This window comes from Nomascus leucogenys, chromosome 2 (genome assembly GCF_006542625.1).
Source record: "Nomascus leucogenys isolate Asia chromosome 2, Asia_NLE_v1, whole genome shotgun sequence".
Taxonomy (NCBI): domain Eukaryota; kingdom Metazoa; phylum Chordata; class Mammalia; order Primates; family Hylobatidae; genus Nomascus; species Nomascus leucogenys.
The window spans coordinates 135,131,300-135,379,674 of NC_044382.1; the positions used below are offsets into that span (position 1 = coordinate 135,131,300).

The 248,375-nt window shown below is 38.6% G+C and overlaps 1 protein-coding gene across 1 annotated transcript; it reads left to right on the forward strand.

Annotated features, from left to right (window-relative positions):
* Nucleotides 1–49,155: 49,155 nt before the first annotated feature.
* Nucleotides 49,156–221,177, forward strand: MEGF10 (multiple EGF like domains 10). The gene is made up of 25 exons (XM_030818398.1): nucleotides 49,156–49,575; nucleotides 90,431–90,564; nucleotides 98,437–98,538; nucleotides 99,846–99,946; nucleotides 129,634–129,726; nucleotides 156,193–156,439; nucleotides 158,350–158,470; nucleotides 162,216–162,352; nucleotides 170,376–170,588; nucleotides 177,643–177,817; nucleotides 179,125–179,245; nucleotides 180,005–180,168; nucleotides 182,629–182,731; nucleotides 193,257–193,403; nucleotides 194,602–194,736; nucleotides 195,275–195,403; nucleotides 198,353–198,481; nucleotides 200,659–200,787; nucleotides 202,917–203,045; nucleotides 205,376–205,612; nucleotides 207,483–207,610; nucleotides 209,021–209,144; nucleotides 214,480–214,524; nucleotides 215,308–215,514; nucleotides 217,030–221,177. Exons 2-25 carry the CDS (start codon nucleotides 90,449–90,451, stop codon nucleotides 217,218–217,220), a joined length of 3,423 nt encoding a protein of 1,140 aa, XP_030674258.1. The 5' UTR covers nucleotides 49,156–49,575; nucleotides 90,431–90,448; the 3' UTR covers nucleotides 217,221–221,177.
* Nucleotides 221,178–248,375: the final 27,198 nt, after the last annotated feature.

The window sequence follows — 248,375 nt, forward strand, 5'->3', positions numbered from 1 at the left end:
CCCAAACTTGCTAATATCTTCTAATTGCTGTAGGATATTCATCCCCCGTCTGTGTCTATTTATGATCTATATCCACCTTTTGTGAATACAACCAATAAAGTTTTGTCTGTATAAATGATCTGTGTAAATGTCTCTTGGTATTAAGATGGCTCATGAGGAAATAGAAATTATATTTTGCAGTCTTTGTCTGGTTTCCACAGTAATGGATTATGTCTATAGGATATGAACTCAATAGGTTAGAAAAGTGAAAGAATCATCATCAGTAATGGTACAACTGACATCATGTGGCTCCTGAGGTGATATATTGAGAAGGACAAACATCACCTATGCGATAGTACTGCCAAAATGTTTCACCTCAATCTAATCATGAGTAAACAATCAGACAAACACACATTAAAGGACATCCTGCAAAGCCGCTGGCCAGGACCCTTCACAGGCATCAATGTTAGGAAAGACACAAATGCTGAGGAACGCTTGAGATTGTTGGAGACTAAAGAGACAAGATAATAAAATAAATGCGTGAGCATTTATTTATTTGGATCCTGGATCAGAGGAAAAAAACAGCTATACAGGATGTTATTGGAACACCTGGGAAATTTTGAATTTGTATATTAGATAATGTTAAAGTTCCTGAGCAATAATTATATGCTGGTTGTATAAGAGAATGCCTTTGCTCTTAGGGGATAGATGATGGAAGACACACACACACACACACACACACACACACACACGAGAGAATATATACAGTATATATATACACACACACAGTATTACATATATATACTTTATATATATATAAAGTTAACAAAATGTTAACAGTGGATCTAAATGAATGTTAAATGGATCATTATTGTAGTACTCTCATGACTTTTCTGAAGGTTTGAAATGTTCATAATTTAAAAATATATCTGGGAGTAGAGAAAGATTGGGAATATAGATCAGGCAAGATTAGTCCAGCATTGATTGTTGTTGGCGCTTAGGGTTGAGCATATAGGGGTTCATTAGATTATTCTGTCTGCTCTTTTAGATGTTTGAGATTTTTGCCCAATAGTTTTTAAAAAGAGAATGATTTAGTCATATTTCCTGCTGCTGACTCTCAATAAATGTTTGATGAGGATAAACTGCCATGACAGATGGCTTCTCTACCTGTGTCTTACCCTCACCCCTACTTCTACCCAGCCCCAGCTACTATTTTCCCTTGCCTGGACCCTGACCCCATCCCCCATTTATTATCCAGCCTGAAGCCAAGGTGATGTTTTTTAAAATGCTAAACTGATCACACAAGCCCTGCCTGAAACTATTCAAAGTCTATCGAGTATTTTAGGAGAAAACTTTCTACCTCTGTTCAGCCTGGGCCCTCCTCACTCACCGTCTCCTTTCCCTGGGTTCTGGCCTCAGGGCAGTTTTAGGTCTCTTATTCTTGCCCCAGTCTTCCCTACACCTATGTAGAGGCTTGTCCCTCAGACCACAATGCTGTTTTCCCTCTTTATCAAGTCAGGGCTTATTCAGGCTTTAAATATCAGTTCAATATCGCTTCTTTATGAAATCCTTCCCTGGTCTATTTGCTTAGCATGAAGCCCCAGCATGGGCCTGGTAGCAGGTCCATTTCTCTAGTAACATCCTAGTTGGAATTATAATTCTCTGTGATTGGCTAATGACTTCCTCTAGGTTGAAAGCTCTCTGATGTCTCTGTTTTGCTCATCGTTGTATCCATAGAAGATGCTTGATATCGACACATAATTTCATACATTTTTAGCTATTTTTTTCACTAACATTATTTAGAATTTTTATCTTTATAGAGTTCCTTTGTACTTATCTTCAAAAGGACAGGTGATTGTCTCCTGAAGCTTAATTTTAGTTCTTAAATTGATGTGATCCCCTCTGACAATATGGAAACATTATTGTCATAATGCTCCTTGAAAAATTGGTTAAGTCACTTGGCTTCTGTTTCCTTTCACAGTCAATATGACTTCATGCAAAAGGATGCAGCAGTTCACATCATTCTGTCAGCCCCTATCAAGGAAATATTGTTTCCTAAAATTAAAATTGTGAATCAACTCACAGAAGGATGTTGTCAAATAAACAAAGAATCATCGCTTATATTACACTGCCAAATTTTTGATAAGCTTAATTCCTCCAAATGCATTTAACTTTAATGAAGAGTAATACAATTTAATAACAACATAAAATGGAATAATTTATCTTTCCAGACCTAGACATTGGGCAGATGTCTTCTGCTTAATAAATTGTGTCAAAATGCAAAAGATTTTTCCTTCTCCTTCAGATTTATCTCTCCTTATTTTTATATATGTGGCTTGGGGAATGATCTGTATGTACGTATTTAATTAAATCACTCATCAGGCTATAGTGTTTATGGCTGCACCTCTCTGGGATTTGTTGTTTCAAGTTCCCGAGGCACTGATATTTATATAACCCAATAAAATGTGATAATTATTAGTGTATTTGTCAATATTTTTTAAGTTGCAAGTGACATATAAGCAAACTCAAATTAACTTAAGCAACAAAGGGAATTTACTGCCACATATAACTGTGGAAAGCAAAGGTGGAGGTTGGTTTCAGGGGCTCAGATGAGGTTGATAGGGGTGTCTCTTCATCTTCTGGCTTGCTTTGCCCTGTGCTACTATCATTCTCAGGTAAGGTCTCTTCTTATAGGTAACAAAGGAATGTTCATGAAGCAATGCAGTAAATTATTCATTGATATAGGGTGAATTTTGGATATTTACAGATGGGGTAAAAGGCTCCAGCTGAGCCTAAACTGGGGTTTGGATTGTGCCTGGGTGTCAATTTATGTGATATGATTTTTTAGTGGGGGGCTTAAGGAGAGGATTTGTTACAAGACTGCTGCGAGAGGGGCAAAATGGGGAGGCATTACTTGGTGCTATGTGTTCCACCATGGTTCAAGGACTATTAGTTTGGTGCAAAAGTAATTGTGGTTTTAGCCATTAAAAATTACTTTTTTGAGCTTCTGTGGAAAGTAGAGCTATAACAGTGAAATAATCACTTTTTATGAAGAATTTCATAAATTATGAGGGGATTGTACAGTTTTGGTACATTAGGGTGTGATAGCTATAAAATGCTTCCAGGAAGCAACAGTGCAAGACAGCACAGCATCTCACAGGGAGGCACTGAGGAGTCCAAAGGCTATAACTTCCCTCTTGAGCACCCTCTGGAGACTCCAGAGCTGCTTGGGTCCCTATGGTATGGTGCCAGAGAGTGGATTTTAGAAACAGTAGGTATATCTCCTTGTTTATGGAGGATGCTTCCACTTAGTTTTATAGGGATAGATTACATGACCCCAAAAGGTTACTTATAGGGAGGGGAACAATGCAGAACACATTGTCAGCATTAAATCAGTGAATGAATGTGAAGATACAAAGAAACAAGGTTTGTGTGTTGACAAATGCTTCAATTTGATAAGACATAAAACAGCCAGCTTATGTAGAAAGCCAGTGGCATTATCATAGGATGTTTCTCATTTACTGCCTATAAGGAAGTCATGTCATTGCTCTGTAAAAGCTTCCTAAGATAGAACCAGTACTAGAAGAACCATGTCAGTCATGTTGCAAATATCTGAGCAACATTAAGACTTCTTACATTGGGAATAGTCTTCCTATATAACCCCTTCTCTGGTTAAAAGCATTAAAAAATTTTAAGAGGCATATATAATGAAATTGCAGGGATTTATACATTCAAATCAGTGATGTGGTCTGCAAAAGGTAAGTATAAATTGTTATCTAGGTAAAATCCTCTATTACTTTTGTTTGTATAAGTTTGGATCTTAAATTAAACTGCTGCTAGCAGAATGCTCATTAAAGTGGGTTTAAAATTCCAAATGAAAAGTTATTCATTTCAAAAAGGGCAAACACAACTAAGCCTTTAGAATCATCTGAAGTTATTAAATTATCAACTTAGTTACTGTTTTTTATATTTTTTAGTAACTTGATCGTTTATTAGGTAAACTGCATAAGGTATAATGTTTGAAATGGAACTGAAAGATATCAGCCAATAGTTATTTTCCGCAGACATTTAAAAATTAATGGTTTGCTGAAAAATGGTGATGGGCTTTGATCTCCGTTGCCCCCAGATTCCTGGACCTCATAAAAAATACAGCCTACTTTATGTCTATTTGAAGGAAAGATTAGGATGAGGGTCCGATGATAAATTTTTAGCCACAAGTATCTAGCCAAAAGAGCCTGACTTTGCCCTATCACATTTCCCATGTATATTTATGGACTGTACCATTTGGGTATTATAATAAAAATTTTTATCTGTCCCTGGAGGCAAAACTGAGTTATATATTAAATGGCTAGTTTCTTTGTTTTCTGCTTAGGTATGCATGTAATGTGGTAGCATAATATATATTCCACACTTGTTTCATTCCTGCAGAGAGATAATATTTTTGCAGCTGACAGAGTAAAGACATCCTGTGCTTCCAGAATAAGAGAGAACATATTGTCAGGATAAAATACAGATGTTCCCATTGTTTTTTCTACCTCATGGTTGTTTTCAGCAGAGGTTAACTTTCATGGGCATGTTTCCCTGTGCTTGTTTGGGCAGTTGGACACAGAATTTCATAGTAAATTCAGGACTATAAAAGATGGTTTCAAGGAATGTATTTCAAAATGTTTTTAGTGGGGGAAAGTAAGTAAAAAATTTATCCCTCCCAAAAAAGCTCTTTTCATAAAAATGTTGAAATTTAAATAACTTTCATGTTTCTCTGTAAGGAAGGGAGTTGAGTATGTCCAATTTTTCTTTCTTAAAAAATTTATTTTTCTTAAGTGAGAAACAAATACAAAGTTTCTTTCATCACAGTCTAGAAAAAAATAAACGGAATCTTTTGTGACAAAGATGGTATCCTCATTACATCTGATGACTTCCTCTTTTCTATTCTAGAAAGAAATAATCCAAAAAATGTAAAAGAGTTATAAAAAGGTCATTTGTGTATCATCATCAGACACTTTTTACCTACATCAATGAAGCTCAGGCGTTTTAGTTGGAAATGGTAGAGGTGGTAGTAAATGAGGGGGTCGCTAATAAGCCACTGTTCACATTTTGGCTGTTCATGCTGGAAAAACAAATTCTTCCACTGTAAAGATAAGAGAAAAATCACCAGTCAAAACCTAGAGACCAAAAATATGTCTTGAAAATAAAGAGAAGAGTAACTATAAAACATTCTTCTGCTGGGCATGGTGGCTTCATGCCTGTAATCCCAGCAGTTTGGGAGGTGGAGGCAGGCGGATCACCTGAGGTTGGAAGTTCAAGACCAGGCTGACTAACGTGGAGAAACCCTGTCTCTACGAAAAATACAAAATTAGCTGGGCATGGTGGTGCATGCCTGTAATCCCAGCTACTCAGGAGGCTGAGGCAGGAGAATAGCTTGAACCCAGGAGGCGGAGGTTGCAGTGAGCCAAGACTGCGCCATTGCACTCCAGGCTGGGCAACAAGAGAGAAATTCTGTCAAAAAAAAAAATTATTCCAGAATGTAGGCTATAAATTTCAAGAACTGGCAATTTAGAAGACAGTCAAGAGGCAGGAAAGATGAAAGCAAAAGAAATAGTATTATTGGGCTATCGTGCCACTGCACTCCAGCCTCCAGCCCAGGTGACAGTGCAAGACTCCAAAAAAAAAAAAAAAAAAAAAAAGAAAAGAAATAGTATCGTTTTCACAGGAGTTCCAGAAGGAGAAAACTGTATGGATGAATGAAAGCAATAGCCAAAGAAATAGAAGAAGGCATTTTTTCCAAGTTGAAGAATTCAGTCTTCACATAGAGAAAGCTTACCGGAGACTGGGCAGGCATAATGAAAAAAAGCCATATTCAGGTGGTTCACCATATTCTGGATAAAGAACAAATGCTAGAAGCAGCCAACTAGGAAAAAATGTCACCCCCCACCCCACAAGTTTAAATGACATTGGACTTCTTATTTGCAACACTAACACTAGAAAACCTGAGAGAAAATGTGTGACTTCTGAAGAAAAGAAATTATGTTCCAATAATTGTATACTAAACCAAGCTATTATCAAAACGCAAGGCAAATCAAAGCCTGGTTCAGATTTGCAAGAATTCAGAAATTGTATGACTCATGTATGCTTTTTCTTAAAAAAAAAAGTATACCTTTAAGAAAAAGCTAATCAAAACAAAGAATTTTAGAAATGTAAAGACATGTTTAAAAAATAGCAGTGAGGTGCTCAAGGAAATAGGAGAGGACACAAACAAATGGAAAAACATTCCATGCTCATGGATAGGAAGAATCAATATTGTGAAAATGGCCATGCTGCCCAAAGTAATGTATAGATTCAATGCTGTCCCCATCAAGCTACCATTGACTTTCTTCGCAGAATTAGAAAAAACTATTTTAAATTTCATATGGAAGCAAAAAAGAGCATGTATAGCCAAGACAATCCTAAGCAAAAAGAACAAAGCTGGAGGCATCACACTACCTGTCTTCAAACTATACTACAAAGCTGTAGTAACCAAAACAGCATCCTACTGGTACCAAAACAGATATATAGACCAATGGAACAGAACAGAGGCCTCAGAAATAATGCCACACATCTACAACCAACTGATCTTTGACAAACCTGACAAAAACAAGGAATGGGGAAAGGACTGCCTATTTAATAAATGGTGTTGGGAAAACTAGCTAGCCATATGCAGAAAACTGAAACTAGACCCCTTCCCTACACCTTATACAAAAATGAACTCAAGATGGATTAAAGACTTAAACATAAGAACCCAAACCATAAAAACCATAGAAGAAAACTTAGGCAATACCATTCAGGACATAGGCGTGGGCAAAGACTTCATGACTAAAACACAAAAAGCAATGGCAACAAAAGGCAAAATTAACAAATGGGATCTAATTAAACTAAAGAGCTTCTGCACAGCAAAAGAAACTATCATCAGAGTGAATAGGCAACCTAGAGAATGGGAGAAAATTTTTGCAATCTGTCCATCTGACAAAGGGCTAATATCCAGAATCTATAGGGAACTTAAATTTACAAGAAAAAAAACAAACAACCCCATCAAAAAGTGGGTGAAGGATATGAACAGACACTTCTCAAAAGAAGACATTTATGCAGCCAACAAACATATGAAAAAAGCTCATCATCACTGGTCATTAGAGAAATGCAAATCAAAACCACAATGAGATATCATCTCACGCCAGTTAGAATGGTGATCATTAAAAAGTCAGGAAACAACAGATGCTGGAGAGGACGTGGAGTAATAGGAATGCTTTTACACTGTTGGTGGGAGTCTAAATTAGTTCAACCATTGTGGAAGACAATGTGGCGATTCCTCAAGGATCTAGAACCAGAAATACCATTTGACCCAGGAATCCCATTACTGGGTATATACTCAAAGGATTATAAATCATTCTGCTATAGAGACATATGCACATGTATGTTTATTGTAGCACTGTTCACAATAGCAAAGACTTGGAACCAACCCAAATGCCCATCAATGATAGACTGGATAAAGAAAATGTGGCACATATACAACATGGAAAACTATGAAGCTGTAAGAAGAATGAGTTCATGTTCTTTGCCAGAACATGGATGAAGCTGGAAACCACCATTCTCAGCAAACTAACACAGAAACAGAAAACCAAACACCACATGTTCTCACTCATAAGTGGGAGTTGAACAATGAGAATATATGGGTACAGGGAGGGGAACATCACACACCAGGGCCTGTTGGGGGGTGGGGAGCAAGGGGAGGGATAGCATTAGGAGAAATACCTAATGTAGATGACGGGTTGATGGGTGGAGCAAACTACCATGGCACATGTATACCTATGTAACAAACCTGCACATTCTGCACGTGTGTCCTAGAACTTAAAGTATAATTAAAAAAAAAAAGCAGTGAGCAATAAAAACTTAAATTTAAGTCTAAAGAAAGTGTAATGTGGTTGTGAAACTAAGTGAAATTTACAACAATAAATTTTGAAAAGATATACATATATAAAATTTAGATTTAAAACATATTTTATATTTATATATATTTATAAATTATATTTATATATTTATATATAATTCATAATATTTATAAATATTTAAAATAATAGATAATATATACTATTGCATATAATTTATAAATGTTTAAAATAATATATACTATATAATAGTATATATTATATAATAATGTATGATTATATTATATATAATATGCAATAATATATGTATAAAAATATTATATATATATATATATATATATATATACACCATACATACATAAATGAATGAGCTAAAGTTCCCTAGAGGTGTGAGATGAAGAGAGAGGTAGGGAAAGAGGAAGTAAAGCATGATAGTTTTCAGCTTGAAAAAGAAGGGTCTATATATGTTTCTGGGTTCTTAACATTGATGGAGAATAAATTAAAACATGTTTTACAAAATTTTAGACAAAACAAATTTTAAATGAGACCATTAGAGGAGAAAGAAAAAAACTCACAGAAAGTATTATTATTCCAAAAGATGGCAAAGTGTGTGTGTGTGTGAGGGGGGGAGAGAGAGAGAGAAGAAGAAGAGGAAGAAGAAGAAGAAGGAGAAGGAGAAGGAGAAGAAGGAGAAGAAGAAAAAAATTTAAAGAATCTATGAAGTAAGACAGAAGAAATAAAAAGCTCATGAATTCAATGTATCTATGCAACTTTATTTACAGGCCGTAATGGAGTAACTGCTGTTGGATTTACCCTCACACTACAATGAAAGAAAATATGTAAAGTGACCATTTTAGGCATTGGAAAATTGGCAGTGTAGGATTAGAGTCTTAGAGAGACAGAAATAACATGAGGTAAGCACCACATTTTATATCTGGGAGCACTTTCCTGAATGTGGAGCACAGAGAAATGGAGACCAAGTGAAGATCATTAGTCTCATTGAGCTGAGGGGGAAGAAATGGAAACACATGGCTCTAGAAAAAGCTGGAATTTGCAGGGTAGGATTCCAGAGAGGGAGAAGCAGTAAAGAAGAAAAGTCCCAGAAGTCTGTGTAGATATTCTTCTTAGCTTTTTGGCTGAGAGCTGGTCTGGGCTTTGCACATCAGGTCGAGATTCTGCAAGACCTCACAATTCTGAAAAGTAGAAGCTGCAAAGGAGTTAACAAAGGAAAGGAAATGCCAGAGATCTGCACTGCTAAGAGATATTGCAGTCTTAGCCCAGCTATAATGGAAAGACTTCACCATATGCATCAGTCATTTAGTTGAAACCACTCTATAGAAACGAGGACTACGATCATATCTAAGGATTTAAGTAAAAAAGGGGTATAGCCTAGCCCAAACAAAGCATAAAATGAAGCCTGAAGGATCAAGAGAATGAGCCAGTTGTGTAGTTGCTGGCCAGAACAAAATATTATACTTTTAAAAGGGAGGCAATATAATCCAAACTGTGTATAATAGATCATCTGCAACATTTTATGTGCAATAGAAAATTACTATAGAGGCAAAGAACCAGGAAAATATGACCCATAGCAAAGATTTAAAAAAATAAAATAGAAAGAGATCCTGAGATGACTCAGATTTTGGAGTTAGAACAGTTTTTAAAACAATGTTTATACACGTGTTCAAAGATTTAAATGAAAACATGAATGTAATGAATGAACAGGTAGGAAATCTCAAAAGAGAAAAGCAAGGTATAAAAAATACCTAACTAAAAATACTAGAAGTAATAATTTCCCTCAGTGGCTCAAGAGGAGATTGGATAATGCAGAATAAAAGATCAGAGAATTGGAAAAGACAATGATGGAAGATAACAAAATGGAAAAACTAAGAGAAAATGTATTTTAAAACATGGATAGAGCCTTGGAATCTTGTGGGATAATATCAGTTGTCCCATATGTAGGGAAGTCTCAGAAGAAAAGGAAAAGGAGAATGAATCAGAACTATTCCAAGAAATAATAACCAAAAGTGAACTTGGTGAAAAAAAAATTAATCTGCAGATCTAAAAACACCAAAGCAGTATGTCTTTTAAAGTATTCGTGAAGATTGAAAAGTAAAAAAAAAAAAAAATTAAATTAATGTAAACTGAAACTATTTGTCCACAATAGCCATGGTACTAAAAGAAATGCTAAAGAAAGTTCATCAAGCTGAAGATAAAACTTAGAAGTATAGGAAGGAATGAAGATCATTGGACATGGTAAACGTGGGCAAATATAAATAAATTTTATTTTCTCACCTTTAAATTTCTTTAAAACATAATTGACTGGTTCAAGCAAAAATAATAACAATGTGTTGTGGCTTGGGTACTGTGTTGTGGCATTTCTAATATATGTAATAGTAAAAATGACAATAGCATTACAAATTGGGTGGGGTAAATGGGATTCTACTGTTGGAAGATTCTTATATTCTATGTGAAATGTTACGGTATTAATTAGAAGTAGACTGTGATAAGTTAAAAATATATACTACAATCCCTAGAGCAATCACTAATACATACACACACACAGAGAGAGAGAGAGAAGAAGAAAAAGGAGGAGGAGGAGGAGAGAGAAATACTCAATAGAGATAGAGGCAATAAAATAGAGTACTAAATCATATTTCATTGATTTAAGAAGGTAGAAAAGGACAAATAAAAGAAACAAACATACAAACATGAGACGGAACAAATAGAATATGAACTGCAAGATGGTAAAATTAAAGTCAACCATTTAATTACATTGAATGTAAATGTACTAAATATTACAATTATGAGGCAGAGATTATTAGACTGGATATAAAAACAGGAGCCAACTAAAAGCTGTCTGTAAGAAAGTCTCTTTAAATAAAACCACATAGCTAGGTTGAAAGGAAAGACATAAAAAATTGTGGCTCATTCTGTTTTGTGCTGTGGAATCCCTGAGAGTGGGTAATTTATAAAGAATAAAAATTTATTTATTGCAGTTCTGGAGGCTGAGAAGTCCAAGGTCAGGGCAGCAGTAGGTTTAGTGTCTGGGAGGTTTTGGTCTCCACCTCCAAGATGGCATCTTGAATACTGCATCCAACAGAGGAAGCAACACTGTTGTTCACATGGCAGAAGAGTGAAAGGAGGAATGCAAATTTACCTGTTTATGGCAAACCCACTCCTGTGATAACAGCGTTGATTCACTTATGAGGGAGGAGCCCTCATGGCCTAATTACCACTTAATGGTCTTACCTCTTAACACTATTAAAGTGGTAATTAAGTTTCCAACACAAGCTTTTTTGGGGCCCATTTAAACGATAGCAAATATATACCATACAAATAGTAACCATGAATAAAACTTTTGTGGCTATGTTAATATCAGGCAAAATAGACTTCAAGATGAGGATTATTACCATAGATTAAAAAAACTTTCATAACAGAAAAAGGACCAGTTTGTCAAGAAGACACAGTAATCTTAAACGTGTATTTACCTAATAACTATGTTTAACATCATTTCTGGCACATAGGAAGAATACATTAAATGTAGCTATTATTAATAGAAGGATGACTCAACACAAGGAAATCCATTAATATAATTTACTATATAAATAGATAAAAAAATTTATGACATTTCAATATGGGCAAAAATGTATTTGGTAAAATTCAATAATCATTTGTGATTAAAAACAAGTAAACAATAAGTGTTGGTAAGCTAGCAATAGAAGGAAACTTCATTGAACTAATAAAGATTAACATAAAACCAGAACAAACACCATGTGTGATGTAAATCATTAGAAACATTCCTACTAAAATTAGAGACAAGATAAACTTGCTCCCAGCACGGGTTTCATAGGTTAAAAGAGACAAAGCATGTGATTGTCTAGAGGTGACTTTTCCACCTATTGATCTATTTGTTTAAAAAAAATTTATTGAGCCAGGGATTATTCTAAATTCTGGTATAAAGGCAAATACAAATATGATAAAGTATGAAGGAGTGTTTAGATAGGGGAAGTCCTAGATATGAAAGAAATAGATAATCAAGCTTCTATATGATAGCAATAGAAAATAATATTCATGTTAGGGAAAACCAGGAGTATTCCTATTCAAGTTGGAAGCAATACAATCAATTATTATGATTATTAAAGCTGTATTTAATAAGTACTAACCAATGCAATAGGCTATATAAAAGAAATGTCGTATATATTGGAAAAGAAAGTTATAATACACAATTATAGTTATTTGTACATTTATATGATTCTCTACCTAGAAAACTGAAGATAATGAGTTGAAAAAGTATTAGGAGATAGAGATAGGCATTTGGTAAGGTGTCAAGTTACAAGAAAAATACAGAGCTTTCCTGCACACTAGAAACAGCCAGTTATCATATGTATATAATGGGAAAGGATGTCATTATAATAGCAAAAATGATATAGCAGGCCCAGGCAAAAATAACAGAAAATTCACAGGACTTATAACAAGAAAATGATAAACTTTTTTTGAGAATAGAAAAGAAGTCTCAACCATGTTTCTAGAGGAAAATATTCAGAATTAGAAAAATGTCAGTTCTCCTTAAATTATCTTTCTATAAACTCAATGCAATTCTAATAAAAAACAATAATGTAATTTGAGAATTGAAACATAGTTCTTATTTAAATTTTAATCTTTATTTTTGTCAAAGTCATACATATTCACTTTAAATATGCTGAGTTCTGCTAGCTTATAACAGCAATCTACAGCTTTGCACTTTCTAGCTTCTGATTCCCATTTCCAAAGTAAAAAATTTCCAACAGTTTAAGCAGTTTTTACTGGTATTTACATCCATATTTTCAAATAAGCAGATTTTTCTGCTACTTAAGTTTTGTTTTTCTTTTTCAGTTTTGAATATTATCTATTGACTTCCTACTATTGAAGATAGGATTTAGTTTTCTTAACCACTCCTCAAACCCCAACCAGTCTCCCTCCCCCAACTCAAATACACCCTGCACAAACGCACAATCATTTAATCTTCTTTGGTTCTATTCATATACAGTGTTAAAATTATAATGTCTATATAAATATCATTCACAGGTGAGTCTCACAATGTTCTACAATTTCCTTTTATAATGGAAATGAAGCACTGTTTCTTCTAAAAAATGCAAAAGTAATTTTTTTATGACAAATATTGATACTTTTCATAGGTTAAAAGAGATAAAGCTTTTCCAGAAAAGCTAATAATTATTTCATTTTTTTAAAAGTTTCATTGTGACTGGGTGCAGTGGCTCACACCTGTAATCCTAGCACTTTGGGAGGTTGATGTGGGCGATCACCTGAGTTCAGGAGTTCAAGACCAGCCTGGCAAACATGGCGAAACCTCATCTCTACTAAAAATACAAAAATTAGCCGAGTGTGTTGGTACATGCCTGTAATCCAAGCTACTTGGGAGGCTGAGGCAGGTGAATTGCTCGAACCCAGGAGGCGGAGTTTGCAGCGAGACAAGATCACGCCACTGTACTCCAGGCTGGGTGACAAAGCGAGACTCCATCTCGAAAAAAAAAAGTTGCTTTTTTACTGATATTGATATCATAATCACCTGACAGGTTCTTTTTGCCCCCTGCACAGATAAAACCAACTCACTGAGACAGTGGTATTGCAGTAGAGAAAGAGTTTAATTAATGTAGAACTAGTCAAGCAGAAGATGGGAATTTATAACTCAGATCAGCCTCATTGAGAACTCAGAGGCTATGGTTTGTATGGATAATTTGGTAGGCAGGGGGCCAGGGAATGAGTGCTGTTGATTGGTTGGGAATGAAATAATAGGAATGTGGAAGACAGTCCTTGTGCACTGATTCAGCCTCTGGGTGGGGGCTGCAGGACTGGGTGAATCATGAGTCACAGGTCCAGGTGGAGTCAGTTGGTTGCCAGATTGCAAAAGTCTGAAAATCATCTCAAAAGACCAATCTTAGGTTTTACAACAGTGATGTTATCTATAGGGGCAATTGAGGAAGTCACAAATCTTGTGACCTCTGGCCATGTGACAACTGAGCAGCAAGGGATTATAGAAAAGCAAGATAGGGAACAATGACTGGTTATCATTTAACTACGCCTACATTTTAGCAAAATTCCCCTTCTTATAATCCTAATCTCATAGACTTTCGATAGTCTTACAAAGGCAATTTCAGTCCCCAGACAAGGAGGGGGGCAGTTTTAGGGAAGGACTATTATCATCCTTGCTTGGCCTACACCCAGGAATGAGTGAGGACAGCCAGCCTATGAAGCTAGAAGCAAGATGGATTTAGCCATGCTACATTTATCTCACTGTCATAAACTTTGCAAAGGTGGTTTCAATACAATGGATAGAGCTAAAGGGGAGGAGACAGTAAGAATGAAAATAAGAACCTCTTAATACATTCAAGCACTTAAGGAAAATCTAAGAACTCCAGTTCTTGAAAATATGGATTTTGAATCCATCCTTCCACTCCACAATGGATTCGTCTTTTTCTAGTCTTACTGTCCTGCTGTGTTTCAGGACATTCCATTCATTGTCATCCTGGGAACACAACCTCCTTTTTTGATGTTGGAGCTCCCATTTGCTGGATTCTATGTCTTCCTCTTTCATGGTTTACAGCCTTGTCTGTAGGGAGCACTTTATTGAGTAGATTCCAGGGAACTGTGCTACAGAACTGACCTAGGGAGGAAATGCTACTGCCACTGCCCCAACAGGCATGAGAGAAAACTGCTGTTGCTTCTGTGCCCCCCAGCTCAAACCAACCACTGGTATCCTCTGGGAAATCTGTGCTCCCATGACTGCCCTAACCAAAGCCTGGAAGCCTCTGCAGTCATCTGTGCCTGTAAGTTAAAACTGTACCTGGTATTGTGTTTTAAAATTAATCTGTTAGACCCTTTTCTTTAAATACATCTTTACAAGCTGTGTTTTTAAATGTTAAGAAATGTTAATGTTAAAAAAAATTTCCTCCATTCTATTTACACAGATTGGAATAATTTGAGCTTGATCAGGTGATATTCAAATGGATTAATTCTCATTGAGTTGGTGAGCAAAAACAACCTGTGATGACAAACTTAGTTTATAATTTTAAGTTAACATACACAGTTTTTTACAAGTTGTTTGACCAAAGGAGATAGTCCTTGATGTTTCCTGTTAATAATTATCCCTGATGTTTATTATTGGTGTTTCCTCAAGGATATCCTTTATCCTTGATATTTTCTTTTAGTAATTTTCCATCCACTGACCACCCCCACAACCCTGCTCCATGGTCATAAATCCCCACTTGTTCTTATTGAAGTCAGAGTTGAGTTTGATCTCTCTCCCTTGCAGTGAGACCCTATTACTGTGGTCCCTATACCTATTGCTAAGGGCGCCCTTGCTTTGAGTAAAGTCTGCTTTAACAAGTGTCATGAATATATTTTTCTTTAACCATAGTAACTTATATCACATGGTCTAATTGCAAGTTTGTAAGTCAACATTTTATAGAAATATTAAAAATAAACCTTTGTAGGGTAGAAGAGGGCAAGTTTCCCCTTCACCCTCTGAAGACTCACTGAAAATAAACTGATGAAAGGAAGATTAATAGGAGAAAAAGGCATACAAAATTTATTTAATGTGCCCTGGGGAGAATCACAGGACAGTGATTACCCTAACCCAGTGAGGTCCAGTTGGTTATATACTCTTCTTCATAGGGAAGAGAGAGATGGGGAGTAGGGTATAGGAGTAAATGATTTGCAGGGGAAATGAATGAGTCCCAAGAACAATGGCCTTGGGCAAAGTTCCTGTGAGCTCTGGAGGAAGTGGTTGCAAGGTGAGGGGCAGAACTTCATTGTGAGCAAAGGTTGTCTTATGCAGATAGAGTCTCCCAGTTAATCTCTTGGAGCTACTTCTCATAGATGAAAAGTGTGTGAGAATGACTCCCAGTCCCTTCTCTGTGGAAATTGACTCTTCTCCAGTGGTTAATCTTTCCTAGCTATTTGATGAGATTCCTAGGGCAGAGTCTTAAGACAATTGCATTTCTTTTGATTAAAAAAAAAAAAAAGCTTTCTTAGTCAAATAAGGAAATTCCAGAGAGAATCCCTCCTGGTTCTTTGGGAAAGAAAGAGAATATCAGAGACAGGGCTTTGGGGGAAGGTCAGAGAGACTGGTTCCGTGGCTTATTTCTGAGGCTTTTCAATTTTCTTTGATTCAAAGAACTCAGCATGACAAGTGCCGTATTTTGTGGTACTGCTTCTTGTGCCTCAACAGGGCAAATAAAAAGGATTACCTTTGTAAACCAAAAAGTATCTGAGAAAAGTCTCAATCAATTTAGACGTTTATTATGCCAAGGTTAGGGACATGCCCGTGACAGTCTCAGCGGTTCCTGAGTGCCATATTAGGGGTATCATTTTCTGTACTCCCAACACTTTCAAGTATTATAAGAAAGCTTTGTTCTTAGCAAACTGACCTAGGCAGAAACTCAACTTTTTGGAGACCAAAAAAAGTATAATTCTAACTTAGATTTCTTAGAAATAGGTATGTACATAATTGCTAAATATTACTTATATATTTGTAAAGTTGTAAGAGCTGTCACAAAGAGTAAACAGACTTATTTTTTCACATTTATTAAAAATTAAGGTTTGTTTCTACTATTTGAATTACATTTGCTATCAAGTGCTCAACTAAAGAATATCTTTAACATAGTGATGAAATTATTTTCTGCAAGTCCATGGGTTTAAATTGTTTAAATAGTTGGGTGACAATATGAATCAGATGGAGACCCATCAATCTGATACTTAGCTTTAATTTCCAATTGTGCTCAGTATTCTTGCTTGCATAGCAAATTCTCTTCCTGCTGGAATAAAAGCATGAAAAAATTTTCCTAATCTCAGAATTGAGAACAAGTGACTTTTACATTAGCATCAGTCATTCTCTCTTTGGGGTAATCTATGACAACACTGAGAAAATGAGATTGGTTTTAAGAGTTTGGAATACAAATGAGGATGAAGAAAATAAAGAAATAAGGAATTATGTAATGGTAGCAGTGGCTTCAAGCACTGTACCTTAAATTCTACAAAATTAATTATAGAACAGAGTTATAAGTACTTTCATGTTCCAAGTTAGAGCAATTTTGAGTTGAATATCATCCATTAGTAATTATTTTATTTTTTTTGCTTCAAATTTGGAACAATATTACTTTGAAAGATACACAAGGAAAAAATAGGATTGGAGGACAAAATTTATAGACATTTCTCTGAGTTTCCCTTACCTAGTGCTAAGGTTTGTTTGTTCCCTCCAAAACTTATGTCAAAATTTAATTGCCATTGTGATGGTACTGGAAGGTGGGGCCTCTAATAGGTATTTAGGTTATGAGTGTTCCACCCTAATGAATGGATTAATGCTGTAATTGCAGTAGTGGATTTGCTCTCTCTTGCTCTCTCCTGTCCTCTTTTTGTCCTTCTGCCATGTGATGCATTTCATCATGTGTGATGTAACAAGAAGGCAGCTTGCATTTTACAGGTCCTTGATCTTGAACTTCCCAGCCTCCAGAACTTTGAGAAATAAATTTCTGTTCACTATAAACTACCCAGTCTATGGTATTCTCTTATAGTAACACAAAACAGACTGAGATACCTAGCTATATATCCATCTTTTGAGCAAGGCGACTATGGTGGTGAGGGTCATTGGAGAATGGCTGAGGGGGCCACAGTTATATAGTAAGACATCTGATCTTAGCTGTGTCCAAGAGCCCATTACAATATAATTTGCATTTATGAGATGATCTGAGCTTGAAATCTGAACAATTCCAGATGAGAATAGGCAGCAGAGGAGGATACAATGAGGCTGATTGTGACCCTCCATGATGCAGGATTGGTAAACACAGAATGGGAGAGGGGATGCTCAAGATTATCAAAATAAGCATCTGCCACTCCCAGGCCAAAGACCTAGTTCTGTATAATTAGGATGTACACTTCCAGGGCTATGATCTTCTCAGTCTGTAACTTTTTATTTTTCCATGATCTAACAATCTCTATTTTGAGCTTCCATTCTATTTGGTGGTAGAAAATTAACAGAGTCCATTCTTCATTCTTCCAAGGTCTGAGGGATGATGGGTCCTTGAGTTGCACTGAAATGTCAAAGGGGGAGAGTGTGGTTTCGGGACATCATCTGTCCTGTATGGAATTTGCTGTGACCTAGAAATTATCTGGTTCCTGGTTGTCATTATCCTGCTGTTGTGATATCCAACATAATGTCCACATTCCTACAATGTTTCTGGTTTTGTGTGGCTTATACTGCAATATCCCCTAATCATGGCTGCAAGACCCCTCCAAGTCTATCAGCCCCCTCTCAGCTAAATTGCTCAGCTTTTAGGGGTAACTTTTGGATGATGTCTTGTGCCACTCTGGAGCCGTGGGAAACTGGGGAGTTGTCTGAAGCCCTCTCTGCCTAGAGAGACTGCCGTGTCATGGTATTTCAGGGTGTCAGTTAACATGTTTCCAGCTGTGAATAACAAGAAACTTATCTTAAATTACCTAAGTGAAACTATCTTATACTGCATAAGAATTCAAGAGGTGGCTGGGTACGGTGGCTCATGCCTGTAATCCCAGCACTTTGGGAGGCCAAGGTGGGCAGATCACCTGAGGTGAGGAGTTCGAGACCAGCCTGGCCAACATGGTGAAACCCTGTCTCTACTAAAAATACAAAAATTAGGCAGGCATGGTGGCATGTGCCTATAATCCCATCTACTCAGGAGGCTGAGGCAGGAGAATCACTTGAACCTGGGAGGCAGAGGTTGCAGTGAGCTGAGATCACGCCACTGCACTCCAGCCTGGGCGACAGAGTGAGTCTCCATCTCAAAAATAAATAAATAAATAAGTAAATAAATAAATAAATGTAAAAAAAATAAAAAAGAATTCAAGAGGTAAGGTGGGTTTCAGGCTGTGTTGATCCAACAGTTCAGTAATGCAATTAAACACCCAGGTTCTCTGTGTTTCTCTACACTGCCTCTGACCTGTCACCTTTGTTCTTAAGCAGACTCCTGTCTTGGTTGTTTGATAGATGTAAGGAGAAAATAGGGATTTCTCTTTTATATCTAGCTGGTTTCTCATGATTCATACTTAAGAATAAAGAGTGTTCCCAGAAGGTTCTGGTAAACCTCCCTTCATGTCTCATTGTCATAACTAGGTCACATGCTCATTTCTGAACCAATTCTTAGAAAGATAAATGGAATTACTCTTAGACCAAAATCAGGCTGAACCCTGAAGCTGAGGTAACTCTGTCACTCATTGTCTCCTGCTGTACTTGGCTACATGGTGAAGAGATGGGTAACTGGACAAAATTTAAAAATGTATTAGGAAGAGAACAAGGAAGATGGATATTCTCTGAGTAATACTACGAATCAGAATTTAGTTAGGAAAACAAACAACTCTAGGCATTTCAAGCACAGTGGATGTTAACAAAGGGAGTTAAGTGACAAAATTATTGGAAGGGATAAAAGAGACAAAAGGAAGGGGGATAATATGATGCTAGTTAGTGCTCAGGAACTTTAGGAAGATGCTACTGCTGCTGCAGGAAACCACAACTGCACAATCCCTCATTCCTCTGAAACTATTCTCGTTTGTTCCTGTAGTTCCTACAGTAGTAGGAACAGGAACTGTAGTGCAGTTCAGTACAGTACAGGAACTGTAGTGCTGTTCCTATGGGGCACTCTGCTCCAAAGCCAAAGCCAGGAGAAGATGTGCCTCTGCCTTCCTTCTTCCTTTTCATTTTGTAATAAACAGATTTATTGAGACATAATTTATATACCATATAATCCAATCATTTAAAATATATAATTCGATGCCTTTAGTGTATTCACAGAGTTGTGAATTCATCACCACTATAAATTTTAGAACATTTCATTACCTCCAAAAAGAAATCCCTTCTCGTTAGACATCACCCCTCAATCCAAATTCCCTTATACCACACTATCTGGCTCTGGGCAATCAGTAATCTGCTTTTTGTCTCTATAGGTTTGCCTAATCCGGACATTTCATATAAATAGAATCTTACAATAAGTGGCCATTTGTAATAGATATCACTTAGCATAATGTTCTCAGTGTTATGGTTCATTCATTCTTGTTGTAATATGTGTCAATATTTCATGTGGTCTGATTACTAAATATACTGCATAGTATCAATATACCACATTTTACTTATCCATTCATTAGTTAATGAACATTTGGGTTATTTCTACTTTTTGGTTATTGTAAATAATGTTGCTATGACCATTTGTGTACAAGGTTTTGTGTGGAATTTTACATGTTGAATGTATACTTAGGAGTGGAATTGCTGGTTCATATGCTAACTCTAACCCTTTGAAGAATTGCTATGCTGATTTTAAAGCAGCTGCCCCATTTTACATTCCCACCAGCAATATATGAAGGTTCCAATTTCTCCACATTATCACTGACAGTTCTTATTATCTGTTTTTTTAAAAAAATTTATTATTGCCTTCTTAGTGGGCATGAAGTGATATTCCATTGTGATTTTGATTTGCATTTCCCTAATGTCTAATAATATTGAACATTTTTTCTTGTGCTTATTAGCCATTAGTATATCTTCTTTGGAGAAACGTCTGTTCAGATGCTTTGCCCAGTTTTTAATCGGATCATTTGTCTTTTTATTATTGAGTTATAATAGTTCTTTATGTGTTCTAGATACAAGCACCTTGTTTTGCAAATATTTTATTTTATATCATAGGCTGTCTTTGCACTTTTTCTTAATGCGCTTTGGTATATGAGAGTTTTTGATTTTGATGAAGTCTAATTTACCTGTAATTCCCTTTGCTGCTTGTGCTTTGGGTATCATATCTGAAAATCTATTGCCAAATCTGAAATCATGAAGATTTACTCTCTACATTATCTTCTAATAATTTTACAGATTTAGTAAGTACAATTAGGTCTTAGATCCATTTTGAGTTAATTTTTGTGTATGATGTAAGGAAGGGGTCCAACTTCATTCTTTTGCATATGGCTATCCAGGTGTCCCAGCACTTCCCTTTAATCTTGTGCAAGTCCCTTCCACTGGCAAGTCTGGAACTAAAATTAGGCTAAAAAGGGAAATTGGAAAATGTAGTTTCCAGACGTCTAGCCCCTGTGATATAAGAGAGAGTTTACAAGGGTGGGGACCAACCCACAGTATTTAACACCTAACTACCATAAACATTAGGCTTCTGTGGGGGTTGCTGTCTTTTGGGTGTCTAGACAGAAAGCAGGCCACATGCCTCCTTTTGTTCAAAGATCCTAAACCTATCAAGGATCACTTTATCACCCTCAAATCTTGGGATGGATGCAGAATGTGGGATCCCAGATCACTCTATTTTATTTCTCTCATCTCTGCTCTTCTTTATCCCTATTCCAGAGAATTCTAAAATTGAGTCTAAGAAAAACTCTGTCCTGTATCTTTCCAGATATTTCTGCCTTCTACACTTTTGTTCTCTCTATCTCTTTCTTTTCTTAGATTGGATCCTTTAGTAAAACTGCCTGAAAAGGAGGGCCTTGATGAGGAAAATTTTGTTATTAATTAATACTTTGAAGTTTTATCCTGCCATACACTGGTAGAAATAGAGATGAGATGGGTGTGGAGTGGGGCAAATTATTATAGTACTTGCTGAAAGTAACAATAGTAGCCATGTTAAGATAAAAGAGTAACAACGAAAAAGTCCTACTTCTTTAAGAAATATATGCATATGAGCATATGAGGTGTTGTCTACCTTTAAAGGTATATTGCCTTGCTTTTCTTAATTTCAAAATAATTTGAAACATACTATGGTAAGCTTTTAAAAGAAGGAAAGAAAATCTTAAAGGTACAAGATTATTTTAGACTGAATATTAGACAATAGAAAGCAGCACTTTGCCTGACAGATTTGGAAGATGGGTTCATGAATGTGATGCAGTGTGTCAGAGACAGGAATAAGATTTGGTGAAGGAAGAGGGATTCCCAGGGGGAGGTGAATAATTATAGATAAGAAGCTAAAATTAATAGATAAGCAGGACATTCATGCCTTTGCTATAGATTTCCAGTTATGACTAAGCAGGTATTAGAGGGTAATTTGGCAATGGTTTTACAGTTGTATTTTATAATGAACCATAGCATACTAATATAGACTAAACTGTTTAAACATCTTGGGAGACTTTAATTTATTCAGCTTAAGAGCTTAGTTGAAGGGAAAATAGTGGAAAGTAAGCTGTAGGATTGCTTTTCCTGAATTCTAAATTTAGCTTAAGCATATTTCTAATCTTCTATGCCAGGAATATTTTTTCAAAAATGCATTTGAATTGATTAATCTGATCACCTTTATTAATATGGGATTTGGACAGACATAAACATGCTTACTGTATTTTACTGTGTCGGTTTTTAGGCTAAGTAATCCTGTAAATGGTTGGCTAATTATATTCTGTTCGATTACCAAGGTACTTAACTTAAATCCAGTATGATCATAAAAGGTAAGTAAATCTTCAGTGACAATGATGGAGATTCCACACATGGTTACATTTGAGAAGGCAAAAGGAACTGCATCATGTGACCAGAGCCTGCACAATGTAATTCCCATTACAGTATGACAGAAATTTAAAAGAAATAGACTGTGGGAAGAGCAACACAAATTCACAGCCACTGTTTTGGGTCTGATGACCCAAAGACAAATAGTATTCCTCACCAAACTGATTCTCTTATGAAAGGAGGGAAACTTTCCATTACCAGTTGTATAAATTGCCCCTCCCCCTTTTCAATTTAGGCCCAGATGACCTCACATTACATATGGGTATAAATAAGGTACTTTTTAATGAACTACAGAAAAGGAAAACACTATGTGAAAACTCAAGGATGTGGTATCAGTATAACTCTCAAATTCAAAAAGGAAAGTAACATATTCAGAGTATCTCTAATATACCATCTCATTTAATCCTCATAACAGGCCTAGGAAGAGGGAATTATCTCTAGAGGTGGAAACTGTATCAGAGATATTTTAGAATCTAGTTTGTCTGATTCCAAATTCTATGTACTTTTGATTGTTACATTTTGATAGCACTGTTTTAGGTGTGAAAGACAGAAACCAATTTAAATTAGCTGAAGAAAAGTGAGGGATTTATTGGCTCATAAAACTGAGAAGTATAGTGATAATCTTACTCAGTGAACAAGCTCAGCTGCAGGCATGGTTGGATCTAGAAGTCAAAATGGAACTCCTTCTCTCTGTGTCTTAGTTCTGCTTTTCTCTGTGTTGCACTCTCCATCAGGCAGGTTCTCAGAAGCTCTAGCTTCAATCGATGGAAAAGAGATCCTCTTTCAAAGTTTCAATAAAGTTTCAGGATTGAATCTCATTGTCCTGGCCTGGTCTAAGTAATCCTAAATACATGCTAAAAACGATTTGAAAGAAAAATAAAGACAAAGGGGTAGCTGCTTCAGAAAATGTGAATTCTAACTCTTTTTTAAAATTTCCAACTTTTTTTTAATTTCAGGGATACATGTGCAGGACGTGCAGGTTTGTTACATAGGTAAACGTGTGCCATGGTGGTTTGCTACACAGATCATCCCATTACCCAGGTATTTTTCTTTTATTATACTTTAAGTTCTAGGGTACATGTGCACAACGTGCAGGTTTGTTACATATGTATACATGTGCCATGTTGGTGTGCTGCACCCATTAACTCATCATTTACATTAGGTATATTTCCTAATGCTTTCCCTCCTCCCTTCCCCCTCTCCACAACAGGCCCCAGTGTGTGATGTTCCCCTACCTGTGTCCAAGTGTTCTCATTGTTCAATTCCCACCTATGAGTGAGAACATGAGGCGTTTGGTTTTTTGTTCTTGAGATAGTTTGCTGAGAATGATGGTTTCCAGCTTCATCCATGTCCCTACAAAGGACGTGAACTCATCCTTTTTTATGGCTGCATAGTATTCCATGGTGTATATGTGCCACATTTTCTTAATCCAGTCTATCATTGATGGACATTTGAGTTGGTTCCAAGTCTTTGCTATTGTGAATAGTGCCACAATAAACACACGTGTGCATGTGCCTTTATAGCAGCATGATTTATAATCCTCTGGGTATATACCCAGTAATGGGATTGCTGGGTCAAACGGTATTTCTAGTTCTAGATGCTTGAGGAATCACCACACTGTCTTCCACAATGGTTGAACTAGTATGCAGTCCCACCAACAGTGTAAAAGTGTTCCTATTTCTCCACATCCTCTCCAGCACCTGTTGTTTCCTGGCATTTTAATGATGGCCATTCTAACTGGTGTGAGATGGTATCTCATTGTGGTTTTGATTTGCATTTCTCTGATGGCCAGTGATGATGAGCATTTTTTCGAGTCTTTTGGCTGCATAAATGTCTTCTTTTGAGAAGTGTCTGTTCATATCCTTTGCCCACTTGTTGATGGGGTTGTTTGTTTTTTTCTTGTAAATTTGTTTGAGTTCGTTGTAGATTCTGGATATTAGCCCTTTGTCAGATGGGTAGATTGCAAAAATTTTCTCCCATTCTGTAGGTTGCCTATTCACTCTGATGGTAGTTTCTTTTGCTGTGCCGAAGCTCCTTAGTTTAATTAGATCTCATTTGTCAATTTTGGCTTTTGTTGCCATTGCTTTTGGTGTTTTAGACATGAAGTCCTTGCCCATGCCTATGTCCTGAATGGTATTGCCTAGGTTTTCTTCTAGGGTTTTTATGGTTTCAGGTCTAACATTAAGTCTTTAATCCATCTTGAATTAATTTTTGTATAAGATGTAAGGAAGGGATCCAGTTTCAGCTTTCTACATATGGCTAGCCAGTTTTCCCAGCACCATTTATTAAATAGGGAATCCTTTACTCATTTCTTGTTTTTGTCTGGTTTGTCAAAGATCAGATGGTTCTAGATGTGTTGTATTATTTCTGAGGGCTCTGTTCTGTTCCATTGGTCTATATCTCTGTTTTGGTACTAGTACCATGCTGTTTTGGTTACTGTAGCCTTGTAGTATAGTTTGAAGTCAGGTAGCGTGATGCCTCCAGCTTTGTTCTTTTGGCTTAGGATTGTGTTGGAAATGCAGGCTCTTTTTTGGTTCCATATGAACTTTAGTTTTTTCCAATTCTTTGAAGAAAGTCATTGGTAGCTTGATGGGGATGGCATTGAATCTATAAATTACCTTGGGCAGTATGGCCATTTTCACAATATTGATTCTTCCTATCTATGAGCATGGAATGTTCTTCCATTTGTTTGTGTCCTCTTTTATTTTGTTGAGCAGTGGTTTGTGGTTCTCCTTGAAGAGGTCCTTCACATCCCTTGTAAGTTGGATTCCTAGGTATTTTATTCTCTTTGAAGCAATTGTGAATGGGAGTTCACTCATGATTTAGCTCTCTGTTTGTGTTATTGGTGTATAAGAATGCTTGTGATTTTTGCACGTTAATTTTGTATCCTGAGACTTTGCTGAAGTTGCTTATCAGCTTAAGGAGATTTTGGGCTGAGACAATGGGGTTTTCTAGATATACAATCGTGTCATCTGCAAACAGGGATAATTTGACTTCCTCTTTTCCTAATTGAATACCCTTTATTTCTTTCTCCTGCCTAATTTCCCTGGCCAGAACTTCCAACACTATGTTGAATAGGAGTGGTGAGAGAGGGCATCCCTGTCTTGTGCCAGTTTTCAAAGGGAATGCTTCCAGTTTTTGCCCATTCAGTATGATATTGGCTGTGGGTTTGTCATAAATAGCTCTTATTGTTTTGAGATACGTCCCATCGATACATAATTTATTGAGAGCTTTTAGCATGAAGGCTGTTGAATTTTGTCAAAGGCCTTTTCTGCATCTATTGAGATAATCATGTGGTTTTTGTCTTTGGTTCTGTTTATATACTGTATTATGTTTATTGATTTGTGTATGTTGAACCAGCCTTGCATCCTAGGGATGAAACCCACTTGATCATGGTGGATAAGCTTTTTGATGTGCTGCTGGATTTGGTTTGCCAGTATTTTATTGAGGATTTTCACATCAATGTTCATCAGGGATATTGGTCTAAAATTCTCTTTTTTTGTTGTGTCTCTGCCAGGCTTTGGTATCAGGATGATGCGGGTCTCATAAAATGAGTTAGGGAGGCTTTCCTCTTTTTCTGTTGATTGGAATAGTTTCAGGAGAAATGGTATCAGCTCCTCCTTGTACTTCTAGTAGAATTCGGCTGTGAATCCATCTGGTCCTGGACTTTTTTTGGTTGGTAGGCTATTAATTATTGTCTCAATTTCAGAGCTTGTTATTGGTCTATTCAGGGATTCAAGTTATTCCTGGTTTAATCTTGGGAGGGTGTATGTGTCCAGGAATTTATCCATTTCTTCTAGATTTTCTAGTTTATTTGCATAGATGTGTTTATAGTATTCTCTGATGGTAGTTTTTATTTCTGTGGGATTGGTGGTGATATCCCCTTTATCATTTTTTATTGTGTCTGTTTGATTCTTCTCTCTTTTCTTCTTTATTAGTCTTGCTAGTGGTCTATCAATTTCGTTGATCTTTTCAACAAACCAGCTCCTGGATTCATTGTTTTTTTGAAGGGATTTTTGTGTCTCTATCTCCTTCAGTTCTTCTCTGATCTTAGTTATTTCTTGCCTTCTGCTAGCTTTTGAATGTGTTTGCTTTTGCTTCTCTAGTTCTTTTAATTGTGATGTTAGGGTGTCAATTTTAGATCTTTCCTACTTTCTCTTGTGGGCATTTAGTGTCATAAATTTCCCTTTACACACTGCTTTAAATGTGTCCCAGAGATTCTGGTATGTTGTGTCTTTGTTCTCGTTGGTATCAAAGAACATCTTTATTTCTGCCTTCATTTTGTTATGTACCCAGTAGTCATTCAGGAGCAGGCTGTTCAGTTTCCATGTAGTTGAGCAGTTTTGAGTGAGTTTCTTAATCCTGAGTTCTAGTTTGATTGCACTGTGGTCTGAGAGATAATTTGTTATAATTTCTGTTCTTTTACATTTGCTGAGGAGTGCTTTACTTCCAACTATGTGGTCAATTTTGGAATAAGTGTGATGTGGTGCTGAGAAGAATGTATATTCTGTTGATCTGGGGTGGAGAGTTCTGTAGATGTCTATTAGGTTTGCTTCGTGTAGAGCTGAGTTCAATTCCTGGATATCCTTGTTAACTTTGTGTCTCATTGATCTGTCTAATGTTGACAGAACTGCAAGGCAGCAGTGAGTCTGGGGGAGGGGCACCCACCATTGATGAGTCTCGAGTAGGTAAACAAAGTGGCCGGAAAGCTTGAACTGGGTGGAGCCCACTGCAACTCAAGGAGGCCTGCCTGCCTGTGTAGACTCCACCTCTGGTGGCAGGGAATAGCTGAACAAAAGGCAGCAGAAACCTCTGAAGACTTAAATGTCCCTGTCTGACAGCTTTGAAGAGAGTAGTGGTTCTCCCAGCATGGAGTTTGAGATCTGAGAATGGACAGACTGACTCCTCAAGTGGGTCCCTGACCTCTGAGTAGCCTAACTGGGAGGCACCCCCAGTAGGGGCAGACTGACACTTCACTCGGCTGGGTACCCCTCTGAGAGGAAGCTTCCAGAGGAACGATCAGGCAGTAACATTTGCTGTTCAGCAATATTCGCTGTTCTGCAGCCTCCACTGCTGATACCCAGGCAAACAGGGTCTGCAGTAGACCTCCAGCAAACTCCAACAGACCTGACTGTTAGAAGGAAAACTAACAAACAGAAAGGACATCCACACCAAAACCCCATCTGTCGGTCACCATCATCAAAGACCAAAGGTAGATAAAACCACAAAGATGGGGAAAAAACAGAGCAGAAAAGCTGAAAATTCTAAAAATCAGAGCACCTCTCACCCTCCAAAGGAACGCAGCTCCTCGCCAGCAATGGAACAAAGCTGGACGGAGAATGATTTTGATGAGTTGAGAGAAGAAGGCTTCAGACGATCAAACCTCTCCAAGCTAAAGGAGCAAGTTCAAACCCAATGCAAAGAAGTTAAAAACCTTGAAAAAAGATTAGAACAAATGGCTAACTAGAATAACCAGTGTAGAGAAGTCCTTAAATGACCTGATTGAGCTGAAAACCATGGCATGAGAACTATGTGACAAATGCACAAGCTTCAGTAGCCAATTTGATCAACTGGAAGAAAGGGTATCAGTGATTGAAAATCAAATGAATGAAATGAAGCAAGAACAGAAGTTTAGAGAAAAAAGAATAAAAAGAAATGAACAAAGCCTCCAAGAAATATGGGACTATGTGAAAAGACCAAATCTATGTCTGATTGGTGTACCTGAAAGTGATGGGGAGAATGGAACCAAGTTGGAAAACACTCTTCAGGATATTATCCAGGAGAACTTCTCCAACCTAGCAAGGCAGGCCAACATTCAAATTCAGGAAATACAGAGAATGCCACAAAGATACTCCTCGAGAAGAGGAACTCCAAGACACATAATTGTCAGATTCACTAAAGTTGAAATGAGGGAAAAAATGTTAAGGGCAGCCAGAGAGAAAGGTCAGGTTACCCACAAAGGGAAACCCATCAGACTAACAGCGGATCTCTCAGCAGAAACTCTATAAGCCAGAAGAGAGTGGGGGCAAATATTCTTAAAGAAAAGAATTTTCAACCCAGAATTTCATATCCAGCCAAACTAAGCTTCATAAGTGAAGGAGAAATAAAATCCTCTCCAGATAAGCAAATGCTGAGAGATTTTGTCACCACCAGGCCTGCCCTATAAGAGCTCCTGAAGGAAGCACTAAACATGGAAAGGAACAACCAGTACCAGCCACTGGAAAAACATGCCAAATTGTAAAGACCATCGAGGCTAGGAAGAAACTGCATCAACTAACGAGCAAAATAACCAGCTAACATCATAATGACAGTATCAAATTCACACATAATAATATTAACCTTAAATGTAAATGGGCTAAATGCTCCAATTAAAAGACACAGGCTGGCAAATTGGATAAAAAGTCAAGACCCATCAGTGTGCTGTATTCAGGAGACCCATCTCATGTTCAGAGATACACATAGGCTCAAAATAAAGGGATGGAGGAAGATCTACCAAGCAAATGGAAAACAAAAAAAGGCAGGGGTTGCAGTCCTAGTCTCTGATAAAACAGACTTTAAACCAACAAAGATCAAAAGAGACGAAGAAGACCATTACATAGTGGTAAAGGGATCAATTCAACAAGAAAAGCTAACTGTCTTAAATATATATGCACCCAATACAGGAGCACCCAGATTCATAAAGCAAGTCCTTAGAGACTTACAAAGAGACTTAGACTCCCACACAATAATAATGGGAGACTTTAACACCCCACTGTCAACATTACCCAGATATTAAGCCCAGCATCCATTAGCTGTTCTTCCTGTTCCTCTTCCTCCTCCCACCCCCCACCCTCTGATAGGACCCAGTTTGTGTTTGTTCCCCTGCCATGTGCCCATGTGTTTTCATAATTTAGCTCCCACTTATAAGTGAAAACATGCGGTATTTGGTTATATTTTCCTGCATTAGTTTGCTAAGGATAATGGCCTCCAGCTCCATCCAAGTCCCTGCAGAGGACATGATCTCATTTCTTTTTATGGCTGTATAGTATTCCATGGTGTATGTGTACCACATATTTTCTTTATCCAGTCTATCATTGATGGTTGATTCCATGTCTTTCCTTTTGTGAATAGTGCTGCAATAAACATATATGTGCACATGTCTTTATAGTAGATGATTTATATTCCTTTGGGTATATACCCAGTAATGGGATGGCTGGGTCAAATGGTATTTCTGCCTGTAGGTCTTTGAGGAATTACCACACTATCTTCCACAATGGTTGAACTAATTTACACTCCTACCAACAATGTAAAAGCATTCCTTTCTCTCCATAACCTCACCAGCACCTGTTTCTTGACTTTTTAATAATAGCCATTCTGACTGGTGTGAGATGGTATCTCATTGTGGTTTTGATTTGCATTTCTCTAATGATCAGTGATGTTGAGCTTTTTTTAAATGTTTGTTGGCCACATGTATGTCTTCTTTTGAGAAGTGGCTGTTCATGTCCTTTGCCTACTTTTAGTGGGGTTGTTTTTTTCTTATAAATTTGTTTAAGTTCCTTATAGATGCTGGATATTAGACCTTTGTCAGATGCACAGATTGCAAACATTTTCTCCCATTCCGTAGGTTGTTTGTTTACTCTGTTTGATATGGTTTGGCTGTGTCCTCACCAAAATCTCATCTTGAATTGTAGTTCCCATAATCCCCATGTGTCATGGGAGGGACCTGGTGGGAGGTAATTGCATCATGGGGGTGGTCACCCCCCATGCTGTTCTCCTGATAGTGAGTGAGTTCTTACAAGATCTGATGGTTATATAAGGGGCTTTTCCCCCTTTGCTTGGCGTTTCTCCTTCCTGCTGCCATGTGGGAAAGATGTGTTTGCTTCCCCTTCTGCCATGATTGTAAGTTTCCTGAGGCCTCCCCAGCCCTGTGGAACTATGAATCAATTAAATCTCTTTCCTTTATTAATTACCCAGTCTCAGGTATTTCTTTATGGCAGCTTGAAAATGGATTAATACACTATTGTGAGTTTCTTTTCCTATGCAGAAGCTCTTAAGTTTAATTAGATCCCGTTTGTCAATTTTTGCTTTTGTTTCGATTGCTTTTGGGGTCTTTGTCATGAAATCTTTGCTTGTGCCTGTGTCCTGAATGGTATTGCCTAGATTTTCTTCTAGGGTTTTTATAGTTTTGGGTTTGACATTAAAGTCTTTAATCCATCTTGAGTTGATTTTTGTGTATGGTGTAAAGAAAGAGTCCAGTTTCAATTTTCTGCATATGGCTAGCCAGTTCTCATGGCACCATTTATTAAATAGGGAATCCTTTCTCCATTGCTTGTTTTGTCAGCTTTGTTGAAGATCAGATGGTTGTAGGTGTGCTGTCTTATTTCTGGGTTCTCTATTCTGTTCCATTGATCTATGTGTCTGTTCTTGTACCAGTACCAGTACCATGCTTTTTGGTTACTGTAGCCTGGTAGTATAGTTAGTATAGTTTGCCTCCAGCTTTGTTCATTTTGCTTGGGATTGCCTTGGCTACTCAGGCTCTTTTTTGGGTCTATATGAATTTTGAAATAGTTTTTTCCAATTCTGTGAAGAAAGTCAGTGGTATTTTAATGGAAATAGAATTGAATCTGTAAATTGCTTTGGAATGTATGGCCATTTTCATGATATTGATTCTTCCTATCCATGCGCATGGAATGTTTTTCGATTTGTTTCGGTCCTCTCTGATTTCCTTGAGCTGTGGTTTGTAGTTCTCCTTGAAGAGGTCCTTCATTTCCCTTGTTAGCTGTATTCCATGGTATTTTATTCTTTTTGTGGCAATTGTGAATGGAAGTTCATTCATGATTTGGCTCTCAGCTTGCCTGTTGTTGATGTATAGGAATGCTAGTGATTTCTGCACACTGATTTTGTATCCTGAGACTTTGCTGAAGTTGCTTATCAGCTTAAGAAGCTTTTAGGTTGAGATGATAGGGTTTTCTAGATATAGGATCATGTCATCTGCAAACGGAGATAGTTTGACTTCCTCTCTTCTTATTCGAATACGCTTTATTTCTTTCTCTTGCCAGATTGCCCTGGCCAGATATTCCAATACTATGGCCAGAACTTCCAAAATAGGGGTGGTGAGAGAGGGCAATCTCTAGATCCCCTTCCTAGGGGTACGTACAGACCTCCCTCCTTGCCTGAGTTGGAGCCACGTTTGTTGGGGATCCTGGGGCTGGGGTATGTAAAGCTCCCAGGTCTCTGTGCATGCTGGAGCAGCTGCTCTGCTAAGACTCCACACAGCACTGTGTATTGGACCCAAAACGCTGATGGCATGGACTCACAAGGGGATCTCCTAATCTGAAGGTTGTAAAGATCTGTGGGAGAAGTGTGGTTTCCCAGGGTGGTGCATTCACTCACTGCTTCCCTTGGCCAGGGGTGGGGCTTCCCTTGGCTCAATGTTGCTCCTGGGTGGGCTATTGCCCCATGCTGCTTTTCTTCGTTCTCCACGGGTCGAGTTGTTTCCCTCATCAGTCCAAATGTGAGTACCTGGATATTTCAATTGAAGGTGCTGTATTCACTCCTCACTTTCATTCTGCTCTGTGAGTGCCATGCACTGCAGCTGCTTCTAATTGGCCATCTTGGATCCCTTGAATTCTAACTCTTAAGCCTTGTATATATGTTAAAGATACAGACTGCAGAATAACTGCACTACTTATGAGATATTTTCATGTGGATAATGAAGCCAGATAACCATAGCAATTGGTGCTGATCATGAAGATTCCTGAAGTAAACAGATGGCCTTTACTTCTCTGCTTTTGAAAAGGTCTTAATTACATGATAAGGTCACACACACAGCTTCATTTGAATCTATATAGCAGTATATTTGATAGCATGCTTTTCTTAAACTATATTTGGAAGGCCAAAGAACTAACATTTGTCAAATACCTACTTATGTACAGGCAGCATATAGGTACTTTAAATAATTCAGCAGGCATTAGCCACATGCAATATTTAAGTTTAGAATTTAAATTAATTAAAATTAAATTAAATGAAATTAAAATTCATTTCTTCGTTCACACTAGCTATACTTCAAGTGCTGAATGACCATGTGACCATAATGAGCAGCATAGATATAGAGCATTTCCATCATTGTAGATTCCGCTGGACAGCTCTGGATTTCTATCTCAATTCTTTTTTCAGAATGAAATCTAGCAATCTTAAATCATGTTAAATAACACCATGAAAAAACAATCAGCCCAGAATGTGGTATTTTCTACAAAGAAACCCAAACAGATCTGAGATCTTATAAAAGTCAGTATCATGGGGAAAAAAAGTGGAGGCAGAAGATATTGTTCTAGATTTAAAAAGACTTACTTAAAAGAGCTAACAACCAAATGTAATGATTGATCCTGATCTGAACGGAAATAATTTTGTGAAAAATTTTTGTTTCAATGAAGAAACCTGAAAATGGACTAATTAGATAATACAGTTATCTAATTAAATTATCTAATAAAATTAGATAATAATCTAATTATCTAATAAAATTAGATAATACAATAGAGTTATTTTCAATTTTGCTAGGTATGATAAAGGTATCATGGTTTTGTAAGAGTATATTTCAGTTTTTTGGAGATCTATGCTGAAGCATTTAGAAGTAAAGTATTTTCATATTTTAAATTTACTTTAGAATGATATAATAAAAATAGATGGTAAACCAACTATGCCATAATTGTGAAATATAGGTGGTGGAAACTATTATATCATTTTAAATTTTGATATATTTTAAAACTTCTAAAATCAATGAAAAGATTTTAAAAATCTATTTTTTTAAAATGGATTTTGCCTTTGGTGTCACACTTAGAAAATGTTTTCTCAAGCAAGGGTTTTAAAAGTAATTACTAAGATTGTCTTCAAGTATTCTTATGGGTCATTTACTTTAATACTTAAATCTTTTATCTCTCTGAAATTTGTTTTGACGTGATGTATGAGATAAAGATGACTTTTATGTTCAGGTAGTTAGATGGTAGTGAATATTTTGTTTGATTCTCTAAATTTATTTACCTTTTTTTTCTAGAAAAGCCCTTGCTTTTTCTTGAGGGATCCATATCCCTCTCATTTTTCTGGTCGTGTGTTTTGGGTAATAACAGTAATAGAAAATTATAAGCCTCATATTCTTTAATTTACCCTTGGCTAAGAAATAACTGAAGGAAAAACCATAGTGCTTGTTGGTAGTTTAATAGGAAATTGAAAGAATGAAAGTCTGTTGAGGCACCAGCAGACAAGCCCTGTGCTAGCCATCATTATATCGTGTTAGATAGGAAAAAGCTTAGACAGTACTAACATATCTGTTACCATAAAACGAAAGTTAAACTATATGTTTATTGCCTGTTTTAGATCAAAAAGCAAAGTTTCTATGCCTGTTTTATAAGAAGGGATCAGACAATAATATGAAAAGCATTCTAAGTGTTTCAAGTAGAGGATTTACTACAATGCATCAGGTGCTTAAATAATCAAGGGCTGAAGGAGAGTGAGTCAAGGGCCTGCCACTAACTTTTAGGTGCAGCACCACAGAAAGTTAGAGTCTCTGTCTATCAGAGTCAGGAGCTTGCAGGAAGCTCTTGCTTATCTCATGGGACTTTGTAGCCCCAAGATGGGTGGAATGGCAGGGGACATAGAAGCTACTACAGAAACTCACGTTTAGGAGACCCATGCTATGCCTTCTACTGCTGCCAGAGAAAGAAGAGAAATAATTTCTGCCGCACTGCTGCCTTTCAAAGATCATGTGAATTTATCTTTAAGACGGAGACTAAAAATACCTCCAGAACTCTGCTGGCTAGGATGTCACAGAAATATACTTCTCAGGCTTCGGGCCTCTGCACTGTAAGGAAGGATGGAAAAGTTTATAAGGTGGGCTGAGTGTCAATAGACAAATCCAATAGAAGGGGTGAGGGACCTTCCTACATATTTAAATGTTTGTTTAAAAATTCAACGGATTGTTGACACCGAGAGTAGACTATTTTTGTTACAGGAAAAGATATTTGTGAGACTATTTGGTGAAGAAAGCAATTTGAAGTTGTAAATCATATTAGTCATAGAGGATTGGTTTCACTCACCAATTGGTTAGAATTCACTTCCTATGACATCATCTAATCTAGCAGAGCTTCCCCAACTGATGGGTCAGCCAGCCCAAAGGGTAGTAGGGGTGGCTGAGCAGGGCTGGGTAACCAGGAAAGTCTTGCCAGGGGCTCCAATTCCCTTGTTTACCATATTATAACCATATAAACATAACTATCTTTTTCTTAGTGTAGTCAAAGCACTGCACTTAGTGAAACAACCTTCTGTTGTTTTCATGTCAGTGACATTCCAGAGTGTGAAGACTCCGAGGTATATTAATGTACAAGAAATGTAAGGAAAGGCTCTGCCAGAGCACTTGCTCTTCATCTGTGTAAACACATCATGACCATTTAAGGCTGTAAACCGCAGGATATAATATTAATATCCCAGAGGGTAGTTGGGTAAATAACAAGGCAGGCTGATATGAATTCCCTGGGTTTAAAGAAAAATTAAAGCCTTGATTAATTAATTCATTATGTGCAGCTTCTCCTCCCTTCCTTTACTTTTAAAGCAGGAGTGAGATAATTATTATAATCTGAGAGATAAGCCTGCTTCAACTGAGAGCTGTGTTTGGGCAACTCTGTGGTTTGGGCAAATGTATTAAGTGACTTAATAAATTCATACTCAGAAGACTCTGATGTTAAAAAGAATTTCCTACTTAGGAAAGATAATTTCCAAGTGGAAAACAAAAATCCTCTACTGAGTTATAAAATTTTTATTTAAAATATATTCATTATATTTGAGAATTGCTATGCACGAGGACACCTCTTCATGCTTGAGATGTATCAGTACACAAAATAGGCAAAGATTAAGAAATTTTTATTTTAGTGGGAGAAAGACATATCAAACAATAAACATAATGAATAAGTAAATTATATAGGATATTAGAAGGTGAAAAGTGGTATTAAAAAAGAAAAGGTAGAGCATGGTAAAGGGAATCAGGTGTGTTGGGGAAGGGGTGATGGGCTACAATACTGAATAAGAAGGCTCATTGAGAAGATGAAATTTGAGTAAGATGTGCAGGATATCAGGGAGCAAGCCACACATTCCAGGCAGAGGGAACTGCAAGGGCTCTAAGGTAGAAGTCAGTCTGGTGTATTTGAAGAAAAGCAAGGGGACCAAAGTATCTGAAGTATAGAGCAAGGGGAGAGCAGACGATAAAACCAAGAAGCACTGAGAGTAGTGGATACCATGTGCACTTCAGGACCAAGGCACTCATTTCCCCAGGTGCAAGAGTTTTTGGCTGTAGATGGCTCCTAGCTCAGTTCCTCATCTGGCATTGCCTTCAACAGAAAAGAACTTCATTTGCAAGGTTATGCTCTCTCCCGTGAGCAGACCACATCCAAAGACTGTCCTTGAGGGAGTAGAAGAGTTGGGTGCCCTTGCCTCAATTCAGGCCAGCTCTGTGGGCCTGTTGTAACTATATCACAGTCCACTGGTCCTTCTGCCGAATTCTGCTTTCCTCACTTCCTTACAAGTGGTACTCCTGAGAGCAAACCCAAGAAACCTCCTGCCTACAGATCTCCATCTCAGAGTCCATTTTCTGGAGAGCAAGACTTGAAACAGAGGCACTGTGAACACTTTGACTCTAAGATGGGAGAACATAGGGGCTAGAGTAAGAGAGAAACATGATCTAACTTATGTTTTAACAAGATAACTTTAGCTGTGGCACTGGGAGTGATTGGTGGAGGGGTAATGTCAGAAACAGGGAGAACAATAAAGAGACCACTGCATTAATTCAGGAGTAATGATGAAGGTCTGGAGTAGGTTGGTGAATGTATTTTGAAGGGAGAGCCTACAGAATTTGCTTATAATTTGAATGGAGGGTGTGAGAGAAAGAGCAGCTCAAGGATGACACCAAGGTTTTTGATATAAGCAAAGGAAAGGATAAAGATGCCATTTGGTGAGATGGAGATGACAGGGATGAATTTGGGAAGGGCAGACTTTTAAGGGAAAATTGGGAGTTGGGTGTTGAACATATTAATTTTGAGATGCCCATCTGTGAACCAAGTGGTGATGTCCAGGAGGCAGTTGGGCGGAGGTCAAGGCTGAAGATCTATATTTAGGAGTGGTCAGTAAAGGAATGGTATTTATGGTTCTGAGCCTGAATGAGATAGTCTATGGAGTTATTGTAGGTAGAAAAGAAAAGTGATCCAATGACTGAGAACTGGGCGCTTCAAAATTTAGAGGTTGGAAAGATGTGAAGAAACCAATAAAGGTAACACAGAAGGAGCCACCAGAGAGAAAAAGGGAAAACTATAAAAGTCTGGTATCCAGGATATCAAGTCAAGGAAAATATTCAATGAAGGGAAGAGAAAAATGTTTCTGACAATTGGTTTCAGCAACTTGGATCTCATTTGATTATCTTGAAAAAAAAGAGAGCAGTATTAAATTGAGGGTTGGGGCCAAAACCCTGATTAGAGGAGATTTAAGAGAGAATAGAAGGAAAATATATGAAGATACTAAGTTTAGAAATTTAATTCAAGGAGTTTACAGTGAAGAGAATAGCTGTAGGAGGAGAAACAAACAAAGTTCTTTTTTTAAGTGGAAGAAATAATATTTGTGAATGCTGATGGGAATACTCTTGTTGAGAGGAGAGAATTAATAATGCAGGAAAGACATGGAGAAATCCATGTCATTTGGGAGGCCCAAGGGGATGAATTTAGTGCTTAAGTGAGGAGGATGGCCTTAAATGAGAGTGTGGTCAATTCATCAGGAGGGAAGACAAAGCACACGACCAGACATGAAGGTGGATGACCAGCTGTAGTTGCAGAAGTTTGTGGAGATTCTTCTCTAATTGCTTCAGTTTTCTCAGTGAAATAGGGAAATGAGAAGCAAGGTCTTCAACTGACAGTGAAGATGAAAGAAGAGATATTGGATGTTTGAAAAGAGAGAAGGTCACCATCTAGAAGAATGGAAGAGCAAGTGAACTAAGGAGATATAATTGGTTGCTGGGTAGTGCCAAGGATCCACTTAGTACTAATAGTCATGAATTTAGAGTGATGCTCATTAATGTTTGTATTTTTACTTTTCTCCAACACATTAAATTGCACCAGTGCCACCATGGAGTTTGTGGAGAGTTGGACTGAACCAGCATTGGGATTTTGCCGGGTGAGTAAAATGTAGCAAGAGAGGAGCAAATGAGTTGAGTGTATGGAAGTAAATTGCCATGATGACTGACCATGGTATTTAAGCCAAGTAAGGAGGGAGGCAAAGACTTAAAATGTTGAGGAACATGAAAAGGCTAGGATGAACGGATTTGGATACTGATTTATTAGAAGAATTATTTGAGTTGGTGCTCCAGACTGAGTGAACAAGAGAGTTAGAAAAATAATTATGGAAGAGTGAGGTGCTTGAAACTGAGATTATGGAGAGGCTGCAATTACTGATCATGACAAAGTCTAGGTTGTGGCAATAGTAGTGAGTAGCCGAGGTAAGATGGAGAACATGTTCATTGGAAGAAAGGAGATCCTGGAACTGAGTGCCCAGCATTGTTGAAAAGGTCATCCACAGAGAATACTAAAATAGCCAAGAATTCTCAGAAATAGTGTTGGAGTGATAGCGAGCCACCCCTCAGCTACACTGGATCTCCACGGGTCATTCCCAACAGCATGGGAAAACAGCAATTCCTCCCACCTCAGAAAACTCTCCTGTGATCTTATATCCCTGTCTAATTACTGCCTCATTTTTTTGCTACAGTTTAGAATAAAACTTGAAAGACAATACTCTGTGTCAAATACTTCTCCTTCCATTCTAATTTGAACCCTCCCCAAATGGACTTTCAACCCAGCACCCCACTATAGAAAGAGACTCCAGACATAGCATCTATAAAATCAACCAACCTAGAAGCTTGACGGGGTAATACATGCACAATACAATTGGGCTGATGCAGGATGGTGTTATAGACAAATCACTTAATTGAATCAAATCTGCTTTTTCCCTCCTGACTAGTTGATATAAAATGATCCGATCAATCTGTTTGTCTTTTCTATTTCTATTACTTTCAGGATGAAAATAGCAATAACTCACTAGTGTTTACTTTTAATTCGATCATGAATATGTAGGCAAAAGAGTTTATATATTATTATATTGTATTAAAATAATATCCACTGTTTTATTTCAAAAACACTTGGCTAAATTATTGTCGTACTTGTGAACAAATGAATATTAATTTTAACATGAAAACATACAAAATTTTTTATAAATCTTCTTTGTTAAATATGAGAAAATGATCCTCTCATTCAGGAGGGGTGGTATTGTAAATCGTAACATTTGCACTGATTAAACATTTGCTGGTTCTAAGTAATTCTGCATGATGATTCAGATGTGCCTTCTCTCTGTCAATATTACTTGGTGCCTCCATTCATTGGAAGACAAATTCCATTCAAGATGCAAAGAGATGCTCCTCATGATCGTGGTTCAGTTTTGTTAACACATGAAGTGTGTGCTCAGCCAAGTTCACTATTTGCCTGGCTTTTGTTCACTTGTCTTGCTTTCATAATAGCATTTCTCCCCTGGCCCCCATCACGTTGTGTGCTCATCATCTGTTAACTGTGTTTCTCCCTGTCTGATGTCTTCCTGTAGTATGTATTTGTTACCTCAGTTGCATTCCCGTTTGTATTTGAGAAACACTCACCTTATTGGCAGGGCTACTACATACATGCGTGCAGCTTGTGGACTGCACAAAGGCTCCCAGCAGAGAGGGCACGTGAGGCTGAAATCCAGGCATGCTGTGATCCCTGATTCCTGACAGTGTTCTGTAGCCACTGGAGAAAGGAAGATTCCTGCTTATTTTCCAAACTAGAGGCATGCATTTTCCTCATTTTGCACAAAGCACCATATGGGCTTATAGCAATGCTGCTTATGAGACTTGCTGAGAGGAAGAGCTTTCCTCGCAGGAGAGAAACAACAAAGGGCATATACTTGCTTCTTAGGACTCCTTTCCAAAGGGGCCTTGGGCATGCGTCTGGGGCTCGGCCAATCAGATACATCAGCCCTGAGCTTTGAATTGGAACCTGGGACAATGGAGAATTCTTTTGGCAGCTTAGGGAAGTCAGCAACCTCCTATTCCCAGAGGCAGTGGTTGCCTCAGAGTCAGTGTCCAGGGCTGGAGGCATTGATGGTGAGAACTCTAGCATTTGGCATCCAGTGGCAGGGCTTTCCCAGACCAGTTCCAAGGAATGATTTTAACTCTGGGAGCAGAACTTCATTCTGTCCTTGCACCATCTTCCTAACCTAGTCTTCCAGCCCTCTGGGTGTTATACTCAGCACCCAGTAGCTTCTTGATAAATTCCTTTTCTGCTTAAAGTACTGGAAGTCAGTTTCTTTTGCTGTGTAACCAGTTTATTGGAGAGTCAGTGGGATACTAACATGAAGCCCTTTTATTTATTTCTCCTACACTGTTTTCAGGCATGCTTTGATGAGAGTTTTCTGTCCCTTCACGACGTCTCAGGAAGCGTCTGTGGCATTTCAGACACTTTCAGGTTTAAAAAGTTAACTTTATAGCTCGAGTCTCGTATTATATCCACTTTTTCACTCTTCCTGTCAGTCCAGGTGTGACCAGGGGCCAGTGGTCCTGCCCTGGGGGAATTGTGTGTACATTGCTTCTCTCCTGCTCCTCTGCTTCCTGCTCTTCCTTCATCTTTTCTGTATCTCCTGGAGTGTTGGGGTCTTGCAGCAGGGATGAAGGAAAGGACAGGCATCTGTTTAGCTGCTGCTGCTGTGGTGCACACGGGATGGCCAACTGTGCCTGTGACAGATGTCTGGACACTGCTGAAAGGCAGGGCATGGGCAGGCTCTTCAGTAGGCCTAGCAGGGGCCCCAGTTGCACAGGCATCTGATGTGGGTGATGACCACAACCCGAGTTCTTCTGCCCCCTCCACCTTCAGCTCCCGCTCCTTGGCTGTGCTCCTCCACTAGCAGGCAACCCTCTTAGGCAGGGTAAGGACAAGATTGCTTAAGCCCAGATAACTCTTGTGGTGTCGGTTTGGCCCTAAGGAAACTCAGGCATTTTTGCCTCACCAAACGATGGGAACAGAAGCTGCCTACTGTCTCTTTCCAATTCCTTTCCTCCTGTTGAAATGTGTGGGGAGAGTAAATCTGCCTGCCCCGCCTCACAGAAGTCTAACTAGGGTTGGAGATGGCTGGCTTCTACCTCTTGCTAGCATTCTTCATCACTGTGATTATTTCTTTTGCTTTCCCCTCCATTTTTACTTAACTTGTCATAGGAGGGAAGAAATATTCCTCTCACCTCTTATATGTGGAGCAGAAAAAAGTCACCAGTTCGGTTGATGACTCCCACGTGGCAGGAATTCTGATGACTCCTCTTGAGTTTCTTAGTTTTTTCCTATAGGGGAAATGGAATAGGGGTTGGGGTGGCTGCAGCAGTGGTTGCTGGTGGTGTCGAAGCTGGTTTTCTGATGCCTTTTATTAAATCCTTCAAGGAGTGGATTTGGATACATGTTCGAATATGCACCAATTATGATTTACTGTCTGAGACTATGCCCACGGTTCCCCAAAATTGAAATCCCATTTACTTTCCTGCTATACTTGTAATAAAGGCCTGACCAATTCGCAGTGCTGTGTCCAGTATAGTTTATTGATGACTTAGAATCTATCGCATTGGTGCAAAAGTAATTGCAGGCTTTGCCATTACTTTTAATTACTTTTAATGGCAAAACCTGAAATTATTTTTGCACCAATCTAATAGTTTCTTTTCCCAGTGGTATCCTGTTTTCTTTTTGGGACAATATCCCCTCTCCCCACTTTTCTGTGCTTCTGGAAGGATGGTGTATCAGGCACCTGTCCCACTATGGAAGTTCGAAGGGCCAAATCCTTCCTGTTTTCTCAGAATAGTCAGGAGGGAGTGCAAAACCTAAGTTCAGCCAAATGAATGCTCTCTCCTGTGACTTTGATCTTGAGAGCATGATGTGAAGACTAAGGAAAGAAATGGTTCAAGTTCATTAATCTCAGCAGGGACAGCCTGACCAGATTGGTTCAGCTCTGAGACCATGGCTTTGTTTTTTTTTTTCCCAGTCCTCTAAAGGGATTCTTGCTCATTTTTAACTTTGGTCCTCCCAGCTGCCCTCTCTTCTGGAATCCCTCAGTGTTGTTTTTATTAAGTTAGTTGGAGTTGGTTTCTGTTACTTGAAAACAAGAACACTGACTGATACAGTATGCATTCATATTGCAGACAAAAGAAGAGCACACTACAGGAAATGTTTTTTTCCCCCAATACTTACATCACTGCCATATTCACCTTCAGTCAACTTTTGCAACTTTCTTTTCACACACATTCATAAGTCCTCATTATGCAGAATACTTAAATTTATTTATTCCAAATTGTAATAGATGTATTCACTATATGAAATGTTGAAATTAAAAAAAAAGCAATTTCAGGAAGATATTCATGTCTTTATTTCTGTGATTCTCTGGTCTTGGTATATGGAAGACAAATCCTGTTTCTTGCTGAACCTCTTCCAAGCATGATCCCACTCCACAGTAAGTTTACGTTTATAAGAATATCCTAGATAGGCGTGCTGCCCCAATACACCAGCAATGCTTTTACAAACTGCCAGTCCAGACATATTTGGGAGTCCTAAAAGTAATTTAACATTTAAATCAAACAATACAGAATAGAACTTTGCTTCTCAAAGTGCAAACCAAGAAACAGAAGCATCCACGTAGGAGTTTGTTAAAATGCAGTCTCCACCCTGGATACTGAATCAGAACCTCATATTTAACAAAATCTCTAGCTGATGAATGAGCACATTAAAGTTCGAGAAGCATCGTTAAGAAAACATGAGAGGGCATTACATATGGTAAGAGTAAGTGTTGTTTCATGAAACTTGTTCTGATTATATACTTACAAAGATAAGAATTGATAATTTTCATTTTCATAATGAAAAATGTACTTCTTACTGTGGATCATATTAAAACTTTTTTTGTGGGAAAACACTAAGCTGGGGGAAATAAACAGATGAATCTGGAATCCCATTTTTGCCCTTTCAAAGTAAGAATACTAGGATTGCCTTAAATCTGTGAAGACTATTACATGAAGAAGACAGAAAAGTACTCCTAACTCCTGATACAGGGTCCAAGGCTGCAAATACAATTTCCTCATCCATTGTTCTGCTCTTCCCTTTCTTCCTCCACTAACTTTAAAAGACAGTGATCTTCTCAAAAACCTGGACAAGAGTCATACTGGAGAAGGGAGCTTAAAAAATATCTAGGACTGGAAGAAGAAGACTGAAATGAAGGCATCTGGGAGGAGACTCATGGTCCAAGAACCCCACCTTTCTAATCCTCTATGTCCCTTGGCTGAGACCTGTGGCTAAAGACACGACCTCTTCCAATCTTGCCCGCATTTGTGTTGTGGGGAGAGATAAAGCTGTGTACACACAAGAACTTTAAGGCTCCTGAGCATTTTTTTTTTCAGCGCAGATTTTCAGTGACTATGGGGAAAAAGTGTTTAAACATAGCACAGTGGTGAGATTTGAGGAACCACAGTAAGCAGTCAGAAGACCGGAACAAACAGATGTAGTTCTCAGGCAGGTGAAGTGGCAGAGAGAGCACAAGCTTTGAAGTCAGACTCAGGGTCAGTCCTCCCTCTGCCACTCACTAGATATGGGATCATGGGCAAGATAATTGATCTCTCTGAGACTTCGTTTTCTTACCCGTAAAGCAGGAATAATATACATGCCTCTTGTTGTTAGAATTGAATGAAGTAAAAAAAATGATAACCTTCTGCCATACTTACGAGTTTACACTCTGCAGTAACCCCCACTTCTATTTTTTTAAGTGGGAAGAAGGTAAACTCTGTGAACTCTAGTCTATTGCTGTAACTAAGCAAGCTTTTAAATCATAGATTTAGAAGCATAATTTGAGAGCACTACTGAAAGGAAATTATGGGTATAAGAAGTCAATCTTGTTTGCTAAGAGGTAGAACTGGTAGGGTGACTTAGTTTTCTTTATTCAAAATATTAGCAGACAGGTAAATGGAACAAATGAGAATATGTCTGGATTTATAAGGCAATTGAAAAAATATCTCATAAAATCCTTGTGGATCAGATGAAGAAAGTAGACTGGATGTAATAACAGAATTGTAGAATTTATCAGCAGTTGAATGACTATACTACAGGATGTGAATAAATATAAATGGAGAGGAAAGTCTCTGTAAGAATATGCATTTTATTTCCTTCTGCTTCTACATGTCTAATAATTATTTGTTCAAGAGCATCGTGGCTTTCTGATCAATTCCCAATATCATGATTTCAAGCTGGCTAGCTAATATACTAGGAAAAGAGTTAGCTCCACCAAGCCCTTGACAGGTCCTAAAGATGGACTGCATATACAAAAATGGAATTTGATAGACCTAAATGAACAGTCTTATAAAATTACTATGAAATTCTCAACTAAAAATACAAATAATATTTTAAGATGTCAAGATTAATAGCAAATATGAAAAATAATTGGAATTTTAGTAGATTATAAATTCTATGTTAACAGAGTGATATAGTTACCACCAATAAAAAAGTCTACTTAATCTAAGATTACATTAGTTACGTTGTAGTGTTCAGAATAAAGGTAGTAAAAATTAGTAAGGAAATAGAAGACTTGACCAACAGTGTCAACTAATGAGACCCAGTTGACATTTTTAGAACAATCTACCCAATAGCAGCAGCAATTGTACATTGTTTTCAGGTGCACATGAACCATTCACCAAGAAAGACCATATTTTTGCCATAAAGCAAGTCTCAGCACATTTAAAAGCATTGAAATAAGATGAAATATTCTCGCTGGCTGCAATAAAATTAAATTAAAACAAATAAAAATATATCTGAATCCCATTACTGGGTATTTAATCAAAGGAAGCGAAATCAATGTATCGGAAGGATACTTGTGCCCCATGCTTATTGCAGCACTATTCATCATAGCAAAGAGATGGAATCCATGTAAGCATCCATCAATTGATGAATGGATTAAAAAATGTGGTATATACACAAAGTGGAATACTATTCGGCCATAAAAAATTGGAATCTTGTTATTTGCAGCAACATGGATGGAACTGGAGGACATTAAGTTAAATAAGCCAAGTACAGAAAGAGGAATATCATGTGTTTTCACTCATATGTGGGAGCTAAGAAAGTTGATCTTTTGAAGGTAGAAAATGAAATAATGGATACCAAATGTTGGGAAGAGTGTGTGAGTGAGAGGGAGACATGAAGAGAGGTTGGTTAATAAGTATAAATATTCAGTTAGATAGAAGTTATAGGTTCTAATGTTCAATAGCAGAGAAGGGTGACTATTGTTAGCAGCCATGTGTTGTACATTTCAAAGTAGCTAGAAGAGAGGACTAGAAATGTTCGTAACACATAGTAATGATAAATGCTCAAGGTGATGAATACCCGAGATGCTCCCCTCGTAACATACTCTATGCATGTAACAAATTTTCACATGTATTCTGCAAATATGTAAAACATTATGTATCAATAAAACAAATATCTAAAAAATTCACTGAAATTTGGAAATTAAATTACAGTGTTCTATATAACCTATGGGTTAAGGAAAAAATATTTTGAACTATATAAACAGGTTATCAAAATTTGTGGAACATGGTTACAGTAGTTATTAGAGAGGAGTTTATAATTTTAAATGCTTATATAAGAAAAAAGAAATCTAAAAATCAATGAGCAAAAATTTGACTTTAAGAAATTAAAGAAAAAAGAAGAGAAAAATAAATCTAATGTATATAGAAGGAAGGAAATAGTAAAGGTAAGAGCTAAAATCAACAAAGTAGAAAATGTGTAAGTAATAGAAAAAAATCAATGAAACTAAAGGCTGATCCTTTGAATTGACTTTTAAAAATTGATGAACCTCTAACCAAAGAAATAACAAGAAAATAAAAATGCAGACCAATAATTTTAATGAGTATAGACACAAATATACTGAACAAATTTTAACAAATCAAATCCAACAGTATATCAAATCTGTAATACATTACATGGACCAAGTAAGCTTTAACCCAAGAATGCAAGGCAAGTTTAATAAGAAGTTCAATTAACTAACAGAAAAAAGGAGAAAAACCATATAATAATTTCAACTGACACGGAAAAACATTTGACAAAATTCAATAGTCACTCATGGTAAAATAAATAATTTCTAATGAACTATAAATAGAAGGAATTTCTCAATTAATAAAGGGAGTTTAATGAAACTTACAACTAACATCCTACTTAATGGTACAAGACAGATTGCTTTGGTTTATGATGAGCAACAAGGATGGGATACTAAATTTTAGCATTTGTATTCAATGTTGTACTGGGCATCCTATCCAGTGAAATAAGGCAAGACAAATAAATAAAAGAAGCAGAGCATGTAGAAAATCCTAAGGAAACTGAAAAAGAAAAACTACCAGAACGAATAAGTAAATTTAGCCATGTTGCAAAATGTGAGGGTACTGCACAAAATTCCACTGTATTTCTCCATACTAGCAATGAACAATTGGAAACAAGAACTCAAAAATAATTCCATTTATGAAATATCAAAAATAAAATACTTAGGGATTCATTTTTAAAATGGTGTGTAATACTGCTATGTTCAAAGCTACAAAATATTGCTGAAAAAAATTAAAGAATAACTAAATTAATGGAGAGATATAACATGTTCATAGGTTAGAGGAATCGATATTGTGATGTCCGTTCTCCTTAAATTGATCAATGGATTCAAGGCACTCTCAATTAGAAAAGTGAATTTTTAAAACATTGACAAGCGAATTCTGAAATTTACATGGAAGATGAAAACCAAAGAAACACAAAAACAAAAGCAGAAGAGTTGAACAAATTTTGAGAAAAAATAAAAGGAGCACAATTGGAAGACTTATTACATCTAAGTTGGAGTCCTATTATAAAGTTATAGCAATCGGAACAGTATGGTTTTGGCATAGGAATAGAAATATAGATCAATTGAAAGGAATAATGAGTGAATCCTGAAATAAACTCACTCATCTATGGCCAATTGATTTTCAATAAAGGTATCCACTTACTCAATGGGAAAAAAGATAATCTTCTCAACAAATGGTGCCAAAACAACTGGATATCCATGTGGACAATAATGAACCTCAGCCCTTACTTCATACCATACACAAAAGTTAACATCAGATAGACTGTAGACCTAAATATAACAGCTAAAACTATAAGCTTCTATAAGTAGCCATAGAAAATCTTCATGACCTTGGGGTAAGCAAAGATTACTTATGTAAAACCTAACAAGTACAACCACAAAAAAAAAAAAACACACTTGATAAATTGGACTTCATCAAAATTAAAAACTGCTGTTTGAAAGACGCCATTAAGAAATTGAAAGACAAGAAACAGACTGGGAGTGTATATTTGTTATATATATATCTGACAAATGCCTGGTATATAAAGAACTCCTACAACTCAATAATAAGAATCCAAAGACTTGATTAAAAATTAAGCAATAAATTCAGACACTTTATCAAAGAACAGCTGGCATGAGAGCACATGAAAAGCTGGTAAACATCTTTTATGGTCACCATCATTAGTCAGTAGGGAAATGCAAATTAAAACCACGATGTGATACCACTGTGTACTCACTAGAATGGCAAAAATAAGACAGAAACTACCCAGTGTTGATGAGGATGTGAAGCAATTATCATATCTTGCTGGTGAGAATGTAAAATGTTTTCCACTTTGGAAAGCAGTTCATCTTTATATATAGTTAAACACACAGTTAGTGTATTAATAATTTTACTGATGTAAGATAAGAAAAATAATAATGTATGTCCACAAAAGGACTTGTTCAAGATTGTTCCTAGCAGCTTTATTCATAATAACCCCATATTGAAAACACCGCCAATGTCCATCATTTGGTAAACTGGTAAACAAATTGTGGTATGTCCATACAATGGAATACTACTCAGCAATAAAAAGGAACAAACTTCAGATACAGGCACAACATTAATGAGTTCCAAAAACATTGTGTGGAGTGAAGGAAGTCAGACACAAAGGACTATGTAAGTGATTCCATTCATATGAAATGTTAGAAAAGACAAATCTAATCTGTAGTTACAGAAAACAGCTAAGTGGGCCAAATATGGGGTGGGATAGAGGTTGACTTTAAAGGGGTGCAAGACAACCCTCTGAGGTGATGGAATTGTTCATTATCTTGATTGAAGCAGTGGTTACATGGGTGTGTACATTATTCAAAGCTCATGAAGCTGTACAATTAATATGAGTATAATATATTGAATGTAACTTATGCCCCAATAAAGTTGATTAAAAAATTAAAAGGAAAGTGGGGCAACCAAGTTTCATAAAGCAAAATATCTTTGGGTAATAAGTGGCATCAACTAACGGCCAATTTCCTTAGAAAACAGCCATACGGATTAATCACCTCTAGAATTATTTGTGCCTGTGCTGCCCAGATCAAAGTTCCAATTCCTGGCAGAGAGGGCCTGAGGGGCTTAGCTGAGGTCAGTTGCTCTGTTCTGGACAGGGAAAAGCTGGACCATCCTGACTGACCTTCCCGCCCAGACTGCTGTCCTTGTGGCAGGGATGGTATCTCAAAGAAAAATGTAGGTACTGTTACCAGAGAAGGGGCAATGATGACTGCTAAACAAACAAACAAACAAACAAATACCAAAACAGTCTTCCCCTGTGTATTTCCAGGGAGAGTAAAGAGGATGGTGAGGGGCTTCAAAATTATCTATGTTCATTCATTCCATTCATTTATTCACTCAAACATAATATGGAGTCTGTACTATTTTCCAGGAGCGTTATTGAGTAGGGACGCGAATGCTCTTGAAGTCTCTCTAAAAAGGAGTTCCTATTAACGGGAGGAAGAGAAGCCTGGTAGGAGACGGTTATCTGGAGTGGTTATGGGGCTTAAGCCTGTTTTTGTTTTTTGTGGGGACAGAGGGATAGAATTCAACGACACAAGAAAGAACTTTGCAGCAATCAAATTTGTATCTTTTGGGGTCCTGTAAAAGCTGGAAAACTCTTTAGTCTGGAAGAGGAAGATGGACAGTCAGAGAAGCAGATTCCAGAATTCACGTCCTGTCTAACCCACAAATGGAAGAGGCCGTTCATGGTTTTAACATTCCATCACTGGGCCTCCCGGGGCCTCCTCGGCGAGTCGGCAGAGGGAGCCATTCCCCAATAAATTGCCGCGCGAGGCCTCCGGGGACCTGGGGGGATTTTCCTGCTCGTCCCAGGAGTTCTCTCTGCGCCCCGCCTTGTTAAAGCAGACTATCCCACCCTCCACCCTCTGCCTTCACCTCCCCGCCCCACCTTTCCATGTACTTTGCTGCCACATCATATTCTCTGGCACGGCTTAATCACCATCCTTTCTGGGTCCCACCTTTGCGCCTTCTCCCCTGACACCACTGAGGACCCGCCGTCCACTCCAGTTGGCTGCTCGGGCGCCGGCCACCGTCCCACAAATCCTTACAGAGGGTCTAGAACACCTCCCAGGGACTCTGACGAGGGACTCGCACCCAACGTGCGTTGGGAATCAGGCGGGCACCCACTCTGACACCCCTTCGGTCACCCCCTGCGGTGACCCCAACATTTGCTAACTTCGCGACCAGGCCTTTGGCGGGGTCACCCACCAGGCGGAGGAAGCCGCTCAGGCAGGGGCGACTCACTATCGAGGTGCAGCGGTCAGGCCGGGAAGATCCTGCGTGTTGCGCTAGGGACTGCGCGCGGCGCCAAGCGACAACACCCCAGCGGCCACTGCCCCGGCAGCAGCAGCTGCAGCAGCGGCAACTGCTCGAATCCCGGCTCCGGCTCGGGTTACCCACCCCTCCCTCCTCCAGCATCTCGGGCCAGACAGAGAAAACCTTGTTCAAGTTTGCAGCAAGTACTTTCCCGGTGCGCAAAACTGGGGGACTGGGAACGCTTTGAGACGTTCCTGGTTCCCGCGTCTCCACCTTTACGCCTGAAACAAGACTCCCAAAGATCGCTTTCTTCTGGGACGCTGCTTGGACGCTAACCGCGTTGATTGGAACAGATTTTGTGTCTTGGCTGGCTTTGGGTGAAGACCGGGGAGAAAAGGTTGCGCTGCGATTCTCAAGATCTCTGGACCTGGGTAAGAGTTGGGCAAACTCAACTCCGGCGGCTGCTGGACCTTGGCCGGACGCCGGAAGGCTTCTCATGGGCGGGGGGCACATTTTCCTTAGCCAGGGTACCGGGGTGCGGCGTGAGGTGGGGCGAGATGGGCTTAGTCTGCGTTGTTCATGGGCTTCTCAAGGGTTTATTGTTGTTTGCATTTCGTTTTGTTACATGGGATTGTGTAGGAAAATCTTGGAGTATTTTTGATGGAGAGACATCCTCATTACGCATTTTATTTTGCATAATTCCTGCCCTTGTATTGCCTTGCCTTGTGTTTGTTTCATTTTACCGGGCTATATAGCTGGATGTAGGGAGATTTGTGGGGAATCGGACTGAGCTTGAAAGGCAGTTTCAGCTGGGCCCTTTCTTCTAGGTCAGTTGAACTTCCTTTCCGGGATCTTCACTGTTTTCTAAACTTCTCTTTCTCCGGTCCTTGGTATTCAGATTGTGCAGATAACGCTCTAGGCTGGCGGGATGCTCCCCCTTCCTGAATTCTCAGCTATCAGTAGGGGTGTGAGGTCGCAGCCTTAGACCAAAGGGGCCTTGTCAGTATGCGTGGCTCCTTAAGGAGTGCTGGGAGGGACGGTTTTTCAAGTGATAGTTACTTAAGAAAGATAAATCCGGTGTTGATCTTTTTCTTTTAAATTCCTTGTTAGAGGACTTTTACGCCTGGTTTAGGGAAGTGTTTTCGCCTTAATTTTCTTTCTGGAAGTATTTTTCTTAGTGACACCACTGAGTAAATGAACGATGGCAATATCTTTGCTGCTTCTTTAGAAAATATCCTCATGCAAGGACCCACATTCTTCAGGGGAAAGTCAAAGTTGGAGATTTTATTAGCCAAAATTTGCCATTATTACTGTTCTTAGGCAGCGATAACCATGCTGTGCCAAGGCAGAAGAGAATGACATTTCTTCTTGGTTCTTCTTGCCTTACTCCTTTATATCCTGGGTCTCACTTTGTGTATAGGCTTCCCAAATAAAAATGCTTCATTCCTTATGGACAGAAAGACTGGGGCCAACTTATATTATCCAGAAACGTCATCTTCCTGACAAGAGTGCTCCAAGAGGTCAGCTTGCAGGGAACTTTTAATTTTACCACTGAGAGGTCAAAGAGTTCAGTTGGTAAACTCTGGGCACCTGCCAGGCTGGGTTCAGCTCACAACTCTGCCACTTTCCAGTTCTGTAATTTTGGGGTAAGTTACTTAACCTGTTTATCCACATATGTAAAATCAAAATGACAATAATAGCACTTACATCAGATGATTGTTAAAGGGATTAAATAAGTTAATGCATGTGAAGGACTAACAAGCCTGACACATAGGAGGCCCGAATTAGCTTTATTATTATTGTACAGCTAGCATTAACTATTGTGTATCCCACTAGTATAGCTTCTATTAGCTGTCAGTAAGTGTTAGCTATTATTCCTATTTGGATGGACTTTGAAGGCTGTGCTCATCTGTAAGCTTCACTACCACCTGTTGTCAAACTTAGCTCAAACATGATCTTCGTATTGCTTTTTTGTTGTGGCACTTTTAGTAGGAAAAATAAAGGTGTATGTGGCAGAGCTGGAATTTATAGGGTGGTGGGTCATGGATGGGCACCAAAGACTACTTGGAACAGGTGAGGAGGTGGGAAATCTACACTCAGTTCGCTGCCCGTATACCTCCTTGGAAATCCTTTGCATTAATATACTTTAACCTGTTTTTTAGAGGCCACTCATTTGTTCAGTAAGTATTTTTTAAACATCTATTAGATGTCAAGCACTGTTTTAGGTTTTGTATTTTAAAAATGGCTATGCATGAGTATTGGCTTTATGTGCCTCCTCCCATTTCAAGTGTGTGACCTAGCACTCTATAAATTAAATCCCAAGTATTTTTAGCTACACAATTTCCATACCCGTTAAAATGCACATAAGAGCACATAAAAAGCACGTATCATTGAACAAAATATTCCGTAAGACCCCAAGCAGATTGCTTTTCTCCATTTAGGCTTCAGTTTTATTATGTATAAACTTGCGTCGAGAGGTGGGGAAAGAGTAGAATAATCTCCAGTGTTTCTTCTGGCTCCAAAATCCTTAAATTAGCTGCCTTACTTCATTGGTGGCTGTTTTTGAACCCCCCCTTTTCTCTTTTAACATTTGTTTTAGGTACATAAATTACGTTACTTCCATCTTTGCATATTAATCAAAGTGAGTAACAACAACGATAATTAATGAAAAGGGAAAAGCGTTTATCTCTGTCTGTATTTCACTATTCTCAGACTTTGGTTTATACCAGAAGCATGAAATGGGGAGACTTGTTAAAATATTAGAGTGAACTATGAGAAATTTTGATATTTGACCATTTTTGACCTAAATAAATGGCAATTTCCTATGGTTTGAACTATATAAACCCTAACCCCTTCTGCCTTGATTTAGATGTAGTAAGTCTGTGAGTTGTGAGAAGTCTGCAGTTTTACAATTTCCCCAGGTGATTCTAATGCAAAACTCAAGTCACACGCTCATTTAGCAGCAGTGAATTTACCTTCTTTGTGATTGTCTGCTTGGTTTAATAGCGTATTTCTAAAATGCAAATCTGATCATGTTATTCCCTTGTTTAAAAATCTTTGGCAGCTCTCTGGATGGTGAATGTCAGTGTTACCTGGGTGCATGTTGAAAATACAGATTCCAGGGCTTCACCCCAGATGTAAGGGCCAGTAATCTGCATTTTGAGATCTCCAGGTGAACCTGGTAAAGGTGACCCCAGATCACATTTGGAGAAACACTGGCTTACAGCATAAAGTCTCACCTCTTTCCCACTATACACAAGACCACATTTGCAGCACTTCTCAGGGTTATTTTCTGCTTCTCTGGTCCCCAGCTCTCCAGCCCCCACTGATCTTGATCTTGTTACTATCTCAAGAATACGTTGTGCACTCTCACTCTTCCATGACCCAGCTGTGTATGCTGTTCCTTCCACTGAAAATGTCTTTGACCCTCTTTCCTGACTAACCAAGCACTTACCACCCATTCATCTTTTAAGACACTATTCAAATCCCTTTGAAGACTTTCCCTCTGAAGTTTATTTTCCCAATTCTCTCATAAACTTAGCGATATCTCATGCGAGTTCCCATTCTTGTGGATGGCTTTAATATAGCATATATCACATTATATCAGCCATATTTATTATCTGAATGTTTATCCCTAATAGATTGGTGAGTTCATCTTTCCTTATTGTAAGCTGTTATACAAGTGGCTGGCCCCTAGTAGTTATGGAATAAATGCCTAAAGAATGTTGGAGAAAAGTAAATGAATGAATGATAGTCAATATTTTCTTAGCACACAAAGTGGTTGGTACAGTATTGTATACATATGGGGAGTGTGGAAAAGCCAGTTGGGAATTTCCAGTTTGGCTAGACATAGCCTAGGAAGTTAATAACTTGAAGTGGGGCTGGGCATGGTGGCTCACACCTGTAATCCCAGCGCTTTGTTAGACTGAGGTGGGAAGATCACTTGAGGCCAGGGATCCTAGACCAGCCTGGCCAACATGGTGAAACCCTGTCTCTACTAAAAATACCAAAATTAGCTGGGAGTGGTAGCACACACTTGTAATCCCAACTACTTGGGAGGCTGAGGCACAAGAATCACTTGAACTTGGGAGGCAGAGGTTGCAGTGAGCTGAGATCGCGACACTGCATTCCAGCCTGGGTGACAGAGTGAGACTCTGTCTCAAATCATAATAATAGTAATAATAATAATAAATAACTTGGGGTAGAAAAAGGACAAGACAGAATATCCTAAGAGGACTTATGAAACACCAAATGCCACTGAATTAATGTTACATGTTGAACATTATTGCAGACAGTATAATGAAGAGATGAGCTTATCCTTTAGGATGGTTTTGGTTTGGTTTTTGGAATGACAGTGTCAGAGCACTGGAAAGGAAGTGCCAATGCCAATAAAAATAACCAGCTTTGCTCTGTGCTTTTCCATTTATAAAACACTTCTGCCTCTGTTTTTGTATTTGATCAGAAACATGGTGACTGCTTCAATACTGTCTTTCCTTCTTTCCTGAAAGGACACATTCCTAAAAATAGGTCTGAAGATTGTACAAAAGCCTACATATTATAAGGGATTCTGGCCCTAGAAAGCCAAATATATTATGAAATCTCTAATTATATCTTGCTATTTAGACACAGCGTTCGGTGTATACTCCTTTTTCTAATTTTTCTTTCTTTAAACTTTACACAATTTTGGTTATTTTCTCCTCATTTCAACAACAGTTGACCAGCTCAAGTTCAATAAATGTCTGATTCAGATGAAAAGATTTGCCATTTTTGGCATGTCTAATAACTTCTGCCTTTGTCTTACTTAGTTTATGAGACAAACACTTCTCATAATTACTATTAGGCTTTTAATTTTCCCATTTCCCTTCACTTTTTTGTAATAATGAAAATATGCAGTAACATTTGAATAAGTGAATGAATAATTCTCTGGGTAATGACAAGGATGGTGATTCTGCAAAAATTGAACTATTGGCTTATGGGCAGCTGCACCATAAAATAAACAACATAAAAAGTTCATTCATTAGCTGGCATCTGAGTGTCGTCATGACACAGGGCAGGGAGGTAGTAGCATCAATAGATGTAGTACAAATATCCACATTGATGGACTTCAAACGAAGCAGTATTGAGGACTGCCTATACTCTCAATTTCTCAAGGGTGTGTAACCAGTATCTGGTTTTAATAATTAGTTTAGTTTTAAGAATTAATGTAAGATTCACTGGGTTCTGTTGATTTATCTTCTTTTAAAATTATGTTTCTGAAGTGAACTTTTTCTAGCTTAGCATAAGCCTGTATCGTTTTCTGCCAACCTTTGGAAGTCTTTTAACTGGTCTCCTAATCTCTTTATTCAGTCATTCATTCATTCTTCATATCTGAATGTCCTGAAATTTTCAATTTATCTTTTGTCTCTCTTTACCATTTTGGATTATTGCTCACCAAGATCATTCTAACTGTTTTTAAATATAGTTATTGCAGAGGACTAATTTAGAGCATTTAATAAAAGGATTTCTCATACTATGAGGGAAAAAGAAGGTACAAACCAATGTTATTTTACTTTATAGAACTTTATTTGTGGAATGGCAAGTCACTGTGTGGATGTTATTTGATAATGCAAACTCTGTGTCATTAGCCAATCTGGAAAGTGTGAATGTGATAATACATCCTGTTATTATGGTTGTTCATTTCTATTGATTTCCTCTCTTATTTCATTTCTAGTGATTTATACTCCTAGCAAAAGAAACTATGTAAAGCATTTAACCACCTCAATTTCCTACTTAGAGGGCAATAAATTGTACCTCTTCCCACTTCTAAGACAAAGAAAACAGTATTTCAGTATGGAAAACCTCATCTTGATAGGTACATGTGCAGGATATTAGCATCTGTTAAAAACATCTTATCTTTGGGAACATCCTAGAGGATGACTAAGTGCCTTGTCATTAACGTCTCGTCTGACCCAGATGAGCTGTACAGATTTGGCTGGTTCTCAGCATAGCCACAGGTGGTGGTTCCCAAGATGGATCTTTTGAATACCTTCTGCTGAAGAATTTTGTCTTTTTTAAAAAATAATTTTTGATGGCAAATTGAAAACTAAAACACACAAATTTAACTTGTTCCTCACAGAGTGAAATAGAACTATGAAATTTTTGCTTGGTGGCACAGAAGACTAATCCTACAATCAAAACAAAAACATTTAAAGATCCACCCCTATTGACATCTTGAGAAAAGTACTTGAGTTTGAATGAAGAATTGATAAAAAGATGTGACTTGGTTCTTTAAAAAAGTAATATGTTGGAGATTTACTTTTTGTTCCACCAGTTTTTTTTTTTTTTTTTTTTTTTTTGAAATGGAGTTTCATTCTTGTTGCCCAGGCTGGAGTGCAATGGTGCAATCTCAGCTCACTGCAACCTCCGCCTCTGGGTTTCAAGCGATCCTCCTGCCTCAGCATCCCGAGTAGCTGGGATTACAGGCACGTGCCAACATACCTGACTAATTTTTGTATTTTTAATAGAGACGAGGTTTTGCCATATTGGCCAGGCTGGTCTCGAACTCCTGACCTCAATTGATCCGCCTGCCTCAGCCTCTTAAAGTACTGGAATTACAGGCATGAGCCACTGCACCTGGCCGTTTATCAGATATTTATTAGCTGTGTAGGGCATAGTGATAAATACCATGTGTAATTACCAAGAAGCTCTTGCCTTCGAGGGAAAAACAGATTAAAAAAGTACACATTGCATGTCTGTATAAAATATTGCATGTAACCCATAAATATATACATCTACTATGTACTCTCAACAATTAAAAAAAAATACAACTGAACAGGTAAGCCTGGGTATAGTAAGAGCCAAGTGGCAGTTTTGAGAGCTGCCACAAGAGCTCACTGGAGGCTTCCTGGCAGTGTGGAACCTTGAAGGAGAGATTTGAATGGATGGGGCATCTTAGGCAGGGGAATGGGCTCAGCAAACATGTACTGGCAGGAATTTACAAGGCATCTTCAAGCAATACTGATTAAACCATTCCTCAGTAGTGGTGAGTTTACATTTGAGAATAATTTTATAATAGGCACTTACGGGACCTGCCCATCCCCATAGTACTATCTGCATTAAAGGAACCCTTCACATTACACTGCAGTTATTTTATAGAAACTAGATGAGATTAGGGGGACCTATCGAGATTCAAGTAAAAATTGGCTAGAAATCTTCCTCCCTATTCCACGAGAAGATGTAAAATGAGAAAACTGTTCTTCCTTTCAACCACTATGGAATTCTTGGGGCTAGAGACAGAGACAGGGCTCATGTTTCTTCTAGTGTCACCTAGATCTGAATTCATATTTTCCCTTAAGAAATTTAAAGATGATCCGAAGCCACCCACACAACCACGAATAACCTTCACTTCATAAAATGCCACCAAATGTGTGGCTTGAGTGTTTAGAATTTTAAGGTTTGGGACTATGGAAAGAGTTCATATCTTAATACTTAAAACTAAATATTAAACATCCTTGCTTTCTAACAGTTCATCCTACCATTGCCACGTTCTCACCACCCATCCTTTTCTGAAGGCTACCACCTCCACCAGGCGGCTTCAGCGCTGTCCTGCTGTCCCTGCACTCCTGCTCTCTTGCTCATTGATGACCCACCCCCACATCCCTATTATTGTCTGAAGCCCTCATCATTCTCACCTGTCTTCGTCTCAGGTGTTTTTCCCCCAACACTAAGATTTGATAACCACAGTATAAAGTATTTGTCCTGCCAGTATCCTCCCTGCTTTCAGTTGGTTCCTTAAACACATGTGCAAAATCAGACCATGAGTGAGGTTAGAAATGCTGGAGGCATGTTTACCCTGTGCTCTGACTTTAGAGGCACGAGAATCACCTGCAGATACTGGCTCCTCCCTAGCTTTTGATTCAGTAGGTGCGTAGTGGGGTCCCAGGATGTGTATTTTTAACAAGGTGTGCTGATGCAGGTGGCCCATATATGCATGACAATCCTTGTTAGACTTACAGTGCCCCATTCAAAAGGCATGCCTTTTTTGTGTGTTTTTAAATTTTAGTGACTTGGCCAGAGGGGATCACAGAGAATAGCTGGTCTGTGAGAACCCGTGCCTCTCCTCTCTACTTGAAGGGACAATGGCTGTAACACAACGCTGTTCATGTGACAGCCAGAGAAAAGGACCCATTGTTCAGGGGTTGGCTGATGTGCCATTCCGCTGCGGCCAGCCATCCAACTGAGCTTGGTAGCCCCAAGGAAACAGACACACTTAAATCAGAGAGACAAAGAAAGGAGGTCAAGGCCTTCCATAGTTAAACTACTTGCAGCAATGTGTCAGAGGTAGGATCTGGGAAAGGAAAAAGTAATTCCAAGGAAGTATCATTAATCCTCTGGTTCTGGAGCTGCAGACATGGCGTTGGGGGAACACAAGTCTGTCAAAAAGCCAGTGGATCTTTGGCCAAGGAAGAATTATTTTCTACTGCGTCACACTGATTGCAGGACTTATCTGATTGCAGGATTTTATTACTGATTTTAAAAATAAAAAAGGCTCCCTGTGTCCCCAGGCTCATCAAAGGTACCTGAACTGAAAGCCTGCCTAAATCAAGGTCTATGACTTCAGAGAACAATTCTGTGTTCCTGGGAATGGTCACAGTGTATATATTAATAATTCCCTTCCAGATCTAGATAGCTGTTTTGAAGCTAAGAATTTTTTGAGTCTAAAATACAATGAGCGCCATTAGAAAGTTATTGATAAGTTTGGACAGTTATGAGGCTGGGGGACTCTCCAGATGCCATCTAGATACCCTCCCTCACCCCTAACTTTCAAACTGGATTCTAGCCCTGGAGGGAAAGGGTTGCAAACTTCCTGTAAAGATCTAATCCTGAGCCCAACAATTGCTTACATTCTTTGTGTCAGAAGATTCAAATTCAAGGTCACAGCCTTTGCAAAGGTCGCAGACTTTTTCCACAGGATTGTTCTTTTAGCCTGATTACTCCCTTTATGAAAAAGTATGTCATTCATTCAGCCTTTGCCTCTGGGTTTCTTTCAAAGGGAGACTTAGTTCCTAGTTCCTGTGGATACTTGTAGGTGGCTTTTCTTTTCTTTCCTTTTTTTTTTTTTTTAAGTTAGGCACAGAATACAGACTCGAACAAGGCAGAACAGGGAAAGCCTTTTCTGGACGTGATGGGTTCTGGAGAGCCCATTTACACCAAGTGTTAGGCAGCTGGTGTTCACTGGCCAGTAGGAATCCTTTTGTCTCTGAGATAAGAGGTTTGTGTCCAGGAGAGGGCAATATGTGATTTGCTTGAGGTCACTTAGAGCTCCTAGTAATTATGTCTGTCATTGTACCTTGATTATAGATTATCATTGCAAATCCATGAAAGAAGGAGAAGCAAGCGGATTTCAGAGAGGCAAGTGGCTTTATTTTCTTCATTATGTTTTCATCCCCCCCCCGCCCCGTTACAGTTTCTTTCTTCTTTACTAAATGGTTTTACCAATGATATAGATGACTTTGAAGTGGAGAATGGGAAGAGGAGACTTCGTGGGTGGCAAAAGGATTGTGCTAAACACTCTCCTGATTAGTTCATTAATTTTCAATTTGTTGCCATGAGGTCTGTTCATTTGGCTCCCCATTTGTGTGATATAGAGAGGCTTGCCCTCAGTGCTTCGAAGCCTGAATACTGTGCTATCCTTGAAGTTCCGTGTAGGTGCAGCACTTTTTAAAAAAATAGGAAAGTTAAATGGTCCCTTTTATTGTTGTTTGTGTCCCAAGTAGTATATATAATACTAAATGCTTTTGTAGGCATAGGATGCTTAATGGGACTTAGTTTTGTGTCAGAATAAGGGCCCTGCCCAACGAGGGCTTCTGGGTTGCTGACATTACGTTTAATCTGAGCACTGGTTGTTATGGGTATGTTCAGTTTGTGGAAACTTATTGACCTGTTCAATTTTGATTTATGGCTTTTTTTATGTCTGCATTTTACACTTCAATAAAAAATTCAAAAATTAAAGCCCCATGTTTAATGTAGAATTAAGAATCTATCATGATGGGAAACTGGAAACTCTCACATAATTTGAATCCTGGTTCAGCTGGGAGGGCCTAGAGCTTTAAATACCCATCAATTCACCCTTACTTCTATAGTCAGAGAGCTGTGTGTCAGAATGCAATGCATTAGCACCATCATAGGTGATTGCTTTATTTCTCTAGGCAGCAATTCTAGTGCCTAAGAGATCAATAGTGTTAGCAGAGCCCCACTCTTTAGAATCTAAAACAAATGCACCTCTCTAAGTTGGCCAAGCAGCAAATCTTTTCATTCCCACTTTCCACCCTCCTCCCATTCATTTTAATCTGTCAGGAGAAATCAGAAGAAGACTCTATGGATTATGGATATTTTCCTGAATCTTTGGATGACATCTCTCTTATGGTCTAATAGTGGAATGCTTTGTTTCCCTCTGATTTCTCTAACTGGAATGAGTTGATATGAGGGGTGAAGTCTTTGGCTTATCTCTGTCACTCATTTCCACTGACACTTCCTTGGCTCCTCAGTGAGCCACAGAAGCGATACCTGCAAACCCATGCTTCCAGTCCCAGAACAACCTGTCATCCTTTTTCTCTTGAGAAGACCCTTGTCATCCATCAGTGTGGCACTGCATATATTATACTAAAGTGAGCCATGAGTCATTGTACCGATAGAACATTGCAGCTTGCTTTTATAATATGGAGTTGGTAGACTGAAATGGAGAAAATAGGAGCATTTTTTTTTCTCCAAAAGAGAGTTTGGGGCCCTTCGCTTTGAAATGGGTGCAGCACATCTATGAGAGGTCTGAGTACTAAATGTGTACCCTTCATTTTGGCCATTGGACTTACAGGTTGGATGTTGATTTACACAAACACATGTGATTAAAGTTGTGTGTTAACAGACAAGATTCTGATGTTCTGGGTCTATTGCTGACTTTGTCATTTACTGTATGAGGTATGACAACCTGGGCTGGGATCCCTTCTCTACCACTGACATCTTGGTGACTTTGGGCAGGCTACTCAAGCTCTCTAAAGCCTCTTTTCATCAAATGTGAAAAGATAATAGCAGATACTTCAAAGATTGTTGCATTTAGCATATTGGTAGGCACATAGTAAATGCTCAATATATATTAGTTATTATTATTTAACACCAAGTAATGTTAAAATAGGGAAGAATAATTAACACATCTAGGAATCAGGTCTGTTTCTCATGAAAGAATCATTCAAATGCTTAAATAAGATTCTATTAATTAAATGCAGATGTTAGAAAATGTAGTTTCTGATAGAAGGCATAAACTATAAGGAATTTACAATATTTTGGAATACAAAACAGTTAAATTTACTTATAAGCATAAATGTCTTTTGAGATAGTATGTTACTAAACAAAAAGTTATTTATCTTAACTATAGAATTAGGATGAGGCTGCTAGTGAATGAATTTGTTTTTCCTTGGTAAGATGTCAGCAGAATTGAAAACAGGTGTTCAAACAATGTCTTGTGTACAAATGCTCCTAGCAGCATTATTCACAAGAGCCAAAACTATTATTTTTGGTGGAAACAACCCAAATGTCCATCAACTGATAGATGGATAAACAAAATGTGATATATTTACAGAATGGAATATTATTTAGTCATGGAAAGAAATGAAGTACGTATGATACATGCTACAACATGGATGAACCTTATGAAGTACGTATGATACATGCTACAACATGGATGAACCTTAGCAACATTATGCTAAGTGAAAAAAAGCTAGACACAAAAGACCACATATTGTGTGGTTTCATTTACATAAAATATCTAGAAGAGGCAACTCAACAGAGACAGAAAGTAGGTTAGTGGTTTCCACGGTCTGGGGGAAGGGAAAAATGAGGAGTGACTGTTTGATGGGCATGGCTTTTTCTTTTAGGACAATGGAAATATTCCAGAACTAGATAGTGATGATGGTTGCAGAACAGGGTTAAAATGATGAATGTTTGGTTATGCAAATTTTTTAAAGGTCAAAAAAATTATTTCAAAAAAATCAGCAGATGTTTGCATTTAGGTGAGATGTGTCTGCATAGATCAGTTGACCCCTGGTCACATGTGTGCTGTGAGGCAAGCCTTTGTTGCATGCTGAGGAGAATACCAAAAATGGCAAGACGCAGCCTTCAGCGCCTTGCCAGTCTGTTTATGAGGAAAGGAAAGGAGGAGGAAGCAGGTAACCTGTTCCAAGTGAATCCGTCTCAGAAGGAGAGATCACCGGATTTGGTGACCAGAGAAGGCTTCTTGGAAGAGATGGGACATTGAAAGATTTGTGAGCTTTGTGTAATCACAGAAGAGGAGAGAGTGCCCCAATGGCAGAAACGTACAGCCCTGGGGAGGGAGAGGAGTATGGGCAAGGACAAGTAGGGATGGCCAGACTAAAGGATTTGTATAATGGAATATCAAGAGATAAGGTTGGGGCCGGTGCAGTGGCTCATGCCTATAAGCCCAGCACTTTGGGAGGCCAAGGTGGGCAGATCATTTGAGGTCAAGAGTTTGAGACCAGCCTGGCCAACATGGTGAAACCCAGTCTCTACTAAAATTCAAAAATTAGCTGGGCATGGTGGTGTGTGCCTATAATCCCAGCTACTCGGGAGGCTGAGGCAGGAGAATCGCTTGAACCCAGGAGGCAGAGGTTGCAGTGAGCCGAGATTGCACTACTGCACTCCAGCCTGGACAACAGAGTGAGACTCCATCTCAAAAAAAAAACAAAAAAAAAAGCAATAAGGTTGGAATTGTAGGTTGGAGCCAAGTAGGGAAGTCCTGGAAAGCCGGCTGCCCGTGCTTAAATTAAATTCACCAGGCAGTAGATAGCAAAGGCTTGTCATTGATGATAAAAATAGAAAATGAATTAAAAATGGGGAAGACAATAAGGAGAGTATTGCAGTAATTTCACTAATTGCAACACAACCCATCATTATTTATTCAGTAAATATTGATTCAGCCCTCATTATACTCCATGCAATCTTCTATGCTAGGGACAGGGCAATATCTAAGATTAAACACATTTCCTGCCCCACTGGAGTTGCATTCTAGTACACATTTCAAGCATTGACTTCTATGTGAAGTGGACAAATGTAGTTGAAAAGTTAAGGTGTGGATGTATTAGAATGTAGTGGGGTATGGGTCCTAGAATCAGATTTCTTGGCTTTGAATCCTGGCTTGCCCCATTGTTAACTGAATGTATGTCCATGAAACTGTTACTCTATGCTTCAGTTTCCTTTTAACTTAAGAGGGGATAATTATGGTAGCTCTTTAATAGAGCTGTTATGAAGTTTAATTGAGAAAATAAATGAAAAGGACTAAGGATAGTACCTGGCATATAGCAAAAGCTCAGTAGGGCTTTCTTGTTTTTCGTATCTGAGATTTTAATTTCTACTCAAGGATTTGTCTAGGTCACTTCTGTTTTTAACTGAGTGAGTCTATTTCAGAATCCTGGCATATTGTATCTCACGTCTGAGCTCTCCTTAATATGCCGTATGATTTTGGACATTGAACTTATTGAATTAATTAGCATACAAACTCTGCCTTCCTAATTCAGGCAAGCTGCAAAATTCTTCTTTCCAACAGACCACAGTTCTGGTCTTGGTTTGGGCAGAAGCTTCTAGATAATGCTCCTTCTAGACCCTGAATCAAGAAGTCTTTTGAAGCATCCTGGCCTGAGAGAGCCTGAGAGGTAACCAGACCTCAGCACATCTAGTCTCCCTCTGGAGAAAGCCAGAGTTTGAATTTAATTTCTTTGTGTTACCGCATCATAAGGGCCATGGGCCTCCTCAGTTCTCTGTGCCTCTGTGCCCCTTTCCATGAGCTGGGATGAAATAGCCAACTAGAACAGCTATCAGGACGTATGTTCTTTCTTTCTTCACTATTATTATTTTTTGAGACAAAGTCTCCCTCTGTCGCCCAGGCTGGAGTGCAGTGGCATGGTCTCAGCTCACTGTAACCTCTGCCTCCTAGGTTCAAGTGATTCTCTCACCTCAGCCTCCCAGGTAGCTGGGACTATAGGAGCCTGCCGCCATGCCCTGGTAATTTTTGTAATTTTTGGTAGAGACGGGGTTTTGCCACGTTGGCCCGGCTGGTCTCAAACTCATGACCTCAAGTGATCCACCCCCCTCGGCCTCCGAAAGTTCTGGAATTACAGGGGTGAGCCACTGCAACTGGCCTGGAGGTGTGTTCCTATGAGTGTATTAAGAAGGATGCCTCGAAGCTTGTGGAAAGAGATTGCATAAGCTTTGAGGGCCCTTCAATCTGTACCATAAATTGATTGTAGAATGTAAGCTCCTTGAGCAGATAGAATTGATTTTATTTTCCTTTCTACTCCTAAATGATTAAGCATAGAGCTGTGGACTGAATTGTGTCCTTTCCCACCCTCTAAATCCATATGTTGAAGTCCTCACCTCCAATGTGACTATGTGAGGAGAGAGCTTTTAGGAGGTTATTAAGGTGAAATGAAGTTGTTGGGTGAGGTCCTAATTTGATAGAGTTGGTCACCTTAAAAGACGAGGAAGAGACCGAGTGCTCTCTCTCTGCCATGTGACGATACAGTGAGAAGGCGGCTGTCTTCAAGCTAGAAAGAGAGCCCTTACCAGAAACCAAATTGGCTAGGACCTTGATCTTGGACTTCCTGCCTCCAGAACCATAAGAAATAAATTTCTATTGGTTAAGCCACTCTGTCTATGGTATTTTGTTAACAGCCTGAGCAGACCAAAGCATTACAAGAATATTTGTGGACCTAATTTCAAGATTATTCAGAATTGTGGTGACATAAGAAAAATATGAAAAACTGAACCTAACCCACAGTCCTAATATTCATTTAAATGCATAATGTTGACTTTAGCTCCTACCATACATTAGTGAGGCCAAAAGGTTACAGAATTGGTTGGTTAAAATTCCCCCAAGACTCATTTTTCCTCTAGAGGAGGTGCTAATGAGCAGTGAAATAGATCAAAAGCTGGTGAGAACCATCGTCAGAGAATATGAGGTAAGGAAAGAGCCTGGGCAGTTTTTACTTCAGACTTTTAGTTATTGAACAATTGGCCTCATAGCTGTGTTTTCATAGGATGCACCCAGATTTGAGGGGGTGAAAGTGTGAGGGGAGGCTGAGCAGCAGAGGCCTGCCAGTGAGGAAACACTTCACCTGGGCTAGGAGACATGTGAGGTGCTTCATTGCACCCAAGAGAAGAGATCCTGCTTCCAGAAGAGTGATGACTGTGCCTGAACCCAGCCAAGGATTCAGGTGTGGAGATTTCCTCACTATAGCTAAGCCAGATGGTCCACTTTTATTTTGGTGAAGGGCAACCTGAAGCAAAGGCACTTTTCTTCCGCCATTAAAAAAAAAACAAAGCAAAAACAGAAACAAAAAGCTTGTGATGTGGAGCTCTGCCAAGCTAGGGCTGGAAAAAAAAAAGCCCCTTGCTTTCCTTCCAAGGCAGTATGTAAATGATGCTTTGTAGTTTTGTTTGTGCAGCCACTGGGGATGGTTTAGGGTGCCTCACTAAAGTCCATGGCTGCTATAGAATCTGATTTTTATGATTATGAATATCCTATAAGCTAACCATCTAGGTCTAGCTGTCACTTCCCTGCACAATCATCTTTGGTTGAAGATATTGAATTATATTGAATTGCTATGAAAGCCAAATATCTTCAGAAAGTGATCACCTTCATCTGCTTATAGAAGTTCGAGCATGTGCTTATGTGTAGCTCTTTCCCTGAAGGACAGGACTCTGATCTTTCTGGCTTTTTCTAGAGTTCAAGTGTGGCAGGCGTTAACTGAGACATTAACTCTTCACCCAAGGAGGGTTTCTTATAGCTTAACCTAAGGAGTTTTCTGCTTAGCTAGAGAATTTGGAAGACCATTTTTCATTTCTTGGCCAGGTTGTGCTATTTACAAAAATGAGGCCATGTAATTAGGGCCCTGGTAGCGTGTGGATTCATTCACTGGTACGTAAGAGAGACTACAGTGTTTTCATGGGTTAGTGGCTGACTGTGCCCTCTCTGTTTCCTTTAATGGTAAATATGTCACTGCTGAGAAGGATGGCAACCAAGTCCTGACAGGCAGATTTTCAGAACAAAGTGTTAGTGAGAGAAGAAAGGTCTGTGCAAGACAGGCAAGGTTTGTCACTGAGTTCTAAGGAACAGTTCTTTAAAAAAAAACAGGCAGCTTCCCAATTTGTGTCTAGGATTTGGACCCAGCATAAGTAAAACCCCAGGTAGAGCAAAACCCATTTAGCGTATGCTGGGAACCACTGTGCCCTTCTTCCATGGTGCACTTACAGAAAAGAGGAGGGGACTGGGCCTCACAGCTTGGCTCCGACTGCTGTGCTCTAGAAGAAAGAGCCATGTGCAGTGGCCGTCCCATCCATTCACTGTGGCCCAGCATTGTTGGCAGCTAAGCGAAGATGCTCGCGGGTGGTTAGCACTGGGCCTCAGATTCCTTGTTGAAGGCCCAATGGGGAACCCATGGTTAGAGGAAAGAAGTCCAGGCGAAGCGGAGCTACTTAAGGAGAGACAAGCTTTTAGGAGGTTTCGCTTCATTGACTCAGTTCAAGTTTTATCTTAAAGGTACTTTATGCTGGGTTGTGGGGGGTGGTGGAATCAGCTGAGTTTGAGATTCCAGCATTACTCATGAGCCAAGCTTAGCTGCCTGCTTTTAGAATTGCATCAACTTGAGGTCATTTTTTTAATGTTTTCTAATCCTGGAGCAAATGAAAAGCATTGACAGTGATGCAGATTTCAAGGCCAATGTCACTAATCCATGAAAATGTTTGTTTTGTTTTGCTTTGGCATGGCCTTGAATGAAACAACAACAAAGAAATCCTTCCAGAGTGAGAAGAGCACACTTTTCCCCTAGAGTTCTGTTAGATAACCCAGAATACTCAAAAAAATACTGGCTCTGGAGCCTAAAGACCTTGCCTTGAGTTGTAGCTTTGCCACACCATATGATGTTAGACACCTGAGAAAACTCTTCTGTGCCTCAGTTTCTTTCTTCGCGAGACAAAGAGATCAAAAAGGCCCTTCCGAACCCTGTGAACTTGACTAGGGAGCCTCTGGGGCCATGTCTGGGCTGTTGGGGTGCAGCTGAGTGGTGGGAATGGAGTGGGCAAGGGTTCATCACTGGAAAAGCTATGGCAGAGCCCCAGCTTCGCCTGGGCTAGATGTTTTGCCTGGCCACGGAGCTGCACGCCGAATGGAAGTTATAAGACTGTGTGACTGAAAGGGTTTATTTTGAGGATGAGTACTAATACCTAATATCTGTGGGGCAGCTGTTTCCCTGGGTGCTCTTCCTCTATGTTGGCTCATGGTGAGGGCACAGCCTAAAGAGCTCTACTGACATGTCTCTTCGAATACAACTTTAGCATAGTCTCAAAATTTCACTAACTTCAGACCAAATCCAAATTTTCTTCTATCCATGATGGAGACATTTTCTTCCACCCCACCATGATAGATCTTTGAGAACATGTATAAAAATTAATGTTGCTATCTTCTTTTATTTTGAACTTACAAATTAAAAAAAAGGAAATTGTTGGCTTTAAAACATTTTGTAAAGTCTGTTTTCTGTTTGCCAAAAGACCCTGATGGCACAGAGCTTCGGTTCAGGAGTGTGGTCTGTAAACACCGGTCCTTCTCCATGGGGTAATAGAGCCCCGGGATTCTAATCCATGCCACATGCGATGACCTGAGCAGACCCTGTAGGAATACAGAAGTCTCGCTGTCCCCTCATGGAGCAGTTGTTCCCAGTCCGTTGTACAGCTGTGGCCTGCTTTGTTGGAAAGTGCAGCGTGACTTGATCTTTTAAGCTCTTTTCTCCCTATAGGTATTATAAATAACAACTGGTCTGTGGGAGTACCTGCCAGGAGAGCTTGAGATCTGCATTCTGTACCTAAAAAGCATTGTTGTTTTGTAATCTTAACTTCATTAGCAATTATGAGAGTGGAGAAAAATAAAACCCAAAATCAAAGTGACTTTGTTATGACCCAGAAAATCCAAATTAGGGAAATAAGAATTGAAATTGAGAAAGACAAGCTCCTTTAAAACCTCAAATTCCTTAGAACTTTTCTGAGAACATAAGGAACACAAACAGGTCCAGATCCCTAAGATATTCCAAGTTCAACAAGCAAATCAGTTTGAAGTCAGGCAGGCTATTGTTGAGAGCTGGAATTCTGACATTGCATAGTGGCTTTGAAATGCTCGACAGCCTTTTGGTTTCCATATACTTAAAGTTAAGAAAATGTGGCACATATATACCATGGAATACTATGCAGCCATAAAAAAGGATGAGTTCATGACCTTTGTAGGGACACGGATGAAGCTGGAAACCATCATTCTTAGTAAACTGTCACAATGGCAAAAAACCAAACACCGCATGTTCTCACTCATAGGTGGGAATTGAACAATGAGAACACATGGACACAGGAAGGGGAACATCACACACCGGGGCCTGTTGTGGGGTGGGGGGAGCGGGGAGGGATAGCATTAGGAGATATACCTAATGTTAAATGACGAGTTAATGGGTGCAGCACATCAAAATGGCACATGTATACATATGTAACTAACCTGCATGTTGTGCACATGTACACTAAAACTTAAAGTATAATAAAAAAATAAAAATAAATAAAAATAAAAATACAAAAAAATTTTTTAAAAAAGAAAAAGTTAAATTGCTCTATTTTGGTTTCTGTGTGTGGGTTCTGGAGGGATTGCCATCTGTTTTAGAGCTCTCCAGAACCAAGAGGTAAAATTCTGGGACACTGGCCTAAGGAGAAGGGGGTGAAGAGACCAGGCTGACACGGGATCACACTGTTGTTATTATGTTTTCCCTCCTTCCACTTTGAAGTCCTAGCAACTGCATTACCAGTCTATGTGCGGTCCTTGTGATCCATGGAAGAATTCATGAATGTCTGTCTTCATCATGCAGATGAGTAGTGAAAAGAAGTCAACAAGGAGTTCTCACCTTTTGAGCAGACATCTGTTACTTACGCTTTAACACTAGCTTGCTTTTAGGCCTTATAAAATATTGTGGTAAAATGCACATCACATACCATACAATTCAGCATTTTTTAATGTATGGTTCTGTGGCATTTTAAGTACATTCAAACTGTTGTGAAACCATCACCACCATCCATCTCCAGAACTTTTTCATGATCCCAAATTGAAACTCTGTACCCATTAAATAGCAGCTCCCCATTTTCCTCTTACTCCAGCCCCTGGCAACCACCATTCTACTTTCTGTCTTTATGAATTTGACTACTCTATGTACTTCATATAAATGGAATCAGACAGTATTTGTTCTTTTGTATCTGGCTGATTTTACTAGAATAATGTCCTCAAGGCCGGCGAAGTTGTAGCATGTGCCAGTTTCACTGCTTTTTGAGGCTAAATAATATTCAATTGTAGTATATACCACATTTTGTTTATCCATTCATTCATTAATGGACATTTGTGTCATTTCAACCTTTTGAGTATTGTGAATAGTGCTGCTATGAACATTGGTGTACAAATATCTATTCAATTCCCTGCTTTCAATTCTTTTTTGGGTATATATAGCCAGAAGGGGAATTGCTGCAGCATATGGTAATTCCATGTTTTTTGAGGAATCACCATACTGTTTTTCTACAGTGGCTACTCCATTTTACATTTCCATCAGCAATGCACAAGAGTTCCAATTTTTCCACATCCTTGCCAACACTTACTGTCTGTCTTTTCTTTTTCTTTCTTTCTTTCTTTCTTTCTTTCTTTCTTTCTTTCTTTCTTTCTTTCTTTCTTTCTTTCTTTTTCTTTCTTTCTGTCTTTTCCTTTCTGTCTTTCTTTTTTCTTTCTTTCTTTCTTCTTTCTTTCTTTCTTTCTTTCTTTCTTCTTTCTTTCTCTCTCTCTCTTTCTTTCTTTCTTTCTTTCTTTCTTTCTTTCTTTCTTTCTTTCTTTCTTTCTTTCTTTCGCAGGGGGTGATAATAGCAATCCTAATCAGTGTGAAGTTATCTCATTGTGGTTTGATTTGCATTTCCCTGATTGGTGATATTGGCCTTTTTTAAATGTGCATATTGGCCATTGGTATATCTTCTTTTAAAAAATGTCTCTGCAAGTTATTTGCCCATATTTTAATTAAGTTGTCTATTTTGTTACTGCTGTGTTGTAGGAGTTCTTTTTATATTGTTGATATTGATCCTTTATCATGCATTACAAATATTTTCTCTCATTCTGTGGTTTGTGTTTTCACTCTGTTGATAGTGTCCTTTGTTGCAAAAATTTTTAAATTTCGATGAAGTCCAGTTTATCTGTTTTCTCTTTTATTGCTTGTGCTTTTAGTATCATATCGAAGAATCATTGCCAAATTGCTTTTAGATTTTTTTTTAAGGATAGCCCCTTTCTCTGTAATACCACAAAAGCCATTACTTGTAGAAATTTCTCTTTGAAGGGATTTTGCTCTGAGATCTCCCTTTTTTACTTGTTTGGAGAGTGGCCTTTTTAATTACTTGGGAATTGGTTGATTCCACTTTCACCATGCTCTATCATTCTCTTCTCTTCTTCTCAGGGAGATCACAAAGGCTCATTTATGGATAAAAAGAAAAGAGGGAGTGAGGGAAAGGCTTAGTTTGAAAATAGCCTCAATCATTTGTACTATAGGGGCTTAGGAGAGAAAGGGCAGGTTTCAGAACGTCTAGGGCATATGAGTGGGTTCTTTAGCAGTCATGACTTGCAAGGCATCTGTGACACCAAACTGGACTGCCATTTGTCTAAGAAGGCTGAGATCTACTTCCTAAAGCACCCTCCTTTTGTCCTCAGGCTGGAAAGATTGCTGAAAAGTGAGCAGGCCCCTAGGTGAACCTCTAAGGAACCTCAGCCCCCTCCCAAAGACATAATATTCCATGCCTGAAACTTCTCCAAGTATATAGACAGTGACTTTTTATAAATGTTCATTCCTTTTTAGAAAACACAAGATACTCTTATTTTTATTAAGTGTTGGTAAAACCCTTCTAATTGAAAATCCTTTTCCTCCTTGCCAGTTTCTCATACTTTACTCACTATTATTTCTGGATTATATTCTGTGTACAAAAATCACCATTTAATAGTAACTACACATCCAAACACTATAGATATTGCTTAGTATAAAAAAGCAACTGGGGAGTACATCATAAATTCATACGATCTCATCTTGAAGAGCAAACTAAATACTGAGACAGCCTAAAGGACATTATTCTTTACACTTGGTGGTTCCGGAAGAATGTATTTAAATGTTATGTAAGTTTTAGTCTTTTCTCATTACTTATGTCACAGCTGTGGACTTCTGAGCCATGGGGCTGGTGTTTACTTTAGACAGACAGTTTTGAGTTAGGTGAGTATTTGAGTATTTTACTACCCAGCATGTGTTCAGATGTGAGATGTTTGCTTTTATGCTTGTACGTCTGGTATGAAGAATGGTTTTGTGTGCCAATAATTGTCCCTGTGCTGCTGCCTGCACAGTAACTTGACTCAGGAATACAGAGAACTGTGTCTGGAATTTGCAGTTTTAAGAAGTTGAATGATGACATACTTCATAAAGAGAACTCTTTTCAAATGAACTGTAGTTTAATTGGTAGATCCCTCACTTGCCTATGTATAGACCTGAAGAAGTCGGAGAACAGTTTTACTGATGTAAAGGAAGGGTGGCAATAAGTTTCTCTAATATGCATGTTACAGAATGCAATGTTAAATTCCTGAAATCTCATTTGGTGATGGTCTTCAAAAAGAATCATTTTTATTCATAGGGCCTCAACCATCTAAGGGACTAGATATCCAGATAAGAGAGCTTCTCAGTGTTGCGTGTACTTTAAAAAGTCATAATTACTCCAGGAGCTAGGAAATTGCTTTAAATCAGCAGCATCCCATCACAACTCCTAATTTTAATGTGTGCAAGTAGGCATCCTAACAAAACCACAGCTCAGCCCCCACCTCGTCTCGCCTTTCTCCTTCCTCTCTCACTGTGCCTCTTTTTCATGGGTCTCCAGGGAAGCATGGTCAGTTTTGAAGGAGGGAGAGAAGGCAGAGAGGGATGAAAGTCATAGCAAGCAGCCCAGGCCCCACTTCTATCTTTACTGGCACCAAGAAAAAGTGCCTTCAGCTGGCACAGTGGCTTGTGGGCACCAGGCTTTGCTTGTTTGCCATAGAAATCCTGGTCGTAACAGAGACCAATGCCATTCAGGCAGTGAGCAGGAAGCTGCTTTTATTGGGAGCTTTTTGGCACCGTGTCCGACATACACTCCAGTCAATCACAGTAAAGGGCCTAATAACAGATGTGGTAATTAAGCCTGAAGAACTGTCTCTATTTTTTCATTTTTATTTCAGAGAATAACAAAGTGCTTCATTAAACCCCCAATCACACAGAGTTTTGAATTGGGCATACTGATGTGGTAAAAACTTACATCTCTGTAAGGACTTTCTTCTGAAGTTCTTATCAGCAAGGATGCCTCAGAGGGAAGCTTGGATCCTTTTAGCCAGGACAGTTATGTTCTTTCTGGGTTGCACTTTGCACTCCAATACCAAACTATATGCAGAATCCTGGGGTACAACCAGTTTCCTACAAGTACCTTGGATATAAATAAACAGTTTTAGCTTTTATGTGCTTTTGTAAATGTAAAATGTTCTCTGACTCTCTTAGGTTCAATTTTACTGCTTATAGCAAGAAATTAACTATAGCTTTCAATCTTAGAAAGGTTTCAGATCACCTGAAACCATGGTAAATTACCATATTTTAATAAGATAAATTATCTTGAAAAAATTTAATTACATCTGAAAAGGTCTGTCTTTGATTGTGGCAGTTTCTAAGGCAAATGTCTTCATTAAGGTTGTTTTTCTTTCTTTTTAAATGATGAACATGAATCTGGCTCATCATTAAAGGAAATTAATCTAAGAATTTAATGACTTGGGACAGGTAGAAAAAGTATATGTTCTCAACAGCAAGAACACACGGCTGAAAACTTTCTCTTTAGCTCTTCCTGGATTGTGAAGGCTGGTTCTCTGTGACCCTGGGGCTCTTGGGAAAGAGCATGGCTGTCTTTCTGACACGGATCTATGGGATCGTGTAGATTTGGAAGCCACATTTATATCCCACAGATAATTTTTTTGTTTCTAATTCCATGTAGCCATAGATACACTTTGTAAGATTATTGCTTTATTATCTTCTCTCCAAATGCATACTTCTGAGTTTTCAGGGTACCTCCAAGAGAATCTGTAGTTGACTAGATGCTCTTAACCTGACCCATAAAGCATATGATTTATGGAGAAGAATCAAGATTTAATTATAATTTCAATTCTTGTGTTAATAAAGCATAAACTTAACCTACTCATCTGATTAGCCTAAAATGTAATTTGTGTGTATTTAACATTTGTACACACTTATATGCACAGACACATATAAAAACAGTACTAACCTTTATGGCACTTCATATTTGTTTTCTCGTCTGAAACTTAATATTTACAATTCACTTTTTACTACCTTTATCCATTTAGACAACCTTTTCCTCCATTGATGTTAAACATGTTTCTTGCTAAATGTAAAATCAGCAATGTACAGACTCAGATTTTGCCACATTAAAATTTGTTTTAAGAAACTACCCCTATATACACCTTGTATCTAAAAGGGAGAACTCCCAGATACATTGGGGAAGACTTGTGCTCAGGCAGACACCTCCCTCAGGATTATTCAATTGCTGAAAAAGTAAAGCTTTTCTTTAAATAAGATTCAGAATAACTTCCTTATAGTTTTTCCTAAGAAGGGCAAGATTTTCTGGGATGATACACCTCACGTTTTAGTTTCGGTTCCATTACTGGTGGGGAGATATTTCTGTAGGTTCGGGGAGATGCCTTTTAGATGAAGTGGAAAGTTGGCCAACCAAGGGCGGCCCTGAGCTGAAGCGCCACCTCCTGGCGGAATAGGTCACTTCAGGGATTGTTTCTCAGTTACCCAGGCTGCCTGCTGAGGCATCTGTTCTCCCCAGTTATGGATCCCACTCTGTTATTTCTCTCCCACCTCAACCCGCTGGATCGGTTGCCTGGGACTCACAGGATATGATCCCTTGACTCTCCTCAAGTGCTCAATATAGTTTAATGTTTCATGACGTTATAGATCCTGGTTTTGTTCTTACTCAGCAACCGTATATTGATCATCTGTTATATTCTTGCAGATGGGCAGAGAAGTAGAAGTCAGGGAGGAGTAGAATAGGAGACAAGACAAAACCATGGGCTCTGCTTTCAAGGACCCAACAGTCTGGTTGAAGAGGTGGGATTGGTTATGTCAAAAGATGACCAGCAACCCAAGGCAACGGAGAAATATCAGATGAAGGACATGGAGAGTTGGTTCCGTTAGAGATTTCTATGCAGTTTCTAGTGAAAACACTAGAGAATTTTTACTTATGTCCTGAACACACTGTTAAGTAGATCTTGCATGAGAAAATAAATTATTGCAAAGAGAGAAGTAAGTTGACAGAAAGCTTATGTAATGGTTTGAATTTCAAACAATTAGGGAGGCTTAGATGTTGGACTAAGGGAATTTTAGAAATGAAATCATAGGCTCTTTCAAATTAGCAGGATAGGAAAAATATATTCCAGGCAGGAACTATTTCTACCCTTCATAGATTCTTCAACTGAGATATTCTTCATGTATAGTTTAAATCATTAGATTTTATTTTCCTGTTTAAATTAAATGATTAGGAAGTTTAAAATCTTGAACAAATGACAGTAATATAGTTTATGGAAACTGTGTCTTTATAAGAAGGAAATGAATGTATTCATTGTGATGGGGTGCACTTAATTTTGAGTGCTTTTGGCTGCTGTTGTTTCCAATATTTGCAGTAAAATGAAGGCACTGCTATTAAAGACTTTGAATCTTAAAAAAATAGGAGTTGAGGGAGAGAATTTATAATAAAGGCAACAGGGAAGTGACATTTGATGAGGACAAGAACAGAAGAGATTAAGGAAAATGTCAAAGGTTGCAAAGCTTGTGGCCCTGCTGAGTTCAGAACTCAGTGTTAGTTCAAAAACCTTTAGCTTCCTTAGTTCCAATTGCCCTTAAAGAGTTATCAGAACCTGCTTAAAATTAAAGGTTTTTTCCCCATAAAAACTGTAATTATCTTGATATTAATGTTCCAGTTTATTTATGTATTTATTTTTAACATTATACTTGGTGTGCATTAATGCCCACCTGTGCGTAAAGGAAATTCTTGCCTTATTTGGGTAATATACAAACACTTATGTACATTTGGGGTCCTTTAATATATTTTAAAATTTATAGTTACAGTATGACCTTCATCAAAGACCATCACAGACCTTAATTCCTTCTCAAAATTAAAACTTAAAAATATATGAATCTTGGCGGCCATGGTGGCCCATGGCTGTAATCCCAGAACTTTTGGAGGCTGATAGAGGCGAATTGCTTGAGCCCAGGAATTCAAGACCAGCATGGGCAATATGATGAGACCCGTTGTACAAAAATTAGCCAGGTGTGTTGGAATGCATGTGTAGTCCCAGCTACTCAGGAGGCTGAGGTGAGAGGATCCATTCAGTTTGGGAGGTTGAGGCGGTGGTGAGCTGTGATTGTGTCACTGCACTCCAGCCTGGGCGACAGGGTGAGACCCTGTCTTAAAAAAACAAACCAAAACAAAATAACCCTTTTTCTTTCTGTCTATATTTCAAGCATATATTTTGAATCACTTTGTAATAAAAATCTTTTTCTTTTCTAAACTGTGCTAATCTAACACTCCAAGAACATGTTGAAGCAGAGCAGTCTTTCAGTTACTGTAGACCGTAGCAATCTGCTAATTGCTGAAGGTTCATCCTAGGGTATATTCCCGCACATTATTCTTTCTGGTGAAGTTTGCTGAAATGGGTCCCTGTACCAGCCCACACAGGCAGGCCCCAGGAATTTTGCTTTTTATCAGTGGAGATGCAACACTTCAAAAGTCGCTTTAGTGCAGCAAAAGGCTGCCATATAAGTTTGGTGTCATTGCGACTTTGCTCTGCCTCCTTATCTTGCCTTTGTTACTTCCTGCTGGCTTCTGCTGCATGACTCCCAGCCCCTCCTGGATGCTCCCTTTGCTGCTGTCAAATGTTTGCTCATAGTCACCTCACCTTGCCCACAGCTGATATGAATACCATGCCCGCAAGAATCATGACCAATGCAGCCATGTTTGAGCAGGTCCAATTATTGACAATACAGGAAGGCTAATGAGTAGAAAGCTTTAAGCTTTAAATGAATTTACAGAATGATTAACTATTAATTAAGCCATTGAAAGTGCCCATACTTTCTCTTCAGAGACTACGTATTTTTTGTCTCTAATTAAAACAAATATCCCCCAAACAAAACTTTCAGTGTTTTTTCATATTTATAATCACTGGTATTGCAATCATTTTGTTTCAACTCTAGGATTTTCCACTGCAGTTGTATATTAGCAATTAAATGAGATAACCTTGACCTTCCATTTCTGCCTTTTAAATATTAAGAATAATGATTTCAGGGTTCCAGAACAACTGATTTGCATATTCTGAGCTTTATTTTTCCTGTGGGCCATGCATTCATTCAAGAATGCCAAGAACATGTAGAGATGAACAGTGTACCGTTCTTACATTAAGGAGTTTGGTAGCTAGTGGAGAGTTGAGCGGTGTGGTGTGTGTTACTACTCTGACGAAGAACACATCAGCTACTCTTGGGATGTTTCAGGGTATTACAGGAGCAAAGAAGAAGAATGACAAGGTTAGCCAGGGAGCTCTTCTAAGAGAAAGTGACAGTTGATCCTTAAAGAATGAGTGAGAATTAAGTTGACCAGATAGTTAAGGGCATTCCAAGAAGGAACAGCATGAGCTAAGACAGAGGAGTGAAAACCTCTTATGTCTGGGGAAATTCAAGTACCTGAGAATTGTTCAAGTGACATATACATGAGTTTGTTGAGTGATGAGCCTGGACTCAGATATCTTGAGTCTTAAATGCCAGTTTGAATTTTACCAAAAAGGCAAGCTCTCAAAAGCTTTTAAGAAGGGGAGTGTGGAGTTGTTTGTTTTTTTCTTATAAATTTGTTTAAGTTCTTTGTAGATTCTGGATATTAGCCCTTTGTCAGATGGGTAGATTGCAAAAATATTTTCCCATTCTGCGTGTTCACTCTGAGGGTAGTTTCTTTTGCTGTGCAGAAGCTCTTTAGTTTAATTAGATGCCATTTGTCAATTTTGGCTTTTGTTGCCATTGCTTTTGGTGTTTTAGTCATGAAATCCTTGCCCATGCCTATGTCCTGAATGGTACTGCCTAGGTTTTCTTCTAGGGTTTTTATGGTTTTAGGTCTAACATTTAAGTCATTAATCCACCTTGAATTAATTTTTTTGTAAGGTGTAAGGAAGGGATCCAGTTTCAGCTTTCTACATAGAAAATGTGGCACATACACACCACGGAATACTATGCAGCCATAAAAAAGGATGAGTTCATGTCCTTTGCAGGGACATGGATGAAGCTGGAAACCATCATTCTGAACAAACTATCACAAGGACAGAAAACCAAACACCCCATGTTCTCACTCATAGGTGGGAATTGAACAATGAGAACACTTGGACACAGGGTGGGGAACATCACACACCGGGGCCTGTCATGTGTCCCCTGTCATGGGGGAGGGACAGCATTAGGAGAAATGCCTAATGTAAATGACGAGTTAATGGGTGCAGCAAACCAACATGGCACATGTATACCTATGTAACAAACCTGCATGTTGTGCACATGTACCCCCTAGAACTTAAAGTATAATAAAAAAAAAGTTGGGGGAGGGGGTTTGATGTTCTGACTTGTGTTTTTAAAGCATTGGTGACAGTGTGGAGGAGGAATTGAGTTCATTGGTAAAAAGGATGAACTAGGCCAGGCGCGGTGGCTCACGCTTGTAATCCCAGCATTTTGGGAGGCCGAGGCGGGCGGATCACGAGGTCAGGAGATCGAGACCACGGTGAAACCCCGTCTCTACTAAAAGTACAAAAAATTAGCCGGGTGTGGTGGCGGGCGCCTGTAGTCCCAGCTACTCGGAGAGGCTGAGGCAGGAGAATGGCGTGAACCCGGGAGGTGGAGCTTGCAGTGAGCCGAGATCTTGCCACTGCACTCCAGCCTGGGTGAGAAAGCGAGACTCCGTCTCAAAAAAAAAAAAAAGGATGAACTGATCAAACTGAAAAACTAGTCAAAGTTAGTGTTTCTTGACATTGGTTTTGAAACTTTGCTATCAGTAACGGGATCAGTAAGTATGATTAGTGCCCTTATAAAAGAGACCTCAGAGTGCTGCCTTACCCCTTGCACCACGTGAGAACACAAGGAGAAGGCACCATCTGTGAATCAGGAAGCAGCCCCTCCCCAGACACTGAATCTGCCAGCGCCTTGATTCTGGACTTCCAGCCTCCAGAACTGTGAGAAATAAGTTTCTGCTGTTTTTAAGGCGCCCGGTTTATCGTACTTGGTTATAGCAGCCTGACCTAACACACCTATTTTATCTTTACAGTAAAAAGTCAAACTGAGGGATAAAAACTTGATGATGTTTTCAGGAATACCCAACCAAAAAAGTGGCCATTTCCTCCTCCCTGATAGAAGTTTGTGCTAAGATAAAAAATGATAAACAGTTTTAAATCATGAGACCATACCAAGTAGCCATGATTGGCATCACTGGCTAAAAATGAATCTAAAAGAACTTTGAAAAGCAGATGAAGTAGCCAAATGATATGCTTTAAAAACTTGTAAAATCATACTAGAATATACAAAGCTTAAAAATGCATGAAGTAAGAGATGAGAACTCTCCAACAATCTTGCCATTGAAAAACTGACTTAAACATAAAAAAAAATAAGTTAATGACAAACACTGCCAATAAGCAGATCAAACATAACTGGCTGAGAATGAGGGGAGGAAAAGCTAAAATGCTGGTAAGCCTATAAAAGTTGTAAAACTATGTATGCCCAATTGCAAACAAACAAACAAACTCAAACTCCTCTACCAGAACTTTTAAAAAATAACAGAAGAGAATATTTTTAAGGTACATAAGCAATGCACAATTGCCTAATGGTACATAAAAATTGCTAATTCCTGAAAAACCTGTGACTTGAAATATACATTTTTCAATAAACTTTTATTTGTCAAACTCACCAATTCTAAATCTTGCTCCAAACCCTTTTCTTTACTTCTCTCTTTCATTACCTCCCTCCCTCCCTCCCTCCATCCCTTCCTTTCTCTCTTTCTTTCTTGATGGAGTCTGGCTCGTTGCCCAGCCTGGAGTGCAGTGGTACGATCTCGGCTCACTGCAACCTCTGCTTCCCAGGTTCAAGTGATTCTCCTGCTTCAGCCTCCCAAATAGCTGGGAATACAGGCGTCTGCCACCATGCCTGGCTAATTTTTGTATTTTTAGTAGAGACAGAGTTTTACCATGTTGGCCAGTCTGGTCTTGAACTCTTGACCTCAAGTGATCCACCTGCCTCGGCCTCACAAGATATTAGGATTACAGGCATGAGCCACTGTGTCTGGCCTGGCTTTTCCTCTTTAAACTAGTTTTTCTTTTCTTAAATTATTTGTTCAGATTTACATAGACATAGAGACTCGTCTCTATGTCTTTATTGTTTAGATTCATTCATTCATTTGCTGTGCTGGGTGCTGTTTTAGGTACTGAGGATACTGCAGAGAACCAAGAAGGCATCATTGCACTGAGGAAATTAGGAGATGTCAGTTTACCTTCCATCAGCTCTTTCACATGGCCATTGGCAAAACTTCTACCATGCTTGCATCTAATCTGCTCCTTTGATGCATAGATTGAATAGACATAATTCACTGCGAGCTCTTCCTCCTGGGATTGAAAAGGAGCATTCACAAGTTGCCTTATTAAAGTCTTTGGCTAACTAATCAATTTTTTACTGTGAAACTTTTATAAGCACCCTAGGGCCAATTATCTCTATATTTGTACTCTATTAACAGTGTCATCAGCCACAGAAAGAAAGTAATTGCATCTTTATTATCTTTGTGTATAGCAATTCATATTATTGGGCAAGACAAACTGACAGGATCTTGAATTTTGGCCTAATAGTGGCCTAAGGAGAAGCCATTTAGAAAATAGCTTTGTGACCTTGGGCATACTTTTAATTTCTCCAGACCACAGCATCATCATCTGTAAAATTAGAGTATTGGACCAGCTTTCTGCTAAAGGCTATGTTCACACAAAAGTCGATGAATCTTAGGCATTCTGGAGGTTTATAAGAAAAGCAAAGAGAAAATATCACTCTCATTATAAGTTTGCTTGCCATGAAAGCTGCTTTCCTGACAGATGTTTCTGAAAAGGAAATAAAACAGAGAGGGAGCCAGTAACCTGCGAGTGATTAGTTTGATGCTGCATCAGACTAGAATTTACCCCTGTCACTGTCTCCACCTGCCCTCATGGCATCAGGTCCTGAATTTCACTAAAAATGGCAGGGAAGGACAAACCAGGAGACACAAGGGAAATTAGAAGAGATAATTATGGATAATGTGAATGAAGGAAGTAATATGGAGAATGATGCTCGATTTCCTAACAATATGAGATTGTTCTCCAACCATTAGGGTCAGACAGGGTCATTTCTTGAGTGAAAGATCAGTCTAGATACCACAGGAAGTGGTGTTGCTAATTCAGCATGTGGCACTTTTATCTACTGAAACAAAGTTCCATTTTAAGAGTCATAAAGTTGGGATTTGGGTTGTGGCTTCGTATATTTGCATACATACGTGATTGGCCAGGAAGTGGAAGTGGGAGGTGAGGCTGCGCAAGCATTTTCTCCTGAATGTCCTGACCAAATGCAGCTTTGAATAATGACATTCTTTTACCTACTTATACTTCATCAGCAGTTTCCTTGCATTTTTGCCTCAAATCTTCAAAGCTTTTGACCATGTGGGCTTAAAACCATGAGGATAAATGTGTTCAGATTCTTTTGTGGCAATGCCTGCTGCGAGATACCTGTGGTCACTCTGCTTCCTGGTCTGGGTTAGTGGTTCAGAACTGAGTCCACTGGGAAGAATGGCAGTTGAGTCACAAATGTCACTGATTATTCAAAACATCTGTACAGTGTAAATATGGAAATATCTTTTGTACTTTCCAATTCACATATTCAGTTTTGACCAGGAAGTAGCTTAGTCTCTTAGAGTATCTAACTTTTAGTGAATTTGCATTCCAAGAAGCGTTTATTGCTACAATACACAGGTGAAGTGTTATTTTAGAAAGACTGAGACTGTTTTACCTGATGGACAGGTGATTTGACTATAAGTTAAGAGAACTGAGTTCTGGGTTCTAGTGTTGGGCCACCTACAAATGAGCTCTGTGATCACGGCCAAGTCATCTTAACTTGACCTTCTATTATTTTATCCATAAAATGAAAGGATTTTGATTGGAATCCATGAAGGCCTTCGACTCTAACATTCTGTTCTACTATTTCTTACACAAGAGCTCTGTGGATTCTGGACATATGTATTGCTCTAGAAACCCTTGGGAGCCAAGTAAATGTTTAAAAACTCAAATTTCTGTATCCTGTTAGAGGAATGCTCAGGGTGTGTGTGTGTGTGTGTGTGTGTGTGCGTGTTCATGCATGTGTGTGCTCATGCTTGCCTTAATGGAATCTGGATAGATTCAGTTGACAGGAAAATTTTCTAAGATTTTGGTTTTACAGAAATTCTTTTCCTCATAAGGTCTTTGTTCCTCTGTGGGGTCTTCTTTTGACCTTTGAGGAAAGGAAGGCTTAACTTGGATTGCTCATCTGTGTCCTAATAGTGAGTGTCTCAGTATTTGAAGGTTAGCTTAATGACCCAGAGATAGGAGAGCAGATGACATGTAGGTGCCCCTTGTCATGCCAGTGATAGGGGCAGAATATCTGTTAGCATCCTTCTGACTGTTGCTGCAGACACCACTGAAAAGGATCTTCCCGAGAGAGGGACCTAGGCTGTACTCAGGCTTCCTCTCAGTGTCCCTGTCCTCCCCCGACCATGGGAAGGGAAAGACTGAAGATTCTGATGATGCTGAAGTACCCTGCTACATGTCAGAGAATTATATTTGCTCCTCTTTCTCCTTATTATAATTTGACTTGTCTTTTCTCAAGGAAATTGCCTTCTTTTGTGATTTATTCTATTATGATTGGATTTTTTCCCCTGCTTGTCTCATCAGAGGATTGGTCAAACTGGAAATCTTTCAGCTTCTTCAATTAGCGCTTTTGTTAAAAAAAAAAAAAAAAAAGCGTTTTTGGTTAAAATAAAAAAAAAGCCCTAAGTCTTCTTTTCCTCCTGGGTTGATCATGTTCCATTTTCTGGGTCATTTTTCTCAGATTCCTTCACTGTTGGACTGCCTGAGGTCTCATGAGGTGTTTGGGTGTTTCACCTTGAGTAAATGTCAAGCCATAGTATTCATTGCCATTCCTGATCTGGCCCTAAACTTCCTTTCCCACTCACTTTCACACTGTGCTTCAAACAATCCTGCCTCTTTGCCTTTCCTCTGAGCACTCACTTTCTCCTGCCTTCACTCTTACTGATTCCTCTGCCTATACTGCTCCATCTACCCAGCAAAAAGTTTCTTAAAGACCTTTTCTGTGGAGTCTTCAATAATGCTATCTGTTATCCGCATTCACCGGTTGTAAGTACTTTCTGAATGCCCATACATGTTTTGTAATGCTCCTTTGACCATAATCACATTTTACATTGCCCTGTCATTACCATCTACATGGTACTACTCTCATGTTAGATTGTTAATTCTTTGAGGGCAAACATGGCCTTCACCAGTGTTTGCTGGTTGAAATAACAAATGTTTGTTCATTGGCAAAGCATTTGAAAAGTGTCCATTTGAAAAATTGTTAAAGTAATCACATGATTACAACAGCTGATGAAATTTGAATTAGGTCTATGGATTAAATTGGTAGTATTGTATTAATGTTAAATTTTTTGTGTATCATTATACGATAATTATACAAGTAAATGTCCTTATTCTTAGGAAATGCACATTGAAGTATTTAGAAGTAAAGGAGCCTGATGTGCACAAATTACCCTTAAATGATTACAAAAAAATATAATGTGTGTATATATATATATATATATATATATATACACACACACAAACACACACGTTGCGTATATATATATATGCACAGGCATTCTTTGTGGTATTTTTGTAACTTTCAAGTAAATTTGAAATTATTTTAAAATAAAAAGTTTAAAAAATTAAATTGTTATGTATTACTGATCAGGGATAATCATAGAAAAGTAGCCCAAGTGCAGAAAAATAAAAGAAACATTTATTTATAGATGAAAAAGTAACCCAGCGAACAGTCTGAAATTCATTTATTTAATATTTTATAAGTGACGTACACACAGAACATGATGAACTCTCCAAGTTATGATGAGGCAGGTCAATTCTTCTAGCAAGTCGCATGCTAGATGACTATACCTAAATGGCCAGAGAATCTGGGATGGTGCCTTGTGTGGAAGAATAGCAGATGTACCTCAAAGTACAGGCATTGTGAGGTTATGCCTCTTGGCACAAAATAACTCAAACTGTGATTAGAAGATGATGAGCTCTTGCCAGGAGTTACAATGTAGAGAAAAGATTTCAGAATCATTGCAGGTGGTTACTTCTGTATGTTAATGCTACTAAAGATGCCAATGAAATGATGGGCATTAGGAGGCATTTTGGAAGTAAAACTAATTTTGGTATGACATACTTAAATATAGGCGTATTGGTTATATATTGCTGCTTCACATGAACTCAAAAATTAGTGGCCTAAAGCAACAAAGATTTATCACTCACAGTTTCTGTGGGCTAGGAAGTTGAGAGTAGCTTAGCTGGTGGTTCTAGCTCAGGGTCTCATGAGTTTATAATAAGTATGTTAGCAAAGGCTGCAGTCATCTAAAGGTTTAACAGGGGCTAGAGGATCCACTCCCAAGATGGATCACTCGCACAGCTGTTAGCAGGAGGCCTCAGTTCCTTACTGTGTTGGTCTCTCCACGTTGCTGCTCGAGCATCCGATTATCGTAGCAGCTGGCATCCTGTGAAATGGTGTTCAAAGAAGTGAGATGGGAATTTCAGTGCCTTTTATGATCTAGTTTGGAAGTTTATCATTTTTGTAATATTCCATTGGTTATACAAGCCCACTTATTCATTGTGAGAGGGGCTTACACAGGCAGGGATCATTGGAGGCCATCTTGGAGGCTGGCTACAATAATAGGGTATAATTATGGTTGCTGTAGCAGCGTTGAAAAAAAGAGGAAAAAGAGAGTGAACTTTATAAAAATGCCAAGAGGGCTTTTGATTTTGGTGGACAAGCCAGGAAAATTAAGACTCTAAAGGTTGAGAAGAATGAGTAGGAATGTTATTGAACTGTATCAAATTATGACAAATTTCGAAAAATACACATGATTTTATTCATCAAAGTTTGGAACAAGAAGTAGTGTTTGAAGTTTCTTTTTCTAATAAAAAAGAGATGTAACCTTGTTTTCTCAGTAGGAAATACATAGATTGAACCCAGAAGATATAACCAGGGGATTCAGAATGCTTTAAACCCAAAACAGCTCTCCTTGATCTCTACCATAATTTATATTATTTCTCCCAGTCCTGCTGATTCTTTCTCTCATTGGTTTCTCGCACACTTCCAATTCCTAGGCTACCACCCTAGGAAGGTCGTTCCACTTCACACGTGAGTGCAGTAACCTCCACACTTTGTCTTTGCCTCCAAAGGATTTGGTCCCTTGGTTGGTTTTTGCACACCTTCTCTGTTAATCTCCCAAACACCTCTTTCATCAAATAATGCCCTTGCTCAAAGACTTCAAGTAGATTCTACTGCAGACAGAAAGAATTAAACTGAACTCCTTACCTTGGTGCTGAAGGCCTTTTATCACCACCAAACACCACCCTCCTTTCTAGGATTACTTCTCACAATCCGTTATAAAACCTTCTGCTCTCCACCCTCGAGGCTTGGCTGTTATCTTTCTCTTTGCCTTGTGGCCCCTCCTTGAGTTTTAATTTACTTAGAAGCTTCCTTTTATCCAGGTGTGATGCTGAGGGCTGGTCACAGGCATTGTCGCCATCAGCCAGGCCTGTTCGTATATCTGCTCTTACCTGATTGTCTGACTTCCAGGGAGACGTTTAATCTCAGTATTCCCTGTATGGGGATAATAGACCCTCTCCTGTGGACTCAGTGAGGTTTAATTGCTAGTGTGAGGTGCCACTCAGTGATTTCTAGTTTCCTTTCTTTTTCAAGTCCCTGCTCAAGTCTGACTTTCTTCATGAGCCTTCATAGCTCTTGTTGGCTTCCCCTCCTCTTAAAACTCTGGCAAGTCATCTCTAAATGGACTCATTTGGCAAATAATCATATTTTGTTTATAATTTTTTCCTTAGTAGATTTTAAGCTATTATGGGCAGAGACTGTGCTTTACAAGTCACAGAAGTTGCCATAGTTTCTTGCCCTTAGATCTTTAATGAGTATTGTTTTTAGATTTTTCCCCCATATGTTGTGGGCGATGGATTCACGGAGACATTGTAGAGGATTTTCCAAAGCTGATGATGAGTGAGTTACCAGGGTGTTCCCCAAATTATCCCTTAACACCACCTATATAATGACTGTGCAGTTGGCTGTTTAGGTAGGTAGGGCCACATCTCTGTTCCCATAGCAGCTTATTCTGGTCTTAATCATGGTATGCATCATGCTGATTGAATAGGTCAGTTTGTGGCCATTTTCCATGTGGGGCTGTGAGCTCCTTCGGGATAGCTGAGCACTGGACATTGTCAGTGCCTTGCACAGTTTTTGTTTGATGTGAAGTGCCCGAAGAATTAGAACCATTAGTAAACATTCACTTCATGCTAATGTTTAGGGATTTTTTTGTGGAGGGGGGGCTTGTTTATAAAACCATTATAATTTTATAAACAGATTTGAGTGTATATATATATATGTATACATATATATATGTATTTTTTTTAGACAGGGACTTGCTCTGCCACCCAGCTGGAATGCAGTGCCACAATCACAGCTCACTGCAGCCTTGACCTCCCAGGCTCAAGCGATCCTCCTACCTCACCCTATATTCCACCCCTCTCAGTAGCTGGGACTACAGGTGCATGCCACCAAGCCTGGCTAATTTTTTTTTTTTTACAGATGTGGTCTTGCTATGTTGCTGAGGCTAGTTGCAAACTCCTAGGCTCAAGTCATCCTCCTACCTCGGCTTCCCAAAGTATTAGGATTATGGGAGTGAGCCACCGCACCTGGCCTTTCTTTTATTAATGCTGGTAGGCACACTCATTTAACTTAAATGAATACTCTGTTTCTGCCATTACATGATTTAATTTGATTTAGAATATGTTTGTTGTGGGTTTGATGTTAGCAAAATGACATGAGGCCCTCAAAACAAAGTAAATATAGCACTTGTACTGTTTGAAATGAATAGTCATACCTGAATAATATGTTATTAGAATAACTAGCCTTGCTCAGTGAACAGAGAAGTCATGCTAATGCCTTAAGGATTCCTTTCATCAGCAAACTAGTATTTCCATGGAAGTCCCCATCTGAGATTGTTCTCAGGGCAACCAGCAAGCATTACTCATTCTACATCTTTAATGCACTGAAGCTGGACCATTGCTTCTGTGTTCACGGCCTCAAAGCTCCAGGAAGAACTTAGCACACTGCCTCTGCCAGCCTTTCTGAGTAGTTTGAGGAAGGGTGAGTACATCCTTTATAGATAACACGATGGAGTGGTCAGGTGAAATGGATGGCTCTTGTTGAAAAGTGGCTATTCTTAATCAATAAATTTGTTTTAATTTAACTTAGAGATATGTGAGAGAATCTTAGTAGCAGAAAATGAGCTTGAGAAAAAAACTGGTTGAGGGTACCAAAGTTATTTCTATGTGTGCACTTAATTGATTCTAGGAAGAAAATAGATTTTGGAGCCAAAAGGAATCATCTGGAATAATTTTCCCCTCTGTTGTTTCAAAAATAAATTAGTAAGTCAACACCCCATTATTTATTTCTCTTTAACTCAATGATAAAGAAACTACTGCTTATCATCAGAACTAAGACTCATCCATTGTAAGGATTTTGTTCATCCTGATTATTTATTGAGGCTTTTGTGGTAGAATAAGCAAAGCTTGCCTTCCAAGTGGAGCTGCAAAACACAGGCAGCAAGAGGTAACTCTGTGGGCTGTTTCCCTTTCTAATAGGAGCACTTTAGCAATGCTAATCAGTTGTACTGATTTTGTTTTGATTTTTCCATAATAATTAAGTGAATGATCTGAAATGCAATCAAGTTTGGCACTAGGGGGTTTATGCAAATGACTCTTTTTTTTTTACGTTTTAAATTTTGTTAAATGGAATCATAAGGAAAGTTATTTGAACAGGAAGTCTGAGTGGGTGAGGGTAGCCAACACCCAATTTAGAGATTTGAATGTATTCAAAATGTCTATCTTAATGAAGCAAATCACCACTGCATTGCCTTTGTTTTCAACTGAAATAATACTATTTTTTAAAAATTGCATTTTGTTTTCATTTGCATTCCAAAGTGGAAAATTATAAGACAGGATGATGCAGCATAGAAGAGAGAAATGAGGAAGAATAAATTTACTGGACTTTCCTTCTTCATAGTAGGCATAGTGGAAAAAGGGTACTCACTATGTTTACTCACCAAAACCTATAGAAGAAAACAAAGAAGATAGGGAAAAAGTAAATGAATGCCCTATTTCTTTTTTCTTTTCTTTTTTTTTTTTGAGTTAGAGTTTCACTCCTGTTGCCCAGGCTGGAGTGCAATGGCACGATCTTGGCTCATTGCAGCCTCTGCCTCCCAGGTTCAAGCAATTCTTCTGCCTCAGCCTCCCAAGTAGCTGGGATTATAGGCAGCTGCCAGCATGCCTGGCTAATTTCTTCTATTTTTTAGTAGAGACGGGGTTTCACCATGTTGGCCAGGGTGGTTTCGAACTCCTGACCTCAGGTGATCCAGCTGCCTCGGCCTCCCAAAGTGCTGGGATTACAGGAGTGAGCCATGACGCCTGGCCTAAATGTCCTATCAACTTCTGATTTTGATTGCATCTCAGTGCCTTTATTAAACAAGATAGAATGAAAGGACAATCCATGTTTCCTAATTTAGAGAAATGCTATGTTTCTTAGTTCTCTACAGCTTATTGGCATATTTCTGAGATGTCTTCTCTCCTCATTGTCTATAACATCTGTGTTATTTTCTCAAACAGTTTTAACCAGCTTATGTGAATTTGCATGATCCTTGCCTTTTGATCAAACAATTCTTTTTGGTTTTTCAGACTATTCTAGAGCTCAGTAAATTTTCTAATTTTAGTTAGGAAAATGTACTGGGACAAAGAGACCAAGTAATACACACACATATCCACACATATACATACACGCACACTTATTTTTCAATGTACTGATATTTTTTCTTTCAAAAATGGTACCTGTGACTTCTCAATGCAGTTTGATATTTCTGTATACTGAACTTCCAAAGCAATTAGAAGGTGGCCAAATTCTGGTTTGTCTCTGTTATCTCCTCTTCACCGGGCAATGCATCAGGTACAAAGCAAGAAGAGAAACCAGAAGATTAGTGTCAATATTTTTACATTAAAATAAAACTCACAACCTCTTTCTTGTTCTGGGACTTTGATTCATGCCTTGTGGCAATTTCTAACTTTACAGACTAAACATTTCTAATTGGTAAATGGATGGCTTGAGTCTGAGATGACTCAGGAAATAAACTTTCCCATTTGGGGTAATTGTTTATGAGTAGATGGCAGGTTACTGCTTACCAGCCTTCATGTCTTTGAGGAAAGAATGAAAGCTAAACACATTTCACACTTCATTGAAAGGAATTACTTCTCCTGACATAGATAAAGCAATGAGACAAGGAAATAATTGCCATGCTCATTTGTTACAGCCAAATATATTAAAGATTTTTTGGATGGATGAGGAAAACACTAGCTGAAACATTACATGACTTCAACTGTAAAACAGGGACAATAAAAACTACTACTTAGTTAAGTTGCTGTAAGGATTACATAGATAATTCACATAAATGGCTCAGTACTGTGTCTGGCACACAGTAATCGGTCAGGAAATGTTAGCTGTTATTGTTTATTATTATCATCATCATCATTTTTTATTCATTCCCCTTAAATGAAATAGCTTCTGTATATAATGTTAAGCTTCAGATTTTACAACTTCATGATGCATGTGAGAAATGTCAATAATTTGAATTAATCTATAAGTTAATTTTGGTTACCTATTTACACTTTATCTATTGGAATTATTTAGTGACCATTGAAATATCCTTTTTAAGATTTTACAGCTTCTTTAATGGCTTACACAATATCTTTTAATTATACTACAAATTCATGATTTTTTTCCTTATTCCAAGTCAAATATTTTCTTTTGGCCTTTGTTGAGTCAGCAATAGGTAACCTGTCACAGTATACTTAAACAATCTTGATTTTGAAGAATTTAATATTTCCTCATTTGATCTGTCCTGAATTTGAATGATAAACTATTTCCTAAAGTTGTTTTTTTGCTGTTATTGTTGTTTGTTTGTTTTAAGATAAATTTGTCTTTTCAAGCATTATTCAATACATTTGGTTCCCAAATATTAAAAACTTCTTGGTGTGGAAAATTAGTATAACTTCTTAAAATGCCAGCTCCCACCCAGAAAATCACTGCTTTGCTCAAATAATCTGGCTCATTATTACTAGTTTCACTAGTTTACCAACAAGCAGGTTGGTACTTATTTTGTTTGTAATTAAGAAATGGATCAGTGATTTCTAATTTTGTATCCATTTTTATAATGATTAGATGACATAGTATGACAATTAAACGTTTCCTTCTTACTAAATTCCAGAGGCTGCAGGAGTGCGTGTGATTCTCAGGTGCAAACCATTACAGGTGTTACAGACCCGGGCCTGGCGCGGGTCCTAGCACATCGTATGTGTTCAATAAATGCTTGTAGGTGGCTTTGCTTGATGATATCAGAGGAACCTTCAACTTGACATATCTAAAACTGAACCCAAAGCTTCCCCTCCCCAGAGGAGGGCTTCTGTGAGTCCCATCTCAGTGAGGGGCTAACAATCCCCACAAGGGGCTAAACCAGAAGCTTCTCCCCTCCCTTAATCCATGTTCAATAGCCAAGTCCTGTCGATTCTGCATCCTAAAAATCTCCCAGAGCCACTCCACTTCCTGCAATCCCATTGCTGCTGCCTTGATCTGTTCACAGTCGTGTCTCACCTGGCCTCCCTCCAAGAGCCTCCCCTTGCAGCTAGAGTCATTCTTCTAATGCCACTCTGCACCATTTACTAGCTCCATGTTATCCTTGGATGAAGTTCCCTACTGCACAATGGCTTATGAAACCCATCGCGACTCCCCCTCTGTCTCTTTCCCCAGCTGTCCCCTTTCTCTTGCCATGAATTAACTTGAACTCCCTAAATGCACCTGGCCCTCCCTTACATGTGGATCCCTCTGCCTGGAACATTCACCCTCTTCTATCTCCTTTGCCAGCCTATCTATTTTCCAAACTTTTAAATATGTTACTTTACGGTCTTTAGGTTCATTTTCTCCAACATCGACCTGCAAACAGCTTTACATGTTTTTCTATGTATAATCTAGTTTTTAGAAACCCCTGTGAGATGTTTGGTTTCATTTCTATTCAGCAGATGGAGAAATTGAAGCACTATGTTTAAGAAACTTATGTCATGATTACTAAATTATAAGTATCTTAATGGGCAGAGATAGGGACTGGTTCTGTGTTTTATATCCAGCCTTTGCATGATGACTAGGATGGAGCAGGCATTCAGTGCATTGAGTGACTTATTGACTGAATCTCAGTTTGAGCCTGAGGTACCTCTCTCTTGATTCGATGGAGCTTCTGTTTCATCATTTATTTTGTAGAACAAATGAGGCCAGATACCTCTGTGTGCCCTCCTCTTCTAGAAGGGAAATATGCCAGGTGAGAGAATGTGGAGGCTTGTGTTGCTCTGAATTGTTCTGGTAGATTTCTTTAATATTGGCTTTCATAAATGAGAAGGGCTTTTGTTCTTGTGGCAATTGATGATGATTTGCATATTTTAGTAATTTACAAAATAGTAGCCACCCTGCACAACATAAGAAATACCCCTCTCTCCTGGACCATGGAATCTGGCTATTGAAATACATGGCTTGTTATGCACATTTCAGCCCCAGTGACAACTGGTACCTGGTGGTTGCTGTACTGAAAAGAATTCTGTGTAAGTCATTTCAATGCATTTCTAATTGGGATTTTTTTTTCTTGTAGGTTGTTCTTCAGAAAAAAATGGTTATTTCTTTGAACTCATGCCTGAGCTTTATTTGTTTATTGTTATGCCACTGGATTGGGACAGCATCACCTCTGAATCTCGAAGACCCTAATGTGTGTAGCCACTGGGAAAGGTAATGGTTCTGATAGGAGCCTGACAAAGAATTGCTGAGAATTTCCCTTATTGACTATAATTATCAGTCAGATGTATAAAATTAGAATTTGTGAAGAGATTGTGAAATTACTTTTATGTAAAAATCATTAGTCATAGCTAGCAAATTAGGTAGTGTTAGTCACGTTGGTCTTATAGAGTATATATTATGTGAAAAAAATCTTGATATATCTAATTCTAACGCAGGTGCAATTGTAAGATTCAGGGAAGACATTAATGGTGCAATTAAAAGATCTTCCTAAGGTCTCGTCTCTGATTTGAATTTGCATTAATTTTGGGGAGCTGGACTTACGCATGGGAACCCATGAGTGAGAAGTGGAAAGGAGCATGAGATAATATACTGAAGTATTGAAATATATGGGATTTAAAAGAATTTTGCTGTAGATGGCTTGAAAAGGGAGACCTGAATTTGGTGTAAACTGGCAAGGCTGCATAGAGGTAGTGTCCCCTGAGATGCTCTTGAAGAACTAAATAAGATGAGTGGGTTGCAATGATTGGAAGGGGATCTTGGAAGGGGAGGCAGTTTGGCAGTTTGAAATCAGTGCCATGCGGACCACCGAGAACTGTGCACAACCAGAGCAGAGTTAGTACCGTATTGGAGGAAGGTGTGGTTGTGTGAAGGCAGATGATGTAATGTCCAGATATGAGCAATTTGCAGTAGAAAGTACAAAACAGTAGGTCATCTTCCAGGACTTTATAGTCCCTTTGGAACACAAAAATAGTACAAACCCATCCAACGATATTGCAGTACAATCAAGTCCAGTTGGCTCTCCTCTAATGTGCTACTTGAATTTCCCAGAAATTATCTTTACCCAAAAAGTGTAAATGCAAGTGTTTTAAACAAAGAGAAGATGTTAAGTACTGCAGGGTAATATGTATTTTTAATAGCTGTAAGTACAATTATATCAAACTCTTGATCTTCAGCACCGTGATTAGCAAACCACCGAGCACATATTCTAATCACCTTTATCCCCCACTGTTAGGACGCATAAAGCCCAGAGCCTCTCAAGCACAGCAGTGGTATTATTCTGGGGACACGCTGGTTTCTCACTCAGTATTATTTTTGGTAAGGGCTTATCCCTACCTCCATTGGTAGTGTTACAAGCAGGGTAATTAAAACACAATTACCTGAGTAGTCAATGGAGTTATACATTATTATGAAACTTTAAGCTGCAGAGAGAATATATGTATATAATAAAGTTCTATATATTTGTGGTATTGACTACATTATACAGAATTTAAGCAGAAGGACTTCCGATTAGTTCTCTTTATAATATTTACAGCACCTCCCATAAAGCATTTCATCAATAAAATATATAATAAATACTTATTAAAGTAATGAATCAGTGGCTACATCAATGGGTACAGGTCAAATTTAGTAAAGGAAGAGACCATTGGTGGTTGAACTTCTTGGAGGGATGATAGATTTGGGATGGGAGGAGAAGTCAAGTTTGTGAGATGCTGTGAAATAAGAATCAACAGATCTTGATAATACATTGACTGAGGAAGTGAAGGAGGCAGAGAAGACCAGTATTTAGAACTTGCTGTGTGAAGTAATCCAGATGTCACTGCGCATATGGAAAAATAAAAGAAAGAGAGTTGATTTGAAAGGGAAGGGGTTAGCGTGGGTTTGCCATGTTGGGTTTATAAAATCAATTTAAAATATGGGCCTGGAAGTATTTGGGAATATAGATTTGGGAATATCCAGCATGATGAGATGTGAGATGTGAACAGATGAACTCTCTGAGGGAAAGACTATAAGAGAAAAAAAGGCTGGGTGCGGTGGCTCAAGCCTGTAATCCCAGCACGTTGGGAGGCCAAGGCAGATAGATCACTTTAGGCCAGGATTTCGAGACCAGCCTGGCCAAAATGGCAAAGCCCCATCTCTACTAAAAATATAAAAAGCCGAGTGTGGTGGCGCATGCCTGTAATCCAGCTACTCAGGACACTGAGGCACAAGAATCGCTTGAACTCAGGAGGTGGAGGCTGTAGTGAGCTGAGATCATGCCACTGCACTCCAGCCTGGGTGACAGAGCGAGACCCTGCCTCAAAAAAAAAAAAAAAAGAGAGAGAGAGAGAGAAAACAATTTCAAGGCTTCAAATAATCCAGCACCCACTTATAAATACATATTTTGTCCTGCTTCCCTGGTCAGCAGTTGACCAGAGCTGCCAATGCATAAGTGCATTGTCTGGCTCACCACTGATAATTCCCACTGTCTAAAACACTGCCTTGCATGTGGCATGTGTTTAATAAATTGTTGAATGAGTGAGTTCATCTTCTGATAGGAAACAAAATGACTAAATATGTACATCAATGTGGGAGGGGCATGGAGAGTGAGAAAGACAGATAGACAAGGGGCACATTAATCTCTAAACCTAATAGAACCCAACAACTGTGCAAGTGATTAGTGCAAACTCTAAAATGCTCACTAAGGGGCAGGGAAATTGAATGTGAACAAATAGGAAAATGATGAAAAAAACTTCCAGTTTTTTTTAAATGTACTACCAGGAAGAAGAGTTGACAGCTATAATCTTCTTATTGATAAATTTTCTGTTGTAAGGCTAGATAATGATTTCTAGAAGAAAGGTAAAAGAAAGTAGAATTGTTTTGGTAAGAATGGGGACCAGTATAGAAGATAAATTGTTCAATTCCCACCTATGAGTGAGAACATGCAGTGTTTGGTTTTTTGTCCTTGCGATAGTTTACTGAGAATGATGTTTTCCAGACATGTACCCTAAAACCTAAAGTATAATAATAAAAAAAAGAAGATAAATTAAAATGATCAAATAAAGGCACAGGTGACCGGTTCATCTAGTATTTTCAAAAATGTAAATGGGCTTGAACTGAAATGGGGAGAGGAAGATGAGCCCCAAGGGCATAATTCTGGTAGTAGGGCTTATTTTAAGCTCTTCTTATGCTCAAAACCACCTGTACCCAATGGCTCAGAACCATGCAATCACCTGGAGGTTACTTCTCAGACTGGTCGGCAGAGCTGAGGCATGAACTTGTTAGAAATACAGACTCTCAGGTCCCACCCCAGACCTACTAAATCAAAATCTGCATTTTAACAAGATCCCAGGGAGATTTTTCTGCATACTCAAGTTCGAGAAGCACTAAACAAAAATACTTCCATCAATGGCTTCTAGCTGCATCCCAATTGATATCTGAATATTTATTTTGAAATAGAGATGTGCCTTGTTTTAATGCAGCAGTTGTGATTCTAAGAAATTGTACATAAAATGAAATTAAAGAAAATGAAATCATTTAAAATACTCAAGGGGTGTTTATGATTAAAGGAACTCTGTACAGTGTCTTTTTGGAAAATGAATAACTGTAGAAATTATCTATTCCTTCTCCTAACCTTCTTTCTGTATTCTGTGAATTTGAGTTTTTCCATTCAGTGGGGTTTCTTCCAAAGAAGGTGCAAGTGAAGAGAAACCACACTTTGACCAAACCTTCAATTACTAACACAGAAGGTAGAGTAATTGAATAAGCAGTTCTGAAGCAAGCAGAGATAAGAAATGAAGATTATTACCATATCTGATTAAAGTAACAAGATAATTTAGGCAGGTAAAATGTAATTAACCACTTTGGAACGTGCCCAAGTGATAATGGCTTCCTCCCCTTATTCTCCATCTCCTCCCCCACTCCCTGGTTCTTTGACCTTAAATTAAATCTTGCTGGGGTTTCTCCCCAGATAATACTTAATAGATTAAAATCATGGCAATGATATATTTTCAGTATGTCTGAGAAGACTAAACAAACAAACAGGAAATAAAGAGTTTTGCCTCTGAATGCTGAAAGTTGTGCAGAATTGGGATCAGATTTTTAAAATTCCAGTTTCCCACTCCTTGTCTGTTTTAGAAGCTTTAAATGCTCTATAGTGATGTTTGGGAGAGGATGGGGCAGGACAGTGTCTGAGGGTCTTGGTGTTACTGCTGACTCTATATGGAAGCTCAGTGTTGCTCATTGTCAATGAAAGTAGGATTGGACCAGATAATAGAGGAGATGCCCTCACACTCCGTGACTTCAGGAGCAGCTGCTGGTGAATGTGGAGGTATGGAGTGTTAGCAGAGGAGCTAATTAAGTTCCATCAGCAGCCTAAGCACTGGCCAAAGTGGCCATGATAAAGACCAGAGGAGGCAGGCCCATTCTTGAAGACATTTCCCTTCATGATTCAAACACATCACTTCCAGAAAATGGGCCCCTTGAAGAGTGACAGCTTAATTGCCTAATGATTGGTGGGTATTGAGCAAATTAGGTGTAGTCACTTACAAAGTATTTGGCAGTCATAATTTGAAGACTATGTACTAACATGGGAAAATGCTTATGATATACTCAAGTTAAAAAAGAATGTTTTAGAAATATGTGCTTGGCATGATTATTATAATGTAAGAATTTAGAATTACCCTCAACCCCAAACTAAAACCTCCTGGAAACTGTAAAGAAGCACAACAACATGCCATTGGTGGTTATGTGAGAGCTATGGAATTCTCTCTCTTGCTCTGTTTTTTAAAAATGTGTTTTCCAAATTCCATAGTGTGATTATAATACCTTTACAAATGAAAAAAAGGAAAAAAACTGTATAGAAAGAAAAATAATGTGTAAGAAACAACAGAAAAGAAATTCATGTTGGAAAGGCTTAGTACCTTTCTCCTATAAGCTTAAGTGGAAGCTTCAGTTTCTGACCAATGAAAATTAGGCAGGTAATTATCATCAGTCAGAAACTGAAGCTTCCACTCAAGTTTATACAGTAATTTAACTATGGTTAAATTAGTTGAACTGTAGTTTAACATAGTTAAATTAGTTGAACTATAGTTTAATATAGTTCAAAATAATTTATATGCAGTCAGTTCTGTACTGGGTTTGAGTGTCAAAACAATTTTAATGAGTACAGCCAAGATTAAGGAGAAATACTCAAAACATAATGAATTTTATACTCCTATTTCCCCCAAGCTATATATATTTCTCCACGGAAAGCTATACTGTGTTACATCCGGCATTTAAATATTGGTCTCTCATTAGATTGAGAGCTCCTTGAGGGCAGGAATTGCATAGAAGTTGCTCAATAAATGTTTGTTGAATTGAAATCCTAAATATTTTGATTGTCCTTTTAATAAAAGGGCTATTGGTGAGCAGCAAGTGACAAGAAGAGGAAATTCATGTACTCCAAAATTCCCTCTCATTTAAAAACTCTTTTTGGTTCCTGGAAATCAGTGAAAACATTTTATATGTGTGCTTATGGAATTGGTTCTTCATCCACATCAAATAGAACTGGCCAGGATGCATTTGTTGATGATAACTTTTGCACTCCAAGGCACACAAACTTGAATATCATAACATGGCCTTTGAAATTTTCTGGAAACTCTGTATCCGGTCTAGCTCCAACAAATGAATTTAGTTCAGCTAAATTAGTTCTGTAGAGCCTGGTTGAATAAGTTTTTTCTCCCAGCTGGCATTAATTTAGAGTGGCTTCTTTTTTGTTCTTACAGCATATGTGGTAAGTTGCTCTATTTTGCTCATAGGTGGTGTAGGACTGTACCTGTACACCAGTTGTATACACAGAGGACATTCATTCACTTTGTTTCTCCACTAGAAATGGAACAGAGATATAATGCTGTAGGCCTTAAGATTCAGCTATTTACAAGCAGCTGGATAGAAAGTGTGAACTTTAAAAAATGAGAGTCAGAAAATATGATTTAGTATTGAGTTTATTCAGGCACAAAATTTGAGGGCGGCCATACAGAAAACACACTTCAAAGGAATGGGCTCAGTGTTCCCAAGTGGGGAAGTTAAATTTTCACCTATATAGGCAGAAACAGAGAAGTTTAATAAGGTTCGACATTTTCCATAGAAAGCCAGTACATATGTTACAGCGATTTGATTGATTACAGTTTGCTACATTTCAAGGAAGATTGCTTTAACATTTCATGAGGAAGGGTAATGATCTGAGGGGGTCTTATCTCTGATGCCATTTGGTTATTTCTAATCATTTATAGAAAAAAGAAGTTGCGGCGACAGAGCGAGACTCCGTCTCAAAAAAAAAAAAGAAAGAAAAAACAAGTTGCCGCTGCCTGCTGCATGAGTCAGTCCACATGGTTATATTCCTCTCAAGGCTCAAAATAATGTAAAGTTCCACTAGCTTTAAATTTGAATTATTTAATTTCATGGGAGGAAGAAATATTGGTAAGGAAGTCTTAGAACCTCAGGACACTGCTAGGGGTCTGAAGAAAATACAGATAGCTTAATGTGATATGTCATTCCAAGAATATTAATATTTTAGCAGGGGCCTCTTGCGTTACCCAAAAGGAGTTACATCATAGCATGCAGGCATTTGCACCCTGTATCCTCATCTGAACTTATTTTTGCAGGTAGCAATGGGTAACATTTGTTGGAGGCAGAAAGAAACAGTCATCTAAAGTATATGTTAGAAATTCAGGGTGCTAACTAAGAGGGGATCTTCAACACCATCTCTGACTCCTTTTATTTTAAAATGTGATCATGAGGACCCAGGGAAGTGAGGTTATCTGCTGAACATCTCCCAGTTTCTCAGTGTCAGTACAGAATTATAACCTTCTAATCCAGTGCTCTTTTCAACAGAGCCTGTTTCATTGCCCAACATTTATGAAGGGTCCCTAAATTTACCTAGAAATAAATTGCAATATCCCAAAGAATGAAATACACAAAACTATGAATAGTGCGATTACTTCATGGCTGTCCTATTGAAGCCTGATACATAATGACTACCAGAGACCAGCTGCAGAAAGAAAACCCATTGTTTGTGAGGCTAGCACCACATAGCTTTTCAAATGAGAAGGTTCTGTCTAACCTGAATTCTTCATGCTGACATTTTAACTTCCTTCCTATTAGTGAACTTGGGCTATTGATTTGCAGCAAATGAGTCTGTGATTATGGCCCATTTTTTTGTTTGTGTGAATTAAAGATTTTACTGAAAATCTTTAAGAGAATTAAAGCAAATAGAATAAATTGTTGGGAGAAGATTATCCACGTTTTCTTATAGGCAGACACTAAGCTCTTTAGCATGTAATACACTGTTTAAAATGAAGAAGTCTGGAATTGAACAATGAGTATTCTTCATATTTCATGGATGTTTTCCACCCATGTTCTTAGGCCCATAGGCTTGTATGTTTTCACTCTGATAAGAACCTGTTAGTGAAAATGTATTGGAAAACAGACTATTTAAGTAGTAGCAAGCTGTTGGTGTGATTATTTTAGGCTGATTGTCTCAGCCATATGTTTAGAATCAGGTTTAAAGACTACTTTATAGTATTTATTTAGTTGTTGTATACTGTATAGTCTTCCATTGCCTGAAATCAAATTATTCCAAGTTCCAACTAGAGAAAAATATGTTCTTTCTGATATTTTAAGAATCAGTAGCAAAATGCACTCTATTACTTTACTTGAATTGTTTCTTTGCTGAATAACATTATTTGCATGCAGACTTAGAATGAAAACCTCTGCGAATGATCTTTGTTATCCTTTGAGCCCTGGGGTAAGAGGAGGGAATTAAATACAGAAAAATACAGAGTGGAATTTTTAAATTTGGGAATATTAGGGTTTATAGTGAATAGTAAAAGAGAATTTTCTTTAAAATTTACAGCACAAATCCTTGTATTTTAAATATATTGTTAAAATTGATCCTTTTGGGGTTCTAGTTTAAATAAAAACCCATAAAAACATGGACATTCTCTGTTAAAAGTCACTATGGAGTTGCAAATGGAGATAATTTAGCTTACAAACTTTTAAATACATAGTATATTATTAATTTAAAAAAGAGAAATATTGATTTCTTATTTTTCCATTTCTTTTCAGCTACTCAGTGACTGTGCAAGAGTCATACCCACATCCCTTTGATCAAATTTACTACACGAGCTGCACTGACATTCTAAACTGGTTTAAATGCACGCGGCACAGGTAATAGAAGCTCAGACATGTTTATGAGTTTGGCTAACTTGGAATAGATTCTAATACAGAGATATTAATAACAGCAGAAAGTGCATCCATTCATTCAGTGAATAGGTATTGAGGGCTTGCTACTGTCTTGTCTTTGTGCCAAATCACAGGGGATATAGAAAAGCAGAAAGATAGCCCATGCCATAAAGGAGCTTACAGCCTAACTGCAGAGAAAGTGTCTGCTGTTTACCATTATTTGTTAACAAGAATTCATCTAGCCTCTGTGTTGTGCATAACTGGGGGAGACCCTGTTACTTATGGACAGCAGCAGATGTCAAGAAATTCATATCTTAGCATATGTTTCCAGTTGAACATCTGACTCAGTTTAGACTAACTTAAGTTTGACCCTTAAGTAAAACAAGACGTATTTTTTTCTATAAATGTGAACACAGAAACAAAACTAAAATATAATTAAATATTAATGTTAATATAGAAGGGAACTCTGATGCCCTAATTTTATTAGTAGTATACTAACATTTATAGTGTATGAGTTATGCCTTGAGTGCAGCATCTGCTGATTGTACTGCACTAAATGATGTTATGCTCAATGTCATTTCTTCACACAAGCTGGCCTTGGTCACTCTGTGTAAATTAGCATTTCCCACCTGTCACATTCTATTCCCTGACTCAGGCTTTATTTTTCTTCACAGCATGTAAACATTACCTGCCATTATATGGTCTAATCATTTGTTTAATGCATGTCCTTACTTTAACAAATTCAGCCAGATCTGTCTTCCCGAGTAAAATGTAATTTCCTTGAGAGCAAGGGGTTTGTATTGTTTTGCTCACTGCTCTTTCCCCAGTGTCTAGAACAGTGCCCAGGATATAGTAAGTGCTCAATAAACACATGCTATGTAAGTGCATCAGTGAATAAATGGTGCTTTAGTTCATTGGAGAGGTCTTTTGTCTGTTAGCCTTCTATATTATAATGGGATGAGACTGCCCTAAGGTTTTTAAAGGAATTCTCTGAACTCTTCCTTTAAAACATACATAAGTGAATGATGCTTAGATGGGTATCATATATGAATTAATCAATACTTTTCAACATATCTTAAGATAAGTGAAAGAGGGAAATCATGAAACTACTGACCCCTTGAAATAAAGCATAGATTGGCTTCTATAGGGAAACTTAATATCTTCTTAGCAAATTGATGAGTTAGTATTATGTTGGTCTAGACATGTATTCCATATTTCTTCATAACGAGTTTGACATACTTTGCTTTTCAGACCTTTATTATGTTTAATAGCTAATTTTTCCCTCTCTATAGAGTCAGTTATCGGACAGCCTATCGACACGGGGAGAAGACTATGTATAGGCGCAAGTCTCAGTGTTGTCCTGGATTTTATGAAAGTGGAGAAATGTGTGTCCGTAAGTAAGACTTTCATGCCTTTGAGATTCGCTTGTTTTTCCCAGTGCTGGTTTGCTTCTGTTAATGGCAGCTGAGACAGAGGCCTGGGGAGATGGGTGTCTTGGAACATTCCTTTTCCCTCTGGTTGCTACTTTTCCTTGGCTTGTGTAATGAAGGAAACATTAACTCTGTCCTCCTGTCTTATCCAAAGTCTCCAAATGAATGTTGCTTAAGGTGAAAACAGCTGTTACAGAAAGATGATTCAAGGCCGGATGTGCTGATGTGAATTATAATTCTTCAATAAATGTCTCATTGGAAATTGGTCAGGACCCATTGGACCTGGGTCACAGAAGAGAACAGAGACCTAACTTTCCCGCAGCTGACCTGAGTCAACTTCCAAGAGGCCAGCATATTCTTTTCTGGTGCACAGAATGATGAGGCTTATTAAATGTAGAGGAGTTTTCACATTAAAAAATGACAATAGGTCTGCGTCACAAAATAGAACTTCTTTTCATTGTCATTTTCCCTCTTCTCTACACTCCCCACTTCACCAATTCATTCTGAGATGCCTTGAGAGAAGTTTGGTATCTTATGACACACTTCAGAAAATCCTAGAATATGAGATGCATGTGAGATGCAGTTTGCAATTGAGATTTCTTTCTTTGTGTATAGGTCACTTAGAAGAGAGATCATTAGAGACTATTTTACTTGAGTATTATGGCTCAACACACAGCTAGAGGGGCAACTCTGCTTTCTGAGTTGAGATGCTGATGTTGAGTAGCATAGAGAGAAGGTTCTGCTGTAATTTGGAGGCACCAGGAAATGACTGGATAGATCTCAACTTAAGAATCTGGAGAGCCCAGTGATATCACTGGTTCTACCATCACTTGCCTGGGTGGCCTCAGATAAACCATTTATACCTCTTGGAGGTTCCTTTGCTGCCTCAGAGATAGGGCTTGGAATAGTACATGTCTCGTCTTTCTTCCAACCCCTGGATTCTATTCTGTATGCAGACAGGGGCAGCTCCTTAGCTTGGATTCAGAATGGGCTATATTTAGTAATACATGTTCATAGAAAGAAAAATTAGAATATGTAACTAAGCAAAAAGAAGAAAATAAAAATACGTTGTGGATATTTTTCCTGGTCAGTAATTATACTTCTGTAACATATTGCAAATGTCAGTATACTGTTGCATTATAAATACTTGTTTAATCAATCTCAGCTGTTGAATGTTCACACAATTTCCAAGTTTTACCTATTGTAAACTACTCTAAAGGACATCATTGTGGTTAAATAATTGTTCATATCCTTCATTAAGTAAAGATAAATTCCCAGCAGTAGAATTACTGGATTAGAAGTGTACATATTTTAAGACTTTCGGTGTATTTCTCTTTAAATACCCACCAGCAGTAAATGAGAATGCCTTTTTGCTTATACCCTGAGCCAATCTTCCTTTCACTAATTTTTTCTTAATTTGCATGTCTTTGATTAATAATGATGCTGAATAAGAAAAATTACATGTTTATAATCAAACATCTTAGGGAATAATCACGAGCAGATCTCAGTGGCCCAGGCTGATGGGAAATTTTCAAAAGAAAGCAGCGTGGAGTACACACAGGGGTGGGGATTGGGGAGGCTTGGCCGCTTAGGCTGGCCACTTCCCAGAGGCCTTCAGTGACATTATCTTGATGCCTTTACCTGGGTTCAACCTTACAAGCACAGCCATCAACATACCAAGAGAGTGCTTCTGTCTCCCAGCACACATTTCTATTAACCCAGGCGTCATAGAATTTGTATATGAAGCCAGGATGCTATTTTCCTAAGTCATACAAAACTTAGAAAAGTGCTTGTGCCTGTCTTCTGGCAATACTTTCTCTCCTTGAAGGCCTGGCATGTGGGATGCTAGATTTCACTGGCAAGCTGGTGGGGGTGTGTAGATCCAAGCAAGCTCAAATAGAGAGACAGCTTCAATGTTTCCTGGCATAAACCGCATAATTCAACACCTCTGTTTTTTAACTCAGTAGTGCAGCCCTTCTTAGAAAGTTAGGTAATTCCACTAGCACTATCATGCCTGAAATTACATGGGTAAAAATACGTTTTCTCTCCTGCTAGACAGCTTGCAAAGCATCCCCCAAACTGCTTGAATGGACACCTCTAGCATTTGCCTCAGAAATTCTTTTTTTCTAGGCCTCTTGCTGACCAACTGCCCCTGAGACTGCAACAATTTTTCCTCTAGATATGCTAATATATTTAATCAGCTTACTCTCTAGTCTCACTGGCCTGGGAGCTGTTGGTCTCTGGTCTCTAAAATATTTTGTGTCTCTCCACTCTGATGTCTTGATTTCATTGCTTCCCCCAACCCCCACCCTGCCCAACAATTGTTACGCTTCTTTGTTCTTGGAGGTGACTCCCAGTGACTTTTCTGTACTCTTCACAGCTGGTACAAGTGAGGCAAGCTTGTAGGTAGAGAAGGAACAAAGAATACTTGATTCTTGTTTGTGTTTTCATAGTCTCTTTTTTTCTACCAAGTTTTGCTGCCAGACAGATAACATGCTCACCTTTCTTAACTGGTCCAGTTACCAAAATAAATTAAACACAGGAATCAGTCATCATTTTAAGTTAATTCTTGGTAGTTTACCTAGAAGGAAAACAAGGATGATTTAATGCAAATACCTGTATTTGAAACAAGTTTCTCTTATGTACTCAAGCAGCACCTTCAGGAGATCAGGTCCTGTCTTCCCCTCCCTCCACACCTCTGTTTCATCCTGCCCCACCCGCTCCTCCATGATAGATCCCACTGTAGATGGTCATTCTGGAGGCTTGACATGGAACTGCCAGCTGCCTCACCCTCTTTCCACAGCTTTCTGAGGTTTCCTGTGGGGACCTGGCCGGCTGTCTTCGCTATCAAGTGTTAGTGACATGTCCTTTTGGTTCTCATCTTCCCCTCACCCACTCCTCCCACTTTCAGAGATCAGAACACTTCACAAATATTAAAAGTAGCTCTTCATTAGAAAATTGTCAGGGATATGTTTGCTGAAGAATCATCTTCTCAGGGCCAAGCATGATGACTCATGCCTGTAATCCCAGCACTTTTGGAGGCTAAGGTGGGAGGATCCGTTGAGCCCAGGCATTCGAGACCAGCATGGGCAACATAGGGAGACCCCGTCTCTTAAAAAAAAAAAAAGAGTCATCTTCTCTAGGCTCCAGAGACTTTGCTGAAGAGTGGGCTGCCAGTTCAGAGTCAGCTGTGGTTGAGGAAGGGGAGCTGAGTGGCCTCCAGGAGCCAGGCTCACCTTGTGAAGGAGTCTATGGAAGAGTGCCCATCTCAGAACCATAAGGACAGCTTGTAGATGTCATCAGGATGGTGGTAGGACCATGCAGCTTAGTTTAACTTGTTTTGGGAGAAAAGCAGGTTTCTATTCTACTTGTCCATATAAAGGAAGTCATTGTTCCTTTATCGTAGTCATTTCCTCTTTCATAGGAAAAATCACACTCAACACAGTGGATTCAATTCAATTGAATAAAACATGCATTGATTGACCTACAATGTAAAAACCAATGAGCTAGACCCTAAAGATTATGTATATGTATGTGTATATATATAAGCCAGACATACTTTCTGCCATCAAAGAGTTTTGCAGTCTAAGCATCTTTTTCAATGCATTTCAGACAACAACAAAGTCATAGTTAAGTTTATTGTGTGCTTACTACGTACCAGGTATACACATTATCTTATAAAATTTCTAAAATACTATGAGGCAGATATAATCATACCCATGTTAAAGATGAGGAAAATGTGGCTTTGAGAAATTAAATAAATTTTTTATTCTGATCAATTGGTGGTGGGTAGAGGAGGAGGATGCAGATATTTATGCTGAACAGAGAATGAGATGCTTTACCTAAATAAAAGAAACGAAATTGGCAGAGCAGCTTATGAACCAAGGATTGTCCAACTCCTGTCCATGTCACATGTTGTCAAGAAATTTTCAGCTGCATCTCGTTACATGACTGCAAAGATTTAAAAAAAACATATGTATTAAATAATTTTGCCTTGAAAAAAGAAGTTGAGAAAATTTTCTGTTCTCTATGTTCAATTCCATCTCTCTTTTTAAGGTGACTAAAGTCAATAAAAATCTCTTTTTTTTTTGAAATTGGATTTTATAAGGTTCTTGAAAACAACTTTAGAGAAATTAAGTAAATAGATCTGACACATGCGGTGATTCTGTCTACATCGACCAGAGGACTGATCGCTGACCTTACAGGCATCGTTGGTGGATGTTCAGGATTGTTGTTACTGCTGCAGTTTCTAAACTTTTGGGAAATTTAGCAAGGCAGCCTAGTCAGGTGCTCCTGCCTTCTCTGTACTGTCAGGGTTCCAGGGAAAAGGACAGTAGCTCAGAAAGATCCTGAAGATTTTAAGTTTCATATTAGTACATTGATGGCCAGAGTGTCCTGGATTTAGTCCTTAATGTAGATTCACATGGCAACTGTCCCAAGATGAGGCTCTCATTTCATGTTTATGTGCAATAGAAACAGCAGGTGGTCACTGAATGGCTCTTCATTCTGTCAGCTGTGGAGATTCTTGGAGAAAAATACTCTAGTTTTCTTGTATTTCTAGTATTCTCTTCTTGATGAAGAGACTGGCTCTGCTTCTGACTGGAATGAGCACACAGAACTTTTGGGGAGGCTGGTAAAATGCAGATTCTGATTCCATGGGTCCAGAGTGGGGCCCAAAGGTACACATTTCTGCTGAACCCTCAGGCTGTGTGGAAGCTCCTGGTCCACAGAGCAGACTTTGAGTAACAAGGCTGTCTGTCTGAAAGACCAATGCATGTCATCAGGCAGGAAAGACCAGAGCAGAGAGTATGGGCAACAGTGTGGTTAGAAGCCTTTTCTTAGAATGTGGTTAGAAAAAAAGAAAGGATTGGAAATTTTTTAATTAAAATATTACTAGGACAGGAAGAAATCTGTGATTCCTTGTGGTGGTTTTACTTTGTTTATAAATTTAATTAGACTCTAAATTTGTTCATCCTTCAAGATTAATATTCTTGCCTGATCTGTGGTAAGAATTTAGACATGTTTCATTTTTTTTGATTTGGAGATTTTTCTTTTATTTCAATTGTTTTTTAAGGAACAGGTAGTGTTTGGTTATATGAATAAGTTCTTTAGTGGCGAATTCTGAGATTTTGGTGCACCCGTCAACCGAGTAATGTACACTGCACCCAATGTCTAGTCTTTTATCCTTCACCCACTTCCCACGCTTTCCCTTAAGTCCCCAAAGCCTATTGTATCATTCGTATGCCTTTGCATCCTCATGGCTTAGCTCCTACTTAATAAGAGAGAATATGCAATGTTTGGTTTTCCGTTCCTGAGTGACTTCACTTAGAATAATGGTTCCCAATTCCATCCAGGTTGCTGCAAATGTCATTATTTAATTCCTTTTTATGGGTGAGTAGCATTCCATGGTATGTATGTATGTATGTATCTATCTATCTATCCGTCACATTTTCTTTACTTGTTGATTGATGGGCATTTTGGCTTGTTTCTTAATTTTGCAATTGCGAATTGTGTTGCTATAAACATGCATGTGCAAGTATCTTTTTCGTATAATGACTTCTTTTCCTCTGCTAGATACCCAATAGTGGGATTGCTGAATCAAATGGTAGATCTACTTTTAGTTCTTTAAGGAATCTCCACACCGTTTTCCATAGTGGTTGTACTAGTTTATGTTCCCACCAACAGTGTAGAAGTGTTCCCTTTTCACCACATCCACACCGACATCTATTATTTTTGAATTTTTTGATTATGGCCATTCTTGCAGGAGTAAGGTGGTATCATATTATGGTTTTGATTGCATTTCCCTGATCATTAGTGCTGTTGAGCATTTTTTTTCATATGTTTGTTGGCCATTTGTATATCTTCTTTTGAGAATTGTCTGTTTATGTCCTTAGCCCACTTTTTGATGGGATTGTTTGTTTGTTTGTTTTTTTCTTGCTGATTTGTTTGAGTTCCTTGTAGATTCTGAATATTAGTCCTTTGTCAGATGTATGGATTGTGAAGATTTTCTCCCACTCTGTGGGTTGTCTGTTTACTCTGGTGATTATTTCTTTTGCTGTGCAGAAGATTTTTAGTTTAATTAAGTGCCATCTATTTATCTTTGTTTTTGTTGCATTTGCTTTTGTGTTCTTGGTCATAATAATTTGGAGAATTTTAAGTACAGGTTGAGTATCCAAAAAGCTTGGGACCAGAAGTGTTTCAGATTTTGGATTTTTTCGGGTTTAGGAATATCTTCGTATCCATAATGAGATATTTTGGGGATGGAACTCAAGTCTAAGCATGAAATTAATTTATATTTTATATACATCTTATACATATAGCTTAAAGGTATTTTTATACAACATTTTAAATAATTTTGTGTATAGAACAAGATTTTGACTGTGTTTTGACTGTGGCAGGGGCTTAGGAATGAAATTTTCCACTTGTGGCTTCATGTCAGTACTCAAAATATTTTCAGATTTTGGAGCATTTTGGCTTTTGGGTTTTTGCATTAGGGATGCTCCACCTGCATTAATAAAGAAATCCTCAGAGAAATGAAATCGAGAAATGTCCGGAGGAATGAAATAGTTGTAATATATATGTGTGTGTACATATACACGTGTGTATTTGTATATATGTATTTGTGTTGTGTGTATACATATATATTGTATGTTTTTAATGTCACATAACTGGCCTCTTATAAAATTGCTATTGATTTAAATCTCAGTTCTTGCACCTAAATAAATATTGATCCAAACACATTCCAATATATTTTCATTAACACATATCAGTTTTTATAATAAATATTTATGTATTCTAGAGACTTCTGTGGCTCTTCATGGGATGGCATAGAGTTAACCAACACTTTTTTGTTATATACATTAATCCTAATGCATACATAGGAACTATAGTTATGTTAGGGAGATAGAGAAGCAAAAATTGTGATTAGTTTAAACGTTTATGGTTGAGAAATCACTCTATACTATTCTCTGCTTTCAACATATACCCATCATTTGACTGTAAATGCAAATATGGACATCCTAAGTGGAGTACACATGACCAATGTATAGTTTTCCAAGGAAAACTGTTCTATTTATTATCTCTCCCTTTTGGCCTCCAATAAAAAAAAAAGTTCAGTTCAGATTGTTAACACAGAATGGAGAAAACACATGAATCAAACTTAGGTTCAAATCTCAAAGCTACCCTGCATATATAATGTCCCTGGGCCACAACATCCTTGATTTCTGTGAACCTCACTTCTTAACCTGTAAGATGGGTTCTAATGCCTATTAATCATGTAGGGTTGCTGTTAGGATCTAGTAAGATATATGAAAGTGTTTTGAAAAATGCAAAAGACTTGCATGTACAGTATTAACTAACTGAAAGTGATGGTTCTGGACTTGATTTTAGTAGTATTTGTGATGTTTGGATTTCAATTAGAAGATAAGAATTCTTCTGCTGTAGCTCTAAAATTGAGTAAATATTAATCCGTAAGATTTTCATGAAGCTTAAAGTAATTCTCATGGCAATTCTTTATCATGAATATCAAACTGACTTGCTAAACTGTGCACCATGATCCATTTACTTACATCCAGGTGCTTATGACTACTGTGATTAGAGATAATTAATATGATCAAATCTTCCTTTCTAGTCATATAAAATGTATTGTCTTTTCCTTTTCTCTCAGCAGAAGAGTGTCCCTGAAATGAAAAAGCCTGTCTTGTTTTTCTGATTCTAGCTTTGTAACACATGTAGCTATTTTAAAATGGAAATGCAATCAAATTTAAATGTGGAATTATTTTTATATCAAAAATACTTTTTTGATTTTTTTATCTCAAACTACAAAGGCAATGAATTTTTCATATAATAAGCCAGATCACCCAAATATGCTAACTGCTATTTAGTATTTGTTAAATGTGAAGTATGTGTGCTTCTGTATGTGTGGGTGGGTGTGTATGTGCACACACGTATATGCAATATAAAAAAGCCTATTCAGAGCTATACTTTGTTTTTAATAATTAGTATTTGATTTACTATAGTTATAAATCCAAAAACATAGTTGCTTCTTAAGCAAAATTCAGCTTACAGATGTTTCATTCATCGGTCTAACAAATTTAACAAACACATTAAGAAGCCTTTGACTAATGTTTTATAAACTTAAACACCTTCAAGTTTTTAAAATGGAATTCGTACATTTAATAGATTTGATTTTCATTTTAAATAATTCAGCTTCCAGGCTGACAAGCCTTCCCATATACTTAAACATTTTTGTAAATCTAATAAGCCCAACTTACAAATAAGGTGAAATCTTACGAACTCTAAAATGTTAAAATATAGGCTGGACGTGGTAGCTCACGCCTGTAATTCCAGCGCTTTGGAAGGTGACAAGAGCGAGACTCCATCTCAAAAAAAAAAAATTTACATTAGTAAGATTAAACTTTAAAATGACATTTTAAAATCAATTATTCCAGTACACATTTAAAGAATAAAATTAGAAAGCTGACCTTTTATTCTACAGACCACATTCTCTTAAATATTATAAATGTCTTCTTAAAACTAAAAATATGAACGCTATAGATTTTGATTCTCTCTCACATTTCTGTGCTTAACTGAAAATCTTCACAAGGTTGAAAGATAGTTACCTTCTAAGCATCACCTCATAAATTTTGGTTTAATTTTTAATATAAGTTTGGTAGTCTCTTCAATCATTGAATTTCTTGATATTTATTTTTATTATGGTAAAAACACATGACATTAAATTTACCATTTTAACTATTTTCAAGTGTACCATTTAGCAGTATTAAATATAGTCGGCCGGGCGCAGTGGCTCACGCCTGTAATCCCAGCACTTTGGGAGGCCGAGGCGGGTGGATCACGAGGTCAGGAGATCGAGACCACAGTGAAACCCCGTCTCTACTAAAAATACAAAAAATTAGCCGGGCGCGGTGGCGGGCGCCTGTAGTCCCAGCTACTCCGGAGGCTGAGGCAGGAGAATGGCGTGAACCCGGGTGGCGGAGCTTGCAGCGAGCCGAGATCGCGCCACTGCACTCCAGCCTGGGCGACGAGCGAGACTCTTGTCTCAAAATAAATAAATAAATAAATAAATAAATAAATAAATAAAGACATGTTTTTGTGCAACGTATCTCTAGAACATTTTTGTCTTGCAAAACAGAAATTCTAGACTCATTAAACACTAACTACCCCTACCCACCTTCAGCCCTTGGCAACCACCTTTCTGCTTTATGTTTTTATGATTTTGACTACTTTAAATTCTTCATATAAGTGGAATCAGACAGTATTTGTCCTTTCATGACTGGCTTATTTCACTTACCATAACCATAATGTCCTTGAGGTCCAGCCATATCATAGTAACATGGGACAGGACTTCCTTTTTTTGTTTTTTTTTTTTTTTAGGCTACACAATATTTTTTCTGAAGTTTTTAAATGTCAGAGAACATGGTCCTTGACTACTACCTCGATGGAGCATACTGAACTACCACCTGTTCTAGATGGCGTACCCTGTATTTATTCAATGTAAGACATATTATTTCCTAGTACTAGTTTCAAATTAGATTAGAACTCTCAATCCAGTTGGCTACTTTGATTGATTAAATTTTTGTGCATATCTTTGGTCATTGAGATATGTAAATATTTTTGGCCTAACTACCATGGTAATTGACAGAATTATGTATTCTTTTCATATAATTCTTATATGAAAATCTTATAAGATGTGTGGTCCTTTATTTCTTGTAAATGTTAAAAAGATATCCCATTGCATTTTCCGAATTTCATGGCTATGTTTGGAAGTGAAATCACAACCTCTAAGGTCATCTTGTTCTCTCCCTTCCACTTTGCCTTTGGGCTCATCTCACATATAGTCTGAAGTTACGCCAGCGACATTGGTGTAGCTCTTTCTCCAGGGTGTTAATTTCATCTGCAATATCAGCAATCTCTAGACACTTCCCCTTTCTTTGTCCCCAACTTTCAGCCTGCCCGAGGCTCCAGATAGTTCTCTAATTTAGAATTTTGATCTTGTTCCTAAGATGAAAATATGTATAACTCAAGTTGTCTTGAATATTGTGTGTCCCAAGCTTGTCTGTTAATGTCTGTTCCCTCCCAATTGCTGTGCCTGTTTTGCTTCACTTTCTCCTTCTTTTCTCCCTGCCCCTTCCTGCCCTCCATTCCTTTTTCCTTCCTCCCTTGGTTCTCTTCCTTCTTTTGTCTCTCCTCCATTTTTTCCCCTTCTTCTCTCCTTCCTTTCTAAGCAGCAGGCACACCGAAGACTGAAGGATGAGTAAACCACTGTTGATGTTCTTCAGGTCTCAGTCTGTACTAAAGAGAAGGAATGAAATACAGACTGCAGAAGGAAGGGAAAGACCCTTGGGCCTTTCCCTTCTCAACTGTGCTACTCTGTTTATCAGAAGTAAAACACCTAGGCTGCTTCAAAAAAGACATAAATTTGTTGTATATATATTTTTTTCATTGATTTTTTAAAAAATTTTGAAGTTGTAGTTTTTGTGGATACCTAATAGGTGTATATATTTATGGAGTGTATGGGATATGTTGATACACGCATACAATATGTAATAATCACATCAGGGTAAATGGGGTGTTCATCACCTCAAGCATTTATTATTTGTGTTGCAAACAATTCAATTATACTCATAGAGGTAGAGAGTAAAATGATGGTTATCAGAGGATGGGAAGGATAGTGGGGGTGGGTTAGGGGGAAAATGGGGATGGTTAATGGGTAGAAAAAATAGAATGAATAAGATCTAGTGTTTGATAGCACAACAGGGTGATTATAGTCAGTAATTATTTAATTGTACTTTAAAATATAACTAAAAGAGTAAAATTGGATTTTTGTTGTATATATTTTTTAATTACCTAAAATTATTTTTCATAGTGAAGCTATTTTTTTATCTGTGTAAAAAACTGGAAAACAGATGAGCAAAAAGAGAAAATAAATCATTCATAGTCCTGCCATTTTTGTTTGTATCTTTCCAGATATATTTCCATTTCTTTAAATTCAATATAAATTTGTAGGTTATACCATGCATATTTTTTGTAAGCTGCTTTGTTCATTTGTATTATATTGTAGACATATTTTCTTGTCTATAAATTACATCTAAATAATAATTTTATAATTACATTTTACTATATTAATATATACTAATGTTAGGCACACATAGTTTTGCAGCTACAGGGAGCATCATTTTATTTATCCCTTTGCATGTGTGAGTGATTCATATAATAAATTATTTTAAGTGGAATTTCTGGAATGAGAGGTATGCATACTGTATCATTTAGAATTAGATTTGGCTATGTAGTACCTAGAAGTAGGCAAGCCAGCAGGGGACCCAAGCAGTTTTTACCTTTCTGCTCCACCATCTCTTTGTCACATGCTCTTGCCAAGCTACAAGGGCATCTTTATTCTGCCACTCCTGTAACTTCACACTACACGTGGAATGAGCCCAAAGGCAAGGTGGAAGAGAGTGAACAAGATGACCTTAGAGGTCGTGACTTCACTTCCAAACATAGCCATGAGACTTGCAAAGTGCAATGGGATATCGTTTTAACATTTACAAAAGTATGGTCTTCATTTCCATGTACCATTATTGACCTCCACACAACATCAACAGACGGAATAGGTGGGAGAAAGAGGCAAATGGCAATGCCAACTGTCTCCTAAGGAAGGTTCCTAGAAGTGATCATGTTCCTTTTATATCCCACTGGTCACTTGGTCTCACCAACCTGCAAATGCATCTTTAGTCTGTGTGGTCAGAGGCCCAGTAAAAATATGTAAAAAAATATATATTTCTGTGGGAAGGGGAAAATGGATATTGGGAGACAGGAAAAATCTTAGCCAAATTTTAATGCATTTTGAGACACAGTGCCAAATTGCTGTCCAGACAGGTTGTAACAACTTACATGCCCACCAGTAATGTTTGAAGGTGCCCATTTACTTACATTTCTGCTGACCTAGGTATTATTATTGCTTTCAACCTTTTGGGTGAAAAATGGTACCTAGCTTTATTTTGCATTTCCTAATCATTAATAATGCTGTTCACTTTAAAAACTTATGTTTATTGCCGGGCATGATGGCTCACTCCTGTAATCCTAGCATTTTGGGAGGCCGAGGCGGGCAGATCACCTGAGGTCAGGAGTTCGAGACCAGCCTGGCCAATATGGCGAAACCTCATCTTTACTAAAAATACAAAAATTACTAAAAATACAAAAATTAGCTGGGCCTGGTGATGCACACCTGTAATCCCAGTTACTTGGGAGGCTGACACAGGAGAATCGCTTGAACTCAGGAGGTAGAGGTTGCAGTGAGCCGGAGCCGAGATGGCACCATTGCACTCCAGCATGGGCGACAGAGTGAGACTCCGTCTCAAAAAAAAAAAAAGAAAAAAAAAAGGGGGTTTATTTATCATTTGTATTTTGGCTTTAGGGCCAGGACCAGGGTGGGAGATACAGTGAGACTGTGAGACTGCCTTGTTCTTCAGAGAGCCATAGGAACAATGAACAGAAGCAACAGGGGACAGTGGCAAATGAAAGAAACAGGCTGATTTGGGGGCTGATAAAGAAGACAGTTTGAGAGAAAGACTTTACTAACATATGCCCCAGAGAGATCAGTTCCCATGGATGTGCCCAGCAGCAGCAGGAGGTCCAGGCCCTTCCTAGCTCTTGCCCTCATTGACATCACGGATGCTTGTTCTCTCCTCACCCCATAGTTCCATTAGGCCTCCTTTCCCAAGACCTCAACTGTTTGCAGTTTGCAGGGATGATCTGGAGCCAGGGAAATTTCTTGTCTTCTCCTACTACCTACCTCTCCCATGAGCATTGTGGATAGAGGAATGATCTCTGATTTCTGGCAGTGAGGTAAGCTCTTGGCAGTCCAAACAGATATGTGAATGGCTTGACCTATGGAAAGGAGAGAGACTCGTGATTCCCCACAGTACTGTGTTTCATTCAGGAACATGCTGGAATAAATGAACAACTATTGAGGTTGCCCTCGGGACCTAACCATTATTTATAATATTATAACTGCAAGAAAATTTACACAACTGGTTTCCAAACGCATCTTTGAAACCCGACCTCTTAGCATGTTGGGGACTGCTTATAGATTTAGTGACATGGGACTTGGAAAAGCTCACAGGAAAAGCAGCAGAAGAGCAGAGTGGGAAGTTGGCAGCTACCCTCTGTGGGAAGGATTGGTTAATCCAGAGAGAAGCCTGGCCATACGTTCTCAGTTGGATGTTCTTGGCTTCATCTCCACTGATGGCAGAGAAAGCGGATCATTGTAAGCAGGGCCGCTTGCAGCGGAATCGTGAATGACAAAGGAGATGGCCAGGGGTCCCTTCTCCAGTCCAGCTCCCATTCTCTTTGCCCTACATGCCTTGTCTTCTCCCGCTGGATGCTGCTGTAAAGGAAGGGACTGTTCTGATGATTATTTTCTTTGGGGTAGACTTAAGTCTGCTAACTCTGTTTTTGTTAGATGGAGAAGGTCAAATGCTAACTCCAAGTTCAAGTTCTAATGGGGGCGTCCAGGCAAGTGTGGCTTGTAAGAAGGACAGAGGGAAGAGGTTTGGGGACTGGGTAACCCACTTTATTGCCTGGCAGGCCAGTGCTGATGGTGAGAGATCAGTTCCCATGGATGTGTCCTGCCTGTCGCTGGCACTGGTTAAGAGAACTTTGGAACCGTAAATAAGAAGCCTTAACTCCCACACACTGAACTGTATATGATTTCCTGTTCTTAACAGAAAGGAGTGTGACAATTGATTACCAGAGCAGTGAATGAATATTCACAGCTGATTTTTAACTTGGCCAACTTTATGTAAAACTGAACTGGCTGTGGGCAGATAAGGAGCTGGAACTGTGGTTGGTGTTTATATGAAAAATAGTTCTGTAGATGAACTTTACTCTTGTTTGAATGTCATGCTTCAGAAAACAATGGGTTTTAAGCTTAAATTTTGAGGTGAGGGCTTAAAAACACCTGCAGCTCACTAATCCAGGACTCTTTTCCTTCCAGGAGACAGATATGCTACACAGGTGGCACTTTGGGAGTCACAATAACTGTTTGCCATATAATACGTTTTTCTTTATTTCTTCTTTTTTATATTGGAATATATGTTATTTTAGACTGGAATTAACAAAAAGCTTTCTTTTGGGAAAGGGAGTGCCATCTCTTGGAAGTGGCTGCCTGGAACATTGTGTTTAGAAGGATTCTGAGGCTGTGTCTGGGCTGAGAGAAAGAGCAGAGTGACTCACTAGTGATTTCTGCCATGGGATTGGAGTGGCAGTGGGTGGCCTGAGTACGCCTAATTTGCCATCCCTGTATTTGACTGCATAGTATCCTGTGGCATTCTGGAATCATGGAGATATCAACTGAGGCTCCTGAATCATACACCTGGCCAAATGCTCCTGTTATATCTACCTCTGTCATTTAAGTGGGAAGTTATATTTACTGTTCTTGCTATTGTCCCCAGAAAAAAATTAGCTTCCTTTGTGAGCTGGAATATTTGACATGCTTAACTCGGGATCATATGGTCAACAGTTTTGTGTTGGGGATGGGAAAGGATTTTTAATGACTATGTTTTGTCTCAGTGTCAGCCACAGGGGGGTCTGATTAGTAGAGGGACTGGCAGGCTTGAGCAAATTGGGCACGGCTTCTGGGAAGAGCTGAACTGAAGATAGTTTCTTTCCCTACCTTACAATTATGTGAGGACACATTTAATTATTTATCCTGGCTTTGTATCATTTTGGTCTTTTCCTGCTGAAAAGTTTAGGGCCCAGATTCTTCAGGCTGAGAGGAGCTGCAGTGCAGGGAAGATGCCTTGTTTTGGGGTGGGAAGAGTTAGCCTTCAGCAGAGTCTGTTTAGGGGAGAGCTAGGCTCCTTGGGTGGATTTAGGGAAGTAAGAGGAGAGCTTCAGGAAAGGAGGAGTACCTTTTATTGGAGTTCAAGGCAGACAGAGCCTTCTGTTTTGGATTTGTTTGATTCTCTCAGGCTTGTTTAATGATAAAATTGTGATCTTGTCAAATATTAAAAAAAAAACCATAGTCTTTTGATTCATTTAAGCAGATCCTTTTGAGTAGAGATAAAAGTGAGACAATCCTGTTAAGCTAGTCAAAGAGAGCCTGACTGACAATAATCAGATGGTATGTTCCCAAATATACCTACCCATGATGCCCTCCCTGCCCCCGGCAGTGGATTTTTTTCCTGTTTCCATAGGGACCCTGTACTCTGTTGCTATGGTGTCTGACGTGGTTCAGAGGAACCTACCAGTAAATACAAGGGAAGGCCTTTTGTCCACATACCGTGCCAGCAGAAATTCCAATTTTCCCACACATCTATCGGAACCTGAACTTCTGTTTTCCAGTTTGGGTCGTTGGTCTCTGCTAGCAGGGAAGATAGGAAATCTAATAAATAACACAAGAAACCTTTGTTGCTTTACTGATTGACAATGCTTGCTCAGTGTTTAGGATTTTATAAATAGAAACTAAGAATTTAATTTTTAAAAAACCTACTATAAATTCAAGATAGCCTCAATCTAAACAGAAGGAGATCATGTCTGCTGCCTATTTTTTTTTTTTTTTGCTTGAGAAAGCCTGACTTTAGAGTCCCATGGAGACAGGGTCAAAAGGAAATAATGAAAAAATCCTTGCCTTATCTCTAGAAAATTAGTTCCTGAAGTTGCAGTCTTTGCAGGACAGGTAGAATTTTTACAGGCCTAATAATTTATGCAATCCCCTTGCAGGGATAGAAAATGGCTAAAATAAAAGCCGGGAACTGAGAAGCAATTTTTATTGTACTATGGTTCAAATCTTTTCAGGGCAAAGTAATTTAAAAATAATAGAAAAAACACAGTTTGATCTAAGTGACCAACCACAAAACATTGACATGACCAGGTGGTGACAGAACTTGCATGTTTTTAGTTTGGGATAGCGACTGCCAGCACTTTTACAGATAATCCAGTGGTAAACCTAGTGCATCCATCTGGGCCACACACAGAGATGCTAAAGGAGGGAGAGATTGATGCGCTGGTAGAATCAATGCTGCACTGAAATTCTTCTTTCCTTCGGTTGTAGTAATATCCCAAGGTCCAGACCTATTTTGTTTATTGATAACCAATTCTAAAAAAGGCCGGAAGAAAATCAGAGAGCTCCAAGAGAGTTAAGACAGAGAAACTCAGACTTCTTGATTCAAGTGACAGAAGGCAGTATTAGCTCAAGGTGGGCCTCCCTGACCGACTGGCCATGTTGGAAGGGCAAAAGTGGTTATGGCAAGTTTAAAGATATGGCCGTCAAAGTAATGGAGATTTAAGCTAAAAAACAATAGCTAAGTTAATTTATTGTACTTAGCACGAAATTGAGGGACAGAAAAGGAAATATGCCACCATGAATGAAATGTACTTGTTGATCCAGGGAGGAGAATAGGTTTCCAGAAACTTGGATCCTAGGCATTATCTATAGTTGAATCCCTCTAGTGTGAGATATGGAATACTCATCCTGCAGAATTCACTGTTGCATTATCCAATTAGTTTGGGAAATGCAGTATGTTGGATCCCCTTTCTTGAAGATTTGCTTCAGCCTATTAAAGGCTCTGGGAATGCCTGCAGTAAAGGCATGTCTCAAACTTTTTTGACCATGGAATTCCTTACTCCCTATACCCTCTTCCCTTTTCTTTCCCCAAGAACATGATGGAAGAAATAGTTCTCAGAATCTACTTACTTGGAAAACACTGCTTTGAGGGATTTTGTTTTCTATAAACATAGACTGGGTAATTTTAAATATTTATAATTTATTTGAGACTCTTTGGACCTGTAATTTCTTCTAAGGACAATTATATTATCTGTTCTAACAACTCAAGAAAGGGAAAGCTTTAGTTGAGGCTGGAAGGCTATAATAGATACTTCCTTACCTTTGCTATGGCATGGAAGAGATGCGTATTTTACTGCCTCATTGATAGGGACAACTTCTTCTGGACCTCTCCCCCAAATTTTGAACTATTATCAACAGAGGTATTTTATGACAAACAGTTGTTCACCAAAAGTAGAGTTGTCAATAAGTATGCATATAAAGTGGCTCCTGATGTGAAATTCAAAATAACTATATGATCAGTTAATAGGGTAGAGAGAAAGAAAAGAATCAAAATAGCTATATAAATGATAGATTGGGCAGTTGATACAGGGTCAAAAAAGTGAAATGAAGACAAAAGGGAGACTGAGGTGGGAGGATCACTTCAGCCTGGGAGGTAGAGGTTACAGTGAGCTGAGATTGTGCCACTGCACTCCAGGATAGGTGACAGAGCAAGACCCTGCCTCAAAATAAATAAATAAATAAATAAATAAATAATAAATAAATAAATAAAATTTAAAAAAAAGGAAGAAAGAAAAAAAAAAGCGACCCATCTAAGAACTTAAAATCCCTTTATTCTGTGTTCTTTTAGGACCATCACTTAGCAGGGGCTGGATGATCTGATGCATAATTGTAGGGGTTTTAGGGCCCATATAATTTTATATTTTAAAGAATTTTAACTTAAAACTTGAGACTTTCATCTTCCATGGAAAAATCAGGCTATTGGTAACACTGGCTTGATATTCCTATGTGGCAACAGACAAGAAACTCACTCCCTTTGGATAAGCGAGTGCTCCCTGAGTTTCCCCAGGTCTAATCTGATTTGTAATAGTTCTTTAATTTATCCATGTGGCCTCTGAAGGCATTTGAGTTTGTATTCCCTGGTTTTGGGGCATTCTCATAGCAAAGGTTCTGCTGCCAGCTTTCTCTTGAAACTGTAACCCTTCTCCTTTTGAAGAAATTCTAACTGCTTGATTTATACATTTGAATTAAGACTTTCATACCGAAATGCAAAGGTTCCTGACAAGGGAAATAATCTCAGCTGTTGTTATTAGTCATTGACTCCATTTATCCTCAAGCTGGTGTAGACAGGGAAAGAGAGTGGAAAGAACACGAGGGCACCAGGGTTCTAGAGGAAATGTCCAGGCACCACCACTAAGGAGGGAGAAGGGGCAAAAGAAACGGAGTGGGAAAAGTGGTACTCTAATTCTGACTTCCACGGCCCTATTAACTTTCTCTAGGGCTGGCCTTTATTATTCACATGTGATTCAGATGTATTAGATAACCGGAAGCAAAATGACAGCAAGACGAAATAGGGCAGACCAGGGGAAATGCCAGGTGGTGGAAAACATGCTGTGGGAAACAATATTTGTAAAAGAATTTGATGGCTCCATAGAGAGTGGTCAGGCCAAGAGAAATGCCATTCTAAAAACAGAAGAGCCTGGGATGGCACTTCCTGTGCATGAAATCGTCATGCTTTCCTCACAGACACAGACACGGCAGGACCAGCTGGTAAATAATTTGTCCCAAATGAAGGTACCTTCCTTCTGATTTCTTCCCTAAACAATATGCTGGCATTTTTGAAATCCTTCTCAAATTGAATCAATTTGCAGTTGTATCATCAGACCTGTTGTAGGTTCAGTTGTTAGGAATTTGTGCTCAGGAAAACTAGAGTTTATTCCAGTGCTGGTTAACATTTTGATGTTATAGTCCATTAAGCTCATGTTACTTACGTTACTTAAATCTGACTCAACCTATAGAGACACACTGAGAGTTGTGGCCAGAATAGATAATGCCTATGTAAGTGTGGAATTAAGCTAAAAATTCTTTCTGTTTTCAAATAAATGAATAGGATTATGTGCTCCACAGATGGTATTTCAATCCCTTGTGTGGGATCCATTACAATAGACTATTTCAACACAAGCTGTTTTTTTTTTTCTGTATAAGTCAATTACTTTGTAGAGGAAAAGCTTAGTAGAACATTGCATTGTCATTTTTTAGTATTAGCAGTTCCCCAAATAAATATTTATTGGGAGGGTCTAAAGTCAATACCTTCATAGGCATTTAAAGAGCTCTACCCTCCAGTGATGACAGACTCTTAGTAAAATTGAATAGTATGTACATAGAGGATTTGAGTGTTAGCTCAGATTTTTTTTTTCTCTATGGAGAGAGGGCTCTTTGCCTCTCTCTAAAAGTTCTCCTCATACTCTAGGGTTTTTTTCGTTGTTTAAACAGCTTTATGGAGGTAAAATTGACGTACAATAAGCTGCACATTTTAAAAGGTACAATTTGATAAATATTGACATATGTACACAATCCTTAAACCCTCACCTCAATCATGATAGTGAACCTATACATCACATACGAATGTTTCCTCATACCCTTTTGTAATTTCTCCTATCCACCCCTCCCTGCTCAGGCAACCATTGATCAGCTTTGTCACTCTAGATTACTTGGTATTTTCTAGAGCTTTATATACGTGGACTCATAGAGTATGCTCGCTTTTATATCTGATTTCTTTCACTCATCATAATCATTTTGAGATTTATGACATTGCCCTATGCACTGTTAGCTCATTCCTTTTTATTGCTGAGTAGGATTCTATTGTACAGCTACACCACAATTTATACTTTCATATACTTAGCACATTTGGATTTTTTCCAGTTTTTGACAATTACACATAAAACTTCTCTGAAAACTTATGTACACATCTTTGTATGGGCGTAAATATGCTTTCATTTCTCTTGGGTAATACCTGGAGTTGAATGGCTGAACCACTTGGTAGTTGTACACAAGTGTTCAGAGATACTTTGTTTGAAATAGCCAAAATCTGGAAATGTTTGGTATTGCTTTGAATCTATACAACTATTGGAGGAGAATCAATATCTTATTAATAGAGTCATCTGACTCACAAACAAGTGCTGTCTCACTATTTAAGATAATGTGTATATTGTGCTGTTATTGGGTAGAGTGTTCTATAAATGTCAAATAGATCAAATTGATTGACAGTTTTGTTCAATTCTTCTTTACTTTCTCTCAACAATGTTGTTGGTTTTTAGTGTACAGGTCCTTCACGTCTTTGGCTTGATTTGTCCTTAAGTATTTCACATTTTTGTGATGTTATTGTAAATGGCTATTCAATTTCTGATTGTTGCTAATATATAGAAATATAATTGAGGTTTTGCATAGTGACTTTTACCTGTAATTTTGTTAAGTGCTCTTTTTTTAGTAGTTTTTTTGTAGGTTCCATTAGATTTTCTGAATAAATACATATACTTACATAGTCTGTAAATTAAGGCAGTTTTACTCCTTCCTTCCCAATCTATATAAGCTTTATTTCTTTTCCTTGCCTTATTACACTTGCTAGAACCCCCAGTACCATGCTGAATAGAAATTGTAAGAGCAAGAATCCTTGTTCCGTTGTTAATCTTAGAGGAAAGCGTTTCATTCTTTTACCATTGACTATGTTAGTAGTAGGTTTTACATATTTGCCCTTTATCAGATTGAGGAAACTCCATTCTGTTTCCAGTTTGCAGAAATTTTTTGTTAGGAATAAATATATTTTTCTAAATGCTTGCTAAATGCAGGCATCTTTTGAAATAACCATATGTGTGATTATTTTATCATTCAGGTCTACTTAGGTTATATATATATATATATGAAGGAACTATATATATAGGTTATATATATATAAAGGAACATATATATGTGTGTGTGTATATATATATGCATATGTATATATGTATATATGTTGGAACAAACCTCACATGGTCATAAAGTTTAATTCTTTTACATATTGTTGGATTTAATTCACTAAATTTCACAAAATTCAGTAAAATTTTGTTTAGAATCTTTGCACCTATGTGAGTGATACTTGTTTGTAATTTGTTTCTTTCTTACTGCAAATGTCTCTGGTTTTAGTGTTAAGGTAATTTTGGCCTCACAGTTGGGAAGCTGGGAAGTATTCTCTGGCCTTCAATTTTCTGGAATAAGTTTTTTTTAGAATTGGTATTATTTCTTCTTTTAATGTTTGGTATAATTCATCATTGAAACCATCTGGAATTGGAGGTTTTTTAAAATGAGAAAGCTTTTAACTATAATTTAATGGCTTTAAAATATATAGGTCCATTCAGTTATTTATTTCTACTTGAATAAGCTTTAGCAGTTTCTTCATTTCATCTAGGTTATCAAATTTATTGGCATAAAGTTTTTATTAACATTTACCTTTAAAAAAACTATAGATTTTATAGTGATATCACTTCTCTCATTTCTAATAACAGTAATTTGTGTCTTCTCTCTTTTTTTCCTGATAAGTATGGTTAGAAGTTGATCCATTTTGCTGATCTTCTCAAAGAACTAGGTTTTACTTTTGTTGATTTTCTCTTTTGCTTTTCTGTTTTTTATTTTATTGATTTCAGCTTTGATTTTTATTATTTCTTTTACTCTCCCTTTCATTGGGGTTTAATTTGATCTTTATTTTCTAGTTTCTTAAGGTGGAAGCTGAGATAATTTCAGACTTTTCTTCTTTCATACTGTAGGCATTTGGTGCTATAAAATTTCCTCTATGTGCTACTTTAAGAGCATTTGACAATTTTGACATGTTGTGATTTTGTTTTCATTTACTTTAAAATACTTTCTGAATAATATATCTTTTGATTTCTTCATTGACTTTGAGTTATTTAGAAGTATGTTATTCAGTTCCAAATATTTAGAAGGATTTTCCAGATATGTTGCTGTTACTGATTTCTAACTAAATTTCCTTGTAGTTAGAAAACTGCTTTGTATGCACTGAATCTTTTAAAATTGATTGAGATTTGTTTCATAGAATATGATATAACTTGATTATTGTTCTGTATGTTCTTGAAAAGCAAATATATTCTGCTGTTATTGGGTGGAGCGTACTATAAATATTAATTACATGAAGTTGGTTTTTAGTTTCAAATCTACTATATCTTTTCTTATTTTCTTTTTAATTGTTCTATCAATTATTAAGACTAGTTATTCAAATCTCCTGCTTTAATTGTATCTTTTTCATTGCTGTTTTTGAAACTGTTATTAGATGCATAAATGTTTAGGATTATTATTTCATTATAATGAATTGAACATGTTATCATTATAAAGTGACCTTCATTATCTCTAAGAATAGTCTTTGTTCTGAAATCTTCATTTGATATTAATATAGCTACTCCAGCTTTCTTTTGATTAGCGTTAGTATGGTTTTTTTTTTTTTTGCATACCTTTACTTTAAAAAAATTTTTTTTTTTTTTTTTTTGAGACGGAGTCTTGCTCTGTCACCCAGACTGGAGTTCAGTGGTGTGATCTCGGCTCACTGCAAGCTCCACCTCCCGGGTTCACACCATTCTCTTGCCTCCCGAGTAGCTGGGACTACAGGTGCCTGCCACCACGCCCAGCTATTTTTTTTGTATTTTTAGTAGAGATGAGGTTTCACCATGTTTGCCAGGATGGTCTCGATCTCCTGACCTCGTGATCCGCCCGCCTCAGCCTCCCAAAGTGCTAGGATTACAGGCGTGACCCACTGCACCCAGCCAAATATTTGCATTTTTATCAAGTGTGTTTCTTGTACTTATAAGCAGCATATTGTTAGGTCTTACATTTTTAATCCAAGCTGTTAATCTCTGTCTTTTAATTTAGATATTAGACCATTTACGGTTAATATGATTAGTGATATAGTTAGATTTGATTTCTGCTTGTCCTATCTGTTTTTTGTTCTCATTTTTCTCTTTTATACTTTCATTTTAAGTTGAATATGTTTTATAATTCTATTTTATCTTCTTCATTGGCTTACTAGCTATAACTCTTAGTTGTATTGTTTTCGTGGTTGTTTCGGGGTTTATAATATCCACATTTAACTCTTCTCACATTGTAATTTGAGGCAAAATGATGCTTCAGGGAGAGAATGAGGTATGTATCTAATGGCCAGATTTCTAATTCCCCTCATATCTTTTGGTCATCCCACTTGGACTAGGTCGTGACACCTTTACTTAAAATGTATGGCAGAAGTTCTGAGTTCTTGTATCTCCTCCTTATATAGATGGGTCTTCCATTTTTCTGCTAGTATAGATTTTTATTTAATTTAGTAACTGACTCACCTGAAAGATCGTTCAAAAGAGCAGTGTATTAGTTACAAATCATGTTTTGCTGCAATAAATAGAGATCTGAAAAATAGAAACATATACATAATAAGGATCCTCATGTCATAAGTCTGGAGGTGGGTGGTTTATGGCACTTATTTATCCATGCAAAGAATTCAGAGTGAAGGGTTCCATGATTCTCTTGGTCCTTCCCTCAGAGTTGCCTGGTGCTTTTTGCAGATTCAGCCATGTCTACACACCAGGCAGCAGGAAGGAGAAAGAGAAGGGGAGTTGCACTTACCACCTGAATCTGTCTCTTGAAACTGTTTTCCACATGGGCATTTCAATCTAGAAAGAGGGCCAATAAATGTAGTTTATTGCTGACATCACTGCTGGCCCTGGTACAAATAAGAGTCTGTTAATAAGGGTTGAAGGAAGAATAGACATTGGGTATACAATTGGCAATGTCTGCCAAAGATACTGCCAGTAATAGCTCTTTGTACCTTAAATGACATGAAAGCCCTATAAGGAATGGAGAGAAAAGACTTATAGATACAGAGTTTTTGCATTATTATTATTACATTTACTAAGTGCAAACGTCTAGGTTCCTAGTGTTCTCAAGCTCTTTCCACCACTGATCAGCCATTTACGGACATCACACATGTGGACCACTGGTGGCTGTGGGGTAAGAGCCCTTGACCCCAAGCAAAAAGTTATGCAACTTTAGGGATGGGATGCAAGGAAAAAGGTGTGTGAAGCAGCTGTTTTTGGGCACTCCTCCCTGCAACATTATTTCAAAGATACCACTTTTTCAGCTCAGATGTTTTATCTTTCATGAGATCCCCTTGATCTCACCCCAGTTGGAATTAACTGCTTCCACAGTCCCCACAGTATTGTTATAACAGTTTTGTCAAGATGTAATTCACATACCATACAATTCAACCATTTAAAGTGTACAATTCAACCATTTTTAGTATATTCACAAAGTTGTACAGCCATCACATAATCAAGTTTTGAACATTTTCATCATCTCAGTACAACCCCTGCACCTATTACCCATCAATCCAGATTAACCCACAGCCCTAGACAACCAAATAATATCCTGTCTATCCATATGGAATTGTCCATTTGGACATTTCAAATAAATTGAATCATTCAGTATGCTCTCACAGTATTTTTCTGAAACCTCTCTTATTATCCCTGGATTCTACTCCACATTTATTGAGTTTGATGGATTTACATCATCAGATTTCCTTTACAGACTAAGAGTTCCCAGTCTGCCATCTTAATATACACAGTAGTGCCTATCAATGTACCTAGGGCATCAGTACATATTAAACTGAAGAAAAAGAGAATTCTCTTTCCTTTTTATAAGCAAACACAATAGGGTATGCTGCAATATAATGTTTGGAAATATGAAAGCAAAATGATTCCTGTGCACTTGTAGTAGCAATTAGATTTTGTAAGGACTTTGCATGTAATTGTCCTCAGATAAAAGTGTGGGGAAGACAAGGTTTATCTTGGAAGTCAACTCTCTGTTTGCTTCTTTCTCCTTCCTCCTTCGAATCTTCTGACTCCTGACTGCTGGCCATCTACTACACCTGCCGTGGTATCTCACCTAGAACACCCTCTACCAGTCTTTTCACCCCTGCTCCCTCTCACTCCCATTAAAATCCATCTTATGTTTTGGTCCACTGGGAGTCAGGGACCAAGGTTTAATCCTATTTCTGTCTTTAATACCAACTATGAATATTGGGGAAATTACCCATTTTCCTGATCTGTTTTCTTGTCTGAAAAATGCAGGAATGATGCTCAGTAAAGGCACCTTTAACTCTAAAACTATATTCCTCTGTAGCAACTCACCGAATAAGTGGAGAAAATAAGATTTGTGACTTACACTCTTTGCTCATAGCATCAGAATAAAAGGAACTTCTGGTGACAGATAGGTTAGCTGGAAGGTTTGTGTTTCTACTGGATAATTGTTTTAAAAAACTATTTTGATTCTGGAAACATTTTCCATATTAATTTAAATAAATGTATTCTTTAAGACAATGGTATATACTGTCTTTAGAGATATAATTGGTTTATAATGAAGTCTTTAGTCTTTCTACTCCTCCTTTCACTTTTTTGCCATCCCTAGGTGAAAATCCAAAGGGAATTGTATGTGGCAGAAGAAAAACTATTGAGTACAGTTAATGGCTCTCAGTATTAAAGCCAAGTATTTACAAGTAAAAGGAATGAGGTCCATGTCATTGGTAATGGGATTTAAATGGATTTAGGAACTGAGACTGAAACAGGAGCCTAATTAGAGAAGATTCCAGGGTCATCATGTCAGTGCCCACCTGTCCATCAGGCAGACAGACTGTCCACAGCTTTCGTTTCAAAGACATGGCCTGTTCTTCTCATCAGTGTCTCTTGCTTCCTAGTTCTTGAGGGAAAAGACGTCTTGGCTGCCCCGCGCAGCTTGTTGTGTCTGAAGGAGCATACTGAGAGTAGGTTGAGATTCCGCTTATATCTGGCCTCTAAAAAAGATTCGGACTCAGAATATGATCTTTAATGATTTTCTTAAAGATCGGTGCAGAAAAGAAATCATATTGGATAGATTATCTTTGCTTAGGTTATTCTAGTTTTAATTGCCCTTTTAAAAATAAGAAGAAAGGACATGGGTAGGGAATAAAATATCTATTCCCATTCATGGGACAGCCACACTTATAATGGGTCCTTTGTACCTATTCTTTATATCTCCGCTACTGAACATCTGCTAAGTGGACCTCTGTTCCCTTTTTTCTTTTCTAGTTCATTTTGGGGTTTTCTACATGAACAATTAATGTCTTTAGCCTACATGGGTTTTTCATGTGGAGCATGTTAGTTATAGAAGCAGCACCCAGAGTAGGTGGCATCTGAAGCTGAATAGGGGAGGTAAGACCAATGTAGTAATTGAGCTCAGCTAATCTCTTGGTGGTGGTGTGGGCGTCTGTGTCATGAATGTGCCATAGTCAGTGTTTCTGCACCTTGGTGAGTTGGGACATCAGAGAATAAAGAGAGTTCTATAGCTTACTCTGCCCTTCCTCTGTTGCTTCCCTTTGCTCTTTTCTATCTTTGACGAGGTTTGTTGCTGGATGTGGACAGCCAGAGATGGTGGAAAAGGGCATGGAACAGAGATGGCACTTGTATAAGGGAGTCTAATGTGTAAAGATTCTCCATCATGGAAGTAGGATTTTGTGTTCTTTCCTTTTAGACTCCATCCCAACAATATTTCTCATCATTTAGATCATTATTTGCCTTTAGGCATCAATGCTCTGAGGTGATTCCATTGGCTTTAGCTTTAATTAAGAAAAAATAAATCATTAGGGAAGCAGATCCCCCCTTTCGAATTCCTAATTAACTTATAGGCTAATTTGTTTTCTGCTAATGACGCATCCACATTTTGTTTCAGACTTTGGCCAAATGTTAGCTCAAGGTTTTCATAAATGTAATCCATATTTTAAAATTACCATCACGGATTTTTAAAAAAAATTATTACAATTGACTGAACTTCTTGGAATTCATTTCATAAAACACAAAGCTTGCACTATCAGGAATCACACATGAGAACATTGTGTGATTATCTAGCAATCTCAAAGCATTCTGAAGCAGGTCTCCTTTGATTCTGCCCTTAGAAATTTACTTATTATCTTTTTCGGAGTTAACAAAATAAAAGCAACAAAAAAACAATGGATTGAGATCCAACCATATGCAATTCTGATTCTTACTTCTCTGGAACATATGCTTAACTTGTCATGCATTTATTTACCCATTCTAATAAGTTATCTTGATATTAGAGCAAGGTGCTAGGCTGGCTTGCTCAATCTTACCTTTCTTACCGGTTGGTTCAGGTGGAACTCAATTGGTGTCACCCTGGAGTTAAGAGTCAACACAACTATAATTAAAACCAAATTTTAATCTCCAGCTTCTATGGTGTATATCAAATAAGTAGTGTGTGGGAGAGAAAGACCAGTGGTAAAAAGTGAAAATGAAGATAAAAAGTGAAAAAGATGAAAGGATAGAGAAGAAAGGGAGAGCAGTAAATTGAGACCTGTCCATAGAATACTGGAAATATTCTCCCCTCATAGCCAGCTTCTTGCTAGATGAATACAAAACTCTAGGTTGCTCTGATGGAATCCAGCTTTTTGAGCACCCAGAAGTTTTCAAATTCTCAAATGGTAATATTAATCCTTTTGTTAAATAAAATCTTACATAGATGCCCAAGATATAAAAACAATTTAAGTAGTATTAATATAAATTTACCATATAAATGAACATTTATAACATTTCTTTAGTGTGAAGTTAATTGGTGAGAACTACACTATTAAACACAAAAGTCTGAAATTCAAGAATATGGAGAATACTTCCTTTCATCAGCCACCACATTCAATTTCTGTGTTTTGGTTTAAATGCACAGGGTCAAAGAAATCTTGTTTCACATTAAAGGCAAAAAGTATCTAATTTTTAAAACTTCTGGAAATATTCAAACAGAATTTTAGTAGCTTTACTATGTTGAAGAAGGAGAATTGGTAAACTTGGGTCTGAAGGCTGTTCACTGTAATAGCTGCAAACATAGATGCCATCAGTGCCTAAGACAAGTGGGAGGCAAAACCCTCTTGTGTTGACATATTTCCAGTGGTGCCAGAGCTCTCACTGGTGGAAGAGTCTCCTGTACCCATGCTGCCGTTTAACACAGTGTGAGATAGCATCCAGAGCATACCCTGCACTGTTAGACTCAAGCCTACTGTGACATTTAGTTGAACTTCCCACACTCAAGTATGGTAGTTTGCTGGCTTTAGGTATGTACATATCTAAATTTTAACAAAAGAACAGTACCTTGTGTTTACAAATGAATGACATCTATAAGTTCAAACACATACCTAGAGGTGGAAGCAGACACTGAACCCTGAAGTTGGCACATACTGACTTCATTTGGCAGCAAAAATCAAAATAATGCAGGGCCAGTGTGTTCATATGTTACAGGCAAGTTCTGCTTTTAATTGCAATGAAATATGTAATTGTCTGACTCAAATATTATGAGGTTGCTAAGCACTTCCGTCAAACTCTAGTATCAGAAAACTCTACCCTGGACCAGGGTCCCAAGCTCACCAGTCCTGGTATTCCTCACTAAATCGCCTAGGTGCTAAAGAGTTATTCTGATGATAGCAAGAGAGCTTGTGTTTTCCAAAATTTATGGCCACTTTATTTCATTGTGGTGTCCTCTGCCTGTTGGTTTCTTATAACAAATGTGTACTTTTCATTAAACTGATCCTAGTGAATTCTCAGAATAAAGCCCCAACACCTTAATTTGGTTTTCAGGGTCTCTCTCTCTACCTTGCAAAGCTATTGCCCCAAACACTGCACCCAACAGAACTTATTTCATTTGTTTTTCCTTTTAGCTGTTGCTTTTGCTTTCTCTTCACCTAAAATGCCCTCCCTTATATATCTTCATCTCTAAATCTTATGATCACGACCTTAGAAGTAGTCATTTTTGGTTCAGCAGTATATATGCATTGTGAGTGTGTGCACACGTGTGTATATACATATATACACACATATTAAATATACACCTTAGTGCATAAATCACATATATTAATATTAATGACATGGAAATATTATTGCCATTATATTAAATGGAAAAGCACATTGAAAAGTATGATTCTATTTTTTTTGAGGAGAAAAATATGTAGGAAAAAAATTTCTGAAGGTTCTACATCCACAAAAATGTTACCAGTTTGAGCTACTGGAGATAAGGCTTATTTTACTTTTTGGTGTTTTATATATTTGAGCAGTAAGTCTTTTGTAATAAGACATACACTAATAAAATGCATCTCTAAAGTACAGAGCACCTCATCCCACCCTTAAATAAAATTTTAGAATATCTGAACCCCAAACCCTTTAAGTCATTCTCACAATTATGTATATATTCAGATATTTTAAAGAATGTTTAACCAATGTGCATGGTACTAAGGTTGATGATAATGCTAAGATTTGGCACAGCATATTTTAATGCCTATTTTGGAAATCATCAGACTGTCCATTCACTCATGTTTGCAGTGATGCCCCTTTTGTCTCCAAGGGTTGAGTACACCTAAGATATTTACTAATGAAAGAGGATTGAGATTTACTGTTTCCCAAAGACCTGGGTGGCATTTTTCAAATATTCTCCTCAGCAGAAAAAGAGCAAGCAATTCTGCTGTGTCATAGTTGTGAACAATGTGTTCACAAAGAAGTGTGACTATTGTTTCTGGTGAATGTATTATGTAAAAAAAATCATAATACATAATCATAATACTCCCCATCTACTCTGTCACTCTGAGGCCCTGATATCTTGCTTTATGGTTTGTTTCTCTTTATCGGCTTCTTCTGAAACAAAAAGGAATATTTGATACTCACTGATAATTTTTTAAAGAGTGAATTAGGCAATTTTCCTTGAAACTTCTTTTCTAATTTAGCATGAAGTAGAATAGAATAGTAGAAACGATGGGATTTATTTGGTGATACCAAAATAAGAAGGGGAATTGTTTGGTCCTACAGCAGACTGTAAGAGGGCTGAGGAATGGACTGAAGAAAATTATCAAGCATGCATGTTGTTTTTAAGTGATACTTGAGACTTGGATGTGCAACAGCTGTGTTGTTGGGTTTTTTTTTCTTGTGCCAACTTTCTTTATTTGATTGATTTTCTCTCTGACAGCCCACTGTGCTGATAAATGTGTCCATGGTCGCTGTATTGCTCCAAACACCTGTCAGTGTGAGCCTGGCTGGGGAGGGACCAACTGCTCCAGTGGTAAGTTTCCACCTGCTGTTGTCTGTCTCGGGATGTTTTTGCTGTAAGGGCCTCCTTGTCTGCAGATGACCCTGAGCCATGCTTTCCCTCTTCATCCCTACACAGAACATAGAGTGAATGCCACATCCAACTCAGTCATACAGTTTCTTTTAAATCTGTACATGTACATATACATTATTTGTTAATTAAGTATAAAGAAAAGTTCTTGGAAAGAAGGAAATTTCAACAATCATACAACAGCTCATACTTCTGTGGATATGAATGCATTTTCTAGAGAAGGGTCCACAATTTAGATTCCTTACCTCAGTAAGGCAGTTGTGGTAACACAGCTATTGTATCCTAACTTCTGTTTTTACCTGTTGATTTCTCTAAGAAATTTCTCTAAGATTAAAATTTACCACCTGTTCGTTTTTAACTCAGAAGTGAAATTGGCATTTTTGATGCTAACATATCTTTTTGTCTCTGAATTCTGAGATGCAAATAACGAGTACTTGTTCAGATAACTTTAGGGAGACTTACCTGTAATAAATGAAAATTCATGAACATTTTGGTACTTGTTAAATCAATTTCTAACATAGTATATAATTTGTCTCCACTATGTTAGAATTAGAATTCTAAAATGATGGCATTTTGGACTAAAAGCAATCTACACGTAACATTTCATATTCATTTTCATGAAGATTATATCATGGAATGTCATGTAATACAGTTGCTTTTCTAAATTTAACAGTTTAAACCAAAATCTTCTGGATAACTTGTTGCTGTACACGTAATTGCATCCACTTCCTTTTCCTTTATACTTCTTTTTTCGCCTTGAGAAACGTGAGAAGGAATTAAAGTGCAACTAAATTGTAATGCGTGAAACATTACATTTTGAAAAAGGAAGCGATCGTTTAAAAAAGTTAGCAAGTTCGCATGAGAGCACACATTTCTCTTTGTTGCCACCAAGTAATTTTTTGAAATTAGTCTGAATGGACTTATTTCAATAAGCTGATTTTAAAAATTTTTACTTGCTTATTTTGGAATTGGGGAGATTATTCTTTATCTTGCTAGGACTACTTGTTTCGGACTTGTGATCTCTTGGCTCTCCTTGAAGCAGCTTCTCCAGGGGAGGCCCTTGTGCTGTCTGTGCACAGAACACTTGGTGTGAAAGAGCCTTTTTACTGTACCTTAAACAGGGACTGGGAGAGAGAGTGTGTGTGTGTGTGTGTGTGTGTGTGTGTGTGTCTTTCTGCCCCTGACAGGCTTCTCAATTCCAGGGGAAAACTGTCTTGCAGGGTTTTGTTTTGCTTCTATTGGAAATCAGGAGAGTGGGCATTTTGTTCACACGCCATTGAGGCAAAATGTTTGGGATGTGGGATCTGGCTCATGTCCATTTTTTTGGCCGACTGACCTCAAATGTGATGTTGCTTTCATTAACTTTTCCAGTTTATTTTTTTTTATTTTTTTCTTGAGACGGAGTCTCGCTCTGTTGCCCAGGCTGGAGTGCAGTGGCGCAATCTCGGCTCACTGCAAGCTCCGCCTCCCGGGTTCACGCCATTCTCCGGCCTCAGCCTCTCCGAGTAGCTGGGACTACAGGCGCCCGCCACCACGCCCGGCTAATTTTTTTGTATTTTTTAGTAGAGACGAGGTTTCACCGCGGTCTCGATCTCCTGACCTCGTGATCCGCCCGCCTCGGCCTCCCAAAGTCCTGGGATTACAAGCGTGAGCCACCGCGCCCGGCCAACTTTTCCAGTTTAAAAATCAGTCGTGCCTAGACATCTTGAAGAAAAATAACATTATTATAAACTAGTGGGATAGGGAAGAGTGGGCGTATTCGTCATTTAAAACTATGTGGTTTGCCACTAATTCCAGGGCAAGAATGCTACAGAATAACTTCAGTTGTATTCATACTTTGTCTCCTAAGAATTGCAGACTACCTCAAGCTAAGGGCTCAGACTGAAGTGTTTGTGTAAGCAAAACAAAAGCCTACATGGGTCTCAGACTCTCTACAACTGATTAGGACCTTCTAGAAAATAAACCGTTGCTTTATTTTGGAGTTTAATGAAGACTCTAGAATTCTGAGAACAGATGTTCTTTTAACACTGAAATATGATATTGAAGCAACTTTTAGTTTATTTTTTACAACTCATGTTTTGTCTTTATGATGAACAAAAGCACAAATAAACATGAACAGATGTCTGAAATGTTTAAAGGTGTTCTGAGAAAAACATCTTTGATACCTTTTTAAGCAGGTAAAAAAATGACATTCTGAGCTGAACCCAGAATATAGGTCTTGCTATCTGGGTTTTGTCTGTGGCAATCAACCTAATATCAGGAAATGTATCATTTTGTTCATTCTTGACTAGATAATTCTGGAACCAAAATCTATTGTTTAGTAATATGCTACTTAGCAGAGTTTAAATAGCCTAGTTTCTAAGGATTCTATTTCCATCTCCCCTCCTCTTTGGTTATTGTTATGCATCAATTTGATGGTGGACATTAGATCCATAATATAATTGCTGTGATAATTAGACTGGCTCCTTGTATCACTTAAGATCCAATCAGGAGACAGAAACCACAGTAATTTTTAAATTTTTAAAATATAAATTGGTTTTATTTTGGAACACTTTTAGACTTACAGAAAAATTGCAAAGATAGTACAGAGCTCCTGTGTGCTCAAACCCAGTCTCCCCCATTGTTAACTTCTTAAATTACTATTAGTTTGTCAAAACTGGGAAACTGACCATAGTATATTACTATTCAATCAACTGCAGATGTTATTTGGATTTTATCAATGTTTCCACTAACATCCTCTTTCTCTTCCAGATTCCAGCTTAGGCCAACACACTACATTTCACTGTCATGTCTCCCCTGTCTTCTCTGGTCTGTGACAGTTTCTCAGTCTTTCCTTGTTTTCATGACCTTGAAATTGATAGTCTAGAGGAGAACTGGCCAGATATCCTGTAGAATGTTCCCCAATCTGTGTTTGTCTGGTGCTTTTCTCATGATCAGACATGGGTTATGAGTTTTGAAGAGAATACCAGAGTTGAAGTGCTCTTTCTCTTCACATCATATCATGATATCCATGTGACATCACTCATGTCATCACTTGGTTAACCTTCATCACTTGATTAAGGTACTGTGCTAGACTTCTCCACATAAAGTTACAATTTTCCCCTTTGTGTACTCTACTCTGTAGAAGCAAGTCACTAAGTCTATCCTACCTTCAGGGATGAAGTGCAGGACTCAAGCTCCATGTCTTTGAGGCAGGAATATATGCCTATATTATTTGGAATTTTTCTGTAAAGAAGATTTGTTTCTTCTCCTGCATTTATTCAAACATTTATTTATATCATTAAGGACTCATGTATATTTATTTGACATTTTGCGTTGTAAAACTGTATTACATAATTTATTTTGTTGCCCAGGTCATTCCAGCTTTGGCCATTGTGTCTTTTTTTTGTTTTGTTTTTTAGACAGAGTCTTGCTCTGTCGCCCAGGCTGGAGTGCAATGACACGATCTTGGCTCACTGCAGCCTCTGCCTCCTGGGTTCAAGCAATTCTCATGCTTCAGCCTCCCTAGTAGCTGGGCTTACAGGCATGTGCTGCCACAGCTGGCTAATTTTTGTATTTTTAGCAGTGACGGGGTTTCACCATGTTGCCCAGGCTGGTCTTGAAGCCCTGACCTCAGGTAATCCACCCACCTCAGCCTCCCAAAATGCTGGAATTACAGGTGTGAGCCACCGCACCCAACCCATTGTGTCCCTTTAACATGACTCATCTTTTTGATTTTGAGTGCTTTCTTACTTTCTGGTGCTAGAAGATATTCCAGGCTCATTTTTTATTTTTCCTACAGCAGCCCTAAAATGAACCATTTTTCAAAGGAGCCTTGGTACCTTTTATTGTAGAGTGGTATTTATAAACCAAGATCTAGGTGCTGGTGTAGTCATTGCTACTACAACACAGAGTAACTGGAAAGGAGAAAGTTTAATATAAAGATTATTAACTAACTATAACAGGAGATTGGAGTAATGAGGGATGGGCTAGTAAGAAGTAAATGGATCTCTAGAGAATATAGGAATAGCAGATATAAGAAGCAACCACTACCTCTAGGGTGGAGATAGAATGTTCAAAAAGGAAACCCCACTAAGGGTGTGATCCAGACCTGCTGGAGAGGGCACAGCCACAGCTCACTCAGATCCAGAGAGGTGCTGTGGTACTATCCTAGCAGAACTTGCTGGAAATATGCCCTCTAGAACTTTTATAGGACTTTTGAAAAAAACTCTTCATGGAAAAGTCTCACCAGAAGCACTCTGCTACAAAAAAGGGGAAGTTGTTGGCTGATGGGTGCTGCTAGCCACAGTGTACTGCAGGAGCGCGATGCTAGAGAAGCTGTCCGTGCTGGAAGAGCTTGGTTCTGGATAAGCAATTTGTGCTACAGAAACAAGGCATTGGAAAAGCCATAGGTGCTCCAGGAGCCAGGTACTGGAGCAGCTATTGGCACTGTGCTTATACTGCAGAAGCTTGGTGCTTTAGGAGCCAAGAGCACTAGTGCACTATGTGCTCTGAGTGCGCTGGAAGTAGAATGGAAAACTCCTTTTGCAGTGTCTCTCTAGCACCCCCTATTGAAAATACTTAACATTTGGCCAACTGGCAATAGAAAAATATTTGGAGGGCACATATCCATTTTTGTAGAGCAGGCAATGAAGTATAAATTTAGAGCTGAAAGGCAATAAATTGATATCTGTTGACGCACACTCCTTTGGTTATCCACCTCCTATATGCACCCTCCACACACATTTGCATTCCTATACATAAAAAACCCCTGTATTTCCACCTAGTATACAACAATTCATCTTAGAAGTGAACATGCTCATACTCTCTTTCTAAAATGAGGAGATGCAAGTCCCAACATTCATTGGATTCATTGCTGGTTATATTAAATTTTTTTCAAATTAAGTCACAGTTCTACTGAACATTTTGTTTCCTAGATACTACAGTTAACTTGCAATAACTAGCATATAAAACAAAAAGGAAAAAAAAGAATATAGCAGATAAAAATAAACATATATATATAACAAACAAATAACAAACATTAAGAGCTATTACAAATGTCTTTCATGTAATTGGTCACAAGGCAGTAACTGATATCTATGGCTTCCCTCTTCTACTTCCCAACCCAGATTTCTCCCACTCTCAGCCCAAACTTCAGTTACTCGGGGTTATTTACCTGGTGGAGGGGCTCAAACCTTCATTACTGAAAGATCTGCATTCCTACCTGTCCTGCCTTTTTTTGGTTGTTGACATTTCTCATCAACCTTTATTACTGGCATGGGAGTATTAAGAGGTATTCCACAAGATCCTCAGGTTCCAGACCTAGGTCTTCCCTCCCTGTGCAGCAGCAACACAATTTTGCCTTGGTAATCTGGATCAATCACTTCAACCAGAAAATTAACTCCTTTTATTGACATTAGGAGTCGAAAATGGTCAGATGGTAATCAACTGATAACTGTCATACATAGCCATCTTTTTTTTTCCTTTCTAAAATACATGGGTGATTAAGGGACTGACAAACACCTTCAAATGTCCAGTTTCACAAAGGCTTCTCTTTGAGATTTGATATGTCTGTTTACCTTGGCAGCTGAGGGAAGGGTTCCTGTGACAAACAGTCAGTGTTCTTGGCTTTCCTGGGTCTCAATGTATTCTCTATATAAAAAACCAGGTATGTCAGAGAATTGTAAAAAGTTAGTTCTCCCAGAATGAAATCATGATTTATTTGACTAGGCTTAGACATATTCCTTCTTTTTAATTTTGATTAAATTATTGTTTTAAAAAAGCACACATGTTTTACCTTTATTGGCATCCTAATGCGTATCCTAGCTTTTATGAGTGAATGACATTTATCTATTCTACCCCATCTCCTTCTTCCCTCCCCTCTTTCCTGCTCTAGCTCTGTTCTTCCCCCCATCAATTTATCTGCCCATGCATCAATCCTCCATTGCTCTTTTCCTCTCACTGGATGATAAACAACTCCTGGAGGGCAAAGGCCATATATTATTAATCTCTGTAAGCCTCCGTTGTGCCTGGCATGTGGTTGGAGCACAGTAAAGCTTCCATTTAATTAGACTGAAGGAACCATATGATTCTATATGATTCTGAGAAGGTCATTCATGTGTTCATTTTGTGAACTTTCATTGAATGATTACTGTGTGCAAGGGACTGCACTGAATGCTGGGGATAAAGGAACAAATGAGTAATGGTTGCTGCTCTGACAGAGCTCATAGCTTGGGAGAAAGATAAAGTGAAAGAAAGAGAACTGCCTCTGTAGAAGAGGTAGACTGAGGGAAACTGGATGGAGTTAGATAAGGTAGTGAGAGATTTTCCGAGTGGACAAGGGAGAGAAGGGCTAAGAGTGTACAGCCCTTCACTTTCAGTTGGGGACAGAAAACAGATTGCAATAGACTACTCTTCCAGAAACTTCTCTGAGAAGCCAAGGAGAGGAAGCAAAGAAATAGAGAGTTAGTAAGAAGTAAGTGTAAGGTCAAGAAAAAGTTTTTTGTTTTCATGTCTTTGTCTATGTTTTAAGGTGAAAAAGACTCAGAAGCTGAGAAGATGGTGAAAGAAAAGAGGGAGAGGCTGGAGACTGGGTTGAGAGAGTGGATTGCAGAATAGAGGCAACGAGGGTCCTGAGAAGACAGCTGGCAGATGGGATGGGATCCTGGGCGCTGACAGAGAGATGAGCAAGGAGTACTGCCCATTCCCAACAGAATGAGGAAGAAAAGCATGGCCAGAATAGTTGTAAACAGGTTTCTAGGTGTCAGGGGTGCTGGCAGGCAATGGGGAGGAGAATCTGAGGAAGTCTATATCAGATGACCTTCCTTCTCTTGATAAACTGGCAGGAGAGAGAGTCTGCTGACATAAAAGGGGGCAGAAGGGCAGTTACATTGATGATCATGATGATAGTAATAGTTCACCTTTATTGAACACTTGATATGCAATCATCATTATAAGAGCTTTACAGGAATTACTCTCTTAATGGCCATAACATACTATGAGATGGTTGCAGTTATTGTTCCTAGTTTACAGATGAGGAAACAGAGGTGCAGAACATTTAGGTGACTTGCCTGAATTTATATATCTATTAAGTGATGGAGCCAAACTTGCATCTCATTCAGAGCCAGTAACTTTAATCACCATGGTATGGGGCCTCCTGAAGTTGGAAAACAGGTTTACCGAAAGTGGCAAGGGTCAGCAACAGTGAGGAGAATGAGAGCAGGAGACAGGGGCGGATGACACCGGACAATTATGAAAATAAACCCTCTGAGAGACATTGAGGGCCCATTAATATTAGAGATGATGAATTCATATTGGCACCCATCTAGACTTTCCTCATTCATAATCTTGTGAATATTGGGGCAGATTCTATTTATGATCCTTTTCAACTCTGTGATTTTATGTATGATTTACTTTAATCAATATGTATATGCAATTCCTGAGATCTTTCTTTGTGATGGAAACTCTTTAAACCTTTTGTACGAATAGCAATAACACATTTGTTTTCTTAATCCGTATAGTCCTATTTATAATTTCCCAAACATCTAGAGAGAAATCTATTTCACCTACAGCTATAGGGCACAAATGGTAGAGTCCTAAATCAGCCAGCATATGGTTTTCAAAGGCTTGACCCTCGGGCTCTTTGCTTTTGACATTAGTACCACATAGAGGCAAAAATAGAAATTAACTTTGGTCTAGAAACTCCAAACTTGGGTTTTATTGAGTCGCTAATAGCATTCCGGTTAAATACACTTGGCAGTAGTGAAAATATCCCTAGGAGGCAAGACTAGCTCAAACATTTTCAGGTGCAGTGTAAGGAACACTGATAACCTTTTGTGTAAAGCAGGCATGATGTACAGCATGGAGAAAGTAATAAGATTTTGCCTGCAGGATGTTCGAATGGGGGAATCCATTTGAAGGATATTATGAGCCAGAAACATAAGGCACAAAAAGCTGACATATTTCCTAGCAAAGTCTGCTGTAAAGATCTATTGACTGGCAACAATGGTGGGATCAATGCTGTCTGCGGAGAGTAGACGCTTGGAGCCCAGTCCTCGCTGCAGTCATTAACAGGCCTGTTGCGCTGTCAGAATTACTTTAGAAATAAGGTTGATGGAGCAGCAAGAATAAGAGTAGATCAGTTGGGTTCACTGGTTTTGGGGGCAGGATGATGATGATAACTGGGAAGGATTGGGTTCTGAACAGTTCATCAGAACATTCCCAAAGGTAGTTTCACTGATGGACCATCCAGATAGTTTGATAGAGGTCACAGACAGAAACTGCTGATTTTGCCTTTCCTAAGGAGTCCAAAATTTGGACTGTTCTTCGCCACTTTCGGGAGGGGCAAAGAACTACTACCACCACCCTCTGTCACCCATCCTGGAATGGAATTGCTATCCTAACTGCTCTCCTTTCTGTGATGTTTCTGTGCCTCCCTTTCCTCATACTTTGAGCAAGGATAAGAATATCTATTATACTCATAAGCTTGTGGGGATTAAATGAGGAATTAACAGGTATTCTCCAGTGCTGTACATGGCAGTATATAGTGACAAGTAAATGCTACTTTTGATTCCTTGTGTGACAAACATAGCTTACACCACACTTCTTCACACATGGCCCAGTTTTTGACTGAACAGAGGATGGGGCAGCCCTTTGTGAGATCTTTTCTTGTCTCACAGGCCACATCCTTCTTTATTTACTTATTTATTTTTGAGACTGAGTCTTGCTCTGTCACACAGGTTGAAGTGCAGTGGTGTGACCATAGCTCACTGTAGCCTCGACCTTCTGGGATCATGCCATCTTCCCACCTCAGCCTCCCGAGTAGCTGAGAAAACAGGCACACACCACCAAACCCAGCTAATTTTTTTATTTTTTGTAGAGGCAGGGTCTCCCCATGTCTCCCATGCAGGTCCCTACTCTGGGGATCAAGAGATCCTCCTGCCTCAGCCTCCCAAAGTGTTGAGAATTACAGGCATGGGCCACTGTGCCCCCCGCCCCTACACCCTGCTTTAAATGGAGGCTGTCTTTGTCCACAGTTGCTTGCCACAAGATTCCCCAGATGGAAGACCTAGTAAAGTTTTATTTTTTTTAATTTTTATTTTTTGGTGCATTATTTCCAACCTCTGATCACAGATGTCCTTACCAGATGAAATCATATCCAGTTTATATTGCTTCTGGCATAGTGAGAATACTAATGATGTTTAAATTACTTGTGCTGGTGAGTTCATGCAGTGGCTTTAAAGAAAGGACTGGGCTGTCATGTTGTTTAACTCCACTTCATATCATTCGTTGATTTTTCTTTTTTTTTTTTTGATACTTGGTGCAATATTCATTTTTCAGCAAATCTTGTTGGTTCAACTCCAAAATATAACCCAATCCAACGTCTTCTCATTATCTCTACTGCTGCCACTCCAGTCCATGCCACCTTCTCTCTAAACTGGTGATTGCAGTAGTCTCCTTGCTGGTCTCCCTGCTTCTTCCTCAGATGCCACCCAAGTCAATTATCTATGACCAGAGTGAGACTAGCGTGATGTTGTAAAAATGTACTTTAGAGCATGCTGCTCTCCTTCCCCAAACTGGCTGGAATTTCCCCTTACAGTTAGAATAAACTCCAAAGCCCTGAGCACAATCCATCCAGCCATGCATGATCTATTCCTTCCTGTTTCCCTGATGCCTTCTCATTCTTCTACCTTTCAGGATATCACACTGCTCAGCCTCTGCCTTTCATTTATGGAACACACTAGTTTTATTTTTGCCTTTGCACTTGATTTTTCCTCTGCTCAGAATAATACTCATCTCCCTGGTTCTTTATATGGCCAGCTTCTTTTTTTTTTTTTTTTTTTTTGAGACGGAGTCTCACTGTGTTGCCCAGGCTGGAGTGCAGTGGCACAATCTCGGCTCACTGCTACCTCTGCCTCCCAGGTTCAAGTGAGTCTTGTCTCTCAGCCTCCTGAGTAGCTGGAATTACAGGTGCCCACCACCATGCCTGGCTAATTTTTGTATTTTTAGTAGAGATGGGATTTCACCATGTTGGCCAAGCTGGTCTCAAACTCCTGACCTCAAGAGATCTGCCCACCTCAGCTTCTTTCCAAAGTGCTGAAATTATGAGTGTGAGGCACTGCACCTGGCCACACAGCTGGCTTCTGTAGGTCAGTTAGTCAGCCTAAGTGCCACCACCATACAGACACTATCTCTGACCTCCATATGCAAAGAGTATGACCCTATTACTCTGTATCATATCTCCTTTTTAACGTTTTTAAATAGGAACTTTCTAAAAACACTTGATTTGTTAACTTGTTTTTTTTTTTCTTGTCTGTCTTCCCCTCCAGGATGTAAGCCCCATGAAAACATGGATTTTTGTCTGTTTTATCCCTGCTGTCTAGCTATCACTGAATATCTAGCACTGTCCTGGGCACTCAGTTATGCTTAATAAGTATTTGTGGTTAGAAGGAATGAAGGCATAAATGTGCCAGGAGCAGTGACAGATATAAAAATGAGATATGAGAGATGAGTAAGACACTGTCTCTTCTTTCCAGGGGCTCTTAGTTTGATAGAGGAGCTGAAGTATATAAACAAACAGATTGGCAAAGCATCTGGAGCAGCCAGGGAGGAAGGGACCAAAGATCTTCGACAGAGAGGGCATGATGTGAAGTCCTTCCTTCAGTGGCCTAAGGTTGCTCAGGCTCCTGTGGCTTCAGGACGCACCTTGGCTATGTGCAGTGTAGACACATTCTTTTTTTTTTTTTTGAGATGGAGTCTCGCACTGTCAACCAGGCTGGAGTGCAGTGGCGTGATCTTGGCTCACTGCAACCCTCACCTCCCGGGTTCAAGCGATTCTCCTGCCTCAGCCTCTCAAGTAGCTGGGATTACAGGCGCCCATCACCACGTCCAGCTAATTTTTTATGTTTTTAGTAGAGGCATGGTTTCACCATGTCGGCCAGTCTGGTCTTGCACCCCTAACCTCATGATTTGCCCACCTTGGCCTCCCAAAGTGCTGGGATTACAGGTGTGAGCCACCGTGCCCAGCTGACGCATTCATTCTTAATGACTTGGTAGAAGATCCCCTGGCCATAGACTGGAAGCTGCAATGAAACTGTAGAAGTCAGGCAAGATGTACTGGGTGTGGTTTCTGGGAACTTTGAGGAAAATGTGTATCTGGGAGTTCCTCATCCTCAAGAGAGAATAAATTATAGTGTAAACATGAAGGTTATTACTGGGATGGAGGAGTGACTTCTGAAATGGTGGCCCCATGACTAAGGAAGGTGTTTGAAAATCAGCCCTTGTTTGAGTGGAGAGTGTTTAACAATTTTTCTATCTAAACTTTCTCATATTACTTCCCAAGGTGGAAATTCTATGTGAGGATGTAGAAGTTAGTTGTTAAATTTGTACCCAAAATGTGTACAAATGCATACAAACTGCAAATGAACAGTAAGAAATTAGGCAAAGAAATGCAGACTACAAATTATTTCTAATCACATAGTGAGGAGTTGAATTTCATTAATCTTCTCAGACTCCTCTTTAATTAAATAAATAGCAGGAAATAACAGCCCGGTTTAAAAGAATGTTTGTACAGGGAGCAGAAATATTAGATCATAAATCTTTATAATTTCTTTCATATAAATGTACACATGAAACATATACAAAGCATTTTCTGACTGTACCAATGTGCTTGCTGGCTGCTGTGCTCAGAGTGAAGTGATGATATGTACGAGATGGTGCTGTAGACCCGCTTGTTTCCATCTCCTATTGTCTTGGGCTGCTGCCTGATTCTAATAGAGCCATGTGCGTCTTGTCTCAGAGGATTATACTGTCCACTGTCCATTGGCTGAAACTAGGTGTTCTAGTTTATTTTATTTTATTTATTTATTTATTTTTTTTCGAGACAAGAGTCTCGCTCTGTCACCCAGGCTGGAGTGCAGTGCCGTGATCTCGACTGACTGCAACGTCCACCTCCTTGGTTCAAGTGATTCTCCTGCCTCAGCCTCCTGAGTAGCTGGGACTACAGGAGCCCACCACCACTCTCAGCTAATTTTTGTATTTTTAGTAGAGGCGGGGTTTCACCATGTGGGCCAGGCTGGTCTCAAACTCCTGACCTCAAATGATCCACCCACCTCGACCTCCCAAAGTGTTGGGATTACAGGCGTGAGCCACCGCACCCAGCATGTTCTAGTTTATTTTTATAATTCGGCGTCTGTCATGGCTGTATCTGATATCTTATTGTTTGTGAGTGTGTTAAAGAACTTTTTAAAACACTTGAAAATTTCCCCAGGTCAGAATTTCCCCCCAAAAGCTAATGACTCTTTTTCCTTCTTTGATCAAAGTATTTTTAAAATTCATACACGACCTAGTTAGTTTTAATGAGTTTGAACATTTGTGCCTATAGCCTGGAGAAAATTAAATGTTCTTGAGCTGAATAAAACTCATGAAGGGCAGAAGTAAAAAGACAATAATATTTGTCCTAGTTATATAGACTATTCCAGTAGGACAAATAGTAGAGTTTACAAGAACCTAGCTCTTGGTCCATAAATAAATGGTGTCATCTTAAAATTCTGTGAAAACCAAATGGTTTTACTACTCACTATTTTCGCATAAAACTAGTGGAGGTAGGTAGCTTGTAAAGAAAGTCTAAATTTTAATGGAATTGATTTGAAGTTGATGTTAGCATATAATTGGAAATTTTTGTTCATACATTAAAGAAAAGCAGCCATTTTAAGAAAAAAGAAACTTATGTGGTAAAATCAGTATTATATAAGCAGATTTATCCATGCCTTAAATTAGTTTTTAGAATATTTAGGCCACATCAGAGTTTAAAAGATTTTTAAGACAGAAGATACTATAAGCAAGGTTAAAGGAGAAGTGAGAGATTAGGAAAATATTTTTGCAACATAAGTAAACAGACAAATGATTATTATATAAAATATGTAAAGAACCCCCACAAATCAATAAGTAAAAGAACCTCTGAACTTTAAAATAGGCAAAGGGTCGGATGAGGTAATTCAGAGGCGAGAAACCTGATTGACCAATGAACATGACAATATGCTAATCTTTGTAATAACAGGAAAGTACATAATAAAGAAACAAGATGTCATTTCTCACCATCAGATTGGCAATGGTTAAGAAGTCTGGCAATGGTTAAAAAGTTAAGTGTTGCCAAGGATGTGACAGGAAGCTTCCACATACCACTTCCATGAAGGTAAATTGGCAGAGTAACTTTAGAGATCAATTTGACTATGTCTAGAGTAGAATTGTAATGTGTGGACCATGTAACCCAGCAATTTTATTTCTACTTCTTTATAATTTGTTTATATATTTTTGGGAAATATGTATTAGGAGATAGATTATTTGCATCTTTTTAACAGCGAAAATTTGAAACAACTAAAAATGTCTGTGTATATGGGAAAAGGTAAATTTTTGGAGGCTGTTAATGTAGTGAAATGTTACATAGCAGTTTATAGTATAATAATGAACTCCATTACTATAAACTTCTATATAGCATTCCATTATATTAGCAGATGTATCATTATTAATCACCTTATAGTCCTAGCTACCAAGGAGGCTGAGGTGGGGGTATTACTTGAGCCCAGGAGTTCAAGGCTGCAGTGAGCTAGGCTCATGCCACTGCACTCCAGCCCCGGAGGCAGAGTGAGATAAATAAATAAATAAATAAATAAAAATAAAAAGTAAATCTCAATATCATAATGTTGGGTGAAAACAAAAGATTCACAGCAACATGAACATTTTATATAAAACTAATACATATATAAAATAATTCTATATCTTATTTCTAAATACACCCCCCAACACACCCACAGACCAGAAGAACATATATTAAAACTATCACAGCGTTTACTTTTGGGAAAAGGGCAGGGAAAGAGCTGGGAACCAGGCACAAAGGAGTCAAATAGGAATTTATCTGCCATGTTTTATTTCTTGAATTCAATGAGGAAACAAATGTTATACAGTTTTCATAAACAGTTAAGTCTCTGCTGTGGGTACATGAGCCTTTGTTATAGTATTGTTTGTAGTCTCTCATAGTCCCATCATTTAAATTTTTTTCTCAAGAAAACTATATTAAATCTTTCAGACCAAACAATTAGCATTGAGGATTCTAGTTTTCTTACTCTGAGATTTTAGGGAAGTCACTGAAAGCCTCTATCCTTTATCCTCACAAGTCCAGAAGGAAGATAATAAGCATTTTCACAACGGTGGTCCTGAATGTTCATCCTTTAATATCCATCTCAATTCCTACTTCCTCTGGGAAACCTTCTGTCCCCCTCCTTTCTCTCCTCTGCCCAAAGGTACATGGACATAGGTCCTCTATGTTCCCCAGCAATGTGTGCAATCCCATGTCTTGTAACACCTAGCACATTCTTTTGTGATAAATCTCACTGTGGGCCAGTCTCTTCCAATAGATAAGGAAATCTTAGCTATGGTACATGGCTTGGTAAGGAGCAAGTAGTAAGTGCTCAATAAATAGAACTTTGTAGCCAGAGAAGATGCTTAACAAATTTTTAACGAAAGAATAAATAATCAACAGAATAAAAATATGACAAGACTTTTTATAGCAAGACATCTTATAAGGGCTCCTTAGGTTGTTATTATTCTTTTGACGTCAGTGAATGAATGTAATCCTCCCAAATTATGTAATTTTAGCCTACAAGTTATATCCTTGAGATTTTCCTGCACCGTGAATAGGTCATCAGTATGTTGTCATAGAGATACATCAACATTTACACTTCAGCACAATAGAGAATAAATATTTCCCACCCCTTTTTCTGGTTCATAATTTGAGATAAGCTTACACTGAAGTTATAAAATGACAGTTCATTTAACAAACATTTTAAAAGAAGAATAAAGGTTCTCTCTCAGTCACTGAATAAAATTAATATAAACAGCACTGGGTGGTTGTCCACGGTGATCGCTGGCACTCTGTCAGCCCTCCAGAGGGGTTTTTGACATGTGAAGGACATGGGGTTTTAGTGCTTTCAGAGTATCTGGAAAATACATCTTTATTGTTCTTCTTCATGGATGGAAAAGCTTTAGAAGTTGTTTTATTTTTAAAGTGCTTGATGTTTTGAATGAGGGTCTTTCCTTCTACCATTATTAACAAAGGGAATGACGCACCACAGCCTTGTTAGCCTGAGGCGCAAGGAATGAAATCCCAGGGAGATAAAAGACCGTCAGGGAACTGAGGCTTAAGAAGAAAGGGTGTATGTTTCAGGAAGAACCATGTTTTTCTATCCTTTGAGACAGTGGAAAATTATTTTGGTCTCCTCTAAAAGGCACTCTGTAGAGATATTTTCTTGAAAGTGACTTATTTGTACTTTGCCTATGTTTTAGACTATAAAGTATTAAATTTTCTTCTCTATTAATTTATCTCATAGTCATGGATTTTCCTATGTTTAAAGTCCATGGGGAACATTATAGCCAAACCTCATGTAAATATATATTGTCAAGTCACTATACCGATTTTGATGCATCCTAATAAATACTTGATATTTATAATTTTTTTTTTTTTTGAAACAGAGTCTCACTCTGTTGCCTAGGCTGGAATGCAGTGGTGTGATCTTGGCTCAAGTGATTCTCCTGCCTCAGCCTCCTGAGTACTGGGATTACAGGCATGCACCACCATGCCTGGCTAATTTTTGTATTTTTAGTAGAGACGGGGTTTTGTCATGTTGGCGAGGCTGGTCTCTAACTCCTGACCTCAGGTGATCCGCCGGACTTGGCCTCCCAAAGTGCTGGAATTACAGACGTGAGCCACTGCGCCGGGCTGACATTTATAATATTGAAGGCACATGTAGTGTTAGTTATTGCAAACAGTAACACCAGCGGGGTTAGTTATGTATTATAAGCAGACATCTCTTTCCCTATGATAAGCTTGAGTTCTAAGATTTGATATGTTATCCTACTGTAAGTTTCTGGTAGAGAAGTATCTTAAAGTTATTGACCCCTATATAATTCAACAATTAGATCCCAAGGCTACTAAACTAAGACTTTAAAACAACAGCAATAACAACAACAACCTGGCTGTGTGTGGTGGCTCATGACTATAATCCCTGCACTTTGGGAGGCCCAGGCAGGAGCACTGCTTGAGGCCAGGAGTTCAAGACCAGCCTGGGCATCATAGTGAGACCTTGTCTCTACAAAATATTTTTAAAAAATCAGCTGGACATGGTAGCATGTGCTTGTAGTTCCAGCTACTCTAGAGGCTGAGGTGGGAGGATCGATCAAGCCCAGGAGTTAAAGGTTACAGTGAGCTATGTTTGTACCACTGCACTCCAGTCTAGGTAGCACAGTGAGACCCTGTCTCTAAAAACAAACAAACAAAACAAACAATAAAAAACACCTGACCTGCTCAGTTCATCTAGGGTTTGTTTACAATGTGTAAACACGGGTACACATAACTGGATACAGTACAGGTACACATAACTGGGCATTTCTGTTGCTATCTGTCATTTAGAATCAGTTCCTTTAATAAGCATCTTACAGTTCAAAATGCATTTCAAGGTTGCTTCTGTTGTCTTAGTTGGTGAACCATGGGCATAGATAAACTGAAGAAAAATCAAGGCAGTGAGATTATTTGGCACCTCTCAATTTGGCAATGCTCTCCAGATTTTATTTATGACATCTTTTTATGCTGAAGTGGGGATTACTAAGAAAGTCATGTTTTTGTTTATTTCTCCTTTTATATTTCTGGACCCCATATACAAGCCTACACTTCTGGACATACAGTCACCAGCAAGTGGGAAATGTCTAAACTCCAGTTTTTAATTGGCAATGAAGAAGACTAAATATAAAGTAGTTCTGGGTTTCTTTGCAGGCCTGAACTCACTCCAATTGTCTTTGTAAAAATGAATGAAAGGTCCAAGCCTTGTTTTTTTCTTTATAGAGTTACTGGGCAATTTCGTTTTTGAAATTTTACATTGTGAGAACTAAGTTGTCCTTTCTGGCATGAATGATTCATGCAAGACAAACAAATAACACAAACCAAGGTCAGACATGTTAGTGCAGCTTCATACACAGTTGGAGGATGTTTTTCTAGGGCATTCTTTTTGCTGGGCTAGGACATCCCAATGTGCAAACATGGAATTTCTGCTGTTACTAGATCTGTGCAGCGTCACATGTAACAAAAAGTACTTTTTGTGTAATTAGTGTGTTCCACCATCTTCATTTTACAAAAAATAAAGTTTGGGGACTACCCCAAGGTTCCATAGCAATGAATTGGCCATGGGCCAGCTAGGGCCTAGGTCTAGGCAGTGTGAAGAGGCTACAGTCCCTCCTTGAGCCAGCTAGTGACTGAAGAATTTGGTAACAAGATGAACACGATGGTAAACATCACTTCTTTCTTAAAGGGCAAAATGAGTTCCTCTATTTTTATCCATTGCTTGGTTGGTTGCTGATGGAGTCCTTTGATGAGACAACGTATTAATGTACCTTTATTCCTTCCTCCAGAGCACCTCTCCATTTAACATTTCTGCTTATCTTTAATCGTGCCCCCTTTCTTGTCCTTTGTCTACATGAAAACAAGAGATTTACTAGATTCTCTCCATGTGTTCAAAGACTTTTTCTAATGCCTTGTTTTTTGGTCAATACCTGTGTAATTATGGACATGATAGGATATTCCTCATCAAAACTATTCTGATGAACCTGCTGCCACATCTTGAAGCCTGGGAACTGTCATTTTAAGCAAACAACTATTATTTCTCAGATAAACAGTTGTGAGACATTTGTTCTAGAATGTTCCCCTTTGAAAACTAGGCAGAAGCAGTTAATCTGCACTGATTCCGGTTTTGTAATTGATGACCATCACTTCTTTGGGGGCCGTCAGGGTGGTATAAGAGATGATTGCAGCTTTGGAGACATTGCATTGATGGATTTGGGTGGAACCCTTGCTTTTGCCACTCAAATGCCAAGTGGCTTTGAACAAATTGCCATCTGAGTTCATTTTGCAAATGGAAATATTGGAATAATTATACCTAACTCATTGAGTTATTGTGAGGTTTAAATAAAATAGCTGCATAATGTCCCTCATAATGTAATAATGCCCGGCACATGTTAGAAACTCAATGTATCTTAGAAAGCCTCCCCTTCCACTCTCTGTTTCATGTCACTTGCATAGAAAATTGGGCTGAGGGTTTGAGGCAGGTTAGGAGAGAAGAATGTACCTAGAATTTTGATGATGATTTTCTGGGTTTCTCTGCTTGTGAAAGTTATCGCGCTCTACACTCACAATCACTCTCATTTATTCACCAGATATTTTCTGAGTGCCAGCCATGTGCCAGGTACTACATGGGCCTAATTTTCAGATCCATATACTCTTAAAGCTAGTGACATTGATACTATGCTCATAGCAAGCTTTCTAGCTTTTCTGTTTGTATAGAATTATCATTATTATTATTTTGAGACAGGATCTCACTCTGTCACCGAGGCTGGAGAGCAGTGGCACCATCTCAGTTCACTGCAGCCTCGACCTCCTGGCCTCAAGCAATCCTTCCTCCTCAGCCTCCTGAGTAGCTGGGACTACAGGTGCATGCCACCACATCCAGCTCATTTTTGCATCTTTTGTAGAGACGGGGTTTCGCCATGTTACCCAGGCTGGTCTCTAACTCTTGAGCTCAAGCAATCCACCCACCTCAGCCTCCCAAAGTGCTGGAATTACAAGCGTAAGCCACCATGCCCAGTCTACATAGAATTATTATCAACTTCTAGAAGCTCTTCAAATCTGGCTATCTCCTTAATTTTCTTTTTTCTTTTTCTTTCTTTTTTTTTTTGAGATGGAGTCTTGCTCTGTCACCCAGGCTGGAGTGCAGTGGCAAGATCCCGGCTCACTGCAAGCTCCACCTCCAGGGTTCATGCCATTCTCCTGCCTCAGCCTCCCAAGTAGCTGGGACTATAGGCACCCGCCACCACGCCTGGCTAATTTTTTGTATTTTTAGTAGAGACGGGGTTTCACCGTGTTAGCCAGGATTGTCTCAATCTCCTGACCTAGTGATCCGCCCGCCTCAGCCCCACAAAGTGCTGGGATTACAGGCGTGAGCCACTGCGCCTGGCCAATTTGATTTTTTCTTTGAGAAATGTCTTATGTTCTCACTACTGAGGTAATCTCTTTCTCAGTGTCCCTAAATACTGAGTAATTGGCTGACCCCAAAGCCTTACTCAGTGAATCATTAATCATTTGTTGCTCTGCCTTAGAAAGGGTGCTGATTTCATATTAGATGAGAAATATAATGATGGAATATTATACTTAACCGAAACATATAATTTCCGTACTTCAGGAGCAGAATGGCCTCATGTAAAGCCCTTGACCTTTTGTATGCAGAAAGCCTTGGGTTTGAGTACTGATGCCACCACTGACTAGTTTTGGGACATTTTACCTAAATGTTCTAATGCTAAATATCCTCTATGTGCTTGTTGTAATTGTCATGAGGACTAGAAATAGGTGTAATCCAGTCAGAATAGTTGCTATTAAAAAGTCAAAAAATAACAGATGCTGGTGAGGTTGTGGAGAAAAGGGAATACCTTGTTGGTTGGAGTGTAAATTAGTTCAATTATTGTGGAAAACAGTGTGGCGATTGATTCCTCAAAGAGCTGAAAGCAGAACTACCATTCGACCCAGGAATCCCATTATTGGGTATATATCCAGAGGAATATAAATTGTTGCAACATAAAGATTCATGCACGTCAATGTTCATTGCAGCCCTGTTCACAACAGCAAAGACATTAAATCAACCTAAATGGCCATCAATGGCAGACTGGATAAAGAAAAGGTGCTACAAATACCATGGAATACTGTGCAGCTATATAAGAGAATGAGATCATGTTCTTTGCAGGGACATGGATGGAGCTGGAGGCCATTATCCTTAGCAAACTGATCCAGGAACAGAAAACAAAATACTGCATGTTCTCATTTATAAGTGGGAGCTAAATATTGAGAACATGTGGACACATAAAGAGGAACAACAGACACTGGGGCCTATTGGCAAGTGGAGGGTGGGAAGAGGGAGAGGATCAGAAAAAAATAACTATTAGGTACTAGGCTTAGTACTAGGGTGATGAAATAATCTGTATGACAAACCCCCATGACACGAGTTTACCTGCATAACAAACCTGCACATATACTTCCTTTTTAAAAAGAAAGAGATATGTAAAGCATAAAGCACAAAGCACAGAACCTGGCATGATGTAAATGCCCAGCAATTAGAACCATTTAAAAAACCTTACTGCTTGCTTTTCTTTTACTGCCAAAAGGATACACATTTACTGTAAAACATTTAGAAAACCTGGTTAAACCAAATGAATAAAAGAATAATCATGCATAATCTCAAGATCCAGAGATACCCATTGATGCCATTTCACTGTAGCTCTGTCTCTCATTTTAACCCTGTTCCCTCTTTTCCCCAGATAGTAGTTTCAACCATATGCAATTGCTGCATCCTTACCTAAATTAACGGCAGTTTCATCAGGTTCATTCTGATACATTGCTAAAATTGGATTATATGGTGCATTGTTTTTTGGGTTTTTTTTTTTTTTTTTTTTTTTGAGTCAGAGTCCCACTCTGTCATTCAGATTGGAATTCAGTAGAGCAATCATGACTCACTGCAGCCTCAACCTCCTGGGCTCAAGTGATCCTGCCACCGTAGCCTCCTGAGTAGCTGAGACTACCAGTGCAAGCCACCACGCTGGACTAATTTTTGTATATTTTTGTAGATGTGGGGTCTTGCTGTGTTTCCCAGGCCGGTCTCTAACTCCTGACCTCAAATGATATACTCTTGACTCAGCTTCACAAAGTGCTGGGATCACAGGCGTAAGCCACTGTGCCTGGCCTTTTTAAAATCTACTTTTTATAATTATGATATCATAAGTATTGTTCCAGTTCATAAAATCATCTTTTATAAAAATCATTTAATTAATGGATAGTATTCCATTGTATGACTACCAAAATTTTTTCACCAGCTGCCTATTCCTGGAAAACTAGGTTGTTTTCAATTTATTGTTATAATCCGTGCTAGGATAAATGTCCTTACAGCTTTGGAGAGAGTGAAATATAGTGGTTTAGAACACGGGCTCTGGAGGCAGGAAGTCTGTGCTTCACCCCTTGCTACCTGCGTGACTTTGAGCAAGTCACCTGGATCTCAATTTCTTCATCTACATAATAGGGACAACAATAGCACCTATTTCACAGGGTCACTATGTGAGTTAATCTATCACAAGTGCTTGGAACAGTGTCTGTGGGGATGCTAAGGTATTATTAATGAGTTAGCTATTATCTTTTATGAATGGTTATTGTCTTTATGTGTGTATATACATACACACACACATACACACACACACACTCACACACACATACATGCTTATTTCTTTGGGAAAAACTCCCAAAAGAAGAATTTATGGTAAAGGGGCTTTATTAGACTTTGCCAGACTAATTTCTAATAAGGATGTGGTAATTTACTGTCCTGTAGTACTATGTAAGAGTGCTGGTTTCCAGCTGGGTGCAGCAGCTCATTCCTGTAATCCCAGCACTTTGAGATGCCAAGGTGCCCAGATAGCTTGAGCTCAGGAGTTCAAGACCAGCCTGGGCAACATGATGAAACCTCATCTCTACCAAAAATACAAAAAATGAGCCAGTCGTGGTGGCATGCGTCTATAGTCTCAGCTACTCAGGTGGGAGGATCACTTGAGCCCAGGGAAGGTTAAGGCTGCAGTGAGCCAAGATCGCACCACTGCACTCCAGCCTGGGTGACAGAGTGAGACCCTGTCTAAAAAAAAAAAAAAAGAGAGAGTGGTGGTTTCCACACAAAGGGAGAGGCTACCATTATCACCGTAAGTATCAGTCTCAACATTATTATTATTATGACTCAGGGTGCACAGATTTTCACCTCTGAAATCAGAATGTATCTAATCATCATTGTCAAACAGATGACTGTCATTTATGATTGTACAAAACCTTCTGTTGACTGCTGAAATGAAGAAAGAGTGTCATTGCATCCTAACATCTATGAAATTCCGTTTCATTTGGAAGTTACAGAATAAGGCAAGCAAATATAAAGATTATGAACTAGTTGCTGGGCACAGTGGCTCACACCTGTAATCCTAGAACTTTGGGAGGCCAAGGCTGGAGGATCTCTTGAGGCCTGGAGTTCAAGATCAGCCTGGGCAACATAGTGAGACCCCATCTCTTCAAAAAGTAAAATAAAGAAAAATTATCATCTGAGTTCAAAGTGAATGACATGGAAAATAGATAATGCCATTTTCAGAGAACATCTTAGATCAGTTCTCAAAAGTGTGCCTAAAGACAGAGTTTCCTGAGCTGCATTTGGAAGGCTGGGGAGTACTGAGGGAGCGAGAGGACAGGTCTACTATCTCTTCATAGTTATTTCTACTTCTTTTTGCTGTGTACAGAGCTGTGAAAGTGATAATGGCCATAGTACAATAGCAGAGAGAATCAAGTTCGTGTTCATAAGCTTTTGGCTGTTGCATGTATCATTCCCTGCAGCCCCTGCACCCCTCACACCCAGACTTCCTACTTAACAATCCTCTACCCTGTACCTAAATGTGGCACACCCTGCCTTTTGGTCTCAGTTTAGGCATCAGTTTAGCTGGGAAGCCTTTTCTGATGCGCCAATACTGGTTGGTTAAGTACCATCTCCTTATGTTTTCCATTGTACCTAATCCATCCCCTGACCTTATTACTTATTATTCAGTATTGTATTGCTTCAGACTTGATGCCTCTGTCATTAAATGGAAAGCTGCTAGGAGCCTGTGCTCTTTATTTTCCTTTGAATTCCAGTCTAGCACCATGTCTGACACATGACAGGTACTTAAAAAATATCATTTGAATGTACTTCAGTACCCAGCCCATGAATGTAACCTGGGGTTACTGGGGTATTGGAAGTTATAGCCATAAGGGTTCCTATGTGAGTCTATTGTCTTGAGAAGATCCAGTTCTCTACTAGTTTTCACTTAAGGATTGGAGCTTGGATTTTATGTAATCCAAGTAGTACCCAGAGGTTTAAACTTCCAACTTATTATGAGAGCTTATTAGAGCAAGCTGTCCGTGCCTGTCTGAGACTCTCATTAAGCCATTCCATGAAATATCTGCATGAATCTAGGCATCTTGCATCTGAGAGCCCATTTCCGGTGGTTAGCACAGTTAGAACTGAAACCAGAGGCTGAAAATGAGTCGGCACTTGCTCACTAGCGTTTAGGTCACTTTCAGTTTAATCTGAAATAAAATTTTGTTCCTTTACCTCTTTTTTAAAAATTAGGATACTAAAGCTATTTTCATGTTTACTATATATTTTCTAAGTTGTTAGTGGGAATAGCCAACCAGTCATTTTCTCTTGTGGAGTGAAAGAAACTCTTGCCCTGTGAGATTAGAGTGAGGTGTTAAGGAAAAGATGTCAGATAGTTTGAATTCAGACTCCCTCCGAGCTGTCTCTCCAAACATGGTACTTGAATTCAGGATAACTGGTCAAATTCTGCACTAAACATAAGGAATGAATTCTGCCTCCAGTCTAGACAAAGTCAGCGTACCCTTGTAGTTATCAGGGATGACAGCTGGCTTATGTGCTGTAGACTGTGTAACTCACTGGGATACATTTAAAAATGGATGCGTTGAAGTGGTTAAATATGACAAATGAAGAAAGGAAAGGAAGTCATGGTAATGTCTCAATTCAACCCAGGTTTCTGTGTCCTACTTGTTCTAATTCCTATTTGTCTGTAAACATCTGTATGTGGATTTTTTTCATGAATAGACCATGTTGATGTACGGTATTCACATTGTGAGGTCCATGTATTAGTGGCATTTTAGGAAAATATAGCCCGAAGTGGGGAAGCTATCACTTGAAAACATGTCATCGTGGTTAGATATAGCCAGGAAATTAACCATGTCAACATGATAGTATTTCTTGAAAAGCCTGAAACCCATTTTTCTATGCTGATAGTTATCAGTTTCTGCTATAAACTCACTTGTATTATAAGATCTCTTCAAATTTTTTTTTGTTCCTTTTTTTTGTTCTAATCCTAAGAAAACAGAGCTGGTGTCTGCCTGACTGCCCCACTGGGAGATAAATTGTTGAATGAGGTGTAGAACAAGGTTGTGAAGAAGAGGAGAAATCAGTGCTGTCCCCTCAGTTCCTCTACTTCTCCCTACCACTCTCTTGTTATATAAAACATGTTCTGTAAAGCGTATGTGCTTGGGGCCAACCTGACCACAGTGTCACATGGGGGAAAATTCTGTAATAACCCACCATGATTTTTTAAAGTGCTTTTGACATGATCTTGTTGTTTTTATCAAAGTAACTTTTGTTAGGTAAAATTTCTTTTTTGTCAGTCAACTAATTCTCTCCTGAACGTAAGGAGTTGACAGATATTTAATTCAATATCTGAGGTTCCTAGAAGTTAAGAGGGACTTGGAAACTTTGGAGAGCATTCAGTAAAAGGATAAATGAAATTGAATAAACTTTTTGAAACTAAGTAAAAGTATTGGAGTGGTAGTATTTAGAGAAGAGCAGGCCAAGCTGCATTCACGTTTGGGAATAAGGTCATTTTTAATATAGAAGAGAGTGGTGAACTGGTTTACTACACTGTGAAAAAGCCAGGAGAAAAAAGGGATTCAATGATAAGATAATGGATTTAGCTCATATGGAATGATTTTTCTTACTCTTGAGGATTGATGAATCAAGTAACAAGTTACAAAGGCCTGTGTAATTTATTTTGGAGGCCCATCAAAACAGGACGGAGTCTTCTCCACCTGTGGTAGCTGAGAAGATCAAAAGGAACATACTATGTAATTTTCTTAAAGATTTTATACTTTTAAAATCCTACATTAAACGAATCACAGTGGAAAAAAGACTCATAGTGCGTATCCATAGGCAATAAAAGAAACAACTCATATGAATAACAATTAGGCTTCAGTCTCCTTTTGGAACTACCACCTAATCTTATTTTGTGAAAGAAGATTGTGAGTTCTTAGGTAATTGATTTCTTGATCTGCTTTAGGTTCAATAATTCTCTCTCATTGTTTTTAATTGTATTAAAGTGTGTTTATTAAAGTACTAATGAGACCAAAGCCATACTGATTAAAAACAGAATTATTCATTTAAACCTTTTGATATTATGAAATCAAAGGTAGATTCTAATATTGGAAGACGGATTCAGTACTTCTGATGAGTTGTTTGCTGTGTACCTAGAGTTTTTTTCTTTTGAACAATTTATTCCAGATCTGTTGAAGTTACAAAATTTTTATGAAATGAAACTGTTTTTTTAATCATAAAAGCAGTTTATTCTAAGAGCTCTAGGCAGGGTGCTTCTTCTTCAAGTGATTTTTATAGCATGTAATAAATATACTGCTGGCTCGGCAATACATATTAAGAGTAGATTTTGTTTATCATTGCCCTCTCTACTTTTTTAGAGTGTTTGGAATTGAAGTTTTTTTTTCCTTCCCTTCTCCCCTTTTCTACTCACTGACTTTTGTATCGCAGCCGGTCTTTCTTCTCTTTGGAACTGCACTTTAAATATATCTTTCAAATGCTATTTTCTTCCTTTGTCTTTTACCTGGTTTCGTTTGCCTATTATCTTTTCATTTAATTTGCATTTTTCAGCTTCAGACTTGTCTTATTTTAAATATGTCAATATATTTGAGCATATTTGTCCATTTTTTTCCTGTCCCCCCTTTTTTTTTGTGGTCGGTAATTCAGATTACCTTCCAATCACAGATGTTTTGACTGATATCTTAAAAGCAGATCAGTAGTTTGCTTCTTAGAGGACTCAGGACTCTGGCCCAGACCTGTAGCAGGGTCAGTCCACTCTCCAGTACCTCTGACTCTGTGTCCCCTCTCCCTTTTCATGGTTACTGCCTGTGATGGTCATCTGGACTGTTGCCATTTTTCCCGCTCCATCTCTCTGCCTCTCATTGTCAGCTCCTTCCACACACCTAGGAGGAGGCAAATCTGTGCTCTCCCTTCTTAAAATCTTTCACTACCAATCCCTTGTTCACAAGATGCAATCCAAACCCCTTAATATGCAAAAAAGTCCCTGCATGAACTGATCATTCCCATCTGCCTAGCCAGCCTGCTCTCCTTGCAGAACCCCTGAGCTCTTCCCCTAGCCCATTTCTCTAGCCACATCAAACTCCACACTCTGGATGCTGAACACAGTCTGAGTAAAGGCATGGAGAGTTTTTATTTATTTATTGACATGATTGTCAATGAAGTGATAGTTAAGCAATGGAGTGACAGGAGGTGGCCCAGTTGGTGCTGAGCACCAGTTTGTGAAGCATTGCCATGGGTTGGGGCCAGGGCCCTGATGGCCAGCTAATGAATGGCGATGAGAGGTCACCAAGCCATTCTCCCCAAGAGGAGAAGAAATCTGGTTCTCCCTCACCCACACCCATGCTCTGATATCCACTGTTTCTCTCCTCAACTTCAGCCTGCGATGGTGATCACTGGGGTCCCCACTGCACCAGCCGGTGCCAGTGCAAAAATGGGGCTCTGTGCAACCCCATCACCGGGGCTTGTCATTGTGCTGCGGGCTTCCGGGGCTGGCGCTGCGAGGACCGCTGTGAGCAGGGCACCTATGGTAATGACTGTCATCAGAGATGCCAGTGCCAGAATGGAGCCACCTGCGACCACGTCACAGGGGAATGCCGCTGCCCACCAGGATACACTGGAGCCTTGTAAGTCACATGCTGCCCAGCAGCACAACAGAGCCCACCCACCCTCTCCATTCATGCTGCTGCTGCTATCATATTTCTTGTGCCTCAGTTTGCATTGCTGCCTGAAGAGTTACTGATGGGTCTAGGCTGCAGGCACAGTTATAGAGGTCAGCAGTGATGGCCACTAGGTGCAGCTGCTGTTTGGCCTTTGGACATAAGATCCCAGCCTGAATCTAAGGGCCAGCTTCCACGCTTTCCTTCTAGCAGGCAAAGAGAGAGAGGGTCCATCAGGATGTTGTGTTGAATGGCACTATTTGGGGGTTGTTGGGGCATATTTGGGGTTCTGTTTGGATCACCTGAGATTATGTTCATTTGTACTGCTGGTTGTTAATGGTCCATGTCTTTTTGCTCTTTGTGGCAATTAATTAGCTGGGGAAAGCTGGGTGGGTTCAGTGCATTAGAAGAGAAAAGGAGGAAGGTGTTAAAAATAGTCCATAATAAAAGATTAACTCTTAGGGATACATACATTATTTAATGCCCATGGATACATATTGCTTTGTGAATGTAAAGATATATGTATTACATCTATGTACATTATGTGCACACACATAGTTTAATTCTTTTTGAGGAACATTCAAGCAACTACTTAACCTCCACTGTTTTTATTTTGTGGGAAGGGCATTCTTCAGTTCACTTCTATTCACCAACAGAATTAAGAGGCAGAAGTTGCTAAAAAAAAAAAAGTAAGAGATAGAAAAATCCTCTTCCCTTACTGAGAAAATTACATTTATAAATCACAGAACTAAAACTTGAAAAAACAAAATGTGGCTGATTAGGTAAACACTTCCTGCCAACAGTGTTAAACATCTGTAGAGTGGAGCTAAAGAAAAAAATTGTATTAGCCTAGAAAGCCCTGATTTTCAGAATTGATGATTATCTCAAACTGTTTAATTGTTAATATTGCTTTTATGGGTTTTCCTCAAGGCCACAATTGAACTGGGCTCTGGGAAACTTGGAGCGATTTCCCATGAGAGCAGGAAAGACAAAGGCTTAGAGAAGAAGGGCCATGTGACGCCTGGGTGGGTGAGGGAAGGGAAACTTGTCAGTCAGGAGGAGAGAACACCAAAAATGGATGATGAGAAGGAGTTCATGCCCTTTGCAGGGACATGGATGAAGCTGGAAGCCATCATTCTCAGCAAACTAACACAGGAACAGAAAACCAAACACCGCATGTTCTCACTCATAAGTGGGAGTTGAACAAGAGAACACATGGACACAGGGAGGGGAACATCACACACTGGAGTCTGTCGAGGGGTGGGGGGAATGGGGAAGGAGAGCATTAGGACAAATACCTAATGCATGCGGGGCTTAAAACCTAGATGACAGGTTGATAGGTGCAGCAAACCTCCATGGCACCTGTACACCTATGTAACAAACCTGCATATTCTGCACATGTATCCTGGAACTTAAAGTAAAATTTTAAAAATTAAAAAAAAAATTGATGATGAATATGTGCACAAAGGGTGTGATGTGCAGCATCTCAATTTTCTTTGGGAATAGAACAAACACATAAACAAAAGTAGACTTAAACTGGAGCACAAGCGCTTTGTAAGAGTTACATGAAAAGTTCTTGTCATCAATGAGTGTTTGGCCAGTTTTCTTCCTCAGTGTTCTCAGATAGGACAGCTTCTCTTCAAACCGAAATGGCTTTATTAGAAAGTACCCCAAAACAAAGGGAAGGACCGAGTGACTCCTCAAAGACACTTCCAGGCAATATGATTAATGTTCTTGATGTTAATTAATTAAATGAACAATTATTGAACACAGAAAGCTTGTCTATTTTGGGGATCCTGGGTACCATTGTGCCTGTGAACCTGAGGGTCATGTGTCTGGGAAATAACAGTGTCCTTTGTCACATGTTAATCCCTCAGCTGTGAGGATCTTTGTCCTCCTGGTAAACATGGTCCACAGTGTGAGCAGAGATGCCCTTGTCAAAATGGAGGAGTGTGTCATCACGTCACTGGAGAATGCTCTTGCCCTTCTGGCTGGATGGTAAGCTTCCTTCCCACCTCCTCTGCCCCTACCCCAAAGTCACCCATTCCAGGATAGTCAGTGCATACACATGCAGGAGACTTTAGCACAAAAGAAAGTTACCATGATGGTTGAAGATTCCAAAACTGGAAAGACTCAAGCCATTTTAAATCTGAAACTCTTCAGTTCTGAGGAGACAGAAGAAGGTGATTTAGTCCTAGACTTGAAGTGCATTGAAGGTTGTCATGTAAAGGGTAGTGGCCATCTGTCCTGCATTTCCCTTGAGGATAAAAAAAAGAGAGACAAATATCCAGTCTCACATGATAGTCAGTGCTGATAAACACTGGATTTATTTAATAATCATTTTCATAATTTTGTTCCATGAGTTGCTGTTGTTCTTTGGGAACATTATTCTCAACAGTTTAAGTGTCACATGAAAAAAAAATCATATAAATCTGGGGATACATTGAGGTAAACCACATTTACCAAGTATTGCAGGACTTCTCAGAGCCTTGAGTGTGATAATCCAAGAGGAAGCTGTTCAACATATTTTCCAAATTTTGACGAGGATACCCTTTCTTCATGTAGCAATTTCACATGCTTAGAGTTATGTAGAATTCACAGTGACAATTAGCTTCAAATTAGACATCTGAAATCAGGAAATATAATAATATTGATGTCATCTCTCTGAGTTGATTTGTGCCTGTTTCTGCTTGAAGGCAGATGAGTGAGCAACCAATATGTGTTTCTTTCATTAACAAACTATTTAACAGAGCAATTGACTTTTTTATCACCTTCTATTTCCATGAACAGTGGTGAAGCTGTTCTTTCAGAGGTTACAAGGGACTTAATTACCAAGACTCTTCTGTTCTCATTCAGCTTCATTTCTCCAAAGATTTTCACTCTGTTGAGTACCAACCTCCCTTCCTTAATCCCTTTGCCTTCTATTTCTCTAATCATCCCGTCTCTTACCTTTCATACTAAAAATCTCTTTTCCTAATCCCCCTTCTTCTGCATACTACTTCATTACAGGATTTTGTAGTTTAAGTCTTGCCCTCTTTTCTCACCATAAATCCACTCTGGCAATCTCATCCAGACCCATAGCTTTAAGAAGCACTTGATGGTTTTCCTAGATTTTGATCTTACCTGCCTTGAGCTTAGATTTATATTTGTCACCCCAACCTTGATAACCTATAGACACAAAGCCACCGTCTCTTTGGGCAATGCCCAAGCTAGAGTCTCCACAGCCAGACCTGGGAGTAGAATTGGTCTGGTATTGCCCTTTCTTGTGGCTATGGAACAAAGGAGAACTGGAGTCCACTTTTCCATGAGGGTCTTGGGAAGTAAGAACAGTTTAAGATGTCAAGGCCACTGGGACAAGTATACAATAAAAATCAGATCCGAGAGGGTTAGAAATGGTGGGTAGCCCAGACAAAGTTCATTCTGGAGCCAAAGCATGGAGAAACAGCATGAGGCAATCGAGTTAGAGAGAGAGGAGAACTTTAATTGAGCACCTGAGGATGAAGACAAGGTGAAAAAGAAGCTATTTAAGGAGGACTGAGCAGGTTTGAGCAGGCCTGGCAGAGTCAATGTTAATAAATTTAATAAATCCAAACTTGTACACCCAAGCCTTTTGTAAGGCTAGTCCTCGTCTACCTTTTTTTGTCTTGGTTAAAACTAACACTTCTCTCTTAGTTGTCTGAGGTAAAGAAGCTGGGTTATTTTTGACTCCTTCTATTCTTTCATTTCCTATACTCAGCCTTTTGCCAACGTTGGTCTTTCACGATGAAAGTATTTTGCTGGAGCAGCAGAGGGTTGAGAACCCCATGATCTTTGGATAAGGAACTGCAGGTCTTTTACTCCTAGGACTTCTGTGTAGATATTGTCTGTGGAGTTGCCTTGCTTTGATGCTGAAGCTCTTCTCAGTTGGGATGGTCAGGATGTGGGTTAATGGTAACCACAGGCTTGGGTTATGAATCCCAGTACGTGGACAGATGGACCCCTCACTAGCAGCCCAATGGAGCCTCCCCTCACCTCTTTATCTGTGTCCTGGGCCCCTTACCTTACTTCTGCTTCAAAAATGCTTCAGCTTGTTTTTTCTCCTGTGTAGCTGAGCTTTCAACTTATACTTCATCTTTACAACATGTTGTTTGTGTTGTCATCCTAGGTGCTTTTCAAAGATGAATACATATTCCTATTAGACACATATACCTTTGTATTGCAACTAAGAGAAATCATGTCCTCTTTAAAGCTGCTTGTTAATGTTAATCCTTATGCATGAAAATATTTCAGCGAATTTCTGAAGCTTATGTGGGACCATTATGGGTAGTTAAGTCAGGCCCTGGGAGAGTGAGAATTTTCACCCCTGCTTACCACAGACCGACCTTCAGTATGTTATTCCTACAGTCATGCTTTTACCCCACACTAAGTACACCATGTCAGGCTACAGTGGAGAGACTAGAGCGATTTTTACGTCCGTTCCCCTCCCCACACTGTGAGCTAATTGAGGGTTGTTACCTTATCTTTGATTCTCGGTGCTTAGCTCAACACAGGCACGTAGATGATTCTCAGTTAAGTGCTGATTCGAATCATCTCTCAAAGGCCTTTTCCATTCTAGAGTCTGTGGCAGAAATTTCCCTGTTTGTAGATAGCTGGAAACCACCAGAGGAGACTTAATTAGCACACCAACTGCCTTTGTGGGTAGTCAGGAGTTAGAGGAAATGTATTTTCTTATGCTGTCCAGAATAAACATTTAGGAAACCATCTGGTGTTCGCTAGCCTCCAATTTCAGAGTGCCCACAGTCTGCCTTTTTTTAGAGAGAGGGAGGACAGAGCAACAGTTTCCAATAGTTAAAAACATTAGAAAAATCCCTGTTATTTGGGATATGTTGTTTGTCTAATTATAACTCCAATAAATAGATGAGAAGCTATGAGTCCAAGTGATACAGCCAAGTGAAGAAGAAAACAGCATTTCGTTGACTTACTGGTACAGTATCTTATTCTTATCCGTGCGGGATTGGAGTAAATATAATGACTGTGCTTGACAAGATGGGCAGCCTCTAGGGTGAGGAGAAATGTCCAAGTTACTCTCTTGGTTTTTCTCCCCAGGAAATAAGCTTTCCTATTGATCTTGGCTCAGCAATGCTTGTTGAATCTGCTGAAAATAAAATGTTTTTCTTCTGAAATGTCTAGGTTCATTCCTGTAGAAGTCTTTCTTCCACAATGTGATTGTTAATTCAGGTACACAAAATTTCAATCTTGTGTTATGCTACATTTTAAGAAATAAAGCCAATGATAAAACGTGTATTTTCTCTAGAACATATGGTAAAGCATTTGGATATTCTGTGTGCGGCAGATGTTGCCATTTATGTAATGGATGCTCAATAAGTATTGTTGACTTATTGTGCGTGTAAGACACAAGGAAGAACACTTAGGAGGATTTATACCTTCCTTAGGTTGCCATAATAATTTGATGTAACTTTGTCTTAAACTTCAGTTTTTAATATGGATTTTGCTTAACATTACTATTCAGCCATCTTTGAATGTATCTTGAGATTTGGGCTTACTGAGTAATTAAGTCAATTCAGTGTTTCTAATATTTTAAAGATGATGAACAGTGTATGTGCTCTAAAATTCTGTAATCTAATTTTCTTGCAGCCCTATTCCCCTATCCCTCCTTTCTATTTCTTCTCTTTTCTTCTTCATCCATCAGTTGTCTTTCCCTGGCTGGAGGCCCATCTAATTTTCCAAGTCTTTTTGAATGCAGGGCACAGTGTGTGGTCAGCCTTGCCCTGAGGGTCGCTTTGGAAAGAACTGTTCCCAAGAATGCCAGTGCCATAATGGAGGGACGTGTGATGCTGCCACGGGCCAATGTCATTGCAGTCCAGGATACACAGGGGAACGGTAAGCGATGCCCTTGTATTTCTCTGACTGTTCATAATGATGTGAAAGGAAAGTTTGTAGGGTCCAGGGAGCATCTTCAATACCATGTGTCCATGACTCTTCCATAATATTTCAGAAGTAGCTATACAGCCTCAATGTGTTTGACAGATTCTATCCTAATTCAGTGTATAGAAACTGAATTACAAATAGCAATGGTAAATTGAAGATAACAGAAAAAGCACTAAAAAAAGACCATAAAATATCAGCCATTCAGAACCCACGATGAAAATGTCATTCTAGAGAGTTGAGTGTTTAGGACTGCCACTTACATTGTAAGTACTTGGGGATAGATTTATTTTTAAATGGGATGTGTACTTAGGTACCTTTGAAAAGGAAAAAGTTACTTTCTTATGATTCAGTATTCTGTTAAGAATATTGATCATTATATTGTGTGGTGGTGATAGAGTCAGATCTGCTGGGACTTAGAGCGCCCTCTGGTCCCACATGAAACAGGAAAAAATGGCTGTGCTCGTGTGGGTCTTACTGCCCCTGTTTATCGTCCTCTGTATTTAATGGTAAACTGTTATCTCAGAGCGCTTTGCACACCCTACTTCTTTTTCTTTAATTTTTTTATTTTCATTTTTTTGTGGGCACATAGTAGATGTATATATTTATGGGGTACATGAGATGTTTTGATACAGGCATGCAATGAGAACTAACCACATCATGCGGAATGGGGTATCCATCCCCTCAAGCATTTATCCTTTGAGTTACAAGCAATTCAATTACACTCTTCAAATTATTTCAGAAAGTATAATTAAGTTACTATTGACCATAGTCACCCTATTATGCTATCAAATAGTAGGTCTTAGTTGTTCTTTCTAATTTTTTTTGTACCCATTAACCATCCCCATTTCCCCCACACCCTCCCACTATCCTTCCCAGCCTCTGGTAACCATTCTATTACTCTCTGTGTCCATGAGTTCAATTGTTTTGATTTTTAGATCCCACAAATAAATGAGAACATGTGATGTTTGTCTTTCTGTGCCTGGCTTATTTCATTTAACATAATGATCTCCAGTTCTATCCATGTTGTTGCAAATTACTGGATTTCATTCTTTTTATGGCTGAATAGTACTCCACTGTGTATAAGCACCACATTTTCTTTATCCTTTCGTCTGTTGATAGACACGTAGGTTGCTTCCAAATCTTAGCTATTGTAAACAGTGCTGCAACAAACATAGGAGTGCAGATATCGCTTCCATATACTGATTTCCTTTCTTTGGATATATACCCAGCAGTGGGATTGCTGGATCATAAGGTAGCTCAATTTTTAGTTTTTTGAGGAACCTCCAAACTGTTCTCCATAGTGGTTGTACTAATTTACATTCCCACTAACAGTGTACAAGGGTTCCCTTTTCTCTGTGTCCTCACCAGCATTTGTTGTTGCCTGTCTTTTGGATATAAGCCATTTTTAACTGGCTTGAGATTATATCTCATTGTAGTTTTGATTTGCATTTCTCTGATGATCAATTGTGTTGAGCACCTTTTCATATGCCTGTTTGCCATTTGTATGTCTTCTTTCGAGAAATGTCTTTTCAAATATTTTGCCTATTTTTGAATGGAGTGTTAGACTTTTTCCTATAGAATTGTTTGAGCTTCTTATATATGCTGATTATTAGGTTGGTGCAAAAGTAATTGCGGTTGTTGACATTGAAAGTAATGGTGAAGACCACAATTACTTTTGCACCAACCTATAACCCCTTGTCAGATGGATAGTTTGGAAATACTTTATCCCATTTTGTGGGTTGGCTCTTCACTTTGTTGATTGTATGCTTTGCTCTGCAGAAGGTTTTTAACTTGATGTGTGCATCCTTCTTTTAATGCTCTTGAATCTGTCATGTCCTGGAAGACTAGGTAGCCAAGCTCACTGGATGTGTGTGTAGGATTTGAGAAGAGACTTGAGAGGCAGAAGGTCATAGTGATTAAAAACAATTATTTGGAATCTAGGTTTAGATCAATGTGTCCTTGGAAACACTTTTTTTTTTTTTTTTTTTTTTTTTTTTTTTGAGACGGAGTCTCGTTTTGTCCCCCAGGCTGGAGTGCAGTGGCACGATCTCGGCTCACCACAACTTCCATCTCCCGGATTCAAGCAATTCTCCTGCCTCAGCCTCCGTAGTAGTTGGGATTACAGGCGCACGCTGCTATGTCAGGCTAATTTTTTGTATTTTAGTAGAGATGGGGTTTCACTGTGTTGCCCAAGTTGGTATCGAACTCCTGAGCTCAGGCAATCTGCCTGCCTCTGCCTCCCAAAGTGCTAAGATTACAGGCGTTGGAAACACCTTTGTCTGTAACATCCTAATAATAATTGTGCTTCTCTCTAGAGTTGTTAGAAGGATTAAATAAGTTAGTGTGTTAAAACATTTAAAACAGCCCTGGAACTTACCAATATTAGATATTATTATTCTAGAGCAATTTCTACGAACTGTGTAAATACTAGTGATTATCAGTTTGAGTGCTGTTTATGAGCTGTATAAATATTAGGTATCATTATTTTTTATGATGTCTTTGAATTAAGAATTCCTTCAACTTTTTTTCCCTAATTTTTTCTCTTTCTAAAATCGTGGTCTAATTTTATGACTTTTAATAAGCTACTGTCATGTTTGTTCCCTCCTCCTTCCAACTTAAACCCTGTACTTTCTTATTAAATTTATTTCTGAATATTTTGTAATTTTTTAAAATTTCATTTCTGCCTCTAATTGGATATTTCTGGTTGAAGAAAAACTTGCTTTTGACTATTTACTTTTTAATTTATTCATACTACCAAACTTTTAAGGTAATTTTAATGTTGTTTTTAGCAAACACTGGAGTTATTTAGTTATACTATCATATCATCTACAAATAAACATAAGTTAGTCTAATGATTATTTCATTTCCTTGAATTATTGCATAAATTTGAGCCTCCAAATTAATGTTGACAAACAGCTGTAAAAGTAAAAATCCCTCCGGCCGGGCGCGGTGGCTCATGCCTGTAATCCCAGCACTTTGAGAGGCCGAGGCGGGCGGATCACGAGGTCAGGAGATCGAGACCATCCTGGCTAACGCAGTGAAACCCCGTCTCTACTAAAAATACAAAAAATTAGCCGGGCGAGGTGGCGGGCGCCTGTAGTCCCAGCTACTCGGGAGGCTGAGGCAGGAGAATGGCGTGAACCCCGGGGGGGCAGAGCCTGCAGTGAGCCGAGATCGCGCCACTGCACTCCAGCCTGGGCAACAGCAAGACTCTGTCTCCAAAAAAAAAAAAAAAAAAAAAAAAAAAAGGAAAAATCCCTGTCTTGTTTCCAAATTTATTGGAAATGGCTTCAGTATAGTTTCATGTTTGCTATTAGTATTTAGTAAATTATTTTCTTCATTCTTAAGTAGTTTTTTAAATCCCTTTTTTAATTAAAAATTTTGTTAATAGTAGCTGCTTAATTTCATTAAATGACTTTTTGTCTTTTGCTAATGTATTACATATTTTTCCTTTAATTTTTCATGCAATGAATTATTGACATCCTTAGTACACAGTTTTTATAACACGTAATTGGACTACTCAGATTTTGTAACTGACATCCTAGTTTTAGGTTGTATTTTGGATAGATTAAGCTGTTCGATAATTTCTGGATCCATTTCACATCTTATTATAGAAAAATGAGTTGGGATAAGGGAGGCACAAGACCAAGCATAATCCTAATAATAGTTTCTTGTCATATTTTAGGGCACTAAAATGGGAATATAATTTTTTTTTGCGTTCTAGGGATTTAAGTTTCAAATTAGAGGCAGCACAAGAACAATAAACATACAAGGTGAACGAGCTTATACCTACTGAATCTGGAGTACAGGGAAAGGGAATAACAGTTAATTTTCAGATAAATTTTACATTTGAGCCAAGGAAGGCCAGGGGCCAGAGAAAGAGAAGGCAAGTAAAGAGAGAACTTGCTTCTTGACCTGCTGCTCTTGTAACTATTGTTTTTCTGATGAGCCAGTGACATCATTCCTGTTTTCAGCTGTCATCCCTGTCTGGGCTCTATAGTTCACACATATACACAACAAACACATTTGTCACTATGAAAAGACAACAATGAATGGCCATGAGGCAGTCTGTGGCGGGAGGCGTGGGGAGACAGGCCTTGATAGGTTGGGTCTTAACTTGCCATTTCCCTTGTTTTGAGAAGTCAGCGAAATTTGATCAGTGAGGTTAGGGCAGAGGGCTGCTGGCCCTAGGAGCCTGCACAGAATTCCCAGGATGTGGGGACAGTCCTCCCCACCAGAGGGAAATAAGAAAAGTCCAAACAGGCACCCTGTAGGCTGGCAGAGCAGTGCATGGGATGCCCAAATAAAAGGCTTTGGGGTTTGTGGAAAGGTTGAGAGGATATTGTGGTGAGTAAATGTAACATGACACGGTCAAGTAAGAGTGAAGAGAAGATAGTTTCCAGATCCTCAAAAAACGCCTTCTGAAAGGGTTAAAAGAGTTTCAAATGCGGATGGTGCTGCCATAGAATCACTCTGGGCCCTGCGACAGCCTATTAGGGGCCCACGCACATGATTGGTGCTCAGTATTAGCTGGATGAAAGGATGCGTGACTCAGAGATGAACTCCATTAAGGTGAAGCCCAAAACGGCTCTGTCAAGTCTGTGTTCCATAGTACCCTGAACGTGAAGATAAATGTGGGTGAAAGGAGGTGAAGTCAAAAATTATAGACAGGAATTGGGGGAATGCAGCATTGGTCGTCAATGGAGGAACTCTTTCCTGTGTCTAGGAGCGTGGAAATGTTGGCTCTTTCCCAGTGCTTTTTACATTTCCCCCAGAGCAGCAGTTCCAGATGTTAGAAAGGTAGGCAGCTGATTCATAGATTCCAGGTTTAATGAAGAATGCGATTCTTTCACAGTAAATCATGGTTTGGCCTAACTATTCAAATCACTCTAGGGAAGGACGTGCTCAGAAGGACAGGGGTGAAAGTGGTATCTGTCACCCCTTACACGTTAACTCACTTCTTTTTTTCCTTAAGTTCACAATGACATGCAACATAATAATAGAAACAATATTAAAACCAGTCTATGACTCTCATTGGTTTTGGGAATTGATGTGTTAATACTTTATCTCTACTTAACGCTTATCCATTCTTACCAATTCCAGGACATTATTTGAAATGTAAAAAAATTAGAAACCCCAAATTTCCATATTTCTGCTGTGGCTGATATTTATTGCTATATCTTTATTACTTTTCTGCTATCTGTCCTAAGAAAATGCGTTTCCTATTTTACTGATTTTTGAGAGCTTTTTCTGTTCCATTTGGAACCGCAGAAGCAGCATTAAGGGCGTAAAATTTGTTGCGAAATGGTGCTTCTTGAAGATAAAGGGAGCAAGAAGGAGATAAAACTGCTTGATAAAGACTTGTCATGCAGCCAATCAGACAGGCAGCAGCTATTTCATAATTATGTTTATTTTCAAGTTGGAAAATATATACTTCTAGAAAGATATCCTACCATTTTCCTTTGGCAGATAGAAGTAGACAGAACCATTATTAACAAGATTGTCCTACAAGTGCAACACTGACAAAAAATAAAATGGGAATATGAATCCAGCTTAAATAATGGCTGCTTTAGTAAGTAACATTCAAATAGGACTTTTTGTTTTATATTTATAATACAAACTAGTAGTGTGTATAATTGTAGGTTAGAAAGGTAAATGTGGGTCAAGGCCAGCTATTATAGATTTTATTTTTCCTGAGAAAGGAAGTCTCTGCCAAGATATGATAAAACATACACACTAGTTCCCTGTAATTTGGTAACAGATACTTTCCCAGGCCTCCGATCTTTACCACTTTCAACCACTTTTAAAGCTGTGCTTTTTACCAAGTTGAAATCCTGAAGATAGTTTAAAACTTAACATTTGGGTTTGTTTTCAAATCCTTTTAGGGGACAGAAAGTAATATTATTTATCTTTGCCTTTTTCCTTTTGGTACTGACTTCCGACAAAATCTAACAGACAGGTTGAAAAGTTGTCCTGACAGCCTTCAGTAGGAGCCATAATGAGACCACATTATTGTACCTAAGCATTTATTTCCTTAAAGTTTACATCTTTAAGGAAGAAACTAAATGACTTGGCTTATTGAAGCTTCTTACAGGTTAAAAATAAAGAGCACATTTTAAAAACACACTCTGGTCCAAAAATACGTGTACCCATGTATAACTTTTAGGCACACATTTTATTTTATGCTGAGTATTAATTAGTTCAATTACTCCATAACTTTTCTAATGGTTTTTTGAGCAGTCGAAGGTTTTACCTGTTGACAAATACACCTGAAGATGTCTAGAATCTGTGAAACTAAATTTACCTGAGATTCTTTTCCTTGTCTCCATCACATTAAATATATGCTAGAGCCAGAGGTAACCAGAAAAGCATCGAAGGGGCTGGTCCAAGAGGCTCATTCCTATAATCCCAACACTTTGGGAGGCTGAGGCAGGAGCATCACTTGAGTCTAGGAGTTTGAAACCAGCCTGGGTAACATAGCAAGACCTCATCTTTACAAAAAATTTAAAAATTAGCCTGACATGGTGGCGAGTGCCTGTGGTCCTAGCTACTCAGGACGGCAGAGGTGGGAGGGTCACTTGAGCCCAGGAGTTCGAGGTTACAGTGAGCTATGATGGCACCACTGCACTCCAGTCTGGGTGATAGAGGCAGACCCTGTCTCAAAAAAAAGTATCAAGATTTGTCCTCTACACTAAAATAGAATTCCTCTCACCCTGGTATTGTTACTTGTTGCACCCTATCATTAAAAATATGCAAAGTTTTGTGGAAACACTATTTCTTTGAAGTATGTTTCTTTTCTGTTTCTTTTAAGTGTGCTTGAATTTGTTATTATGCCTTGCTGCTCACATTATGCAGATCTAAAAAATGCAAGGCTGACCTACATTTTTGACTCTGGTTCTGGCCTGACTTGAGAGCCACATGGGAAGTGGCTGCCGAGACAAAGTGTACCCTTCTTGTGGCGAGTGCTCGGCTGGGCAAAGCCCTGTCTCCCTCCCTTGGCAGAAAGCTCTCCTTCTGCTGCAGAGAGCCAGTCACCTGGCCTCCTCAAAAAGAAACTTGGCTAGTCTAAGAACTATTTGTGCTTTCCATGGAGCAATGAGAGATCATTTTCTCTTTTCTATCACGATTCCCTCTAGCAACTCAGCTTCCCACCTCATTCGTCTTACCTAGAGCATATCCTTTCTCTTGAACAGAGCTCCAATGCCACTTTTAAAAAGACAATAAAGTGAATTTTTGAGGGCTGATCTTTACTCCTTGCCATTTGGCAGCCCTTCGTCCCAACAGAGGGCAATACCCCACTAGCCAAACATTTCGTGTTAGAAAACTCCAAGCCTTCCTACTGGCAGGCACTTCCCATGCTGGAATCGAGGACGTCTGATTTTGGTAGCTCAGAGTTTCCCGGATCTAAAGAGGACTTGGCTTATTAGTTAAAGAACTTTCTAACTGAGGAGGAATGATTACCATTCAGCTTTGAATAAGAGTAGAAATGTGGCTAAGATTAAAAATTAATGTCCACATAAAAGCCAAGAGAATTAAAATTTAGTTTCAAATTTGACACAAAGTTTTCTCTTTGGAATTGGGAAAGTATGTTTAGAAATTTCATAATTATGGACTAACACTTGAAAATTTCTTTTCTCATTTTCTTAGCATCTACTAAAGTGCTATGTAACTTTGGCAAGCACTAAGTGTAAACATACCTCATGTCCTAAGCTCCTATTTTTGTTTTGGTTTCATTTTGTTGTTGTTGTTATTTGTTTTGTTTTTGTTTTCTACAGGTCATGCTGCTGTTACTACAATATGTAGCCAGAGTAATGTATCTTAACGCTTTTCATCCCTGTAATGGGACAATCACTAAATAATTGCAACAGCAAAAAGCAGCTTCAATTTATGCATAACAAATCCATTCCGGATCAACCATTTATTTTCACATGGCACTAACTAATCTTTCTTCTTGCTCCTGCCTCTTGCTTGGTAGGTGCCAGGATGAATGTCCTGTTGGGACCTATGGCGTTCTCTGTGCTGAGACCTGCCAGTGTGTCAATGGAGGGAAGTGTTACCATGTGAGCGGCGCATGCCTCTGTGAAGCAGGCTTTGCTGGCGAGCGCTGTGAAGCACGCCTGTGTCCTGAGGGGCTCTACGGCATCAAATGTGACAAACAGTGTCCCTGCCACTTGGACAACACTCATAGGTGAGTGTCAGCTTCCCCTGGAAGGACGGGTCCTGTGAAAGTTTTAACCTCAGTTTTCAGGATTTGGAAGGAGGGATTGATAGAGTGATTCTCACCCTAAGCCCCCTCTTGCCTCTAGGCTACTCTGGGCAGGAATTGCCAAGTAAAAGGAAGACTTTTTAACTTAATGTGTGATGGTCCACATCCGAGGTGCTAAAATTGTTCGATGGTTACTGGTGGATAGCAAATTCTATTCTCTATTAATGACCACTGATAAAAACAAAATTTGCTGAGGTTAGTAGAACTTTCTTTTAAGCAAGGGATTCTGTGACATTCTCTTAGAAGCAAAGATGCAATGAGAGACAAGGAGTTCAGCCCAGTTTAGTATGCAAAACTATCACAAAATGATTCTTACTGCAGCATCTTTTATTCGACAGCACATCTGTGGAAGAAAAAAAAAGGATAGAGAGAGGAAGTGTACTGGTGGAAGTTTTGTGAAAGTGTTTCACATGTGGCTGTCACATGTGGAATATCTTTTTTGGATTGATTACTCTGACATAGAACTCACAAGGGACTTTTAGCTCAAAAACCTCTCCAAGAATTTGAGAACAGGAAACCATGATCCCACCCACCCTACTGTACCTTGTCTGCCCTGAAAATATCTTCTTACCCCTGTTTCTTCTTTCCCTCCCCCGGGGACCAGATACACATAACTTAGAATTCTGGGCCTCCTTTGCAGACTGCTGGAAAAGCTGACTTTGACAAAAATGTAGTGCATTATATAGCAGTTCAGATCTTACTAGAATTACTTTATTTGCATTCAGCACAGCTGTTACTTCATTTATACTTCTGAAAGATAACTTGTAGCCACATCAAATCCAAAATGCACAGAAGTTAAAAGTAAACAAAAGCATGTGGTTGGTCTCTTCTTTAAACCATTGTTAGTAACAAAAATATAGAGTTTGCATTCTGTGTGTGTGTGTGTGTGTGCGCATGTGTATGTGTGCTGGAATACATTTTAGTGGGACATATGAAAGACGTGTATTCTCAATATGATTCAAGTAACTTTGTAAGCCACATTAGTTAACTTTGGTTTTCTTCATTGGAAAATATTGCCTTTCTTTACTTGACAAGTTTACATAAATATTTGGGGGAATAAAAATGAATAATCTCCACAGGGTTTTGTTTTTCAACTCTCTAATATTTAAGGAACTGGCAGGATTAGGGACAAGTCATGAATTTGGGTCCCTTTCCTACAGTGTAAGTCTTGTTGCAGCAAAAAGTAAGCCTCATGTAGTGACAACTAAGAACATTACACCAGTGTGCTGTTTCGTTGTATGTAGAGACAACTGAAATCAAATGGAATAATAAATCTATGCAAAGGAAGAGCTCTGCTATGAGAAGAATTGGAGAAGCAGAGAGCATGTTGGTTTTGTTGGAATTGGATACCATATTAGTAGTGGCAAGGTGCAAAGTGGAGAATTAGTTAATTGATGGCAATACTGTGGTAATTTTGACATAGGTCATATGTACCTAAGCATATATGTGTTAACAAAGAAGTACATGACATTTTTTGACAATTACATAGATCAATAACACTAAAATCTGTCTAATATTGTATACCAAATAATCCGAATGTTTTTAAAAAATCAGTCTTTTCATGATTTTGTAAATCATGAAAGGTATTTTTAAAGATTAGCTTTTACAAATTTCTATTAAAACAAGTTTAATGTTGTTTATATGACTCTATCTTGTTGAATTAATCATTGGAGCCATCTATCTAGTTTTTATATCTTAAACTTCTATGTGTAAAGTTCCTGGAAGCCCAAGGTCCCTTCAAACCAAAAAGCATAGAATCCAAGGCATAGAATCCTTGTATTAATTGAAAGTCTAGTTTGTTCACCTTATCATTTATCAAGCAAGTGGAGCTTTGCTGTTACATAATTTATGATATACTAAAGCCTTCCATTATAATTAATGAGATAACAAATACAGTATAAATTAATAATGTACATTGTCTTTAGGTATATATTGAGTTCTATGGATATACACATTGACATATATTTTAGCCGTATAGTTGGGTAAGGGTTTGTATCAGGTAGCTTTTGCAGCATTAAAAAACAAACAAACAAAAAAACTACTCCAAACCTAATGACACAAAATATCAATTATTTACTAACTGATGATTTTTTGCTTGACTATGTGGGCTAGGCTCAGCTTGGTGGTTCTTCTGCTGGTCTCCTTGTGTTCAGCTGCCAGATCAACTGGAGGCTGATTGGTCCTGGATATCCTCACTCACATGTCTGGCATTTGGCTGGGTGATGGGGGTGACTGAGCCACACATCTCCAGTATCTAGCAGGCTAGCCTGGGCTTTTTCACATGGTGACTGGCTTCTAAAACAGAAGACAGTACAGACCCCTAACATACACTTTTTAAGCCTTTGGTTATGTCATGTTTGCTAATATCCCTTTAGATAAGGCAAGTCATCTAACCAAGTCCAGATTCAATATACCCCACCTCTCGATGGGAGGTGTTGCAAAGAAATTTGTAGCCTTTTTTATTTTGCAATCTATCATACAGCTGAAATGAATTTAAATATATTTATAAGTAATATTAGTATTTTAAACTTTAGCAGTATTATTGAGCCTAAAGATATTCACTGTGACCTGGACTTTTCAACTGAAAACTAACTGCTATGGTGGAAATGATTTTGAACAAGAAAATAAAATTTGAGAATTAATAATATTCCACATGCAATATAGAGAGATAGATTAACTGCTTTTGGTAATAAAGACATTTAATAGCCATGGACAATCCAGATGTGCCTATTTGCAAATGTCACGTAATTGTCATTACATTTGATCATTAATAACATCTAAGGAAATGAATAAAAGGAAGTTCAATGACTGTTTCAGCCAATATTATATAGTATTGGACTTTTGTTGTAATTCAACTATTAAATTGAACAGTTTCCTGGAATATATGTGTATAGTTATATGTGTTTATAAAATGACAACTATTCCCATATGTGTATAATCCTATTTTCACATACACAAATCAATCTGTTCTTTACACAGAAAACAGGTAATGAGTATATCACCTTTCAGCCTCCAAACTGCTGCTCCTACAACAACATGTAAATCTCATTACCAATTAAGCTGCCTGCATGAGAACCCATCAAATACCTCCAAAGTGCTCTAGCTTCCTACATCTAATTATAAATTGCAGAATACTAATTTTGGTGTCAATCAATCTGAAAACCAGTGTGCTGCACTAACACTCACTGGGGGGCATTGAATATCAATTTCTCAGCCTGCCTCTTGCTTTGTTGAATTCCTTGTCATCCAAATTGTCTATTTTCTTTAACATTTTGTCTACACCATGAATACTATTTTCTACTTTTCAATGTAAAGTAATATTTTCTACCAAAAATATCATTTGTTTTACAATATGTTAAGATAAGGTACGCTACTTAAACCAATCCATCACTTGAAATATTTCTTTTCCGTTTATCAAATGTAAGGACTTACTGAAGTAAACTTAAAAATTTCCCTGTTTTTGGTACAATATTTGTTTTTACTGATCCTGTTGACCCCTTTATATGTGCCAAATTCTAAATCTTAGCAATTCTCCTTCATGTCTGGTCCCTTTAGCAGGCTGTTAGCAAACCTCCCTTTTCTTTGGTATAAAAACAAACCTGGGTTCAAGTTTGATTCTGCCTCACTACCTGTGTGAGACTTTGAATAAATAATTTACCCTTTCTAGGCCTCTATTTTCTCATTTATAAAATGGGATCATACCATCTAGGATAGTTGTAAGGACTGAACTAAATGGTGCTTAGCACATTGCTGAGACTTACTCAGTGCCCAGTAAATGCTGACTCCTGGTCTGTGCATTCACTTACAATATCATCACAAACATGGTGACATTCGTGAGTTGTTCTCTGTGATTAATAGCTATTTCCTTTAAGCCAAGACTTTGACATTTTAAAAATGAATTTTAGAGGAAATCTTCCCCTTTGTATACATATATACTGAGTATAATTTAACATTGTTCAGTGACTCTGAGACGTCAGGGAGAAGCAGATTAGTGTGGGAAAGCTAGATCCCTGGAGTCACATCCACTCTGTATCACCTGTGGCATTTTCACTTATTCATTCAATCTGCATTTACTGTGGGCCTACCATGTGCCCGTGAAAGGTGGGAAAACAGATTTAATTATTGCCCTCCTGGAACTCACAGTGTAGAAGAGAAGGAAGACATTAAAGGACTGGAAAAATAAACAGAATCATAGATTGTGAAAAGTGAGATGAGAAGAAGGATCAGGGTGGTAAGGAAGAGTGTAAGTGGAGAGACCTACCTTCAATTTGGGTGGACAGGGAAGGTTTCTTTGAGGAAGGGATATTTAAGCTGAGACTGGAAAGACAAACTGGAGAGAGATAGGCAGAGAGTAAGGAAACTGCAACCTAAGAATATGGAATAGCCCATGTGGAGGCCCCTGAGTTGAAAAAAAAAAAAAATGATGTTTTTACAAACTGGGGGAAATCCAATGTGGTCAAGCATAGCAATAAAGAGAGAATAATGATGAAAGAAGAGGGTGAGGAGTAGGCAGTGGCCAGATGATGAGGCCCCACGGGCTGTATTTAGGGTGATTGTATATCAGGTTTCACAAGGATAGTCTGGTTTAGGCCTGTTGTCCTAGTATAATTATTAGCAGCTCTCTCTTCACTCTTAAAAATGCCCTGGTTTAGACAATAAATTGTATAGTCACTGTAGCTATATTAAACAGTCTGGATTTTTTTCTAAGGTTAGTGGGGAGCCTTTGCAGAGTTTTAAGAAGGAGAATGATATGATTTACTCTTTAGGTGATAAGTCATGAGTGGATATGGGCAGCACAGTTGAAAGGCTGTTCAGGAGGTGAGGAGATAGATGGCATTGGCTGGAGCAGAATGAGGACAGTGAAGATAAAGGGATGTGGGTGGATTCAAAATATATTTTGGAGTTAGAATGGTTAAATTCTAGTGATGAGGCAGAAGGAGTTATCAAGAATAACTCCTAGGCCAGGCACAGTGGCTCACACTTATAATCCCAGCACTTTGGGAGGCTGAGGTGGGCAGATCACTTGAGGTCAGGAGTTCGAGATCAGCCTGGCCAAAATGGTGAAATTCCGTCTCTACTAAAAATACAAAAATTAGCTGGGCATGGAGCACAGGCCTGTAATCCCAGCTACTCGGGAGGCTGAGGCAGAAGAATCACTTGAACAGTGGAGACTGTAGTGAGCTGAGATCGTGCCACTGCCCTCCAGCCTGGGTGACACAGAAAGACTCCATCTCAAAAAAAAAAAAAAAAAAAAAAAAGAATAACTCCTAGATAAACTAAGTGACGGATGGTGCTATTTACAGAAATTTGGACAATTAGGGGTAGATACTGAGGGAAAGAACAAGGGCTCAGTTTTTTTTGTTTTTGTTTCTGTTTTTGTTTTTGTTTTTGTTTGAGACAGAGTCTCGCTCTGTCCCCAGGCTGGAGTGCAGTGGCGTGATCTCGGCTCATTGCAAGCTCCACCTCCCAGGTTCACACCATTCTCCTGCCTCAGCCTCCTGAGTAGCTGGGACTACAGACGCCCACCACCACGCTCCGCTAATTTTTTCTATTCTTTAGTAGAGACGAGGTTTCACTGTGTTAGCCAGGATGGTCTCGATCTCCTGACCTCGTGATCCACCTGCCTCAGCCTCCCAAAGTGCTGGGATTACAAGTTTGAGCCACCACGCCTGGCCCAAGGGCTCAGTTTTTGACATGTTAAGTTTGAGATGCCGTGGAGATTCCATGTGACTGCTCTAGGATAAGCAATTGCCCCAAGGATAATAGAAGATAAGCAGAATTGAGGAGATCTAAGTAGATCTGAGACTCATGCCCTGGTCCTGTGAATCTAAACCTACACTCAAGAAACCACCTCATACGTAGAACTGTAGTTAGGTATCCTTCATGCCATGTTTTCTGAGTGTTTGATGAATTTCTAGGCCCTTGCCTGTGAACACTAAGGTGCAGCAGCGGTCTAAAAGTATATTTAAATAAAATTCCAAAAATGAGCACCAAACTGTTCAACCCAAAGGAATTTTCTGAACAAGGGGGAGGAGGAATATAGGATATAAGATTATGGGGCGTGGCTGAGACCCTCACTTGACAGACTAGGACATCAGGCCCAAGGAAGCTGTATTTCACTGAGACTACTTAGGTACTGGGAGAACTGGGATTACATCCTCAGTCTTCATCCCTCCCAGGTTGTCATTCTTTCCAAGAGTAGAAAATCTATGAGCAGTCCTCTGATGAGAGGTCATTTAGCAAATGTCTGGATATGACAGAGGTGTTTGTTGTTGGCCCTAGTTAAGGGGAGGGTTTTAGCTCCATCAGGCAAGGAAGACCATCTTTAAACAGTCTTCCAGTTGTCAGGAGAACTCGTTTGATTGTTAAGATTTTCTCGTGGTGAGAAGCACATGTGTTTTGAGCCAGCGTGCCACAGAGGGCCCTATTGTGTCAACTCACTTACGCATGCATCTCAGCGCAGCTGATATGTCCATTTGCTATGGAACAACAGCTGGTTGCCTGGTGGGTCAATGCGGCTGCTGTTTCAGGTGGAGACAGCTGCCAGCTACCAGGTATAGGGAACTGAGAGGAGAAACAGGCTGACAAGGTCACTGCTTTTGGTGTTCCTGGGACATCATACTAGTTAACTGGTTTGGTATTGTCCATTGGATGGAGTTTTTTTAGCTCCTCTCATAGAGTTGACCTCTTACAAAATTAGTGCGTTCAATTTAAGAGAATTAAAAGAATTTCAGACAAAAGGATGTGGTTGTAATACACCCTGCTAGAGATGATGCTGATTTCATACAACATTTCTGTAGTACCCTTCAGGTTTCAGCCAATTAATTAAATCATACCAAGCCTGGGAATGAAGTTTGAATTATTCTGCATGGAATTACCCACACATTTAGTGATCATTGCTAAAGCAACATTTGCACAGAAGTTGGGTGTCATGTTTACCCCAAAGTGACTTATTCCTTTCATCCATGTCTCTCAGCTGTCACCCCATGTCTGGAGAGTGTGCCTGCAAGCCAGGCTGGTCAGGACTGTACTGTAATGAGACATGTTCTCCTGGATTCTACGGGGAAGCTTGCCAGCAGATCTGCAGCTGCCAAAATGGGGCAGACTGTGACAGTGTGACTGGAAAGTGCACCTGTGCCCCAGGATTCAAAGTGAGTGACTAGGGCTCTGGAGGAAGAAGAAGAGGGGTACAGTGTGAAGCATCTCGATACCATGATTTATATGACCTCCAGTGAAATACAGTGAATGTGCTAAAGTCATCCACATCATTAATGAGAGAGAGAAAATGAGGGGAAAAATGCTAATAGAGATATAAGAATTACCTTAGTACGATGACTGGCAAAGCTGGTAAAACTATAAATGTGGCATTAATTTTTAATATAAACATATGTCAGAAAGTATAATTATTCCTTAAGTAATTTATTTTATTGTGTTTTATAGGTGACAAAGAAGTTACTTTTCCAACTAGATTATTACTGTTATTGTTGACAGCTTTTGTTTTTAATTCCACGAAGTTTGAAGACACATCGAGTTAGCATTTGTAATGTATTTACATTCTGTAGTTGGTAGTACACAAGTTTTTAGGTCCCTTTGAAAATCTAGACCCTATAAATATGTCTGTATTCCATGCATAATAGAGCAGAATTTCGCTTACAGTTTCTAAGATTTCATAGTGATAGGCTAGGAATCTTTGCTTTAAAGGAGAATGTGTTGTTCTTGAATTATTCCTTCCCATTTTAAAGAACACATCGAACTATGAAGAATGTTGATGATTATTCCAGAGCACATAATGTAGAACTGGTGGATCATAAAGTCAAAGAGCTGAGAGGATCTTTAAAGGGTTTTCTAACCTATGTCATAACCCTTTGGTTCAGCCCTTGAATTAGCTTTGTCTTAAGATTCCCTTCTGTTTTGAAAGGAGATGACCTCCAGTTGCCTTTGGTAGCTTAATTCTGTGTTTAATGCTCCCTGTCGGATAAAGTGAATCATGTTGCTGAATGTGTTCTGTTGTTGCTTTGTTTTACCTACTAAAAATATTACATATTATACAAGGATGTCTAGGAAGGGTTGAGATCTAATGTATAGTTCATATTGATGTTTATTTATTGACAGTAACTTTACAGATACAATTTATTTTTATATATCTACTTGTCTGAGCAACGAAAAAGGATTTTTATTGTTGTTTTGTTTTAGTTCTGCTATGAAGGCGAAGCTAATGTAGGTGCAAGCTTTTTTGGATCCCATTTAATAATATATCCTAAACATAGACCAGCTAGTGTTGCCCTTAAATTTCTAAAATTTGTATAGTGGTGACATTATAACAAAATTTTAAAAATACAGTGTGTTAAAATTAGAGAGGAAGTATAATTAGCATTGCCAAGATATATTTTTGTTTATTTGTGTTGGCCTTATTTCAGTTGGCAAAATTGAGTGCATTTTGCTACTTGTGCCTATCTAGGGAATTGACTGCTCTACCCCATGCCCTCTGGGAACCTACGGGATAAACTGTTCCTCTCGCTGCGGCTGTAAAAATGATGCAGTCTGCTCTCCTGTGGATGGGTCTTGTACTTGCTTGGCAGGTAAGAATGGGTAAATAAGCCTTTAATTTGATCCTGGTCACGTTATCTCCTAAAGACACAAAAAAGAAAGAAACCTTAACCAGGGTTCTAGCTCCAGTTGCACCAAAATTCAGTGTCTGACCTCTGCAAGCCCCTCATCCAGTGTGGGCTGGAATGCTTTCCTGAGTCAAGGGAAGAGGCTCACATTAGATGATCTCTGAAGTCACTGCCTGCTCCAAAAGTCTATGCGTCTGTGCACTTTTGGGAAGAGTAAACAAGCAGACATGTGTTCATCCCCCTAAATTGACTGGCTTGGAGTCGTGACAAGAAACGCAGCCAAGCACCAATTTTACATGAGCACTAGAACGTGTCCATCCATAGGTGCAGCCAGGATCCTGGATATACACAGTTGCTGGTTAATGGGGTCCTGCTTTAAAGATGGTGTGTGTTTTCAAGCAGAATCCTTCGTCTCCCTTCCATATAAATATTTCACTTTCCTGATCTGAACAAAACAAGGCATTCCACAGTGTGCATCACTGCCCATTAAAGGTGCTCTGACTCGATATCTCTTCCTCAGTAGCCCACTAGTATGCAGTGTTGGCATCCTCGACAGATCACACAACACACATGGCTGTTTGGGTCCTCAGGGGTGCTCTCTGCTGCTGTGGCTGGGGCTTGCATCTCCAAGGTGTTTCTAAAGAGAAACGTGGTTTGGAAAGGCTCAACAAGGCTCCCTGCTGCCTTTGTTTGCTCACATGCTCTGGCGTTCTTGTCGCACAGGGTGGCACGGGGTGGACTGCTCCATCAGATGTCCCAGTGGCACATGGGGCTTTGGCTGTAACTTAACATGCCAGTGCCTCAACGGGGGAGCCTGCAACACCCTGGACGGGACCTGCACGTGTGCACCTGGATGGCGCGGGGAGAAATGCGAACTTCCCTGCCAGGTATGCACAAATCAGCGCCCTGATGGAAAATGCCTGTGAGGAACTGATGTTGTAAAGTTGGCTTCTTTTTGCAGTTTTCCTGACTTCAAGTGGCTCACTGTGAACCCAACTTCGGTAACTACTGGAAGAATCCAGGTATTTGGATTCAAATTGGACGTAGGATTGGAAAAGGGATAGACATGGAAACTGGTTAGATAGGCTCTGCGAGAATTTCTTCCTTCTTTTCCTTCATCTTATTCAGTTTCCTCAACCCCCACCCTTTATTTTCTGTTTATTATACACCCATCTCTTGGTGGCAGCCAGTGAACAGTACTGGTCTCCCAATATTTTGTTTCCATTATCATGCCTTTAGGGTAGAAAGTGGCAGGGAGTTGAAAGGAGGGTGGTGATCGATGTCATAGAAATGCTCATGGAAGTGTTGAAAGAAGGTTTGGAAACAGTGTCTTTTAACATAAGTATCTCTGGAGCCACAGGAATCTCTTGAGATGTCCCTATAGCTAACTCTATTCCCTTGACCTACTTTGGAGATACAGGTCATTGAAATCTCATAACTGCATCTACCTCAGGCTGTCAGGGAGTGCAAACGGGAAGTGCATTCTGGAGTAAGCTGCTGATTTCTTTTCCATCACTCTTTCTTCCTATAGCAATTATTTTCTCCTGAGCCATTAGGCATTCTCTCTGTGGTGTGTGTTCTCTGCCTCCAGGACATCGTCTGATGGCGCGATAACAATGTGACCCCCTGAACTGGGCCCCTCGAGAAGGGCCTTCCACAGTGCTCTTGTGTCTCTGGGCTTCCTCCTCATTAAGTACAACCCACTGCCCAAAGTAGAAAGGATCCCACTCATGGATATCCCATGGACAGAGCTGTCAGCTTTGCTGCCTCTCATCACTCTAGTGAACAAATTATCAGTACTTGGAGATGAGCTTGAAGATCACTTTTTACTCCCTATCTGATTGTAGACAAAGCAAAGCCCCTGGCACAATCTCGTCCTTTTTCATACCTTAGAGGAGTTAGTAAATCAGTGAAGGCTGAGGGTTTAGTGGTTCATATCATGACAAAACTAAATCCTGTGTAGCTGTATCAAACATTGGTGGGGTCTACAAAATGATTGTTTTCTTTTTCTTATTTTAACAAGTTCTAGAGAAATAATTATTCATCTAGCACCCACTACCTGTCTATGCTTGTTCCCATGTTCCTCCTCTGTGGTAATTCTGTACCCCTGTTTCTCTTAGTTCTTGGGTGGTGTTGGGAAGGCTTGTAGTGCCTCCCTCAATTCTCAGGATCTAGGGTGAAAGAGCTGAACTTTCCATTCTTTCTCCATAAACAAAACGATCATGTCTATGAGGAGTCTTGTCTCCATCAGACCATCCAAACTGACGTGCACGTGAAAATATAAAAGATCTGGAAGGGGAGGAGCAAGGAGATGTGTCAACTCATACTTAGGATTGTGAGTCAGAATATTTTGTGTGGCTTAGACTTCTTCCTGAAAAGAAGGATAATAATCAGAGAAAAGTAACAAAAGATCTTCATTGTTCTTTATAGTACCATGTCTCTCACTGGCAACTTATGGCAATGAACTTAATTCAGTTAAAACTATAATTTTTAAGATTAGTTTATAATTAAAAAAATTTTTAAATTATAAAATTTTTTATATTTTATAAAATATAAATAGGCAGGAGAATGGTGTGAACCGGGAGGTGGAGCTTGCAGTGAGCTGAAATAGCGCCACTGCAGTCCGGCCTGGACGAAAGAGTGAGACTCCATCTCAAAAAAAAAAAAAAATACATAAAAAAAAATGACCCTGATCCTCACAAAAAAGCTTTAAAATTATAGTTTTAAAACCATAATTTTATAATTTAAAAAATTTTTAAAATGTGTTGGCATGATTGGCTTCACTATTTATATTTCCCAACCGTTGTGTCGGGCATAAACTAGGGTTCGTGTGACTTTAAAACACTGACTTCCTGGAGCCTATATTTTGGGGACTAAGAAGACATAGAAAGAGGAGATTAAGATACATCCCTCTGGCTGGGTGTGGTGGCTCATGCCTGTAATCCAAACATTTTGGGAGGCTGAGGTGAGTGGATCACCTGAGGTCAGGAGTTCGAGACCAGCCTGACCAACAAGGTGAAACCCTGTCTCTACTAAAAATACAAAAATTAGCCTGGCATGGTGGCAGGTGCCTGTAGTCCCAGCTACTTGGGAGGCTGAGAATTCTTCAACCCAGGAGGCCAAGGTTGCGGTGAGCTGAAATCACACCACTGCACTCCAGTCTGGGCAACAGAGCAAGACTCCATCTCAAAAAAAAAAAAAAAAAGAAAAAAAAAAAGATGCATCCCTCTAAGAAGTGTTTGGGACAGCAGGGTACTGTAGTGAAATGGCCGACAGTGGCCTTTTCCTCTCCTGTTGTGGGATTTCCCAGGCCCTCATTGCTGCCTTTGATGCTGTTTTCCATGCAGGATGGCACGTACGGGCTGAACTGTGCTGAGCGCTGCGACTGCAGCCACGCAGATGGCTGCCACCCTACCACGGGCCATTGCCGCTGCCTCCCCGGATGGTCAGGTGAGAGCCAAGGACCACTAATTGAAAGGTGAAACCCGCCAACTTAACACCTAGCGCTGTTCCTTATCACTTCACAGAAACACACACAAGTCAACTTTTCAAAAAAAATGAAAATTTGATAAAGTTTCCAGTAAACTGAAACCTTTAATCTATAATCCAGGGCTGATTTTTTGTTGATTTGTGCAGGGGCAGTTCTCTTGAGGTACATGTAGGGTCCAGCTGTCAAAATTCAGGCCATCAAGATGGGGAAAATGTGAATTGCTTTGAAGAGTTCAGCAAGACCGCTGTGGTATATTTTGAGCACTGAAGAAAGAATGATTGAAATAAACCCTAAAAATATAACAAGGGTCACCTTAGTGAGGCAAACAAATATGGATATTAATATGGTGAATATGCATATGCATATTATTGTATGGTTAATATGCCAATATTAAAATGTTCATTGCTGGAAGTAAAAGTTTTAAAACTTTCTTTTTTTTACGATAATGTTCGGGTCATGACAAATTCATAATATGATTGAGTGCAACTTCTGTAAACACAGGGTGGGAGTTTCTCCTTATTTATATAGCTTCACGGTTTCAGCCAGGAAGTTTATCAAGCTAAAAGTGATACTGAAAGAAGAAGAAGTTTCTGCTCACGGTATACAGACTTGCTAAGATATTTAATGCCACCTTCCAAGTATCATGAGCAAAAACGTTTTTCTTCTTCTAGGACTACTTTACATTCCTACCAGTAATGTACGAGGGTTCCATTTTTTTCATTTCCTCACCAACACTAGTTATTATCTGACTTTTTGATTCTAGCCATCCTAGTCAGTGTTCAGTGGTATCTCATTGTGGTTTTGCTTTCCATTTCCATGATGGCTGATGATATTGAACATCTTTCTGTGCATTTATTGGTCATCTCTTATCTTCTTTATATAAATCCCTACTCAGACTCTTTGTTCATTTTTTAACTGGATTTTCTTTTTACTATGGTGTTATAATCTTTATATTTTTTAGATATATGTCCTTATCAGATATATAATTTACAAATATTTCCTTCCATTGTTTGAGTTATTTTTTCCTTTCTTGATGATGACTTTTGCAGCAGAAAAGTTTTTATTTTGATGAAGTCTAGTTTATCTTTTTTATTTCATTGCTTGTGCTTTTGGTGCTAAATGTAAAAAAACATTGCCTGATCCAAGGTCACAAGATTTATGTCCATGTTTCTCCTAAAAATTTTATAGTTTTAGCTTCCGTATTTAGATATTTGATCCATTTTGAGGTAGGGGTCCAACTTCATTCTTTTGCATGTGGCTGTCCAGTTGTCCCAGCACCATTTGTGAAAAGACTATTCTTTCCCCCACTGAATTGTCTTGATACCCTTTTTAAAATTCAGTGTTCCATAAATGTCTGAGGATTTATTTCTGGACTCTGTATTTCATTTCATTTGTCTATATGTCTCTCCTTATGCCAGCACCATAGTGTTTTGATTATTGTAGCTTTGTAGGAAGCATTAAAACTGAGAAATTTGAGTCCTTTTAAATTGGTTTTTCTTTTTCAGGATTGTTTTGACTATTCTGGGTCCTTGAATTTCCATGTGAATGGTAATATCAATATGTTAATTTCCACAAAGAAGCAAGGTGGAAATTTAATGGAGATTGAATCTATAGATCAATTTGGGGAATACTGTCCACTTAACAATATGAAGTCTTCAGATTCATAAACATAGGATGTCACCAGCAACTTCTTCAGTAGTGTCTGGCAGCCCCTTGGAAAATGTTGAGAGCTTCTTTGGTTTCTAAAGGAGTAAACTGAGACGAACTGTCATGTGCTTGATTTCTAGTGTCTGAGAGCTACCTTGTGAAACAGGCCAAGGCTGGCGCAATGGACTTTATTTTCTACCAATAGGAGCTACCCACAGACACGAGGCCTCCCAACCCTGTAGTTCCATCTTGACTTGCAAAACCTGAGATAACTTTGACTTCACAATAGGAAATTCTGCCTTCCAGTGTTTCGGCTTGGCTCTTCATCCCCAAATGTTAAAACTGCATCACACTAGGGATTAAACCAGATTTTGTGACTTCACTAGGGTTCTTGAAGTTCTTAAATGGAGAGATCGATACTAATTTCTCAATGACCACGGTGAAGCAAAATAACATTTTTAACCTTCTGGCAAATTCAGAACTTTTCTAATAGAGGGACCACATCATTTGTTTTATACAACACTCCACCAAATCTACTTTTGTCTTCTGAAGATAGAAAGAATGTGAGGTGTTCCTGAACACACCAGTCACTGCTCAAGGGTCCACCTGCTTTGATGATTTAGAACTAGCCTGTAAAAGGCACACTCTAGTGTACATGAGAAGAGCAAGACATAGGATTTGGCCTGAAGCCAGCCGGAAAATGTGTTAGTTGCATTCCACAGTCTGGGTCATGGGGTAAGACAAATTATCCCATCTGGCCTTAGACCTATCAAGCTCCTACGGGAATGCAGTGGCTTTGTCACACAATGTAATCTTGTAATCCTCTGTCCATCTGTGGCTGGCCTGCTTCTCTAAACGGGAAGACTACTGCTTCATGCTGCTCTATTGCTTGTTGCCCACCATCTCTGCCTCATGGCCTGTCAGTCATTATTGCTCCTAGACCAGCTAAGTTGCCCCAGTGTCTCATTTCTGGGTCTTCTGTGTGGGCTGTTGGTCTGTAAGCATCTGTCAGTATCTAAGCCTGCTGTGAGGTCATCCCTCACAATTACAGAATACACTTGGTATACAAAAACACATGTAGAGGAAAAGAAAATTACTGAAGTTCCAAAAAACACCTACAATTGGACCAAGAATTGGCTTTTTTTTTTTTTAAAGGAAAGAGCAGCTTCTGTATATTATTTACAAAGGACATCATTTCATTGTCTGCACTGGACAGACTAATAATTTTTTACCCATAAAATTGTTTTGGGTTAGTACCTTGTTAGGACCTTTTTGAATGTAAAGAAGGTTTTACTTTCCGCTTAAGACACCAGGTTTGAGGTCAAAAAATAAACATAAGCCCAGGGAAGCAAGCAATTCTATTTCCTCTCATCCCTATTGCTGAGATTGCTGTAGGTGAACTGTTAAGTATCCCTGGACAGGGCAGTAGTATGTAGGGTAGGAGGCTTGTGTGTAGTGAGGGTTTTATGAATAAATCAGTGAAATCTGACACAGAAGCCAGGGCTCTTCCCCTGACCAAATCAACAAGATGGCCATAAGTGTTCTGTCAACTGTGGACACTGTGGGGAGAGGCTGATAGTTGGATTTGGAGCCAGAGATAAGGGTCAGGAGGGCCTTGTTCCTCTTTACAAAGGAATTGACATGACTAAATTGAGGAAGTCTCACCCTAAGGTGAGATGCCATGGAAGTTGGCTTGCTGTCTTACTGTGTACCCACATCCACCATTTCTTATAACTTCAACCCACTATCTAGTATTTGACTGTCTGTTCTCTCAAAGGAACTGAGGCTTTTTTATTTCTATTATAATCGATAGTCCTATTTTACCTAGTCATAAAATAAGTCCTCGAAATATACTGTTATGAAAAGTAAACAAAATAGAAGTTGTGTTTGACATTTTAGATCCTATTTCCAAAAAAAGTACCATTTTGTTGTAATATGTGGTTATTTAAAACCTTAATTTGTTGTCATTTTTAGCCAATACACTATTTTATCAAAAAGAGGCAGATTGCAATAGAAGAATGGGGAAAATGAAATACCATTCAGGATTTAGGCTGTGTCCTATGCTGCTTCTCCTACACCTCTGGACCTCTGGTTACACACACACACATACCCTCTCTCTCTCTCTGCTATAAAATGAGGCTGGCTTTTCAAAATGATTATACTGAAATTTCAGATGTCAATGAAATATAATTATGAGTGTTTGTGTATACTTATGTGTGTATATTTCCAGAGTAGTGGAGTGATATACTTTATAAAAGTATTTTCCCAAAATTACAGAAACAGGCTGAAGTTTATGTCTTCTTTTCTGCTCTGACTTCAGTCAGCCAGAACACCCATTTGCTGAGCATTACAGCTAATCAAGATTTCATTCCAGCTGACTGGGAACATGTGCAGTGTCCGGCCTCATTCCCAGCCCTGGCTAAGATCACTGTCACCTGGGACTCTTCGAACTTGCATATTCCCAGTCCCCACCTCACACCTACTAAATGAGAATTTGGAAAGTGGCTGAGGAGGAGGAAGATTATGGAGCCTCTGCCCATCCAGAAAGCACCTTTGATACAAATTTGGAAAAGATTTGGAAATCCCTCAGGATGTACTCGTTGGCACATGAAGTGCAAGCCGGATTTCTGCCCCAACTTAGCCCCTTGGGCAGGGGCTCTTGCATAGTGCACAACTTGCAAAACCTTACTTGGTGGCCTTGTCTGCCTTGGTGACCCAGGCAAGCAGTGGCATTTACGGTCTGCATAGTGTCATCTGCTGTGTCGTATTACTCTAGTTATTGAAGAGCCTGGGGTATGGGGTGCATTTCTTTGACAGAAACCACATAATCAATGGCAAATGAGAAGAGGAGGTTTAAGGATGTGTTTATACCAGAATAAAAAAGTTAAATGCTAAACAGATAGAAAGGAGAATAGGACACCCAGTCAAACTCTAGAGGTCTTGAGAAAGAGAGAAGAGACTAGCAAGGCATGGTATAATTGTACGGGGAGGGGAAGGAGAATAAGAGGAGAGGTTGGGGGCTCATCTGAGCCCAGCCAGGAAGGGTGGAATTGGAAGGAGGAGCCCTGTGGGCAAGTTGATGAGAAGAGCCCACTTCTCCACTCTTCCCAGCAAGCAGAACTAGGCCTAGAGTGCCTCAGCCTGTCTCCACAAGGAAAGCTCTCCTTTCCATGTTTTACCAAACACCAAGTTTGAACAGCTGAGTGAGTGAGCTGCTACTTCAGGGACTAATCTGTCATGAGGTGATGTCTCATGCAGCTAAGGATGCCTGAATTGTTAAAATAAGAGGAGACCTACCTTCCTTTGTCCAGTGATATAAGTGCAAATCCAAGTTGGAGGTAATAACTTTAGTCAAATGAGTTTAATTAACATGCCTGCACCCAATCAGCCACAAGTACAAATGACTCACTATCTGACCGTTTTGGGTATTGAGGGCTGGGGAGTGTGTCTGCGGGTTCATATGTATATGTCTGTCTGTTTGGTCTTGGGGGAGGGGATCATATAAAAGCAGAAGGCTGGGCCCCTGCTGTGAGGGTGAAAGGAGGTGCTCATTTCCCACCCCCAAAAAAAGGCCACAGTAAAAACCAGAGGTCTAAGATCTGCCTAGCAATCCTTTCTGCTTGCTTTTATCTGAGTCCAGACCAAGGCAGGCCATGGTGTCTGGTATTTTTTTTTGTCTTGCAAGTGCAAAGGCAAACATCTCTGATTTATACGACTTATTAAGACTTTTTTCAACTTTGTTGAACTGTATAAAGCAGATTCTTTTTTATTGGATCTTTAAAATCCATAGTATCCAAATAGAAAGATTTGGTTTAACAACCATTTGTTGAGCGTCTCCAGGTTCTATGCAACCATAGTGCTTGAGTGCTGGGAACACAGAGAGGAAGTGATGCCAACTCCCATCCTGCGAAGCTCACGTTGCATCAGGACAGCCACTCTGTCGGCAGAGATGGATACATCAGTGAATAACTTCTCTATACTACACTACACTACACTACGCCACTGCTTTGTTGGTCAAAGGATTAGAAAAGCAGAAAAAGTGTTGTGACTAAATACTATAGTTCCTCCGTCTTATAATTACCAAGCCCAATTATTATTAACAAATATCTCTCTTTGCTCTAATATATGTTTAATAGCTTGTTGCCCAGGAACTAGATGTTGAATCAAAATAATTTCCTTCATTCACTAACGCTCCAAATATTGGAATACTGGCATGAGGAATATAAGCAATTAAGTAAGACAAGGATTTGGGGTTATTTCTATGAGAGGGGAAAGAATGACACCCCAGATGATTTATTTACTGCATTCATGCAATCACAAATGCCCAGTGAATGCTGATTTCACATTGAGGCCGCTGGCATAATGCATCAGGCATTAATTGCACGAACATTTCTTTAGAGCTGCTTAGCTGAAGTTTATCACGATCATTCAGCCATTGCCTAGCAACTTGTGAAGGCTATCAAAGAGCTCTTTGTCCTCATTCCTGGCAAAAACAGTCCCTTTCAGATCTCCTTATCAGCATTAGAACATTTATCAGAAAAGAAATGCTCCCACTGAACCAGAGATGGCTGCAGATTTAAACCTACCCCCTTCCCATGTTGACCCTTTTCCCCAATATTTTAGAAGTTATTTCCTGAACTATTAAAGATTTTATCTGTTTTTTGCTAAAACTTCTGAAGGAATTTCCTTAAGATGTCATATAATTCTTTTATGGCCTAATAATCTGGGCTTACGTGTAAAAACACAGACCTGAGCCCCTAAATGTATATCTGCTCAAGAATAAGCATGGCAGACATCTCCACCTCCTTCGCAGGGAAGGGTCACCATTTTTGATACACAACCTATAAATATGTTGGGCTTCCTGGTTTGAGTGAAGACTTATTCAGGAAAGCAAAGAATGGTGTGGTTGCTCCATCCCATTGGAAAGTGGTCCTGAATATCATACAGGAAATAGGAATTATGCATATAGATTCATTCAACAAATATTTATTTAACACCTCCCATGTGCTAGGTACTATGGTGAGCAAAAACAGGCATTGTCTCTCCCTCAGGGAGCTGCCAGAATTAATTACCTTTGGTGGAGAATTGGAGGGGAGTCTTCATCTGCATTTTCTTCTACATCTCTCCAGAATTCCTCTTCCCCTGCATCTCTGCTGACATTGACTTAGTTTCATGCCTTGTCACTTTGATCATTTTTTTAATTTGGGGAACCCCAAATCGGGGTTCTGCAGGTAAAAGGGCACCTGACAGATTTTCTTTCTTCCCAGGCTCAACGTCTTCCAGCCATCTTCTGCCCTCCTATAAAGCACAAATTTAGTTATGCCCCTTCCTTCTTAAAATTGTTCATTTGGTCCCTGTTAACACCAACGGGAGGTTCACACTCTATAGCATGGCGCTCGTGGCTCAACTCAATGTGGCCACTGCTTGGCTGCCCAGATGCCTCACCTGCTCTCCCCAGCCCCTGAGTTTCAGCTGTACCCAACACTTGCAATTCCCAAAGGACAGACACTTCTTTGGGCCTCTGTGCCTTGCAGCCACTGTTCGCTTAGCCTGCGGTCCTCTTCCCCCTTCACAAGCTACCTGCCTTCCTGATCATGATTCCCAGGCAGAGCAGGGTGTGCCTGTTCTGTGGACATTATCACCCTGGAGTTACATTTTTAAGAAAACTTCTCACAGCAAACCAGTAGCTGGCTAGATCCCTTGAATGTTTGCTGGGTTGGGTTGCCTTTTCTGCCTTTTACAAACAAGGAAACAAAAAAGATGTTTTGTAGGACTCTAGCAAACCTGGCAAAAAATAAGAGGAGATAAATATAAATAATACACATGTACACACACAGAGCCAGAAATAATGGTTAAAGCAAAACTTACAACTCTTCATCCTGGAGAATATTTCATTGCAGGGTTATCCTTACATGGAAGTCACATCAGCAGTCATATACCTGGTGCGACTTAGAGAAACACTTACCCAACGCTCTCTTCGTGATAATTACTGCCTGAAATTCCACAATTAGATATTTATTTCTTAGGCTCTTAGAATGCGTGATCTCTTAGAATATCAATATTCTCCAGAGAAGGTACTACTCCACAATAATAAATGTATCTTGTCCTTTTCTGACTGTAAGATGAAGGGAAAAATAACTAGGAGAGCACAGAGGGCCAGAAGGGGAGAAGCAGCAATAGGAGAAGAGGGTACAGCAAGAGGAGGAAAGACAACTCCACACCTTTCCCTGGAATTGCCCCCTAACTGAGACATACTTGATACTTATCTTCACATAGATTAGGCATTAGTATCTGCAAAATGCTGACTCATTTTTTACTGATGATAGAGTAAAATAAAAGGGCTTGAATTTTTAAGAGGGGGTTGGTAATAGAATTTTTATAATTTATATTCAAAGGAAACATTTCTTTGCAATTCTAAACTAAAACTTATTTTCAAGTAAGCTTGGGTCTGTTGAAAGATGCTTATATGATTGGACACAGAAGGTTTGATCAATAATCTATAGAATTTGCTATGATTCTCTGGAAATGAAATGATGGGTAAACCATATGAAACAAGCTTATCTCTGCAGTGGATCTTCTTGCTATAGGGTGGGCCTTGTTACTTATACAAACATTACCAAGATATAGTTGATTATGACTGATGGCTAGGCTAATCAGCTGAACAAACCTCTTAAGGGAAGAGGAATCAGTTATGAAAGAGAGGATCTCTTTTTTCAGATTTGCCTATCTGGCCTGTAGTCATTTTTCTTAACATGCTCTGACTGAGAATAGGCTAAACTATACATAAATCATGATAACCTATGATATAAAAAAGCAGCATATACTTTTGACCTAAAGTGTACTCCATTCCATCTTCACTGAATTTATTAAGTGCAATTTGAAGTAGTGATTTGGCAAGTAGTTGATAAACTAAGTCATCATAAATGGCTAAATCTTACCTCCCCCCCGAGTCCCCACCCTAACAAAAAAGCATAAAAAACCGGGACTGCTTTTTCAGGATGATGATCAGTCAGATTAACCAGATAATTACTCAGCTTCCACTTCTTCAAAATCTTCATTGAGATTTGTCTTGATGGCACCAGACCAAAATGCCCTGGGTTGGTTGTCTAAGTTTCTGTGATAAGCATGTGTCCCCATCTTAGCTGTTGTTAAGCAGAAGTCTTGGCTCATGGTCAGAGTCTAGGACCTGAATCTGAATTGAGAGTGAAGCGTTTAGCAGGTTACCCTTGTTGGTACTTTCTTTAAATTCTCAAAACAAAGTTTAAGTTTGCAGCCTCATTTTGAAGTGGTTTACTGCTTAATATATTTGATGCTTCTGCCCAGTATAGGTGTGGATATAAACCAGGTAAGATTCTGTGGCTGACGTATCACATCTGGGGAGGGTAGAGTTTGCAATTTCATCTCAGATTTTCAAAAGAGATTTGAAAAAAAAAAAAAGATAATGTATTTATGATTGCAAGAAAAAACTCAACATAGTAGGCCCAGACTTCATACTTTATTCTATGGGAAACATTTAAACCCCAATTGGTTTATGAACAGACCTGGTCTCCTTTCTTCAGCCCATGGTCCAAATGAAATAAAAGTCTATTGTTGGGTCAAGCTAGACACAATGAGGTCTGCGTGCTTTCTTGCCTACTTAATGGCCTTTACCATGTGGGAGACTTTCAGAAGGAAAAAAACAGGAATAGTAAAAAGTGGATCTTCTTGCTAGTCCAGTGTTCACCGGAAATGGTGTACCAATTAGCAACATTCATATTATAGTTTGGGACTGCTTCCATGTTAAGGTTCAGACTGTGGTGACTTTTTGCCTGATTACTTTAGAAGCTAAAACTGTAACACAAGACATGACTGTCTCAGCATCGTGGTACTGGGTGGTTGTTAGTATTCTGGAATCCTGGAGGGTGTGCGTGCTTGCTCTTAATATGTTTTCATTTGGTCTGAGGCCAGCAACTGCCAGTTCACTACTAATTATAACTTACTGCCTTTCAATGTGAAGAACATTTCTTTGAGTTGTGAGGAATTCTGGCAAGAAAGAGGCCCCTGTTGTATTTCCAATAAAAATGTACCGAAGAGACTTTTATTTATCTCAAATAAAACCTGGTTTTAGTTTTATTTTTGCAAACTTGGATTTCCTTTCTGTTTCCTTTTGTCATTTTTTTTAATTCTAAAGTTTCTCAGTATTTAAAATGAGAGTTAAACACCTGCATACAGTTTCATAATAATCGATAGCATAGACAACAGCTACAAATAATGTCAGTTGTGATATTCTGCCAGTATCTCTCCAATGTCAGGTAAGATTTTTAAGGAGGAATTTGGTGGCACGTGTCAGTGCATCTTTCTGTTCTGCGCAATGCACCATCAAGTTATTTTAAGATTATGTTTATTTGTTTAATCCAGGGGAGGGTTTTCTTTATGTAAAACATTTTATGGAACTGTTTATTGCCTTATCCTTTTGCACTTTATTTCTCTGTGAAAACAAAGAATGGGAGGAGGAGGAGGCAGTCACCAAGGGCTAAAAGATATCGTATTGTTGATAAATTTTACTTGCAATAGACAGAGCCCTTGGGCTTCCACTTTATTGCCTCTTCCTGAAGAAGAAAAATCAATATAACAAAAGTTTGTTATTCTTTCTTCGTGACTCCATAGAAAATAGTTCTGGGTATTATTTTAATGTTATGTTACTGTGTATTGATGTTTATAAGATGATAACCTCTCCATTCATTGCTGCTCGTGATCCTCAGGTTTAATGCAGTGAGCTTAGTCCTCATCTTTGAATTAGCATCTGTGGAAACTCCACACTGCCTCTCACTCAGCCTTGCCCCATGTGCATTATTTCAGGTGTCCACTGTGACAGCGTGTGTGCTGAGGGACGCTGGGGCCCCAACTGCTCCCTGCCCTGCTACTGTAAAAATGGGGCTTCCTGCTCCCCTGATGATGGCATCTGCGAGTGTGCACCAGGCTTCCGAGGCACCACTTGTCAGAGGAGTAAGTGTCTCATTAGGCAGTAATTTCCACCTTCCCTTCCCTGGGCACCATGTATAGAATAATAATCTCTGTTCCACCTCTCAGTTTATAGTGATGTCCTGTTGCACTTGAAGGCAAAAGAGGGTGTAATGGTTCACTTGTCCTTTGCAGAACTGTGTTGAGAGCACTTCCCTAAGAGCTTCATTCTTTCCAGCCTTCAGAACTAACCTAACAGATGGGGATTTAACCATTTCTTCTCAATAATTACTTCATTGCCTTATTGGCACAACCATCAGGATATATTTCTTCACCCTTCCTGAAAGCTTGCAAATGGTGTTCTAGAAATTCATTGACCTGTAAATATTTTATTCAGCAATTTGGCATTGGCCTTACCTCAATTACCAGACGTCAACATCAGCCAAACCTTGAGGCAAATCATTCATCCTACTAGTAGTCTTAAAATCAGTGCTATGGGGAAAATGGAATTGTAAAGTTGAAAAAGGAGACTATTGACATTGGTCCTTAAGACTTCTGAGTTGGAGAAGGATCCATAAGATTTTACTTAATCTTTTAGTAAATGCAATCAAAAAAGAATATATGACTAATTATAAGTTACACTAATTTTTTAAATTGCCTTTCCCCCCATAAGAATTCTATGCAGTTATCATGTATTTAAATCTGAATAATATCTTGGCAAGAACTTAAGCATATAGCATTTTGGTTAATCACTTTTCGATTACAGTCATTAACCTGGACAATTTTGAGGAGGAAAAATCTTCAAATTTTGACTTTTGATCTATTTTTATTGCCAAAAATGACTCTTAAAGAATAAAGGATCAACAAATGGTTTGAGAGTACTTATTTGAGACTTATTAGTATTTCAATTTTTTTATCTCTTTATTTATTCAGTGAAAATTCCTGGAGCCCTGCTTTATGCCAAGACTTGAGCTAACTGGGGCCTTAAATGGGAAAATAAAGAAGACTTAAGACATTTGCTTGCTCTCAAGAAACTCAGAGTTTAGTGGCTTCTTTTCCTCATTAAAGAGTTTCTTTGTTCCTTCGTTGTTCTTGTTTTCCACTTGGAAAATTCTCCATATCTTTTTTACTTTTTTTTTAAGGTTTTGCTTTTTAACCTCTAAAACTTTAACTAGATCCCGATCTGGAATGTGAGACAAACGCATCTCAGAAGGATAACTGCTGATTTCCCTTCTGTTTTCAGTCTGCTCCCCTGGTTTTTATGGGCATCGCTGCAGCCAGACATGCCCACAGTGCGTTCACAGCAGCGGGCCCTGCCACCACATCACCGGCCTGTGTGACTGCTTGCCTGGCTTCACAGGCGCCCTCTGCAACGAAGGTAAGGAACGAAGCATCCCGGACAGCTGGGTGGTGATGAGCATGCCCCGGAGAGTCTGTCCTCAGGCCTCCCCTTGGCCTTCCTGAAGGCCATGTTTTCAGCGTCTGCTGGGAATGTCTTCTGCTGTGCTGTGTCTGCAGCTTCTCAGATAGGACTTTGAGCTTTGGAAAAGCTGGCTTGCCACTCCAGCAAAACCTTTTTATTCCCTGAGATGTGCCACTCTTCAGTTTTAGCTGGACATGTCCTCCCATAAAAAATCAATATGGGGAAGGATTTTAGACTCCCAGAGCAAGAAGTCGTGAAGTCATATTTCTAGAAGTGCAATGATGTCCCCTGGTTTGTGATGCCTTAATGCAAATCTTTGGCTTCATGGATTTGTAAAAATGAGCCTATTCAAGATGAAGGATGCTGTTGAGCAGAGATAGCTACCAATGAGCAGCTGGGCCTGTGACCTTTAAAGTTATTTCCTGTGCTAAGATTCTAGGATTCTGTGAGAGGGGTTTTGATTGTGAGTTACTAACCTATAGCTTATTCACAGTGTGTCCCAGTGGCAGATTTGGGAAAAACTGTGCAGGAATTTGTACCTGCACCAACAACGGAACCTGTAACCCCATTGACAGATCTTGTCAGTGTTACCCCGGTTGGATTGGCAGTGACTGCTCTCAACGTAAGTCTTGTTTGAGAACAATTAATAAACTGTTCTTATTTGTTTGTTTTCAGATTCTTTAGGATTGAAGTATGAATGTTTTTATATAATCAAGAAAGAATATATGACTAATTAAGAGACACATTCTGCTTTAAATTCTTTTTTTAAAACTCTTTTTTTTTCTCCATTACAACCTCTATGTAATGGTCCTATGTTTAAATCCAAATAATGTCTTGGAAAGAACCTAACTATGTAACATTTTGCATATCCCCTTTTCAGTGATTCATCGTCCATTGAAATAAAGCAAAAACAGCTGTATTGAGAAATCTATCTCTTCATTTTGTGTTTATCTGGAGAGTTAATTACAGAGAAAGAAAAAATGGAATTAAACAATGTGAGCCTTAGAAACCTATTGGGAACCTGAGTGAACAGCTCACCTAATATGCTTAGCTTCACCTTGGCATCACCCAAGTGCCTTCCACACCACTGGATTTCAGACAGGAATTGTGTGACCCTATAAGGGACTATATAGATGACTCTTAGAGCACCCATGTCATGAAAAAAATGACATTGACTATAAGTCATTCATGAATGTTTTGAAAGGGTCAGTGCAATGTCTAAAAGTACTCAACTTTTGACCAAAGAATAGCATATGTATGGGGTAATCTGCTTTCATTCATTATAAATTTTATGAAACAGTCTCAGTTTATAATGAATTCCCCCATCATGCACATAAGAGAAATCAAAGAATGACTGTGTGCAGTCATTTTACATGGTGCTTTATTGATAATTTAATTCAAACTTCACAGTTACAAGCAACCTGCAAATACTAATTGATGAGCAATATATTTTTTGCTGGAAGATTTTTTTCTGAATGTTAATTTTTTCCATAAGTAGTCCAGGCTGTACCCCATTTTTTAGGAATAAGGCAAGAGAGCTAATAAATCTCAGAAGTGTAGCTCTTTGGTGAAAGAAGTGTTATGTGACATGATTTCACTCCATTCTGGGGGCATCACTTCAGAAGAAAATCAGTCTGTTTAAATCTACATGTGTTGCAAGGGCTCTAACTGATGGTTGGGCATATGGGTTTGGGAAGAGTAAAAGGTCCAATATCATTGTCATAAAATGATTGATTTATATTGCTCCTTTAAAAAGTAGTCTTTATTTTGGAAATTTGTCCCTTCCTTATTTGGAGGAGGAATGTGCTGAAAGGAATAAAAATAGAAACACAACTATGAATGGAGACTATAGTGTTGCCTGCCCCAATAATCACTCCACAGGAAGCTGATTTATTTGGCAAAAGCCTTTGCTTCTCCTGGGGATCATTGATTTCATTGATTCCGTTACAGACTCTATGGAACCATCTTCATATTTCTTCTTGGCTGATTGTGAGCCTGTCTAAAGGGAGCAAAGTCCTTCACAGTGAAAACACAGACTTTGAAAACTTAAAGGGGTAAATTTAAAGGGGCAGGTGTCCTTGGGAAAATGATTTTTTAAAGCACTATCTCTACATTTACCTTTTGGGAATATAAAGTTCAGTAATGCTTATTCCCATTCTCTGATCATAACAAATATAGAGAGAAAAACCTAATGGCAGTGGGTTACCTCAGAAAAATATATTCTGAACATAAATGGGTTTACAAAAGCTGGTTAAATATCATCTAAGGAATAGGTTGTTTTAGGTAAAGAGTGCTTCACTGAGCATCAAATGGGCTAGACGCTTCAACAGTTTTCATCGAGTCTCACTGTGGCTTTGGGAAAGCTGTATTTGTCTAACAAATAACAAATATTATTATTAATCTATGTGACCTTGTATGAGTCACTATTAACCTTTTGTGTCCTTAGTTTCTTCATCTGTAAAATTAGGGTGTTGTATTTAGAAAATTTTTTCTAATGCTCACTCGAGACCTCAAGTGTCAGCTAGTATTTTCCCCTTGCTCTTGGACAAAAACAGTGCACACAATTATGGAAGAATTTTTTTCATTTAAAAAGTTACTTCATATGTATTATTGATTGTCTTTATTGGTGCACATTCCCTACAGGGTAGCCATATAGAAATTACAGGTGGTCCTCCTTTTATGCAATTATGTTCCTGAAGTATTAATATGAATAAAAGTATTTTTTGTCAATGAAATTATTTTACCCCCTGATCTTATGTTATTTCACAGATACTTTATCTGACTTCCTGATGTCTTTTCAATCAGCAGTGACCCCTAATGATTTAATTGTATTATTTTCTGCATCTTCCAATTAAGAGTTTTTACAAGGAAACCAATTTTTACATACTGCTGGGAACCTCAATATTTAAAAGGAGCCTAAAGTGGCAACTCTAGAGTAGACTGAATAGTACAGGATTTAGAAATTGTGAACCTGAGCTACATGGCCTTGGGTCCTTTAACCTTTCTTGAGTCAAGTCATTTTCCACACCTTATCTCTGCTCAAATGTCCTCTCCTCACAGAGGCCTTCCTCAGAGGAGTAGCTCCCAAAATTATTGTCTTCCTTATCCTCCTTATGTTTTTTTGTAATACTTACCACCATCGATTTTTCATTTTGTTGGTTGGTTGGTTGGTTTGCCTGCCTCCCCTACCAAAATATAAGCTTCCAGAGGATGGTTTGGACTTCGTCTTATCCTCTGCTATCTCCCTTGTGCCTGGAACAGTGTTGGGTACATAATAGGTGTTCAATGTGTGTTTGTTTAATAACTGAATCTGTAAACTTGAGGTGGTTTTTGCCCCAGCCACCTCACTCTGCAGTTGTAGATGAATACATATCTCAATAATGACAGTCGTTGTTGAAGTTGGCATGGCCATCTGGGATTTAGTGCAGAATTCAGAGCAGTGTGCTTTCTTAGTCCTAATGTACACTGCTAACCTCTCACATGCAGGGAGATGTGTAGGGGTGGATGGAATTCTCCCTACTTGGTATTGGCTTCAGAACTCTGATGGACTTCTCCACACCTGTAATTCCAGCATGTCCACCTGCCCACTGGGGCCCAAACTGCATCCACACGTGCAACTGCCACAATGGAGCTTTCTGCAGCGCCTACGATGGGGAATGTAAATGCACTCCTGGCTGGACAGGGCTCTACTGCACTCAGAGTAAGTGACAAGCCTTCTGAGGCTCACTAACGGGAGCCTGGTCGAAGGAGGAAACAGCCTCACCCTCCGCATGCGTGACCGGAGCTCAGCAAAGGTCCCTGAGGTTGGAGTACTTCCCTCTCCTAATGACCTGTAGACATCTAAATTTCTCTAAGTGATTAAGAGCTACTTCAGTCCAAGTATTCTGTCTCTAGGTTCTATCTCCACTGAGGTGGAGCAATGCTGTGTGATGGGGTGCAGTTTTTTTCTCTTCTCTCCTTTAACCAAACCATATTTATATGGATCAAATTCTCAATCCTTTATTCTAACAGCACAAAAGTTAGGATAAGTATAGAGATTAGAAAGGTAGCGAAGACAACAAGCCTCAGTGCCTGATTTAATGTGCGCTCTTGGAAAAGGTGGAGTTCCATGTTTTTCGAACTGTAGCAAGCTTCAGAATCATCTGGAGGACACAACAAACACAGAAGCTGGTCCCATCCCCAGAGAGCCGGAAGCAGTGGGTCTGGGCTGGCACCTGAGAATTGCCATTTTTATCAACTGGTAGTAATGCCAGGCTGGGACCATGCTTTGAGAGCCACTGCTCTAGTTCTTTTCCCCATTTTGTAATTCATAGCATCCTAACCATTTTTTCTTCCATTAGGCTTTAAGCATGATAGGATATAATGTGCAAAGTACTTACTCCAAAGCTGAGCATCATTCGGGAAGGAAGTTTATTCTCTGCCCTCTTACCTTCGGTTGAATAAAGGAGACAAGAAAGGAAGGCATGTGTTATGGTTAAGTACTAATAATAGCGCATATTTTAAAATAATAGCAAGAAGCTGAGGAGGACAGATGGGTCTGAAATTGAGCAATTCTTATTTAATCCTAATTAGAGTACATAATTAAAGAATAGGCTGAAAAAGTCTTTAGAAACTTTCTAGAAGATAATGTAGACCTTGAACCAAGAGTTGAAAAGGATAATTGGCAAGGAAGGTGGCCGGCCCAAGCATATTCTTCAGAGATCGTATATCTATAAATATTGTTTACTTTCTTAGAGAAAGGTACTTGTAAGATATTATTTATAATTCTAAAATTAGAACGTGGTTCAAACAGAGAACCCTTTTTCAAGTGCAAGTGACATGATATAGTGGGAACAACATGGGGTCCGGAGCCATACCTCCCTGCGTTTGAATCATGGCCCTGTTGTCCTGCCAGTTGCCACCTGTGTGACTTAGGGTACTTGGGGCTTAGTTCCTGTCTACAGGATGGGAATATCCATCCCTGCATTTCTGGCCTGCTGTAAAGATTAAACAAGAGAATGCATGAAAAGAATCTGGCACAGAGTAGGTGCTAAATAAATGCATGACAGCAGGGGGTCATCAGTGCATACTGGCATCTGGGCACTGCCTCTGCTTCTTGAAAGTTCTATAAGAAAATGAGAAAATGAAAAGCATATGTAATATTTAGAAACAGTCATTCAATCACTCTGCATCGAATCTTTCATCACACCAGAGTTCCCCAAGACACACTTGCAGGGCAGCTGCCAGCCCATGTAAGCCAACAGGATTTGTGGGTGTCTTTAGCTCAAGAGACTCGCCGGTCTAAGCACTGAAAATTATGCAGCAGTGTGAAGGGTTATTGCTTTTTACAAAGCACCCGTGAAGTACAATTGTTTTTTAAGGTAGGCATTTTAGTACACCTCTTCAGGGAAGTTGATATTATCTAAGATAATAACAGACACAGTGGACAAGGCTAGTAGCAACAATGGAGATGTTCTGTACTACAAGTAAAAGCATACAGGTAATTTTCATATAAAGTGCCCATCTCAGTCCATTGGCATTTGAGTCCAGGATTCTAGTAGAAATGTGAAAGAATGAAAGGAAATATCCTATCCTTCCAGGATTGAAGGGATGTTTTATTAGAAGGCACTAGTCTTGCCTCCAGGGGTACCAGTGATGGTTACACTGACAGGAATGGAACTTTTCTGCCTCCTGCTTATGAATTACAACTTCCTTGCAAGAGCCCTGTCTTGGGACTTCAAAGAAGCTCTTGTGGCAAGCTGAGATATGTACTATTCACTGTATTCTCTGATGGCTCAGTGTCATTCAAGTTTAAACGCAAATATGTTGCAGGCACAAGCCTCCAAGTATTTCTCTTCAGCAGCCTCTTGACTCCTGCTGTCCTCCCTCCTCCCACAGGATGTCCTCTAGGGTTTTATGGAAAAGATTGTGCACTGATATGCCAATGTCAAAACGGAGCTGACTGCGACCACATCTCCGGGCAGTGTACTTGCCGCACTGGATTCATGGGACGGCACTGTGAGCAGAGTAAGTATGAGAGTGTGGCATCACTGGGTGGTATTTTTTTCCTCTAGAATCACATTTCCTAGATGCCAGGAAATATTAAGGCAGAATTCACCACTCCTAGGTTGTTTGAGCTGATGGCTGGTTACTTCTCGGCATGACTGACTTCCTCTCCCAGAGGTCAGGCCTCCCTGGGATCATCGCTGGTTACTCACTGCTCTGGGCGGAGGAGGTGTGACTACAAGAATGAAGACAGAATTCAAGTTTTCCATTCTGTTCTTTTGGGCTCTCCCTTCCTCTCCTTCTTATTTTTGGAATGTGGCTGCTCAGAGCTTTAAAAGATCCAGTCGAGCTTTCTTCATGGCAGAGGCAGGACCCGGGTCTCACATTGGAGGACAGTACATTCAGTAGGGAGGAGGGCTGGTGGCCCAGGGCCAACCCCTGTTGCTGGTGAGGGAACAAATCCATGCAAACATTGCCACCCTTTCAACAACCTTCTCTAGATCGTACTTTTATACTGCTTCCATTAACAACTTCTCATCTTAGTCTTAACAACCTTCCAGACAACATACTGCCTTAAAATTTTTTTAAGTCCCACTGGGGGAGAATATGCCATTGGAATTACTCGTCCTTATTTTTTTATTTCCACCCCACTAGCTATGCATCCCCTCACAGAGTTACAAGAACATTAGTCTTAATAAAATTGAATATTGCAAATTAGTTTATTATTCCTTTCCTCTATGACTTTCTTTCAGTAATCACGATAAATAAATAAGGGCTTAGGGCTGTATCAGACCCACTTTCTTATGATAAAACCTTTTAGGCAGGAAAAGGTGAAGAACAATTCCTGTTCACCAGAGTTTGTACTCTCAGGAAGGATCTGCCAAGATTATGGCCATAGGAGCGGTGTGGCCTGGAAAAATTGATCAGGATAGCAGGACTCTGACAATAAAGCATCCCTCCCCACCCCACTCCACTGGCACCTCACAGAGCCACTCTAAACCTGGTTGCCTCAATCTTATGTGCTAAACCCTTGGGTATTTTTGCATATCCTCTTTCTAGCAAATATAACAAAAGTGACATCCAGGAATCAGCTCACAACAGAGACAGCCCAATTTTAGTTTTGCATTACTGTTTCATTGAGTCATGAAACAGATCCTGACTGAGTGACGCAGTTGCATACACACCTCTATTGTGCATATAAATATTGTGTGTCTGTGTATAAATGTCTAAATATGCATGGAAACCAGAATAGGCTCAAAATTTTACTTGAATACCAGATGACTGGTTAAGGTCTTATTAAATAAGAAAACCTCTTAAGTGCTTCCGTGATTACTCTCAACAGCAAATTAAAGTGTCTCTATTTTTGGAGACTTCTCCCAATGCTTATTTGTAAACAGAAACCCTGTGTTTGACAGAGAATTCTAATAATAATAGCACATTGCCCCCTGCTGCTCACTTTATAAAAAATATCAATATTTTGTCACAAAGATTTTTAGATTTAACATGCTTACACTATCCTTTGAAATTCACGCCAAACTCTTATTAAGACCACATCGTAAGAATCCCATTACTTTTGTCTTCGAGACTTCAACAAAATCCAGAGTTTGAATCACTCCATAGCAAATGAAGTTCTTACCTAGAAAATCAACAAAACTTGTTGTCTGCCTCTTCTCCTATTCCTGGCTAATTCAATTGAGAATGTGCATTTATGAAGATCCCTGAGCCTACAGTAAAATATATATGTTCTCAAGAAAGCATCTTTAGTTTATGCTCTTCAGTCTAGGCCCCTTCCAGCCCACAGTTTTGCCTGGTGGACTTGTCTCAAATTGCCCTTAGTGATTATCTTCATCTGTTCCATGGGAATTCCAGACTCTCCATATACACATCATGGAGGTAAGTATGTAGCAGCTGAAAGTGTCAGGAGCTCTAATGTTGAGCAGCCCTGTCTCTAGCCCTGTGCAGTCTGGACTGTAGTGCCACCATGATTCCGGGAATGCTGTCCAGTTCTGGGACACTCTTGGGGGTACAAGTCAGCCTCAATAGGAATCCCCTGAAAGGACTCAGCTCTAGATGTGCAGGGCTTGCAGTCAGAGACAGCCTTGCTTCAAATTCCCAGGGTTGGAAAGCTACATTTGACTTTCCTTCTCTAGAGTGCCCTGCAGGAACATATGGCTATGGCTGTCGCCAGATATGTGACTGTCTGAACAACTCCACCTGCGACCACATCACTGGGACCTGTTACTGCAGCCCCGGATGGAAGGGAGCGAGATGTGATCAAGGTAAAGATCCTAGCTAACGTTTGTAGCACTGTAGTACTGTGTGAGCACCATGTACCAGGCAATGTGAAGTATTTTCACTTATGTTATCCAGCATAATCTTCACCACAACTCTAAATGGCATAATTGGTTACTTACTTAATTGCCAGATGAATGCCTTATTGTTGCTCTCCCGCAGATAAAGGAACAAAAGCTTAGAGAGGCTGAGTAATTTTCCCAAAGTCACATAGCTAATTTCTAGAATATGTCACAGCTTTTGTGCCAGATTTTTGTTATTCCAAAACTCATGAACTTTCTACTGGGTCTGTAATTTTTTTTTTCAGCTTTATTGAGGTGTAATTGATACACAAAAAACACACCTATTTAATGTGTACAATTTAATAAGACCTGGACTATCTATATACCTATGAAACCATCACCATAATAAATGAAATATCCATCACCATGTGTTTCCTCATGCCCCTCCCTACTCCTACCACCCCTTAAGCCCCAGGTAATCACTCATCTCTTTTCCGTCAGTATAGTTTTCATTTTCTAGAATTTTATATAAATGAAATCATACTGTACTCTTTTGGGTCTGGCTTTGTTTACTCAGCATAATTATTTTGAAATGGAACCATGTTGTAGCACATATCAACAAGTCAGTTCTTTTCATTGCTGAATACTATTCCATTGTATGGATATACTACAATTTGTTTACCTATTCATGTGCTGATGGACATGTGGATTGTTGCCAGTTTGGGGCTATTACAGATAAAGCTGCTATGAACAAGAGTGAATCAAGTTTTTGCATGGACATGTGCTTTCATTTCTCTTGGGTAAATATCTAGGAGTAGAATAATTGGGGTATATAGTAGACATATGTTTAACTTTTTGTAAAACTTGTGCCCCTGGTTTTTAATTGGGGTGTGTGTCATAACGACCTGGGAATAGTTGTCAGGTATATGGTCCTATTTGGGAAATTCCGATTCTGGGGTTGGGGACTTTGAGAAGGTGCTTCTGATGGTTCTAAAGCATGCCCTCCAGAGAGCCACAGCTCTTACTGCATGTGGTACTCCCTGGTAGGCAATAAGCAGATGGGCTATAAAAGGCTTTAGAAAATTGATACACTGTTGTAGATGGAGTAATCTTAAACTGCAGACCATGTAAATATTTACAACATTTAATTTCTTTGGTAAAATAACTTTTACATGCTTATGATTTACATTTGACTGTCATAACAATAGAATGCGATCTTTCATTATCACATCATAATTACAAATTCTCTGTAATCTCACTGCATTATCCTTGGTGGTCTGTGTTTCAGGGCAGATTGTTTTGTAAGAAGATCCTTCAGCATTTAGAATCATAAAATCATAGGAACATTTACTTGAGCCGGAAGCAGTGACATGGAGGCCTCTTTTCTCATTTACAGATGATAAAACTGCAACCTGAAAGCTTAAGGGAAAGTTCAGAATATCTAGGTCAATTTTTTTAGATGCCGGATTTCTTGAATGTCAACCCATGCCTTTAGTGTCCTCACTTGATGGACCATAAGGGAGAACTATGTAATGCCGAATTTTGAATTTAATGAGTAAGGTATTAGGGTAATGCTATCAGGTATTATCAGGACAAATCTTTCTGTCATGGAAAATAACTTTGCACAGAACAGTATCTTCTGAGGTAAAAGACCCATTGAAATTGGCAAAAGGTAGATCCTGTTCTTAGACTAGATTTATTATGGTGTTATGCTTGCTTGGAAGGAAAATTACTCTTAGAAATGCTAAGGATAGACATAAAATTTGGTTAAGCAGTTGGGACATTTAGCATTTAACTCTGCATAAGCTCAGTATTGAATAATAAATAAAGCAAAATAAAAATTAGATAAATTGTTACCCCAAATTAATTGCCAGTCTAAGTATTTAATTGGAAATACATAAGAAGTTCTCAAACCCTACTGTTGAATCTCTTTGGGTTCAGAAAATCCTGTGTCTTTCTTTATATTTTTTTGGAGACAGGGTCTTGCTGTGTTGGCCAGGCTGGTCTCTAACTGCTAGGCTAGCTCAGTTCTCCCGCCTCAGTCTCCTGAGTAGCTGGAACTCCGGGCATGCATCATTGTGCCCAGCTTCTGTCTCTTTTTGAGGCTTACAGCAGCCTTTCTCTGGGCATGGATAGGCTGACAACATCTGACAATGAGGAATGTTTGCTTTTTCTTCCTGCTCTGTTTCCAAATTAATGTTTTATGAACTGAAAATATGCAGGCATTAGCACAGAAGGAGATTTTTGTAAGTAGAGATCAAACATTTATCCAGCACACTGTCATCCTTTCTCAAGTCTCTCTTTTCTTTTTCTAGCTGGTGTTATCATAGTTGGAAATCTGAACAGCTTAAGCCGAACCAGTACTGCTCTCCCTGCTGATTCCTACCAGATCGGGGCCATTGCGGGCATCATTATTCTTGTCCTAGTTGTTCTCTTCCTACTGGCATTGTTCATTATTTATAGACACAAGCAGAAGGGAAAGGAATCAAGCATGCCGGCAGTTACCTACACCCCTGCTATGAGGGTCATCAATGCAGATTATACCATTTCAGGTAAGAGCAGAGGCAGTAGAGGTATTTTGCTTCTTGAAAAGTTAAATTTCATCCTGGTTCCTTAAAACTGGGTGTTTGGCTGTGCTGTCCATTGTTTCTGTCAATTCTCATTGAGAGAATTCTATGTTTGGAAAAGGTATACATTGCTAGAGATGAGTTTTTTATTTCAACAATGGTAAATTATCATTCTATGGTTTGCTATGAGGGTTTTAAACTTGAGCTCATTATGTTTGTGGTTTAGATTTAGGGAATTTCAATCCATAAGGAGCTTTGTATCCAGCCTCAAGTTTTTGTCATATGTGAGGGGGGTGGGGAGGAAGAGAGGATGATAAGTTTACCTAGGTGGTGGATCAGATTAGGGAGCTGGACCAGTTCTCCTGTCTCTGAATGAGGGTACTTTCTGTGTGCTTCCCAGCCTCTCCCTAGGCCTACCCGAATCGTTAACTGGAGGGAACCAAGTTATATCAGAAACAGCTTTTTGGTATTAGCAAGAACCAAGGCAGCCCTTTAAGAAAACTCTTTTGATTTTTTCTGTTCTGTCACAATGCCTCATGAAAGGAAAAATAAAATTATAATCAATCATCAGTAGAAGCAACCACTTACATGGAGGAATTTAAAAACTTAAAATCTTTATTACTTTTTGGGTGATTATTGAAGGCTTTCTGGTTGGTTACATGTTTAAAACTACAAAATTTTGTGGAAATATGAGAAGTAGCTGATTTACATAGTAGTGCATTTTCAATGCAGAATTATGGTGTCAAGAACTCAAGTGTTTAAAAAAAGGAAAGTTGCACAGTAGCTTGAAACGATGCCTTCCCAGCTGTATAAGCCCGAAAGCAAAGAGCAGTTATCTGTGGACACTGTGAACAAACGTTCTCTGAAAAGGAATTTGAAGGAAAGAGATTTTATTCCAGTGAACAGTTTGCAAATCCAGGAATTGCAGCCAGTGTAAAATGAAGGTGCAGTTCAGAGAACAAAGGGAAGGCGTGGGTTTTATAGCAAAAGTCCCCACCCAGCTTCCAATCAGGCCCTTTTAGGCAAGTGAAGGATTGAAACTGGTTTAATTCTAATTGATCAGTGCAGCTGAGTGCTGGTTGGTTGACACAGCTGAACCCTGATCGTTTGATAAAGTTGAGCCCTGATTAGCTACGGCCGGTAAGCTCTGATTGGTTGGTTCAGCTGAGCTCTGAAAGACCCAAAGATAAAAAGCTGGGTTTTCAGAGAACTCAGAGTACAGGTGTGATCCTTAGTCAGCAAAGGCCTGCTTGACTCTATTTTAAATTTAGGCCTAGTTAGCCACTCCTATGGATCTTAAATAATTGGTTCTTTCAGTTTCACATTTGTTCACAAGCTTTCATACTTTTCCAAGGAGGCAGTTAGAAAGGTAGAGGCCTGTTGCTTCTAGAAGCTTTCCTGAGTAGGCTGGGCAGGAGGAGATTCTCCCCAGCTTGTGATATGGAAGCAGTTGAGACATTTGTTCTATTATTTATTTATTTGTTTATTTATTTAGAGATGGAGTCTCACTCTGTCACCAGGCTGGAGTGCAGTGGTGCGATCTTGGCTCACTGTAACCTCCATCTCCGGGGTTCAAGCGATTCTCCTGCCTCAGCCTCCCGAGTAGCTGGGACTACAGGCGTGTGCTACCATGCCCAGCTAGGTTTTTTGTACTTTTAGTAGAGATGGGGTTTTACTGTGTTAGCCAAGATGGTCTTGATCTCCTGACCTCCTCATCTGCCTGCCTTGGCCTCCCAAAGTGCTGGGATTACAGGCGTGAGCCACCTCGCTGGGCCTGTTTTGTTATTTTGATTCCCTTTATTCACACACATTTTTGGGAGCCTGCTGCCTTGACCATTTCCTTCCCTTCCTGCAGGAACCCTTCCTCACAGCAATGGTGGAAACGCTAATAGCCACTACTTCACCAATCCCAGTTACCACACGCTCACCCAGTGTGCCACATCCCCTCACGTCAACAACAGGGACAGGATGACCGCTACGAAGGTGAGAGGAATTGGCTCAAGTCTTTGAAAGTGCGCCAGGGAGGGAGGAAGGGAACCAGCATTTATTGAGGGCCGCTGTTCACCAGAAGCTGTTCTAGGTACTTTACATATATTATCTAATTTATTCCTCTAAACAGTCCTCTGAGTGTGCTTTGGGAATCTCAAGTTTACTGATGAAAACCTGAGTAGTGGGGAGTTTAAGTTACTTCCAGACATAGCTGCCTGATAATGAGTGAGGCAGCTGCTGTGTGAGTCAAAGTCTCTCTGTCTCTACAATCTGTACTGTTTCCATTACACTGCTTTAGAAAAACGTTTCTAATTTTACATGAGATTTTAAAATAATGACTCATAATGACATTAACAAAAACATAAAGACCTATAGCAGAATCAGCCATGGGCAAAATCTCCAAGTGCGTCTCTTCTGACCGCCCGTCCTCCAGTTCCCTTTCCTGGCCACCTGTGCTTTAGTAACAACAACAGTAATAGGCACTGATTTGGGTTGAACCACATGAAATTGCTATTTTTGTAGGTCAACAGTGGTCACATAGCAACAACCTAATATTATGTGCCAAGCATTTCTAATCACTTAAAAAATATAAACTTATTTAATCTTCACACCAGTCCTATAAATCGAGTGATTATTATGCCGATTTTACAGATGAGGAAACTGAGTCACAGAGAGGTTGGAGACAGAGCGTCTAGAACCCAGAGCTGCTACTCTAATAGCACCCAACTCACCCCGGGTCTTCCCCACAATGCTCTGAAATCTCAAACATTTCTTTCTTCCAGTCATAACCAAATTAAATTTCTAATCTCTGTTGTCTAATTCCGGTGCTCTATTAGAAAAAAAATCAAGCTAATTAAATTAAACCAGTTGTAATTTAATTAATGCAGCTATAGATTTTAATTATAGTACTTCATGGTTAAATATCACTCCACATTCTCCAGAGACTTTCACATTCATCAATTTATTTGTTCTCATACAAATTCAGGGAAGGAGGCAAAGCAGATAATCTTATTCTCATGTTTATGCCTAGGATAACTGCTAAGAGTCACCTGTGACTCACAAAACATACAATTTTTGATGGGAGAGCTTAGACCAAGAGTTCTTTTTTTTTTTTCAAATCAAAGTTATACGTGTATAAATCCAAATAAGGTCTAATTGGCACAGGATGACAGAGTGAAATGAAGATCTTGAGGTGGTGGAGGGAGTAGCTAGGACTGAAGGACGTGAACTCCTGCCAGCCTCCAAGTCCCACCAGGTTACAAGCAGTCACCTCGGCCCCTGAGCTCAGGCCACTCTAAGGGCTGGTCCTTAATGTGTGCCCTGGACTTTTCCCCAGGTCCATAATGCTGTGCTGTGCCGCATTGTATTTTGTTTTTAATCTTTCATTGTTTATATTTTTAACAGTCAAAAAACAATCAACTGTTTGTGAATCTTAAAAATGTGAATCCTGGGAAGAGAGGCCCTGTGGGGGACTGCACTGGGACATTGCCGGCTGACTGGAAACATGGCGGCTACCTCAACGAGCTCGGTGAGTTCTCCCAACGCACGTCCCCAGCAGCACCTTGACCTGTCAGTCCCTGAAACAGTCACAGATCTCTGTTTGTGCCGAGGTGTTCTATTGAAAACTTGCATCAAAAAACACAATAACAGAATTATGCCTAACACCTGTACAGGGCTAACTACTGTCCTAAGGGCTTTATCTATTCAACAAACATTTATTGAATTCCCACTATGTGCCAGGAATTGATCAAAAGAGACTGGGATCTCTGCCTGCTCGTAGCTTACATTCTTGCTCTAGGCCTGTTAACTTAATTCTTACAAGTACTGTAATAGGTAGGTATTATTGTTATCACCATCTCCATGTTACAGTTGAGAAACTGAGTCATAACGAGGTTATGTTACTTGCACAGGACCTCATCGCCTATTAAATGATAGAGCTAGTATTGGACCCTGTCAGCTTGGCTCCCAGCTGTGCGCTCTTCCTTGTTTTCTTTTGATATAGGGTATCTGTACTTGAGATCCCCTTCCCTTTCAGGTGAGGAATCAGAGATACCAACAGGAATACAGTGGATCAGTTATTCTCAAACTTTTTGAAATTAGGACTCCTTTACATTCTTAAAATTTATTGAGGACCCAAAAGAGCTTCTGTTGATAGGGGCTATATCTATTTATATTTACCATATTAAATGAAATTTAATATGTAAATAAAAACTGGAAAAAATAGAATATTAATTTATTTAAATTAATAATAATCACATTTCATAACATAAATTGTGTTTTTATAAAAAATAACTACATTTTCCAAAACCCTTCAAAATTAGTGAGAAGAGCAATGCTATTTTACATTTTTATAAAAAAAATCTCTTTAATGTCCAGCTTAATGGAAGATAGCTAGATTATCATGTCTGCTTTTGCATTCAGTTGGTTTTGATATCATACTTTATGTAGCTTCTGAAAAACTCCACTGTACACTTGAAAGAGAATTAGAGTGAAAATGGCAAATATTGTTGTTGTATTGTTATGGAAATTGTTTTGCAGCTGGGCACAATGGCACAGGCCTATAGCCCCAGCTACCTGGGAGCCTGAGGCAGGAGGATTGCTTGAGCCCAGGAGTTTGAGTCTGATCTGGATGACATAGCGAGACTCACCTCTTAAAATATATATGTGTATATATAGTTTTGATCTCATAGGCCTCCTGAAAAGGGGGCAGGAATGCTTGGTCCATACTTAAAGAACTTCTGTGATACACCATTAATTATGCAGTGCAGTTTCCAAGCCTGTACCCCATATTTTCAGAGAGGAGTTTGATGATGTAGTAATTTATAGGTGTGCAGTGTCTTATGGATAACAAATCCTTTCACGTACATTTATTTGGAGGTAGGTGCCAGAAATCCCAGTTAAATTTGTATTTCAGATAGATAAACAACAAATATTTTTTGTATAAATATATCACAGATATTACATGGGATGTATACTAAAGATTATTTGTTGTTTCTTTTAAATTTTAATATAACTGACCTTTGTGTATTTTCATTTGCTAATGTTTTGTTTTGTTTTTGTTTTTGTTTTTGAGACAGAGTCTCGCTCTGTCATCTAGGCTGTAGTGCAGTGGTGCGATCTTGGCTCACTGCACGATCTGCCTTCTGGGTTCAAGTGATTCTCCTGACTTAGCCTCCCAAGCAGCTGGGATTACAGATGTGCACCACCATGCCCGGCTGATTTTTGCATTTTCAGTAGAGACAGGGTTTCTCCATGTTGGCCAGGCTGGTCTCAAACTCCTGACCTCAAGTGATCTGCTTGCCTCAGCCTCCCAAAGTGCTGGGATTACAGGCATGAGCCACCACACTTGGCCTATTTGCTAAATTGGATGATCCTCCTGGGTGGACCCTCTCCCATGAATCTTGTTTTGTAGAGGAATAAACTGGGAGGCACAGAGTGGTTAACCCTCTTGTCTGAAATTTCAAAGAAGGAAAGGGGTAAAGCCAGATTTCAAAGTTGGTCTTCTGACTGCTCCCCTTAAACACTGCTTCTTCTGTAAGCAGTGTCAAGTTCCCTGAGCCAGTCATAGGAACTGATCCCTGTGGGAATGCCTCTTTCTATGGAAATAAAAATGTTTTAGTGGTGAATACAAATTCTCAGTCATTTCCATAGTGTAGTGGTTATCACGCTCGCTGTACAAATTCCTAACTTTTATCTGCATTCGATACCATTTTTATCAATAGGATGAGTATTTCTAACCACAGTAAAATTATTTACATACGAGACTCACAATATGCTTATTGGTAACATCATCTAACATTAAAGGAGACTTTTTAGGAGTCTTAATTACATTTATAATTTAGCTCAAAGGAATATATGAATTGATATTCAGCAAAATACCAACCAGCGCTAGTGAAAGAAAAGTCCTCTTGTTCTATCTTAGACCACTGTGAAGACTCCAGAAGATACAGCATCACTATATTGGTCATATAAAAACGTCTCTGCTTTCTAGCTCAATGAGACCCAAGGGACTGAGTGTTAGGAACATAGAATCTTCGTTGGAAATTCTGGATCTTCTTGGTTTGTTCTCACTCAGGAATAATTCTGCATTTAACATCCCTTTAAAGTTGTTGCACAGAAAAAGTTCTTCACAAACGGCAGAGTCAGGCATGTTATGGATGATAAAGTGTACAGGTGCTTTAAATGATGGAATAGTTGTCGTCATGGTATCTGAAAGAGCCTTGAACTAGACACAAAAGGCCCTGAGATATAGCACTGGGCCAATCACTTACCCTCACTTACCCTTGATTTGTTCATTTGTAAAATGGGAGTAATAACCATGTACTGGCTCGTTGTGTGAATTAAATTAAACCAAGCATTTGAAAGCCCTGCCCCAGGGATTGGTATATACAGGAGTTTTTAGGTAATCCTGACTGCTCCCTCATTAAAACAGCTCCCTGTTCCTCCAAGGCAATGAAGAGAGAATCTGGCAGGGGTGTCTGGCCTCATAGCCCCAGTTCTTGTTCTCTAACTTACTATCTGCTCCATGCTGGTTCTCTCTTTAACACCTTGGTGGAAGGCTAGCCACTGCACAGCTAAGATTAAAATGGACATTTAATAAGACTTTGCTACAGTCTGGAGATGGCCAAGAGTATTTGGCAAAGAGGAGCATAGACAGAGCTCCTTGATAAAGCTGTTCTCAGAGGCCACAGACTGTGCCCCATCTTCATGGGTCCTCTTTATAAAGTCTGGGAATTCCTAAGACCACCCTGACTTCTGACATCAGCTACAAGTTGAAGGATCACCAAGACCACCCTCAGGATCAACATTTTGCTACAAGGACTCACTGAACTCATTGAATGGGCATTCTCATGGTTACAGTTTATGGGGGGCTCAGTCATATAGACATGATTGACTCCCATCATGTAGACATGATTGACCTTTAGTCTTTCCCCTTCCAGAGGTAGAGATGATACCATATGGCCCCAACCCCCCACCATAAATCGCTCGGTTACACTATCCAGTGTATCCCTGGGCCTTCAGGTGAACAAAAGCACTCCTATTGGGCAGGACAGTCCAAGGACTTCAAGATCACCTCCCAGGAGCTGAGGGCAAAGCCACCCTTTCTTTGATAAGGTTAATTCTTCACTACACACCCATTTATGCTGCCTCCCTGCATAACCGTGTGCCCTTCCCCCCAGCTATGGGCTTGGTTAGACTCTTCACAACCCAGATGCAAGAGAGTGTGCCTGAGAGAGGAAAATATTCCCGTTTCCTGTCCCATGATGATTGATATCTGACAGACCCTCTCCCTTTAGGAGAGGCTGCTTCCTTCTCCACAACAGTGTGTGCTTACTCAGTGATCCCCATAGGACACCAACATCAGAACTTGAGCTTAACATCACTCTAAGAGATGCATGCACAGTGGCAAGGATATCATTTCCTTAACATTCTCAAATACTTACCTGGAATGTTCATTGCTAGTCATTACTTTACTCTCTGCTTTTAACGTAAGTCTGTAACATTCTTATTGTATTGTATTGTATTTCAAAAGATTAGTGATGAAGTTTTGCCATATTGCCCAGGCTGGTCTCAAACTCCTGGGCTCAAGCAATCCACCCACCTTGGCCTCCCAAAGTCCTGGGATTACAGGCATGAGCCACCGCACCTGGCCTGTAATATTCTTTTAAAAGGCAATTGAAAATGCCTTGGAGTGCTTAAGGAAAGACTGAAGCAGAGGGTAGTATAATGCACTGAGTGTTAGAGTAATTGGCACACTTCATTTGTATGGTGCTTCAGAGTTTACAAAGCCTTTTCATATGCTCTGTTTCACTTAATGATGACAAAAAACCCTGGAAGGCTGGAAGGCAAATTTTGTTTTTCCCATTTTAGAGATGAGAAAATTGACACTCAGAGGGTGGAACATCTTGCCCAAAGTTATATGGCCAATAAGTGATAACATGTAATTCCTTTGTCTCCTAATCTATAGTTTTCTCCTTTTTGTCACAACACAGCTCCAATAGAATAATTGATTCTCATGCAGTATTAACAATGCAATTTTGCATGTATACACCAGATAGTATAAAATGGGCTAGGTAATGTCCTCTTATTTTGTTTTTAATAGTGCGAATTTGTGATTAAATGCTTATATTTTATACAACATGCTTGTGACCTGATTGATTTCTGTAAGTGCTTGCACGTTCTCTCTTGCCTACATGCTCAGTTTTTCCAACATGAGCTGGAACACTCCTATTTCCCTCCCCACACCCACGAAATAAAGGCTGGCCATTTTCCAATGAGAAAGCAGGTTTTTTTGTGTGTATCTAGGCTCATACACAATTATGTCCCCATACCTGGAAAAGTCAAATTATTAAAAGCTGAATAAAGAAGGGCAAGAGCTAGTATCACCTGTAAAGTGTTAGTCAACAGTGTTCGAAGCTTCCAGTCTCTAGAAAACACGCTTATAGTGAAGACAATAATATAACCGAATAATGATTATTGGGAAAACTATTTGAAAACCATCAGAGCCTTGAAAGAGCTGCACGTAGGTGTGAAATGTCAACTCTGGTCTTCGCTGTATCCTTTCTTTTCACTGTGCAACCTTGAATCAAGTATACTGATTTATCTCTGGGCCTAAGTTTCTATCCTGTTTTGACTAGCTTTTCCTGAGTCACTGTAAATGACTAGGTGAATGACCAAATGTGTGCGTGTTTAATTCTAAGCACTGGGGACATCTGAGACAACTGATCTGGTGTAAAGTCTTGAAGAGCAGCAGCCTGGTTGTTTGCTGCAGTGGGAGATCCTCTTCCAGGACCTTGGGATATTGGATGGGGGTTTTCTTCCTTTCAGTTCTCACTGGGTATTTTTTTCTTCCTTTATTACAGGTGCTTTTGGACTTGACAGAAGCTATATGGGAAAATCCTTAAAAGGTATGGTGTAAATTTGAAGAAGAAATCAGAAGCACAATTAAATTTTTTTAACCTCAAAGACTGAAATATTTTTTAAACAAGCTAGAATGGCAAGAGAAAATGTAGAATTTTTAGTGTGGTTACTACAGCAAACACACAAACGTGGGACTGACATCAAGAAAGTGACCAGAGGTGGTCCTTGGTAGAGCTTAAGTCTTTGGGGAACAAAAGACTCAGTTTGCTGAGGAAACACTCATATTTCATTTGAAATAAATATGGCTTATGGGGAGACGGGAACATATAAAGGGAAATAGCAGGGACAATAAGAAAAAATCCACATGGTTACATGTTGACCAAGGTCTGCTGTTTAGGATGGGTGTGCGTGATTAAGTGCCTAGTACAGAGCTTTTACCAGGAGTCCTCCCAGAACAAATGCCTTCTTGTCATGATAATAGAGCCCTCTTGGTGGTCCTGGAGCCATCAATAGCTGGTTTCTTGATTGAACTTCTGTAAATTTTCTATTAATAAAATAGAACATAATTGATTATATTTGAATGTGATCATAAAAATGAAATCAGTTAATGATATTGATGTCAGTACTCATCTTGGAGAGGAGCTAAAAATACTTTAGGGATGGGTCATTTTATAGCAGATTCTCTCCAAAACAAGTGGAAAAGGTACAGTATTATTTTCAGTGTGTAGAATTATGGAAACCTAGCTATAAAGAAAAAAAGTAAAATATCACCAAGAAATGATGTTGCCAGTGACACAATATTAGTTTTCTCTTCTCATTTCTCTTTACAGACCTGGGAAAGAATTCTGAATATAATTCAAGTAACTGCTCCCTAAGCAGTTCTGAGAACCCATATGCCACTATTAAAGACCCACCTGTACTTATCCCTAAAAGCTCAGAGTGTGGTTATGTGGAGATGAAATCGCCGGCACGAAGAGATTCCCCATATGCAGAGATCAATAACTCAACTTCAGCCAACAAGAATGTCTATGAAGTTGGTGAGTTCTCTTAACCATAGAAAGAATCAAGTGCATAAGTTTTTAAAAACAATTTTAAAGTCTTTACGAATATAATAGTTGCAGGTCATAGAAATCTTATTGAAAATAATGGTCTGTATTTTATTTTATTTTATATTTTTTTGAGATGGGGTCTCTCTGTCACCCAGGTGGTGTGCAGTGGCACAGTCTCGGCTCACTGCAACCTCCACCTCCCGGGCTCAAGCCATCCTCCCACTTCAGCCTCCCAAGTAGCTGAGACCACAGGCACGCACCATCACGCCCAGCTAATTTTTTGTATTTTGGGTAGAGACAGGGTTTTGTCACCATATTTTATTAATAGATGTGACCTGTGTTTTTAGCGATCATATTAATTGGTGCCAAAGGAATTTTCCAGGGAAAATATCATTTAGAAATATTCAAGGTAAATTTTCTTTATTTTTCACCTAATCATCTATCTTTTGTTTTGTAACCATAGTGAATATTTTGGCACACATGTGGATAGCGTATGTATCATATTAGTTAATATATCTAGTTAGCCAAAACAAATGGTTCAAGTGGATTAAACAGGTGATTCCATTTCCTGGTTCATTATATTAATATAATGCATTTAGCAAGATTGAAACATTTTACTTTTAAACTTGTCCAATATAGCAGTAATATTCTCTGATGTGAATGTGATGCAAATTAATATGAATTCAATTTAAAATTGGAGTTATTTTGATTGTCTTTTGCAAATACCACTTGGGAAATGATAAAATATTCCACCACTACTGTTGGCTAAACAATAGGGCTATATATTTTCATTTCTCTCTCTCTCTCTCTCTCTGTCTCTATTTCTATATCTCTCTGAGTATTTATGATTTTAACTTTAAAATATTCTCTACTACTTGTAAATGAAGTGCCTACTTTACTACTAGTAATTTATTTTATGCCAGATATGTCCCCGGGAAAAAATATACAAAATAATTTATTTTTAAAGTATTAAGACAGCTTTTTAAAATGGAAGTCAAAGTGAACTAAATTTATTTTTGGAAAGTCAGTAACAATTCTCCTTTAAACTGTCCCACAAACCCGCCACAGCAGGATGGGAACTCAAATGAGAGCCTGAGTCTTGAGTCCTAAAGTTGTGAATTTGTGGAGTGTTTTCATGAACTGAATTAACGTTTGAGAATGTCAGTCTTCTCACCTGTGGAATAAGGGGCTTGGCCTACATTATCCCCAAGGTGTTTTACAGACCATGATTTATATCCAGGATTCTGTATATTCCCTTAATGTCTTCATCCTGATTATGTAGTCATCCTTTTGTTCTGAACACCATTTGTGTTTGCCAGTTGATCCAACTACACAGAGTTGCCACCTGTATGTGATGACTTTTAAAATCATGTTTTTAAAACCAGCATTTCCTTATATTTTTTTAAAAGTCCCTTTGGTGTGTTTGACATTTGCAAGAAATGCCATATTCTTTTTAAAAACATTTCAATTGCTGATAAATTAATATGTCCTTGGTTATCACAGAACCTACAGTGAGTGTTGTCCAAGGAGTATTCAGCAATAATGGGCATCTCTCCCAGGATCCATACGACCTCCCAAAGAACAGTCACATCCCTTGTCATTATGACCTGCTGCCAGTCCGAGACAGTTCAGCCTCCCCCAAGCAAGAGGACAGTGGCGGTAGCAGCAGCAACAGCAGCAGCAGCAGTGAATGACACCAAAGGACCTCTTGGTAGCTGCTGGAACCCTTTCCAGAACTGCTGTTTGGTTCTTCTCCATCCTCAATTTTGCCACTTTCATGTGAATGTTAGTCAACTCAGTAGGCAATTGTTGGACATGAACCAGAAAGCTGAAAGCTGAGGCTGCAATTGTTGGATATGAACCAGAAAGCTCAAAGCTGAGGCTGACATGGACTATAGGTGCTTTTTGTTCAGGTGGATTCGAAGGAGTTAGAGATGTGATTTGCCATTGCTGTTAGTTTTAGAACTATACCTGTGAAGCATGACTTATTGTAGGATGTTGGCTGAAGGCATGAACTTGCCGAACTCCCTCGGAGACACAGGTTGCAGTGGACATTGGCATTGTTGCTTAAAAAATTAAAATTTGAATATATTCTTTCTCATTTGCATCATACAGCTGTACCTAGGATTGTACAGTTTACCATAAAATTTACTTCATGAAAGTGGGAATCACTGAACATGTAGAAGAAAAGGAACATATTGTTAAGTCCTTATTCTTAACTTTATTCAACTGGATTCAGAATTGTGGGGATAATATGAATGCAGGAGGAAACATTCTGTCAGGTGGTATAACTGGATAGACTTTGAATATACTCTAAAAGTGGACAGAAAATTTAAATACAAAAATCTTAGGTTTTGTTTAGAATGAGAAAATATACAATTAGAATTATTTTAGAAATAGTAGGAAGTATTGCAGAAGTCAATACACAAATGTGCCAGGCAGAGGTGGTTTTCTCTGTTTGACCCTCAACCAACTTCAGATCTATGACATTATTCTGATCACTGGCTCCATCATACATATTCACCACTTGAGATTCATAACATATCAATAGTTGTTTCATAAGTATAGAAGTGAAATAATTTTATTTTTGACAGACTGGATGGAATGAGTGCGTAATGATTGATGAAAGTTGTAAATTTTAAGTGCAAGATGACGCTTACGTTTTGTAAACCATTAGTAATACATGCTGTAATATAGAATTAGCAGAGCATTTTGATTAATCTTTCCCTAGAAATGACTGAAATATTTTTGTGCATATTTGAGAAAGGGCACTTTCCTTTAATTAATTGTCAATTTAGAGAAACTATGCTTAAGCTGGTCTTTTGCATTGCTAATGTGACATGTACCCAACTTTTCATTAATTTGTATTTCCATTTTTAAGTTGCATATTCTATGTTTTATAGCGTTTGGATTGTTAATGAAAAATTATTATATTATATGTTCATTGTTCCTTGTATTATTGCCGCTTATCTTTTGCTTGATAAAAATGCATTGTTCTTTTTTCTTTTGGAGGGACAAGATGAGAATATATAATTTGAATTGATTAAAATTGGTCGTTACTAAAATAGTATAGTAACCACAAGTGATTGGCTTATGATTGAAATAGAGATGCTTTTTAATATTCCAAAATAGAGTTCCTTTTGATCTGTTGGTTCTGAGCGTTGGTTAAACCAGGGAGAAGGGGAGCAGAAAAGAAACGTTGTTACTGATGCGTACCACAGACTCATCTTAAAAAAACCTCTCATTATGGTGGTCATAGAATTGACCATCCAAACTGGGACACTCTTGAGAGTAAATGGAGGGCATTATTAATAATTATCTTGTAATGAACTTAAATCTGGACTGTTCCAGGCAAACCAGGCTTATCTTGCAATATGAGAATGCTGACACGATGCAAGAAAGCCAGTTTCCCTTTCGTTGATCTACTTGACCAAGCAAAGGGGCCGAAAAACTGAATGAGGAAACAACTTTATAAGAGAAACAGTGGTCTTCAATCTTTTAAAGACATGAAATCGTATATGGCATTCTGTCTCAGTGAGTCAGTTAACAAATATGTATGTGCAGCCCTTCTGCTAGTAGTGCACATAAGTGATTGTCCCTGCCAGGTATCGAGTTGGAATATCCAGTTATTTCATGTCACACATCGGCACGTATGATGGTGGTTTGATCAGATGGATAATACAGCAGACACACTTAGAACACTCACTGCATTGGTGGCTGTTCATTTTGAGGAACTCCAAAGTCATTTCAAGGAAATAAGGAACGACCTGGAACATGCCTTAGAAACAATTGATTTATTCCAATAGTTAACCACTGGCTGGCTCCCAACTCTAGGTGATAGGCGTCTAATTGAGACACATGTGAGTCAGTAGCCATCAGGGGTCCTTTTTGGTAAGAAAAAATAAGATATTTTCCCCCTTTTAAAGATCATCTCTTCAGAGCTCCAAGGTAAATTTGAATTTCCCCATTGTTCTCTAGAGATAGGTCAAAAAAACAACTGTTTCTTTTCTTATTCCACTATTAATAAATTGAAAGCTTGCTGTACAAAGGCAACAGCAACTTAAAAAAGAAAATCTAGACAATAGATGTGGACTCCAGGGGGCCACCACCATCCCTTCCTGTGTGCTCTTTTTGACAAGTAAATCACTCCAGTTAGCTGATGTCCTGAAATGACATTTGTACCTGAGGCAATTCTTATTAGAGCTTACTCAGGACTTTTCAAACATCAGCACACGTAGCAATTTGGATGTTGTAAAACTACGTGTTACATTTGGAGAGGTCTTGTTGAGAAGGCAAAATTTTCTAAATATTTCATATCAATTTGGGTAAAGAAAGGAATACTTTTGTTAGAATGGGAATTAAAGAGAAAACAAAAGAATCTCGGCAAAATTTTCCCTCTGAAATTACAAACTTTAGGAACTTTTCCAGATGTATGGAATTTAATTTGACATTGATGTCACTCTTCATACCAAGTGAATCTATTCTCATGACCTTTGAACCCATGTTAATTTTGGACCCTATAACTAATTTCCTTTCTATATCCCTTGGTGGTCAAAGCAGTAAAGGAGTTTAGAGATACTTAGCAAACGCCATTCATATAGTATTGTTAGCCAAACTATTACTACTTCCTTAGAAGTTGATGTATCTGAAAATTTATAAGTTATTTGTATTTATATATAAGTCTTACATCAGAACTTGCCCACATGATAACTCATGTTTGCTTTAATAAGGAGAATATGTTATTTGAGGTTAATGATATGAAAATAAGGAACATTTTACAATTATTTACAGTGTTTGACATTAATTGCTGTCCTATGATACAGTAGTAATGTTAACAGAGAGTTTAATATGTTTAGCATTATCTTTATAGAATTTATATTCACCAATTTCAGGAAAACCAACCATAGAACTTTATAATAGGACAGTTATAACCTGACTGAACAAAATCTATCAGCATAATGACTGTGTGTTGTGAGAAATGCAAACAACTTTATGAAAGTGTGGTCATCTTGACCCCCAAAGAGCCACAGTAGCTGTCAATTATTGAGATTTTTAAATGGTAAATATTGCAAAAGTTAAACAAGGGTACCACAATATCGTTTATAATTCATGTCAATATTAGCAGTCCACTTTATGCTTAAAATAAACAAAATCATAAATCAAGTTTTAAGGTTATATTTTTTAAAATAATGAATTTTCTGTCTCTAGGCAACATGTCTTTATTATTCAAGCTGAATGTTTAAGAGAGATTTTGGTCTTAAAGGCTTCACGTCATGAAAGTGTACATGCATATGCAAGTGTGAATCACATGGTATGGATGGTTGCTTGTTTATTAACTAAAGATGTACAGCAAACTGCCCACTTAGAGTCCTGTTAATATTGATGTCCTAACACTGGGTCTGCTTATGCTAGTTCAGTATTTGGTCTAGGCTTCACTTTGATATGCCTGAATTGCAATCTATATTTTTTAAAAAGATAAATCAGAATACATTAGGATTTACTTGGTTGTGGCAAACAAACAAAAAATGCTTTCGGTGTTGAAATATCTCTATTTTCCAAAGATGATAAACTGTCATCGTTCTTAGCCTACATTGTCATTTATGTTACCAAATGAGTTTATAGATTAATGCAATAAACTTTCTAATAAAAAACTCTAGTGTTTCTTTCTATATCTGATTCTACTTGATTAATGAGAGAAAAAACCTTGTGCGCCTATGGAAAAAATAATATTTTTTCTTGTTCTTGAAGGACAGAGGCAACATTTTGTTCATATTTGGATCCCTGGAACTCAGGTTAGCAGCTGGGGGTCAAGTCTTCTGTAACTAGCTTTAGGTTATCTTATGTGGATTTGCTTTCTAAATCTCAGTGCCCATTAATACTTTCATTTATGACTAAAACATCTTTGAAACATTTGCATTATGGCACTGCGGATTAGGGATCAAACATGAGTAAAACACTGTTTCTTCTTTCAATAGCTGTTTCTTTGGGGCCCTGAATGCCAAGCAGAGCTGGGGATGCAGAGATGTGTAAGGCATGAGCTGTTTTGGAGTCCTTCATTATTTAGTTAGGGAAATAAAGCATCTGGCTGGCTGCGTGACTGTGGTTCTGTGGGTTAAGTTAGCCTCTTAAGGCCTTGGTTTCTATATTGCAATACATTGGAAGTAACAGTAAAATAAATTTCATAGGGTTTGTGAGAATTTAATAACTTAATACATACAAAGCACTTCAGTGCCTGGCATACACTAGGCACCTAGTAAATGTTAGCTAACATTGCTATTATGAAAAATTAACTAATAATATGAACCAATTTGCAATAACCAGATGAATGATGGGGCTAATAGATCAGAAGTGAGTATTTAATGAATAGTATAGAAGCTATACATTTGAATGACCATATCCTGATCTATTTTTATACTAGCACAAAATTCCATACATATTTTATTTCTAGAGATGTAATTTAGGAAAGCAATAATATGTTTATATTTTCCAGTAACATATTATCTAATTGGAATTAGGAATGCTTTTAAAACATTTGGATGTGAGTTTCTGAGGAAAATGGTGACCTGGGAACATTCTAGAGAATATGACCATCCAGAAAAAGTCAAGGGCTGGTCTTGGCAACCAGAAGGGGTTCCGCATACAGGGAGGCATCAAGTCCTTGAAAGATGGTGCCAGTTGGGGCTAAAGATGTAAATGAGAGTCAATGTGAGGGGGAGAGGGTGCATGATGAGAGTCAGCTATCTTGAGTGGATACACAAAGAGAAAGGAAGGGAGAAATGTTTCTGCTGTTTGCATTATGCAGCAATGAAAGAGGCAAACTGTTCCTTGGGTGATGGCACTTAGGAGAGGCAGTTTCCACATTGGGCTGAGATCAACCTTTCTCCACTTGGACTTGTGAACTGAGGCCTTCTGCCACTTACATCAGTAATGGGGATAAGGCTGGGTTTGGTAGCTCATGCCTGTAATCCCAGCACTTTGGGAGGCTGAGGCAGGAGGACTGTTTGAGCCCAGGAGTTTGAGATCAGCCTGGGCAACATGACAAAACCCAGTATCTACAAAAAATACAAAAAATTATCTGGGCATGGTGATGTGCACCTGTAATCCCAGCTACTCGGGAGGCTGAGATAGGAGGATTGTTTGAGCCTAAAGGTTTAAGGCTGCAGTGAGCCATGATCACACCGCTGCACTCCAGCCTGAGACACAGAGTGAGACCTTGTCTCAAAAAAGAAATAAACAAACAAACAAACAACAAAGGGACTAAACTAATCACCAGCTAGTCACTAAAGGAAAAATGCCTACCCTGTCAAATCAGAGGCAATGCAAACCTGCACCTTCTCAGTATAAATAGACAAAGAAAGATCACAACCCACTCAGGAACATTGCAGCCCAGTTAGAAGAGATTAAACTGAAAAACTGCAATAAGCCTCTTCTATGGAGGTAGAGCTAATGTAGAAAACAGAAGAAAACCTAGATAAAATACGATTAAAACTCTTGAAAGGTTACAATCATAGGACCAGAGAGAGGCCCCTGGAACTAGAAATAATGATTTCCTAATTTAAAAATTCAATAGAAGGATGTAAAAACAAAAGTAATATGTTTTTATTTATTTTTATTTTTATTTTTAACTTTTATTTTAAGTTCAGGGGTACATATACAGGTTTGTTACATAGGAAAACTTGTATCATGGGGTTTTTTGGTACAGATTATTTCGTCACCTAGTTATTAAGCCTAGTACCCATTAGTTGTTTTTCCTGATACTCTCCCTCCTCCCACCGATAAGCCCCAGTGTGTGTTGTTCCCCTCCATGTGCCCACGTGTTCTCATCATTTAGCTCCCACTTATAAGTGAGAACATGTGGTATTTGGTTTTCTGTTTCTGCCTTAGTTTGCTAAGGATAATGGCCTCCAGCTCCATCCATGTTCCTGAAAAGGACATGATTTTGTTCTTTTTTATGACTGCAGAGTATTCCATGGGTACAACATTTTCCTTATCCAATCTGCCATTGATGGGCATTTAGGTTGATCCTATGTCTTTGCAATTGTGAATAGTGCTGCAAAGAACACATGTGTGCATGTGTCTTTAATAATAGAAAAATTTATAGTTCTATGGATACATACCCAGTAATGGGATTACTGGATCAAATGGTATTTCTGTTTTTAGATATTTGAGGAATTGTTAGGCTAACTTCCACAATGGTTGAACTAATTTACACTCCCATCAACAGTGTATAAATGATCCTTTTTTTCTGCAACTTGCCAAGATCTGTTATTTTTTGACATTTTAGTAATAGCCATTCTGACTGATGTAAGATAGTATCTTATTGTGGTTTTGATTTGTATTTCTCTAATGATCAGTGATGTTGAGCTTTTTTTCATATGCTTGTTGGCTGCATGTATGTCTTCTTTTGAAAAGTGTCTGTTCATGCTCTTTGCCCACTTTTTAATGGTTTTTTTCTTGTAAGTTTGTTTTTTTAATTTAATTTTATTATTATACTTTAAGTTTTAGGGTGCATGTGCACGATGTGCAGGTTTGTTACATATGTATACATGTGCCATGTTTGTGTACTGTACCCATTAACTCGTCATTTAGCATTAGGTATATCGCCTAATGCTATCCCCCTCCCCCCACCCCACAACAGGCCCCGGTGTGTGATGTTCCCCTTCCTTTGTCCCTGTGTTCTCATTGTTCAGTTCCCACCTATGAGTGAGAACATGCGGTGTTTGGTTTTTTGTCCTTGCAATAGTTTGCTGAGAATGATGATGTCCAGTTTCATCCATGTCCCTACAAAGGACATGAACTCATCACTTTTTATGGCTGCATAGTATTCCATGGTGTATATGTGCCACATTTTCTTAATCCAGTCTATCGTTGTTGGACATTTGAGTTGGTTCCAAGTCTTTGCTATGTGAATAGTGCCACAATAAACATACCTGTGCATGTGTCTTTATAGCAGCATGATTTATAGTCCTTTGGATATATACTCAGTAATGGGATGGCTGGGTCAAATGGTATTTCTAGTTCTAGATCCCTGAGGAATCACCACACTGACTTCCACAGTGGTTGAACTAGTTTACAGTCCCACCAACAGTGTAAAAGTGTTCCTATTTCTCCACATCCTCTCCAGCACCTGTTGTTTCCTGACTTTTTAATGATGGCCATTCTAACTGGTGTGAGATGGTATCTCACTGTGGTTTGGATTTGCATTTCTCTGATGGCCAGTGATGATGAGCATTTTTTCATGTGTTTTTTGGCTGCATAAATGTCTTCTTTTGAGAAGTGTCTGTTCATATCCTTTGCCCACTTTTGATGGGGTTGTTTGGTTTTTTCTTGTAAATTTGTTTGAGTTCATTGTAGATTCTGGATATTAGCCCTTTGTCAGATTAGTAGGTTGCGAAAATTTTCTCCCATTTTGTAGATTGCCTGTTCACTCTGATGGTAGTTTCTTTTGCTGTGCAGAAGGTCTTTAGTTTAATTAGATCCCATTCGTCAATTTTGGATTTTGTTGCCATTGCTTTTGGTGTTTTAGACATGAAGTCCTTGCCCATGCCTATGTCCTGAATGGTATTGCCTAGGTTTTCTTCTAGGGTTTTTATGGTTTTAGGTCTAACATGTAAGTCTTTAATCCATCTTGAATTAATTTTTCTATAAGGTGTAAGGAAGGGATCCAGTTTCAGCTTTCTACATATGGCTAGCCAGTTTTCCCAGCACCATTTATTAAATAGGGAATCCTTTTCCCATTGCTTGTTTTTGTCAGGTTTGTCAAAGATCAGGTAGTTGTAGATATGCGGCATTATTTCTGAGGGCTCTGTTCCGTTCCATTGATCTATATCTCTGTTTTGGTACCAGTACCATGCTGTTTTGGTTACTGTAGCCTTGTAGTATAGTTTGAAGTCAGGTAGCGTGATGCCTTCGGCTTTGTTCTTTTGGCTTAGGATTGACTTGGCGATGTGGGCTCTTTTTTGGTTCCATACGAAATTTAAAGTAGTTTTTTCCAATTCTGTGAAGAAAGTCATTGGTAGCTTGATGGGGATGGCATTGAATCTATAAATTACCTTGGGCAGTATGGCCATTTTCACCATATTGATTCTTCCAACCCATGAGCATGGAATGTTCTTCCATTTGTTTGTATCCTCTTTTATTTCATAGAGCAGTGGTTTGTAGTTCTCCTTGAAGAGGTCCTTCAAGGTCCCTTGTAAGTTGGATTCCTAGGTATTTTATTCTCTTTGAAGCAATTATGAATGGGAGTTCACTCATGATTTGTCTCTCTGTTTGTCTGTTATTGGTGTATAAGAATGCTTGTGATGTTTGTACATTGATTTCGTATCCTGAGACTTTGCTGAAGTTGCTTATCACCTTAAGGAGATTTGGGGCTGAGACAATGGGGTTTTCTAGATATACAATCACGTCATCTGCAGACAGGGACAATTTGACTTCCTCTTTTCCTAATTGAATACCCTTTATTTCCTTCTCCTGCCTGATTGCCCTGGCCAGAACTTCCAACACTGTGTTGAATAGGAGTGGTGAGAGAGGGCATCCCTGTCTTGTGCCAGTTTTAAAGGGAATGCTTCCAGTTTTTGCCCATTCAGTATGATATTGGCTGTGGGTTTGTCATAAATAGCTCTTATTATTTTGAGATACATCCCATCAGTACCTAATTTATTGAGAGTTTTTAGCATGAAGCATTGTTGAATTTTGTCAAAGGCCTTTTCTGCATCTATTGAGATAATCATGTGGTTTTTGTCTTTGATTCTGTTTATATGCTGGATAACATTTATTGATTTGTGTATGTTGAACCAGCCTTGCATCCCAGGGATGAAGCCCACTTGATCATGGTGGATAAGCTTTTTGATGTGCTGCTGGATTGGGTTTGCCAGTATTTTATTGAGGATTTTTGCATCAATGTTCATCAAGGATATTAGTCTAAAATTCTCTTTTTTGGTTATGTCTCTGCCAGGCTTTGGCATCAGGATGATGCTGGCCTCATAAAATGAGTTAGGGAGGATTCCCTCTTTTTCTATCGATTGGAATAGCTTCAGAAGGAATGGTACCAGTTCCTCCTTGTACCTCTGGTAGAATTCGGCTGTGAATCCATCTGGTCTTGTGAATCCATCTGGTCCTGGACTCTTTTTGGTTGGTAAGCTATTGATTATTGCCACAATTTCAGAGCCTGTTATTGGTCTATTCAGAGATTCAGCTTCTTCCTGGTTTAATCTTGGGAGAGTGTATGTGTCGACGAATTTATCCATTTCTTCTAGATTTTCTAGTTTATTTGCATAGAGGTGTTTGTAGTATTCTCTGATGGTAGTTTGTATTTCTGTGGGATTGGTGATGATATCCCCTTTATCATTTTTATTGCATCTATTTGGTTCTTCTCTCTTTTCTTCATTAGTCTTGCTAGTGGTCTATCAATTTTGTTGATCTTTTCAAAAAACCAGCTCCTGGATTCATTAATTTTTTGAAGGGTTTTTTGTGTCTCTATTTCCTTCAGTTCTGCTCTGATTTTAGTTATTTCTTGCCTTCTGCTAGTTTTTGAATGAGTTTGCTCTTGCTTTTCTAGTTCTTTTAATTGTGATGTTAGGGTGTCAATTTTGGATCTTTCCTGCTTTCTCTTGTGGGCATTTAGTGCTATAAATTTCCCTCCCCACACTGCTTTGAATGTGTCCCAGAAATTCTGGTATGTTGTGTCTTTGTGCTCATTGGTTTCAAAGAACATCTTTATTTCTGCCTTCATTTCGTTATGTATCCAGTAGTCATTCAGGAACATGTTGTTCAGTTTCCATGTAGTTGAGTGGTTTTAAGTGAGTTTCTTAATCCTGAGTTCTAGTTTGATTGCACTGTGGTCTAAGAGACAGTTTGTTATAATTTCTGTTCTTTTACATTTGCTGAGGAGTGCTTTACTTCCAACTATGTGGTCAATTTTGGAATAGGTGTGGTGTGGTGCTGAAAAGAATGTATATTCTGTTGATTTGGGGTGGAGAGTTCTGTAGATGTCTATTAGGTCTGCTTGCTGCAGAGCTGAGTTCAATTCCTGGGGATCCTTGTTAACTTTCTGTCTCGTTGATCTGTCTAGTGTTGACAGTGGGGTGTTAAAGTCTCCCATTATTATTGTGTGGGAGTCTAAGTCTCTTTGTAGGTCACTAAGGACTTGCTTTATGAATCTGGGTGCTCCTGTATTGGGTGCATATATATTTAGGATAGTTAGCACTTTTTGTTGAATCGATCCCTTTACCATTATGTAATGGCCTTCTTTGTCCCTTTTGATCTTTGTTGGTTTAAAGTCTGTTTTATCAGAGACTAGGATTGCAACCCCTGCCTTTTTTGTTTTCCATTTGCTTGGTAGATCTTCCTCCATCACTTTATTTTGAGCCTATGTGTGTCTCTGCACGTGAGATGCGTTTCCTGAATACAGCACACTGATGGGTCTTGACTCTTTATCCAATTTGCCAGTCTGTGTCTTTTAATTGGAGCATTTAGCCCATTTACATTTAAAGTTAATATTGTTATGTGTGAATTTGATTATGTCATTATGATGTTAGTTGGTTATTTTGCTCGTTAGTTGATGCAGTTTCTTCCTAGCCTCGATGGTCTTTACAATTTGGCATGTTTTTGCAGGGGCTGGTAATGGTTGTTCCTTTCCATGTTTAGTGTTTCCTTCAGGAGCTCTTTTAGGGCAGGCCTGGTGGTGACAAAATCTCTCAGCATTTGCTTGTCTATAAAGTATTTTATTTCTCCTTCACTTATGAATCTTAGTTTGGCTGGAATGAAATTCTGGGTTGAAAATTCTTTTCTTTAAGAATGTTGAATATTGGCCCCCACTCTCTTCTGGCTTGTAGAGTTTCTGCTGAGAGATCAGCTGTTAGTCTGATAGGCTTCCCTTTGTGGGTAACCCGACCTTTCTCTCTGTCTGCCCTTAACATTTTTTCCTTCATTTCAACTTTGGTGAATCTGACAATTATGTGTCTTGGATTTGCTCTTCTCGAGGAGTATCTTCGTGGCATTCTCTGTATTTCCTGAATTTGAATGTTGGCCTGCCTTGCTAGATTGGGGAAGTTCTCCTGGATAATATCCTGCAGAGTGTTTTCCAACTTGGTTCCATTCTCCCCGTCACTTTCAGGTACACCAATCAGACGTAGATTTGGTCTTTTCACATAGTCCCATAATTCCTGGAGGCTTTGTTCATTTCTTTTTATCCTTTTTTCTCTAGACTTCTCTTCTTGCTTCATTTCATTCATTTAGTCTTCCATCACTGATACCCTTTCTTCCAGTTGATCTCATCAGCTACTGAGGCTTCTGCATTCGTCACGTAGCTCTCATGCCTTGGTTTTCAGCTCCCTCAGGTCCTTTAAGGACTTCTCTGCATTGATTATTCTAGTTATCCATTCATCTAATTTTTTTTCAAAGCTTTTAACTTCTTTGCCATTGGTTCAAATTTCCTCCTGTAACTTGGAGTAGTTTGATCGTCTGAAGCCTTCTTCTCTCAACTCGTCAAAGTAATTCTCCGTCCAGCTTTGTTCCGTTGCTGGTGAGGAGCTGCGTTCCTTTGGAGTAGGAGAGGTGCTCTGATTTTTAGAGTTTCCAGTTTTTCTGCTCTGTTTTTTTCCCATCTTTGTGTTTTTATCTACCTTTGGTCTTTGATGATGGTGACATACAGATGGGTTTTTGGTGTGGATATCCTTTCTGTTTGTTAGTTTTCCTTCTAACAGACAGGACCCTCAGCTTCAGGTCTGTTGGAGTTTGCTAGAGGTCCACTCCAGACCCTGTTTGCCTGGGTATCAGCAGTGGTGGCTGCAGAACAGCGGTGGCTGTAGAACAGCGGATTTTTCGTGAACCGCAAATGCTGCTGCCTTATCGTTCCTCTGGAAGTTTTGTCTCAGAGGAGTACCGGGCTGTGTGAGCTGTCAGTCTGCCCCTACTGGGGCCTCCCAGTTAGGCTGCTCGGGGGTCAGGGACTCACTTGAGCAGACAATCTGCCCATTCTCAGATCTCCAGCTGCGTGCTGGGAGAACCACTACTCTCTTCAAAGCTGTCAGACAGGGACGTTTAAGTCTGCAGATGTTACTGCTGTGTTTTTGTTTGTCTGTGGAGCCTACTGAGGCAGGCAGGCCTCCTTGAGCTGCGGTGGGCTCCACCCAGTTCGAGCTTCCTGGCTGCTTTGTTTACCTAAGCAAGCCTGGGCAATGGAGGGTGCCCCTCCCCCAGCCTCGCTGCCGCCTTGCAGTTTAATCTCAGACTGCTGTGCTAGCAATCAGCGAGACTCTGTGGGTGGAGGACCCTCTGAGCCAGGTGCAGGATATAATCTCCTGATGTGCCGTTTTTTTAAGCCGGTTGGAAAAGCGCAGTATAAGGGTGGCAGTGACCCGATTTTCTAGGTGCCGTCTGTCACCCCTTTCTTTGACTAGGAAAGGGAATTCCCTGACCCCAGATGGAAATGCAGAAATCACCTGTCTTCTGCGTCGCTCACGCTGGGAGCTGTAGACCAGAGCTGTTTCTATTCGGCCATCTTGGCTCCTGTAAGTTTGTTTAAGTTCCTTAAAGATGCTGGATATTAGACATTTGTCAGATGTACAGTTTGCAAAAATTTTCCCTCATTCTGTTGTCTTTTCACTATATTGATAGTTTCCTTTATTGTGCAGAAGCTCTTCAGTTTAATTAGATCCCATTTGTCAATTTTTGCTTTTGTTGCAATTGCTTTTGGCATCCTCGTCATGAAATCTTTGCCTGTTGCTATGTCCAGGATGGTATTGCCCAGGTTGTCTTCCAGGGTTTTTATAGTTTTGGGTTTTACATGTAAGTCTTCAATCCATCTTGAACTGATTTTTTAATATGGTGTAAGGAAGGGGTCCAGTTCCAATCTTCTGCATATGGCTAGTCAGTTATCCCAGCAGCATTTATTAAATAGGGACTCTCTTCCACCATTGCTTATTTTTGTCAGGCCTGTAGAAGATCAGATAGATGTAGTTGTGTGGCTTTATTTCTGGGTTCTCTATTCTGCTGCATTGGTCTATGTGTCTGTTTTTGTGCCAGTACCATGCTGTTTTGGTTACTGTAGCCCTGTAGTACAGTTAGAAGTCAGGTAGTGTGATGCCTCCAGCTTTGTTCTTTCTGCTTAGGAATGCCTTAGCTATTTGGGCCCTTTTTTGGCTCCATATCAATTTTAAAAAAGGTTTTTCTACTTCTGTGAAGAATGTCAATGGTAGTTTAATAGGAATAGCATTGAATCTATAAGTTGCTTTGTGTAGTATGACCATTTTCATGATATTGATTCTTCCTATCCATGAGCATAGAACTTTTTTTATTTGTTTGTGTCACCCGTGATTTCTTTGAGCAGTGTTCTGTAGTTCTCCTTGAAGAGATTTTTCACCTCCCTAGTTAGCTGTATTCCTCAGTATTTTATTCTTTTTGTGGCAATTGTGAATGGGATTGGGTTTCTGATTTGGCACTCAGCTTGACTGTTGTTTGTGTATAGGAATGTTAGTGATTTTTGCACATAAATTTTGTATGTTAACTGCTGAGGCTTAGAAGAGTAAATTTTCAACAATTGAAATCCTAGTTGAGAAAACAGAAAAGACTGGTCCAAGAGACCCAATAGTTAAGTAGTTGCTAATCCAGAAGAAGAAATAAGGAACCATGGAGAAGTAGAAATCAAATAAATAATAGAAAAAACGTCCACAAACCACGCCTTTTCATAATATGAATCTCAGATCTTCAGATCTTTATTTCGGATATAAAAGGATTCACCACGTTAATGAAACAGAACTAATAAAAAAAACTATGGAGGGAAATACATCCTAGTCAAACTTCTGAACTCTAAGGATAGAAAAACAAACTTAAAATTGTACAAGCAGAATTAACATATGGCTTACACAGGAAAGATAATCACATCAAATAGGAAAAGTGTAAGGTGGGAGCAGGAATAGGGAGAAAGCCACATAGGTCAGGACAGGTGACTGCCTGGCAAAGTGGATTATGCACCTGCCTGCTATTCTCCGGCGGTAGCATCAGCTGTCCCTCCTCCCAGGACAGCAACGGCTACCTGACAGCAGGTTGTTAAATAGCTCTCATTTCATTCTGCTTCAAATCTCTGACCCCAACTAGTTTAGGCCAGACAGAGACAGTGGCAACAGGAAGAGGAGAAGGAACCTACCTGATGGACTGGCACTGGATAATCTGGCCAGGGTGGACTGGTGAGACAGATGCTACTGTTTATCAGGATTAATTGAATTGCTACTAAAGAATCAGAACAAAATTCAACCTGAAAATTTTGGAAGCCTTGTGTGGCTCTTGGCCTGTGGCATGCTGTACTTCCTTCTATGTTGACGACCTGGACTTTTTTATACTGAAGATTAAGAAATAGAAAAATCCAAATATGCCACACAGTGGCTAATCCACCATGGTATATTCGATGATTGGAATATAATGGAGACGTTTATGTAACCGATAATCTTTAAATACCTAAGACCAGAGCTTGAAGTCCATTGATTTCTTGTAACCTCTGCTGAACACTCCACAAAACAGAGAATACACGGCTGAATTAACATTTGAGCTTTTCCATTTTCTAGGCTTCTAACTGGCAGTACAGACCAGCTTTGCTTTAGCTGCATCTTGGACATTAGGGACAATGAGAAGAACAAACAAAAACAGTCTTCTCTGGAGGCCAGTCATGATCAGCAGCTTGAGACATTGCTTCCCCAGTGTTTGGAAGGGAACTGCAGATTCCATACATACTGAAGTTAAGGTGAAGAATTGAGAGACTGTAGAAAGTCAAAGTGTACTGACACAGTAGCCATTACACATCACATGCATTTCTGGAGGCTTAACACTGGTTTCAATGCTTGAATTCTATCCATCATGTCACAAAGGATTATGAATGACAGAGCTAGCATTTGTTATCACATTCCAGTGTTTAAAGTCATGTTGTAGGATTGATTTTATAGTTAATGGGAAGGAGATCTTCTTTCTTTTTACCTAGTTTGTATGGATAGTTGGTAAACCTGGCTTGACAATAAGACTGAGTATAATGATTTAATTAGTATATCAACATGTGAATGTAGAGGCAAGCCAAAATACTTATTTTGCCCCAACTTAAATATCTAAATACTAGATAGTTATCTAATGTTCAGTGTAACAATCAAGAAAAGAGTTTTAGTTTTTCTGGCCCCAATATTTTGTATATTAACAAATTTTCCAAAACTGAACAGAATTTAACAATTCAAGAAAATAATGCTTAAGTCATGTATATCTAAATGTATAAGAACTTGTTTATTTTTTACACTTAGGCTTTGAGGGGGAAACATAAAAGAAACTATTATTTTTAAAGAAAAAAGTAAAAATTGAAAAAAATCCCCATGATCTTGTTTACACATTTGTAAGATTCTAGTTATTACCATTTAAAAATTATTTTTTGTCATCCTGAAAAATGTTAGGAGGATTCTTTTTAACAAATGCTTTTGGAACTAAGAAACTAGTACAGGCTATTCTGCTTCAATGTGTATATCTATAATACATATTAGCTTTCGAGCAGGTGGTAGAGAATGGAGTCAATATAAAGTGGAGGCTATGTTAGGTGATATGCAGTTTTTCTTAGCAAAGGAAACCAGAATAGTGAGAGTCAAATTATAGTTTTCAACAGGAAAAGGAAAAGCTCTAATATTGCCTGCTGCTCAGTCATCACTTCTGGAGGAAGGCTTTTCTTGATCTCCTGTGTGGTATAGGACTATCATTCTCTATCCTATTACCCTGCTTGATTGACTTCGTGGGGCTTAGTATCTGATGATGTATTATTATTTTGTTTATTCATTTATTGTTTGCCTTTCTAACTAGAATGTAAGCTCCATGAGGGTAAGATCTTTTCTGTATGGTTTACTGCTGTTTGGCACATGGCAAGGGCTCAATAAATATTGATTGATTGAATAAATGAATAATGGCTTCTTCTTACTTTGTCAATGCCAAATTTGGCTTTGTTCTTCCTCAGCATTCATCTTAGGTGACGGGGAAATATTCTCCTTTCACATCCTACAAATTGCAATAATTCAGAATGAGAGCTGCAAATTCAGGAAGCTGGTAATCTAAAGGAATATAGGATAGAAAGAGCCTGTCTGTTTAGCAAAATATTTTCTTTTACTTCTAGGCTCAAATCAGGTCTTTGATACTTATCCGCAAAGCTGAGAGCCCCAGCTTTAGAGGTTTTGTGTGTCAAGAGCATTTTCATTATATGTGTCAATAGGTGACACTAAGCAATGCATTTTAATGAGAAATGTTACATTCAACATTTCCCTTCTTTGCTTCTATGAGTCCTCCATTACAGCCAAGTTGGTCTATTTGCTGATCTTCATTCTCCCTCCAGCCCCCACCATCTTCTTCCCTGCACTTCTCTCATCTCTACCTTTGCCCTGTGGCTGCCTACACCACATTTGCACCGGGACTGCACTTTCAACAGGCTGCTCTCAGGCAATGATTGAGCACAGGGGAAAATTAAGGAAGGCCTATTTTTGTGAGGTGCAGGACCCCTTTGATGGGTGACTTTGGCTAAAAGACTCTACATTGGCCTGACCTAAACTACCCTAGAACTGCTTTTTCAGTCTAAGATTCTGCTTATCCAACTCTCCCTCCTTCCATCTCTCCTTACAGGACCCAACTTGCATCAGGCTAAAGAGAATATAGGAGCACATCTACCTAGGCAAAAATATTTCTTGTGGAATTCGCCCTATAGAGACATCTGTGTAGTCTGCTTTATGGTAGGACTCTGATTCCCTTACTTAAATCCACTGCTCCCTCTCCTTGGTCTCAGCCCAGTGACTTCAGTGGTATGCTGGAAAATGTTGAACAACCAGCTGTCTAAAAAATTTTAAAAAGCCAGATAATCATGCCTATAATCCCAGCACTCTGGGAGGCCAAGGTGGGTGGATCACTTGAAGTCAGGAGTTCAAGACCAGCCTGGCCAACATGGTGAAACTCTGTCTCTACAAAAAATGCAAAAATTAGCTGAGTGCAATGGTGCATGCCTGTAGACCCAGCTACTCGGGAAGCTGACACAGGAGAATCTCTTGAACCCAGGAGGTGGAGGCTGCAGTGAGCCGAGACAGCACCACTGCACTCCAGCCTGGGCAACAGAGTGAGACTCTATCTCAAAAATAAAATAAAATAAAATAAAATAATAAAATAATAACATAAAATAAAATAAAATGAAATTGAAGACACTGATACGTAGCACCTAACTGTTCCTATAGTGTAAATCCTCCCACCGTGGGTAATTTCAAGCTTCCAACATGCCATCCCTGAATGCAGAGTAAGGAAGAGATGCTGAGTAGCTTACCATTATACAGCATTTTCACACTACAGATACAATAGATGCAACTAACCTCAAGGACATAGCTAATAGTAAAAGGTAGCAAATACTTTAATTTTTTTCTTTTCTTTTTTTTTTTTTGAGACAGGGTCTCACTCTTTCACTAGGCTGGAGTGCAGTGGTGTGATCACAGCTGACTGTGACCTGAACATCCTGGGCTCCAGCGATCCTCCCGCATAGCTGGGATTACAGGTGTGCAGCACCACCCTGGCTAATTTTTCTATTTTTTGTGGAGACAGGGTTTTACTATGTTGCCCAAGCTGGTCTCGAACTCCTGGGCTCAAGTGATTCACCAGCCTCGGCCTCCCAAAGTGCTAGGATTATAGGTGTGAGCCACCACACCCAGCTATAATAATTTTAATAATGGCTGTGTTTAACAAGTGGCTCATGAAATTCTGGAAAATTTAACAATTGGCTCTCATAAGTCTGTATGAGCTGCCTCAGCACGTTACTAGTTTACCATGACCTTGATTTCTGATTGTCCAAGCAGGGGTAACAAGGTCTCTACCCAAGCCACTGATATTGACTTATTCAGTAGAGGAGCTGGAAGGGAGCTGAGAGCAGGTTTTCTCCTACTTGTTCATTTTATGTCTAGGAAAATTGATGTCCACAGAGTTTATCCATTCACGTAAGGAAAATGCCATGAACTGGGTCTCCTCAAGTGTATATATTTCTGATATACTCATTTTATTAGGAATAGATGATGGAAATTGGATTCCCTCTTTTGTTAATAGATCATCCAATGAATTATTTGGCCCTGGAGGAGTTCTCTTCTCTAGTGGCTTTCCTGTGAAACACTGAGTTGGAGGATGACTTTACTAAAACGTCCCAGATTCCCTTTAATATATAAACTCTTTGCATGAGGATTTATTTATGAATTCCCTTTCAGAAAAAAATGCACTCATGCACAAAGCTATTTAATCAATTGTTTATAAGTATACACAGACAGTGTTCCTTAACTTTATTAGAGCCCACTGGAGACTTTTCCCAGGGTGCATGCCTAATTAATAGAGGCCATTAAAAATAGATGACTATGTTATAAGAGCTCAGTTAACTGTTGTTTTCTTCATATTAGACTAGTTTTTAAAAGATTCACTTTCATCTTTTTACTCACTAATTAGCTGGGCATTGATAAATAGCAATGGTTGGCCTTTATCCTTGGTTTCAGCTGCAAATTAAGTAAAAATAAAGTGTACTGAATATTTTATTTGTATTGCAGGTAGATTTTACTTCTGGCAGAAAACAAACTAGAGTTAAGCCGTTCAAAAAAGGTAATCTTAAAACACCAGAATGAAAGGCTAGATTTTTCTTACTTGCCTGAGATATTGAGAGAGACCCTTGACAGGCTCTGAAATGTTGGACTTCAGGAACAATGCATTATTTATAAAGTGGAGAAAGGGACAAAACAGTGCAAGAAAAAAGATACAGAGGCTTACAATATTGCTCTTTTCCCTCTTAGAGAAAAGTATAAGATGAGTTTCCTCCCTGCCTATTAACAAAAACCCAATTTTGTTCATATTGAAGCATGAAATAAATGAGAGCAAGGTAGGGCCAAATTGACTCATGTGGACAGTCACTAAAAGTCCAGTTCTACATTTGTGAAAATGTGGTGCCACGAATTAAGATGGATGACTGGAAAAAGGTGTTAGAGAAAGAGTTAAAGATTAGGAAAAGATATTTTTAGTATATGAAGTTATCCAGGACTTGAGATTCATAATTCAGTGCTGTGGAAATGAAAAAAGTGATTGAAGAGGTGGAACAGAAATGACCTTAGGGGGAAAAAAAAGGACAAAAGAAATCTGATTAAAAGTTGAAATCAGTAAAAAAAAAAAAAAAAAAAAAAAAAAAAAAAAAAAAGAATGAATACCCAATGAATACCCTTAAACCCAGAGTGAGGAACCATGTATATTAATTAATAGAAAAATGCCTTTTTGTTATTAAAAGATCATTTTTCCTTCGGTGAGGAAACTGATTTTTCTTTGAGGTCAGCACATGGTACATATAGGATAGGTTCCCACTGAATATTTTTGATGGAGTGAACCAATATAAAAACACTATGTAATTCACTAAGTGTTTTAGATACTTTTAAGACAAAAATCAGTATTAAATATCATAAATATTCAGAAGCCACATTGCCATTAAGTGAAAGCTTAAAGACTAAGCACAATCTATTAAAACGCTGTCATGCAACTTTACATACAGGCATATACCTCAGATATATTGCAGGTCTCAGATCACTGCCATAAATATACTATCACAATAAAGTGAGTCATACAAATGTTTTGGTTTTCCAGTGCATATTAAAGTTATGTTTACACAATAATATAGCCTATTAAGTGTGCATTATATGCATTATAGCATATCTAAAAGTGAACATAATTAAAAATACTTTATTGCTAAAAACTGCTGAGCCTCCGACAAATCATAATCTTTTCACTAGTTTAAGATCTTACCTTAATGTGGATGGTAGCTGACTTATCAGGGTGGTTGTTGCTGAAGGTTGAAGTGGCTGAGGTGGTTTCTAAATATAAGACAACAGTGAAATTTGTTGCATTGATTGACTCTTCCTTTCATGCAAGATTTCTCTGTAGCATGTGATGCTGCTTGATAGCATTTTACCCATAGTAGAACTTCTTTCAAAAATTGGGGTCAATCCTCTCAAACTCTGCCACTTCTTTAAGAATAAATTTATATAATATTCCAAACCCTTTATTGTCATTTCAACAATGGTCACAGCATCTTTATGAGTAGATTTCATCTCAAGAAATCACTTTCTTTGCTCATCCATAAAAAGTAACTCCTTATGTGCTATAACATTAGATTGCAGCAGTTCAGTGACATCTTCAATTCTAATTCTAGTTCTCTTGCTATATCTATTACATCTGTAGCTACTTCCTTCCCTGAAGTCTTAAACCTCTCAAAGTCATCCATGAGGACTGAAATCAACTTCATCCAAACTACTACTAATGTTAGTATTTTCACCTCCTCCCATCAATCATGACTGTTCTTCATGACATCTAGAATGATGCATCTTTTCCAGGCAGCTATAGCCCTACAATATGTATTTTTTAAATAAAAAGACTTGAAGTTGGACTTGATCATTGACCCATAGACTACAGAATGGATATTGTACTAGCAGCCATGAAAACAAAATTAATATCCTTGTACATCTGTCAGAACTCTTGGGTGACTAGGTACATTGTCAGTGAGCAGTAATATTTTGAAAGGAATATTATTTTATGAGCAGTAGATCTTAGTGGTGGAATTAAAATATTCAGTAAATCATACTGTAAACAGATATGCCATCATCCAGGTTTTGCCGTTACATTTATAGAGCACAGGAAGACTAGATTTAGCATAATTCTTAAAGGTACTAGGATTTGCAGAATAGTAGATGAGCATTGGCTTTAACTTAAAGTCACCAGCTGCATTAGCACCTAACCAGAGTCAGCCTGTCCTTTGAAAACTTGAAGCCAGACACTGATATTCCCTTTCTAGCTATAAAAGTCCTAGATGCATCTTCTTTCAATACAAGTCTGTTTCACTGACACTGAAAATCTGTTGTTTAGTGTACTTATCTGTATCAGTGATCTTAGCTAGACCTTCTGGATAACTTGCTGCAGTTTCTACGTCAGCACTTCTTGCTTCACCCTGCCCTTATATCTTATGGAGATGGTTTCCTTCCCCTACGCCTCATGAACGGACCTCTGTTAGCTTCAACTTTTGGTCTGCAGCTTTCTCACCTGTCTTAGCCTTCACAGAGCTAAAGAGAGTTAGGGACTTGCTCTGGATTAGGCTTTGGCTTAAAGGAATGTTGTAGCTGGTTTGAGCTTCTACCCAGACCACTCAAACTTTCTCTCTCCTAGCAATAAGACTCTTTCACTTTTTAAATCACTCATGTGTCCACTGGAGTAGCACGTTTAATTTCTTTCAAGGACTTTCCTTTGCACCCCCAACTTGGCTGTTTGGCACAAGAGGCCTAGCTTTCAGCCTATTTTGGCTTTCGACACACCCTCCTCACTAAGCTTAATCATTTCTAGCTTGTAATTTAAAGTGAGAGACATGCAACTCCTCCTTTCACTTGAACACTTACAAGCATTGTGGGATTATTAATTGGCCTAATTTAAATATTGTTGTGTCTCAGGGAATAGGGAGGCTCAGGGAGACGGAGAAAATCAAGAGAACTGCCAGTTGGTGGAGCAGTTCGAACACATATAACATTCATTGATTAAGTTCATCATCTATCCGCATAGTTTGTGGTGCCCCAAAACAATTACAATAATAATATCAAAGATCACTGATCACGGATCACCATAACAGATATAATTATAATAAAAAATTTGAAATATTGCAAGAATATCCAAAATGTGACACAGTTATAAAGTGAGAACATGCTGTTGGAAAATGGCACCAATAGACTTGCCCAATGCAGAATTGCCGCAGACCTTCGATTGGATAAAACGGCAACAATGCAGTATCTGAGAAGCTCAATAAAGCAATGTACATGAGGTATTACTATATTACATAATGCAATACAAATTTCCTTTGTGGCCATTACTGGTTCTAAAGGCAGACTGATTTAAGCCAAGACAGCATCTCTTAGAATAATGGTGTTACTACACAAGGTGATGCCTTCCAGGAAAACATTTGCTTGGCTGTTCACATCCTGAATTATTCCTTTTTAAAAACCAGACTCACCACTTCTGTAGTGAGAGCTCTACATTGTTAGAAATCAGTTCAGAGGCAAAGGGAAAGCAAGTTATTTGAGGGAACCTCAGAGGAATCAGAGACAATCAGTAACTGCTCAGAGGCAGTTAATGTAGTGTCCCCTTACCCAGTGACAGAGCCGGCTGGTGAACCCAGCGCTTTTGAATGTGATCAGCCAGTATTCAAATCCTCTGGCTGTGGTGGATTTCTTCTTGACATTTTTACTCACAGCTGTTCTCAGCATCTTGCCACTTGAAGCATGCAAAAGTGGAGAAGGATGCTTGTACATCCCCACTTCTTTTCTGATTAGGATAGGCAGCTTGCTACATTCTTAAGTAGAACTTAAAGATGTTGATTTGACTTATCTCTACTAGGATATAGAGGATCATTCCATCCTTTCTTGAACTCCTCTCCTTTTCCTCTCACCCCACCATGCACAAACCATGCTACCTCTTCCAAGTAGCATTGCTTTATAATGCACAGAAGGTTTTGCCATTATATTTAAGGAAATCTCATCTCAACTTAATGGTTAGTCACAGTCATTATTTAAGTCTCTGTATTTATTTATCTTACCTTCTGCCTGTACCTTACTATCTTTATTGTCTATTTTTGCAGTGCCGTGGAAGCGGCTTTTATTGTGGCTACCTCAAATTCTTTCTAGGATTGAAAGGAATATACTCTAAATTGGGAAATCATTTTGAGAGCGATATAGAAACAAGAGACAATGTGAAATTGACAAGACCGTTGACAGATTTCCAGTTTTGATACCTTGTGTGATCTTGATCAAAGTAATTCATCTCATTGAGTCTAGATTATTTACTTGAAAAGGAAAGATATTGACTTGATTTTTCCTCACAGAATTGTCACGGCATGTACAGTGTACAGTATTTTAAAACTCCAAGTGAATGTGCTACCTGCTGGAAAATAACATAAAATAGCTTAAGAGTAACTGAGATAATCTGCTGAAGCTAGAATTTACCAAAATTACCATTCCTGAAGGATCAAGAAAGAAGAGACATAAATGTGATTTCCTAGAAATAGCAAAATGTCATAAAATACATTGCTGTGCTGACATGTCGTGCAATAAATTCTTACAGAATAGGGTCATGGGTGTAAACATGGAAAGGCTAAGATTGGTAGTCCCAAATCCTGATTTAACCTATGCAGCTCTAAGATGAACTTTCTCAGGAGCACTGTTTAAACAACTTTGCCTTCCATCTTATGGGTGTCATCTGGCATTTCTAGTAGCTGACCACATTAAAGAAATAAGGATGGAAACGTTTAAAGTCCATCAGATAATTTCTGGAAAGATTCCAACCTTTTTGGGATAATGCTGCTATAAAAACAACAAATATTATTTTTAATACAGAGATGATCTTATATAAGTGAAATATCATATTTAAATATAATAATAAACTTTATTTTTCGAGAGGTTTTAGGATCACAGCAAAATTGAGTGGAAAGTATAGGGAGTTCCCATTTACCTTCTCTCCCTATACATGCACAGCTTTTCCCCTATCCATATTTCCTGCCACAATGGTACATGTGCTACAATGAATGAACCTACATTGACACACCTTCATTACCCAAAGTTCATAATTTATATTAAGGTTCACACTTTGTGTTGTGCACTCTACAGGTTTGGACAAATGTATAAATGAAATGTGTCCACAACTGTAGTATCACATAGAATAGTTTTACTGTCTAAAAATTCTCTGTATTTTTCCTCCTCCTACACATCTGATAACCGCTGACCCTTTCTCTAGTTCCATAGTTTTGCCTTTCCAGAATGTCTTACAGTTGCAATCATACAGTATATATCCATTTTAGATTGACTTCTTTCACTTACTAATGTGTATTTATGTTTTTTCCAAGTTTTTCATGGCTTGATAGCTCATTGCTTTTTAGTGTTGAATAATATTGTATTGTCCACATGTACCACAGTTTATTTATCCATTTACCTGCAAAGAACATCTTGATTACTTCCAAGTTTTGGCAATGATAAGTAAAGCTGCTATAAACATCCATGTGTAGGTTTTTGTATGGATATGAGTTTTCATCTCATTTGGGTAAATACCAAGTAGGATGATTGTTGGATCATATGGTAAGAGTATGTTTAGTTTTGTAAGAAACTGTCAAACTGTCTTCCAAAGTGGCTGCACCATTTTGCATTCTTAACAGCAGCAAATGCTTACATCATCCATTTGTTCTTGCATTATTGCCTACTTTTTCCATTAAAAGCTTTAGCATATTAATTAGGTTTTTAAAAATTTCCTGGTCTGATAATTCCAACATTCCTTACGTATTTGACTCTGGCTCTGGTCCTTCAAACTGTATTTTTCCTTTTCGAATGCCTTGTAATTTTTTACTGAAAGGTGGGCATGATATACTGGGTGAAGAAAATATAATAAATAAACCTTTAGTAGAGTAGTAGTAAGGTGTGGGGGGAGGGGAAGCATTCTATAGTCCTGGTATTTATTAGTTTCAGTCTTTTGGTAAGCCTGTACCCTTGAGCTGTGAACTTCACTGGTGCTGTTTAGTATACCCATCCCTCTTAGGTGAGACAGGATGGCTACAGGGGGCTGGAGTTGGATATTTTCCTTTCCCCAGATCAGTTTAGCTGTGATAAAACCCCAGCAGATTAGGCCGTGATAAAATAGTTTGTCCTGTAGGCAGGACTTGTAAAGCAGAACAGAATGCTCTGGAAGATTTCAAAATGGCCATTTTTTCTCCTTCTAGCAAGAGTGGATTTTTTTTTTTTTTTTGTAATATTCACTGTGAGGACCAGGTCCAGCTCCTGAAGGTAAAACTCTCAGAAGCACTGAGGATCCCCATGACAGAGCCCTCCACTGGAGTTTCCAGCTCTCAAACTTGTCCACACTGAGCCGCCAGCAATTTGTCAATTACAGTTTAGGCTTTCCCACCTTGACACTTGTTCCTGTAGAGGTTCCTATTCCTGGGTTTCTGCTTCAGTAAATCGTGATTCTCTGTATCCCCCTGTCTGTCTCTCCAGTTTTGGGAGCAGTGGTTTGCCCTGTGGACTTAATTCTCTGACAGATGTGAGAAGAGTTGTTGTTTTTCAGTTTGTTTAGCTTTTTACCCTTTTAAGGATGGAATGGCGATTTACAAGCTCCTTATGTGCCAGACCAGAAACTGGGAGCCTAAAGTAGAACTTATAAGTCTAATGACTTTTATGACTTCCTAAAATTATGGATGTGAAATTGCCTTGCAGAATAAATGCTGGATTCACTCTTTCTTCTTGAATATGCCAAAGGTCCTTGCTCCTCAGTTCAACACAAGAATGAAAAGGACCCATTTTGTATTACTGGGAATTTGTAATGATGAACATTTCAACTATTCCTTTTCTTTTAATAATAGAAGAAATTTGCATATTGGAAAGTTTAATTTTTATTTTATGTAATTTATATAAATATAAATATATTATAATATATTATATTAATATATTAATATATTTATATAATATATAATATATAAATATATTAATATATTATATTAATATATTTATATATTAATATAATATATTAACATATTTATATATTAATATAATATATTAACATATTTATATATTAATATAATATATTAATATATTTATATATTAATATAATATATTAATATATTTATATATTAATATAATATATTAATATATTTATATATTAATATAATATATTAATATATTTATATATTAATATAATATATTAATATATTTATATATTAATATAATATATAATATATTTATATATTAATATAATATATAAATATATTAATATATTAATATATTATATAATATATTAATATATTAATATATTATATATATGGTGCCATATGACATATTGTATGTAAAAAAATTATCCTTACCCTTTGGGAGCTTCCAGTCTAAAGTGAATTATCTTCCTTTTATACAGCAGCCACTTTTCCTAGGGTATGACAGCAAAGCCAAGAGAAAAATGTTAATGTTCTCCATCTTTTCTCAGTACCTGCTGGTCTCAGAATACAATAAAAGTTCTAAAATATTAAAATGCAAAATATGTGGCCTAAGAATAAGGTTCATGATATTTATTAAAATTGTCATTAAAATAAATGTAAGTAAATGTTCTTATACTGCTTAAGTCAGATTGCTGCTTTATTTTCTTGAAAGAGTCTAAAATGCATACAAACTGCACGATTCTATACTTTTTTTTTCTTGTTTTTCTCATCCAACACATATGAAATAATGGCTGAATCCTTTCACGTCAAGACACTGCTGGGCAATAAATCACTTCTATTTTAAGCAATGTGATTTCATTTATCTCTGATCAAGGCATCAAAATAGTTGCTTAAATTTGTAAGACAAACCCAAGAGAAACAAGGGTTGGATACCTCTGTTAACCTTTTATTTCTTTGCAGTTATTTTCAGATACCTTGTTCAATGGTCTTATTACTTTTCAATACATGGTATCATCTTTCCTTCTGCTATCAAAGAATGTGTTGCACAGATTCAGAATCACATGTAATCTATACTGAGTTTTTAAAAAATGTATTTCCATGGCTTAAATTAAAACAGAGTATGGTCATTTATCACTTTTGAAAGCTAAAGATTCTTTCACAATCCTTCAGCACATCAATCAGATGGGGCTAGGCTTTTTTTTTAGTTAGTCCACAGCTAAAAGCTTACATTAGAATGTAATTCATTATCATGTCCACACAGATATGATGCCCCAAGGATTTGCTATTTATTTTTCTTTAGTATCATAAAATTTTTGTGAAACAGCAATATGAAATGCAGAAAGTCCAGTCTCATGATAACTTGGCACTTTCCATTGCAGGGCTTTGAATTCTCCTACATCAAAGCTTCACTCAGAAACCAAAAGGGTTATGCAAAAAGTGGAATTCTACCTCAATACAAACTCAGGAAGAACTAGACATCCTTCAAGGCTGGAATGAAAAACCTAAGCTCCTGCCATAGATTTATGTCCAATCAGAGGAGAAACAGTACAGATTTCAATTTGCAAACAGTACAGATAACAATTTGCAAAGGACTCCCATGAACATTTGGTGAGTGCTCTCTGACCCAGCAGAGATCCATCTGTGGGATGTCCAGGTTAGAGAATACTCAGAGAGGCAAACAGCAGTTTGACTTGAGCCTTAGCCCTCATACCAAGAGCACAGTTTGATTCTGGCTTGGCTATAAGCATGTATGCTAAAGTGGAATGCATTTTATAGAAATGCTTGAATTTGAATCATTTCTTAGATGTCTGGCATTGTGATCTTTACAAACTTTTAATAAACGGCAATCAACTCAAAAGGTTGGAATACTTACTTTTTTAGTAGCAAAGGTCAAAATTTGGATGTGCAAATTTTGGTCTTATTGCATGTCACTGGGAATATAAAAGCTAACATTTATCTTTAAACCTACTAAACTATTCTCATCATCAGGGAAATAACCCAGTAGGCTTCAATGGAGGTTCTTTAAAAGGGTCTCAGGGATGTTCGTTTTATAGACTTGACAAAAATTTTAATTCAACTCTCAAGAAGGCAATTACAGGGTCAAGAATGGACATGGTTTGTCAAAGATCAGATAGTTGTAGATATGCGGCATTATTTCTGAGGGCTCTGTTCTGTTCCATTGATCTATGTCTCTGCTGTGGTACCAGTACCATGCTGTTTTGGTTACTGTAGCCTTGTAGTATAGTTTGAAGTCAGGCAGCGTGATGCCTCCAGCTTTGTTCTTTGGGCTTAGGATTGACTTGGCGATGCGGGCTCTTTTTTGGTTCCATATGAACTTTAAAGTAGTTTTTTCCAATTCTGTGAAGAAAGTCATTGGTAGCTTGATGGGGATGGCATTGAATCTATAAATTACCTTGGGCAGTATGGCCATTTTCATTGATTCTTCCAACCCATGAGTATGCTGCATATCTATAACTATCTGATCTTTGACAAACCTGACAAAAACATGCAATGGGGAAAGGATTCCCTATTTAATAAATGGTGCTGGGAAAACTGGCTAGCCATATGTAGAAAGCTGAAACTGGATCCCTTCCTTACACCTTATACAAAAATTAATTCAAGATGGGTTAAAGACTTAAATGTTAGACCTGAAACCATAAAAACCCTAGAAGAAAACCTAGGCAATACCATTAAGGACATAGGCGTGGGCAAGGACTTCATGTCTAAAACACCAAAAGCAATGGCAACAAAAGCCAAAATTGACAAATGGGATCTAATTAAACTAAAGACCTTCTGCACAGCAAAAGAAACTACCATCAGAGTGAACAGGCAGCCTACAAAATGGGAGAAAATTTTCACAACCTACTCATCTGACAAAGGGCTAATATCCAGAATCTACAATGAACTCAAACAAATTTACAAGAAAAAACCAAACAACCCCATCAAAAAGTGGGCAAAGGATATGAACAGACACTTCTCAAAAGAAGACATTTATGCAGCCAAAAAACACATGCAAAAATGCTCATCATCACTGGCCATCAGAGAAATGCAAATCCAAACCACAGTGAGATACCATCTCACACCAGTTAGAATGGCCATCATTAAAAAGTCAGGAAACAACAGGTGCTGGAGAGGATGTGGAGAAATAGGAACACTTTTACACTGTTGGTGGGACTGTAAACTAGTTCAACCACTGTGGAAGTGAGTGTGGCGATTCCTCAGGGATCTAGAAGTAGAAATACCATTTGACCCAGCCATCCCATTACTGGGTATATACCCAAACGAGTATAAATCATGCTGCTATAAAGACACATGCACACGTATGTTTATTGCGGCACTATTCACAATAGCAAAGACTTGGAACCAACCCAAATGTCCAACAACGATAGACTAGATTAAGAAAATGTGGCACATATACACCATGGAATACTATGCAGCCATAAAAAGTGATGAGTTCATGTCCTTTGTAGGGACATGGATGAAACTAGAAACCATCATTCTCAGTAAACTATCGCAAGGAGAAAAAACCAAACACCGCATGTTCTCACTCATAGGTGGGAATTGAACAGTGAGAACTCATGGACACAGGAAGGGGAACATCACACTCTGGGGACTGTTGTGGGGTGGGGGGAGGGGGGAGGGACAGCATTAGGAGATATACCTAATGCTAAATGACGAGTTAATGGGTGCAGCAAACCAACTTGGCACATGGATACATATGTAACAAACCTGCACATTGTGCACATGTACCCTAAAACCTAAAGTATAAAAAAAAAAAAAAAAAAGAATGGACATGGAACCTTAGGTCATTGAGAGAGAGGTAACAGCTTCCAAGAGCTTATATAAAAGTGATTCTGTATCCCCATAGCGTTATGATTGATGATGCTTCATAGGACTCATGATTTAGAGCACATACAGATGTTCCCCAACTTATGATGTAGTTACATCTTGATAAACCCATTGGAAGCTGAAAATATCATAAGAAGTTAAAAATGCATTTAATACATCTAACCTACCAAACATCGTAGCATAGCCTTGCCTATGTTATATGTGCTCAGAACACTTACATTAGCCTAGAGTTGGGCAAAATCATCTAACACAAAGTTGATTTTATAATAAAACATTGATTATCTCATGTAATTCATTGAATATTGTACTGAAAGTGAAAAACAGAGTGGTTGTATTAGTACTCAAAGTACCGTTACTACTGAATGTGTACTGCTTTTGCACCATTGTAAAAGCTGAAAAATCTTAAGTCAAACCATCAGAAGTATGGGATAGTCTGTACTGTCAAATCAATTGTAAGACTGGTAAACATTTGTTGGGGGTGATAAACTGGTTAAAACATAAGAGAAAATTATTTACCTGTACTTAGAATATGTTATAAACCCTAATGCATTCATCTTGTTATTTTTTTCAACGACTATTTATAATTATTTTTATTTACCAATTCAGTACATACCCATTGTGAATTATTTTAATCCAGATAAAGGAAAATAAAATTGCCTTCCAGAGACAGCAACAAATAACATTTTGTTCTCCTTAAACAAACAACACAAAGATCATACTGTGTGTTCTGTCTTGAAATCTTTTCTCATTGAACAGTTTTCTTTATCATTAAATGTTATTAATTATTCTTCTATATTTGTAATAGCTTTTATTAGTCTCTTCTATATATTTACCATATAATTTATTTAGTGATGTCTCTTTGGATATTTATGTTGCTTCTAATTTTTCAGTATTAATAAGACAGTACTATAACACATTTGTTTAGCTTTAATTATCTCCTTAGGAAAAATGTTTAAAAGTGCCGTTTATGGCTCAAGGGACACACAAAAGTCTAAAGTATCTGATGCTTGTAGCAAAATTACCATCTGAAAGATTTAGTGCCAATCTATCTATAAATGTTTTCACCTTAAAAGAAAAGAGCAGGATGAGTGAGATGGCTCACGCCTGTAATCCCAGCACTTTGGGAGGCCAAGGTGGGGGGATCGCCTGAGGTTGGGAGTTTGAGACCATCCTGGCCAACATGGTGAAACCCTGTCTCTACTAAAAATATAAAAATTAGCCAGGCACAGTTGTGGGCGCCTGTAATCCCAGCTACTCAGCAGGCTGAGGCAGAAGAATCGCTGGAACTCGGGAGGCAGAGATGGCCCTGAGCCGAGATTGCGTCATTGCACTCCAGCCTGGGTAACAAGAGTGAAACACCATCTTAAAAAAGAAAAGAAAGAAAAGAAGAAAAGAGCAAGTTGTTAGTAGATTCCCATTCCATACAATGAACAAAGGTCTAGTTTTCTTATTTGAAATTTTCAGAGGTTGATACAAGATGGAGTAGGGAAGACTTAAATGTCTG

Bases quoted from the DNA above. Each gene is read 5' to 3' on its own strand.
- MEGF10 (XM_030818398.1), top strand. From the start codon at position 90,449: ATGGTTATTTCTTTGAACTCATGCCTGAGCTTTATTTGTTTATTGTTA. The intron at 129,727-156,192 runs GTAAGTTTCCAC...CCTCAACTTCAG, and splicing joins AGGGACCAACTGCTCCAGTG to CCTGCGATGGTGATCACTGG. The intron at 198,482-200,658 runs GTAAGTGACAAG...CTCCTCCCACAG, and splicing joins AGGGCTCTACTGCACTCAGA to GATGTCCTCTAGGGTTTTAT.